The 288,358-nt window shown below is 47.3% G+C and overlaps 1 protein-coding gene across 2 annotated transcripts; it reads left to right on the top strand.

Moving 5' to 3' along the window:
• Positions 1–114,909: 114,909 nt before the first annotated feature.
• RRAS (RAS related) lies at positions 114,910–284,520 on the top strand. Of its 2 annotated transcripts, XR_014966407.1 has the most exons (7): positions 114,910–115,159; positions 177,339–177,426; positions 195,543–195,645; positions 224,174–224,282; positions 278,174–278,292; positions 279,013–280,848; positions 280,970–284,520. XR_014966407.1 is itself a non-coding variant. In XM_085616149.1 (6 exons), the coding sequence occupies exons 1-6, from the start codon at positions 115,055–115,057 to the stop codon at positions 279,098–279,100; spliced, it is 612 nt and encodes a 203-aa protein (XP_085472275.1). In that variant the 5' UTR covers positions 114,931–115,054; the 3' UTR covers positions 279,101–284,520. The 2 variants fall into 2 exon arrangements, 1 of the variants encoding a protein (XP_085472275.1); XM_085616149.1 differs by having other exon boundaries at positions 114,931–115,159; positions 279,013–284,520.
• The last annotated feature ends 3,838 nt before the right edge of the window (positions 284,521–288,358 follow it).

Below are 288,358 nucleotides of genomic sequence, written 5' to 3'. Positions count from 1 at the left end.
GAGCACAGTGGTGCCAGAACTATTTTTGGAGTGGGGGCTGCCATCAATCTTACATCACTGAAGTGTCAGGGATTGTGAAACATCCAGGCACACACAAAGAACACACGTAGCAAATAAGTCACTCCAGTTCAGCAGGAGGGTAGTAAGGGTGTGGTATGTAGCAAGTCGTGCATTTTGAAGCACACTCACAAATATATTACTACAGTATGGTGTGGTAAGGCACTGTCATTCAAAGAAAGCAAATTTACCTTCGAAATGGCAACAAAATTCACATTGACATGCATGCAGGTTTACTGATAAAACTGTATTGCACAAAAACGACAATGTGTGGAAATTAAGTTTCAGCAAATATTTATTATTTGCACATCACCAAGTATAGTTTCTTGATTTGCTTTGATCCTACTGACATATTTTGTTTCCATCGCACTTCAAAATTACAAAAAAGTGTTTTATTTGCGCTTTCCTAACTGCTCATATGTTTTCAAATATTTGTATAGTTGGGGAATTACTGCCACATGATTATTGGGTACTGTGATGGCTCATTCTCATGTTTAAGGGAAATGTAGTTTTTAGTTTACTTATTGGCTGCTGTTGATTTGCAGTAAAGAAATGAGCAACATAATCTGAGCCTCCAGTCCTGCCAGAGAATTCCAGTGATCGTTTGAAAGGATGTCACCTCAGCCGATCCCTTCGTCTGACGACATTTCTGTTCCGGTGCCAGCGCCCAAAGAGAAACACTGCCGCTAGGGATATGCATCACCTGCCAGTGGCCGCTGAGATGCCAGAAAAAGGGTGGAGGCACAGACCCTTAAATATCCCAGACTAACCCTGCGCCTCCTTTTTAGGTCTCGCCTAGGCAGCGCGCATGCGCTGCTGTGGGAGAGGGCCTTTAGCAATCGGTCTTCACTTTTGAAGCACTGCACTCGTGCTTGTGATGGCATCCACCTTGCGGAAGCGAGCAGCGGCGCGGCCACGTTAATTACAAACATATGGCCACTCCTCGGTCCCGCAAGGAGGATGCCGCCACAAGCATGAGTGCAGTGCTTCATTTACACATTGCCGCTGGCCCCGCCCTCCAAACCTTCCTGGCTCGGCCACTTCCTCACTGTCTTTTTCTGTAGGCAGCGCGGCAGCTTGCTCCTCATTGCTGTCACGTGCCTTTATTTTCCTTGAATGTTGTTCCTTTACATCTGTATGTATTTATTTGTTTTGTACAAACCTTTTTTGTGGACAAGACACGAAGATGGTCTGCCTTGAAATGAATTGAATTGCCTACTTTTCTGTTCTCGGAGCCTCAAAGAAATGTATATATACTCCTCGCATCTTTAACGATTCCTTCTCGGTACTCGGTAATCCGCAACTCTTTTACAAGCGCTAAATTGAATTTCAGAGAATGACGAAAAATTGTGTGTTTGTATACTAACCGCTACAGGTTTTTGTGTGAATCTATTGCAAGGAGCACTTTGGAAGTACATCTGTTGCCATAGCATTCATTTTTGCGTCTAATTTACACATGGGTGTTTATGAAAATAAAATGTATCGCAGGGTTATATTGTAAATGCATATAAGCCAAAAAATAAATGGATTGACTCACTGAAGCTATGGCCCAGGTCACCAAAAGTGCCTAATAGGAATTGACACCAAAAGAACCACCATAAAGGCATACCATATTGTCAGACAAAAGGCATCTCGCTCAACTCGCATGTCAAGCTTCCACACAAATAGAGCAAGTGTATTGGTGGCCAGGAAAACAAGCATTGGCATAGCTATTAGGTCTCACCTTTGAGACCTTATAAGTATTTAATTATGCTGCACAATATCCTTGGTACAACATCAACTGTTGCATGGCTAAACACTTATAATGTCCCACAGGCGAGACCTATTGACTATGCCAATGCTTGTTTAGGGTGAGGCAGGTGCTAGATCAATTTGCGCTGTATATTTCTTTTCCCACCCCTCAGGTCTTCTTGAAACTCAAACTACCTTACATAATCCAAAACTGCATGTTAAGTGCCTACCTGAAGTTCAACCGGACCAAGGCAGAATTCCTCCTGCTCTCTCTACAACCACAGAATCAGATATTGCTGTCTGAAATGACCCAGGACAGCTTCACCCCACAGCTGAGAACCTGCGCAATATCACTTGGGACTAGGAGTCACCCTCCAAATAAACCTCTCCGTCAAAGAATACATTGCCAAGAAAAACATGACGACGGGTTACCACCAACCTTTCCTACCTGAATCTGACTTTAGGAAAATAGTGCAGGCGGCGGCTATCACTTTTCTCACCTGAATGAAGGCAACACTCTGCTCACCCGCCTCCCTGACATCAGATGGTTGCCATATTGCTCCATGTCAAAAGGACACTAGTTGACATATACTGTGCTGTCATTTAACACATCCTTGCACGCTGGGTCTTGTAGTTGTTTCCCAACTGGAATATGACACATGAAAACAATGATTATCCAATGAAAGGCTCAAAGCTGAATGAAGAGTACCCTCATGACATGGTGCAATCTGCAGTCACACATTAAGGGGCATATTAACAAGGGCTTTATCTCCGCTTTTTTGGCTTTAACAGCCAAAGAAGCGGAGATAAAAATATCGCCCTATCAACAACAGGGTGCTAACATGCAAAATCGCATGTTAGCACCCTTCTTCACTACGCTTCTCTTTGCATCTCTAATGAGATGCAAAGTGGGCGTTCCTGAGCAAAATAATAGGAGAAATGTCGCAAAGCGACATTTCTCCTATTATCAAGCTTCACGCTAAACCTGTTAGAGACAAAAACAAGCAGCGCTAACCACGGTTAATGCTGCTTTTTTACGTCTAATAATTTTCAGATTTAGCCATGTAATCCAATGGGAGGTGGATTACATGGCTAAATACACCATGGGCTATCAACAAGGATATCCCTATCCTTGTAGTTTTATCACTGCATTACCAGCGATAACCTCCCACAATGCCGCTATCGCTGGATTTTTTATCGCCTAGGCGGTTAGCGTTGTTAATAACGGAATAACCAGGCGATATTATCCAGCGATAGCCGGCGTTAAAAGAATTAACGCTAAGCGCCCTTAGCGTTAATTTTCCCTGTTCCTTGTTAATATGCCCCTTAGTGTGGCCCTCACACCTCAGGGCAGTCACTCAACGGGTGAACAGTGGAGCACCAGGTCCCTCACTGCTCTCAATCCTTCTCGCACTGCCCACAGATTTCAGTTTGTCCTTTGCCATGCATAAATACATACCCAGAGCATCAATTTCATGCATGAACAGCTCATTCAGTCCACAGCAGTTTCTATATGTTCTGTTACATGTAGACATGATTATTCCACTTGATACCGGGAAATATAAACCCGACTAATAGTAACACACCTGATATTGATTTGTAAAAGCAACAAATCTGAGAGTGGACTGTGGACACACATATCACCCTAAATCATATCACAAATACCCAACGAAGGTCCAGGAGGTATGAATCCAACCCAAATTGTCAGGCTGTGTACAACAATTACATTTACATACTGTTCATTTAAAGGCAGTTTATTTACATGTATGTAAAGCGCTCTGATACCTATGGGTAGCGCTATATAAAGCTTTTAAAATAAAAAATAAAATAAATTGTGGTTATCCTGAAAGTGTGTCATGGATGCAATCAGGGCACAAGTCGGGGGTACACGCGGGTGGACGGCGTCCACCCACTATTTTTACAGGGTGGACGCCGTCCACCCTGCCAAGTTTCTTGGGCCCCACTGAAAAATATGCTGAATGCGTCCCGGTGTAATTGGCAAACACAGGGACACATTCAGCTGCGCCTGAACGTTGTTGTCTGCAACAACGTACAGGCGGCGAGGGGGCTTTCTTAGTTCAGACTCCTGCTGGGCCCATAACAAAGGATCTGAGGGGTCATCAGGCCTCCTTTTGTTCGAGTCTTCTGGTTGGCAGCAGTCAGGAGCCTCACACCTGATGCAAGTGCAGCAGAGGGGAAACAAAGGCTCACACCTTGTTAGCACTTCACACATACTTAAAGAGAGGCAGCTTTTCACTTTCTTTAGGAGATATGCATGCACTGTAAGAATGTCAGATGTGTTGGTCTTTCCCAGTATATACATAAAATAAATAGCATTTAAATAGTGCTTACTACCCCTGAGGAGGCGTTGTAATATTTTAAATTTCACTATTTTTTCTTATAAAGCACTATGGGTAGAGTACGTTTATGCTGACAAAAGGCAAAATTGTTTAATGTGTCGCTTACAAAAGTGTGAATCTTCTGCCTAAATCAGGAGGGTTCCCTTTATACTCGATATGGACTTTAATGTAGTCATGATAGACGTGAAATATATATGTGTGGGCTTAAGATCTGATGTCACTTCTTATGATGCCACTTCCTGTGATATCACGCGGTGTGATATCACATGCAGTAATGTCATGCGCCATAATGTCACTTGCATACTGATTAACTAGGTTAGTCCCCCCACTTCTTTTTTGGGGACTTGTGCCCTGGATGCAGTAGTCCTCCTGGAACTACACTGGACAATACTGCTAGAATGAGTTGTTTCTATAGCTCGAATCTGCAGAAGAGGAAGGCGGGGCCAGCATCGGCCCCGCCGCCATTATGGTGGTCGGCCGTGCCCCCACCGGAACTGTGCCCCCCCAGTCCTGGTCACTCGCTGGCGATCATGCCCCGGAAGTGATTGAATCACTTCCGGGTCACGTGAGGCTCCCCCGCGCCCCGGAAGTGATCCGATCACTTCCGGGGGCGTGGGCGACCCTCGGGGCTTAAAACTGGGGGGAGCTCTGGAATCGTTCTCTTTGTCCTCCCCCCGGCAGCACATCGGGTGCATGTGCGCTACCTCCCTCGGGAGGCTCTTTAACTGTTTTTCTTTTTATTTTAGGTTTCCGTTGCGGTGTTGTGTTCGGTTTATTGGAGGTTCCTGTTGCGGTGTGGAGTGATGCCCGAAGCAGTCTTTTGCCGTGGTTTCACCATTTCACCGAGGAACACGCTGCGGCCAGACACGTGGGGAGGACACAGGCGGGAATAACTTCTCGGCGGTATTTTTTCCTCTTTGTACGAGGTAAGGTGTGGGGAGCGCGGGTGGTGTAGCGTGTGGCTTCCGGGGTCGGCGCGTGTTTATCTCGTCGTCATTGCCGGCCCCCGGAGGCTGCGCGGCGCGGCTCCCGTTTCCTCCGTGCCCGAGTGCGGGCGATTGTAAGCCCCTGCTGGTTAGCGAGCGCGCCTTGCTTTCCAGGTTTGCAGCGGGGGAGGGAGGGAAAGGTTTGGCATAACGGTCAAGAACTGCCGACTTTGAACTTGGGGAAGCAGGTTCGCGCCTCGCTCGGTGTCAGCTCCTCTGATTTAAAAAAAAAAAAAAAGGAAGTACACAATTACTACGAGAGGAGAGCTCGCTTCACCTAAAAAGAAAGTTATTGAACAGCTCGTTGGGTCGATACCGGCCCCCGAGAGTTGGGGTGATTTCCTATTGCGATCTGGTTTCACCGTTGCTGGGAGCTTGGTAGTAGATGAGTGTGGGGTGCAATTCAAGCAGCGTTTTTTGCCCGTTTTTTACCAGGGGGTTGTGTCGAATTAAATATTACTGTTGGCTGGGGACATGTAGGGTGGCATCAGGTCGCCTGAAATTTGGTTGTTTGCATAAAAACTATACGGTCCTGGATGCCATCAGGCGTTTAATAATATTGCATTATACCTAGCATTTATTAATCACTTTTCTTTCCTGCATCGTAGGAAGGCACGCTGTTATCCGCACTACGCAGATCGGGTGAAGGCAGCTCCAGTCGCAGGAAGGTGCCTTCTCATCGGTGGGACGTGGCAGTAACATTGGAGAGTGCCTGAGGACACGGTCTGAGGACTGCACCCCGGCGCTGCTGGGAGCCAAGCGGGTTGGAGCCTTTTGCCCACCTGCCCTGCTGGGTTAGCTAGTAGTGAGGCTCCGGTAGCGAGGGTGAAGTGGCCCGCGTGTTTCCTCCATCAAATATTTGGTAAAAGTCTGGTGCAGGTAGTAGTGTAGCCATGCCCCCAAAGGCTAAGCGCGGCGAGCGGCGCCCAGGTATAGCGACTGTGTTAGACGCGCTCATGAGGAAGATTGGGGAGATGGATAGTACCATGGCACAGCTGGCAGAAAGGCTGGATGCGCAGGAAGGGCCATCTGGGAGATCGCGCAGGGACGCTTTACCTCCAAGGGAAGCGTTTCCTCCCTTGCCAAAGAGGAGTAGAGTTAAGAAAGGCCCGCGGGTCGTCCCCGGTAGTGGTGGGGCCCCAGTTTTGCCTATACTTCCTGCATTGCCTAACCCACCGCCGGGCGAGCCCCTGCCTGACCCGCTAGGGGGGCCTGTTCCTTTGCTCCCCGCGACGCCTCTTGTCCCGCCTGCACCCCCTATCCCCACTCCCGCGCCAGCGGCGCCAATTCCAGCGGTTCCGGTGCCAGCGATGCCTGATCCTTCTCTACCTGTTCCCCCTGCACCGGCAAATTCTACCCCGGCGCCAACGCTGCCAGTCCCGGCGCTGCCTACGCTTTCGGTACCTCTTCCCCCCGCACCTGGGGGGGTGCCAACGCTGCCTCCCGATTTTGTTTCCAGTTTAGCAGCTGTGCTTCCCTGTCTGGGGGGCATGGGTTTGAACGTGAGTGCGGCGGGTGTTGTCGGGGCGGACGCGTTGGAAAGGGCGAAACAGCTTGTCGAACTAGCAAAGCCAAAAGACGTGCCGGCGGTTGGGGCCCCCAAGGAAATCCCGGGACCTTCGCAGGGTAAGCCACAGACGTTGCCAATGTTGGGTATGGGTGAGGCACGCACGTCTTACGAATCACTCTCGCGCCACCTGTCGCAGGAGGTGACGGAACGCATTTGGAAGGGGACCTATATCGATATTTTTTCACTCCTGATAGATGATGTGGAGAGGGAGGAGATGAGGAGAAAAAAGGATTATATGAATGCACGGGAGTGGGCTAATGAGATGTCAAAGTATAGGGTTGAGGAGAACATTAGGCATTGGATGCTGGCATATAACATCTACATGGCGATGGTGACAGAGCGTTTTCCTGAGGAGGCACCGGCGATGGCATGCTACATGTCTAGGATTTCAACGGCGCAGGCAACAAAAGGGGGCTCGGTGTGGTTGGAGTATGATAAGAAGTTCAGGCGTATCAGGGCTTCTGATCCTACGTTAAAGTGGAATCAGGTAGAGGGGATCTCATGGTTGGATCATGTGGGCGGCCTTTCAACGGAGGCTGTCAGTGACTCGCCCAAACCTCAGCCCTTTCGGGCGTTCCCCCCAGCTGCGCAGGGCAGGGGGGGCGGAAAGAAGGGATGTTGCTGGGATTACAACAGACGCTCCTGCGTTAGGGCACCAGGGACATGCAGGTTTAGACATGCATGCAGTTTCTGTGGTAACGCAGGGCATGGCGAGGCAAAGTGTCTTAAGAAGCAGAAAGATAGGGGGGGGAAGAAACCAGACGGTAGGGGTTTCCACCAGAGCTAGGACTCCCATCCTCCTCCACGCCATGATGCCCTGGTTAAATCGATATAGGTGCGCGACCTCTGCAAAAACCTTAATTGGGGGTTTCAGAGATGGTTTTAGAATTCCGGTGCTGAATTTTGTGGGTCCCTCATTCTGCAGGAATCAAGTATCGGTCACCCAAAATGCCGGGGTGGCAGAGGCCAAGATTGCAAAGGAATGTCGATTGGGTAGAGTAGCAGGGCCTTTTGACAGCATTCCAGTGCATAACTTCGTGTGTTCCCCCCTGGGGGTAGTCCCGAAGAAGGAACCTGGAGAGTTCAGGCTGATTCATAATTTGTCGGCGCCACGGGGGCAGTCTGTGAACGACTCCATTGATGATTGCTGCTCGGTGCGTTATGCATCTATTGATCAGGCCATTGAGATGCTGAGGGGTCTGGGGCCGGGCGCACTGATGGCGAAATCAGACATAGAGTCTGCTTTCAGGCTCCTGCCCGTACACCCGAGCGATTTTCACCTCCTGGGCTTTCAGTTTGGGGGCAAGTTTTTCATGGACATGTGCATGCCAATGGGGTGTTCGGTGTCATGTGCCTACTTTGAAATGTTTAGTACGTTCTTGGAGTGGGTTTTTAGACAGGTGACAGGTCATGGGCATGTGCTGCATTACCTTGATGACTTTCTCTTCCTGGGGCCTCCAGGGGGCGCAGGGTGTGGGCAGGCACTGGAGCAGTTCTGCGCATTAATGAAGGGCTTTGGGGTACCCCTGGCTCAGGAGAAAACCGTGAGGCCCTCCCCGGTCATAGAGTTCTTAGGGATTGAACTGGACTCGGTCGCGGGTTGCTCACGGCTTCCCGCTGACAAAGTGGCTAGGTTTGGGGAGACACTGAGGCAATGTTTGGAAGCAAAAAGGGTAACGTTGCACCAGCTACAACAGATGGTGGGCCAGTTGAACTTTGCGCTACGCATTATACCTATGGCACGCCCCTTTTCCAGGTCCATTGCACAGGCGATGTCAGGCCTTAAACACAAACACCACCACACCAGATTGAGCGGCGAGGTCAAGCAGGATATGCGGATTTGGCTGGCATTCCTGCGGGACTTCAATGGCTCTGTCCTGTGGCCCGGCCCTGTCACTTCCTGCAAGGAGTTGGGTTTAATGACGGACTCTGCGGGTAGTGAGGGGTTTGGCGCCATACTGGGCGTTCAGTGGGTGGCGCAGCGTTGGCCAACCTGGTGGGTGGACAATGGACTAACGTCTAACATTGGTTTCCTGGAATTATTCCCCATTTGGGTGGCATTGTGTGTCTGGCCTGAACAACTACGCAATAGGGCAGTGGTGTTCTGGTCTGATAACATGACAGTAGTGGAGTGTATAAATAACCAGGCGGCAAAATGTAAAATGATCTTGCGTTTGATTAAGGAAATTGTGTTGCGATGTCTCCAGCTGAATTTACTTTTTAGAGCGAAACATGTCCCGATTTGTTGAATCATGCTGCTGACGTTCTGTCTCGTTTCAAGATGCAGGTGTTCAGAGCACAACTCCCGGGAGCAGCACCATGCCCAACACCGTTTCCCGAGCAGCTCTGGCAGATTGGTGCCCACACTTACCAGACTTGGTGGCAGCAAGTCTAGCACCAGGAACGCGCAAGGCATACGAAGGGGCGTTTGGTGCATATTGTAATTTCCTACAGAGTCAGGGGGGCACACATTGGGCGGATTCGGGCGGGGTTTGCTGCTTCTTGCAAGCCCTGCGGGACAATGGGAAGTCGGTGGGGGTAGCTAGGAGACACATAGCGGCGATTTCATTCTTTGCACAGCTGGGCGGCGGCCGGGACCCTATTCAATCATTCATAGTGCGTAAGGCATTGAAGGGCTGGCAGCGTTTGCAGGGGAACGCGCCGGATACTAGACGCCCTATAGGTTTGAATACCCTGACTGCAGTCTTGACAGCGCTAGAACAGATCTGCAATGGCGTTTTTGAATGCTTATTGTTCAGGGCAGCCTTTACGTTAGCTTTCTATGGGGCCTTTAGAATAGGGGAGCTAGTGGCTAACAACAAAAGGGACCTGGAGGGTGGTTTACAGGTGGGTGACATTCATTTCCACAACGGAGCTTTGCAAGTTACAATCCGGCGTTCAAAGACTGATCAGCAGGGAAGAGGTCGGGTAGTGTTTCTCAGCCGGGCGCCGGGCAATCACTGCTGCCCGGTTTATCATGTGGAGGCTTTCCTGTCACACAGGCCGAGTGATAGGGGGGGGGCGTTGCTGATACACACGGGGGGGATCCGCTGACAAGGTTCCAGTTTAGGCGGGTTTTAGACAAGGCAATAGGCAGGGCGGGTCTGGACCCAGGTAGTTTTGGGACACACTCGTTCAGGATTGGTGCCGCCACCGAGGCGGTTGCGCAGGGTCTCGGGGAAGAGGCGGCGCGCAGGATTGGGCGGTGGGCTTCCAATTGCTTCAGGCGTTATGTGCGGGTGGATATGTTGTGAATCCATATGTTAACAGTACTGACGGCATTCTTTTCTTGTCTATCACCAGTTCCCTCTGCCTGCCACGCGGGTAGAGTGACGGCGACGCCCCACCAAGACAGCAACACAGTCAAGTCCACAAGGATTTCCCCGAAGGCACAGCGGGAGCGTCATGCCTGTGTTTTTGGCCATTCTTATGTGTCCCGGTTGGGCAGTTTTTTCAGGGCAAGCAATGGGGCAGCACGTGCACAGCGTTTGGGTTTCAGGGTTTCCTTTTTTGGCTATGGGGGCTTACGTTTTGACAGGTTCAGGGAACGTATAGGTCACATGCTTACCTCTTTGGATTTCCCTCCCGACGCCATCATTTTGCATCTGGGAGGCAATGATTTGGTACACCTCAACAGGAGGGTCCTGATAGAGACGGTGCTGTCGGAGTCGGCATGGCTGGCAAAGCAGTGCCCTGAGACGGTTATCGTGTGGTCACACATGATACCGCGACTTGAATAGCGTGGGGGTGTATCGGTGAAGGCGCTCAACCGCTCGGTGCAGAGGGTCAATAACAAAATAGACAGGCTGTTTAGGACCCCTAGATTACAGGTGATTGCTCATGGTTGCATTAAGGGGGACGTATGCTACGTGCAAGACGGAGTCCACCTCTCTCGGTTGGGTAACGAGTTCTTCCTGGGCAATATTTTAGCTTGGTTGGAGGGTTTCCGGTGGTAAGTATGACCTTGGGTTTGGGGGGGGGGCCTGATAGTCGGTCTACTATGCAGGCCTGTGCGGTAAGGTCATAGGTTGGACAGACTAAATTGACATCTTTTGGGGCGTCTCATTACGTGAGACGCCCAGAGGCGAGGGACATTTGGTTCTCACCAGACTACAGGGGCAGTTACAACCTGTTGGTTGGAACGGTACGGGGACAAAGGGGGGGGTTACGCTTTCCATTGGCTGGTTAGCCACCCCGCACGCGGGCGTAAGTAAGCTGCGCTGTCTGCATGGCCCCTTTATGGAGTAAGTCCTGAACGTTTGGGGGTTGCCTGGGTGTAAGTACTTCCGGGTCAGCTGGGCCTCCGGCGCATGCGCATCCCGGTTGGGGTGCGCGGGACAGTTTCGGTGTAAGGGGGAGGGGCCAGTATTTTGACCTTGCCGTAGGCCCAGAACAGTACGCAGAAATGTGAACAGCAATGTGTTAGACTAGGATAGGAACATTTATGTATTAGAGTTTTGTTAAAGCTAGGATCTAAGCAAATGTACCGAATCCTGTCTTGTCATTTCTGCGTTATGGTATGTTATGAATATAACTTGTTTGTATGTTAATAAATACGATCGGGGGTCAACGACCCCCTATTCCAAAAACAAGAAAGTTTTCTTGGTTTTTTGTCACCGTCAGAGGAGGAGGGGGCGTTAGGCCGTACCAGACCATAGAGGAAGGCGGGGCCAGCATCGGCCCCGCCGCCATTATGGTGGTCGGCCGTGCCCCCACCGGAACTGTGCCCCCCCCAGTCCTGGTCACTCGCTGGCGATCATGCCCCGGAAGTGATTGAATCACTTCCGGGTCACGTGAGGCTCCCCCGCGCCCCGGAAGTGATCCGATCACTTCCGGGGGCGTGGGCGACCCTCGGGACTTAAAACCGGGGGGAGCTCTGGAATCGTTCTCTTTTTCCTCCCCCCGGCAGCACATCGGGTGCATGTGCGTTACCTCCCTCGGGAGGCTCTTTAACTGTTTTTCCCCACCCACCATCCCTGAACTAAGAGTTTTGTTGTAAAGTGTATGTTTTCTGTAAATTTTTTCCACAGGTTACCAATTTGTAGATATGTTTTGATGCCTTTTTTGTCGTGTTTTTAGGCGATATTCCTAGGCGAGCGGTAAGGTCATAGGTTGGACAGACTAAATTGACATCTTTTGGGGCGTCTCATTACGTGAGCCGCCCAGAGGGGAGGGACATTTGGTTCTCACCAGACTCCAGGGGCAGTTACAACCGGTTGGTTGGAACGGTGCGGGGACAAAGGGGGGGTTACGCTTTCCATTGGCTGGTTAGCCACCCCGCACGCGGGCGTAAGTAAGCTGCGCTGTCTGCATGGCCCCTTTATGGAGTAAGTCCTGAACGTTTGGGGGTTGCCTGGGGGTAAGTACTTCCGGGTCAGCTGGGCCTCCGGCGCATGCGCATCCCGGTTGGGGTGCGCGGGACAGTTTCGGTGTAAGGGGGAGGGGCCAGCATTTTGACCTTGCCGTAGGCCCAGAACAGTACGCAGAAATGTGAACAGCAATGTGTTAGACTAGGATAGGAACATTTATGTATTAGAGTTTTGTTAAAGCTAGGATCTAAGCAAATGTACCGAATCCTGTCTTGTCATTTCTGCGTTATGGTATGTTATGAATATAACTTGTTTGTATGTTAATAAATACGATTGGGGGTCAACGACCCCCTATTCCAAAAACAAGAAAGTTTTCTTGTTTTTTTGTCACCGTCAGGGGAGGAGGGGGCGTTAGGCCGTACCAGACCATATGAACAGAGATGCCATGAGTGAGAGCACCCACAGATGGGTGCTGGCTACAGACCCTTTAAGGAAGCCACATTACAGCATGGTAGAGGGTAGCCGTGTTTTCAGTTCTGGGCCGTCTCTTAATGAATCAGTGAATTCTGAGAGTTCTAACATTGATTTACTTCATTTAAAGTAACTGGCGCCCCCAAAAATATTTGAAAGAAGAAAACCGAGGACTGACTCTTGGTGCCCTACAGCACTGGAATGCCATCAGCCTCAGCTGATTTATCGATAGGATGTGTACCACGTCAGAGGGCCAGTGTCTGCCTGTCATAAGAGTGAGTCTATGCATTGCCTGAGGCAGTGCACGGTCTGTGGGGGGAGGGTGTGGATCTGTGCAGCATCTGAAGTGAATGATTCATTCCCTTGTGAGGAGGATCTTGGTACTGGCCAGAGGTGCTTCACTGATGGTTTTAGACGATCCGCATGGAAGGTATGAGTCAGGCTGCATATGCTGACACACATACACAGAATGTACCCTTGTTACAAATTCTCTCCTGTGACTGTCCTACATGCCAGGGCCTCCCTAACCTATATTCCCATCAGTGCCGGTGGTGGGCACTGGCACCCATTTTTAGAGACCAGGACTTATTTTCTATCATCAGACCTTGACCCAGAGCAAGCGACAGAAAGACTGAAAAGTGAACAAGATGAGGAGGCGAAAGATAGGAAAATAGTGACAAAATGGAAAAGCGGGGAAGGGGCTTAAAGGCACCTACGTGTCTAGGATGCGGAGATAGGAGGTGTAGGGTGGTGAAAGAAAGAGACAGGAGGTGTAATCCGTACTTTGAAATTGAAATAAAGAAGTGCTGCCGCTCAATATTCCAGAGTACCTCCCTGCCAAGGAGAAGTGCTGGAACACTGCCATTATAAGTATTAAACCCCTCCTGGGAAGTGCTGGCACTCTCCCAGTGAAATTAAAGAAGTCCTCGTGGGATGCTGTCTGCTCTAGGGCTGACAGGCTAGGAGAGGACAACTGTTAGAGTTCAGGTCTGGGAACAGGTGTACAGAAATAAGGATTCATGACCTATGCTGTCCCTACGTGGACACATGTGCCCCATCTTATGGTTACTAAGTGCCCTGAGCGAGCCAGGCAGGGCAAAAGGGCAGAGCTCTGGGCAAGTCGTCTACAGTCTTCCTGTTTCTTGCATCTTCTTCCATAAATAACCACAAATAAGTATATCAATATTCTGCAAATAAATGGCAGTAGAATATAAAAAAGCAACATGTAGCAGACATCATACATATACACATTGATCTTGTCCTGTAAGCCATGCATAAAGGTGATCCCAGTAATTCCCCACTGTTCACTATATAAACTACTAAAATGCTGAGACCTGTTGCTGCATATGACGTTGATGTGTGATGGGGAAATACAAATGATTGCTAAGGAAACAGATAATGCAGATGTTACGCATTAGCAACTGTGACGTAAGTATGATGTGTACTGCACTACTTAGGAGCTTGCAGAAGGATGCCATCATATGAAAACAAGGCCAGCTAATCAGTCCTCTGCTGATTGGAATCCCTTGCAGTGGCACAGGGCAGTTTGTACAGGTGATGCAGGAATTGGAGCTGGCTGACTGGTGTGACAGCAAGCTGCGCATACAAACATATTGGGTGTCTTAGGATGGCTTTAATTTATGCACTTGGTGTCAAACTCCACAGTAGTGACTCCTTACTCTTAGTAAAATTCAATAAAAAATATAGTTAATCCACTGAGTCAACTGGAAGCAAATAGTGATGATCATTACTTTTCGCTTCAAAATGGATCCTATAAAGAGTTTAACTTGGATCATCAAAACAGATTCCACAAATATTCCAATCTGGATACTGAGTCCCTAGCCATGTCGATGGCCTACACCATATACTGTAACATTCTGCAAGCAAAAAGCTGTAAGATTTTTCATGTTTTGAACCCTCTAATTAGCATAACGACGACCGCATTGTAAATTACATCTCACTAAATATGGTGTAAAGAGCCATGTGGTTTATGACACTGATGGTATCTTGAGAAGTAAATGTAACAACATATATGGATGACATATGTGGCCTTACATATTTGTTTATCTGCAAACATGTCTTTATGGTGTAGTGGTGCCAGTTGGTAGCTCCAGTAACAGCCGCAAAGCAGGGAACCGACAATGCTTTCAGAGACCTGCTGGAAACTCTTTTCCCAGTTAAGGATTTGGGTTTCATCTCCTAAAGGGTTCGATCTGCACCTTCCTAAAAAGCAGTCGGATGACCCAGAGGAATCTGTGGGCTGTAGGTTTGGCAACAAATTGGTAGTCTACCTCCTAAATAAGAATGCTTGGCAAGTATGCAATCCATCTGAAATAATCCTTAATCCATCCTTGTCTTCTAATCCCCACTATTCCCTGCACCCAGCAAAAAGAAAACAATGCTAGTGAGCACAAGAAGACACCCGCAACTAATCTTCCATCTGAATGACTCAGCCTTGGAATCCGTGCCGGAGTATAAACATCTGGGTGTAATCTTTGACTCAAGAGTTACTTTCAACAGACATTGCAGTGTTACAAAGGAGAAACAACCTAACCTCTGCTTTTTGCACCTTAAGGAACTCTTTAAAAGGAATGTCTCTCCAACCACTCCTTCAGGACATGGCTGCTAAACACGCCCCCTCTCTCACACATGGCGTCGAGGCCCTTAGAGGAAGAGCAGAAAAAATAATTGATAACTCCATAATTAGCACATATCGACGAGTTTTTAATCTCCCACGCCATGCCTCACCAGCCCAAATTCGGCTTAAGTGTTTGGCCTCTGGAGACAGAATGTGAACAGCCTGGGCACCGACCTTAAGGTCTGCTACAAACAAAACAAGCATTTTCAATGCAATAGGTCTCGCATTATTCAAGTTTGAGCTGTTGGCATTGCTAATAATAATGCAACACCAATAGCAGCTCAAAGATTCAGTAATGTGAGACCTATTGCATTGCAATTGTTTTTTTTGTTGTTTTTTCTATATAGCACGAACTTGAGTGAAAGGTATGTATTTATGTTGCATTGAGTACAGTTTAATTATGTGTTGTGTTATTATGTGGCACAGAGTGGTATTGTGTGGAGTGTATTTATCTTGCATTAAGTAGAGAGTATTTATGTGACGTGCAATTATGTAGTACTGAGTGGTATGTGGAGTGTATTTATGTTGTATTGAATACAGTGTAATTATGTGATGTGTAATCACACAACCACACCCAACCAAACAACCACACCCACACAACCACACCCACAACCACACACACAACCACAACCACACACACACAGCCACACACAACACACACCCACAACCACACACACAACCACACACACATACAACCACACACACACAACCACTATAACCACACACATAACCACCACAACCACACACAACCACACACACAACCACACACACAACCAACCACACATACAACCACACACACAACCACACACACACAACCACACACACACACAACCACACACACACAACCACACATACAACCACACACACACAACCACACACACACAAACACACACAACCACACACACACCCACACAACCACACACCCACAACCTTACACATAACCACAAACACAACGCACACACAACCACACACACAACCACACACAACCACACTCACACACAACCACACACACAACCACATGCACACACACACAACCACACACAGCCACCCACACAACCACACACACACAACCACACACAACTTAAAGGAATCGGGTAACAGAAAGAGAAAGAACTCTATCCAAAATCACACGTTTTTAGTCCAGTCAGAAAGTATGACTTAGTCCCAACGAGTCCTTGTTTTGTAGCTAAGCAGATACAGTCAATTATTTCAGTAAGCCTGACGCGACATTAGAAAAAGAGAAGTATAGTGCAATTATTAGGCATGCATTGTTTACCTTGTAACCGCGTAAATATTTGCAGCACATTTTAATTTTTTTTACCTTGTAACCACCTTCATATATTTTACCTTGTAACGAAATAAATATTTGCTGCACATTTTCATTTACTTTGCCTTGTAACCGCTACTTTACCTTGTAACCGCGTAAAGATTAGCCACGCATTCCTCCCAATTAAGCAACAAACTGTATTGCAGCCGCAAAGCCACAAGTAAAGTGATCGCAAAACTGAGAGCAAAGCCACAAGATGTATTTGTTTTACTGTCTGTTTCTTCTCTCATAGTGTATTCATCTTTCTCTTAGTTTGTGCGTTTGTTTTACTGTCTGTTTCTTCTCTCATAGTGTATTTATCTTTCTCTTAGTTTGTGCGTTTCTATCTCTCTCTCAGTCTATCTGTGTGGCTGTGTCTTTGTATATGCTCCTCTGTGCCCATCATGCTCCGCTATATGTGTCTACCTATGTGTACACTGTATTTGCGTGTATGTATCAAACTCTATATGTGCCTTTTAGTGTTTATAAGTTTCTGTCTTTATCTCTGCCTCTGTTCCTTTTTGTCTATCTGTCTCAGTTTCTAGCTTTGTGTATGTGCCTCTGTTTCTGTATATCTCTTTGCTTGTTAATCTCCTTTTCTATATGTGTGTACGTCTGTTTTTCTGTACCTAGGTCTAGCGCTGTGTATTTCTGTCTATATGTCTATAACTCTATTTGTAAGCAAGCGCCACTTTAGATTAAGGGAATCGGGTAACGGAAAGAGAAAGAACTCTATCCAAAATCACACGTTTTCAGTCCAGTCAGAAAATATGACTTAGCCCCAACGAGTCCTTGTTTTGTAGCTAAGCAGATACAGTCAATTATTTCAGTAAGCCTGACGCGACATTAGAAAAAGAGAAGTATAGTGCAATTATTAGGCACGCATTGTTTACCTTGTAACCGGGTAAATATTTGCAGCGCATTTTTCATTTTTTTTACCTAGTAACCACCTTCATTTATTTTACCTTGTAACAAAGTAAATATTTGCAGCACATTTTATTTACTTTGCCTTGTAAACGCCTTCATTTATTTTACCTTGTAACCGCGTAAAGATTAGCCACGCATTCCTCCCAATTAAGCAACAAACTGTATTGCAACCGCAAAGCCACAAGTAAAGCGAACGCGAAACCGAAAGAAATCGCTTTTGGAAGCAGAGACAGCCGCCAATGGTGCGCGCGCGCCACAGACAGCCATATGCTTTCAATTATCGCGCCCGTGTCTGGGCACGATAATTGAAACCAGATAGGCTTTAGTGCGCGTAACAGTATTCAGCCACTAAAAGCCCAATAATAGAAGACAAAACAAAAAACACACGCACGAGCGTGTACGATTCCAGAGTCCATTTCTGAACCCCGGACAAAAGGACTCTCGCTGTGCGAGCACTCCTACGCAGTGCAACGCTAGGCGCGAGACCTAAAAATTAGTCTGGAGCCACCCTGAAGAGCCTTGTGTGGAAACTCGCTCTAACCACGTTTAAGGCAGAGGCACTTTGGGCCCTAACTCTCTACCAACCAGCTTTTAACAGAGCCATAAACTTAACAGGGAAAAAGATTTCCTCTCTTAATGACAAAGCCATGCTGTCTAAAGGAGCACATCCTGGATGATAATGGGCTCATTCAGCTTCCTAAAGCCTCAACCACATCTTGGGGAACGGTTTGGGTTAAAGTCAAAACTCAAGCTGCTGAATTTCCAGCTAGACAGACTCCCTCCACGACACAATTCCACCGTCTGGAGCAGATCTTCCACCGAGATCACATGCTGGCTTTGCAACTATTCAAAGGAAGGTATCTGTCCCATCATTTGCACTTGCCCTGCCTTAATGACGGAATGAAGAGGCGTGCTGAGACAGCACTTTATTAGGAACGTAATACTCACATGTCGGCAGGCAATCATTGCTTGCCTTCAAAGAGAGGGCCTGATGGTCTGCAGGAAGTTCCCTCAAATTTATGAGCCTGGTGGATCCAAAACTACCAAAGCAAGTTTTATAACCGAGTATTTCTTTTTATATCACCGCACTTGTTCGCACTATGACCGAGAAACTGCCCCAGAAGAAGCAGCTTCTCCAGTGACTTTGCATGATGATTTGGATGCCTCTTTTTCGCTCAGCATCTATCACACAGGACACTCGATATCTATACTAAAGCACTATTAACGCACTTAATCCTTGCATTCTGTGCTATCAAAGCACAAACATTTTATGAGCCATATAATTTTCCCTCCATTAGCGATTTTGCATTATGTCCCGACGCCTCCCTGTTTTGACCCAGCTTCTACCCTTGTGGTGCAATTGACACTATGCCAAAACACTGAGGGCCTCATTTATGAGAAGTGGCACATCGCTGCGTGAAAGCAGCGATGCACCACTTCTCAGTGCGCCCTCCTTGCGACACCAATGATCCTTCATATTTACAGTATGACGCATCATGTCGCAAGGAAAGACAGATATGTCAGTATAACTGACGTATCTGTCGGCACAAAATGTGGCGCATTGCTGGAGTTGTGTCGGAAGCCTGACGCAACTCCAGAAATGTTTCTTTCACATGGGGCAAGCCCCATGTGAAAGGGCCTGCGTCACCCATACGCCTGCCATGAGGCAGGCGTAAGGTGTTTACGCATTGGCGTCCTAGAAGTGGCGCAGCGAAATCTCATAGATTTCGCTGCGCCACTTCTACGACCCTTTCTTGCGAGGGTACACCCACCCTGCATACATTATACCTGGCGCAGGTATAATGTAGCGCAGGGGTTTAGGAAGTGACACATCTACCTAGATGCGTCACTTCGTAAATATGGCGAAACATGGCGGATGTTTTACACCACTGGTGCGTCACAAAAAGTGACGCACCGGTGACGCAAAAGTGACGCAGGGGCTCTAAATGAGCCCCTAAGCACTTTCTTCTGCGTATTTGCACTACCAAAGCAATAATGTTTTATGAACCATGCAGTTTTCTTTTAAACTTGCACAGGGGCTTAAGGAGCACCAAAATTCTTTTAACTAACGAAAGAGGAATGCATAGAGACATGCACAAAGCCGGACTTCTTTTATTGATGCCTTTAACCTTATTTTTTTTTAAATTGTAAGTTTTAAATAACTGAACAATAAAGATTCTTCTTCCTTGCACATAGGGTCTCCGTATTTGCGTTGGAAGACAGGTTGAATTAACTTACTGTTAGCTTAGGCTGCAGCTGCTGGAAAGCGTTGGATGATAACTGGACCCGCAAGTGCTGGTCTTTCTGGCTGGATGCAGCGACAGTTGCCTATCAGTCGCAGGGGTGTGCAGTGCCAGGTGCCTCTCTCCAGTCTGAGAAGGTTCTGTGCATTCTATGACACCCTCCAACAATACAAAACCCCCAGTAAAAGGTCCTGCCTTTAAAAGTCCCCCAGAAAGTCCCTTGGTCCTTGTGAAAAAACTTTTACAGGTCCTCTTCTCTCTGGGGCTAATGTCTGACCCCCTCTTTCATTCCCAGAGGCAGAAGAAAGTAGAGCAATGGAGTACTGCAGGAATCCCACCTCCCAGGAAAAATAGAGCTTATCATAGAGTAGCCTGGGACGAGGATGTGTTAACATCCATGGTGCAAACTAGCAGCCCCCCAGGTCTTAAAAGTACCAGAAGGGAGTCAATTTAATTTGCATTCCTGGTGACCAGAGACCCCACCCTCCGTTACTTATACAACTAGAATAAAAATATTGTTTAGGGCTATCTGGGTCCTCTGCGTACCCAGATATAAATTTGGAAATTCCTTTAAATTTGTCTGCAACTACTGAACAGATTTACACCATTTTACAAAAAAGGTTGCTTTCTGGACCAACTGCTACCCTTCTGCCAAATTCGGTGTAATTCTGTTCAACAGTTCGGTCTGTAGTAATGTCTAAAATTCCTACGGAAATAACCATGGGGAAAATGCGTTTTAGTAGCCCCCCTTTTCTCGGCCCCGCTTGACAGATCACCCCAAAATTTTCAAGACAGCAGCGGAAGTCAGTGGCAAACTAGTTTTGAACATTTTGCGAGGATTCATGAAACTACGCCAAAGTTCTTGGCAAATGAAAAAACGCTCCTCCTATGGAAACCACATCCTAACTATTACTACATACTGGCGACTGCCAGTAGGTTTTTATATACATATATATATATAATATATATACACAAACACAAACACATATATATGAATAAAAGTAATTCATCCAATATACAATGTATTGAAAGGATGTTGCAAATTACCGAGGAGTTATGTGACCGTATAGAGGAACGAAGCCGAAGGCAGAGGTACTCCATAAAAAAATGGTACTCTGAAGTGACTTGAAATATCCTTATAATATACGGCAAGGGGAACCTTAATCCTTATCATACATAGTTACACCATCAGCCTTCCCAGAAACCACTTAAATCCCTGGTGTACTGCTCTTTCATGTGAAAGCTATGTACGAGAAGGGGTACATTATTCTTTATAATACATGGTCACATCATTCCCCTTCCCACAAACTGCTGCAAACCATGTTTGTGTTGCTTTTTCATATGAAAGAGAAAGTAGAAGCTGTAGTTCAAAATTGAACACAGCAACAAAGCTGTGAGATATTTGTTGCAAAAAGAAATTAGAATCGGTTTAATACATGTCAGATAAAAACAAAAACAGCTGTAGCTCAGAATGTATAGGAACATGCAAAGAGATTTATCTTTCCTACAATTACCTTTTCCTTGTTTAACCTGCAGCTGTAAACATGCTTTGTGATCTACCTTTCACCTTAGCTGCTGACTCTTGCAGCAGGGATTGTGGAGCCAGAGATCATCCGCACAAAGGGGCCTATTATCAAGACAGGCGATAAAATTATCGCCGCTTTAGCGGCAGAAAACTGCCGCTTAAACGGCGATAATGGGCTTGATAATATGCTCTATGGAATTCCAATTGAAGCCCATGTTAGATGAGAAGGACATCTAAACTGAGCTTCAATTGGAATTCCATTGAGCATATTATCAAGCCCATTATCGCCGTTTTAGCAGCAGTTTTCTGCCGGGAAAGCGGCAAGAATTGTATCGCCTGTCTTGATAATATGCCCCTAACTTATTACATCTGAGTGGCTACAACATTTCTTTATTACAGGAGACTAGGTGCATCACAACTCGCCTATAATAAGAAATTTAGAAATGTGCTTTTAAACAGGGATTGCATGCTCCCATGGATTATATACTTATATTTGTTAACTATTCTGGTGCCATTTATTTTGAATTTATCGGAAAAGAAGTGTGTCATTTCTGTACATTATTTACTTTTAGATATTGAACTGTGCATCAATACTGCAAAGTTTTGTCATAAAAAGTGTACAGCATGGAAAGCATGCAAGGCGAGAGAACTCCTCCATATTCTTAACAAACACATGGGGAGCCAAAAGATGGAAAGGCTGGTTAAGGGCTCTCAGCCATTACTTGACAGCAATAGAAGAAGAAACGTATAGGGCAGAAAACAATTCTGCAATTTTAGTTCACTGTTTCGGCAGGGAGGGGCAGAATATTTTCAACCTCCAACTCAAGCATGTCCGGAGGATGAGAAAGTAGAATTGGACATTCATGAGGAAGCGATAATTTGTGTAACAAGACATGTTGTGACTTTAGCAAGTATTGTGGTAGAAATGAGGAAGTTCCTTATGCGTTATCAGTCAGAACATGCATCCACTGAAAATATGATGCAGCTTTGAGTATTTTGGCAGCAAACTGTAAATACTAAAGCTTTGTGGTACAGTTAATCAGAGACCAATGTGTGTGTCATCCCTATAGAAAGAAGTTAAAGAAAGACTTCTGGCTTGCGGGAACCCAACACTGACAGAAAATTCCTATTGTGAGGGAGTAGAGCAATTGATTCTGTCTTCTAGCATCGTGAATAGACAAGAGAGCTGATGGGAGCTCCCTATTCAGGCTATGTCAACTCCCTTAAAAGCAACCAAAGGAAATTCACTGAAGCCAGGGGATGAAACCTGAAGCCTGGACAGATGTGGGTTTAATGAACATGAATTGCAGATGAAAGGTTATCCGTCCTGGGGAAAAGTCTGCTACAAATGTGGATACAAAGGTCACTTTGCTAGTATCTGCTAAATCAGGAGCACACAAAAGGTTTATGAAGTGGAGTAAACTGGGAAACACATTTGGATAATCTGGTTGTGAAGGTTATAAGCTGTGTGGATGACAAACTGATGTGTATCCTTACCAGTTAGAACAGAGAGATCAAGTATATGGTAGAATCTGGTTCATCCATTACTGGTATAAATGGAAAGGTCTTCGTCAAAAAATGGTTTGATATTCAGGAGGGGGAATCAGATATAAAACCCGGGTCTTAGCAAAATAATTCTGTCATCTAGGATAGATACTTCTGGGTAAAAATACTCTGGGAAATTTTATGTAGCGGAGGACAGGAACAACACCGTGTGTACACAACACCTTAAAGGAATCTTACAGAAATACTAATGAGATCTTGTCAGCACTTAATTTCCCTAAGCACCCTATCAACCTTAACTTCCGTTGTTAATTAGTCCACCTTTAACATTTTTGTGTGTCCTATTCGTCCTAGCACCATTTCTTCATATGGCAACTGCATGCACCAACCAGTGATTTGTATCACCCTGCTGAGACACCAACTTCCATATGCCAAATGGCTGTTTTACTCTCTTGTAATATTAGATTCCTCACTCTTGCAAATCATTAACAAATATATTGTTCATAGACAATCCTTGAAATAATGAAATATGTCGTTCATTCCTACAAAATCCTTCTATGTGAAATGCATCAATGTAACTTCTGTTTTAATGTCTATCCTTCAACATTTCACCATCGATATCCTCTGACATAGGGGAAGGCAATGACTGCAGTGCTGATGAAGGTAAGTGGCTGAAAGAAATGATGGATGACTGTTGAGTGAAGTCACTCATTTAGTGTGACAACATTGGGCAAGAGAATGTACTTTGAGAATACATGTGCAACCTTATTAGAAGCTTGAAGATGAGATATCTGTCAAAAATGGTTTCTAGATAAGGCAATTTAAACGTATTTATCCAGCGATGTTAAGACATAAGTTGGTGGTGTTAGCACACTCTATACATTTAGGATGTATGCCAGAGGAAAGGAGACTCAGGCAGCTATATTAGTGGCCAACTATGGATTGGGATGTCGAATTATTCATTCAGTCATGCAGTATATGCTGTGTAGCAGACAAGAGTTTGGAAACGCATGAAGCACTCTTAAAGCCTTTCAAGAGTTCGGGTTTGGCTTGGCATACCTAAAGCGTGCATTTTATGGGTTCATTTGACAGAAATAAAAAAGTACAATATAATATTTTAGCTATTACTGACTATTCAAGTAGTTTGAACGTTGGTTTGTGCAGGAACCCAACACTCAGAGCCCGATTCACAAACAGCAATTTGCAGTACTTAAAGTAGTACTACAGTAGTATCACTTACTACAAAATGCTATTCACAAACCTACACATTGAAATCTTCTATCTGTTCTATAGGAAGAACTCCACACATGTAACTTAACTACTAATAGTAAATGTGAGTGGGTTCATGCAGTGGTGGGGAAATATTTACTACAAATTGGGAGGGATTTAGGAAGGACTGAAGAGAAGTTTAGTGTACTCCCGCCCAGCTCTGAAGTTAGTTTAGCAGCACACATGAGCACTCACAGGTACTGCAACACATTCCCATAAAAATAATACCAGGATCTTATAATAAATCCCCACCAGGAATAATGTTAAATAATGTATTTCAACTTTTAATTTAAATACAAGTATATAATGGTGTCTATGTTAAAATTCATACTAAATTAAAAATTCTATATTTTACCATTTAAAAATGGATAATTAACTAAATTACTTAAATTACACTTTTTAATGATAAATTAATTTACATCAAACACAACCTTTAAATAAATGTACTAAATATTGATTAAATATTAAAATAGCACATTTTGCTTACAAATCATATGTATGAACAAAATGTATTTATGTTAATTATTTCAAAATTTAATATACATTCAATTTGATGAGCTAATGTGCTATGTTATTTTATTTTATTAGGTGTAGTTTTATATTAATTATTTAAATTAATTATCAATTTAATTTGACATTTAAATATTTGTAATATTTTTTAAAGAAAAATAATAAACGGTATGACTTTCCCTATACTTAAATATAGAGAGATCTCCACCTCAGTGGTGGCGATCCCTATCCCAGTGGTGAAGATATCCAACTATGGGGTCGATTCCGATCTTGCTCGGAAGGCCTAAGAATCGGATTTGGGTTTAACGGATCCGATTTGTAGCCCTTTTTCCCGACCGATTTGTACACTGGTCCGAACGACCAAGTGCGATGCAAAGTACAAGTACGCGTCGAGCGAATCGCCTCCCAACTCGATCCAGTCCATACGACTTGTACGCAGACGCTTCGTCCAACTTTATGGACTCTGTTTCCGAGCGAGCAAGTACGATGCACGATTCGGACAGCCTTCACAATTCGGTATGTCTGGATCGAAAAAGCTGCCGGAATCATTCTTTTGGGGCCCGTAGCAGGGCCACCAACACCTGGAGCCCTTCGATTTAGACCCGTCGGGGTACCCATGGGTCCACCTTCCCATGCATGCACAGTGTGGTGGGCACCATGGGGTGCCCACCACAGGGTGTACGCTTTTTCCCACTCACACCTTTTTGCTATGGGAGCCTGTGCATGCCTCCAGTACACAGGCTCCCATAGAGTTCAATGGGAGTCCAAGCAAACCGAGTCCGTGAGCTTAAGAATGCATCGTACTCGCTCGTTCGGACTCCATTTGCACAAATCGCTTGTAAAGCCCTACGGATTCGAATCATACGGAGGGCTTTACTAGCGAAATCGGAATCGGGCCTATGTGTGAAAAGTTACTGAAGATGGATACAAGTATGACTGCGCTTAAGTACAGATCTCCCATGCAAATGGTGAATAGCAAAAAAGTATAGATTGACAAAGAGCTGTAAGAGTAAATCAACAAGAGAGTAAATCTACATGCACAAATTTACTTTGGTGGATATGGCCCTGAGTCTGTAATGTTTTTAAAGAAGTATCTCCTAGAGAGGGGTTTCCTGCCACACTTGTGCACTATATAGAGTTTCTTGAATGCTACTGGCATTCCGCACAACAGAACTTCCTTGCACCACCCATTAGCTCATGACCAGGCTGGAAGGCATTTTAATTTATCCATGTGTTAGGCCTTGCTCCTGGGTGAACATCTGATCTTCGAGGCCGGCCCGTAATGGGTTGTAGGCGGCTTGCTGTGTATGTGATTTGCTTATTTGTATGACAATAAATAGATTTGATCCTAGTTTATTTTATCCAATGGGCTAATACCAAAATCCAAGTCCAAGGTTTGCTTCAGACTATAATTTGGGTGATTAAGACTGCACCACATGCAGTCACAAATAACACACCATTCTTCCTTTAGCAGCATAGACAAGTCACTTTCACTCTTTGCCTAGCCTGACTGCTGTAGTGAGCACAATCAAACACACTTACCTGCTTTAGGATACAATTAGGCTATTGCATCCAATATTATGAGCACCTAGCTGAAGAACAATAAATATCATGACACAAATAAGGCATGTGACAAACCTGAAGGTCAGTTAGGTTATCTCGGTATGTACATAAGGAAGTTTCTCTGTGCCCCAAAGATAGCAGATCATGGAATAGGAAAAAACGTAGGGCCCGATTCCGATCTCATTCGGAAAGCAAACCGAACGACTCGTGTCCTGAATGCTTTCTGTAAGACTCGTGTCAGGGGAGTCCGACAGAACAAGTATGATGCGTTTCAATGCATCCGGATACGATTCGGTCGGACTCCCATTGACTTCAATGGGAGCCTGTATACCGAACGCGTACACAGGCTCGCATTAAAGAAAGGGGTGACTAGGAAAAACCGTGCACCCTGTGGCGGGCACCCCTTGGTGCCTGCCACACTGTGCATGGTCTGAAAGGGGGGACCCATAGGTAACACGATAGGCACAATACAGAGGGCCCTGGGTGAAGGGGGGCCTGTTATGGGCCCACAAAGACTGATTCCGGCAGCCTTTTTGATACAGGCACAACGACTTGTAAAGGCTGTCCAAATCGTTCATTGTACTTGCTCGCTTGGAAAACCTAATCTATAGAACTGTACGATTCAGCTCCGGAGGGCTCTATCTCTTTGTATGCCTTCTGGAAACGATTCGGTCAGTGCCAAGGGTTTCCAGGCATCATACTTGGTTGTTCGGAATTGGGAACGAGTCGGTCGGAAACAAGGGCTCATGATCGTTTCAGGTAAAACCAAATCCAATTCAGAGCCCTTCCGGCCGAGATCTGAATCGGGCCCTTAGCATGGTACTATGAGGTTTACCTAACACTACCATTCCAGAAATAGTGGAGGGGACCTTTTTTAAGGGCCTAGAACCTAGGGCTGACCTTTACACATATGAGGCCAGCAAAAAACAAGTGAAAACATGTGCTACCACCACAAATCCTAACACTGCAGCCACTACCACTCTAGTGCAATCCGGCGAGTTGACAGTAGTCACATTTACTATGGAAGGCATGCTTTGTGCATCCCTCCAGACCAAAGAGGCTTTCATCTGGGCCTCATGCCCTAACTATAGCGGCAGACAAAATTTTCAAAAACACCATGCAAATGACCTTCCTGGCCCAACAGTTGTCTTTTTAGAATAGATATTAAGTGTGTCAGTTCCAAGTTCAGAAGAAAAGTTGTTTTGTGTGTCACCTTTACACTCAGTATAGAAACTGTTATTCTTGAGAATAGAATCTATGGTGTGTTATGTCTATGTTCTGGACGGAAATGTTCTATTGTGTGCGCTTTCTATAGTCTGGTTAGAAAGTTCTAATGTGTGCATATTTCATGTTCACAATAGAAAGCAGTAATGTATGAATATTCTATGCTCACAATAAAGTGTGCCAATGTGCGTCTATTCTAGGTTCAAGGAACTGGGTAGCAGAGTTGTACTTGATAACTGGCACGGTATTTGTCAAGCATGAGGCGATTTGGCTTGCTTCTTCAGCAATGCACAAGAATCTTTTGGAAAAGTTGCACCCAAAGCGTACCCCACAAAACTATGTGGGGACTGCCGGTTGATGTCATCTGACTGTATAGTGTAAGGTCCTAGAACCTTTTACTTTTTACTTGCTGCTCCAGTTTAGCTGTGTACACAGCTTGTTCCTAGATCTGCTCATCTGTGACCATAGCCTGTTTTCTTAGACTTAAAGCTGCTCTGCAGCAGAAGGTCTGTGCTCATGAAGCCTCTCCAGTGGCTCTACAATACCCTCTAAGCAGTTACAGCTTCTCCCCTCATGTCCAGTAGATGTATGCCTAGGATGATGTGCCTTTCGCATGATTGTTGAAGGAGCATTCCTTTGATTTGGCCCTGGCATATTCATATTCCCCTTTGAAAATTAGGAGAGTGGAGTAGAAACGGAGCTCAGAACAAAACAAGACGCTTTCCAATTCATAATTCAACAAGAACATTGAGAAAGAGACTAGGGAAAAAGGACTGGTTACTGAGGAGAACAAGCTGATGGGGATAGGGGAAAAGACTAGTGCATTTCAGCAAGCAGTAGTTCCAGGTCATCTAGCTCTTTAAAAAACTTACCTCACACAGTAGTTCCGGGTCACACATTGCAGAGGTAGTATTACAAGACTAGAAGCTTTGGCAATGGTGACTGGTAGCATTGCATTTGGGCTGTTGGGGCTCCCTCTAGTCTACACGCTCTAGTTTGTTATCCTTGGTTTCTCACATTTTTTGTTCCCCAGCTTCCTCCTTTTTAGGTCGAGGACTACCGGTCTGCCGAAGGCAGAACCGGAAGTCGAGATTTAATGTTTCCTAGAGTGGCTCCTTAGCCCGCCTCTCTTTTTGCCTCTCCTCCATTGGCTGGCTTCCTAAACGGAGGCCAGCCATTGGAGGAGAGAGCCGTCCCTCCAAATAGGCTCCGTCTTTTTCAGATTCGGGGGCGTGTTTTTTGCTGTTCTTTCCACTTTTTAGCCACGCCCTTTTAGAACAGCAGGAACACGCCCCCGAATCCGAAAAAGTTTCGGAGCTTCCATCCGCCATTTTTTTGCTGTCCTCCGGCCGTGAGGATCTTCTTGCTGTTGTGCGTATAGGTAAGGCATTTTGCCTGTTTGTTCGTCCTTGCTCTTTTTTTTTCCATTCGCCTTTAGCAAAGTCAGCCGTGTGTTCTCCACTCGCCCCTCCCTTCACTTTCCGCCTCCGGCCATTCATTACCAGTCCTTCAGTGTCCAAGCGCGCACTCCTCGCCCTGCCTCCATTCACCTCTTTTTCTTTCCGACTCTAGTCTCACCCCAGGACGCTTCCTTCTCGCCGTTCCCTTTCATGCCTTTACCTTCTTTCCTTTCATGTCTTTACTTTCCACTCGCCCCTCCCTTCACTTTCCGCCTCCGGCCATTCATTACCAGTCCTTCAGTGTCCAAGCGCGCACTCCTCGCCCTGCCTCCATTCACCTCTTTTTCTTTCCGACTCTAGTCTCACCCCAGGACGCTTCCTTCTCGCCGTTCCCTTTCATGCCTTTACCTTCTTTCCTTTCATGTCTTTACTTTCTTCATGCCCCTCTAGTTTTCTTTCCTTCTTTACCCCTCCTTTCACGCTGTCGTCGTCTCCCGATCTTTCCATCTCTCCTTCGTTCTCTTCCTTCAGCTCCCCCTCGCCCGCTCACTAGTGTTTCTCGCCGCTTTCCGTTTTCCGGTCTGAGGACTCCAATTCTATGGGAAGGTGAGGGTCCGCTGATAGAAGCAGGCAATGAGGGTTTGAGAACAGCGAAGAGCCTCCGAGGGCCTGAAATCGCCGATCCCAGGGGAGAGTCTGAGGTTCCAACCGGGAAAATGCACGCGTCCCTCAGTGGGCGGAATTTAGGATCAGCCAATTTCAACCATTGTCTGATAATGTAATCATATTAAAGCAACACAGATTACAACTCTGTGACAGAGGCAGCGCCATGAAAGGTGCAGCACCTGGGCAGGTGGCGAAGCGCTGCTCGGCGCGGGGAACGGGACAAGTAATGAACCCTCTTCACACTCACCTGGGGGGAGGGGAGGTCTGCCTACCTATACTCGGAGCTCTTAGTGGGTTGAAAAAACGGGGGGGATGGTGAGTCTCAAAGGGGTGTAACCTATGTGATAAAGTGCGCAGTTTAAACATGTAAGCTAAAAATCTCAGCTGCCTGACAAGAATTTCGCTGCCTCTTTTTGTGTAACTCTTTATTGCTTAATTACTTACAATCATTACAAACAAGCGTCGACGTTGCAGCATGAAAAGCATTGAGATAAATTTGCATATAACATATTAAAACCGGACATTTAAAACCTAAAGTGAGTCAGCCTGCCTGCTCACCTATGGTGTTGCTAAGCGCGCTAGGGCTATGTGCGCTATATGCAAGAGACAGTTGGCCATACTGTACCGTACCGCTCCTCGAAGGGAGAGGCTTTCTAAAGTGCCACATGCCGGTCGTTAAATATTTAATAAACGTTACGTGGATGTATGATATGCAATATTTTAAACAGATCAGTAAAAACCACAGAGAATGCCGCCCTAGTCACGTATGATTTAATAAGCGTGCGGTGCGTGCTAAGAGTAGAATGCACTGGTACGCGAAATAGGGCCATATGTCACAGTGCCTCTTTCTGTAATTGCATCCAGATGTATAATAGAACAGGCGTGCACTTGAACCGGCCTGCACATATTAAAACAAGCCCAGACTGTTGGCTTTATCAATGGTTGTTAGCTGCAGAAGATGACTGAGCAACAACAATGACTTTGTGGTAACTTATTGTGAACGTGCTTCAGTTCTGTATTTATGAAACTGTGCAATAACTATACCACGTGATTAGAAACGTTATATCAAATTCTTTGTAATATACTTGTATTTATTGACGCTTGAAAAAATGTATCGCAGCTGATACTTGGCGGCAGCTGCCCGTGCAGCAGTTTTATCACTGCAGACCTGCTACATTTAGAGTCTGAGCTCTGCCCTTCACCCCTCCTGCCCGGCGGCGGAGCCCCACTGCCCGCACTTTCAGGCAACGAGCAGGTGATGAATCATGAATGTATCTTATGATCAGCTCAGCTACTTCGAGGCTGTATGCACCACAAAGGAGTACCTCCAAAGGTAGTGGCCACAAGTGAAGATCTTTTTTTCACGTCCACGGTGAGGGGGTCACATCACTCTATGCTTGTATATCACTACCTTGCAACATCCCTCTCCCTCACTACCTCACTTTCACTACCTCACTCTCTCACTACCTCACTACCTCACTCTTTCACTACCTCACTCTCTATCTACCTCACTCTCTATCTCACTACCTCACTCTCTATCTACCTCACTCTCTCTCACTACCTCACTCTCTTTCAATACCTCACTCTTTCTCTATCTCACTACCTCACTCTCTCTCTGCTAATTCAATAGGTATCACATATGCAAAAAAAAAGCTAATGACAATGCCATTTATTTAGCGATACAAAAATGATAAAAAAATAATGAGCAATACCAATAGCTCTACCTATAATATTGCCGAGACCATTGCATTGTAAATGCTTGTTTCCTTATGTCCCTCAATGTTGGTGGTTTGTTTTGTGTTTGACATCCACCTTGCATCTGCTCTCCAAGGCATGTCCTGCTACTCTATTATGTTCATCACAGACTGCCATTAGTACATGCTGGTTGCACCAATTACCTAGCGAAAGACAGAAGGCCTGCTTTGCGTTGAGAACTTAACATTACCCTGTACAAGTCACTGATGAAGTGTGCCTTCTTCTCTGTCCTTGTTTAGTTCCCTTTTTTCTATAGGAGTCTGCTCTGAGGGGGCCTTCAAATGCTCCATGGGCTGACTCTATTGGAAGGGTTACGTTGAATCTGCCAGGTCACTCATGGACAATTGGTCTTGACAAGAACTAAACATAAATATGGCATCCAAAGTCAATTCCTTATGTTCACTTTGAAAGTCGGAAAAAGCTCTACAGCCCCTGTTACATGAAAATGTCTGACCTGGACCAGAACTCTAAGTTGTTGTTTCACCTTAAGGCTGTGTAAGATTAAATTAAGGACACTGGCAAAATCTAGCTGCCGGTGTATGGTCTGTGGTCAAACTGCTGGACTACCCTCTGTGGCTAACTGGCAGCAGCCCAAACTGTAAAACAGATAACCACCAAAACACTAGATGGGAAAAGATATGGCAACACCTGCAAAGGCTGTGGACAAAAGTGAATCTGCACTTCCTCTTGACGGCTCTGGGGCAGCTGGTATCAAGCATTTCCAAGTAAGAGAATGGCAGAAGGATGGACCCCTTTCAGCCCAGGCCCTTGGGATATATTTCATTTGCTTGAACTGGTTGCCATTTGCTGTTACACCTCCAGATGGAAACTGAATGGGAAGTGGCTTGGTTTCTGCAGAGGTAATGGCAGGGTCATTCAGCCCCACATCAGCAGGCTGTTAGACAGTATGTCTCTCTTCTATTCTGCCACTCAGAAAGATTTATACACCTGGCACAAATGGAGGAACCCTCATCTGCTTTGCCTAAGACCACAAGCCTGCTTCTGCTTCAAAGGTTTCCTGCTGACAGGGGAATGCTCTACGTACTGTTATGATACCAGGCTGAGGACCCACAAGAAGCTGGTGGTGGTATGGAGAATCAAATTCGCCAGATGGATCGAGAGCGGGGTGTCAAATATTTTGTTTCCCTTCTTATGCCTGTCATACAAGGGCAACAACATTTTACTGATAAGGTGGTCATCATTCGGTTTATATCCACTCCAAAACAAGATTGTCATCATTCCAGTCTGTGTTGCAAGAGCTTCCCTGTCCAAGATGGTGCCTAATCATTTGCCTATGATATCATGCCTCAGCTATATCATATGTAAAGAGGCTTTGTTCTGAGAAAGATAATGTGTATCACCTACTTTAGATGACTTTTGTTCCTGATTTTAGCTCTTTTTCTGCAACTGTGTTTCCTACTGGGAGTTTTTATGCTGAACTCTTTGTTCAGTCTGACTCAGGATAAATTGATGTCTTGCTTTGTAAAACTGTAAAACTCTTCAGCTTCAAACAAGCTCTACCAATATTACTAAGGATGGTTCTTGTACCCCTAACCTAGGACCCTCTTCAGTAGACATGTAACACCTTTGATGTGTATAGTTAATGCAAAAGTGGTTTTATTGCTAATGGGAAAAGTCATCCTTTCTTCAATAGCGCCGAGACACCTGTATGGGTATTTGCGCGCTTTAAAAATAGCAAAAATAAAATAAATAAAATAAAAATAAAAAATAAATAAAATAAATTAAGAAGGAACAAGAGTGAACTTCACTGCGTCCAGTCCTTGACATGACCTCGAACAGTTTTAACAATTGTCCTATGATGTTATTTTCAGGCAATTTCATTTAAATATCTGGTAGCCCCTATTCCTACAAAATATGCACTCCTCAAACCCTCTGGGTGCCAGCAGGTCAAGTGGGTACTACCATCATCAAACAATTTCAACTGCTAATGTCAATTACCCAGATTTCACCCTTAAAGTCTGGTGACTCCATTTGTTTCCACTCTTAAGGTATCAATCGTCCTGCGGTGCTGACTGGCACCCATAATAATCAGTTTTGTGATCCTACTGGTTCCTGGAAAAGGATGTCTAGAAACCCTGTTAAAACCACCAAAGCCTGCAATCCCTGTGTGCTGGAAACCCACAAACTACCTCACTACTTGGATTATTTAAAAGGCACCCTACATACTGCACTGGATGATCACTTTTCAGTCTTCACCTTCACCCCCAATGGCCCTGCATATAGCCATGGATATCGCCACATAGTTGATGCCTACAGACCCATATAGACTAGGTGAATGAATGACTGTATTTGTACAGAGCACTACCACGATAAAATCTCTTGGCCTTAATAGATAAAGTTTCAAAAACAACGAAAGAAGTAGAAAACCTCAAACTAAAGCATAAATGAAGTAGAGAAAGTAGAAACTAAATGACAGGAAAGAGCTCAATCCCCATCATAACTACTAAAACAAGAGATATGTTTTCAGGTTTTTTTTTACTTCTTTTTATTTCATAGTGCTCAGAAAACAATATATCAAGGACACATCTTACAGTGGATCTCCAATCCATATGGTATCAGTACATTGATCAGTGCAACAATCACTGATGAAGTCATCATCACAGTATGGTAATAATCTCTTCTTATTCCTACATGTCCCTCCGTATAAACGTCAGTAGGCCTGCCAGTTCCCCCAGATATTTTCCCATTTCTTTGGGAACCCCTGCTCAAATATATTGTATGTTCAGCTTGCCAACACCAGTCTAAATCAGTTTTCCAATCTGTCACCCTCAGAGAAGAGGATGCTCTCTAGCTCTTCGCTATGTTACACTTTGCTACCACCGCGGCAAGCGCCAGCCACAGTCAATTATATTTGGGCCAGGCCTCGTCACCAAGAATCAGCAGCAAGAACCATTTTGCCTCAACTGGGACCTTCATCCCTACCATCTTTGTCATAATCCTCCCAATTTCGAGCCAGTACATTTGTATCACCAGACATTCCCACAGTAGGCGATAGAAGGTCCCCTCCAGCCCACAACCCTGTTGACACAGTGTATTATCAGCGTGCCCAGCTGATATAATAATGACCTAGAGTAGTATATTCTATGTAAAATCTTTAGCTAAATAAGCCGGAAGCGGGAGCGTATTGCCACCTCTCTTGGGCCTTGTAGAGCCACTACCCAGTCTTCATTGTCAAGTGGGCGAAGGTCACCCTCTTATGCCGCTCTCAGCGGTCCCAGTGGGTCTGGGAGTTGTTCAGTACTTTTTTTATATATTAGCGATATCACATTCTCAACTAATGGATCCGTCAGCAGCCGATCCTCCAGGGGGGATGCCTCTACTAGCTCTTCCTCATCGTAAATATGGCCTAGAAGCGCATGTCTCAATTGCAGGTATCGCAGCCATTCTCCTTTCCCCAGGAATTCTTTTAAACAATTTTTATTGATAATAAACAACAACTTTCCAGGGATTACAAAGTCATCAGTGGCAAGGCAGAGAAATCGATAGGATAAACTACCAGTCATACAGAGTAAGAGGATACTTAACACATTATCTCGGATGGTACCAAATTAGTCAGAACAGTGGTTACATCTTAACAGAGGTAAGAAACAATGGAGGACATGTATGCTCCATTCACACTGCGGGGTGCTAGTGGTGGCTGCCCGGTGATAAGGTCCCCTCGGCCCCATCCCACAGATCCATCAGCATCCGCCTCTCCCTTCTCAGTTCCACCGTGGGAGAGATGCATATGGCCCCCTGATATTTATTCCACTTTCCCCATTTACTGTCCCATTTTTGGGGGCACCCTCGCCCCTTGAAGACCGTCTTTTCAGCCACCATAGCATAGTCCATATCGGTCGCTCAGTCTCTTACCCGTGGCTGCACATCAGATCCCCACTTCTGGGCAATATTACGTTTGGCTATGGTCCACCCCATAGTCGCCCACGATTGTTCTGTCTGGGTGAGGTCTGTTGCGTCCCAAATGTTAAGGAGGCAAACCTTGGGGTAAGGATGAATGGGTTTACCGCAGGCCCTGGTTAGTTGCCGAGTGACATCTGTCCAATAGAGTTGGATGTGGGGGCAGTACCAGAGTATGTGTGTGAATGTGCCAGGCTGGTTGCAGCGTCGTAGACAAAGTGCGTCTGGTCTCCTACCCAACCGGAACAACAGCGGTGCATCAAAATAGACCCTGTGGAACACCTTTAGCTGAACCAGTCGGAGTCTCAGTGGAATTGCCACCTTCCTAGGGGAAGCGAGCGCCTCCCGCCAGTCATCGTCTTCCATCACTCCCAGGTCTCGCTCCCAGCTCACTCTTAGTTTCAGCATCGGGTCCATCCGGTTGTTCACTAATTTTTTGTATATAAGGGATATAGCTTTATGTTCCATGGGATCTAGCAACAGTTGGTCTTCCAAGGGGGAGGAGTCTAGAAGGGGAGCATCCCGGGGAGGGCTGAGTCCATGGCGTGGCTGATTTGTAAATATCTAAAGGTCTCCGAGGGGGCGAGGTGATATTTCGCTTGTAGGTCAGCAAACGTGGGCTTTTTTCCCTTGACCCAAAGGTCCCCAACCCTGGAAATCCTGATCAAGTCCCACTTGTCAAACCCCGGGCACGTACTAAGGTGACCTAAGATATCTGGTTCCCACAGCGGAGTCGCCTTAGTAAGACGGTTATGCCACCCCAACTTACGCTGGACTGTGTGCCACACCTCAACCGTGCGAGCCGTGGGGCCGGTCAACCGCAGTCGACGATGATTCGTATAGAGTGCCCTGTTGTATCCCCTCTTCCCCATCAGCCAGCGATCTGTCCGAACGTTGGGGTCGTCGTGTGGGCCGAATGCCCATCTGTTGATGGCTGTCAACTAAGACGACTGGTAGTATGGGCGTAAATCTGGCAGGCCTATACCCCCGTCATACCACCCCAAAGTGAGTTTAGCTACGGCAATTCTTGGGGGCCGACTGTCCCAGAGCATCCCCCGAACCACCCCTTCTATTTGCTTGAAGTAGGAGTCGGGGATCGGGTGAGGAGCGTTCTCAAGGGCATAGATAAAGCGCGGGAGAGCGGGAGAGCTGGAGAGCGAGCATTTTAAACAGGGAGGCGCGTCCCAGCAGAGTCAGGGGCAATGACCTCCAATGCGTGTCGTCCGAACTCAGTCGTTGCAGGGGCTTCTGAAGATTCCGTTTATAGAAAAGATGCACGTCGGAAGTGAGAAATATGCCCAAGTAACTAAAGCCCTGATCTACCACCGGGATGTCATAGCCTCTAGGGCTGGATGGTGGTTCTCCCCAGAGGGCATACAGTTGTGATTTGGACCAGTTGATCCGATATCCCAAGTGAGCCCCAAATATGTGAAAAATATGAAGGGCCCGGCGCAGAGATCGTGCCGGTGAGGCCAAGTACAATAAAATATCGTCCGCATAGAGCGATATGCGGTCCTCATGGTCGTGGGTCCACTTGAGGCCCCTGATTTCGGGGTCACCCCGCACCCAGAATGCCAAGGGCTCCAACACCATGGCAAAGAGGAGTGGCGATAGCGGGCAGGCTTGTCGTGTGCCCCGTTGGAGGGGGAAAGAGGCAGAGCAGTGGTTATTGACCAAGACATGCGCCGTGGGTTGCTCGTATAACAACCGGATCCAGCCAATTAGTTTAGGGCCCATCCCCATACGGGCCAGCACCGCGAAGAGGTATTTCCATTTACCGTATCAAACGCCATGGTGGCGTCAAGCGACAATAAGACTGCTTCCTCCTCGATCGTGCCGATTCGCCCCAGCACCCCATGGACACGACAGAGGTTCCTAGCAGTATTCCTACCAGGCATAAAGTCCGACTGATCCGGATGGATCAAATCGGATAGATAAGGGAGCAAACAGTTGGCCACAAGCTTGGCAACGATTTTCGCTTCCACTAGCAACAGCGAGATAGGGCGGTATGATTTGCACTCCTCAGCCGGTTTGCCAGGCTTGTGGATCAACACGATAGCAGCATTACGAATATCGGTTGGTAGGAGGCCCAATTCATAACACTCGTTATATCAGTTCAACAGGTGGGGCGCCAATTTCACAGCCATGGGTTTAAGGACTTCGATGGGCATTCCATTTGGACCCATCGCTTTACCCGACCGAACATCCGATATAGCTTTTTGGACTTCTTCCACTGAGAGATCAGCGTCGAGTGCTTCCCTATCTTGCTGCGAAATGCTTGCCACTTCTATAGTGGCCAGAAGATCTGACGCTCACTGAGACTGCGAGTGCTGTGGGACCCGATAGACATCTTCAAAATGAGCAGCAAATGAGTCTGCGATCCCCTGGGGGTCCATGATCAACGCGCCCTATGGGCCCGCTATCGCTCTGACCCATCTTGCTGCCTGTTCCTTACATTCCAGCCACGCCAGGAGCTTACCTGTGCGTTCGTCTTGCTCAGGAGTTGTTTATAGTCATGCCTCTTTAGGCCGATATGGTGTTGCGTATCAGGATTCGGGTCTTGGGCAAAGGCCCTCTCGAGGTGCAGAATATCCGTTTCCAATTCGACCACTCTCTTGTTGCACTCAGTTTTGTGGCCTACCATAAGCGACAACGCCCTCCCTTTAATCACCAGCGCCATATGCCCCCCAAAGTATGATCACCGACCCGACCGACCCCTACGTTTTCTTCAAAATAGAAGTCCGTGTCTTGCGGTAGACCTTCCCTGATGTGGGGAACTTTCAGTGCCCACCATTGTATTCTAATTGAACCAGGAGGCCTGATCAGCCATGCGCCAAAGACCGCCACCACCGGGGAGTGATCAGATATGCCACGTGCCAGAGTCGTAGGCTCCGTGAAATCTCGTATGTCTTGTGCATGCGTGAACAAATAGTCGAGCCGGGATTGGCTTCCATGGACTCCCGACTGGTGTGTATAGTGCGTGTGCTAAGGGTTCGACAATCGCGACCCCCAGAGTGTTGGCGAACCCATGGAGTTGAGAGCCCTGTGGTGGGTCTGGTCTGGGTGGAAGTCGATCTCGAAAGCCATCCATAGTAAGGTTGAAGTCCCCCCCTAAAAGCAAAGAGCCCACCGGCAGGGCAAATACCAACGTCCCTAACTCCTGCAAGGTTGGGCGCTGCAAGCCAGGAGGCGCATAGACTGACAGTACATTGACTACTCTCCCTTCCCAGAGACCCGTGGCCGCTGCATACCTGCCATGCACATCCGTCCAGGTGTTTTTATCCCGTATGGACAACCCCTATGCAGGAGTATCCCCACTCCCCTGGAGCCCGAAGTGAACCCCGAATGCACGATCATACGATATCCTTTCCTATTCAGTGCCATGCACGTATTTTCAATCAAGTGGGTCTCTTGCAACAACACTATGTCGAGGGCCTGGCAATGAATATATTGCAGGACTATACTTCGTTTAATTTTGTCCCCCACGCCATTCACATTCCAGGTAGACGCTCTAAGTCCCTGTCGAGGAACCATCAAGACAAAGAAAACGTCCCATGAACAAGATAGACCGGAAAACTGCACCCCAGCACCGCAGCCACCCACGAGGGGCGACCCAAGGCGATCCTCCACTCTGTTCCCAACTCGGGATATAATACCAATGACCATCACACCATTGCCACATTAGGAGATTAGCAAGCACGAAAATTAGACTGCCCAGTAAACACCACCAACAAAGAAAACCCAGACTTGCCCCAACCCATAAGAACACCCCCCCTCCCTGCCTCCCTGCTCAGCGGGACTAGAACCGCCCGCCACCCCCAACATACAGAGTGCCTGTCACCCACCCATACACAACTTCAGGGAACGTGCACCACTCCCCTCCCCATCCATCCACAATCAATCAGGAGATGCGTCTGCCCTCGGCCCGATCTTCACCCCCAAACAGTCATTTCAATGTGCCCATGGTCCGGAGCCGCACGGCAGCAAACCCTGGAAGAAAACAACAAGCAACATATTGCAAAAACATAGTGGGTGAGCATATCAATCGAAATCACAGGTAGGCCAATCAGTCGCCAGGGTCAATCCCTCGTATCAGGGTCAGTAACATCCCTTATGGATCAGGATTCACCCCCGTCCCCCACCCAAAACAGCGCCTCAGCGATCTCTATTTCTGGAGGCCATGTCCCCAAGTCCACGAGTAGAAGAGTTCCAGTGGACCCCGAGGGGCGAGGGCCAACCCCACACAACCTTACCGTACCGCAGCTTAGCGCCCGCCTGTATGTCCCTGGGAATCAGAGTCAGAGTGTGGCGGAGAGCGTCTCTGCTGGCGCCATTCTGCTGCATTATCAGCTGCCGAGAACCCTTTCTTCGTCTTCTTCTCGACCTTGCGCCAGCCCTCCAGCCAGTCCCAAGCATCCACTGGGCGAGTGAAGAACCATGTTTTCCCATTGGCTTCCACCCTCAACTTGGCAGGAAACATCATGGCGTATTTAACTTCTTGATCTCGGAGGGCCCGCTTCACGTCCAGGAAGCTATGGCGCTGCTTCTGTACTCGCAGAGTGAAATCCGGAAAGAACATGATTTGGCTATTCTCTAGGGTCAGCGGTGGGGCAGCGCTAGCTGTTTGAAGTATAACATCACGGTCTCGAAAGTTAAATACTCGAGCAAGGAGGGGATGAGGGGGTGCACCCGGCTGTGGACGGCCCCCCGGCACCGGGTGAGCTCTTTCAATCGTAAAGCATTTAGAGTGGCCCCTAGGTTGCAGGTGTTTGAGGACCAGTTACTCAACAAAAAGGTCTGCCGCTTGTCCCTCTGCGCGTTCCGGCACCCCAATAATGCGGATGTTGTTGCACCGCATTCTCCCTTCATAGTCGTCCAGCTGCAGGGCCATCGCCTCAGGAGGCAATAGTGAGGTCTGAGGACACAGGCCCCCCCCGGCGCCGCAGGCCGCAAGCAGCATGCCCCCCGGAGATGGCACCACTTCGTCAGGGCAACCCTCGCTCTCGGCCCACTCTCATGTATATCGAAGGCCGCTGTAATTTCGGTCCCCTCACATCTGGTCGCAATGTCTCAGCGGGGAACAGCGGCCTGATGGTGCACACTCCTAGGTCCCTACTGTCCACTCCTGAGCAGCGCAGAGTGTCGGCGAGACAGCATCAGGGCGAAGGGGCCACCGTAGACCACCGCAAAGCTGTAGGGCCACCTCAATCTGGCTCCTAGAGATCATGCGCCGGCTTCAGGGAATCTTCAAGCCTAGGCGTTCGAGCCGCCCTCCTCGAACCGAGGGGACCACCTCGGGAGTCATAGTATTTAGCACTTGGCCCTCGTCCCGCTGGGGCCGCTCAGATGAGCTCCGCCGCCAAGCACCGGATGAAGGGACACCTCTATGAAGCCTCACACTGAGAAGTTGTGAGGCGCCGCGGAGATAGGGCGGAGCCGCGGCCTTGCGTGGTGGGAGCCTGCCGCGTAATAGCACCCTCAGCGGCGGAGCTCCTGACGAGGAACCGGGCTGCGGAGCTCCCTCATGGCAGGTTCAGCGATTTGCACCAAACTTGGCCAGGATGAAGCTGGGCATATCCGAGGCCCCCCAAGGGGATCTGGGTGAAAACCGAGCCGGCGGGAATCAAGGAATGCAGGATGGTTTGGGAGTGGTGCTCCGGAGCAAGGCTACCGAGCAGCCATCAGCCATTCCCGTCGGCGGTTCCCAGGTCCTATTTCTGTTGCAAGGCAGGAAACATGACACAAGCATACCCTCTCCATATGTTGTCCAGTTTCTCCAAGCCAAGCAATTCCCATTTATCAAATTTACGCAGCTCCCCCACCATACGAAGCTGATCGCTATCCCAGAGCGGGGTCATCTCTGTTAACCTACTCTCCCAAACGAGGTATTTTGTCGCTGCTCGCTATGCCCTTACCACTATTTGCGTGTGGACTGGAGACTCCCTTCCTTTTTTTATCATACAGTATGGGGAGATATCCCCTGGCTCCCACAGCCATTCTGTCCACTCTATATGCCGGTTCTACCCGGTCCCCAACCACCCAACCGTTCAACGTGACCAGCTGGAGAACCTGTTCCGCCACCACTCACCTGAAAACTAGGTACTGCAGGAACGAAGAATGCCCCACAATGCACCTTGTGCCTTAACCCGTCATGCCCATATATAACAGAGACATGAGCGGCAAACGCACCGATGGAAAGCAGGTAAACAAGGGAACAAGGAAAGGTATGCGTCAACTCTTGATATCCCTCTCTAGACGATCATGGAGTCAAGAAAGGTCACAAGCGTCTTTAGAAAACAAGAGAAAAGAAAAAAAATGAATTAATATTAAGGAAGTCACTTAACATCACCCATAAGGATAATTAGTAACCACTATAAGTTCAGCTCACCCTTTAATATCCATCGTTGAGTCCCAAAGAGAGTAATCCAAAAAAAATGATTCTCAAGCTTTTATATCCAAGAAGAGAGATACACAAAGTCTTTTCAGTAATACTTTACTGTTATGTTAAGGGGTCTTCTAAAGAGCATAGTTGCCCCAGAACTGGACTTCCCAGTGCGAACATGCTACAAAACACTGCATATAATGACACAAAGGACCTATGCTAAAAACAGCTAGGTCTTCGACTGCTTTCTACCACTCAAGTGAGTCTGAGTCTTTCTTAACTGTATAGGCAGATTGTTCCATAGGGCCAGTACCATCGCTCAGAAAGAGCACCCTCCATGTTTGCTCTTTTAGTGCATGGTATAAGAGCTAGATTTGAATCAGCCGAGCAGAGGGCCCTAGTAGGCAGATACGGCTGCCACAAGATGACCAAACTAGGTGCTCCCTGCTTAATCATTATTTTATGAGCTATACATAAGGCTTTGAATTGAGTGCATTTCTAAATCGGGAGTCAGTGAAGTCTGCAGAGGAGCTTAAAGACAGAGCAGAATTTAGGGAGACAGAAAAGTAATCTGGTAGCTGCATTCTGGATGATCTGCAGCCTATTTAAGACAGATCTCTTAGCACCCAGACAGAGAATATTGCAAGAGTCCAGTCGCGAGATAATTAAAGACTACACTATCATTTGCCGATCTTGAGGATTAAACAATTCAATAATGAATTTAAGGCTTCTAAGGGTGCCAAATCACGTGCCTGCCAATCCCTTGACTTGGGGAGAGCTTATCATCAAGCTTATCATTGGCTTGAGCTTATCATCAAGCCAAACACTTAGAATCTTTACAGCTGATTTTGGCTTCGGAGGAAGGCCCAACCCCTTCGGCCACCAATGGTCACTCCATGCCTGGGTATGCATCCCCAATAGAAGCATCATGGTTTTATTAGCAATCATCTTCAGACAATTAGTGTGCATCCACTCTGCGACGGATGTCATGCAGTTTTGGACATTGACAGCACCTTCTGTCGAATCTGCTGACAGGGAGATTTTAAGTTTGGTATCATCAGTGTATGAAATCATAGATATCCCAAAAGGCTTCACCACATCAGTTAGGGGCCTCACATAGATGTTAAAAAGGGTGGGAATTAGAGCCAAATCTTGAGGGACGCTGTGTTCCAACACTGTTTGTGATGAAGAGAAAGGGGGATATCACTTGGAAGTACCAATCACTTAGAAAGGAAGCAAACTAGGCCCAGGCCTTGCCACATACCCCAATCTCATGAAGTTGCAGTAGAAGTACCATATGAGAAACTGGGCCAGATGTACGACCGCATGAATCTGCGACTCACAATTTGCCCCAAATAGCAAGTCGCAATTTGCAAAAATCAATGTACATACTCAACTGGTCCCCAATTTGCGACACAGTTTAGCCTGCGCAAATAGCATACGCGGCTGAAAAAGCATTTTGCATGCGCAAATAGCGAGCGCAAATTTAAAAAAAATCACTTCCTGGGAGAGCAGAAGGACCCCAAAACAGGAAGTGGTGTGGAGAATCCTAAACAAAATTGACAACACATGGCAAGGTGCAGTAGAACAGTCCAACACTGTAAGCCAGCTAAGCAGAGCAAATCAAGATGACCAGCAAGTCCAGTGACAAGGCAGGAAAGGAGAGGCTGCGCAAACTGAAATTCTCAGAGAATGAACTGGACATATTAACTGAAGAATGCTGCAACAACCACGAGCAGCTGTTTGGGAAGTCATCACATACCGTCCCAAAATCTGAGAAAAGGCGAATCTGGAGAGACATCCAGCTGTGCATAAATGCCCTGGGTATGGCTTACCGGTTCTTGGACGACATAAAGAAAAGGTGGTACGGCCTGCGCTCAGGGCCAAGGACAGGGTGGCAGCACGGCTGCGTGAAGCACAAGGAACAGGAGGAGGTCCATCCAATGTTCCGGAAGCTTCAGCAGCAGAGGCAATGGTGGAATGTACCCCGGAGAGAGAGGCAGTAGTGGGATATGGGACCCTCGACAAATCTCAACCTCTACCGCCCCCTGGTAGGTATGAAAGTGTGCCATATTAGTATGTCAACCAAAAGCCAGCTCCCCACATGCATGTCCCACACCCAGAACCAACTGCATCTACATGCTCCATCTACCTGATCCAAAAGTCACAGTTGGTGCAATATGGGAAATGTTGTACGTGACATAAACAGTGCAGTTAGGGACTGACATGAGTTGAAGAACATAGTACCACCACTGAGATAGTGACTCAGAATGTTTTCTTTATTTCCCCTTTTGTAACATAGATACACCTCTGGGAGGTGAGCCAAGGGCAGATGATAGTGATGCACAGCAGGAGCAGTTTCAGATGGAGGAAGGGCAGGATGAGCCAGGTTGTTCAAATGTCCTGGGAAGTACTGCACAGAGTTCATCACGGGCTCCAGAGCATACCAGCAACACAGCAGCAAGGACCATCCCAGCGCAGTTTGGGTACCAGCGCTCACAACAAAAACAGATAATGCTGATCAATTCAAAGCTGAGCCAGGGATGCCTAAACATTACCCAACAAATGGCTGAAAACCAGGCCTGCATTGAGGGGAAATTTGATTACAGGGGCTATAGGGCAGCTGTGCACAGATTTGTCAGAGGAGAGAGAGCTGCATAGGATAATTGAGCACAGCAGGGCACACAGAATGGACTCAATGACCAGGACAATCGGTAGGCTGGCAACAAAGCAACACACCAAGCGCACTCCGGCTCTCCAGATTGAAATGGGCCACTACAGTGGTGACGTTGCACGAGGGATGCAACAAATTACAGCTGCAGTTGAGGCAATCCAGACAAACATGATTGCCACTGGAGGAGCCACAGAGACAGCCGACAGCGAGGTGTCCAGCAGTAGCAGCAGTGTCTCTACTGCAGAAACACCTATGCAGCGGGGAAGCAGAAGTCGGCAGCCACCAATCCCACATGCCAGATTCTCACATGCTGGACGTAGAGGCAAGAAATTATTTTTTACACTAATGTGCCTGTTTGCTCATTTTGGTGGTGCAGTAACCACATGACATTTATACTTTCATTTGGTAATGTGGATTGAGATGGACAAGTTGTCCAGCATTGTTTATTGACATGCCCTTATAATTAAGGGAAATTCAAATTGTAAAGTTCACATTATGTAGTGTCATTTGTTGTGTGCAGAGTGTCAATGGTTATGACATACCTTGAGAAATAATGTCTGGCTGTGTGGTCCCTGCACCTTCTCCCCTACACTGCTGAGCTTCTCCTGAATGGCTGTTGGGCTGGTGGGCCAGGGTATTCATCTCCTGAGTCTGAATTAGACACCTCCACAGGCAATGTTGTGGAGCATGACACAGGTTGCCACAATTTTGCAGACTGTCTCAGGCGCATACTGCAAGGCTCCGCCACTCTTGTGAAGACACCGGAATCGTAATTTTAGGATGCCAAATGTGCGCTTCAATGACTGACCTGGTGCGTCTATGTGCCCTGTTGTATCGCCTTTGAGGTGCGTTGTTGGGAGACAGGTACAGTGTGAGGATCCATGGACCCAGGGCATACGCGCACTGTCACCTGAGGGGAGATTTATGATGGTGAGACAACATGCAGACAGACATTTAAGTGCAAATACATTTCACTGTGGGCATGAAGATTCAGTACCTAGTAGGTATCCTTCATCCTCTCTAATTCCAGTATATGCCACTGTGTCTGAAGATCTATGAGTCATGGGTGCTTCCAGGACATTTGGCAACGATGTCTGTGATGATGTTGTTTGCGTCACAGACAACTTGGATGTTGAGGGAATGTGTGTTTTTCCAATTCCGGAATATGTATTTTATGCGTGGGGGGGACATATGGGCACATGGGTCCCTTCTATGCACCCTAGACCTGTGGAAACATTGCTATTCATCAATCCTGGGCAGGTAGATGTGGTGTAGCATAGCATCTAGGAAATTGTGGAAGAAACGCGAAAGCGCACTCTGCGACAAACCTCCGGCCACTGCAATGACATCTTGGAAACTACCAGTGACCAATAGGTGGAGGAAGCACAACACCTGCATGTGACAATGTCAGCCTGACTCTGAAGATCCTCTCCTGTCTCAGCCTCTTCTGCTGAGCAGCCAGTATCGCATCCTCCTCGCTATCACGTACAGGGCAGCCATTTTCAAAAGATTTCAGATGCATTCTGGGCCAGTTTTTATAGGCTGGGCCTGTTTACCACCTGTCTCTGATTAGTGATAAATTGCATGCGCAAATGGGCAAATTCGTGCATTTTTGCTATTTGCTAATGTTCTGTACATTGTAATTTGCGACTCGCAAATTGCGAGTCGGTATTTTCAGAACGCAAACATTTTTTGTGAGTCGGTATTCATTCGCATCGCAATTTTGAACTTTGCGTGTGCCTTTCGTACATTGCGCACAATTATTTTTGCGACCGATTTGGAACTCGCAAAATGGTCGTACATATGGGCCACTGTGTCAAAGACGGCACGTAAATCTAAAAGAATTAGTGCAATAAAGCCACTTTCGTCTGCAGCACAGTGTAGGGTCTCCATCAGGAGAGCAGATTATAGCTGTGAGAAGATCTGAACCCGTTCTGTGAAGGGTCTAAGACTTGATTCTTTTCTAAGAATACTGTCAGGGGACTATTCACGTATTTCTCTACTACTTTTGTCAAAAAAGGCAGAAGAGAAATAGGGCAATAGTTTTCTGGCTGAGCAGCGTTAAGCAAAGGTTTCTTCAGGAGTGGGATAACTTTGGCATGTTTCCAAGCCATAGGCACCACCGCCTACGCCAAAGAGAGATTAACAAGCTTTAGAAAAGTGGGTGTAACAGGCTCCTACAATTTGAGTATGTACTCAGGTTTGATTGGGTCGCCAGGACAGCCCGACTTGATTTATCAGGGAAGTGAAGGAGGCATAGTCCAGCAGAGCTAACTCTTTCAATTCCGCTCCTTGCAATATACTGCCCATCGTAAGAGATGTGCCAACCTCCTTTGACCTGTCACTTGCAGAGAAGAACAAGTTACTTACCTTCGGTAATGCTTTTTCTTGTGGATACAGTATTTGCCTGTGGATTCCTCACGCTTTTGAATGACCCCTTGCACAGCATTCCATGGAAACTTTTCTCCATAGCTTTCCCATGTCGACGAGGAAGTCACAAAGGAATGGCTCCGCTCGCAACCCTGCGCAACGTAATCGGAGCCATAAGAAGACATTGTCGGCATTCTGACGTCAGTTCCACCTATTTTTTCCGTGCCTTCAAGGGGAACGGGCGAACCGACAACATTTCCCCAAGCATACACAGTATACATTTTAAAGAAAGAAACTGGAAATTCTAAAATATAGACATTTCCTTGTGACCAGCATCATTTTATTTCAAATACCAATAAATGACATGAATCACATGCCAATTATTTTTCGGTATAAAAAAGGCAGGTAACGGGGAGGTAGATGGGAGAGTGAGGAATCCAGAGGTAGATACTGTATCCACCAGAAAATGCATTACCAAAGGTAAGTAACTTGTTCTTATGATGGATACATCTGCCTGTAGATTCCTTACCTTTTGAATTGAATCCCCAAGCAGTCCCGCCCTCAGAGGAGGGAGCCAGCCTATGTCATACCAAAAAATCTTGCAGCAAAGAAAGTGCAAAGTTGCGGTCCCTCCTCACCTCTGGGTCTAAGCAATAATGCTTTGCGAAAGTGTGGAGGGAGGCCCAAGTTGCCGCCTTGCAGATTTCTACAACAGGGACACATCTAGCCAAAGCCGAAGAAGAAGACTTAGCTCTGGTGGAATGAGCTTGAATACCCTCAGGAGGCTCCTTCTTAGCCAAGGCGTAGCAGATCTTGATGCAGAGGATGATCTACCTGGACAGTGTTCTCTTGTGGACAGCCTTGCCCTTCATCTTGCCCACATATCCAATGAAGAGTTGGTCGTCCAACCTGGAGTCTTTAGACCTGTCCAGGTAGAAGCTGACTGCCCTCTTAGGGTCAAGGCGGTGAAGTGTCTCTCCTCTTACTTGGAAGGGTGAGGGGAAGGATAGAAAGTGGGTGAAGTGTTAGATTGCCCTAGGTGGAAGGGAGTGACCACCTTAGTCAGGAAAGCAGCTCTAGTCCTAAGAACCATCTAGAATGAATTGAGGTAAATGGGGACTTAGAGCTAAGGCTGCAGCTCCCTAACCATCCTGGCAGAGGTAATTGCAATCAGATATATTGCTTAGAAAGCTAGAAATCTCAATGGACAGCTATGCAGGGGTTGAAAGGGAGACCCCATCGAGAAAGTAAGGACTAGATTAAAATACCACTGAGGCATGATAAATGGAGTGGGAGGAAACCTATTAGTGAGACCCTTAATGAATCTCATAACTATGGGAGATTTAAACAGAGGGTTGGTACGGTAAGCAAAGAAAGGCCGATAAGGCAGACAAGTAGCCTTTGACCGCTTCTACCGCACAACTCTGTTGTGCCAGGGAAAGTGAGACACTGGGAATATCAGACAAATGATCTCTCTCCACACCATTTTACAAACCTGTCCCACCTACTGGAGTAAACAGATTGGGTGGAGTGTCTTATGGCCGATAAAATAACATCCACCAGAACCGGCTGGAGAAAGAAAGAGCTTGGGTTGCCCCGTTCAATCTCCAGGCATGAAGGTGCAGGCTCTGGAGGTGGGGGTGTAGAACCTGCCCCTGCTAGAAGAGGTCTGCCCTGAGAGAGAGACAGAGCAGAGGGTGTGACGAGAGGTAAAGGAGGTCTGTGTACCACACCCTTCTTGCCCAGTTCGGAGCAATCAATATGACTTGGACCGGTCTTGGCAGATCTTCCTCAGAACTCGAGGAATCAAGGGTATGGGAGGAAATGCGTAAAGAAGCTGTGAGCCCCAGTCTAGCTGAAATGCATCCCCCAAAGCTCCCTGTATCGGATACTGGAGACTTCAGAACGACAGGCAGTGCGTTCCAGTGAGGGGCAACCGAGGAAACCCCCACATCCTGAAAATCTAATGGAGCACCACTGGATGGAGACGCCACTCATGATCGGCCGAGTACTGCTGACTGAGACTGTCCACACGCACATTCAGCACTCTGTCCAGATGATTTGCAATCACACAAATCTGATGGACCAGAGTCGCAAAACCTCTCTGCAGACGGTAAGGCCCTACTTCTCGCTGTTTATATACCACATCGTGGTAGTGTTGTCCCTCAGAACCTGAATTGCCTGACTACTAAGGAAAGGAAGAAAGGCCTTTAGAACATATTGCCCGCAATTCTAAAAGATTGACATGGAGCAATCATTCCTCTAGAGACCAAAGGCCCTTGACCTCCAGATCCCCCAGATGAGCTCCCCACCATAGAGTGGAGGCATCCGTTATCATTGTGGCCACCGGAGAAGGAGGTTGAAACGACTTCCCTTGAGAGAGGTTGTCCGTAACACTCCACCATAACAGATCTGCTGCAGTGTCTCTGGAGATTCTGACTACCTCCCTGAGATCTCCATTGTATTTAAACCACTGCCTGCAGAGTCACCACTAGAGTTTCCTCATGGGCCAGCATGCATGGCTGACCAAAAGTATGCAGGCGTAAGACCTTCAGGACTGGAACAGCCGCTCCATCTTGAAACATTGGAATCAAAGCCTGGATATCTAGAATCCTCTGAGGAGGTGGGAAAACACGACTCACAGTAGTGTCCAGTACTGCCCCTATGAATAGGTTGTGCTGAGAGGGACCAGGTGAAATTTGGGTACATTCATCAAAAACCTCAAGTTGAACAGCCGTGTTGTTACCTGCAGGTGATGCAGCACCGTCTCTGGTGACTTTGCCTTGAGCTGCCAGTTGTCCAGATAGGGGAAAATAGGAATACGCGATCTTCTGAGATGTGCAGCTACCACCGCCATCACCTTTGTGAAGACTCGTGGAGCGGAAGTAAGATCGAACAGAAGGACCGCAAACTAGTAGTGTTGCGATCCCACCGTAAAAAGGAGATACTTCCGATGCGACCTCAGGATAGGAATGTGAAAATACTCATCCTATAAATAGATCGACACCATCCGGTCTTCCTGCTGCAGCACCAGAAGAACCTGAGCTAGGGTCAACATCTTGAATTTCTCCTGTCTGAGGTAAAAATTTAAGATACTGAGGTCTAGGATCGGTATCAAGCGACTGTCCTTTTTGGGGATCAGGAAATACCAGGAGTAGCCTCCCTGACACCTTTCCTGCTCCAGAACAATCTCTATCACACCTTTATGTAGTAGAGATAGGACCTCTTGTTGCAGGAGCAACAGATGGTCCTCTGCGTACCAACCCTGGAGATGGGGAAAAGGAGGAAGAAACTACCGGAAAGGAAGGGCGTATCCATTTTCTACTAAATCCAAAACCCAGAGATCTGAAGTAACAGATCTCCAATTTCATAGAAAAAGGAACACCCGACCTCCCACGGGACGAACATGCTCTAAGATGAGCGATCTACAGCTGCTTCCCTGCGGTACCAGTTGGGGGAACGTGAAAGGAGGAGGAGGAGGAGACTTGCTGATGAGCTGAGCCTCGCAGGCGACATCTAACTTTCCCTCTGTATGATCTATACAGAGAATTTGCCTGTTGCTGCTGCTGCCGGGCCCGAAAGGAAGCAGTCTTGCCAAACCTGCAAAATCTTGGGTAACTAAAGCCTCTAGGCTGGGACTGCAGACCCAATGATCTAGCCGTGGCCCTACTATCTTTCAAATGCTGTAGCACAGAGTCCAAGAGCCATCAAAAGGCAAGTCCTTGGCTTGGGCACAGCCGATATATAGAGTCTTAGTTACATCACACGCGGGTCCTGGGACATCACTACATTCAAGGCTCCCTCCCCGGTCCATCCTGTAGTAGGTCCCCATCCCCTGCATTTCCCCAATGTCTAAATCATAATAGTTTATCCATGGTGCCCATATTTTACTAAACTTCCGTGGGCAACCCCTAGCCTTGTAGGTCCCTTGATCCGCCACCATGTATAAATCAAGACTCACCCACCATTCAGTCAGGGTGGGTAGTCGCGGGGCTCCCCAGTATTTGGCAATGTCTCGTCTGGCCACGACCAACCCTAAGTTGGCGAGGACAAGCTTGTGCCTCGGGATGTCCACTTCGGTAGGGATCCCCAAAAGGAGAAACTTTGGTTCCAGTTCTAGTTGGACTTCTTTTTTTTTTTTTTTTTTTTTTTGTTGAAACCGTGTATTGCAATCTCAAGTATATACAAGTATGGGCCTACAACCTTCCGGCCGGCCGCTAGAGTGACAGGAGCACCTGACAAACTTACAAAAGGGCACTTGGCGTTACAGAGAAGCAAATCAGGAGACATCAACGACGTAAGCCACATGACTCTAAGCCCACAATACGGTTTCATTTTATACACACGCAACAACATAGAAAAACACACCCGCAAGGCAACCCGCAATCGAAGGTAACCACACGTGCTCCTCGAATAAGGGACCCCGACCATCCACAGGAATCTGAAGAGGGGGAAGGGAAACAAGTCCAGGACTGGGGGAACTCTGTGCCCGGGGCTGGGGGAGGGGGTCAACTAGGGGGACGGAGCCGGTGAGGCAGCAGGCAGCAGTGGTGGCTCGCAAATACCCCCACGGTAGGCGTTCCAGGGGCCCCATATTTTCACCCACACCCCAGGCCTGCCCCTCGCCACATACACCACCTTTTCTCGGAACATGCACCAATCCATATGTTCTTTCCAGGCCGACACCGCCGGGGGCCGCTGGGATCCCCACAGTTGAGCGATGTCACGCTTAGCTATCATATATCCCAGAGTCACCCATCGCGTCTGCGGAACCGAGTAATCAGTTGGTTCCCACACATTCAGCAAGCATCTCCTCGCTTCAGGCAACAGTGCGACATGCGTAACCAGACGCAGGACCTCATGCACACCACGCCAGAATCGCTCCACCTTCGGGCATTCCCACAAAATATGTAAAAAAGTCGCCAAAGCACCACACCCACGCTTACACAACCCATCCTCAGCATAACCCATACGCAGAAGCCTTGGCCCCGTCATGTAAACCCGGTGGAGTATCTTAAGCTGGACGAAGCGAAGGCGAGCCGGTATGGCCACCTCCTTCGGAGAGGCCACCGCGGAAATCCAGTCTTCGTCGTCCAACTCCAGCCCGTCGGCAACCCAAGCCTCACGGAGGCCGGTCAGCAGGCCCGAGCGGTCATTAATCAATTTTTTGTAAATGAGGGAGATCGTGCTATCCGGAACGTGGCCATCCAGCACTCTATCCTCCAGGGGGGAAGACTCCGGGATGGAGGCGGCGTCTGGGAAGACGGAGCCCAGCGCATGACGGACCTGCAAGTACCGGAAGTATTCACTGCCCTGCAGCTGAAACTCCGTCTGCAGCGTCTCGAATGTTTTAAATCCCCCTCTCGTCCAGAGGTCCCCCACTTTACTGATGCCAATCGTGTCCCACTTCTCGAAGCCCTTCGAGGTCCACAGGGAGCCCAACCGCTGAGGCGCATACAACGGCGACGCCCGGGTCAAACGGTCCTTCCACCCCATAGCTGCATTGGCCGCGTGCCACACCCGCACCATGACACGCGTGGGCCCCGTCAAGCGGGGATCCGGCGTGCCAGAGTAGAGTGCTCGATTGTAGTCGCCACCGGGCAGGAGCATCTTGTCCATTTCAAATGCCGGGTTCAAGGCGGGCCCGTAGAGGCCGTGATTAATTGCAGCTAGCTGGGAGGCCCAGTAATACCGCTTAATGTCCGGGAGGGCAATCCCCCCGTCATACCACGGGAGCGTCAACTTCGCCAGGGCTATACGCGGCCTCCCGTCCCAGAACAGGCGGCGCTGTAGACTCTCCACCTCACGGAAGTAGCGCGCCGGGACTAGGTCCATAGTGTTCTGGAGAGCGTACAGAAAGCGCGGCAACGACATCATCTTAAACAATGCCGCCCGGCCGAGCGGCGAAAGCGGCAGGTGCCGCCAGCGCGCGACGTCCTCCTTCAAACGCTGGAGGGGGGGAAGCAAGTTTCGCTCGTAGCGGGCCGCCGGGTCCAGCGTGATATAGACACCCAGGTACCGAAACCCCTGCGAGGCAATCTGGATCGGACATCCCCGCGGGAGGACGGGAGCCTCCCCGGAAAGCACATAGACACATGATTTAGCCCAGTTGATGACAAGGCCTGAGTTACGGCCAAAGGAGCGCAGGACATCAACCAGGACAATCAGTGATTTGCGCGGGGAGGCTAGGTACAAAAGGATATCGTCAGCGTAGAGGGACACGCGGTCCTCATACTCGGGGGTCCAACGGAGACCACGGATGGAAGGGTGCCACCGCAGCCACTCCGCCAGGGGTTCCAAGGCCAATGCAAACAGGAGCGGCGACAAGGGGCAACCCTGTCGCGTGCCCCGTCCCAGCGCGAACGGGGCCGAGACTCGCCCATTCACTACCACCTGCGCTAACGGGCCCGAGTACAACAATTTGACCCAGCTGATGAATCCCGGTCCAAAACCAAATTTCGCCAGCATCGCCCAAATGTATGGCCATTCGAGCGTGTCAAACGCCATGGTGGCGTCTAAGGACGCCAAGATGGCCGGCTCCCGCACAAACGGAACACGCGCGAGCACCCCGTGCAAGCGCCGCAGATTGAGGGCCGTGTTGCGATGGGGGATAAAGCCAGACTGGTCTTGGTGGACCAAATCGCCCACCACGCCGACCAGCCGGTTGGCAAGCACCTTGGCAAGGATTTTGGGCTCCGCATTCAAGAGCGAGATAGGCCGATAGGAGGTAACCCGGTCTCGGGGTTTCCCCTCCTTGTGGATCACCACGATTGTAGCCAGACGTTGGTCCGGCGGGAGGGAGCCCCGCGAGTGGGCCGCAAGGAACATCGCGCGGAGGTGCCAGTACGTCCGGTCGCAGCTTGTACAACTCGATAGGGATGCCGTTCGGGCCCATGGCCTTGCCAGATGCAACCGAGCGTATAGCGAGGGCAATTTCGTCCGAGGTAGGAGCAGCATCCAACGACTCCCTGTCCTCCACCGAAAGGGAGGGCAGCGCGATATCTCAAAGCAGGGCATGAGAATCCGCCTCCGAGCAGGGAGAGACCGGGGAATACACCTCGCGGAAATAATCCGCGAAGCAAGAGACAATGTCTTCTGGCTCGGTGACACGTACACCATCCATCCTCTCAATCAGCGGAACCACACGACTCGCTCTCTCCTTTTTATCCAACCACGCAATCAATTTACCAGCCTTATCGCCCACATCATACAGTCGCCCCTGTTGCTCTCTACTGAGGCCCCTGGCTGCCTCCGTGACGAGGGCCCTATAGGCCGCTTGCTTAAGGTGTAGAACATGCAGTGCAGCATCCGTCACCCCACTCCCCAAATCACCCTCTAGTTCAGTAATTTCGGCCTCCACTCGGGTCACCTCCTCCTGCTCGTGCCTCCGTGCATGGGATATGAAGGAGAGGGCCTCCCCCCTAATAACTGTCTTGAAGGCCTCCCAAAGGGAGATAGCCGAAGGGACAGACCCCACATTCTCCTCGAAATACCGCTGCAAGGATTTAATCAGGTCCGCGCGAATAGTGGGGTCGCGCAGATACCAGGCATTGATTGGAGCTACCCTGCCCTCCCCCCTCGGGAGGACACCAAAGTGCAACAGGAGCGGGGAGTGATCTGAAATACCCCGCGCCAGATGGCGCACCTCTCCCACCCTCCCAGCATAGGCCGCAGGGACAAGGAGATGATCAAGCCGCGAGAGGCTACCATGGGCACCCGAATGGAAGGTGTATTGCAGCTGCGTGGGATGTTTTAAGCGCCAGCAGTCCACCAATCCCAATGTATCTAAAAGGCCGGACAGCCACGCCTGCGCCCGGGGGAGGTCCCTAGGGGGGTGACGATCCATAGTCCCAGAAACCACCGCATTGAAATCCCCCCCAACCACCAGAAGCCCCCCCTGAAGGTCAAGGAGGAGGCGCCCCAGGTCCGCAAAGGTGGTAGACTGTAGCCCCGGTGGGACATACACTGAAACAAAGACAACCACTTTGCCCTCCATTCTCCCCACCAAGGAAGTGTAGCGTCCCCTCTCATCATGGCGCACCTCATCTATTTCCAGCGGGAGCGAGTTCTTAACCATGATGCCCACCCCCCGCGAGCCAGACGTGAAGCCCGAGTGGGCCACCAAACGATAGCCACGCCGATTCATGGCAAAGAAGGAATTACCAATAAGGTGTGTCTCCTGCAGAAAGACCACATCTGGCGAAATTCGTTTCAGATACTGCAGGACCACACCTCGCTTAATCCTATCCCCCAGTCCATTAACGTTCCAAGACAACAAAGTCAAGTCCCTACCCCCCATCACATACAGAAGCCATCACTCGTCCCCCCGAGAGCACCTCAAAAACACCAATACAGTAAAGGGTTTGCCTTGCGGTAAAAACAAACAACACCCCACCCCAACCCACCCGTCCCAACCGAACTCCCCCCTCCCTGCACCCCTGCATGAGCCCGAACAGCCCCCCCAAAGTGCAGTGTGCCTGTCGCCCCATAGATGAAAACACTAACTAGTCCCCCAGAGGAGGAGGGAAAGCCCCCAAGAGACCCCGTACGACCTCCACGGGAGGGGAACTTACACAATCGGTCAATGATGTCAATAATGTGGTCCAGAGCAAGGCCTACTATTAGTCCCTCAGTCCTGATCCGGCAAGCCCTCCCCACCAACCGCGCCCCCCCCCACCCCCCCCGGCCCCGGTCCCCGGGCAAAGTGTCCAACCAGTCCCCGGCCGCCTCGGGACGATCAAAAAAGTGCGTGCGGCCATCCACCTCTACCCTCAACTTCGCTGGAAAAAGCATCGCATACTTGAGGTTCAGGTCCCGTAAGCGACGTTTGACTCCGAGAAAACTCAGTCTCTGCTTCTGGACCGCCGGAGTAAAATCAGGATAGAAGTTTACGTCCATATTGTCAAGTCTGACCGGTCCTTGTTGCCTAGAAGTCTGCAGGATAGCGTCTCTGTCCCGAAAGTTGAAGATCCGGGCAATGAGAGGCCTCGGAGGGGCTCCGATCTTAGGTCTCCCTCCGGGGACCCTATGGGCACGTTCCACTGCGAAGAGTTTACTCAGCCCCCGGGGCTGGAGACGGGTGAGGATCAGGTCCTCCACAAACAGATCCGCCGCCTCCTCCTCACGTCCCTCCGGCACCCCAACAATGCGAACATTGTTCCTCCGGGCCCGACCCTCGGAATCTTCCAGTCGACGATCCATCAGGGCGCTCGCCTGGCCCAGTCGGCGCACCTCCTTTTGGAGGGCCGCCACGTCCGTTGTGAGACCCGAGGTGGTGTGGGCCAAAGAGTCGACCCGGTCATTCGTCTTGGACAGATCGGCCCTCACCAGGCCCACATCCACGAGGACCGAGTCAATCTTTTGCGCCAGAGTGTCAAAGCGCTGGTCCACTGAGGCCTTCATCTCGGCGATGGCGCCCATGACGTCCCGGAGGGTCAGATCCGCGGGCAAAGCAGGGGCATCAGTCGGGCCAACAGGGGACCTACGCGGCGCCTCTGGAGATCCCTTCTGGAGGGTGTAGCGGTCCATGTTGTTAGACTGAGGGGCTGCGCCACGGCGGGTCGATTTCACCTTTGCCCGGTCGCCATCTTGTTTCGTGGACATGACTCCAGTCCCCAAATCGTGCCAATCTCCTTGAAAAGGGCTGACAGACCGGTTCACGGGCTCCGGGGGAGGGCGACCACAGCTCCGAAGGGCGGATCACAGCTGGCGGGCCGGCAGGGCACCCCGATGAAGTCACACCACCGCACGCCGCCCTGCGACCCTACCTCGCTTGGCAGCAAGGAGGGCGCGAAAGCGAAAGTGAAAGTGCGGGGTACGCGAATCGCCCAGCCTCGCCCGCCGCTGTTGTGCACTTTGTCTCCGGATCGCCCCACAACTCCAATCCGGGGGGCCGGCGTGGAGAAGGCCGCAAACCTCAATCGATGCTCCCGCCGGTGTCCGAGGTCCGATTTGGAAACGGAAAACGGGTGGCACCTCAGCTCGGTCTCACGAACACAGTCCCCTCATCTAGGACAGGATATAGTCAGGATTTATGCAGGAGGTCGCGGAGGTCCTCGGGAGCCTCGCACCTACGCGGCCATCTTGGTTGCGCGCTAGGCTCCTCCCTCTCTAGTTGGACTTCTAGTATATTATTCAGCTCTGCCACAATATTTTCCCAGTACGTTTGGACTTTGGGACATTCCCATAGAGTGTGTATGTATGTTCCACGATCAATGTGACAGCGAAGACACTCGGGACTCGGAGCTCGCCCAATTTTATGCAGTCCTGCCATATCAAAATAGACACGGTGTAGTATTTTATATTGGATGAGTCACAACCTTAACTTAATGGCCACCTTCCGTGGATGCATGAGTGCCGCCTCCCAGTCGAGATCATCCAATACCCCAGTGGTCTTTTCCCATTTGGCTCGGAGGGGGCCCAGGTTATCCGGCATGTTATTAAGTAGCGTTTTGTAGGTATACGAGCTAGCTTTAGCTGGGATCTCCTCCTGAAGGAGTTGCCCCTCTAGCGGGGCATATTCTGGTAGTGTCGCCCCATCTAACCCTTCCACCCTCCATGCATGCTTTAGACAGAGGTATGCATAAGCCTGGGTGTTGTGAAGCTGATACCGGACCTGCAGTGATCTAAAGGATGCCAACACCCCTTTGTCTAAGATATCCCCCACTCTAGAAATACCAATCAAGTCCCACTGCTTAAACCCTCGCAATTTTCTAATCTCCGTCAATCTATTCCCCTCCCATAAGGGTGTCTCTCTCGTTGGTTTGTGGTCCCATTGCATCTGTCGCTCAGCGCCTTTCCACACCTCTATCGTTCTCTGGGTTGCTTGCAGCAAGTGGCCACCTCCTCTGCCCCCATAGAGATAATGCAAGTGCGTGTGTTTCCTAAATTGCAATCTTTCCACCCTATATGTCGGGTGGTCCCCAGGTGCATGAGTCCATTCATGAATTATGATAAGATGGGAAGCTCTATAGTACGCCCTAATGTCTGGTAGGGCCTAACCCCCATTATAGGGGTTCCTCTGGAGTGTTGGTAGTGCAATGCGGGGATGGGCCCCATCCCACAGGAGTATACGCAGTTCGTGGTCTATGGTTTTACACACAGTTTCCGGTATTTTGGTGTAGGTGTTTTGCAGAATATAGAGCAATTGAGGAAGTGTGATCATTTTATACATGGCGGCCCTGCCCATAATTGTCAGCGGGAGCCTTGTCCACCGCTTGACATCCTTCTGGAAGTTGGAGATAACCCACCGGAGATTGCGCGCAAAGCCCACCACCGCATCTGTGGTTATATATAGACCCAGATACGTAAAGCCTTCAGTTGACCATCTCAAGCAGCTGGGATAGGCCTGAGGCATCACTACACCTACCACTGGGTACAGAGTGGATTTGCTCCAACTGATCTTATAACCAGCCTGGCGCCCATATTTCTCGAATATCAGTAACATGTGAGGGAGTGTCTGGTTCATTGGTTTTTATGTCCTCACACAAGGAACAAAAATATTTCTTAGTTAAAATACATTTGAATAATATCTCTCTGGCGAGTTTATCAATAATTCTTGCAGTTAAAAATATATATCAAAAGCAATAGAAAAGAGTATTTCAAATAAATCCTTTTTACCCGTTCTTCAGGTGTCCGAGAAGGCGCCATTCAGTCGAACTCTAGCCTCCGGGGCCGTGTACTATAGCGCCACCCACTCCCTAAACTCCGGGCCAAAGCCAAACCTCTCTAATACACATCTCAGCAAAGGCCAATGGACGGTGTCAAACGCCTTTTCAGCGTCCAGGGACAGGAGTGGACAACGTCCATCCAATTAGCCAGTCTTCGCCAATTATATCGTGCGGCCCGTCTCGGCATAAAACCGGTTTGGTCACCATGTATCAGGGATGTGATGACGGTCAGGAAACTCGTTGCAAGGATAGTAGCCAATATTTTGGTTTCTATATTTAACAATGATATGGGACGGTAGGACCCACACTCTTCTGGGGGCTTCCCCACCTTGGGTAGCACCACCACCGTCGCTAATATGAGACCCGGTGGGAGCTTTCCATCCTCTTTCGAGGCCTGAAACATGTTGAGTAAGTGTGGAGCCAACAGGGCACAGTGTGTTCAAAAAAAAAAAATTCCCCAGGTAGGCCATTCGTGCCTGCAGTTTCCCCGGTTTTCAGGCAGCCGATGGCTTCGACGACCTCCGCCAGGGTAAGATCATCCTCTAATCTCTCCCTGTCGAGTTGCGTAAGACTCGGGAGTTCAATCTGTTCAAGGTATCAGGCTATATTGGCTTCACTTGCTAATGTCTGTGGTGCGTAAAGTGCCGAGTAGTACCGGGCAAAAGCCCCTGCAATGTCTAGGGGTGTGGTAAGGGTCCGGCCGTGCTCCCTAATTGAGGTAACCCATCTTGACTCCTGTTCCTTCCTACCCAGCCAAGCCAACAGTTTACCTGCTCTATCTCCCATCTCATAGAGTCTATGCTGAACCGCTAACTGATGTGCCCGTGCCTCCCCAGTAACCAGTGCCTGATATTCTCTTCTAGAAACGTCTATTTGGCGGAGGATATGTTCAGTCGGTGCGGAAGGGCAACTATTTTCAAGGTCCACTAGCCTGCGCTCCAATTCTAAAATCTCTTGGGTTTCCCGCTTCCTCTTGTGGGCAATAATATTTTGGGCCCGGTCTCGCAACACTGCCTTGAAGGCCTCCCACAGAGTAACAGCTGACTGTACCGAGCCAACGTTTTCTCTAAAATAAAGCTCAGTTTCCACCTCTAGTTCTTTGGCCACCACTTCATCTTTCAGTGCCCAAGCATTTAGTCGCCACAAAGTACTCTAACTTCCCATGCGTGTACCCACCCTCATGTGTAACGGCGAGTGGACTGAAATGTCCCTTGCCCGATAGTCCACCTCTTCTATGTGTACAACCTCTCCAGCTGGCACGAAGAGGTAGTCCAACCATGAGAATACCCTATGGGCCCCAGAAAAATACGAGTATGCCCGTACTGAGGGATGATGACGCCTCCAAAAGGTCCGTGAGCCCCAGGGTCCCTGAAACCGCGCCAGGGCCGTGACCCCTTGCGCCTCAGTTCGGGTCAATGTACGATCCATAGTGGGGTCACTTACATTGTTAAAGTCGCCCCCAATGAAGTGTGTAGCTGGGCCAGACTGCAATAGGATGACAGCCAGTTTATCCAACGTATGTTGTTGAAGGCGTTGGGGAGCATAGACACTAATAAGAACCCAAGTGTTGTGATTCCAGGAGCCCTGGACTGCTACATACGTGCCATCCGGGTCCTCCCACCGTCTGGTAACACCGAAGGGGGTTAACTTTCGGACCAGAATCGCCACTCCTCTCGAACCTCTGGTGATGCCCGCGTGTGCCAATGTTGTGTAAAGCCCCCTACCCAGAAAGGAACATTGGGGGCCCACAAGGTGTGTCTCTTGTAAAAATATTACATCTGGTTTGAGCCTCTTAAGGTAATTGGAGACCAGCCCCCGTTTAATCTTGTTCCCCAGCCCATTGACGTTCCACGTCAGTACGCTGTATCCACCTGTCGCCATTGTGTAAGAAGAAGCAAGGCATCCCACATCTCCCCTCGGTGCCCCACAGTACCGAAATCGTGTCTTTTCTGCACAATGTTGATATCACTACCAGTGCATCGCCAGTCTACATCAATGTCAGTATTCATGCGAAAATTCAAAACTAAACGAACCTTCCCCCCACCCCCTCTGAACATGTAATGCAAAACAAGTAACAGAGTCCATCGTATCACCCTACCCACACTCTGCTGGTAGCCCCACCACCCCCAAGCTCGTCAACTGGACAACACTAGTGTAGGTAAGCCACTCAGAGGTCTGTAACCCACACATCTCCCCCCCACTCAACTATCACACACTACAAAAATGACACTCTACTGTATATCGCCCTTTTCCACAGTAAAGGCAAACCCACTACAATGACTACAACTCACTGTATACTTCCCTTCATCTTGGCTAGAGTCCCAAAAGTTCACCAAGCATCAGGAGTCGTGGAGTGTGTGAAGGTGGGTGTCCGGCCCCGAATCTTCATTCCTCCTCACCCTCGCATTGTGTCTGCAGTGCCCGATAATCCACCACCGGGGGGCCCTGTCCCGTCGCCTCCAGCTGTTGAATCTGTTCCAGGAGGGGATGTTCACTGTCTATGTGCATTGAGTCTTGCTTCTCCGAGTGGTCCGACTCCTCATTTGTCGTTGCTTCCTGGGACGCGCGGAACTCACAGTCCAGAGCAGTGTCTTCATCTGTGTCTGACATTGTGATGTTCCTCTCCCTTGGTCTCAGGGATCGTGCCGGATTAGCTCCTCCAGGGGTCCGACGTTTCAACACTCGTCGCCGCTGCCTTTCCTTAGGGCGTTCGCAACTAGAGCTTTGTCGCTGGTCTGTAGACAGGGCTGACGGGACAGGCGGGTCACGGCGCAATCGGGGTCTTTCTTCCACTCAGGACCACGCCTCCTCCGGCATCTGGAAGAAATGTGTAGTCCCTTGGAAGATTACTTTGAGTTTGGCTGGGATCAACAGCACGTATTGGATGCCAAGGGCACGGAGTTTCATTTTTACCGGGTCAAAGGTGCGTCGCAGCTTCTGGACATCACGGGAGTAGTCCAGAAATACCATCACCCTGGTGTTTTCATATTTAATCTCACCCTTCCTGCCCAACAGGAGGCGTTTCTACCAGTTGTCCACTTCAGTCAGCCAATGTGCCGCAGGTTGTAATTGGTCGGCGTAATAATATAAATCAAAACGTGGAGCTTCCAAACCACCCTCCTCATGGCTGCGTATGATAGTGTTGAGAGCTACCCTACTGCGTCGTCCTGCCCAGAGCAGGGACGTGAGAATCATATTCAGGGTTTTGAAGACGTGCGTCGGTAATGGGCATAGTGAATTCTGGAGGACATATAAGGTCCTGGGAAGCATCACCATTTTAGAGATGGCCAGCCTACCCATCTATGAGAGTGGAAGGGTGTTCCAAAATGTCACCGACCACTGTAGAGACGTGATTACCCGGTCTATGTTCCTAGCCAGGGCCTGTGTGTCCGTCGGTGCAACCTGTATCCCCAGGTATAGGAAACCTGCCCGCCCCCAGCGCAGCACCTGATCTGGGAGATCCTCCAGGGGCACCGAGGCTAGTCCTGCCAATGGAAAGATCAGTGACCTGTTTTGATTGAGCCACAACCCGGACACCTCTCCAAACCTATCCAATTGACGCAGCAGTTCAGGTAGTGCGTCCCGGGGAGAGGCCATAAAACAGGGCATCATCGGCATATAGGGAGATAACGTGGCTCATGTTGCCCACTTCAACTCCCCACTGATCCATTTCCGCCCTGACCCGGACCACAAATGGTTCAATGGCCAGGGCGAACAGTAGAGGCGTAAGGGGACACCCCTGGCAAGAGCCCCTACCCAGCTGCCAGTCTTCTAAGTGTGCCCCTGAGCTCAACCCTCGCGTGAGGTTCCGTGTACAGAATGCAAATCCAACGACAGAATTTGGGACCCAGCCCCACGATCCGTAGACCTCCAAAAGATACCCCCAATCTACCGTACCAAATGCCTTGGCGAGGTCGATGGAGACCAGTACCATCTGTTCCTCTCGACTGCGTACTTCATACATTACATGATTAAGCCGGCGCAGATTCATAGCCGTGTTTCGGCCCGGTATAAAACCACATTGGTCTTCATGGACCAAATGCGGCATGTATGAACCTAAAGGAGCTGCCAAAAGCTTACACAGAATTTTAGCATCCGTGCTAATCATTGTGATTGGTCCGTATGACGAGGGCTCATGGGCATCACCTCCCGGCTTCAGAATCATACATATCTCCCCCTGCTTCATGCTGGGTGGGAGATCACCTTGCTCAAAGGCCTCAAGATACACCTGCAATAGGAGGCGGGAAAGCATGCCCGCAAATGCCTGATAAAACTCAGGAGGGTACCTATCACTCCCCGGGGATTTAGCTCTTGGTAAGTGCTGCAGTGCGGAGTGCACCTCCCCCAGTGTTAGGGGCTCTTCGAGCTCTTTCTGTGCCAATTTAGGGATAGACTGTAAGGTCAGTTTGTGGAGGTAAGGGAGATAAGCTGTCTTGTTGACTGCTGGGTCAGCGGCATACACTATCTGTAAGTGGGATTTCAGGACTCACAGTAACGCCACCTCTGAGTGGACCAGGCCCCCAATGGGTTCCCGCAGAGCCACGTTTGCGGCAGGGGTTTGTTCTCGCTGGAGGATCCAGGCCAACAGAAGACTCGATTTATCCCCTTCCCTATGGACGCGTTGTCTGTAATGTGTGAGGGTGTATTTGTCAAGCCTGTCCCAAATGTCATGGATGCGCTCCCAGATGCCGAGCTCCCTAGCCCCATCCGCAACGTCCGGAGCTTCTCGGGTCTCTGCCTCTAGGAGGTATTGTTCCCCTTCTTGTAGCTCTCGTTGGAGCTGCTTGCGGACACCACATGTTAGACTCAAGCAGGCCCCTCTCCCTACCTCTTTCAAGGCTTCCCATTTCGTAGCCCGTGACAAGTCGGGCCTGTCCCAGTTTAGGTCGACATAGTCAGTTATGGCAGAGTCTATGTGTTGTTTCTCTACTGGGTCCTCGAGTACCTCTGCTGGTAACCTCCAGTTCCGGGGGCAACGAACCGGGCCCCCTAGTCAACCATGCAAGCCACAGGGGAGTGATCAGATAGGAAACACGCCTGATGTGTCACCTGGAAGGACATAACAGTGTCTGGGTTTGCGACTAAAATCCTGTCTAGTCGACTGTGACTGTTATGAGTGGGTGAGAAACAGGTGTACACTTTCTGGGTTGGGTGTCTCTGACGCCATACATTCTGGGCCTCTATATTCCTCATAACCTCTCGGAGCTTCACTGTCATCCTCGGCTTCGTCCCCTTGCGAGGTGGGAACCTGTTGAGGTCAGGATCTAGCACACAATTAAAATCCCCCACTCAGATCAATGGGACTTCTAGTTCCGACACCAGGACCTCCTGCAGGGTCTGAAAAAAGTCTGGATCATCTGTGTTTAGGGCATAAGTGTTCATTATAGCAATTTCTCTTCCTTCTAACTTAGCTCTGAGGAGTATATATCTCCCATGGACGTCAGCTTCCACGTACAGAAGGGCAAATGGGGTCCCCGGGGACACCCACACAAGGACTCTCCTGGCATACGTAGAGAGTGAAGAGTGGAAAACCTGACCCCGCCATTTCTTTGCCAACTTCTGAGCCCCTTCTTCATTAAGGTGGGTTTCTTGGAGGCACGCTATCGAGACCTGATGTCTCTGGAGAAAGGACAGGACCCTATGGGGCAGATTTATGTTCCCTGGCGCATCCCTGCAAATCAGCATGGATGCGCCAGGGAAGATGCGTCACGAAAGTTTACCCTTGCGCCACAATAGATGCACCGCATTTACAATGCAGTGCATCGTGGCGCAAGGATAAACAGATGCGTGACGCATCTGATGGCGGAAGGTTGGTACATTGCTGGAGTTGCGTCGCAAGCGCGACGCAGCTCCAGCAAGGCTCGGGGGTGCCCTATCGTTACAATGCTGCGTCAATCCTTACGCCTGCTTCAAGCAGGCGCAGGGTTTTGACGCAGCATGGCCGGAAAAGTGACTGAGTGAAATCTTGTAGATTTCACTCAGCCACTTTTCGGAGGCGTTCCTGCGCCGGAACGCCCCCCCCGTGCAGGTACGCCCACATGTGGCGCAAGCTTTACAACATGACGCATCTCCCTAGATGCGTCACGTTGTAAATGGGGCGCAACATGGTGCAGGGTTTACGCCGCCGCTGCGTCACAAAAGTGACGCAACGGTGGCGTAAAAGTGGCGCAAGTCCGTTATAAATCTGCCCCTATATCTCTTGGTACATGTACCCAGCCCTCTCACAATCCAGCTTAAAAATGTAAACCCCATTGATGGTAGAACTGCCGATCTCTGTGCGTTTCCCTTCCTGAATAGCTACATATAACCTTTTCCCCACATGCTGTACAAACAATATGTAAAAAGAACCCCCAGGAACACCCTCCCCCCTCCCACGAGCAATACACTGACAACTATACATGCAGAAAACTACCCTGAAAGAAATAAAAACCCTGTCTAACTCCCGACTCAGCCCAGACGCTACATAGCGAACTTCAGTGCCCCAAACCGCCCAATTTTATGTTTCTGGTACAACAGAGCCAGTTCATTTCGCCAACCCTGCAGAATACATACGGTATCTAAGCATTAACGTGTTCCGTCCCGAGCCTCCCTCCAAGACACTTCCCCAGAGGTACATACCTAGGAAGCGCTGCACCAGAGTCCCTGTGAGTCAATTGCCACTAGGCTACTAATCTATAACCCCTATACCTCAAAGAGAAGGAAAAGAAAAGGCATCACTTTCATGACAAGACTGGTGTGGATGTAAGAGGGTCCATAACAGTTTCCGGAACCACATGATTGGTCGGTGGCAGAGTCTCTGGCACTAGTCCCACATCTGGAGTGTCCGTCACAGTTCGTTTAGGAGAGTCGCCGGAGTCGGAAGATTCCACTCTCAGGGCTCCGTCACCCCCCACCGTGATGAATGAATGAATGAATTAAATTACATTTATATAGCGCTTAGCTACCCTGAGGCCTCCCAGCGCTTTGCGGAGCGGAGAGACAAGACAAAGAGTGGCTCGTAGTTTCCGGAAGGCCGAGAGGTCAGATTCTCCCCGAAGAGTGGGGGGGGGAGAGCGTTCCAGAGGTTGGCGGCATTCAGAGAGAACGAGCATCCACTCCATCTAGATCTTCGGACTTTTAAGGGAGTGGCAAGAAGAGCAGAACTGGAATGAAGAGTCCTGGAGGGATGATAGGGGGTAACCAAGGACTGGAGAATGGGAGAGCCAGTTTTCCAGATGGCTTTGTGGGCCAGGCACATAGCTTTGAAATGAATCCTGGCTCGGATGGGCAGCCAATGGAGGTGCCAATGGAGGTGATCCTCTGCCTTTATGCCTGGGCATCGCTGGTGGACCGGTACCTCCATCTGCCCCTCCGATTCCTTGGAGGCCTGGTCCCCCATGTGCTCCGGGAGCCCCTCTGTTCCCGCTGGGGGAGCGACTCTCCCCTGATTTCAAGCCACTCCCACACCTTTTCTGGAGAGTCGAAGAAGTGAGCTTTTCCCTGGGATATCACCTTAAGTTTCGCGGGGTACGGCAACATGTACTGTAGGTGTAGTTCACTGAGCTTTTAATTGATGCCTAGGAAAGATTTCCTCTGTTCCTGTACCTGGTGAGTATAGTCCGGCTATATTGAGACTTTGGTGTTGTCATAGGTGAGATCTGGCGCATGCGCTGCTCTGGCGAGACATTTAGGAGTGGAGTTTTCAAAGTCCGACCACAGCTTTGTGTGGCATACAGTGTGCGGTTACGCGCACAAGCACGAGCAGAGGCGCCATCTGGCTTTCCTCTCGCTCGGCCAAGCGTGCGCACCTCGCTTCAATGCCCCTCTCCCTCCCCCACCACAGAGCGCGTCTCGCAGCTTGTATTCCTTATAGAAGAGGCGGCCACTGTCTCATCTTTCCAAGGTCGATAGGAATGCCATCATATTGTTATCTATAACTTTAGAAGCCCTTTAAACTGTTGGGTTACGCGCTGCCTTTACAAACAAGTTATTAATAATGGTATACTTGCGAACAAACCCCGGGAGGCCCTGTCTCGTGTTACAAATGAGTTACTAAACTCGAGCAAGGGGGGTTGACCTGTGTTTGCGACTCTTCTGTGTCATTTCATAGTCCTTTTAGGTAATTTCTGTGTAACAGTGGAGCACAGTTGTTTTCGTCCCTGTAATATGTGTACAATTACATACTTCTTCGACCGAGTCAGCACTATTCTGCAAATTATCACTCTTCACAAGGATTTAAGAGAATCGTTTCCAAAAAATGTCAAACGTGTACGCAAAAAAATTCTCTTTATGGGCTTGGAACGGTTCCATTGACATTGGGACACCTAAGTGGCGTTCTGTTTTTACAGGCCCAGTGTTTTTTTTGTTTTTGACAGGCAACTTTGCACATGCGCACGCATGCTTGTGTATGTTGTGTGATTAATTCGGTAGTTACCTCAGACACAATGAACATGTGCGCCGGGACACTCGAGTATCCAAGCACGCTATAAATGGATAGAACATAACATAACACACACCACACACCCACCAATTATACATTTACTAACAAAGCGCCCCGAAGCAGCCATACAGTGAACTCGGCAGTATGTGTGCAATCTCTAGTGACAGCGGCACTGGCTGTATTAGACTGAATGAGCAGCTGAATGCCAGATGTATCCACTTATATTGGAGCATTATATCGCAGGCGTTACACCGCATGACAAAAATTGAACTCTACTGGCCTGACTACTAATTTGTAGAGTAAGTGTAGGTACTTAGATGTGGCATTAAGAATAGTATTTATATACTTACCATGACAATGTTGTGATGGGCGATGTAGTGGATGCAATATTTTTGTGGGTCATTATTGACATGGATATAGTGTCAAAGAGCTTGCAGGGAGCTATAAAGGTACACAAACAATAATATCACAAGATATATACGTTACTGAGTGGGTCAATCTCTGATCATTTTCTGATTACAGTTCAAGCATAACTGGCCACCTGGACTTGGACCACAACCCCCTTACTACACCAACCACCACACTCACTGACCCATCACAGCTGGCAGATGGCTAGCCCTCATTTCAATATACTAGCGAGCACCAAATGCAAAAACCACCGGGCTAGAAGAGTAGCTACCATCTCTTAACAAAGACTTAAAAGTGTTCTTTTTCATAACATCCTGGCTGAAGAGGGGTGAAACCCCGAAACCGGTCCTAGGATGCTTGTTTCCGGTCCAGGAAGGACCTGGCTTGGCAGTTTGGGCTGGACTGTTCCCATTCGGCACAGGATCAAGAATGATTTGCATATGGCCAGGTCTAAACCGGGGTGGCATGGTGAGCAAAAGAATGATGGATTTAACCCAGATCTCTTGACTGGGGGAGAATGTTTTGATTTGTTCTGCATTCCGTCCATCAATTGTGTGTCTTTTGCTTTCTCGCCCTAAGTGCGCCAGGTATGACTAGACAAGGGGTCCTGGGCTCACTGTGCCACTGGAATCAAGCTATCCTGGCTGAAGAGGGGTGAAACCCCGAAACCGGTCCTAGGATGCTTGTTTCCGGTCCAGGAAGGACCTGGCTTGGCAGTTTGGGCTGGACTGTTCCCATGAGGCACAGGGTCAAGACTGATTTGCATATGGCCAGGTCTAAACTGGGGTGGCATGGTGAGCAAAAGAATGATGGATTTAACCCAGATCTCTTGACTGGGGTGAATGTTTTGATTTGTTCTGCATTCCGTCCATCAATTGTGTGTCTTTTGCTTTCTCGCCCTAAGTGCACCAGGTATGCCCAGACGTGGATCCTGGGCTCACTGTGCCACTGGAATCAAGCTATCCTGGCTGAAGAGGGGTGAAACCCCGAAACCGGTCCTAGGATGCTTGTTTCCAGTCCAGGGAGGACCTGGCTTGGCAGTTCGGGCTGGACTATTCCCATGAGGCACAGGGTCAAGACTGATTTGCATATGGCCAGGTCTAAACTGGGGTGGCATGGTGAGCAAAAGAATGATGGATTTAACCCAGATCTCTTGACTGGAGGTGAATGTTTTGATTTGTTCTGCATTCCGTCCATCAATTGTGTGTCTTTTGCTTTCTTGACCTAAGTGCGCCAGATATGCCCAGACAAGGGGTCCTGGGCTCACTGTGCCACTGGAATCAAGCTATCCTGGCTGAAGAGGGGTGAAACCCCGAAACCGGTCCAAGGATGCTTGTTTCTGGGCCAGGGAGGACCTGGCTTGGCAGTTCGGGGTGGACTGTTCCCATGAGGCACAGGGTCAAGACTGATTTGCATATGGCCAGGTCTAAACTGGGGTGGCATGGTGAGCAAAAGAATGATGGATTTAACCCAGATCTCTTGACTGGGGGTGAATGTTTTAATTTGTTCTGCATTCCGTCCATCAATTGTGTGTCTTTTGCTTTCTCGCCCTAAGTGCGCCAGGTATGCCCAGACGTGGGTCCTGGGCTCACTATGCCACTGGAATCAAGCTATCCTGGCTGAAGATGGGTGAAACCCCGAAACCGGTCCTAGGATGCTTGTTTCCAGTCCAGTGAGGACCTGGCTTGGCAGTTTGGGCTGGACTGTTCCCATGAGGCACAGGGTCAAGACTGATTTGCATATGGCCAGGTCTAAACTGGGGTGGCATGGTGTGCAAAAGAATGATGGATTTAATCCAGATCTCTTGACTGGGGGTGAATGTTTTGATTTGTTCTGCATTCCGTCCATCAATTGTGTGTCTTTTGCTTTTTCATAACATGTCACAAAGGACTTCTCTAAGGCGGTACGGTCCACTCGCACTTCGTGCTTAATTTGAGCCAATAGATCAGGAAGACGAGACAGACCGTAAAACCACCACAAATGGAGGAAGCAGGAACCTACAAGAATAGAAAACAAGCATTGGCATAACCAATAGGTCTCGCATTTGGTACCTTATACGTTTAGCCATGCATTTTTGACATTGCAAATAACAATGCCTTTTATTTTTGTTTTCGTTTTTAAAACATAAATAAAAAGCATTGTCATTTACAATGCCAATAGCATAAACTCGCGTAAATGCTTGTAATTCAATTTGGTGCCTTCTAGGTTTCCGCTAGAACACCTTATGCTAATTGAGTGACATCAGTACTACATACACAGTGTTTGGCGGATGATTGAATTTCACCCCGGCAGGAAGGGCGGGGAAGTATGCGTGGAGAGCCCTGAGGAGAGGGCATGACTCCACACTAGGCACGCCTCTCAGCAGCTTTTGGTGTGTTTTTATTAATTTATTTTTGTATTGCTACACGGCTAACTGGACTATTAAGAGCATGCTCATTTTGTATCGCTGTGCAGGCTCCCTTTAATACTATGGCGGAATTGCTTGTTGTTATTTTGTGTAAGTCGTGTTCTAGCCCGCAGTGCATATCTCCTAAAGCCCAACTTACAAAAAAACAACAAGCAATTCCGCCATAGTAATAATTCAAAACGGGTGTTACTTCGCCTTCCCCCTACCCGCTTTGTTTTGTCTTTCCTCCTTTTTGCTTCACCTAACCCTGCTTGCCCATGGTGTGTGTGTAGCATTTTGGAAACGGTAGGTTTAACTCTTGAATGGTTTGGTTGTTTCTGCATCCTCTATAAGTACGTACATTTTGTGAGGTTTGGGTGAAATTACTTACTCTTGCTTGTCCCTCTCTTGTGTCACACCTCTACAGCTGTTGAATTGACTGCCTCTTCCTGTCAGGAGTGACACAGGGGGAAAAACAAACATCGCACCTTCCAACATACAATATCGCCAACTATAAATGTGTCTTTTGTGTAATGTAACTGGTGCTCATGTAAAGCGCTTCAATACCTTCCAGACGAGTTCACGCTATAAAAGTGCAAAAAACTAAAACCCAACCTGCTTCCTGTTGCTTCTGTCCCCGCCGTTGTGTTCTAATGTGAATGGTGCAACAACTTCATCCACTTTTGCAGGTAGGAGGATTGTGGGTCCTCATTGTAGAGAAACCGTTCCAGAGGTAGTTGCAAAGGTGTACTCAAAATAGGACTGCACGTCATGCAGCTTTAGAAAGTGTCTCTCGTAATTGCTAGATACAAACCAGGCAAAAAAGTGTGGCCCTTTCATCTGTCATTGGCGCTGTTATAAAAGCTCCACGGCTGACAATCCTTAATTGTGGTGTATGTGAAGGGTGGTGTGAGTGGTAGGTGGGACAGCTGCATTTGTGGAATAAATGAACACGGGGGAGTTTCTTTAAAGATCTAAGGGGCATATTATCAAGCCAGGTGATAAAATTATCGCCGATTTAGCGGCAGAAAACTGCCGCTAAAACGGCGATAATGGGCTTGATAATATGCTCTATGGAATTCCAATTGAAGCCCATGTTAGATGTGAAGGACATCTAACCTGAGCTTCAATTGGAATTCCATAGAGCATATTATCAAGCCCATTATCGTCATTTTAGCGGCAGTTTTCTGCCGCTAGAGCGGCGATAATTTTATCGCCTGGTTTGATAATATGCCCCAGAATTCCTTTATATCTGTAATCCTAATCTTAGAAGCAACAGAAGATCTCAGTGCTCGTTTCATTTGCAGCGAACACACAGCTGGCTGCTGTGAGCAGTGTCATTGGAACAGTTTTTCTACTTGCCCGCCACTCATTTCTATAATTGGCCAGTCAGCCACTACATAATCGCATTACAAAATAAAACAAGCATTTGCAATGCAATAGGTCTCCCATTACTGGAAGTTTGAGCTATTGGTGTTACATTATTATTAGCAACGCCAATAACTCAAACATTCATTAATGTAAGACCTTTTCAAGCACCGGCAAAGTCAATAGGTTTCACATTTGGGACCTATTAGACTTGCCAATGGTTTTTAGCCATGCTGTGCAGAATCTATGAAAGTGTGCAGCATGGCTAAAGAAGAATTACAAAAAAAGCCTATGACGTGGCCACTAGCGTCATTTCGTAGGCATGCACACGGTGTGCAGGCAATTTGTTTCTTTTTATTTATAGATCTGTGGGTAACTAAAAATAAACAAGCATTGGCATATCTAATAGGTCTTGCCTTTGGGACCTTATAAGTGTTTAGCCATGCAACAGCTTATATTGTTGCACCAAGGATATTGTGCAGCATAACTAAATACTTATAAGGTCCCAAAAGCGAGACCTATTGGCTATGCCAATGCTTGTTTACAAAGTGGTCTACAAGTTTGTCACAGTTATTGTTAGATTCCTCAGCCAGCCTGGGATTGCCTACCAGTTTGATCAGGCTGTTAACAAGCGTATAAATGTCTTTCAAAGTATTGCTTCTATTTAAAATTGTATTTGCAAAAAAAGTAAACAAGGGTCTTTTTAATCATTTTATAATAGGTTTTAATAGCACTCATATAAAAGTTTTTTGCTTGGGCATCATAGGATTTCCTCCAAGTGAGTTTGAACACTTTCCAGAGCTTTTTTCAGCAATTAGTGTCATTAAACCAGCCTTAACCCACATGTCAGTGGTTAAGGCTGATTCGGTCTAGTGTTCGGGCAGGACGGAGTTCTGAGGAGCATCGCACAGGAACAGGAAAGAGGGGTGTGTGTGGGTGCGGGGGATGTGTTAGTTTTTGGGGGTGGGAGGGGTTGGTGGGGATGAAGGGGGCCGTGTACGTTTTTTGGGGGTGGTAGAAGTTCGTGGAAGTGGGGGGGTGTCGTGGACGTTTTTAGGAGGTGGGAAGGTTTCATGGGGGATGGGTGTTGTGTAAGTTTTTTGGGATGGGAGGGGTTCGTGGGGGTGGAGGGGGTTGGAGTTAGTTTTAAGGGGGTGTGGGATTTGGGGTTAGTTTTCAGGTGCAGGGGGTTGGGGTTTGTTTTTAGGAGGTGTGGGGTTAGTTTTCAGGGTTGGAGGGGTTGGGGGTTAGTTTTTAGGGGGTGGAGGTTGGGGTTAGTTTTTAGGGAGTGGGGGTTTGGGGTTAGTTTTCAGGAGTGGAAGTTTGGAGTTAGTTTTCAGCGGTAGGAGGGGTTGGGGTTAGTTTTCAGGGTGTGGTGTTAGTTATTAGGAGGTGGGGGTGGGGGTTGGGGTTAGTTTTTAGGGGGTGGGGGATATGGGGTTCGTTTTCAAGGGGGTGGAGGGGTTGGGGTTAGTTTTTAGGGGGTGGCGGTGTTTGGGGTGAGTTTTCAGGGGTGGGGGTTGTGGTTAGTTTTCAGGGAAGGGATGGGGTTAGTTTTCAGGGGGTTGTGTTTGTTTTTAGAGGGTGTGGGGGATCGTGTTTGTTTTTAGGGGGTGGGGGTGTGGAAATTTAGTTCGTATCTGAACATTATCTGTGCCATCTTGTCTCTCCCCAAGCACCACACGCAGAAAACGCGCAACGGCCATTTTAGGCACCATGGTCTCATTGCCGATCGCCAGCGCGTCCCTCAGGCGCTGCAAACATCCCCCGCGTGCCGGCCACCCCCCGCTCTCTCATACATGGGCCATAAACCCTCTCCTTCTGCGCGACCCTGCCATGGAACCACATCCCGCGCCTGACCAACACCTCCTTTCATCCCATACATGGTCATACATCCTTTTGATAACCCCCTTCCTCTGCGCCCGATTGTCCGAACCGATCCCAGGCCATCACCTAGCCCTGCGGATGCAGTTTATTGCCCCTACTGTAAGGGAAACACCTCACATCAAAGGGATTACAGTAGATCAAGGCCCCCACCCCCTGAGACCCGACCAGTCGCACACACCCCCGGGAATTGGCGGAATGTCCAGCTGTGTGATAGCCATCTCCTACTGTGGGTGGGGTGGGGACTTCCACTGTAGTTATGTGTGGGAGCGGATCCGAGCCGGGGATTCCGAGGATGTTCTTTCATGTATCAAAGCAATCTCAAGAATGTGCCATGTACAATAAACCGGTAATAAAGTCAAAAATGTGTGTATAAGAGACCAGGTCTCAGAGATGCAGAGAGAGCACCTCGAGACGATACCTTGCTGTCCGATCTGATGTGTTCTGCTCCGACGGAATAAAACTTTGTTTCCTGCCTTCCAGTCTCCGGCGCCTGCCTCTTTTGTTGGTTAATCATCGAATGGTATACGAGGCGATTACCGCCGGGCAATAGTTGAAAAGTTATCGACTGAAACTGCCGCTACCATTTAACAATTGGCGTCCCAAACGTGGGGCCCATCAGCGACACGTGGATCCAACGGGAGAGGTCCCGACGACAGAGTGAACGACTGCAACGATCGGGAAGAGCTCCTGCCCGATAGACCCTCGTCTGGCAGCCGATCATCCGAACTTCACTGGTTCCGAGCAGACCTCTCTCGAGTGATCTACGGTCCTGACTGGGAACCATCAGGAGTGCCGCGGCAAATACGGAGAGTAGAGGACGATCGGGCGCTGGAGGCGGAAGACGAGAAACTGTCCATGCGGTCCGGGTAAGGTCGTGTAACACGACAAATTGCGAAATGATTGATTGATTGATTGGAAATACTAGTATTGCTTATTTGATTGTTCTTTTTGAGATATTCGCTGCCTACAAACGGGGAAGAGTAGAAATACTCTCTCTCCCTTTGCAGATAGTGAAGGGTAGGTAACGCGGACTTTTGTCCCCCTTTGTAACCTGTCGTGCCTATTTTTCTCCCCACTGATTGATTGTCCGAACATTGATTGTTTTTGACGAATAGTGCTTTTTGAGATATTCTCTGTTTGCAAATAACGTAGAATAGAAATATTCTGTCTAGTCTTTGCAGATAGTGAAGGATAGGTAGTGCGGACTTTTGTCCCCCTTTATAACCTGTCATGCCTATCTTCTCCCCACTGATTGGTAGTTGGTTCTGCCCGGACCGCTTATTAGAGATGAACCATCCGGCTCCACTGGAAGGCACCCCTAATAAGGACATGTTTACTAAATATGGACTAGTCGCTGTAGCTTATAGCAAACTATGGCATAAATATACAAAGAAGGACTCCGAAAGTCAGTGGCCACTGATGGGATCCTTTGATGACCATAAAATAGAAACGCTAGAAATAGCTCTACGCAGCAATAAAACGACGCCCACTATGCTCGACAGTAACGGCATGTGGCGCAAAGAAACAACGCAACGGAAAAAGAGAGAAGAAGTAAAGGCAGAAAAAGAACTACGAAAGGCAGCTCACCTTGTCGCTAGAAAGTTAGAGGAAGAAATAAAGGAGAGAAAGGAAGCTAAACAAAAACAAGAATCTGAAACGTCAGGCCAGTGCCCTGTTAGGACCCCCTCTACGCTCTACCCTGAGTTGCCTTCCAAGCAACGGGCGAACGATGAATTGCTATTAGGACCTCCGATCATCTACATGCCCCCTCCATACGCTCCATCCCAACCTATAGTGCAGCACCCACAACCCCCGAACGCAAGCGAAAGCAGTACCAGGGCCTCGGTCCTCACGGCCTCCGCGCCGGCCGAGCCTCTTGTACTGAACACAACGTTAGCAATAACGTTAGATGACCCCGAGACGAGAAAGAAAGATTCCGCCAGAATGAATCGGCTAACAAAGGGTGAACGAGCCGGAATCGATAAGGTAGTGAGAACACTAGTAGAACGGAAGGAAGGTGAGGAATATGTGACAGATATGTATAACTCGTATGCCGACAACCACAGACGACACTTTGTCGTACGACTTTGTTATCACACTCTGAATGCCTATGAGGATAGGTACCAGGATAGAGGTCCCGAAGGCTTAGCAACCTTGTATAGAAAGGATGATATTGGGGAAGAGGGAGAGGGCGATGTGACGGACCTCTTCACACGTACACTCGAAGTCTTCTGACATCTTAAAGAACACAGGCAGACGACCAAGACAGAAACCCCCAGAGCGACTGAACCCCAGGCAGGAAAAGCTGATACCATGATGCCCATCAAGGAAGCCGCTCCTTACTGGGTCCCCCCACGAGGTCAGGGAACACACGATGACATCAACCACCAAGATGCGGAGGGAAGGGTTGTATATAACTGGGTCTATCAGCCATGGGACCGACAAGACATCCTGACCTTTAGAAAAACCCTACCCGACTTAAGAAAGAACCCGACTGCCTTTTACACAGAACTAGGTACGGCCTTAGGTTCAACTATAATGACCTTGGCGGATATCGATTTGTTCTTCGGGTTATGTCTGCCGGCTGATGTGTGGAAGCAAATCCGGAAAGTCGACCACGCTGAGCCGTTCGGATATACCTGGGTACAACTCGATACCATAGACAAGCAGCGAGAACCTGGACAGAAACCTCTAAAGGCCATATTGGAACTCCCAGACAAGATTGTTCAGAAATTAAAGACCCTAATCCCAGAAAGGAAAGTAGACTGGTCGATAGTGACGGCTTGCCGCCAGAAACCCCAGGAGGATGTATCCGAATACTTCTCGCGATTCGAGACAGTGTTTTCCGATTATAGTGGCCAGGACATGACCACTGCAACCGGACATCACCTCTTTGTCCAGAATTATGTGAAGGGTCTGTCACAGGAAGTCTCCCAGAAGTTACAGACCAGCGAGAGTAGTTGGGCAGCCTCCAAACCCGCGGCTATCCTCCAGATGGCCCAGTACTACGAACACCAAAAGAATGAGAACGATAGGGCGTCCGAGAGAAAGAAAAAGGAGCTGAAGGAAAGGGTAATGATCGCACAGTTGCAAGGGGTGACCATAGGAAGGGAACCCCCCAAGGGAAACTACCAACCGACTGCTCCTAGAAAACTACCCCCTAGAGACCATGCACCCACACCCTACGCTGGACGCAGGGACTTAGACGAGAATCAGTGCGCGTTCTGTAAAGGGTTCGGACACTGGAAATCCCAGTGCCCGGTCCTTCTGGATATGAACAAGAATAGGGACACAAGAGACATAGCAAACAGCCCCAGAAATAGAGGACAGGGACGAGGGTACACGAACGACATCACCAACGACAGGCCAGACAGACCAAACACCTTCGACCGCCCCCGACAGAACCAGTGCCAGCAGTCCGACTACGAAAACACCCATGACTTTGCATAGGACCGCCAGGGGCAAGGGAGGGATCCAGTCGAACTCCGTGTTGACCAGTAAGGTCCTTACGTCACTGCTAAGGTCCTGGGCACAAAGTCTCCATTTTTGGTAGATACTGGGGCGACACGTAGTGCGCTATCTAAACGGCTGATCCCAAGGGCACCCTTGTCTGGCTCACATGTAACCTCAATAGGCTTTGATGGAACGCCCTCCACTAATCCCTTGTCCGCACCAATCTCCTTTGACTTGGAAAATAACACCACTGACACGACATTTCTGCTCTCCTCCAACACCCCCGACGCCATTATGGGTCTTGATTTACCAAAACATTTCCGGGCTACCATCAGATGTTCCCCAGACGGAGTTCGAGTCATACTGCACGATAAGCCAGATCTGTTCAGGCCTTGTCTCGCACGACGTATGTTCTCCATAACCGATGCTGACCTGTCCCTACTTGACATGTTACCCACACATCTATGGGCTAAAACCGACTCAGACGTAGGACGCATGGTGATCGACCCTGTACACATAACTGTCCGACCGGACGCAGTGCTCCCAAAGCTTCCACAGTATCGGATATCGCCCGAAGGCGAGAAGCCGTTGGTGGAAATCATCCAGTCCCTAGTCGATGCAGGAGTGGTAGAAGAAGTAGTTAGTAATGTTTGCAACAGCCCTATCTTACCCATTGTTAAGAAGCAAGGCGAGGGAGATGAGAAAGCATACCGCTTCATTGTCAACTTACGAGAGGTTAACAAAGTAGTCATACCTCAGTACCCCGTAGTCTCAGATATCACCACCATCCTCACCCTGATTCCGTCCACTGCCACTACCTTTACCGTTATTGATCTCAAGAACGCATTCTTTTCCATCCCCATCCACCCAGACAGCCGCTACCTTTTCGGCTTCACCTTAAAAGCCCGTTCGTACAGATTTTGTAGGGCACCACAAGGCTACACTGAGAGTCCCAGCATATATAGCCAAGCCCTCAAGAGACAACTGGATGCAGTTCAACTACCGGACGGAGTGGGGTTAATACAGTACGTCGATGATATTCTTTTGGCGGCCGACACCACTCCGCTTGCAGTCACAGCCACCATCCACCTCCTCCACTTCCTCGCGGAGAACGGTCACATGGTCTCCAGGAAGAAGTTGCAATTCTGCCAACCCCAAGTGACATACCTAGGCCACCTCCTATCCAAAGATGGGAGGAAGCTTACACCTGATGAATTCAGACCATCCTAGAAACCCCTGTTCCCCAAACTCAGAAGCAAGTGCGGTCTCTGGTAGGCCTCACCTCCTTCTGTCGACAGTGGTTGCCAAACTTCAGTCTTATTGTAAAACTTCTGCTTTCCCTGTTGGCTAAAGATGTCCCCTTCCCCCTCCCCTGGACACCCGAATGGCAATCCTCCTTCAAAGAATTACGAGATGCCCTTTGCTCAGCACCAGTCCTAGGAACCCCAGACTACACTAAACCTTTCTCCCTCTTCACCCACGAAAGGGAGGGATGCGCGTTGTCTGTTCTAACCCAGTCCATAGGTCCCAAGCAACGCCCTTGTGCCTACTTCTCTGCCACTCTTGACCCTGTAGCCAGAGCTTTGCCCGCCTGCCTTCGAGCGGTAGCCGCCGCTGCTGTCTCTATCCGACAAAGTGAGGGGATCGTGCTTTCAAACCCCCTCACCGTGCTAGTACCCCATGCAGTTGACACCCTCCTGAACCAGACTAAGACTCAACACCTGACTAGCGCACGACTGACTGGTTATGAACTGACTCTGCTTGCACCCCACATCACGTTGAAACGATGCACCACTCTGAACCCAGCCACTCTGCTACCTCTCCCTGACAATGACCCCAATGCGTCCCCTATACATGACTGTGTGACCCTCACCGACGAACAGACCAAGAGTAGGGTTGACCTCCGAGATACTGCCTTCCCAGATCCTGACGGAGAGCTGTGGGTAGATGGCTCATGCATCAAGCTCCCCGACGGCACCACCTCAGCCGCCTATGCAGTCACCACGGCCCGAACAGTTGTTGAGACAGCCCGCATCACACAGCGATCCGCACAGGCGGCTGAACTGATTGCTCTCACACGAGCATGCATCCTAGCAGCGGGGACAACCGCAAACATTTACACCGACAGCCAGTACGCCTTCGGGGTGGTTCACCACTTTGGGCTCCTATGGAAGGAGAGGGGATTCCTGACTTCCCATGGCACACCCATCCTACATGGAGATCTAGTCTCCGCTCTGACCGAAGCAGTCCTCCTCCCCACACGGCTAGCTGTGATCAAATGCCAGGCACACAAAAAGGTGACGGACATTATAGGACAGGGAAATGCGCTGGCTGACATCACTGCCCGAACCACAGCCGAGAATAGGTCAACAACACGCATGTACGTGACCAGGTCACAAACTGAAAAATGGAAGGATGCTAGGGAAACCATTAGAGACATACAATTGGCCAGCTCACCACACGAATTGACTGAATGGGCACGGGTGGGATTGAAAGACGATGAAGGCTGATGGCGAACTAGAGACACGAACAAATGGTTGCTACCTGACTCATACCTGATTCCCATTCTGACCATGACACACTCCCCCGCACACATAGGGTCTGCCCCCATGATTGAACTCATCTCCAAAGTCTGGCACAACGACAAAATCCCAGACTCCGCTAAACGCCTAGTCCAACAATGTCTGATATGCCTCCAACACAACCCTGGTAAAGGAACTGCTGTACCCCGGGGAGGGTTTGGGGTTCCTAGTGACCCCTTTGAGGTCCTACAGATGGACTACATTCAGTTAGAAAGGTGCCAAACCCTGAAGTACGTGCTTGTCGTTGTGTGCGCCTTCAGCAAATGGGTGGAAGCCTACCCAACCCGCGACAACACTGCTATGACTACCGCAAAAGTACTACTGAAAGAATTCTTCCCCCGTTACGGCCTTTGTCGAATTTTGTGGAGCGACAACGGCCCCCACTTCGTAGCCGAAGTTATCCAACTCATCTTAAAAGGGTTGGGTGTAAAACAGAAGTTTCATGCGGTCTTCCACCCCCAATCTGCAGGCTTGGTTGAGCGACATAATGCCACATTGAAACTCAAACTAGCCAAAATAGTTGCCACCACAGGACTGAAATGGCCAGACGCCCTCCCACTAGCATTGCTATCAATGCGTTCCACTCCTACCAAACACCACTTAACCCCCTACGAGGCCGTCTTCGGGCGACCCATGAACCTTTGGACTGCACCAAAACCAGCATCCATTCACGACGTCCCGGACGTCCTCATGTCTGACTATCTGTACAATCTAACTAAAACGTTGTCTGTTATCCATCAGCAGGTGCTGCAAGCCATTCCCGATGCTTCCAGGGGCCCCGGACATGACATCCAACCCGGTGACTTTGTCCTAGTGCGCAACTTCCAGCGCACCAAGAGTCTGGAGCCCCGGTGGACGGGCCCCCTGCAAGTCCTGATCACCACCCGAACAGCTCTTCGAGTGGAGGGGAAACGTAATTGGCTGCATGCACACCACTTCAAGAAGGTATCATCGACCCTGACGACCACCGACAACATCACCGCCCAAGAGGAACTTCTGGACAAAGACCGACCATCCCTGAGCTGCTACCCGAATACAGAGACACTTGAATTGACTGAATATCCCGATCCCACTGTGCCATCCAAAGAAGGGTATAACCTACGACGAAAGGAGGGAACTTCGGCTAAGCAGACCACGAACTAAGTTGAAATCTCAGAGCGGTAGCCTAGTCACCTCAAAGGCCTCCAGGAGAGAAACTAAACAAAGTCTGTGGTTCTGCCCGCTACCGAGTCCCTTGAAGGTGATGGAAGCGCCCGACATGAAGATGATGGAAGCAACCGGACATCCGAAGATCCACTACAAAAACCCAAAGACTGACAAAATGCACAGCTCAAAGACTATTGCTCTTTTTATTACCCTTCTCCTTTGCCGCCTTCTCATGGTCACTTTCTGGATCATGGAAGAAAACGCACCCGCTCATAAGACATTGCTGACCACTGCTCAACCCACCACCATGAAAGAACACCATCTGATTTCACTTTCACCCCAACTCCGAGAAAGACGTAAGGAGTTCTGGAATAACTCTTTTGTGCAACTGCTCCACCAACACAATCTTGCCGCCAATGCCACTAACTGCTGGATCTGTGGATTGCTACCACATGCCACTGGACATTCTATCCCTTTCATCCCTTCGCCCTTCTCTGTCCATGGCTCCTGCCTCGCTTGGCTAATCCTCCTGCAAGAAAGTTACAAGGACAATGCCACTTCCGGCAAAACTGTGTCGCACTTCTATCATGGGTTCTGGCTGAACCAAACTGGAAAAACCTCTGCCCCCTTTTGTCCTCTGAGATCAAACACCTCTTTCCATATGGACATCCCTGCCAAGGAGCGAGTTGAAATGCAGGTGTTCAACAACCCAGCCAGACCCACCTTCTCTTACCTCCGGAAACGAACGGCCGCCACCCTAACAGTGGCCCTATCCGTCGTCAACATCACAGGTCTGGTGTGCCTCGAAGGCCTAGGAACACAGCCGGTAGGCCACAGTTCCTGTCTCATCACCCGAACATTGGACTCAGTTGACCCACCCTCCTTTGTTACCTCCCCAAATATGTACTTCGTCTGTGGTACTAAGGCCTACACCTGGCTTCCGAAAGGTTGGGGAGGCACCTGCTACATCGCTTTTATCCTTCCTCCAACATATGTGGATCCAGCAAACCATCACCGGCAGAAACGTGCAAAGGACATTGTACAAGCCGACTCCACTGGAGCACAGTTCATGGATGCAGTAAAGGGACTTGTTCCACTGTGGGGTCCAATGGCAAACAGCCGTGCCATCCGGCACCTAACCCAGGCAGTCGAAACCACAATGAACATTACAGCCGGCATCCTCACCAACAACACCGCTGAGCTTCAGGCCGTCCGCCTGGTAGCTCTTCAGAACCGCCTCGTTCTAGACGTGGTTCTGGCTGATCGTGGAGGAGCATGCCGCATCATTGGGTCCAGCTGTTGTACCTACGTACCGGATAACTCACCCTCAGTCTACAAGGCGATCGAACATCTCCACAGACTTTCCGCAGAGGTTCATCAGGAGCAAGAAGGATGGTCGCTTGAGAGTTGGTTTTGGGACACTATTAAAAGTTGGGGGTGGAGGTTGTTTACATTTATCATGATACCAATTGTGATACTGTGTGGGTGCTGTCTGGGGATTCAGTGCTTGCCACCTTTATGTTCACTTTTCACGAACTACATCTGCCCTAAGACTCTGAACTTTGAAGCAGAACGAATGAAAGCCCTGTACGAAGTAGAAGTACATGGTATTATGGGGATAGATCCGAACTAAACAAGCTGGCGAGATATGTTAAAAGGGAGGACTGTGGAAATTTAGTTCGTATCTGAACATTATCTGCGCCATCTTGTCTCTCCCCAAGCGCCACACGCAGAAAACGCGCGACGGCCATTTTAGGCACCATGGTCTCATTGCTGATCGCCAGCGCGTCCCTCAGGCGCTGCAAACATCCCCCGCGCGCCGGCCACCCCCCGCTCTCTCATACATGGGCCATAAACCCTCTCCTTCTGCGCGACCCTGCCATGGAACCACATCCCGCGCCTGACCAACACCTCCTTTCATCCCATACATGGTCATACATCCTTTTGATAACCCCCTTCCTCTGCGCCCGATTGTCCGAACCGATCCCAGGCCATCACCTAGCCCTGCGGATGCAGTTTATTGCCCCTACTGTAAGGGAAACACCTCACATCAAAGGGATTACAGTAGATCAAGGCCCCCACCCCCTGAGACCCGACCAGTCACACACACCCCCGGGAATTGGCGGAATGTCCAGCTGTGTGATAGCCATCTCCTACTGTGGGTGGGGTGGGGACTTCCACTGTAGTTATGTGTGGGAGCGGATCCGAGCCTGGGATTCCGAGGATGTTCTTTCATGTATCAAAGCAATCTCAAGAATGTGCCATGTACAATAAACTGGTAATAAAGTCAAAAATGTGTGTATAAGAGACCAGGTCTCAGAGATGCAGAGAGAGCACCTCGAGACGATACCTTGCTGTCCGATCTGATGTGTTCTGCTCCGACGGAATAAAACTTTGTTTCCTGCCTTCCAGTCTCCTGCGCCTGCCTCTTTTGTTGGTTAATCATCGAATGGTATAAGAGGCGATTACCGCCGGGCAATACTTGAAAGGTTATCGACTGAAACTGCCGCTACCATTTAACAGGGGGGTTGGGGTTCGTTTTTAGGGGGTTGGGCGGGTTCGGGGTAGTAGCTGGTATGCTTTTTTCTTACCATGCATGCCTTTACCACAAATAATCGTAGTAAAGGAATGAGTGGTAAAACAAATCGTGGTTTAGACGAGGTTGTGGTAGCGACCTTGTTATTAGGGTAGTTGTTGTTGAGGAACTCGTTGTTCCAACATACAACCTACTCAGAGATAGGGTAGATTGGAGAAAACAGGGTCCAAGAGATGGCCCGCAGTGTACGTGAAAACTGAAACTAGTTAAATCAATTGAATCGCTTCCAAGTCATTAGTAAGATTGTGAATGCAGCTATTGACCATCTGATCAAAGTGTAGATTAATGTCGCCAATACTATTAAAATTGGATCATTTAAGAGCTAGTGACAAAATGTGGTTTACTAGTAGTTCTTTAAATTTGTCTGAGTGGACCCGAGTGTAGAACAGAAGACCCGAGAGCGTGAAGTTTTTATTAAAGTAAATTTGAAACAACACACTTTCACTGAATAAAGCATGAGACAAAACTGCACCCAATAGTGCTACTGTAAATGATTGCGATAATACTCCCCCGCCTGCAGGGCTCTGTCGCATCTTTTGATGCAGTAGCCAAGACGGAGAGCTAGTGCAAGCTTAGCTTATATTGAAGGGTTAAGCCAGGTTTCTGTAAGAAACAAAACAACCAGTGACTGATCTATAATAATAGTCTTTGGTGCCACAGGTGGACGGTTATCCCTCAATGAAAGGGAGTAACCTTGACACAGGCATCTCTCCTCCCGCCCCCCATTTTGGACCCACAGTGCCTGACTGAGGTATATCACATATATCAAAGAAACAGAGCGACTAGGTACTGTGGGCCTGATTCACAGAACTAACTTAAGAGAAAATCCTAAACTTACTACCATTTTCGTATTCACAGAAGGCACTTACTCATTTTGGTATTCACAGAAGACGCTTACTCACTTCGGTATTCACAGAAGTTCGGAGTCCTAACTTTAGGACTCCTAAATGCATTCTGTGGATACCGAAAGTCTTAAAATTAGGATTTTTCTCAGTTTAGGAGTCCTAAAGTTAGGACTCCTAACTTTACTACTACTAAACTGAGAAAAATCCTAATTTAAAGGCTTTCGGTATTCACAGAAGGCATTTAGGAGTCCTAAAGTTAGGAGTCCTAACTTTACTACTACTAAATTGAGAAAAATCCTAATTTTAAGACTTTCGGTATTCACAGAAGGCATTTAGGAGTCCTAAAGTTAGGAGTCCTAACTATACTACTCCTAAACTGAGAAAAATCCTAATTTTAAGGCTTTTGGTATTCACAGAAGGCATTTAGGAGTCCTAAAGTTAGGAGTCCTAACTTTACTACTACTAAACTGAGAAAAATGCTAATTTTAAGACTTTCGGTATTCACAGAAAGCATTTAGGAGTCCTAAAGTTAGGAGTCCTAACTATACTACTACTAAACTGAGAAAAATCCTACTTTTAAGACTTTCGGTATTCACAGAAGGCATTTAGGAGTCCCAAAGTTAGGACTCCTAACTTCTGTGAATACCGAAATGAGTAAGTGCCTTCTGTGAATACTAAAATGAGTAAGTGCCTTCTGTGAATACCAAAATGGTATTAAGTTTAGGATTTTGTCTTAAGTTAGTTCTGTGAATCGGGCCCATTATATTTATAATTTTATATCTATCTCTGCATTCATTTAAGAACAAGGTATTTCTACGACTGAAGGAGTGGTAACAGGGAGTAACCTCCTTAGGTACTGATGAAAAGCCTTGGGGTAGGGCTTGAAACTAGTTGACCAGAGAAACATAGGGACATCACCCCAGACGTCTCTCATTGTCCCCATTTTTTAACCATATCAACATGGGTTACCAATAAATAAAACTTTTCCCACAAGCCAGCTATTTCTACATATAAGAAACTCCCATTCCTATACATCTTTGCCATCTGGATAGGTACAAATATTAGCAGTGCTCCCACATATCCGTCGGTCGTAGCACACCCCTTTCCGTAGTGGGTTAGGAAAGAACCCTATGATGAAGCATGCCACCAAAGGGTAACCCTGGTGGATGAGGGTTATTTAAAGAAAAATATATATATATTCCAATGAGAGGTTTTGACAACATGTATATCTGAAAAAAGAGTGACTACTTTTAGTTACTAGAACATACAAATGGATGACGAGTCCTCATTGTTTCCCCTTTGTCTCCCCCTTTTGATGTTTTTCTGATCTATAATAAAGTCAAAGATATGGGAATGATGGTGTACCAGCGAACAGCAGTTAATGCTAAACAGCTATCAGCTAGTAGTACACAAACTTCACTCACAAGGTCCGCCAATGAGGCTAGCAACTGATTTAGGGGAGAAGCTGCAATGTTCGCACCTGGCCTCCGCCTCTCCAAGGACCAAGATATGGGAGCAGGCAGTGTGCAGATCCTGGTGGTTCAATAGCAACTGGGAGGCAGAATATACAACATTTTACCTCACCGGAGGGGCAGGTTTTCTGATCCATGGCCATCCAGGCGTGGACAGGCTTGCCTTCGGCACACCAGCAGTGCATCTGCGCATCGGTCCAGTTCTAATTGTCGATAGTGTGCTTGGGAAGCGGCATATGGTGGCCACTAGACAGCTAATTTTTCCTATGTCACGGCCTAGATGGCCGACAGGGAAGTAGGTTGGAGAAAACTCTCCACCTCATAGTCACATCCCAGCCCAATCGTCACATCCCAGTTCACCGGTAACAGTGCGTCGCCCTAAGTGGGACAGGTATGTCCAGGTGCGGGTCCCATGCACACTGTGTCACTGGAATCAAGCTATAGCTGGCTGAACAGCCCTAACTAGGGCATAACTGGTCCTAGTTTTTTTGTGTTCCAGTTCAGGGAGAACCTGACTGTTAGTTCGGGCTGGACGGCTCCCACTAGTGCACGGTCAAGACTGATTTGTGTATGGCTGGGTACGTACTGAGGTGGCATGGTGTGCAAAAAAAAATGATAGACTGGGATGAGGCCCCAAGTAATTACCTAAAATGTATTCAAACATTCCATCCATCACTTTTTTGTATACTTTATTGCGTTGCTCTAAGTGGGACAGGTAGACCCAGGCGTAGTTCATGTGCACAGTGTGTCACTGGAACCAAGCTATACCTGGATGATGAGCATTAACTACTGCAAAACCGGTCCTGGGATGCTTGTGTTCTGGTTCAAGAAGGACAGTGCTTAGTTTGTGGAAAAATAAGTACCAGGAACCTCGTTAGGAAGCCATTGCAGCTTGCACCACCCATTGCCATAGCCAGGGCTGCCAATGATAGTACCAACACAACTATTAACTATCACACTCCTACAAGCATGACAATTAAGACTATTATAGGTCCCCAGGTCCTGAAGAATGGCATGGGAGGCAGGGATTAGTCAATAAATTAGACAAACAGCACCACCATGTGGCAGACTGTTATAAGTGCGGTGCTCACAATGAAATGCCGGTGCCGAGCACCGGAAACCACCTGCTCAAATTAAGCACTGAGGAAGGACCTGACCTGGCAGTTCGGGTTGGACTGTTCCCATTGGAACAGGGTCAAGACTGATTTACATATGGCTGGATCCAAACCGAGGTGTTATTGTCTGCAAAATAACGATGGACTGGGATGTGGCCCAAGTAAAAAGTACCAGCGGCTGAGATGAATTCAGGCATCCATCCCTTTTTTATATACTTTATCAGACTGTAGATTGCTCTACGACCCCTCGTGCTCAGTTCATTCTATATTACAGTCTTCTTCAGCTCATCTCTTTCCAACTGATGTCCTTACTAAACCCTGTTCAAAACTCCTTGTGCTATCCCTCTATAATCAGCCACACTCATTCATTTTCACCGCAGCCACTGGAGCTCAAGAGGAACTGCTGAGCATCAGAAAAAGCTGCCCCTACCTTCCATTCCATCCCTAATAAATTCACATTGGTTCATAAAGAACCATCAAATAGTTAGATCATAACAGTCTGCTTGCAGGCCTCCTGTCTTTTTCCTTGACAAAGTTATTAACTTTATAAAATGCATACATTCTCTCTCTTGCTCTACACCAGCCCATCTCCGCTGCCTGGCTGCAGGCCAGATGGCTTTTCTACAGCCCCAAAGCATAGTTCATATTCCTTGTCTTAGTTTTCAATGTGATTTATAGACTACTAACACCCACCCACCACCGCTCTGTCAACTTTGTGCAGATATTTTCGCAGCCGTCTCTCTTACTGCTCCCTCTACACTGGAACGCCATCCCTTAGATCTCAAGCCTCTATACTGCTTACTGCCCTTCAAAATTGCTCTCAAACCTCACCTACTCAACAATGATAAACTGAACTCAATCACTGTTCTCTGCCCTACCAATCATGTAAACATGCTAATGTAAATATTCATAATTGCCTTATTACCGTTCACTTATGTTGTCCCCTGTCTGACCTATCACCTACTCCTTTGATTTATGCCAATAATCAAAACTCTCTTACAGATTGTGTTTTTATAGGGTTTGTTTCAATAGTGTTGCTTAGCAGTGTCTTGAGCCAAATCTATTGTGGTTGTTTTCCTAAAACAACTCATCACTCATATTCAAGAAGAAACCCACTATTTTGATGCTATGCAGTAGGAAGAAACCTTTCATCTGCATAGTAATTTTTTTTAAATACGAGCCCTTTCAATTAGTCTTTATACCAAGGCAAACAAGCATTGGCATAGACAATAGGTCTCGCCTTTGAGACCTTTTAAGTGTTTAGTTATCCAGCACAATATCCTTGGTGCAACAACATCAAGTGTTGCATGGCTAAACACTTATAAGGTCCCAAAGGTGAAACCTATTGGCTATGCCAATGCTTGTTCTTGTGAGTCACCATTTCCTTTTCATCCTTGGATACTGTGCAGGTTACACTTATTTTGATATGTCGCGATACCTCTTACTTTGAAATTTATGGAGCATTGTTTATGTGTGCATTCTGATGGTACGGATTCTAGGGTGAGCTGTCAGGTTGCGCTGGTAAATGTGAGGATTGTTTAGATATAGTTATGCCAACAATCAGAAAATTAGAGATATATGCTGCCAAATGTAGAAGGGACATTTTGGGGGCAGTGTGTCATTTTTAATAATATAAATGTAGAGCCCCAAACCTTTTCTTAGGGTCCTATTGCTGAATGCCAAGGTTTCAATAATCTTTTTATTTCACTACCTTAAAATTGCTTATTCTTTCAGGTTCCTTTTTTCATCTCCTTTTCTGTATTCATCATTGTTTTCTTATCTTTCTACTTTCTTCCCTTTCTGTCTTACTCTCTTGCTTTGGGTCATAGTCTGTTGGCGACAAAAGAGCCCCCGTCTGCTAAAATGAGTGCAGGTAGGTAAGGTTGAGTAAGAATACTTTGCATAGGAGACTGGTCTCACCTCTGGAGAGTGCAGGCAGCTAAAGCAATCGCATATACATGGAAATGTGCTGCATATGTGATATTAGGCCTGGTTGAGTAGGCCGGCGGAAGAGTTAGTTTGTTCAATCCTTGGTTAAAGGAAGTTTTACACTAACAAATGGCAACATTGTTTTATGTGTAGCTTACAAAAGTGTGAGTCTTCTGCCTAAATTAGGAAGGTTTGCATGTATACTTGAATTGCGCTCAAATGTACTCATGATAAACCTGCTAAACATGTATGTGAGGGCTTAAGATCTGATGTCACATCTTGTGATGCCACTTCCTATGATGTCAATTCCTGTGCGGCCACGTGTGATGTCAGGTGCTGTGATGTCTTCTGCATACTGTTTAACTAAGTTAGTCCCCCCACTTCTTTTTTAAGGACTTGTGTCCTGGTGAGAGCTATTGGCATTGTAAATGATGATAATTTTTTGTTTGCAGTGGAGTAACGTAACAGGTAAAGCAGCTGACTTTGGAATTGGTGAACTAAATTCGAGTTTAAAGATTGATTAACCATCCTGTACTTTATGTAAATTACCTTTGTTTTGCCTATTAAAGGGTGACTATCACTGTTAATTAATAAATGTTACTATTCAGCTTACTTGTTCTCAATTCATCAGCCTCAGAAAGATGAAATGCTGAGACATTCCTATTGGGATTCAATACTGAAAATCACAAACTACACCAGGGTTACAAGATGATTAGATGTCAGTAGAGACAGCGTTTTCAATGCTGTGTGTTCAGTTAACACAACAGTGCACGCAGGGAGTTGTATTCTTGCTTCAGTTCAATTGAACCAATACAGCTGCAAATAACATTTCTGAAAGATCCAGAGCTGCAAAAGTTGCGTCTTGGACAGTGGTGAGAACTGGTTTATATATAACAATGAGTTACACACATATGTATGCAGTAGATACATTAACCCACTATGCTGCCTTATTGTCTTCAAGTGATGCCTGAGGAGCTCTGCTTTTTCCTCCATAAGCCATTTATATTCGTTGCTCAGCTAATGCAGTCTGAAAATCACCTGGTCACCACCAGGCAGTCAGTGTGCTTCCGGACAGACTGCCACAGTCTCATGAAAAAAGATTAGCCACGTGCACCATCGCTTACACCGCGGGAACAGGCTCAACCAGGGTCGGTGCGCGGCCACGGGCCATAGCGATACCTTACGGCAATTCCAAAAAGTTTCATCTCTTTGTATCATCCCTGTCTTCGAGAACACCCGGTGTCTTCGCCATCAAGAACACACCCGAAAACACTCCTTTCTCACCACATTATAGACACCTGGACACGTGCCCGGCCCGACATTGCTGCGCCGGATCCCAGGCGCACGCGCCGGTGTGTGCACTGTGATCTATGTTTTCCACTGCACACATCAAAAGCCGTGTAGAATACTTGGTTTGGTTTTGCAGAGCCCTGAACCCAAAACCATGCTGCCGTCTGAACTTCATTCTCAATCCACACTTTAGCATACCAAACTTCACGTTTTCAAATGAGAAACATTGAGAGAACCGTGTGAGAGGAGGTGGAGTGGGGGCAAAGTAAGAGACAGATTTTTTTTTAAACAGACTTTGTATTTGTATTTGTAATTAGATTTATAAGGCGCGCAGCTACCCACAAGGGGTCTCCCGGCGCCAGTAGAATAAAGATTACGCATAGAGTTGTTAATGGAAGAAGAGCCAGGTTTTAAGGTCTTTGCGGAATTTTAACAAAGATGGTTCATGTTTGAGCATGGTCGGAAGAGAATTCCACAGCTTAGGCGCAGCGACGGAGAAGGAGCATCCGCCCATTCTCGTCAGTTTAAAACGTGGGATCTGGAAGTTGCCTTGAATGGATGACCTGAGGGAACGGGAAGGGGAGTATTGTTGAACCAGGGCCCTCAGGTAGCCGGGAGCTGAGCCATGCTTGATTTTGTGCAAAAGGCAAAGGGCCTTGAATTTAACGCGGCTGTCAACACGGAGCCAATGGAGATCTTTCAGAAAAGGGGAGATGGAAGATCGCCACGGGACCTTATAGAGGAGTCGGGCAGCAGAATTCTGAACAAGCTGAAGTTTCCTCTGAAGCTCCAGAGTGGCTCCCAGGTACAACACGTTGCCGTAGTCCAGGCGAGAGGTGACTAAGGCCTGGACCACTGAGCGTCTGGTAGAGGGTGGAAGTATCCATAGGATTTTGCGAAGCCACCCTAAGATGGAAAAACAGGTGGCTGCCACTTTAACCACTTGATGTCGCATGGAAAGTGAGTCATCCAGGATAACACCAAGATTACGAACCTGGGAGACTGGGATGGGTAGAGGGCCCATTTCTGATGGCCAATGAGCAGAACTCCAGAGATGCTTTTGCTTGCCCAGAATGAGCACCTCCGTCTTATCTCCGTTAAGTTTCAGAAGGTTAGCCTGCATCCACTCTGCTACTCGGCTGAGGCCTACTTTAAGGGCAGATGGAGAATTTGCAGCAGCCGAGGAGAGGGAGAAAAGGATCTGAGTATCATCGGCGTATGAGTAAAGGGAAAGACCAGCGTCTTCCACGATGGTAGCTAGGGGTCTTACGTAGATATTAAAGAGCGTTGGGCTCAGTGAGGACCCCTGCGGGACACCATACGCGGATGAGCGGACGGAGGAGGAGGAGCCGGAGGAAACCACCTGGAAAGTACGTTGATTTAAGAAGGAGGCCAACCAGGCAAGAGCGGGGCCCAACACTCCCGCCGATCTTAGGGCATTCAGAAGGATGGAATGTGAGACCGTATCGAATGCAGCGCTTAAATCTAGAAGAATAAGCGCTTTTGTATATTATATGTATCACATCTACGTTACATATCACATATAGTCTTACTTTTAACAACAAAGAAGCATATGACATTCTCTCCGTACGTGCTGGATGTGAGTATACATAGAAAGTCTTGCATTATCACAAATGTCCATGTTCTTTCCGTGTCGACATAATTCTCAAGTCACTGCTATGTTCGATAGGATCATTCCAATAAACATATCCCCAACTCCCCCCTCCCCTAAAACGCCTGGTCTCAAGTGCATGTACACATTTTTTTAATATCCCATATTAGGCATTACCAGCTCATAACAAGTCTATACATGTGTATAGAAAACTACTGTCTGTGCTCTATTGTCAGATTAGGGGTGTCCCAACATGTATTCCATTGCATGGATCCCAGTGGTTCCTATGCAAAGTCAGCTGATTTTATGGCCTCAAGCATAACGTCCCATTCCAGCGCTATAGGTTTCTTGCGTAATCCTCTGAGTTCCTCTCTGCGCAGTGCGGCGCTTTCAGCACTGCCCCAACGCAATAGCTCTGTATGCCAGGTTGATATGGCTGGTTTTTTTTCTGATTTCCATGGCATGGTGATGGCCCGAATAGCTAAGATAAGTGCAAGGTCTATAAAGCGGTATTGTACTTTATGTTTTGATACTTGTGTATGCAGACCTAAAATGCATTCCTCGACTGTGTTTTTTATCTCTTGGTGTACAGCTTCACCTGTTATTTGCCTAACGTTGTCCCAATACCCCCGGACTTTCTGACAAGTCCATAGCATGTGAAGTAGGTCTGCCCCTTCTAACAAACATCTCGGGCAATAATGCCCGCGTCAGGGGGAACATTCTATCCAATTTATGCGGAGTGAGGTAGGCTCGGTGCAACACCATAGTCTGAATAAACTTAAACTTCGCATTCCTCGATGTTTTTCGGGGATGTTCAAGTATATGTGCCCACTCCTTATCTGTCAAGTCCCTGTCTATGTCCTCAGTCCATGTCGTCAGTAGTGCGTCCAAAGTGATTCTTGTATGTGTGCTGAGGCCTGTATAGAGCCATCTAATGAGGTGTCTGCCTCTTCCCATATAATAAACCATCTTGACCAGATCATGGGTGGGAGGTTCTTGTCTCTGTGGGGCCCAATGTGTTTTTATATATTGAAGCAGTGCAGCATGTAGCAAATATAAATGTGTCGGGCCCCGGTTTCGTTAACAAAGGTATCATGGTTTAGCAACGTCCCATCTCCGAATAGGTCTGCCACCGTGCTAATCCCCTGTAGCGATCCTCCATTGTTACAGACATGCCCGAGTGCGCCACCACCCCTATAACACTGTTAAGGACCCTTGGGGGAAGAAGAGAGCAGGGCGCAGTACGAAGGCACTACAACACCCATAACACCACGGGGCACCGCCGAGAAATCGAGCGGGAATACGAAACGACCCGCCCCTATATAAGCTCCTCCTTGCTCGTAGGTCAGTGCTTGACAATCCTTCCAGGACCAGGAACATCGCTGATGCTTCATTGCCGCTGTGATGATTACAAACGCTTAGACCACCGTTCCGCGGACGCTTTCCTTCCCGCTCGAACCGCGTCTAGAACCCGAAGCCTCCGCTGTGTGCGGATGCTTTCCTTCCCGCTCAAGCCTCATCTCGAACCCGAAGCCTCCGCTGTGCGCGGACGCTTTCCTTCCCGCTCAGGACCAGATATAGGAATATCTCAACCCGGCGCCTCGCTGTGTGCGGACGCTTTCTTTCCCGCAGGAACAGCGATAGGCGTTGCCACGAAATCCGAGGGCGGACGCTTTCCTTCCCGCCTCAGAATCACGAACCATACCCACTCTCTGCTTCTGAAGCAGACCGTTTTCCAGGGAGACAGGTAAGGAGCGCTAAGGGCGTGAACTAACGCTCGAAGTGCTCTCACAGACACGCCTTGCGCCAGGACGCTGATGCTACATATTACCCTGTATCGTAAGGGATTAGACACATAGACAGAGAGGTGGGAGGTCACAAAAGACTTTGACACTTGCTATAGACACACTGGTTGTGGCGTTAACAGCCAGGTGGAAGGGCAACACCCTAGAGATCACCTTATGACGTAGGATGAGCAGTTGAGTACTCCCTACCAGGGGAAATCGTATTATGATGTAGTGTCTGCCGAGAAGGTGTTAATGCTTGTCTTCTAACCCTCTGCAGCCTCCTCACCGCCCTGTGTTCCCAGGACCTTCTCCCTCCACACGCCTCATCCCATCCCGAGCGGCTACCCTCTTCCCTGTTCCCCGAGGCGCTGCCCTCCATACAATTGTTCACTCTTTGGTGGGAGGTAGTGTCTGGGCGAATAGGGAGGCCTCTCTACAGGCTGTCGTCCCTGCTGGCTGTCACGTAAGGTTAGTAGCCTGCCTGTTACCTTGTGCTGCTGACATCCCGACAGATTGTCAAGCCTAAGTTTAAGGACCGGCCTGGACGATGGACACCAATGCGGTCTTGTCCTCCCTGCTGGAGAGCCTTACCGCACTTCAGCAGGAGGTACAGACCTCTAGGGTAGAAAACCAAGACTTGAGAAAAGAAATGAGCACGTTGCGTAGAGAGGTGGCCGGACTGTCACGTAGAGGCCCTGGGACAGGTTCCTATATTCGTGAAGCCACCCTTCCTCCGCCAGGGGCGGTGGGTCCCCCTCCTGTATCGTTTTTTTGTGGTACCTCCTGTTTCATCATCATCTTCAAGCCCGAACCCTACGGTGCACGTGATACAAAACACAGGGATTCCGCTGGCACCTCCCGAACGCTTCCATGGAGAACCGAAGAAGTTTGAAACTTTCCTCAATCAATGTAGACTCCACTTTCTATGCAAACCCACAGTCTTTCAAAGTGATGTAGCGAAAACAGCTTTTATGATGTCATACATGGGGGGAAATGCGGCCAGTTGGACCATACCGCTAATGGAAAGAAATGATCCCGCATTGCATTCCTTCCCTGACTTTTGTGTGGCAATGAGGAAGTTGTTTGATCGCAAATCGCACATGCTATCCTTTGACCGAGAACTGCTGACCCTTCGACAAGGATCTCAGGATTTACTATCCTACGTAACCTCCTTTAATAGACTGGTGGTGGAAACTGATTGGCCGCCAGAAAAAAGGACCACCCTGTTCTACCAGGGTTTGAGGGGTGAACTAAAGGATGTACTTGCACAAGTAGTGCAGCTACCTGCCACCTGTGAGGAAATGATTGACCTCACCGTTCAGTTAGATCATCGGGTGCAGGAAAGGAAAGGTGACAAGAGTAGAAGCGACCCCCGGGGTTGGTACACTAAACCAAAACAAAGCACGGAAGAACATCCTAAGGCGGTAGATGGGGCAGATTGGAGGTATTCGCGGGCCCCTCACCACCGAAGAAAAAGAAAAGAGACGCAAGATGAAGTTGTGCCTGTATTGCGGTAAAGGAGGACACTTCATACGAGAATCTAGAGCCAGAGCTCAACTACCCGAACGGCCATTAGCACCGAGACAACAAGCCGTGATGGGAATACAAGACACGGCGGAAAACTGAAGAGCCCGTGCCAGAGGGAGATCACTGGTTCGGGTGAACGACGGAATCCGATCTCTTCAGTTCTAGCCAATACCTTGCAACCAGCGGTTGCGCATATCTGTGTCAATGTTACCTTGTGGGTTTCCACTGACGATCCCCGCGAGGTGGATGCACTGTTAGATTCAGGTGCAACGGGCAATTACATGGATCACGGGTATGCATTAAGCATCGGAGTACCTTGGGAGACGAAGAAAAAACCCGAATACGTTAAGGCGGTCGACGGATCCGCGCTGACGTCAGGACCGGTTACATCGCATACTATTTCCATGTTAATGCATTTTAACGCCTGGCACCATGAATACATCCAGTTCGATCTGATAGATGCCCCGCAATTTCGTCTCATCCTTGGCATGCCATGGTTGACACTCCATGATCCCACAGTGAGATGGGCGGAGAGAACAGTGTCCCTTGAATCAGAGTACTGCGCAAAGAACTGTCGTAACAAACCATCTTCGGGGCACAGGTTCCCCGACACCCAAGCCAGCCTCCTTCCGATAGCTACTACACAAGAACGGATCTCTGTCACCCATACACTGCCACAAGAGTATGTAGAATACCGACCTCTTTTCGATAAACAGACGGCTACGCGGCTTCCTCCTCACCGGGAATACGATTGCCGCATCGACCTAATACCAGGAGCACACATACCGTGTAGCAGAGTGTATGCACTTACAGAACCCGAGACACTGTATCTAAAGAACTACCTGGAGGAGAATCTGGCTTCTGGCTTTATCGTCCCGTCCTCTTCACCAGCCTCTTCCCCACTTTTTTTTATACCGAAGAAAGACTGCGTTGAGTTGAGACCATGCATCGACTACAGAGCTATAAATAGCATAACCGTGAAGAACAGATACCCGATACCTTTGATTCCCGTCTTGCTGGATCAGCTCAAAGGAGCCCGTTATTTTACAAAGTTAGACCTCAGAGGAGCATATCATTTAGTCAGAGTAAGGAGTGGGGATGAATGGAAGACGGCTTTCCGGACAAAGTTTGGACTCTTCGAGTATAAAGTAATGCCCTTTGGGCTCTGCAACGCCCCGGCAGCCTTCCAGTATTTTATGGATGAAGTACTGAGGGGATTACTGGATACTATATGCGTGGTATACATAGATGACATACTCATTTATTCATCCAACCTCCATGACCATGTGAATCGTGTGAAAGAAGTCCTTAACAGACTACGTCAGCATGAGCTTTACGCAAAGTTGGAAAAGTGTTTTTTCCACGTACAAGAGGGGGTCTTTTTAGGGTATATTATCAACGCCCAGGGCATCCAAATGGAAACAGGAAAAATCGAGGCCATCACCCAGTGGCAAACCCCCCAACATGTCAAATCAGTGCAGAGCTTTCTGGGGTTTGCTAATTACTACCGTTGTTTCATTAAAGATTTCTCCAAGATAATACACCCTATTTCCAGTCTATTGAGAAAAAACACGCCGTTCAATTGGAGCAAGGAAGCAGAAAATTCCTTCCAACTTCTTAAAACTCGATTTACACAAGCCCCCATCCTTCGACACCCAGACACACAACTCCCCTTTATAGTCGAAACAGATGCCTCCCATCACGCACTTGGAGGGGTGTTGTCCCAAAGACATCCTCATACTGGACAAGTACATCCTGTGGCGTATTTCTTGAAAAAACTCACCCCCAGTGAGGTAAATTACTCGATAACCGACAAGGAGCTCCTGGCGATAAAAAGGGCATGCGAGGAATGGAGGCACTATCTGTTAGGGGCCCATCATACAGTCGAGATCTACACCGATCACCGAAATCTGTTGTTCCTGAAAACCGCCAAGGCCCTCACCCCTCGCCAGTTGAGGTGGACTCTTTTCTTCGCAGACTACGACTTTGTAATCAAGTACCGCCCGGGGCCTCAAAACGGCAAGGCCGATGCCCTGTCACGTAGCATGAATACGGAGAACGAAACACCTGATAGCGACCCTGAGACTCCATTGATTTTGGCGTAAGGAGTGTTCCGACAACAATCCATCGCTCTCTTAACAACGACAGACTTCGTAGACAACGTCAGAACCGCAGTAAAGGGTATAGATGAAAACGAATGGCTCGACGAAAACCCCAACCATAGGACCATGAACCTTGGCTTATTATACCACTTCCATGCCTTATATGTTCCTATCCCTGATCTACAGATCCAGGTATTGCAGTGGGCACACGATTCCAGCCTCGGAGGACATCTAGGGATCCGCAAGACAATCACCTGTGTAGAAAGAGCCTTCTGGTGAAAATCACTGAAGGAAGATACCAAGGAATACGTCCAGAACTGTTCTGTGTGTGTGCAAGGGAAGGCGATACATAAAAAACCAACAGGAATGCTTCAACCAATTCCTATCCCTCCTGGACCATGGCATACGGTATCCATGGATTTCGTTGTAGAAATGCCCCCCTGCCAAGGATACACAACGATACTGGTAATAGTAGACCATTTGACAAAGATTGGCCATTTCGTACCATTAACAGGACTACCTACATCCTCGGCACTGGCCCTTTTGATCCTACAGCACGTAGTTCGACCTCATGGGATTCCCAGCGTCCTCATCACGGACCGAGAAACCCAATTTACCTCCCACTTTTGGAAAGCCTTATGTACTACGATGGGAATAGACGCGCGCCTTTCTTCCAGCTACCATCCCCAAACGGATGGAAAAACGGAGCGCCTCAACCAGACTCTGGAGCAGTATCTCCGGTGTTTTACTCTACAAAACACAGCAAACTGGGTGCCATTAGTGTGGATGGCGGAGTTCGCTTACAACAATGCTTACCATGCCACATTGGGATGCTCCCCTTTCTTTTGTCTCAACGGATACCACCCAAACATGCTTCCTTTTGAGTGGCCTATTACCACCAACCTTCCGAGCATAAGGGAACATCATGAACACCTTAAAGCGGTCTTACTCGACGCCAAACAACATTTCATCGCAGCGCAAGCAGCACAGAAACGCTTTGCTGTCATGAAGAGAACGAGAGAACCCGAGTATCACGTAGGAGACAGAGTATGGTTAGCCACAAAAAACCTACACTTAAAGGGAGTGGGGAAATTAAAGCCCAAATATATCGGTCCTTACAGCATTGAGAGAGTGATTAATCCAGTCGCCATGCGATTAACCTTACCCGCGGCATGGCATATACACCCTGTGTTCCACGTGTCCTTACTCCAACCCTGCCCCTCTACAGTGAGGTTGCCGGACAAGCCTCCTCCCCTAGATATTGATGGACAAGAAGAGTATGAGGTCCAACAACTCTTAGATTCCCGATTAATGCGAGGGAGAGTACAATATCTGGTAGAATGGAAAGGGTATGGGGTGGAAGACAGGACGTGGGAACCCATACAGAATCTCCACTGCCCTGAATTACTTGAACAGTTTCACAGGAACCATCCAGGCAAGCCTGGTCGCCCGCCGGGTCGGCGGTCCTTGAGAGGGGGTTCTGTAGAGATCCTCCATTGTTACAGACATGCCCGAGTGCGCCACCACCCCTATAACACTGTTAAGGACCCTTGGGGGAAGAAGAGAGCAGGGCGCAGTACAAAGGCACTACAACACCCATAACACCACGGGGCACCGCCGAGAAATCGAGCGGGAAGACGAAACGACCCGCCCCTATATAAGCTCCTCCTTGCTCGTAGGTCAGTGCTTGACAATCCTTCCAGGACCAGGAACATCGCCGATACTTCATTGCCGCTGTGATGATTACAAACGCTTAGACCACCGTTCCGGGGACGCTTTCCTTCCCGCTCAAACCGCGTCTCGAACCCGAAGCCTCCGCTGTGCGCGACGCTTTCCTTCCCGCTCAGGACCAGATATAGGAATATCTCAACCCGGCGCCTCGCTGTGTGCGGACGCTTTCTTTCCCGCAGGAACAGCGGTAGGCGTTGCCACGAAATCCGAGGGCGGACGCTTTCCTTCCCGCCTCGGAATCACGAACCATACCCACTCTCTGCTTCTGAAGCTGCAGTTTTCCAGGGAGACAGGTAAGGAGCGCTGAGGGCGTGAACTAACGCTCGAAGTGCTCTCACAGACACGCCTTGCGCCAGGACGCTGATGCTACATATTACCCTGTATCGTAAGGGATTAGACACATAGACAGAGAGGTGGGAGGTCACGAAAGACTTTGACACTTGCTATAGACACACTGGTTGTGGCGTTAACAGCCAGGTGGAAGGGCAACACCCTAGAGATCACCTTCTGACGTAGGGTGAGTAGTTGAGTACTCCCTACCAGGGGAAATCGTATTATGATGTAGTGTCTGCGGAGAAGGTGTTAATGCTTGTCTTCTACCCCTCTGCAGCCTCCTCACGGCCGTGTGTTCCCGGGACCTTCTCCCTCCACACGCCTCATCCCATCCCGAGCGGCTACCCTCTTCCCTGTTCCCCGAGGCGCTGCCCTCCATACAATTGTTCACTCTTTGGTGGGAGGTAGTGTCTGGGCGAATAGGGGGGCCTCTCTACAGGCTGTCGTCCCTGCTTGCTGTCACGTAAGGTTAGTAGCCTGCCTGTTACCTTGTGCTTCTGACATCCCGACATCCCCACATCCAACCAGGGTGTTAATTTACGCTTCGTGAGCCTGCCGGCTGCCAGTGGGATTCCCAACAGCGGAATGTTACCCGCATATGCAGGGGGGGCATGTGCATACTGCAGCACCGCTTTCCAGCACCGAAGCGCCATGCTTAGTAGTGGGGGGATGTCTTTCAGGAGTGTACTACCAGGCAGCAACAAGACATGTAAGGCACCGCTATCTATATCCGCCTCCGTGTACCCTATTTCTTGCAAGTTGCGCCCCGCCGTCCAATATGATAACCACTGCAACTGGCATGCATAATAATACGCCCGCAAGTCCGGGACGCACAAGCCCCCCATGTGTGTACCCACTTGCAATTTCCTCAAACTTATACGTCGTCTTCCAGTACCCCAGATAAGGCCAATAAGCAAAGTGTTTAGCAGTCTGCACGTAGCATGTGGCACTATTAGTGGTAAGTTAGTGAAATAATACAATAATCTCGGTAGGAACACAATTTTTGCCAGGGCTGCCCTAACCATAACAGACAATGGTAGTGTAGTCCAGAAAGTGATACTGGAACGCAAATTTCGGATCGCTCTGTTCAAATTACCATCTAACATGACTGCATGTGTCAGATAGACTTGTATACCTAGGTACTTAAATGTGTGCGGAGCGACCTGAAGTCTAGTATCTCCGAAGTCGATGATCCCAAATTTCTCCAGCGCCTTAAACATATATTCCCATTTCATTGAATCAAACGCTTGTTTGAGATCCAGAGAAATACAACCCGCGTGAGGGTACTGGTTTGGAGCTTCCGTCATTAGATAGTGTAGTTTCCTAATATTTAGCGATGTGCTGCGCGTTGGTAGAAAACCAGTCTGGTCTATATGGACTAGTTTGGGCAGAGAGGGCAACAGTCTGTTGGCCAATACCTTGCTTAATATTTTATATTCCGTAGTTAATAATGACAACGGGCGGTAGTTGGCCATATCTGTGGGGTCTCGTCCCGTCTTCTGGAGCGATACAACCAGGGCTTGCGCAGTGGTGGGTGGTAGGGAGCCCCTTTCCCACGCTGTCTTATATAGGAGCTCCAGTTGAGGCACTAGGGACTCTGCATATGTAGTGTAAAATTCAACTGGGAGCCCGTCCATACCAGAGGTTTTATTACGTGGAAGTCCCTTCATGGCGACCCTGATCTCAGCCTAGGTAATTGGCCCTGTGAGGCCCTTCTGGGCTGCCGAAGTTAGTCTCGGATATGTTAGGGTGGATAGAAAGGCCTCTGCCTGTGTCTCTGTAGTGCAGTCTGGCGCCCGATACAGTATGGCGTAATATTGTCTGAAGGCAGCGTTGATATCTGCCTGGGTAGTAACATTGACACTGTCCACCGTTTGAACCTCGTTTATAACCACCGCAGGAGGAGTATTGCGGATCAATCTAGTGAGCAAAGTCCCTGACTTATCTGCCTCACTGTGCGTTCGTCGTGTGTACGCCTGGTAGTCAATGACCCGTAATAACTCTAGTAGCTCTGCATGCTTAATCCTTGCCTCTTGGGAGTGGGCCCTTTTTGTCTTCGTTAGCTACGGCGTCTTGTTCCAGCCTACCCATGTTATTTTCCACCTCTACGAGGGACTTATGGAGTTCCTGTCTGGCACCCACTGTCGTACTAATGGCTCTCCCCCGGATCACAGTTTCGAATGCATCCCATTCTATTAGTCTGTTCATCGCCGTATTGCTATTTTCTGCAAAATAATGCTCAATGGTCTCTAGTAGATCATTGCGGAACACTGAGTCTTCCAACAGCTGCGGCCACATGCGCCATGTGGGGACCAGGGTGGGCACCCTTCCCCATGTAATGACAATCTCTAATGGGTTAATATCCGAAAACGTTTTGGCAGATATGTGGCTTGAGGCACTTGCATCACTATCCTATTGGAGCAATATATCCTATCTATTCATGTGTGTAGTACATGCACAGGGGAATAGGAGTATTCCCTGTGCGTTGGGTGGCGCATCCTCCAAACAGCACATAGTTCCCATCCTTTCGCCCACCTGCCCAATGCCTCTGCCTGTTTAAACACTCCCACTCCATGTAGTGGCGGATGTGACCTGTCCAGCGATACATCCATTACTGCATTGCTATCTCCTCCTATAATCCATGGATGTGAGTCCCATCCTGCTAATGCCCCGCTCACTGTATCCCAGTACTTATCTTGGTCGAAATTTGGAGCATATACATTGCCCAATGCTACAGGTTGGCCATCCAACATACCCTTCACGAAGATGTACCTCACTAATCTGTCCGCCCTCTGTTCTAGAGCTATAAATGGCACTCCATGTCACACCCAAATTGTGGTCCCCCTCGCAAAACTGGAATACGAAGTGGAGAAAATTTGACCCCTCCATTTCTTCCGGAGTTTTGCCACCTCGCTATCTACCATATGGGACTCTTGCAGGTATACTATCTGTGCCTTGTGGCGCTGCAGTTGCGCATGCACTCTGTGACGTTTCTGCACTGAGCCTAAACCCCTTATATTCCATGTTATAGTGGTGTATCTACCCGGTGTATGCATCGCTGCGTGTTTTGTAGCTGCTGAGAATCTAACGTGGTTCTCAAGCATAAGAGCCTTCCTAGATCAACCTGCACAATGAGACCGTCGCTCACCCACAAAACACAATACTAGGTCTGGTCAACAATCTATACCCGACCATGTAACTTAACTGAACTAATATGAACTCAACAATCACATAAAACACTTTCGCCATGTGGGGGACATCGCTAGCGCCCCGCATGTGAGGTTTTCCTTGGTCGCAACAGCCCAGAAAAGCTACTACAGAAGCCTGGGCCTAATCAACATATCACCATACAAAACAAACATGTTATTACTGTGAACACTATGTTCCAAAAAACACACTGTAGGTACAATAGTAATACTTGCGGGGGTACATTCAGCCATACAAGTCATTAATTAGTTGCGGGGTCGCAGAGGGAAAGAGGACTTGGCTTCCGATCTCATGACATGTGTGAAGGTGGCTGCTGCGATAATCGCCTGTGATTTGTTCTGTCGTATCTGCTGCGAGGTGATATTTCGCCGTGCAGGAGTCCGGCGCGATCTTCCGCTGCCATGACCAGTGGATGCGTCAATGCCGGTTCGACTCTTGGCAGTGAGCTGAGAGGTAGATGTCGCAGCGGTGGTTAGTTCCATCACCTCCAGCCAATCTTCCACATCCCCGGGGCTTTCAAAGAAATAAGATTTCTGTTCATGCAGAATTTTCAACCGGGCTGGGAAGAGAAGTGCATATTTCAGGTTGAGGTCTCTAAGTTTCTTCTTAACCGCCAAGAAGGAAGAACGCTGCCTCTGTACCAGCATTATATAGTCAGGATATAATGACATTTTTGCATTTTCTAATTTTATCGGAGATGATTCGCGAGCTTTTTGCAGGAGAATGTCTCTATCACGAAAGTTCAATAGTTTCACTATGAGAGGTCGTGGGGGGGGCCCCGGTTTTGGTCGTCCGGTAGGTATTCTGTATGTTCGTTCTATACAGTATTGCATACAGAGTCTCTCGTTCGTGACGTGATCCCTGAACCATTGTTCCATATAGCGTGTTGCATCGTTCCCCTCACTTTTTTCCGGTAGGCAAATTACACGAATGGTGTTTCGCTGAGCCCTGCCCTCAGCATCCTCCCCGCGGTCTAGCAGGGTGACTACCTGGTCCTGTAGTTGCTTGACATCGGTTTCACTCTGTGCCTGTCGTGGGATCATTTCACCCAGTGACACAGCATTTTCCTTTACCTTGTCTGCGAGTTTCCCGTGGTCCGCTCTAAGTAGAGTAAGCCCAGTGGTCAGGGTCCCAATTTGAAGCCTCTAGCATTGTCCAGGATGTACCGTCACTGCCTGATTACATCTCCTTCTCGCCGGCCTTATCCGGGGGGGGAGGGGGGTATGGAGGCCACTTGATATCTCGGAGGTCGCGTAGTCCCGGTTATTTCAGCCTGGAGGCGCCTGTTGGTGTTATCATACCATACCGCCCACACTCAGGCATCTCCGCGGTAAGCGGCGCAAATTCAATAGGCCGCTGCAGTCAGGGGTCTGCTCTCCAGGCCATCACTCCGGATCCTGCAGTCCCAGTTGTTACCTGCACATTAACACCCGTGGGGTTCTGTAGCCCGCTTCCTCCTCCCGATGCCAGCACTAACTAAAATGGGCTGCCGTTGTTCCGTATCGGCATTTCCCCATAATCCGCTTCCTGGGAGAGTAGGTCGCTGTGCATCCCCGGTCTCGCGTGATCTCGATCCCAGTTCCGCGGGCTCACCTCCTTCCTGGTGTGTCCTCCGCAGTGGCGCTCTCCCTACATGCGCGTCCCGGCCTCAGGTTTGCACATTTGCCTCCTCAGTGTGTATCAGGTCCAACTCTGATCTCGAGGCCACAGAGTTCCTGGTTTTCTTCACGCTAAGCCTGCAGCGTCTCTCCGCCCTCGTCTGCGCAGGCATGTCTCAGGGGCGATATCTTCATAGCCGTTCACAATTACCTTCTAGCAAGCGGGACCGAGTGTCCGTGCCTTCGCTAGCTGAACTTCCCCGTATTCGTAGCTTCCATTCTACAGTGTGTGACGGATAATTATCAGGATTCTGCGGCCCAGGTCCGGAGCTCGTCTAGAAGATGACCGCCATGCTTGGCTGCCAGCCACGCCCCCCGTAAGAGACAGAGATGGATGACTGGGTGGACGGCTCTGTAGGGTGAGGTGGTGTTGTGGATGGGGGGCTGTAAGGCTCAGTGGGGTGAGTGATAGATGGTATTGATGGATGGATGAATTAATGGTGTGGACGGATGAATGGGAGGATTGATTGTCTGGATGGATAGAAGGATGGATCAGGTGTGTGGGGTGGATGACAGAGTGGCTAGAGGGATGGCTGGACAGATCGATATATTCAGAGAGCAGTAGAGGGAAACCTAAACGGTGTATGCATCTATAACTAGCTAGAGAATGCAGACACTTCCAAAAGGAAGGAACTCGCCATTTCTTTTCATCACAACTTACCCCGGAGATGGTCAGAGGAGCGCTGAAATATTTGCCACCCACCAACACGAGGGGCTGTTTATAGTGACCATCTGCATCGTCTTTTTCTAAAATTTGCTGCTTATACTGCAGAGCTGGTATTGTGAACAGCACATGTGACAAGGCTGGAACTCCGCACACTGCTGCCCTACTCCTGCTGGAGTGGAGGCAGCCTCCCGCGTCTTGGCACAGGAAACCACAAGCAGCACAGTAACAGATTCAAAATGTGGAAGTTTGAGGTTTGTTTACACTAGCGTTGCCCATGTGCAGTGGCCATGTTAGAATGGGATGGCAATTTGATCCAACTATTTTGGGGTGGCTGTGCATGGCATTGTAAGTTGGAAGCACGCAGCGATAGCAGGCATCCTGCGTTTACAGAATTGGAACTTCGATTTTCCAGGGAGAACAAACACACAACAATTTCTAGGGTTCCCACTTTCCCAGAGATAGATACAGGACACCCATGAACAGGTCGAATGTCCTAAACTACAGGAGAAACAAGCATTGGCTGCGCGGCCGTGAAAGTGACGCACGCAGAATGCCACACAAAAAGCTGTGGTGAGACTTTTAAAAGCCCACTAACTAAATGTTTCGCCAGTGCAGCGCATATGCTGGCTCAGGCGAGACCTAAAAAACTAACAGGCATTGGTAAATACATTAGGTTTCGCTCTATATATGATTAATAATAAGCTGGTTTTTGTTGTACGTTGTAGCTTGCTGTGTAGTTGTAGAATGTAAGTTACAGAAAGTCTGTTAAAGTGTTATGACTTGTTTATGTACAAAAAGGCAATTTATTGTGCTCTTACTAGTAGTATAGTGCAGGTAACTAATAGCAACATTTTGAAAAATGAAACAAAAGAGGGAAATAATAGAAATATTTGACATAATAGCAATATTTGTGGTTTAGTGGAGTTCTGACTATTTTGGCCGGATGCCACTGCACCTGCTGCAACATTCAAATCCTGAAACTAGGGCCTGTAAAATTACTGCATTTGTGACTGCCCGTTTAGTACTAAAATATAGCAATATTTGGTGTTTGGAGAAGTTATGACAACTTTTGTCCCCTGTGCCACTGCACCTGCTGCAACATTCAAATTATGCACCTAGGGCCTGAAAGATAACTGCATTTGTGACTGCCTGTTTAGTAGTAAAATATGGCATTATTGTGTGTTTAGAAGAGTTCTGACGACTTTTGGGCCCGGTACTACCGCACCAGCAGTGCCATTCAAATCATGACCCTGTTGTCTGCAAGGTAACTGCACTTGTGGTTGCCTGTTTAGGAATAAAATATAGCAATATGAGGTGTTTAGTGGGGTGCCTGGAGCTTTTGGCCCCGGTGCCACTGCACCTTCTGCACTATTGAAATCATGACCTTAGTGCTTGCTAGATAACTGCACTTGTGACTGCCTGTTTAGTGGGGTGCCTAGAGATTTTTTTTTCCTGGTGCTGCTGACTGTTTAGTAGTAAAATATCGCAGATCTCTTGAATATTTACTTTATTTTTAAAGTGCAATGTTTATTGCAACATTGAGAATCTGTCCGATAATGCCTACAGTTAGAAGCTGTCTGCCTTTTCGGCGGGAAGAGATCTTATCTTGACAGTGAATGGGGCTTAAACAGTGTGAACAGCTTATGTAGAAGTATCGTAAATGCATGCAGCCAGGGGAAGTTAACGAAAAAAGGTTCCACACAAAACTGAATGAACACAGTAATTTGGCTATGGAAACTTATAATGCGTTACCTCATGAATGCCTGCGCATCCGATCGGGGAGAGTCGTATGTGTAGATTTCACGATGGCACCTCCTTGCTTTGAATCGGCACAGTGCCTGTGTGTAATCGGACAGCTGCGCACCGTTCCGTCTTATTGTGCCACCGGTCCCCGCAACGTCAGCAGCCAGGACTCCTAGCCGCGACGGCGCCTTGGGCCCTATGGCGTCTCCGCTCTGTTCTTCGGCTGGCAGGGGTTAGTGTGCAGCGCTCCTGTATTATCGACGAATGCCTAAGTATGCATGCTTGGGGAACTATGTAAATTTGGGGTCAACTACATACCCTGGTAGAATTCTGGCCCTGGCACAATGTGGAAATTCTGAGCAACATCCATGGGTTAATGCTGATTGCCCACCCCTCGTAAAATGTCTGACCTTGTATAATGGTGGTAACTCTTCGCAATGTGTGGGCACCAATGGGATGATACCAATTGCCCTGCACTGGTAAAATGCTGTCCCCTTCCTAATCATGGTAATTCCTGGCAGCTTGTAGGCATCCATGGGTGATGTCCATTGTATAGTCAGGAAAAATGGTTCCTAGCCTAACGGTAGTAATGTTTGTCAACTTATAGGCATCTATGAGAGGATGTTCACTGTGCACCCAAGAAAAAATGATGCTCTCATAATTATGGTAATTCTTATCAACTTCTGGACATTTATGGCATGTTACCCGCCGCCACAGTAAAATGCTGAACCTTGTATAATGTTGGTAATTCCTAGCATACTGTGGGAATCAATGTTATGATTTTGCCATCTCTGGTATGATTCTCGTGCTGAAAGAATGGTGGTCAATGTTGACAGTTTGCATACATCCATGGCACAGTGGCATTTGTCAAATGCATAATGGCGGTCCTGGCAGTATAGTGGCAATTCTTTGCATACTGGGAGAATCCACTGCACAACAATACCCAACCCTGGCATGTAGTTCACCCTACTGTGGACAATCATGATTATGGCAGTATGATGCTGATTCTTGCCAATGTGAAATGAAACACATTATTTTGTAAAAATGCTTCACTATTGTAGGCCATAACTGCCATGTTTCCTGCTGGTGCTATCTCTGTTCACCGGATGTACCTGTCTCTGAGGCAAGGCGTGAAGTTCCCTGGCATCAAACTTGGGTTTTATTTTCGAATTCAGCTTGCTTAGAGGACACTGTACTAGTGTTGTTACTGTACGAAGGTCATTCAACCCTGTCCCATGACTTGCCTGTATCTTAATAGGAACTTAGGGCCGATTTAGACTTTGGAAGACAGTTTGTCCGGGTGGGGAAAGATATTACTCTCCACCACACTAATGGACTTCCATCTGCTAAATCTAGCCAGGCCAATGGTCAAGTCTACATTGAAAGCAACTGCAATCATGGTGCTTCCCTTCAAGGTTCAAAATGTTTGATGGATGGCTGCCAGCTGATTTGACGGCCATTCTCAAACCATTTAACAATATTTGTTTCTGAAAAACAAACTTCCAAAGTGGGAGTTTGTTTTGGAAAGATAAACCAACTAATGACTTCCACACTGTGGGAGTTTTATTGCAGGTTGAATGGACCATTATTGTGTTCTCTGTCCATCACTGCCACTTTTTCCAGACAGAAAAAAAGGACAGCACATTTTCCAATGTTAATAGGGTAGGTGGTGTAATGCTCTTACTCTGACGGCCCCTACTTCATAAGGCTGTCGGAGAAAGTTCTCAGACTGCTGAACCAACGGGGGCTCCGTCAACAGAAAATGTACAGTCCACCCGTCACTAAATGAGGCACGGGTAACTAGAGTTTGGCAGATAGGGTACTCTGTTGCATTTATGACCGAATACCCTAAACTCCAAACTCTGAGTGAGCCTCTTAATCATGTGACAGATACTAGAAACTGCTGCAATATTTATATATGTTTGTTCTGTCTCACCTTGGAAAGCCTGTTCCCATTACATATGTTAGGAGGGTCCACCTGCTGTTTTGCTCAGTGATTCACAGATCACTTTTTTCAACAAATTATTTTCAGACTCAACTTGAGCTTGAAGGTTTCGACAACAGCATCTTGTAGCGATCAAGTGGACAGTGGTTGTAATTCTTGACATGCTGGGAACATCGAAAGCAACACACCGCCAATAACGCTGTTGCGTGCATTATAGTGGTTACTCATGACAAACTGCGGATATGCATGGCACGATGATGCCAAACCTAGCATATTATATATTTGCAGGGCCAAGGCACAAAGGTAAAACATTTTGAATACACTGACGTTCTAACAGGATAGTAGAGAGGACCTACAGCACTTTTAATTAAGCTAGAGTATATGCTTAGGCAGCTTTCTCTCAAAGATCTACAACAGATACATCTTTGTCAATGCTCAGGTTTCGGACTGGGCAAGGTCAAACCTATTGCGTTTGTAAATACTTTGCAAATGTTTCTTATTATAAAGTGTTAATTGGTGGAATGCTATGGCTTTTGTGCTTAGGTTCCTGTGTCCAAGCCTACATGAATATATAAATAAGTTTGAGATGATGCCCAGTGTCTAGTTTCCCAATCCTTTTTAGGTCGAAGCCTACGAGACATCGCAGGTTTGCTAAAGGCATCCTGGGGACATTCAGAGAGCTTGGAATGCATTACACCCACAGCTTGCCACTGGCTTTGTGGTTTGTAACTCACACTTTCTTTCGTTCTATTTGCTGGCTTTATGTTTTTTTAGGTAGTTCAGTTTGAGTTAATCCCTCCCGTGGAGCACACCCTGTATTCCTCCACGGTACTCGCTTTCAATGAATAGACCTTTAAAGCTTGTTCTTATCTTGTCACATTTGCTGCCCATCCAAAGACAGAGGTCAAATGTCAGGCAGGCTCTGTCTTTGAAGGGAGCTGGATGTTTACTTTTCTGTCTCTGACTTCAAGTGAGAGGATTTATGTGGCAATCTTGCTGTCAAAAGAATGACGTTTTTCTAGCACACAACAACATTTTAATGTCTCTAAATGAAATGTGCAAGATAATTTCAGAATATAACAGAATTGGGGAAGCACAATGAAGCACATTTTTGGGGAATTCTAAATTGTGGTGGAAACAAATATTTTACTATGATCAACATAAATCATTACATTGGGTGATGACATTTCCACACATTATTGTTTCTGCAGTTTCTTTTTTATCAGTAAAACTGTTTGTCTGTACAAATGTAATAGTCATTTCAATTAAAAATGTGTTGTCTGCAACAGCAGTATGCTACCTCACCATGCATATACCACTTTACGCCACTCCATTCTACTCTGCAACACTCTACTCTATGCCACTCCACTCTGCTTTACTGCACTCTACGCCACTACTCTATTCTGCACCACTCTACTCTACCCCTATCTACTCTACTCTGCAGCACTAAACTCCATCCCAGTGCACTCTACACCACTCTACTCTGCACTACTGCACACTTTGCCACTGCAGTCAACACCACTCCTGTTTAAGCCACTCTACCCTGCACCACTCCACTCTACGCCACTCTACTCTGCTACATTGCAATCTATGTCACTGCTAAAAACACTGCACCAGTTCACTCTACACCTCTCTACTCTGCACCACTCTACTCTATGCCAATGCACTCTATGACATTCTACTGTACTTTACGCCACTGCACTCTTTGCCACTGTACAATATAACACTCCTCAGTAGCCCGATCCGCTCCAATCTCTACACAACTCCACTCTACGCCAATGCACTCCTCTGTGCCACTCGACTCTAAGCCACTCCAATCTACTCTGCACCACTGCTCTCTATACTGCTTCACTAGTCCATTCTATGCAATTTCACTCTTCTCTATGCCACTTTACTCCACTCTGTGCCACTCCACTGCATTCTACGCAGTGACACTGCACTCTACGCCATTGCACGCTAGAACACTCTACTCTAAGCCACTGCACTCTATGCCAATGCACTCTACACCACTTTACTCTACACCACTACACTCGTTGCCACTCTACTCTGCACCACTGCATCTAAGCCATTCTACTTTACTTCACTTCATTCTACGCCACTCTATTTAACTCTGCACCACTCTGCTATAACGCACTCAACGCCAATGCATTCTAATCTATACCACTGCTCTCGACGCCACTCCACTGAAGCAGATCCACGATCAGCTTACCCGTAGCAGGCCTCCCTGGCTCTACCACGTTCACCGTTGTCTGGTGTCGCCTCGTTCTGCCGGTATGGTCTTTTACTGAGTAGCCTGTTTAGCAAGTCACTGAAACATTAGCTGCCTGCTAGCTAGCCTTTAACCCTATAAGTTTTATTTTTGCCACCTTTAAAATTTACATCGCGACCTTTAAGTTTATTATCGCTGCCTCCTAGTTTGTTTTGAAGTTCGACAGTGCCTTAAGTCAATTTCAGCATTAAGCTTGTGCTTCTCCTGGACCATGCCATTTGTTGAACTGCTCGATCTTTTTCAGCCTGCTCTTTCCTGCCCGTTCGCCCTTCCACTTCCCGCCATCCAGCGGCCCCCCCAACCCATAGGACCTACTTAATGGTGGCTGCAGCACTACCCCATTAGGAAGATCCCTGATCAGCTTCCCTGTAGAAGTTCTCCCTGACTATGCCACATTCACAGTTGCTTGGTGTTGGCTCGTTCTGCTGGTACAGTCTTTTATTGTACTGCTTGTTTAGCAAGTCACTGAAGCATTCTGCTACCTGCTAGCCTTTAACCCCTATTTCGCCTGTAAGTTCGTGTTTGAACCTTTAAGTTTATTATTGCTACCTCCTAGTTAATTTTGCCACCTTTATTTAATTTTTGCCACCTTGAAGTTCATTGGTGCTTTGAGTCCATTCCTGCATTAAACTTGCACTTCTTCTCGACTGCGCTGTTTAGAAGCTGCTTGCTCCTTTCTCATCCAGTCTTGCCTGCCCATTCGACCCCCACTTCCCGCCGGCCAGTGCCCCGCCTAACTCCTAGGACCTACTTAATGGAGGCCAAAGCGCGACACAGTGCCCCGCCTAACTCCCAGGACCTACTTAATGGAGGCCAAAGCGCGACAGAATGCCGATGGCACGCCAAAGGCAGGTCTGTCTGCGCCCTGCCGCGCCTGGACTGTGCCCAGCACCAGTATCCCTGGCCCTCTGGTCACCCACTGATACTCCTACGCAGAACTGCGAGCCCTGTACCCCAGAAGCCGCAACAATGCTGCTGCACATCTCCTCGATCAACAGTAGGGCCATTCACCTGCCACCGCTGTCTCTTCACATGCGACTCAGGATGTCCCACCGTCATGGAAACCCGTGCCACTCCCACTTCGCCAACCGCGAGTGTCCACGAACCACTCCGAGCCTCCTGCTCAACACCGAACCCCTCTGCAAACATGCCACCGAGATCTGGGACACCATCACCACCCTCGCTCCAGCGTGATCTTCATAACAGAGACCTGGCTCAAACCCTCCTCTGCACCTGACATCGCCACCACAAGGCCCAACGGCTACAAGATGATGCAGCAGGACCACACTAATGAACACGGAAGCAGTATCGCCATAACTAACATAGAAACAATCTGCTGCGCCACCAACAAAGACGACACCATCCCGATCATGGAACACCTCGACTTCCAACTCCACACTGTTTGCAGAATGACCATTAGAGGCACCCTCGCCTACAGACCCCCAGGACCATGCCCAGGCATCTACGGTGCCATCACCGACTCCATGGCCCTACCAGGTATCAACTCTAAGCACTACATTTTCCTCAGTGACCTGAATTTCCATCTATGTGACTTCACAGACACAAACTCCACCAACCTCCTGGAACGCAAGAGCAACATCGGCCTCACCCAGCTGGTCACCGACCCAACACACAGCGCTGGACATATGCTTGACTCAATCTTCATGACCAGCGACAGGGACAAATACAGTCATCCCATAAAAATTAGCTGGACCTACCACGCCATTGTCCACTAGGCCTCACAGCTCCTTCCTCTGTAGCTGGAACAAGGTGTCATCGACCCAATGGACAGACACCCATAACACCACCCAGCCCGACCCTGCAACCAAACGGGAAACGGCCGTCCAAATCCTCACCACCTGGATCACCAACTGAGTCGCCCCCATCAAGCAAGCCAAGACCGGCAGATGCACCAAACAAGCCAGCACACCAGAGCTCAGGACAATGAAAAATAGCAGGAAACGACTGGAGAGAAGTTGGCACACCAGCAGAGACCCCACAGACCAAGCCACCTTCAAGTCAGTCCTCACTACATACTAGCAACGCCTCAAAGACATGAAAAAAGACGCCCTAGCAAACCGCACCGAAGCAAGTACCAACTACACCAAGGAGCTCTTTAGCACTGTCAGAGAGTTCTGACCGGCAGCCACCAAGAACATGATCTTCCCTGCCCAGGAACTCTGCGACACACTAGCTAACTATTTCTACAACAAGATATTCGCCATGTAAAAGAACTTAATACCCCAACCCACTGACCTCAACAGCCTCCCCACACCAACAGACGCAACCCCCAACCATCTGCTCACCGCATGGGAACAGCTCACCACCCAGAAATACACCTTCCATCATAAACTCCATTAACTTCGGGAGCACCCACAGACCCCTGCTCCCACCACCTCTTCAACCTCAGAAGCAAGGAAATCAACGCATCAATCACCACAGCCACCTTCCCCGACGTATGGAAACACACAGAAGTCAGACACCTCCTTATAAAACCCTCTGCGGACCCCAGCGAACTCAAGAACTACCTGCCTATCTTTCTGCTCCCATTTCCCGCCAAGGTTCTCGAGAAGGCCATCAACCGTCAGCTCACCGAACACCTGGAGAGAAATAATCTGCTTGACTCCTCTCAATCCGGTTTCCGTGCCAACCACAACACTCCACTGTATGCGCCTCCATCCTACGAGATGACACTCTACTCCACTCGATACCACTCTACACTATAACTCTACTCCACGACACTCTACGCCGCTCAGCACTCTATGACCCTCCCCTTCATGACACTCTGCCGCATTCTAGTATACAGCACACCACTTTACACCACTTGACGACACTCTACACCGCTCCATTCCCCTCTACGCCACTCCACGCTACTCACTCTACGACACTTTATGCCATTCCATTCTACAACACTTTACTGCACTCCATCCCCCTCGACTCCATTCTATGCCCCTCCACTCTATGCCTCTCTACTCTGTGCCACTCTACATCACTCCACTTCACTCCCCTCTATGCCACTCTACAACACCCCACTCTACTTCACTCTTCTCCATGACACTCAACAACACTCTCCTCTATGCCACAAACTTTTAGGTATTCTAAACAGCAGTCACTCTGGTTTTACAACATGGCTTAAAATACATTGGCAAAGCGAGTAGCTCTTGCATAGGCGATGCCTATTGGCTTTTGCCAATGCTTGTTTTGTTTTTGGGTTCCAAGTTCCGTTTTAGGTGGTGGTGGTGGTCTATATACACCACTGCTGCAGTACTGGTTCAGACCCACTGAGTTATCCCTGTTTGGTTGTATGTATGACTATTGTGCACAAAAACATTGTCCAACAAAAATATTGTAGTCAGAATATAACAACCAACATATTCTTTACTATTTTTCACTCCTCATCCGCGAACCTTGAAGATGCACATATGTGAAGTGCAGAAAAGTACATCTAAACTCACCTTCATGACATTGTGGTAGTCGATATTTTGGTTACAATATTTTGTAAATCGATGTTTATTAGATGATACTTTGGTAGAATACCTCCGTTTAGAACTCCTAGCAGCGGGGAAACTGGGGGGGGGGGGGAGGGCAGAACCACTGACTCGCGTGTAATTTACCCATCTGGCGAGTGCCTGCGGAAGTCAGAACACTGAACTGATAAGGGCCCATACTTCCTATAAGCATGTCAAAGATTATTGTTTGCTGTGCTATTTGCAAGCTGGCATTGCAACGTCTAAGCACTAGTGACTAGTATAACATTCGGTATTGTTCTACTCACTGAAACACTAGGCTTGTGGCCAGTGTGAATAATGATGCGTATTTCTTGAATATTTACCAAAAGGTGGCTTTTTGTTCAGCTGTCAGATTGGAAACAAAACTCATTTTCTCCACTGAGCCATCACTGCCACTTCCTCTTCGCAGACTGGGAATGTGTTCAAGCTCCTCACCTTCCGCTGTCCAGTGGAAAACCTAGCGCCATCGTACTGAGAAATACCTTGGGAGCATGGACCAACCTGTGGGGGGCGGCACCGATTCTAAAAGGCACTGGAAAGACAATCCAGATCTCTTGAGGGGCGCGTTCTGCCTCTGTGGCAATCTTCGTTGTGGCCTGGGCTGTCTCCATATGCTCAATTCCACTCTCATGCCAGGCAGATCGAGGGTCTGGGGTTACCTTCCCACTCCATATCAGCGGCATTAGACGTGCTGCTCAGAGGTGGATGTGTGAGGTGGCCGTACTTGGGCTCGACCTGCTTGGAAGAGCAAGAAGACATCTTCTCTTCAGTCGTTCTTTCAGAGACCTAATCGAGAGTCTCGTTACATTGTTTCATCAGACCGTGTATCCCCGAGTGAAAACTTGTGATAAATCTGTGCCTTGCGGTTCATAGACGCAGAGAGGAAGTCGGCTCCAGTCAGATCAGACATACAGACGACAGGCGAGGTGTCTGGTGACAAGGAGGATACAACTCCTCCCCTCCCCCATGACACAACTCTTGAAAATAAACATGCACCTGTTGGTATTGCTGCTGGGGCACGGTGACATCTGGTGGCAATGCTTCTTGGGTGCACGCGCCTAGCGACACGGCCCCTGTGTGCACACTTGTGAGAAAGGAGGATGCGACACTCGTTCCTGGTAGAACGCTTCCTGAGGAGAAACCCCCTCTACGGCGCATGAACTCTGATGACACCATTGATGGGAGTGTGGCCGCATCTGGCAACACAGCTCCTGAGAGTGAATAGTAAATAGTACACGTTATTGGGTCACTACACGGATACATTCCAAATAATATGGAGTGCGGCTGAAGCCCGAGTTGGCGGGGTTATACGCAGGAGGAATGGTACAAGGGGGGTTGACGCAGTAGCTGTGAGCATATTTGTATAGTTGTATTTTTTATGAAGTGCTGCGCTGCATGGAGGCCTCCGGGGCACTCGTTAAAGTTGTTAGGATTCACTTACACTAAAAACGCTAGTCAACTTCAACCTAAGATATTTTATTTATTTTATTTAGTAGACGTTCGGCGAGGTACTCGAGTGGGAGGGGTTTGGGTAAACTGCAAAGTACGAGGGAAGCGGCCGCGGACAGGGGTGTGTGAAAGAGCCCTTCCCCAACTGGAGGGAACAATGTGGATACCGTAGAATGAGAAGCCATGGGTGGGAATGTAATGTCTTAGCACCTCTGTGTTTGCAAGAAAGGTTCAGGGGGGAGTGTCATGGGGTCAGACGAGGCTGTGGGCGCCGTCTTTTGAGCCTCTGATTTGAACCCAAAACAGATGCTCGGCAGGCGCTAGAGCTCGGCAGGCGCTAGGACCCCGGGCCGCCCACCGGGCCTCGTACAGACTCATCCTCAGCTCACCAAATAGGGAAGTGCAGGCCTCTGACTCAGAGCCAGTCACTTGCTCATGAATATGAATCAGAGTATTAGCATGGATTAGCATAGGTAGGGAGCAGCCCGGCAGGCGGAGCAGCCATATTGGGAAGCGGGCACTACGGAGAGAAGTTTTGGTCTCAGTTGTGCACTTTCTTTGGAGGCTCCTGTGAGTCGGATCAGTGACCGAGGATGAGCGGAAAGGAGCCCCCCGGAACTCCCATGGAGAAATACAAGCTAGTGGTGGTGGGAGGAGGAGGGGTGGGCAAGAGCGCACTCACCATCCAGTTCATCCAGGTGAGTCGAGGGTGGGGCCCAGGGTCTGGTATGTGCACGAGTATGATCCAGTGCATGCTGTTGCTTGCAGTCTTTTTGAGCCAGGCGGGCGTTCCCAGGGATGTGCCTGGTGGGGTCTTTATGAAAAGCTGCCTGCTGGTCGCTCCCTGCCCCTTGCCTGCTTGAATTGTGCCTTCCCTTTGCATGCTGCGTCCTACCAACAAAGTGCCCGCTGGGGTTTCTCACTGTCCAGCGCTGTCGATTAAATAAGCCTGCTAGGGTCCTCCCCGGAATGTACATGTAAGGAGGGCTCTCCCTGGAATAAATATGTCTGCTGAGACCCTCCCTGGAATATGTCTGCTGGTGCCCACCACACGAATGTGCCCGTCCAGGCCTTCCCTGGAATGTGATTGCTAGGGTCCTCCCTGTAATGTGCCTGGTGGTGGCCTTGTTGGAATGAGCCTGCAGGCCCTCCCTGGAATGCAGTTGGTAGGACCCTCCCTGGAATGTCTGGCCTTCCTTGGAATGTGGCTGCAGAGGCTCTCCCTGAAATGTTGTTGCTAGGGTCCTCCTGCAATGTCTGATGGTGAGTGTGCCTGCGGGGTGCTCCCTGGAATGTGGTTGTTAGGGTCCCCCTGCCATGTCTGGTGGTGGTCTCCTCCCAAGTGTGCCTGCGGGGCCCTCCTTGGAATGCTGCCTGTTGGGTCCTGTGCTGAGCCCCTCCTAGGGGTGGGTTTCGAGGCGGCCCCGTGTGATGCTGGCTGCCCTTTGCCTGCTCATGCGTGGTCTGCCGTGTGCCTTAGCTACCAGGGGCTTTTCGTGAGGTGCATTTGTCGTACTCCTTAGGCCCCACTAGCTGTGTCTGTGAATACTCAACCTCACGTCAACTGAGCTCTGCTTTCTCACTGTGCTTGGGGCTTTCATGCCGCAGCTGACTTTTTCTGTAAGCCTGCGGTGCTCTTCCAAGTTCCTGCTGTGTGCCTGCAGCGGTTGCCCTTCTCTGCGAGGTCCAGGGGAGCACGCTTGGCTGCTGCGTAACATATATGCCTGGTCGGACCTGGGCCGGTTGCATTCTTTCTCTGCCTGCTGAGGCTCCTCCAACCGCAGCTGCTTGCTGTATCTGCTGCTTTTCATTTGTGCCTGTGGGGCTCCCGCCTGCTTCTTCTCGTGGCCATGGAGTCTGTGCTTGCTGCCTCCATTCTCTCTGCCTTTTGGGTTTCTGCCAGCTGCGGTGGAGCCGTATCCGAGCTGTCTTTCCACGCCTGTGGGGCTGGCTGCCTTTCCTTGCCCAAGAGCTACAGATTCAGACGTGCTCAGCGAGTGTCACGGAACCGGTTCTACGGCTTCTGGGCAGACTCCCAGGCCGGCGGAGTCCTAGGCAGGAGGGGACGGCTCCGGGCTTGTGCTCTCTGCCGAGCGCGGACCGTGTGAAATACTGAGGGGTCCTTCGTAAAGACAAAGGCAGGCAGGCCAGGGGGAACAGTTGTGGAGGAGCGCTGAAGTGAGGATGGGCGCATGGCGGGGGCACAGGTCCGGGTGCACACATGCTGGGGAGAGGCTCTGAGCAGGATGTTTACACAGAGCGAGGCGGGGCTCGGGGATGTGCACACAGGGTGAGGAGGATCCTGCTGACCGGCATGGGGGCAGATGATTAATCACATCCCAGATGCCACCATCTCACCCGTCTCTTCGCTTATTCTTTAGACTGTATTTTCAGTAATACTGCCGCAGAAGTCCTTCTCTTTCACATCTAATTTAGAAAATCTCTAGGAAGAACATATGTATCTCTATCCTGAAACAAGCCATCGGGTGCTGCTCTGACAAGGGGCGCAGCAACGAGAAGTAGCCCATGTGCCTTGTGACGTTTTGGGCCATCTTCAGGGAGTTAGGGGTGTAGTTCACAGACTACATAGATGAGCATGCAGTGGTCACATTTGAACAAACAAATGATGGACGGAATGCTGACAATGCAGACATTCTCCCCCAGTCAAGAGATCTGGGTTAAATCCATCGTTCTTTTGCCCACTACACCACCCCAGTTTAGACATGGCCATATGCAAATCAGTCTTGACCCTGTGCCTCATGGGAACAGTCCAGCCCGAACTGCCAAGCCATGTCTTCCCTGGACCGGAATCAAGCATCCTAGGACCGGTTTCTGGCTATCAGCCGTCATCAGCCAGGATAGCTTGACTCCAGTGGCGTAGTGAGCACGGGTCCCACGTCTGGGAATACCCATCCCACTTAGGGCGAAAAGCATTACAACAAACAAATGATGGACGGAATGGAGCACGCTAATGACCACGCCACACATGGAGCTCTGTAATATGTCCTTATTCTTCGGCATGCAGCCCTAAACTGAAAGCACTGTCATAGACTTTATTGACCACACCCAGACACACCCAAATACTTCCAGACTTATTATGTAACTTTATAAGGAGTCTGCCTAGCACTACGAGAGTCCTACTGCACATTATCACACAACACTACATCTCCACCCTGGTTAAATAAAAAATACCTGCAAAATATATACATTGGAGTTCCAAAGGGAGTCATCAAGGTACTCACACAATTTTCCAGGTTGATTCATACAAGGTGAAGGAGTTGCACTGTCATCTATCATCATAGATGTAGACTCAAATGCTTGACTTGGGCACTCAGGTGAACTTGTCACACTTGTAAGGTCTAGAGCTGAGGAACATCGAGAGAGATGCTTGAAATGTGAGGAGTCATTATGGACTTTCCAGGACATTGAACAGTCACCATGTGTCTTTTACTTGTCACAACTCTCAATGGTTCAGCATTAAATGAAGCTTCAGTCTTGTATTTCTGCTTCATTGCGACTCGGTCTCTGTCCTCAAAGACAGTGTCCTGAGTGAATTGGCGTTTATCTGCACAGACCTTCTTCTGTCTTTCGCGAGAAGTGTCCGTGACACAAATCTCATCAGTGTCTATTACTCAGCTTGTGGTCCATTGTGGTAGCTTTGTCCCAGTGGCTCTCTCGAACAGCAAGGTGGCAGGGCTTTCACCTGTTGTAGAAAGGGGAGTTAATTGATAGACACGAAGGACTAGACATAAGACTGATTTAAGATCGATTCCTTTCAGGCAGCGCACTGAACAACTTTCTTCCGGGTGCCCATAGATCGTTCAGCAACAGCATTTGCCTGTGGCCAGACAGGTGTGCTTTTCTGATGCTTGACGTTCAAATAACTAAAAAAGTCCCTAAATTCACTGCTATTGAAGGGCGGACCATTGTCAGATTTGAGGATGGAAAAATATCAGCCACTCTCTCTATGAGTTTATCATGATGGTCGATGATAAATCTTCCATTAAGGGAAAACGCGAGTACTCCTCAATAATTACCACGAGACGATGGCCATTGTTTAAGGGTCCAAAGAAATCAACTGCAAATTTCTCCCAAGCCTTGTTTAAGAAGGTCAGACATATTTAGCGGATGCTGTGTTGTCTTGGGAGATAAATTTGTCACACAGGTGAGGAAACCACACTCTATCTCTTAGGGCTCTCTTAGTGACTAAAATGCGACAATGTCCTTTGTGTGCCAGTTCAATGACTTGTTTCTCAAGCTCTCGGGTATGACAATCCTTGAACCTCTTCTTGGGTGATAGAAAGTTATTACTGCACATTTTTGATATTCAACACCATCTGTGAGTATGTTTTCTCCATGGTTGAGTTCTAATGATACCCTTGAGTGTGAGCATGTCTCTGTATTGGTAGCAGCAATGATCTGCTCAATGGCTAGAGCTGCAGGGGTGCTAGGCTTTACTACGAAATTGGTATATGCTTCAGCTGCTTTAGATGTTGCACTGTGATGCTGTAACAACACTTGTGAGAAGTAATCTGCATGGTTTTGATCCTTATGCACAATAGTGTAATTATACTTTTGCAATCTCAACCCTCACCTCTTGATGCAAAGGGGCCTTGGGCGTCCGTAGGAATGTTTTCGGTAGGGGGGGACTTTTAATGTCATTCATCCTCTGACCCTTTATGACAATGTCAAAGGGCATGGGCATAGTCATTAAAGGGCAAGTGAAAAATCTGGGAGCGGGGGTGGACATGAGCTCCCCTTGCTCTCCCCTGTGGACATCCATGGAGGGGGCATTTTGGCTTTTGGAGTTCCAAAAATGTTGAGCAAAGCCTGGTGGTCCGTGACAAGGGTGAAGTGCTATCCATACAGAAACACATAAAAATGTTTATAAGCCCATAATACAGTCAGGCTCTCTTTTTCTGACTGACAAGCGGCACATTAATTCTGAGATAAACTTCTGCTAGCATAGGCCACAATGTGTCTCTGAGCATTTGGATGTCCATTGTGTTGAGCAAGGATCGCGCCCAACCCCACCGGGCTTGCGTGTACAACAATCTCAGTATGTAACTTTGGATCAAAGTAAGCCATTTCAGTTTACATTTTCAATTGCATGTCTGATTTTCTTGAAACTTCGATCACATTCAGAGGACTATTGGAAGGGAACATTCTTCTTTGTCAATTCTCTTAATGGGGCACTCACCGTGGCAAAATCAGGAATGTACCTGGAGCAATAGCTGGCCTTGCCTAAGAAGCATGGTTAGATCTTGCAGGGAACAGGTGGATGACAAGGCTTGTGCTTTTTCAGGGTCAGGAATCATTCCCCCTTCAGAGAAAATATGCCCAAAGGATTTGAGTTTGTTTTTGTGAAACTCACTTTTTTGCATTTAATATGAGACCCTCACCGGCATGCAAACAGCATACTTGTGTAAGAACTTTGTCATGTTCCTTTTGTGTGGGCCCCAAACACTAATATATCATCACGATAGTTCAAAGCATGCGTTACAGGTTGAATTACTCAGCGAATGACATCCTGAAAGATTTCGGCAGCCGATAACACTCCAAAACGGTGTCTTTTTGTATCTGAACAAACTAACATGAGTTGAAAAAGTTGTAATGTACCTACAGTTGTCTTCCAGCTTGAGTTGATGGTATCCTTTGATCAAATCAAGATGGTAGAAGACTTTTGCGCCATTCAGCTGGGTAATCATGTACGCAATGTGTGGGCCTGGATGTCCTTGTCTCCCGATTGCTTTGTTGGCTTAGCGCATATCAACGCAAATGCCCACTACACCTCTACTGTTCTTTTTTGGCACTACCACTATGGGCGAAACCCATGGCGTCTGACCAGTAGAGCGCTCGATGATGTCATGCTTTAATAATGTTTCCAGCTCTTTTTCAATGGCCACCTGTGAATGAAAAGGAGTCCAACGACTGTCCTCATTAATGTGACGTTGCACCTTCATTTTCTTGAGTTTCCCTAGCCCTGACTAACTATTTCAGAATGTACATTGAGGTTGTAGTTGATGGATATCAGTCCCATGTCCACAGCAGTGCCGAAATTGAGTAGACATGCACTCGATTCAGTGCTTGTAGTGTTACTTTCTTATGCCTCATCGACGAAAGATCCTTGACATTGCAATGGCGCAGAAGCAGCCCATGTGTACACCTTTGTTTATGTGGTACAGGAGACAGTTCCTTGTATTTTTCTGATGGCATGATATTGATTGATGCACCACTGTCACTAATGAAAACTGAAGGGAAGGCATTTACCTTTAGGGTGATCTTGGGGCATCAACCAAATGAGTTTGGTCGCTTCGTGTGGTGATCTCTCTTTGACTAGTGTATTTCTTTGCAAGTGGCCAATCCTACTTGTGCATGTCCTTCTGCGGTTGACATCACTGTTGCACACCCATTATCTTCACTGTCGCTCGATGATGACTCTGAAGAGCCTTTGGAAGAGAAATTTGAAGACGATTTACTTCGTTTAGTCTCTACTTGTATCAGTTGATGTTGCCATTTGGCTTTTTGGACGTGGCTAGAATGCTTCTGGAACGTTCTGGCATCTGTTTTCTCTTCACATCCTGACTCACTTAGTTTCTCTTTCGCTTTGCTGACTGTTTTGAAATGGCTTTCTCTCCTACAGCCTTTGCATATCTGTCCAATGGCGGGACATTTACCTTCGTGTTTTTAACAAGAAGCAACATCAGAAACACAAGTTTTTTTTCTTCAGACACATCGTCTTCTGGGCCTCCACTTAGTGTTTCTGCTTACTTTTAATGAGCAACGCTGATTCATTCTGTGTAGTTCAACCTTCCATATAAGCAGCATCTTGATCTGCATGTTCCTGAGCTCTTGCAGCTATGATGACCTTTTCTAGACTGTTTCTCTCAGCACCTTTGTCTGAACGAAAAGGAAAGGTAACCCTCGATGACCCTGAGACGTATGGCTTCTTCTTCATTGAATTCCCTGACCTTGCAATGCTTGATGAGGGTATCAAGCCTTTCGATAAACTCATCCATCGTTTCACCAGCTTGCTGTCTTGCTTGGTTGAAAACGTACCTTTCATAGTGGACATACAGCATTGGATTGAACTTGGCTTCCAACGTTTCTTTGATTTGATGGTACGATACTTCATCAGCTCGTGATAATGTTTTTTAATCACTTCTTTCACTCCATCACCTGCAAGGCTATTTAAGCATTTGATGATCATTTTGTCATCTACTTCTTCTAGAGCATCTGTTAAGTCATCGAACGTTTCGATCGATGCAGTACATCTGGCACCAATATTCTGCTTTTTGGAGGTGTCGAATGGTGGTGGTGGTTTCAAGAACACAGCAGCGTCATAACTTGTGTTGGGACTTACTGACGTTGAGAGTATATGCTGTCCCTACGACTGTTGCTACTCCCTTGGACCTGCACCTTCTGTAAGTATCGGCGGTGTGCTTACATCTGGGTCGTTGAGCCCCGGTTGATGATCTTTCTTGACGGTGAGTAATGGTTTTGTCTCCTGCAGATGTTTGTCACCACTCTCAACTTTCTGCATCATACCTGGTTGTTGTTGCTTTTAGCGTTTCTTTGCACTTGGTTGTCTCTGCCTTTAGCATTTCTGCTTTTATGGACAATGGCTCTGTGTTACGCTGTGATTCAGTATCTCATCTTTCAGTCTTTCTAGTTGGCTTCCGACGGGCTTTATGACTGTGCTCCTCTGAAGGGCCTTCATCTTCTATGAGCTAGAGTGGCACTTTGTCTCCACATACGCCTACCGTACCCTACATCTTTGGGCATATGTGGTGCGCACAAGCAGTTTACTGGACCGTGGCAATCTCTCGGAGAGAGCAGTCTTGTTTCCTCGGGGCACGTAACCGCTACTTGTTATCAGTTGTAGCATCCAGCCCAGTTCTGGAGCTCGCTAATGACCACACCACACACTGAGCTCTCTAATACACGTCTTTATTCTTCGGCATGCAACTGTTACCTGAACGCACTCTGTCATAGACTGTTTTGACCACACTCCGACACACCCAAATACTTCCCAACTGATTATGTAGCTTTGTGAGGAGTCTACCTAGGACCATAAGGATCCTACTGCACATGATCACACAACACTACAACATTCTGTGATGCTCCAACATTGGGAAAAAAGGCAATTTTTTGGTGTATTGGATTCGTTTTTTTTGTTTTTTTGCAGTCATTCATATCGAAAACCTGACCCAAGGGCACTAAAGCATTTTATAACAGAATCAAACAAAGATACACCTTTTAACTCTTTTGAGCGCAAGAAAATATATAGGAGATGTTTTGGTGCCCAAAGATACCCACTGCCAATGGATTGAAACAGGTATGCATTTTAACGCCACTACTCTTTTCACTGTACATAGCGGATTTATCAATCATTTTAAACGCTCCAGAGGGTTTGGCCTCCAAGATAGGAGGAAAACCAATCAGTTACTTGGCATAAGCCAACGTCCTCATCTTATTTTCACTGATTCCATCAGGACTCCAACTGCAGTTACAGAACCCACAAAAAGTTTATGTAGAAAATTATATAAAAGTCAGCGTTAGTGAGACAAAGACTATGCTCTTTGGGAAATTTGGGAAGCATGTTAAATCAACAATTGAAGCCAACACTTTGGAAGAAGTGGCAACTTATCATTACTTAGGCCTAACAGCTGATAACCGACTAAGCTGGACAGGTCATCCTTCAAACTTAAAAACAAAGGCCGGGACAGTCTCATTTTCAGTTAAAAAGTTTATGAGAGAACACAGAGGACATGCGATCAGTCACTCTTTAAGGGTGCTGGAAACAAAACTAGTGCCTACACTACTGTGCATAGCATTTGTTCTGGTGGAAAAATCCACAAGCGTTCTGGACAAAATCCATATGAAAGAACTCAGATTTTTACAGAACCTTCGCTCATCAACGCCCCAATGTAAACTACAGCTGGAGTTAACACCGGTCTCATTAATGGTTCATTGCTTAGTGGCGATGTTGAATTATTTCTGTGACTGCACAAGAGCGAAAAAGACACAATGAAATCTCTGATCTACAACGAGGCATTCAACAACCAAGATGTGGGCTTGGGGTTGAACCTGGGTTCCGTCAATAAAACAATAGTGGAAAACAACTTGCTGCCTTTGGCAGGTCTCATCAATTTACCCCATGTGGAGCAAAAAACGTTAATCAAACAGGCTCTCTGGAAGAATGCAAGAGCTGCGTATCAAAATGCCCATTATACAACAGAATCATATTCCAGACTACAACAGTACTTGGCCTCTAATTTGAATCCAGAATGCAAACAAAAATATGAGATTTCGCCTCCTGTTGATACCAATAGCTCAAATTGAGAGGTCTTCAAATGCTAACTGCTTACCCTCAAAAGCCTGGTGCTTGTGCAACTACAAAGAGGAGTTGATTGAGCATTTAATCTGTATATGTCCTAACTTTTTAGAGCTACGAAAGAAATACTTGAAAACAACATGTAATGCAATTGCAATTAATTGCAGCTCCATCAGAGAGGCTGTTGCGTATTGTTATTCCACTAGAACAGAGGTCTTCAAACTTTTTGATGCCAAGACCCCCAGTCAAACTTTTTTAGGTGTAAGGACCCCCTCCTGACAAAAGTTTCTAGAACCTGGTACTCTTCATCATCGACAACTATCGACAACCATAATCTGCCCCAATTCCCACAGCAAATCATTTTTATGTTGTGGAAATAATATTAAACAGTGTTTAGCACACCAAAGGTCAGTGAGTGTGGGGATGTGGTCATGGGTGTAGCTAAGAACAAAGGGTCTCATTTATGAGAAATTAGCATAGGGCAGCGCCGCAAGTCTTCTTGCTGCGCTGCCCTACCCCAATGTGAAAGGGCAGGGATGCACCATATTTTTAAAATATGGTGCATTCCTGTCATTTCCCCCTGCGTTGGCACCAACATAGGCAGAATTGTTTGCGCACACTTTCCTTCACAAAAACAATCCCAAGAGGCGTTTTCCTCTTTCAGCACACCTGGAAAGAGGAAAAACCAAGGAGAAATTAAAAGATTTCTCCTCATTACGCCTCCGCTGGGGAGGTGTAAGATTTTGGTGCTGCCCCAGGTTTACAGGATTTTGTAAATCTGGGGCAGCAGCAAAATCCATGGGTGGTGCGTGAGAACCCCCAATAAACGCCCATGGAAAGCCTCCTTGACACAGAGTAAGGCAACGCTATGACTTGCGCTGCTTCGTCTTACTCCATATCTACAAGGCCATGCAAAGCCATGCAGGGTGACTTTGCGCTGCCTCATAGGCATGGTTGAGATACTCGCGCCGCTGGAGTGTCAAAAAAAGTGATGCTCTGGCGCAGCAAGCCTCTTATAAATAAGCCTCAAAATATTCTGTAAGGTTTTTAAGTCTTTCACTATCGGGTAGCTACATATAAAATAATGGGTAGCTTAAATGAAAAATAAATTTAAAAAAGATGTTCGTGCGAAATGCATTGTAGTACATAATAAAACCTCTATTATTTAAAGCACTGCAGAGGTCTGTGTGTAACCAGAGAGCCACAGAATTAAATCTTGGTTGGTGCAGTGGAGAATAGTTACTTGTGTATTTTCAGTGCTACGAAATCACAGCCTTTGACAGAAAGCACTGTGAATATAAAAGTAATTATTTTATACTTTCATTATAGACAGTATAAGATAGACTGATACAAAATGTACAAATAATTTTATTATAAAATGGAGCTTCCAAAATGTAGAATTTAGTAGTACCAAAGCGTACGTAATGATTTTTTTTTTTTTTTTACATAACTGTCCCTTCAACACCTCCTTAGGGGTATTAAGGACTGTGTAAATACAATTACGATTAAAAGAATGCATTCTCAGCCCAGTTGTTAACTCTTTGCACTACCACTCCAAAAAACAAAATTTTTGCCATCACAAAGCTTGGAGTGATTCTTTCAATTAAAGCCAGAACTGGCTCCCAAGCACCCTTTACACTTGCAGGTTAACTAAAAGCGCACATTTGCATTTCATTCAGGCAAGCAGGAACCCTGGCACGAGTGCTTTTCACAGCACAGGAGACTCAATGAATGAATTTTCAGCTGATGCATTCGATCGAAATTAGTCGTCCCAGGAGGGTTGTCTTTTTCCAAAAGAAAGCAAAAGTTTTGGATTAAAGGCACAACTGAGGCTGGGGAATGTGCGCCCCCACCTTCCCAGGACTCTACGGCTCCCCTGGGGGTTGCGCCACACAGATTAAACATTTTAGATTACGTCTATTGTAGTCTTGAACTGTAACTGAAATGCTGCTTTTATGGAATATTTGTAGATAAGCTGTGATTTTAAAATCCTTTTTATTGTAAGAATATTTTAATATCTTTCATACAATAAAGACTTGTTCACTCACTCAAACGCTTCTAAACTCTTTGCTACAGCTGGGTGACTGGGTGGTTAATGGCTGGCTGTCACGGTTAAGTTCTGGCCTCTTTAGGCGTCAGTGAATTATAACTGTTTTAAAAGTATAAGGATTGAGACCTGAAGAGAGATGTTTTAAAGATTTCCAACTTAAGCAGTATGGGTCAACAGCAAGCCGGATCTACATTGTTCAATTAAAGATACAGTAAATGCTAGATTTGAGTTCAAAAGATGAATAAGAAAGTCCCCCATTTTTAGTCCTATTGGTCATAAGGGCCATATGCTCTCTAGAAATATCCATTCAGATGGTATCAAGTTTTGTAGAAAAAACAGAGATAGTTAATCGCAGAAAGATTGGAAGCAATTCATTCTGTTACTAATAGGGCAAATGGTGGACAGTTCATTTGTGACCTTGAATATCTCTTTTTAGTTTGTTCCCAGCCGTTAGGATTTTCTCTGAGTAGAAGCGGCTTTTAGTGTATTCAATAGTTATTCTAGACTTCAGAAAAGGTTTTTTGTAATACATATTTTGTGCTTTATTGTAAGATTATTTCCAGACCAGACCAGACCAGACCAGTTTTGTTCGCATTAATGCTTTCTTCATAGAGAGCAGGTCATTGTTTAACCAAGGTGCAGGTTTGGGATTATGTTTATAATGCTTAAACTTGCTTGGAGCCAGGAGATTAACAGCATCTGTTGTGTTATGTTAAGATGTTTATATGGCGTGACCGCTACCCGGATGCAGTTTCAGGGCGCTTTTAGCAACATGTATGGTTCTGTTAATGTATTAAAGACAGATTCATGTTCTATAGAAGGCTGAGGAGTACTGAACTTATCCTGAGAGGCAAAGTTCATTAGTAGACCATGAGACTCTGGAGTGATCTTTTTTTCGTCGTCTCACCGTAACCTTTTTTGGTGTAGCTGCTTGTTCATATTCGAAATGATAGGGACTTTGAAGCTAAGGGTGGACAATTTCTTTTGAGAGCTCGAAAATGATGTTGGAGTTATTAATAGTTTAAGTTGTCTGCTTCATGAGTGGTCTGCTCAATGTAACCTACCCTCCATCTGGAGGGGCTCTGGGAATAGGATGGAGAGGACCTTGGTAGTCAACAGAATATGCAAATACTACAGCCTTGAAGCCACTGGCGTATATGTAGAGATCGGGTGGACAGGGTGAGTGCATGGTGATTCAGTTCTAATACTACATCACATATCTTGGGCTAACCTTCTCTAGGCCCTACTCCTACCTTTTTTTCTGTACTTCAAGATGAGCACGAACCAGAACTATTTCAGCAGATCTTTTGCTGCATTCCCAAAAGGGAAACATTTGCACTTCAGCACATTATCTTATATGGTAAGGGGTTTCAAATCGGGAACAAGAACCTTCTTTGCTGGGTGGCAGGTGCTGACTTTTTCTGGAAGTGCACCCTTTAGCTTTGTTAACCAAGCCATAAGTGTCACAAGTAACCCCACCCCATTGTCTCTAATGTTTATCTGGTCCTACTCATGGAATTGATTTGCCCTTTCAGGGTTAAATCAAAGTCGTACATACGACACCTTCCTGTATGGAACTATTGAGGCAGCAGTAATTTATTAAGAGAACTAGAACTCATAGCTACGGATGTTAAAATTGACTTTAAAAGGAGTTGATGCGTCCTTCAAAGGACAAATGGAGCTCAGGCAAGGAGAGGCAAGAACTGGTGGATAAAGAATTAACGTGTACATAAACCTATGCTTTCTGGAAGCTATCAGTCTTCATCATGGTTCTCAATGAGACTTTTCACACAGGGAATGGTGGTTGTCTATGCACTCACCGAGGATTTAAAACAACATCACCACTGACATCAAAATGGCGATAACCCATATGTATTCAAGAAAGAAATTGAAGATACTTGTCTTAAAAGAGTAGTACTTCAACGAGTACTGCCAACTTACACAGTAGGACCCCACTTGTCAACTATCTCAATGTAAAGGATCTTAGGTCCTGCCCAGGGCTCCTGCACCCCTTTCTGCGCTACGCTGCTCTTCTGCTAGGTTTGTGCTCTTTCATGCAAACTGTTTAAAGGCACATCCAGTGACGAGCTGATTATTATGTAATGAGTGAAGGTGAAACGTCTGGACAGCGATCCTACTCGGCAATCAGAAAGCACTGCAAAATGCATCCTTGAGTGTACCCTCAAAGTTATTTACCACCTTGCCAGGTACTCTTCTTATCCACCATTGGAGGAATTTTTGCAAGTTTGTTGTCATGAGTCCCATAGAGAACGTGCCTTCCTGGTAGTAACAGAAGGCTCAATAAGATTAATCAGCGAATGCACATCGCTCCTTGACTCCACTGCTTGGGAAGGCCATTTTATTGCACAATCTGGACATTTTATGAGAGTGTCTGATGAATTTTAGGGGACAATTAGCTTGGGGTCTTTAGCACCCACTTTCACTGATACCCTACACTTTTGACACTCACTCCGAGTTTCACAAATTTTAGTCTAATTTTGGATTTCCGTTTGAGGCTAAAGCCAAGCTCATATACTCACAGAGGGATGTCCAATTTTTAAAACTTGAGTTAACTAAAAATCGACTCAGAATTGTACTAATAGGTAGCTGCCTGCACTGGGCCACCCTGTCCCTTTGACCCACATGTAAAATAGACAGGATAGCCCTCGAGTGGTTGGGTTCATTACTAAAAATATCTTTGCTGAAATTAAAAAGTAATCTGCAATTGAAAGCATTCTTTGAATGTCTTCCTCATTAAATACAGAGGGTGAATAGAGGCAGCTTGACCATTAAGGACCCTTTTAACAGTGCTAGAGGGACAAGTATTTAATGCACTTGAAAAGAACTGGGGATCAACATTTATCGGGTGTGATAAACGGGACCTATTCCGAGCGTTTTCCCTTGAATGGGGAATAATATGCAGGTTTTGGTGCTTACCGCACCAAAGACTGCATGTGTTGATAAATATTGGGGTTTTTACCCCTGTTTAATTCCAGCAGGTTTGACCTGCTAAAATTGAACAGAAAGTGCGAACCTTATTGGACCCGATTATTACCTGGTGTGATAAATATTTCACCAATTATAATTGGGTTCTGAAGGGATCACAATTTACTAGGCACTGCTTGCAGCTGAATATATATACTAGCAAGTTCTGATATAGGGGAATGTGACTTAACCACACAAAGCCATATGGGGTTCAGTGGATATATCTGAGGTTACAGGACTGGAAAATCCTACAGGTTTGATACTTTGTGTTCCCTTCCTTAAGTCAGAGATAGCCCCCCCCTCCCCCATGGTGCAAAGAGGGGGTGAGAGGGTAGGGTGCAAAGAAAAAGGCGAACACCGATGGTGCTGGGAGAGGAGCAGAAAGGCTGAGTGCTCCTGATCTGTTTAGACACTGTTTTCTATTTGTGATCATTTAAAATGCGCCCCCACAACGATCAACAATGCGGAGTGTACCCCTCAATGCTGCCAATGTTATATTCTGTCCCATTCGTTCCTGTTGTTACTCCTTACTGTGCCAGCTCCACTTACACTGGAGTGTAGAATCGGCCCCCTCACTCTTGTCCTTGCAGGGTGGGCCCCAGTGTGCGCCGAAGTGTTCAGGACCCCGGGTCTCTCTATGGTGTTGGGTATCGCCCCTCTCAGGTGACACTTAGCCTGTCCCTTCCTTGTAATATAACCTTTCTCACTCCTCCTCTCCAAAAGCTTTGACCCCCAGAATAGCGCCTTCCACGGCTGTGTGTCATCTGGTCAGAATACCCCTTGTTGTGAAGTGGAACTCGTTTCACTATGGTGCCCTGTGCCCTGGTACACAGGCAGAGCCTGGAAATGTCCAGAGACGGGTGCCAAGATTAGCTTCTCTCTGGATGAGAGATCCACTTACTATGCCTAAATGAAAGCACAGAACCTCACTACTTTTAAGAGGCTACCTGTTTGAGGCCTAGCATGTATGATGAGCCAAGACTGAAAATATCCCATTTGAAAGCGACAAACTTCTGCTATGCAATTCATTTGAATAGTTAAAGTTTCGCGGTAATGCACTATGGGCAGATTTAGAAACCAAAATTACTTGGTGTGTCACATGACTTCCTGCTAACGTTTTAAGGAGCTTATTGCATACACCAATATAGCTTTGAATAAGTCGACAACTTCGTATTGGAAATAAAATAATGCACGGACATGAGCAAACTCTTGATGCATACCACAAAACTAGCCGCAGTCTGTGCGTGTCCTGTAGCATTCTGTTTTCGTAAAATTTGGGAAATGCAACTCGATGAGCAACATGCTCTCGCCCTGCCAATCTCGCCTTCTACACCCTCTTCCCCAAATGTTGCCACCAACACCCATGCCCTACGCTCCGGTTCCCACGCTTCCTTTACTCTCCGTTCGCCGCTCCTAACCAGGCCTATGCTCTTGCACCCACTCACCCCCCCCCATCCTGGTGCCCACCTTCTCACACCCATGACCTATTCCTAGGGCCACCACCCACAGGATGCCGAACCTCCATTTCCACCCTTGAGGTCCGCTAGCACACGCCATGTTTTGGGTCACCTCGGACTCCGGCAGTTCCCCTCATTCCTACACCATCGTCCCATCCCACGCCATCGCCTTCCTCTCTCCATCCTCTCACCTTGTCCGGCCATTCAGCTCACACTCACCCTCCCACCCTACACCCATACTCTCTCACACCACTGTATCTCCTTCACTCCAATACTCACGAGTATCTGCTTTTCTGCATGTTAAACAAGCATCTGCAAACCAATAGGTCTCGCATTTACGTGAGTTACAGCTACTGGCATTGTAAAGGTCAATGTCTTTTATCTATGTTTTGGTTTTTAAAACATAAACAAAAGGCATTGTCATTTACAATGCCAATAGCTTAAACTCTCACAAATGCAAGACCAATCGCATTCCAAATGCTTGTTTAAAAGTGTGTATGTGGGGGGGGGGAGGGTTGTAAACAGAAGGTAACAGAAGGAACAAAGGCAGGGAGGGTGTTAGGAAGGAAAACCGAGGGGGCGGGCGTGGGGATGCAAAAATGATAATGTGGTGGGTGAAGGGACACGGAGGGCACAGGGAAGCAAACTATAGACAGAGCAATGTGGCTGGCAGGGGGAGGAAAGCAAAGGAGCGAGAGCAACGTTGAGCTGGAGGTGAAAGAACACCCTTCACAGGTAACCTGAGCCTAGGAGCAAAGCGCAGCCAGCGGCCACTTTTGAACTGTAGAACTGCTCAGTAAAACACTCCAATATCTTCCGGTCTGGTTCGCGGTTGCAGGAGAGTGTCTTCAAAGAGACATTTGCAGCCAAGAAAGCATATTCATGTTCAACATAGACGTTTGTTCAGAAAATAAACAGGTCAGATCTAGCGGAATTTATATCACACGCCTTTGACATCCCTAAATGCATCGCGGAGTTGCCCCCTTCTGTCTCACATGGCCCTTGAAGAGCTCTCCGTTTACTACGAGTTAAACAAGCCAGTGGTCACAATTGCGCATGAGAGACCCTCCTGCAGTAAGAGAAACTCATTAAAGAAAATTGTGCTTACAGACTAAAGAAGACACATCTTGTAACAACCGAAGTAACGGGGTCAGTCCTCATGGGAGGTTACAAATGAAGACAAGGCGGAACTAAGGAGGGACTAACACGCCTAATAACAAATCAGAGGCCAGCATTTACGAAGGACAATGACACAAGCCAATGACAAATATGGGTGGAGGGTGGGGGGGGGGGTGTGGGGTTCAAGTACATACTCCAATAAAGCATGGCTCGCAGAGCAGTGCATGCACTGCCCAGGCTCGACCTAAAAATGAGTTTAAAGAATCAATGTATTGTGGACTTTGGATCATTGTGTGCATTTTTCCTCTTTGCCCCCCTATTCCGCTCAAAATACTTGAGGAGCTGTGACTAGGACTGAACTTTCGCATTCACATGCTTCAGTTAGTTGCGTTCACATAGTGCTTTGTACAAGCCAGTTGGCTACTTTGGAGCACTCTGAATTAAGTACGCTATACAAATGATTGCAACATAATGTTGCCGATCACCACGATGACTGCTAGAGCGACGAGGAAGTCCCCACACTCCTAAAGCCCCACTATGAGCGAGCCGTAATCAAAGAAATGCTCGCCTACAGGGGAACCCACGGAGATGTGGGGTGGTAAGGTAGAGGCAGCTGTGTGGAACCCCAAGTTGATCGGTGGCCACAGGAACAGAATGGGACAATCTACAGAAAGAACAAGCAAGATACCATTAATCAAGCGGCCCCCCTCCCCTAGCATAGAATATAAAGGAGACTTACAATTGCTAACAATATGAATGACACACCACACAATGTCTCTTACCAACTGAACATCTCCTTAGTCGAGAAGAATATCTGCATGACTCAGCAAGATGACAGGTATCATGCTACAGGCCACAGCGTCCCAAAATATGGCAGGTAACAATCTGTGACTGAAACAGTTACCTCGGGTATAACAGGCTTTTATGTGGATAACTGTTATATCTCTCAGCAGTGGGGAAGGGTACAAGGGAATAGGGGAGAATCCTGAAGTGTCCAAAGCAGCGTGATAATTATACGTCTGACTACACTCCCAGGACTTCTAGTAGCGCGGCCGCGCAAAGCTACTTCTAAAACTATGGGAAGATTCAGAAGTGTGGAAACAATGTAACTTGTGAAGGTAATCAAGAGGGGAAGCTTTCTCGTAAGGATTCAAAGGGTACAAACTGGCACTCAGATAGTATTGGGGAAAGGCAACAGAACGACACCGTTCTTAACTACAAGACCCACAATGCATTGCCGAGAAATACAATACACGGGACGGAAGAGAGAGTCAATGCAGAGCAGAATACTGCTAACGATACTCGCGGTATGAAGAAAACTCAACTCACTGCGTCTTCTTATGCCAGCACTAAATACTCCTACACTTCTCTCTCATAAAAAATAAAGGGAGCGCCTCTAAACCAACACAAACTTCCAGGCAAAGCTCAGAGGACTTAAACAGGAAACACCGTTTGCTCCGCTAGCGTAGACCTCAGCCTAACGGACACAGCAAACGCTCAGACAGGAAACAGAGGGGCGTGGACCAGGGTTCAGAACTCCGAAAGCCAAGCACCGGATTCGAGTTCAACCAAGGTTTATATAGGAGGTAACTTGTGAAGACTCCACCTCCTTAAGGGACCGTGTAAAAAGTGTGTCACCATAAGGCAAGCAAGCAATTCTCTATGCTACAGTAGCAATCCCAGTAACGAGTGCACAAGGCATCTGACCCCTAACACATAACATGCAAGACTTTACCTAGAGCTGGGCTGGCATATGGAGAAAGCGACATATTCCACAATCGGTGGGTGCCTGTCATTGGTAGGGTACGGCTAGGCAATGTGAACCACATGCCTTGATCTGCCTTCCATGCAACCTACTCTACCCCAGCTCCACCGGCTCAGTCTTTACTTTTAAGTTATTCACACCATTATGTTTTCTTTTAATGAGGTGCCCTTTCACCTTTGATACAATCGTTTATTTATACCTTGTTAGAATCATGAACAGTGATTTAACTTGATATGTTACTTGTATGGAATTGCCACCAGTGGTAATGAGTGGCTGATTTTTTGTTTTATCAAGATTGTTAAAATGCTACTTTATAAGGAATTATTCATAAGGATTATGCTACTTACCCAGTAAGCATCTGTTCTCGGCATGTAGAGCTGTAGAGTCACATGCTTTGCATACTCCTGCCATCTAGTGTTGGGTCCGGATGTTTGCAGGTTGTTTTTCTATGAAGAAGTCTTTCCTAGTCACAAGGTAATGTGACTCCTCCTTTCGGTGATAGTGTGCATGGACATCGACTCCATTGTTAGATTGTTTTCCCGCAAGAGGGTGAAGATGGAGTAAGTAAGTGTAGTACAGACATGTCCATGCATATGTAATATAATTAATGCAAAACTTCAACAGTTACAGGTGCCCGGTTAGGTGGGAGGGGGCATGTGAATCTACAGCTCTACATGCCTAGAACAGATTGCCTACTGGGTAAGTAGCATAATCCATTTGCGGCATGTGTGCTTTAGATACAAATGCTTTCCATAGACTATATAGCAGTATTCTCCCAAAGCGGTGGCTAACCGCAGCTGTTTGAAAAAGTGTTTTTAACTCTGCTTGGCCTACATTGGCTTGTTGACGTGCTAACACATCCACACAGTAATGATTGGTAAAAGTGTGTGGTGTGGACCATGTTGCTGCTTTACAAATGTCAGCTATAGGAATTTTACCTAAAAAGGCATTAGATGCTCGTATTTTACGAGTGGAATGTACTCTAGGAGGTATAGATAAAGTTTGTTTAGCTTTAGTGGAACAAGTTTGAATGTACTTAACAATCCATCTTGCAATACGAGATTTAGCAATGGAATTTCCTTTGTGAGGTGTAGCAAATGCAACAGACAATTGTTTTGTTTTGCGAAAATCCTTTTGTGCTTTCAATGTAGTATAATAGCGCTCTTCTGACATCAAGAGTATGAAGAGCTGGTTCTGCTACCGAATCAGGTTGAGGAAAGAACACAGGCAACTAAACTGATTGGTTGATATGGAAAGCAGAAACCACTTTGGGAAGGAACTTTGGATTGATGCGAAGGACTACCCTGTCTCTATGAAGTTGAAAGAAGGGTTCTTCTAAGGTCAAAGCTTCTAGCTCACCAACTCTCCTTAATGAAGTGATTGCAATGAGGAAGGCGACTTTCCATGAAACAAACTGTAGCAGACAGTTGTGTAATAGCTCAAAAGGTGGATTCATGAGCCATGCAAGCACAATGTTCAGATTCCAAGCTGGTGCTGGAGGTACTCAGGGTGGTATTATTCTCTTAAGGCCCTCCATAAAGGCCTTAATTACTGGAACCTTGCACAGAGATAGATGTTGTCTGTTTTGCAAATATGCAGCTATTGCTGCAAGATGCAAATGAATGGAAGAGTAGGCCAAACCAGCACGCTGTAAATGCAGAAGGTAACAAATTATATTTTAAGTAGATGCATTTAAAGGATCAATATTGTTATTAGTACAATACATAACAAATCGATTCCATTTAGATGCATTGCATGCTCTCGCAAGTAGGCTTTCTTGATTCTTTAATAATGGTCATGCATTCTGGTGGCAAGTTAAGATATCCAAACTCTATGACTTCAGGAGCCACATCGCTAGATTGAGCTCCTTGGGATTTGGATGCCTGACTATCTTATGGTCCTGCCTGAGAAGACTGGAATTGAGATGTAGCTTTAGATGCAGAACTACTGACAGTTCTAAAAGTGTTGTGAACCATGGTTGACGAACCCAAGTGGGAGCTAATAAAATCAGTATGAGTTTGCCTGAGCTCCCGAACAAGAAATGGAAGGAGAGGGAGAGGCGGAAAAGCGTAGGCAAATATCCATGACCAATTCATTCATAGGGCATTGCCTTTGGATAGAGGGTGTGGGAACCCGGAGATGAAGTTTTGGCACTTTCAGTTGTCGACCGTGGCGAACAGATCTATTTGTGGAAATCCCCATTGTTGAAAGTATGGAAGGAGAACCTGGGGATAAAGTTCCTACTCGTGAATTTGGGGCCGCCTTCTGCTTAGGAGGTCGGCAATCTGATTGACCACTCCTGGGAGATACTCTGCCAGAAGATGGACTTTGTGATGAATTGCCCAACGCCACATTGTCTGAGAGAAGTGTGACAGTTACAGAGAATGTGTCCCCCCCCTTGTTTTTGTACATAGTAAATTGTTATCGGTGCGGACTGGGACAACTTTCCCTATGAGGTGAGAATGAAAAGCTTTCAGTGCTTGATATACAGCTAGACGCTCTAGATAACTGATGTGTAGAGTTTTATACCTGTTGTCCCATAGACCTTGAATTGTCAAGTTGTGAAGATGGGCACCCCAACCTGTGAGGGATGCGCCTGCTGTTAGCATGATCTGTGGAACAGGGTAGATGAAAGGCCGCCCTTTTTAAAAAAAATAATATATTTTTATTTTTGCATAGACAATGGCACTTGAGCAAAGAATACATATATTCAGGCATTCCATAGTACAGTTGGTGTGTTTGGTATATCCACCGACAGCATTTTCTATCTTCAGTCATCTTTGCACCGTCGTATATACATATACATTACATCGTATGTAAATCACATTATAGTATTTTGGAAACCTCCGTTATAATACTTCTGAGTCTAGGGGTATAAGTGGTAAGTGCATATCTCCCCCCTGTACGTGTTCCACCCTTTCCATAGTCGTATTCCATTTTTTCGGGCACCCCCTGCGTACATACACAGTCTTTGCCGCCACCATAGCTATATCCATGTCTTTACACCAGTCTGCGAGTGTGGGGGCGACCGCTGCTCCCCAATGTTTAGCGATATTCTTTTTTGCCAACATCATTCCTAAGGTTGCCCATGTTTGTCTTGTGGTGTTAAGGTCTGTGGTTTTCCATATGTTTAGGAGGAAGCGTTTGGGCTCAGGCGGGACTGGACTGCCACTGAATCGTGTGATTTATTTCATTACTAATTTCCAATATATAGCTATCGCAGGGCTCTCCCAGACAGTGTGAAAATAGGTGCCGAGTGCCCCATATCCCCTCAAACAAAGTGGATTGTCCATTCTCCCTATTTTGTGAAGTGTCGGTCGTGTATAGTACACTCTATGTAGGATCTTAAGTTGAATCAGACAAAGTCTAGACGGGATTGCCACCTCCCTGGGTGAGGCTAATGCGTCCTGCCAGTCTGAATCGTCCAGGTCTCCCAGTTCCACGACCCATTTATCACAGAGCTTTTGCATGGGGTCAGGTGCATTGTTAATGATTTTCCGGTATGTCATAGAAATTGCCTTTTTATCCATATGTTCCGTAAGTAATCTGTCCTCTAGTGGCGAGGTCTCTGGTAGATCGGTGGCGGGCAGGATTGCTGCCTCTAAGGCGTGCTTTATTTGATAATATCGGAATCGCTCTGTTGGTGCCATCCCATATTTGGATTGGAGTTGGTCAGAGGTAAGCATTTTCCCCCGTACCCATAGGTCCCCGACCTTGGAGATGCCAATAGCATCCCATTGTTGGAACCCCTTGCTCTTGCCCAGTCTACCCAGTCTGTCCGTGACCCAAAGCGGCATTGTCTGTGTGATTCTGTTGTGCCATCCCAGTTTTTTACGTACTCTCTGCCATTTCTGAAGCGTGTGGTTCGTCTGGCCCAGCAGGACCTGCGGTTTGTTGCATAGTGCACGATACAGGCCTTTGTCTCCTAGTCCCACCCTATCCAGCCCATAAGCCGGGCCTGTGTGAGGAACATGCAGCCAGTTGTTCATTACTGTTAGTTGGGTTGCCCAATAGTAGGTCTGGATATTTAGGAGCGCTATTCCGCCATCGTACCATGTTCGACACAGTTTAACCATCGCTATGGGAGCTGGTTTGTTATCCCAGAGGAGCTTAGTGACCTCTGCTTCTATAGCTCGGAAGTAGGACTGGGGGATCTGGACAGGGGTATTTTGGAGGGCGTAGAGGAAACGTGATAGTGTCATAATTTTGAAGAGCGCCGCTCTACCTAAGAGTGTTAATGGTAGCGATTGCCAGTGCTTAGTGTCTCGTTGCAGCCGTTGTAGGGGGGCTTGTAGGTTTAGGGCCGTGAATACCTCAGGGCTGTGCGTGATATGTATCCCTAAGTTCTTAAAGTGATCCGTCACTATTGTAACGTTACAGCCAGTCGGCAGTCGCGGTGGGGGGCCATGCAGAACATAGAGCACGGATTTCGCCCAATTTATTGTGTAGCCTGAGAATCTCCCATAGGATTCACAAATATCTAGGAGGCACGACAAGGATCTTCTAGGAGAGGCCAGGTATAAAAGAATATCATCTGCGTACAGCCATATACGATCCTCGTAGTCGGCAGTCCAGCGGAGCCCACGATTGAGCGGGTCTTGCTGCTCCCATGCTGCCAGGGGTTCCAGTATTAGGGTGAAGAGCAGTGGCGATAGTGGGCAGCCTTATTGTGTGCCTCGATGCAGTGGGAATTCTCTGGAGATGTGTCCATTCTCCACCATGTATGCCAGGGGATTAGTTTAGAGGAGTTGTATTCAGGAGCAGAACGTTTGGCCAAATCCTAGCTTTTTGAGGACAGCAAACAGGAAGGCCCATTCGACCGTATCGAAGGCCATTCTTGCATCCAGTGAGAGCACAATGGCGTCTTCCTGTATTGTATGCCTGCGCCCCAGAACTCAGTGGAAACGTCTTAGGTTTAGGGCCGTATTTCTCCCCGGCATGAAGCCCGATTGGTCTGGCTGTATTAATTTGGCTAGATACGGTGTGAGTTGGTTGGCCAAGGTTTTGACCAATATTTTGGCTTCCGCGTTTATCAGGGATATAGGCCTGTAGGAGGTCCATTCCATCTGCGGTTTCCCGGGTTTGCGAATGGCCACTATGATCGCCATTCGCTGGTATGGCGGTAGTTCTCCCACTTCTAGACTAGCCTCGAACATTGTTAAAAGGTGAGGCGCTAGCGTCGTAGTGTTACGTTTAAACCACCCTATGGGGATTCCGTTGGGGTTGAGGGCCTTCCCCGACTGAATTTTATTGATTTGCTAAGGCTAATTCATCTGTTGAAAGCTTTGCTTCCAGAAGCTGAGACTCCTCCTCCGTAAGTTTAGGGAGGCGGATGTCACGGAGGAAGTTTTCCAACTCCTCCTGTGTGTGTGTGTGTGTGTGTGTGTGCTGAGGCATAGTCTTGTTCGTAATGGTGTGCTAAGAGATCTACTACCTCTTGTGGGTTCTGCGTGGTGTCTCCCGTAGGCAGGCAAAGTTCTGCCACCCATCTATCTGCTTTCTCGCGTTTATCAAGCCAGGCCAGCATATTGCCCGCTTTGTCACCCATTTCATATATTGTATGCTGCGTTGTCGATAGCCGTGACCTAGTTTCTTCCCATAAATGGTCTTTATATTCTTTTTTTTTAAGGAGCAGTCTATGTGTGACAGCGTCGGAAGGATCTTGCTCCTGATTCTTGAAAGGCCGCCCTTTTGATACGTTTGGTGTGTTCTATCACTGCAGAGAGCGATGGGTGCGGCTGTCTACCAATACTAGATCTGTTAATTGACCCTGAGACTGATTCCACTGATGTGCTCAGCACTCCTGTAGAAGACTTATGTGCAATTTTGCATGAGGCACTATCGCAATGCATGATACCATCATTCCTAGCACTTGCATGAACGTTCTGGCTGCTAAGTATTGATTGGCCTGAAACTGTATTAGCAGAGATTGAATATCCTGAATTCTGGATGCATTGGGAGAGGCTAAAGCTGTGGAAGTGTGTTGAGTCGCTCCCAGATAAGACTGCATTTGTGAAGGCTGAAGGTGAGAATTTTGAGCATTGACTGTGAAACCCAATTTGTAAAGTAGGTCTAATGTAGTCTGAGTGTGGTGTAGACACTTCTGGTGTGTGCTGGGTTTGATGAGCCAGTCAACCAGGTATGGGAAGACATGAATTTGTTGCCTTCTGAGATGTGCCGCCACTACCCCCAGACATTTTGTGAATACTCTGGGGCAGTAGTTACTCCGAACGGGAGTACTTTGAATTGATAGTATTTTTCTGATATCACAATCCTGAGGTATTTACGATGAGCTTGGTGAACAGGAATATGAAAGTATACGTCTTTTAAGTCTAGTGTGGACATAAAATCGCCTCGCTGTAGCAGTGGAAGGACCTGTTGAAGCGTGACCATGTGGAAATGTCCTGAAAGTATGTACAGATTTAATGTCCTAAGATATAAAATTGGTCTTAAGGAGCCATCCTTCTTGGGGATTAGAAAGTACAGAGAGTACACTCATGAACATTGGTATTGTAATGGAACTGATTCTATAGCTTCTTTTGTTAAAAGAGCTTGTGCCTCTTGTTTGAGAAGCTGTAGGTGTTCAGACGAGAGTTTGTGAGTGCGAGGTGGAATGTTGGGAGGATTGCTGATGAGCTCCAGGCAATATCTATGTCAGATAATGTATAGCACCCATTTGTTATGGATTGCCAAATGGGAAGAAATTGTTGAAATCTTCACCTGACAGGTATTAGATGATCGAGGGAGGCGTAGGCAAGTCACTGCTTATTGGGAGAAGGGGAGCTACTTGTTGACGTGCCCTTATCTCTACCCTTAAAATTATTTCCTCTGTACCCTCCCCTAAAGAAACCTCTACCGTAAGATGGTTGCGTGTTGGACTTGTACGAGGAAGTGTTAGATTCTGATGATGTATTTTTAGACCCTGCTCTATAGAATGAGCGACGAAAGGAGCCTCTGTTTGAGGGAGATTGCAGTGCACCCATGGATTTTACCACGCTAGTAGGCCCTGCGTGTTGGCAATGCGCCAGTCATTAGTAGTTTGAGCGGCAACCCTTTTACCAGATGCGTCAAAATATGCTTTGATTCTTTATCTGAAGGAGGTGCATCTCCAGATGTCTGTGAATTCGATCTTTTATGAGCTTTGGAAACAACCAGTGAATATAGAGAGATCTATCCTTTAATTAAAACTGGATCAGAGGGGGGTTGTTTATATTTTTTATCAACCCTAGGTGTTAACCCCTTCAGTGCCACGCCCTTTCCCCCTCCTGTGCCGGGCGTTGTATTAGTGGGTGGGGTTCATGACGAGATAGTCTCGTCATGGGCACAGCGCGACCGTGCTCCATGACGAGACTATCTCGTCATGGGCACAGAAGAGGTTAAAATTCATGCACGAACAGGGTTCTTAAAAATGTCATCTGCATGCCTCATCATGCCTTTTAACATATGGAGACTCTGGCTAACTCTGTGTGAAGACTCTAAGGTCTCAAATAAAAAATCGCCATCTAAGGTCTCTTTATGCAGTGTAACCCCATGATCTGCTGCTGCTCTGGAAATTAGCTCTACAAAGGAAACATTATCATCTGGAGGTGAACGTTTTGCAGGGCATAGGTTTGGCTCATCATCCATAGGTGGGTCAATATTATAATCATCCGACGGATCTGTAGGTAAAGGAATATTGTCATCGTCGTCATTATCATCCCCATCCCCTAAATCAGGCTGTGTGTGAGGAGATTCCTGTGGTGTTATGTGTAGTGGATATGAGCCTGGTAGTATTGGTGAAGGTGAAGATGGTGGAAGTGATGGATGGGATGGGAAAATAGGATGGAAAGGACTTGTAGCAATGTCTCTCTTCTTCTTAAGGGGGATCTTGTATCCAGTGTCCTCTAAACTGACTTTCCTTTTGGAAGCTGTTTTGGCTAATATATGTCCAGTGTCTAGATTGATATAAAGCTTTTTCTGCTTTGGATCTAATTTGTCTCTCGTAATGTCTAAAATTGGTCCCGGGGGATCTGAAATATCTTCTTTGCATGTAGGTGCTGAAAGTTTCGGTGCCGAACCGGACTTGTCCGTCTTGTTATTGGAAGCAGAAGATTTCGGCTCCCAAGGGGACTTTTGTTTTGAAGCAGAAGGTTTTGGCTCTGAAGCGGACTTTTGTTTTCAAATGGAGGATTTCGGCTCCTGATTTGTCTTTCGGAGCGGAATATTTCAGGTCTGAAGACGATCTGTCTTGGCTCGATCCTGAGCCGGAAGGCTTGACTACTTGTTTCGGTGCCGACCGAGGGTGGGGCATCAGAAACGTCATCTCGGTGCCGATCAAGGCCTGAAGGCAGAGGTGGTGCCAGGCCTTATGTTTAGTGGAAGATAGCTTATGGTGTACAGGGGTTTTAGTACTCACGACCACCTGTCCCGCTGGAATGTCTTTGGATTCTAATTCGATCTCTAGGTCTGAATCGGATTCTGCGACGGAGAAGGCCTCCACTTCTTCCGCAGCTGTGGCTTTATGTTCGGATTCTTCTCCAAAGATAACCGGAGTATGTTGAGTGCTTTGGCACTGCATTTCTTGTTGTCAAGCCCGACTATCTCGAATAGCCTTTTTCAATCGAATGACCAACAGGCCTCACAAGCTTCTTCCTTGTGCTCTGGTGAGAGGCAGAAGTTGCAGACTTGGTGTAGATCGGTGTGAGGGTATTTGGTGTGGCACCGAGGACAGAACTGAAATGGAGTCCTTTCCATCGGCAGAAGAATGGACTGCCGCTGTTAGGCCCAAAGCCGTCCACAATGTTTTCGATCGAAGATGAGAGACAATGCCATTCAAATGGATACGTGGAGAGAGGGAAACACGTGCGATAACAATACCGTCGAGGGTACAATGGATTGCGCACCGAGGGGAACCGGAGGACAGTTTCGAACCGGAGCGCAGCAATACATGTCCGAACCCGATGGCGGAAAAAAACAATCTAACAATGAAGTCGATGCCCATGCGCATGCGCACTATCACCGAAAGGAGGAGTCATCTTACCTCGTGACTAGGAAAGACTTCTTCAAAGAAAAGTAACTTGCAAACATCCGGACCCAACACTAGATGGCAGGAGTATGCAAAGCATGTGTATCAACAGCACACATGCCTTAAACCACCTGCTTCCTCTAAAATTTGTCCCAAAGCTGCAGTGTGTGGGTGACCACAACTCACTTTGTACCTGATAGACTAATTATTTAAATACTTTTAACAAGTCTACCTAGCAGTCTTGCTGTATTAATTCAGAGAAAAACAAGCATTTGCAATGCAATAGGTCTTACATTACTGAAAGTTTGAGCTATTGGCGTTGCTTTAATATTTGCAACGTCAATAGGTCAAACTTGCAGTAATGCGAGACCTATTGCACTGCAAATGGCTGTTTGATTTTGATTTTACGTCCAGGATCCCATGATGTTCTTCAGCAGGCCAATAGCCTGTGGAAAAAGGCCTAAATGTTCCCCCTCCAGTTGACGACATGGATGGACGCTGCATTTGGGAGGGGGGTGAGGTTCTGCCAGCGAGGAGTCAAGAGATAGCCAAGCAAAAGAATCAATTAGTGATGTCTGCTGGGAACCAAGCACTGAAAGGCGGGACAGATGCACAATATTAACCAACCAGAGAAAAGGAATTTTAAAAAGCAGCCCAACTAACCAACCAAACTTGGTGGGCGTGTCCAAAGTCCCGATAGCCCATATACCATATACAGCATGCCTCACAGAACAGCGCATGTGCTGCCCTGGCTTCACCTAAACAAGCATTTGTAATGCAATAGGTCTCGCATTTACGCGAGTTCAAGCTATTGGCATTGTAAATGGCAATGCCTTTTATTTATGTTTTAAAAACCAAAACATAAAAAAGGCATTGTTATTTACAATGCCAATAGCTCAAACTTGTGTAAATGCGAGACCTATTGCATTGAAAATGCTTGTTTTAATAGAAAGCACATGGCACAAAATAAAATTAAATCAAATGCAGGTGTCTAAACTTGGCTGCTACATGCTCGCAATAAAAATGTTTACATTATAAAACATTCACTGAGGCGGCTGCTTTACTAGTGGGCTTTTTTTAATAGCAAGACTTTCGGTTGTACGGTACATTGTTTTATTATTTGAGAAGGAGACGAGAATAAATCTACACCAAACCCTCCAATCACAAGCGCTCTAATCACAAGGACCTCTGACGTGTGACTCACTTGCCTTATTACAGCCTGCCTAGCAAAAATGAATGTGTCCTTCTGAAACTTAACTAGTGCTCATATAAAGCGCTCTGATAACTTAGGGTCTAGTTCACACTCTATAAAACTGCAAATGTAGCGCCAAGAAGCAGAGACAGAGAGCGCTTGTCCTGCCAGCATCATACAACGTGCGTTCTTTCCAGTGTGAAGGAGAGAGGCGGGTGCACACACAGCTCATGTACCCCAACAGCGCTCACTCAGCTGTGCACCCTTAAAATCACATAAACGTATCAAGTATTGACAAACCCAACAGGCGGGGCTTTCGTTGCTTTTCTTTTTTTAATGCAAGCACATGGCACAAAATAAAATGTACTCGAATGCAGGTGTCTAAACTTGGCTGCTATACGCTCACAATAAAAATCTTTACATTATAAAACATTCACTGAGGCGGCTGCTTTACTAGTGGCCAAGGCGGGACCTAAAAACAGCAAGACAAATAGGGAAAACCGTAACGCAGTTGACGTGCATTGAAAATGAGTTAGAAAGTGAAATGAAATATAAGGGGACACTAGAGTGAAAGAAGAGAAAATACACTATGCAGAAGGTGCAAACTATAAATAACGGAAGAAAAAATGTAGCAGGGGAAGGCAAAGATTAAAACAAAGAGGGTAGACACTGAAATGAGACCACTAGGCGAGAATAGGATAAGAGATTGGATTGGATTGGAAGACAGCAGTCCCCATTAAAGCGATTAGACGGAGAGATCGTAAAAAGACACTGAAAAAGCTAGTGCAGACATAGACAGTACGGAAGGAGAGAGAGACACAGACAGTCATAGAAGGGAGACAGAGAACAGGCATATCCCCCTAGTAATCCAATGACAGCATGTAACAGCCTAGATTCTGCCAATCTCAGCAGCGCGTCGGCAGCACCATGGTTATCTTTCTGTTGTAATTCACAAAACATATTTTGGCTTTGAGGGGTATATGGAAGGGCAGCATTCCAGGCTGAAGCTGTACATTTAACTGGGACTTGGTGGGCAGTGTAGATAGATATAAGAAGTAAGAGGGCGACACCTCTGGGGGAGGAGGGGAGCCAGATGATATGATTTAATTGAAAGGATTCATATCTGTTGTCTTCTCCGTTGGTGATTTACTGTGAAACTTCGTGATAAAAGAAAAGGGGATGTGATCAAACCTTTCCACATTTTAGTTAAATAATGTCATTTTGCAGTGCGCTAGGGTTAGCCGAATGCAAACATTAGACTCCTTGTGTGCTCATTAGCGCAGCACTATATTTTGCTCATGGCCGAAGCTCTGATCACTGCAGCAGGGCCTGACTGACAGCAGCTGTAGGTGCACTTCTGTCTGGAAAGCTGTGTCCATGCTGCGCGACTGTTTGATGCTCACTGAACTGCAGGCGCATGTAAAGTCCTGGAGAAGTACTGGGGCCCAGACAGAAAGGTCACGTTACCGAGGCTTGCGTTAGTGTCCCTTGTTAACAGTAGGAAAGGGTGGGATGTTACCGGTAGAACTAACTGACAAATTAGACAGGGTTTTGAAGAACAGCCACCAGGACTGCCGAGATGCCTTCCTCAGTGACGGTTTTTCTGTAGCATAGGGTTGTTCAGAGGTGAACCCTACGGCATGATGTCATTTGTGGAGTGGCTTACGTGCTTCCTGAAAGTGTCTGGCTGCCTGACCTTGTCTGAGCGACTGTCAAGCGAGCCACTAATTGCAGTATATTAAGGTAGTAAACAAAATATGCGTATTGATGAAAATATATACTTTGTTCTATGAAGACTGAAACTTTGTGAACGCAGAGGCTTAGTGCCCTAATGAATAAGGACTCCCAGCATCAAGGGCAGACAGAATAGTTTTAAACATACAGAGCATGTAATACAGACAAGCGCTGGTCACACTCCGCTCCTGGCACCCCGACCGCGGCGAATGCGCTAATTAATAATCGCGCGCAGGAGACCTAACAAGCCCAGGAGTGGTGCGTGCGTGCGCAGTCTGCTCATTTTGTAAGCACATACTCGTGCTTGTGGCGCGCCCCTGTGCGCTCCCGCAAGGTGGATGCCGCCACAAGGACGTGTATGTGCTCCGAAAAAGAGCAGAGCGAAGGCTAAAGGTCCTCCTATGTAGCGCATGCGCGCTGCGTAGGCGAGACCTAAAAAACAGTAATGGTCCTTACCAATGCACAGGCCCAAATCACCAAAAATTGAAAACTATAGCTCTCTCTCCATTGTTCTACTATCCAAAACCCCACATCCCACACAAGTATCATACAGCAACAACTTAAAATACTAACATATCAAACCGCCGTCCACTGCCATCCTTTCATCCCTTACATGCATCCAGAATAACAACGCTATTCTATAACCAACCATATCGCACTGCCTAGTTTACTCTCTGTATATAGTGGACCAAAAAGAGGTACACTATAAAGAGTCTAGGGAAACCCCAAAGTAATTACAGAGGCAAAAATGACACCACAAATGCTCTCTTTTGTGTTAGTGTGAGCAAGCAGTTAGGCATATCAGAGGGTAGTGCTAAGCATTTATTGCACACACAAAGGGAGTGAGACACACATACTCAATAATGAAATCCAAAACGAATTTATAAAAATATCACATGCTTTTATATGAATTTAGATACCAAGATCATTGGAATCAGGTTGATATTTTTATAGTTATGAATTTCTACTGTTTTCAGAAGTTGACAGTGCTATTTTTGGGAGTGGTAATGTTATCCTATGGGGGAAAACATGTACTGCATTCAGGCACCTAACGGCTTACGGGACCAATCTTCTGGACTTAAGGTGAGTATGGCGCAAGGTCTAAAGCAGCACCAGCAGGTCACTTCGGGCGCCACTGGGGCGGCTGGGTGCAGAGGTGCTTTTCAGCGTCGGGTGCCCAATGTTATCTTATGGGGAAAAACATGTACTGCATTCAGGCACATCACTAAAACGTACAGGACCAATATCCTGGACTTAAGGTGAGGATAGGACAAGGTTCAAGGCCACAACAATAGGTCACCTCGGGAGGCTCTGGGGCCTTTGGGTGCAGAGGTGTTACGGTGTCGGGTGTCCCAGTCACTTTAATGGGGGAACGGTCTGGTTGCAGAGAGGCTGCAAGATGAGACTCGGAGACCAGTAAGGCTGAACCAACAACGGGGCTCAGGTCTCACGATGCTCAGGGATGTGGGGGCATCTTTGGTCCTCCTCTCCTCTGGCCAGGGTGGCTGGGTGCAGAGGTGTTCGGAGGCGTCTGGTTTTCATCACCGGAGACACTTGTGGTATAGGGGTCCTGCACAAAGAGGCGTCAGTTGGCGTCCGTGAGTCCACTGTGGGCAAACCCAAGGTAAGCTTTGTCTCTGGAGGGTCGGTCAACCACGCTGGCACAGTTGGCCCACTTCAACTCGGGCTGGGGGCACAGGTGCAGTGGTGGTTTACGGTGGAGACTGGAACTCATGTTGGAAACTTCGCTGACTTTACTTCAATTTCTATATGAGTGCAGGATGAGCTCCAAATGACGTCAGAGCACTGTACAGTTTGAGGCGGTCCTGAGTCCTCGCAGTCCATTTGGAGTGCCTGCAGAATGCAGGGAAGAAGTTCCGCTACTCCACAGGAGTTCCTGGATCTTTGTTGAAGGTAAGCAGTCCTCCCAGGTTTTTGGAGGCATAGCAGCTGCAGGATGAGACAACTGTAGTGCAATCTGTCAGGAACAGCAGAGAGGCCGGCAGGATTGGCGCCAAGTCAGTTGCTTCTCCTCAGTCCTTGCTTCTCGCGGCTCTTCGGTGTCCTCTTCTGAGGTTAGCAGGAATCTCATTTCCTGCTGTTAGGGGCTCCACTAAATATTAGATTTAGGGGCATTCTAGAAGTGTAGGGTAGTAGCCAACAGGCTACTTACCCCTGGGGTCACTACACCCCTCATATGATCACTTCCTGTGGGAAGTGGGCATAACCCTGTCACAGAGTTTATAATTCTGCCATCACCAAGATGGCATTCTTTTACATTTTGTATCTATATCGGGTAGCCCACCTTAGGGGTGGAACTAGCATATGGGAAACTAGCAAGAGGGTGGACACGCTTCCCTGACGAATATTGTTCCTGCCTGTCCTGGCACCGAATGGACCCTGGTCAGGAGGGTTGGCATCCCCTGACCTCTGAGGCAACCCAGCTACGCATCCCAAAGGCGGTGAGCTCTTTGAAGCTCACTGCCATTGAATTCTAATTTACCAGCCCCCCTGGAGGAGGTGTAAAACACCTCCCTCCAGAGCAGGCATTGTTCCTGATCTCCTGAAAGCATGGACTTTCACCCATGGGGGGTCAAAAACTAATCTGAGGTGGCAGGCTGGACTGGACCAGTCAGCCAGCACACTAGATGACAGGTAGGTTTCAGGGGGTACCCCTAAGGTACCCTATGGGTGCATGTTTTAATAAATCCATTACTGGAATCAGTGTGTGTTTATTAATACAAGGCGTTTGATACCAAATACCATATGTTTCAATGGAGCCATGATGTAGCCGGGGAACTCGTTTTAACCAGTGTCCAGTATATAACTTAAAATAGCTTCTCTACTCACTTGCAATATCCAGTAATAGAACTAGACATCACAGAGGCATATCTGCTCATGCAGATATGTCCTCACAGAAATTATAATGCACCCAGCCTTAGGGCTCAATGGCCTGCTGCAGGGGTGACTTACTACATATATTACATGCAGTGACTTTGGCATAACACAAAGGAGTGTGCCACGTCATGTTTTTACTCATGGTTTGCACCTTGTCGCTCAGCCTGCAACTGCAGTCTGTGTGGAATTTGTGTGTGTGTCCTTTAGAGTGGCTTAAGATATACTGCAACCCTTCTTTAGCCCTCATACCCTATGTACCTGGGGTACCATTTACTAGGGACTTACAGGGGTGCTAAAGTCCTTAGCTAGTTGTAGCACAGTTAGACAACACCTTGTTTTGGGGAAAGAGCACTGGCACGGAGGTCTTGTTATTAGGCCCCGGTTTACTGTCCGAATCGAAAATCAGCATTTACTAGCTAAAAGGAGGCAAAAACAAGGGGGGTGGCTGCAGCAAAACCACAGTTTCTTACACTCTATCTCACACATCAAAAGAGTCATCTCTCTCACACATATTTTCTAAATTAATCTCAACAATGTTTAGAAAGTGGAGTAAAAATTTATTGATATAGGAACAAAATGGATAGTTGAATGAAACGTTGTTTTGAGTGCTTCTCTCCAATTGTTGTTCTAGCAGTTCTGAGAAAATTCTTGCAAGCCAAAGTTATATTGTCCTTTTTCACTTGTTCTTGGGAAGGTCAAATTTAACTATATTTAAGCAGCTTAAGCATGCTGGAAGTAAGTTCAAAGAGCATTGCTAAATGGCTAAAAAATACTTTTTCCCTAGACCCATTGTCTTCACAAATAATTGTGGCCCAGAACCACAGTTAGCCTGGAACATTAAATAATAGATACAAAAGTATTGCTGGGCTTCTTACTGCATATAATTTAAAGCAAGCACTGGAAAAGCCAACAGGTCCTATAGGCAATGTCTTGTAACCATGCTGTACAGCATCACGGTTGCTGTGCAGCATGGCATAACAAGCATTTACAATGCAATAGGTCTCGCAATGACATTATTTTAAGCTATTGACATTGTAAATGGCAATGCCTTTAAAAAAATAAAAGGCACTGCTATTTACAATACCAAAAGCAACACCTATTGCATTGCATAGCGCGGTGTCCATGAAGACGGCGCTGCGCTTATTAAAGTAAAAAAAAAAACGGGCCCTTTGGTGACTCACTGTAGATCAGGAACAAGGGCCTTAGTGAGCCAAACAATGTGACTTTAAACATAACATATGACAGAGAATACATTTAGAAAGGCACTATGTATGTTTACACACTCCTAGTATGGCACAGCACTCAATTAACAGACTCAACTGAACATTGTGCTGCTAGCATACTAAAGCAGAGAGGAACTTGAAAATATTCAAGAACATTGCATTCTTATGATCTTCAGTGAGAAGCATGCCTCCTGAAGGGGGAGTGAGGGACCATCCAGTGAATTATGTCTCTGTGGGTCTCAGATTCCAACTAGCAAAAAATCATCAAAGAGAAGCTGGATTAAAAAATGTTGGTGGCGAATATTTTTGCTTGATGCCCCCTTTAAAATGTGTGTTGACACAGATAAAATCCCTAAGCACTGAGTAAATACAAATTGTGCCCGTTTCAAGCACCTCTTACGTTTTCGATGCCGCAGATGGTTAAGCAATGAAATATATACGTCAATATACCATCCCAACGTTACCCCACAAGTAATATAGGGCTTTCTTGGAACCTGTGCCACTAAGGCCTCACAGAAAAAAAACAGAAGTCGGCGAATTGTATATATATAAAGTAGTTCTCGAGCTTTGCTACAGGCTCCGTGCCTCGCCCCAGACTATGTTTTCCGTCAGTAGGCTATGAATGCGAGAAAAGCTGAAAGCTGATGTAAAGCGGGCTAAAGCGCCTGTCAAAACATCTCTTGAGTCGTGCAGGAGAGAGGTGCACCGCGAAGGCACTGCACTGCAAGCGGTGTCAGAGAACACTATACAACGTTCTCCTGCTGAGTGCAATAGAGCCTGCGTGCTTCATCTTTTCCCGCATCAGCACAAGCGATGACGATATGGTACGTTGTAAATACTTTGAAAATCTGTAAGTAATTTTCCCACCAACATCAGGTGCTTCTTCGCATCGAGGCATGCGCGCAGCCGGCAGTTCTCAGGAGGAATCTGTGTGGAGACCTGGAGACATCTGGTTATTTCCAGGCAAGACGTTGTCGACCTGATGCAAAGTTGCTCAAAGTGCAGTCTGACAAAGGCTTACTCACCATTAGCACTGCGAGTGATTGTCGAATCCTTCATAGCTCTAAGACACTTTTTGTAACAAGCGATGAACTAATTGGAAACAGATGGCACCCTAAAGCTGGCTCTGCAGAATGAAACAAGTGATTAACTAATAAGAAACAGATGGCCCCCTAAAGATAAAAAATTGCTCCACGACAGCCGTGAAGCAGACGATCCAGTCGGGATGGGCTGGACGAAAAGGGGGAAAGGGCCAAATTCGACATGTATACACGTCTAATATTCGGAGATAGTGACGTGTTTCCAATATTATAATTCAGCAGCTGCTCCCTAATACCAGTGCTAATAATAGTTGTGACTCCACTGCCATTGCTCATATGTGAAGTCCTGTCTTGATCTTCAAGGAACAGTTTTATGGGTGTTGCATGGTGTTGAAAAACAAACATTTGTCGGCTAAATGCCTTTGATTGCCTCCAATACATTACCGACATTAAAAACGAATTATAGGAAAGCGGTATTTAAGCCAATCTGGTAAGAAGTATTCAAGGTGATCAGGGCAAGGATAGAGCTGGCTCTAGGGGGTTGAAAGGCTGGGGCCCTGGGCCAGGGCCCACTTTGCCCACACCTTTAAACGCCTCTAGTAAAGGCTCTTCGGAAATCAACCTTTTCCACTGATGAACGTAAACCCCTGCCTCCACTGCGGCTTTTGGAGCTCACGGTTTGAGTGTTTTCATAAAAGGGCCCCAGAAGTAAACTTTACCTTTCAACGTGAAGGAAATCACAGAGCCATGTATGCCAACATCACATCTGGCAGCTTCCAAAAGGAAGATCTTGCGGAGAAACGGGGTGTAATAGTATTTGCCTATTGGTTTGGCATAAACATATTAAGTTATTTAGGAGGGAAAGGTAATAACATGCTGAGGATGGTTTCAGTTTCCAATGCAAGAAGTCGCTCTGCTGAATCTTGGCCGTGTGTGGCAGCCCGCGGCTTACGGGCACATCAGTTAACACGCCCTGCAGGGAGTGCGGGCACCGCCCATGCAGGCGAACTACAAATTGAGGTCTAAAGAATGTAACGTGGAATTGAACGTCTGCTCCCATGCAGACATTGGCACGAGGTGGTTCTCTGCCCATGCATGTGTGTTTGTTCTTCGCCTCCAGTTCGTACTACGTTTCCCCGGTTCCGGTGGTTCCCTCTCCCGCCGGGCACCGCGTGCTTTGGGATGTTAAAGTCTCCCTTGCCTGCTGAGGGCACTCTTTGGGGGGTGCCCCTGGCCTTGATGACCTCACCCTCCCTCAAAGGCTGCAGATTTTGTCAGGAGCGAGTGGTGTTGGTGGGAACGGAAAGACAAAGTCCTTAGTTGGCGCAGCTGCGTGTTTTGAGGGGTGGTGGGTGAACAGCAGCGCAGACGTCGGGTATTTAGGACAAACATAGTCATCCGGTGACTGGAACCGTGCAAGGGGCAAAGCCGGCAGGCAGTGGGCACTGGAACCCTAAATTCATTCATAAAAATTTTATTTCGGCAGACAATGCCATAAAAGCATCATTAAAAACACCCAATATAATACATTAAATTCATAAAAAGTTTACACAGTTTAAAAAATTTGATATATAACTAATCAATGATCCAGTTCCTGATGTAGCCCCTCCCACAAACCCAGATTTTGTCCAGAAAAGTACAGTATTAAGGTCGGTCATACAGATTCTACAATGCCATTCTGGTGGGCCATTCTTTTTAGGATGGCTCTTCGAGTACACCGCATAGTGAATAAAAACCTTGAAATGGAGAAGACAATAGGCATTTGCGTATCAGATTTAAGTAGCCTATACACTTCGCTACAATGTCTGGACCCCAAGTTCCTACAAAGTTGGAGTAACCAGCGTGACCTAGCCTTCCTATAGCCCTTACAAAAGAATAGCACATGCAATTCCGTTTCGTCGGGGGAGTTACATGCCGGACACCCCCCTGTTTGAAGCCCCCTCCCACTTGCTAGTAAAGGAGCGCAGCGGGAGAACTCCATATCTAAACTGTACATAGAGCTTTTTGGCAAGGAGTGGCTGAATATCGTCCAGCACCAGTTCTAACCTGTACCTGTTTTTTACTGCCAGGAATTCCGCCGCCAGGCGGCCCTCCCTTCGAGCTCGTTGTGCTTAAGCTCTCTAAAGCTCTCTACCAAGGTCTTTCTAGGTGTTATTTGTGAGGTATCTTCTGCGTTACTCCATAGATTACCCCTACCCAAACCCTCACAGATACTCTTAATGTAGACCAACCAAGGTATCATCCCCGAACCTTGCAGACCCATAACATCAAGCAATTTATCCCTATATGCAGCTAATTCTGGGGTACTCCAAAGACGGCGCCAATAGAGAAGCGCCTCGTTCGCAATGGGTCTAACCCCAAGGTCCAAGCGGAGTGGTGTTAGGGGTGTGCTAATAGGGAGGCCCATAAGCTGTCGGATAAAAAAGTTCTCAGTACGGACTAACAAGTCCGATGCGCAATGTCCCCAAAGTTCTGCTCCATAAAGAGCGGCACTCCTAGCCAGCACTTTGTAAATTTCTACCACTGGGCTGACCAATTTTTCAGTGTAACTCCTATATAGTTTTAGGATACCCCCCGTTGTCTGAGTTAATTTCAACCCTGCTTTATTAATTTGGGCACCCCAATCCATTTTTTCGGTCGGCGTGCCCCTGGCCTTGATTACCCCCGCCCTCCCTCAAAGGCTGCAGATTTTGGCGGGAGCGAGTGGTGTAGGTGGGAACGGAAAGACAAAGTCCTTAGTTGGCAAAGATGCGTGTTTTGAGGGGTGGTGGGTGAACAGCAGCGCAGACGTCGGGTATTTAGGACAAACGTAGGCAGGCGGTGGGCACTGGAACCCTAAACAATGACATGGGGCAGCGCCGCACGCCCTCCCCTTTCTCGGGTTCATGCTATTTTCTTCAAGGCACTTATGTGCGCGGCTCTTGCTATCAGTTAAGGTAAGGCGCTTCCTGAGGGCCGCACCTGACCACTTCCGCCTTGAAGCATCATACACTGATATCAGCATTTGGTCCATCCACTTCCTTCACTTGACCATATGCCATTAGCGCAGCGCCTAATTCGTCCCTTCCCCTGGGCGAAATATCCTGAGAGCAGCACCTGATTCATTCCCTCTCCCAGTGGCAAAGTACCTGGAACAGCACCTGATGCATCCCTTCTCCCGGTGGCAAAGTACCCTGAAAGCAGCGCCTCAACCATTCCTTACTCCAAGGCGCAAAGTACCCTGGAAGCAGCGTCTGATACATCCCTTCCTCCGAGGCACAAAGTACCCTGAGAGCAGTCATGGACCTCAATTCATCAAAAAGCCAGGAATAACGGAAGCGACACCAAATACGATTTTACCTTTTATTTTCACTCACATACTCGTGCTTACACATGCAACATACACGCACACACACACACACTGTCTCTCACGTAAACACACGAGCAGGTACACGGCATACATTTAAAATCGTCAGCTGACAGGGATAGTCATATTCCAGTTTTTTGTACTCCATTTTTATCACACTGAAAGTGGATAATACACTATTAGTGTAATAACAAATTCACTGAAAACAAGCATTTGCAATGCAATAGGTCTCGCATTTGTTAGAGTTTGAGCTATTGGCATTGTAAATTACAATGCTTTTTATTTATGTATGGGTTTTGAAAACAAATAAATAAAAGGCATTGTCATTACAATGCCAATAGCTGAAACTCTGGCAAATGCGAGATCTATTGCATTGCAAATGCTTGTTTATTAATTCACCTTCAGAATCACCCTGGGAAGTGAGGAGGGGCAGAAACATAAACACAAGTCCACATTATGATGTGCATTAAATCAAAAGATAGAATGTAGCTTCTACCGATAAGATGGAGGCACTTATCAGCTTGAAAAGCACTGCTAAATGCAGCACGATGTCTTCTACATATTTGTTGGTTTATGCACTGAATGAAATCAGGTGAGAACGTGTGCACTATGAGATGGCCCCTCACATCCTCCTCGCGACGTCATAAAATGAAACCCACCCAGCATGTCAGACCTGGGAAAGAAATGTTTTCTCTAATGTCTCTAGCACAGGCGCATAGAAGGATGCTCATCATTCATCTCTAAGCCATGTTTAACCATTGTCTAATTAAGCATCCATTTGTTCAGTAATGTACTTTGTCTTTCCTTAAACATTGTTTGTATTCAGATCCGCAGAATCGATTGTGATTAGTTCAGTGCTTTTTCTTCCCCAATGTACTTCGCTGGGAGCAATTTGTTTCTATTTAAACATTTGAAATTATTTTATTAGCCAAGCAAAAACACTCCCTACCACCCCTGATGGAAATGTAATCCTCGGGGATTAAGTTACCCAAATTCACAGATGTTCGTCACAAGTGGATAGTGTGTGGTAGGTGTCGCATAGGAGGTCCTCCAGCTTCAAATACTAAATAAAGCAATAGCAGGCAGGTGGGCTCTGCTGAACTTCTGGGGTCTGATCGCCGCACCTGCATGAAGCTCCATTAAGGCATTTCTGCAATTTCCGCACAGCTAATTCCAAAGATCACAAGCACAATTTATCTTGAAAGCCATACCTTCCATGTGCAACCTCTTCTAGCTCACCTACCAATCCCAAACATGAACTACCATACAACCCCCCACTTACCAGTGACAGCACCCAGCTCCTGATAACGTATCCTACCACATTCCTTGAGTGAAGGCGTGACATGGTTTGCTGAGTGCCCAAGACTACTTCCCATTACACTGGACTAAGCCCTAACCTTAGGGCCTGGAGTAGTGTGCTGCCCATCACACAGTGCCTCAAAGCCTTGCCAGGGGTAGAAAGAGCTACAGAAATCGATGACACTGCACAATATGGCAGGAACACCACTGGGACATGCGTGATAAAACTCAGACAGCTTTACCACTGCCCAGAGGATGGATTCTGGAGGCAGATTAGAACCAAAAAAGTCAATACCCAGATTTAAATAGTAAGGAAGTCAACCCCTGCCATAGGTCACCTGCAAGTGAACCCAAACTTGCAATAGTTACACAGCAAGGAGTGCAAGCATGCATAACAATTGGCTTAAAGTAGTTTTCGGTGATGGGCCTTCGGAAGACGCGCTCGACTCTCACTCACTGACCCGAGCCAATGAATCTTGAAAACTACATTCCTACGCCCTTTCCACATGCAGAGGAGTAGAACGCAAGCTTCACAGATTTTTTTTAAATAAACACTTTATAGATTATATGATTTACAATAACAAGTAACTACAAGGGTAGCTCACATTGGAGATAAAACGTGGTAGTAAGATACAGGTTGACACAACCAGCTGCAAGTTATGACTTTGTGCAAAAAGCCTCAGACGTCAAGGAGGTTTAGGCCATCCAAGTCAAAATGCTCCACCAAGGGCCCAAACTCTTCTGGTGTCTATTCAGACAACCCTTTGCCTGCATATATTCTTTCCCTTATTTGCAGGGCTTAAAGTGGGCCGGGTCCAGCCGGTGCTCAGCACCAGAAGTTTTAAAAAGCAGGTGCCGAGTCAGGTTCCGATCGGGCTCTCCATTTTTCGCCTCTTCTGCACCTTACCAAATAAACTTAACCCAGCGGTTGTAGCACTCATCAATGGCCTTATATGCACCTGTGAAGAGACTCCTTTGTGCCGCAATCCGAGCTATTCGGAAAGGAGGGTCACCTGACTAATCTGAATCCGCAGTGGGGTATGAGGGGGTGAAGGGCAGAGATTAGGCTCTAAATGTAACAGGGCTACCACGTTAGAGCCGCTGCATGGACTCCTGCTGTCCAATGGAAGCAGCTTCTAGACATTTTTAAAGCACACAATTAATAAAAGTAAATATTTTACAGAGTTTCATTCAACATTCTTAATTAAGCGTTAGTTATTTCACAGGCTCGGTACTGAAGCATTTTCAATATTATTTACACCAGTCGTTGTTATGCAGGTAACAACCCTTGACAAAGCCAATAGTCCTAGCTTGTTTCAGATATTAATGTCAGTTGTATTGTATTTGGGTGCAATAGCGAAAAGAGGAAGCAAAATACCAATCATTTTGGTAAGCATAATGTTTTAGGTTGTGTTTAAGCCACACCTCAGTGTCCTATAACTGAAGAGTGTTTCCAGGGGGAGCTATTCCGTGAAACCTCTTATGCATTTGTCTCCCTCCAGCTCAAATTGCTGCTTTTTGGGTCCTTCCCTGTTCACCCAGTAGGTAGGCGCAGTAGGGTGCCTACGCAGGCAGGTAAGGTGCGTGAGGTGGAGGTGTGCCGAAGTGCAGAGCTCTGCAGGTTTTTACCCAGCCTAGTATCACCGACAGTCTCGAAGGTCCATTTGCTTGGTGACCTCTGCTTGGTCCTTTGAGCAGTGGTGTTTAACCTCGGTGTAAGTGGGCCCCATGGCAGGCTCGGGCTTAGATCCGGCTCCCGTCAGAGAACGAGCCGCAGATGCCGGGCCCCCGTCCTTCCCCTCCTTCGGGCAGTGTTCTAAAAGACAACCAGGCAGCACACAGCGCCTCGGAGAGCTGCTGCGACGCCGGACAACATTGAACAGTTTAAATGAGGACATTATCTTTCCACTTCCCTTGCAAATGAAACTCCATGCAGAGCAAACGTTAAAATAATGTTACATAGTCTGCACCAATCATACATGACAACATTCCAGATTTACACTGCAAATGCCCGGGTGTAAATGCAGAATACATGTCATTTTGACTTCCTCTACTCTCTACTCAAAGGAAATTGGATAGAACTACACAGCGCTATATAAAACTAGAAATAAATAAACAAGCGCTCGCCATGACGTATTTGCTCGGCTTTTTTTCTGCCGAGCCACTTGGACGGCCTCGCCTGTTAAAGGGTTTCTTGTCTTTATGGGGCCATGTGTTTGGCCCCATAAAGATAAGAAACCTTTTGCGAGGAACGCAAAGCAGGCGAGGCCGACCAAATGGGACGGCTCAAAAAGCCAAGCAAATACGTCACCGACACCTCTTTTCTAATGGCTGGCCACCGTTTAGCATAAACGGTTACGCCAGCCAATGGAAAAGAGGGGAAGGGCTTAATGCCCCTTACAGAAAATACCTGTTAACACTAAATCTCGCCAGCGAGACTGCGCAGTATTACGCCATGCGAGACCTAAAAAGGAAAGTGGAGCCCCAACCTAAGTCAATGAGGGCAAGCCGCCCCTGTTTTCTTGTCACAGGTTTTGACACCTCGAAGGGCAGGGGTCGTAAGCCACATCAGCTGCGACCCCTGGCACCCCTAAATGACAGAGCCTGATTTCTTCTTTCTTCCGAGGCACAGAGAACCCTGGAAGCAGCGCCTGTTTCATTGCTTCTTCTGAAGCGCAAAATAGCCAGAGATCAGCTCCTAGTTCCGTCCTTCCTCCGAGGCACTAAGCATGAGAGCAGCGATTGATTCATTCCTTCCACCGAGGCACTAAGCACCCTGAGAGCAGCGATTGGTTCATTCTTTCCACCAAAGCACTAAGCACCCTGAGAGCAGCGCCAGGTTTATTTCTTCCTCCGAGACACTGAGCCCCCTGAGAGCAGCGCCTGGTTTATTCCTTCCTCCCAGGGACAAACACCCTGAGAGCGGAGCTCGCTACATCCCAAGCATCAGGGAGAGGCCCTGCCGGGTGACCTGTCTGCCCCCTCCCGGGGGCTCCCAGCGACTGCGGTACTCCCAAATGGCCCGGTGTCCAGCCGTGGCTCTGAAGAGTGTCTTGCGGCCCAGTGGTCGAAGTGGGGGGGATCGGCAGGGCCCGGCATGCCCCTACTTTTTCAATTCCAGGGATTCCGTTCCCCTACTTTTTAGGTCTCGCTGAGCCCAGCGCATGTGCTGGCTCGGAGAGACATTTTGTAAGTGCGCTTTTTAAAGTGCTGCTTGCTGGCCTAGCGCTTGCGTGCATGTGAGCGTACACGCGCGCAGTCGCCATGCGCTAGGCCAGCCAGCAGCACTCAGGAGAGCGTCATCGCGATCACTTTCGCTTTCACAGCGATCGTGATCGCGATTACGTTATAATCACTGCACCCGTGCTTTACTTTTAACATTAAAAGTAAAGCGTGGGTGCCGCGATTATACCAAAAGTAAACTAATAGAAAAAACATCTATTTCTTTACTTTTGGTATAATCGCGGCACCTGCGCTTTACTTTTAACGTTAAAAGTAAAGCGCGGGTGCCGCGATTATACCAAAAGTACAGAAATAGATGTTTTTTCTATTAGTTTACTTTTGGTATAATCGCGGCACCCGCGCTTTACTTTTAATGTTAAAAGTAAAGCGCGGGTGCCACGGCTGCCTGGCGAGCGCTTGTTGTTATTCTGGACAATCCCAATTCAAGGGTGAGTTTTATTTCCTGTGTATATTTCAACAGACACTGAAATGGTTTTTCATTTACAAGTGAGTTATGCGTTAAACATTTAACAAACCTAAGATTTTCCCACGTGGTATTTACGTCTGCTTTTTAAACAGTAAAAATTCACTTTTAGCTAGATGGTGTAGCTGAACAGAACACCCATCAGCTGTGATGCTATGAGGCGTCATCAGTGGTGACACTGCAGATCACTTCCTTATTACCAGCAGGATTCCAAGGAACTCTGAAGGTTTTTTCATGCTTTGCTTGATTTTTCAATGAATTCTTGTAGTATCACCCATCAAACCCCTTTGTGTATAACGCAGTGGCACGTGGGCGGAGTTTGTATGGTGTATGGCTACTTGGGCTTGTTGCAGGAGCGTGTCTTCCACATGTGCAGCAGTGGCACTAGATGGGCCCTCTGCACCCTGAGTATTTCACGGTTTAAACAGCGGCCGGAGGCCCATTTCCTTCGTTGCTCTAGGGACCTTGACAAACTGGCTGTACTGTTGGTTTGTTGGTAATGGATTGTTGGATATGGACCTACATGGGTTATGTTCTGTGTGCACCTGCATGAGTTTGTTGTGGTTAGTTGGTATGGACTTAAAAAGGTTTGTCTGGTTTGTGAGGTATGGTTTGTGGGATGTAGACTTGCATAAATCTGAGTTTAGTGTGTGGTTTGCAGAATATGGACCTACATGACCACACTGATGACTCTGGAAGCTCTGTGACACCCTACGTCACCCACAGAGATTTGTGACAAAGCAATTAATTTTCTCATGGTTCAATGGCACAATTGATTTGACTCTGAAGAGAGGGCAGAGAAGAGGGGCAAACTAGCAAAGTGCTGCCTGTCCCTCTGCATTGAAAGGTGAACATGCAGTTTCAAACGTTCATTGCTGCACTGCCCACAGCGCAGGCTCAAGTTCCTGAGAAAGCACATTTTGTATGTAATGTTCAGGGGCCCAGTTTTATTTTGCATTATCCAGCAGGTAAACAAATGTACAGTCTAATCTTCTACAGACCTGGGTAGATTTATAACTGGTTTCAGAAGGCGTCGAGAACATTCAGCTCCATCTCCTCCTGAAGCATTGTTAAATGATCATTTAGTATCATTTTGTTTCTTTTTGCAGGCAGAACTGCCACCAGTATTAAAATGGGATGCTGTGAGATGATATTAAGGAATGGGCCAATTCACCTATGCGGTGTAACACTTTCTCTACCTTGGATTAAAAGGTCACACAATCAAAGGTCCCTCAAAAAAAACCAAGCATTGGCATAGGCAATAGGTCTCGCCTTTGGGACATTATAAGTGTTTAGCTATGCAACAGTTGATATTGCACCAAGGATATTGTGCTACCTAATTAAATACTTATAAGGTCCCAAAGGCAAGACCTATTGGCTATGCCAATGCTTGTTTATTTTGAAAATGCGTCCCAGAAAGCAAGAAATCACCATCGCCTATAAATAAAGCTCGGTGTTCGAGGACGGGCGGCAGAGAAGTAACAGGACTCTGTCTTTTCCTTCTTACCCAGAGAAGAAAAATACAGTGTCCACTTCTGCTCTGTCGCTTCAGCTGCCCACCCCCTACTCTTTCCTTCTTCCCTCTCTTTCTGTCTAGCACTTCTTCTCTTACAGAAAACCGAGATTTCAAGACGGGGTTTTCACACTCTTTCCTCTCCTTCCTTTTATTTGCTCCCCTGTGAAATCGATCCAAAAAAGAAAATAATTTTTGCTGGAAATGTCCTATTTTAATTCCAAAGTGCAGCATCTGGAATAAAAGGTTAAAAATAGGAAAAAATAACTAAATAATGTAAGACCGAGTGGTAGCAAACTGACTAGATTGATTTTATTCACACCCAAACACATTAGCGCCACTTTTACAGAGTTTGCCAGTGAAGTGCTATTTTTGTTTTCTTGTCTTTTGTTCCCCTGGGCTTGCAACTAGTGCACCAATCCTGGAGGTACTGCAAAGTGTGGATTGAAAAACAAAATGTGTACTGCGACTCTGTGTCCAGGGATGCGGTCTTTTTACCATACTTCTTACGTTTTGTAAGGATATAAGCAATGGACATTGAAATGGGTCCATTCAGGGCCCTGTAGTCATGTCCTTAACTTTTCAGGCAAAAGCACTCACTGATTTCTGAATAGTGAGTGTAAACGCATTAAGGTAACCATGTTGTTCCTGCTTACATTTCACATGGTTTGCTAAATTTTGCATTCCCTATGAGTGTTTGCTTTTTCCAGGATGTTGTTACTTTTTTTTGTAGGCCGCATATTGCTCTTGTCTAGTGCGTCATTTAAATTGAGCCTCATCCAGGTGTTTATAGCCGGCAGCAATTGGGTTGTAGTTGAAGGCAGTGTGAGTTTTTCTCAGTGGGGCAGTATGGTGTTCAGTGGGGGAGAGGATGTGGCACTATGGCCAGAGCTACTGAATTTGTAACTGAGGAACCAGATTTAGCCTTAATAACCAGTCCACCAGACCACTCTCCTGAGGGAGCACATTCCTATGCTAGACCTTAGAAGGCTGCACAAGACCTTAGAAGCCCTGGTGTCTTAGCGCCAGCAGGTGGACCCTAGCAGTGGCAAGTGTGGGTTAACCTTCAAGGTTTGTCCACCACAATCCATACTGAAGTTCACCTCCAGTCTTGCAGACAGGCCTATGAAGCAGCACACCCTAGAGCAACAGTGACTCTGTCACTGAGATCACAGGACACTTGAGAAGGGCCAGTTCTAGGGCAGTGCAACCGGTATGACCGCACCGGGTGCTGACTTTGGGTGGAGGCATTATGTTTGCAAGTATATTAAGGTTTTAAAAGCACTTGCTGCCTCCTTCCTGGCCTCCAGCAATTTTCGGCAACAATAAAAATGTCATGATGACTCTGGTGTTTAATGTTCTTCCTAGAGAGAGATCATTTTGTTTAGTGGAAGTTTTGATTCATGGAAAGGTAGCTCAGAGGGTTAATGTGCCTGCTGCAAAGAACATGTACCATACAGATTGTGAAAAGTTGGCCTGGTATATGCTGTCCACTAGTTATAGTGGGCACCTTGTACCAGTCCAAACAACCCTTATTGATGATCGGTTTAAAGACCACCTTTTATTGAAAGCTATCCTAGTGGCAGCTATGGAGAGCAGCCTTCAGGCTAAGTCTTGAAGGAGTGTAAAGCAGCTTCGTTTACCAGATTATAACCTCTTGAATTACTAAATGAAAGGATATCCACACAAGGTATATATAAAATATATGTATTTATTTCTAAACACTCACTACTAATCTCTTTATGAGATTAGAGTCCAAGATACACAATAATACAGTTCTAAAACGGCAGTAAATAGCACAATATACAATGGGCCCTAGGAGCGGACCAAACCATATATTAAGAAAGTGGTATAAGAACCACGACTTGACTAGACACAGTGCCTAAAGCACGTACAATCGCTGGGACTCCAAGGAACCACCCAAGGTAGTGACACAGGAGACCTACAGGGGACGCGTGCACTGTGAGAACACAGGCGCGAGCCCCGTACTATTTTATGGGAAAATCGCGGTTGGAATTTTAGAAGTTAAGGACACTTAGGAGAGGACTTTGAGCAAACCCCTTTAGACTTAGGGGATTCTAGGGCCAGCATCCACGGGAGCACCGGAGTACTCGAGTTACCTCACCCAGGGAAGCCGGGTGCATAGGTGTCAAATGGTGTCGTGGATCGTCGTTGATTTCAATGGCGATCTGCTGCAAAGTGCTGCTGCCGGGAACGAGAAAAGTGTCAGGTGTGATCAAAGCCTGGATCGAAGATCAAAAGAACCTGAAAGCAGAAGGGACAGAGTCTGGGTCACTTGCCAGTGACCAGGGGCACGGTAGACGAAAGCCCACTGATGTTGGGTGATTCAGGTGCGAAGATGCGAAGCTGGACTCTGCAGCCACGAGGACCAGGAGGCATCGACTACAAACAGAAGCTGGATTTGAGCTGTCCCGTGAAGGATGTCGAGTGCTGTGGTGTAGGTGCTCATATTGAACACAACAAGCCTTGGCAACAGCAACCCACGCAGGACGAGAAAAGATGCTTCGGTGCGGACCAGCAAGGTCCTGGGGACTCCTCAAGCAATGGAGAGTCAGGGCACGCCTGGAGCAATCAGGTAAGCCTAATTAGAGATAAAGTTGCCTTCACAGGGACCCACCAGTCGACGGACTAGGGATCGCGAAGGGACCTCGAGAGAAAACACAAAGGGCCAGCTCACGGAACACTCGTGGAATGTAGGCGGGCAATCTTCAGTGCAAATGCTGCTCGGGGTCAGGGCTATAAGTAATCCAAAGCTCAGCTGCAGGAGTCGTTGGAAAGCTGATGCTTCTGCAGAGTGATGTGGTGTCCAGGGGTTCGGTTTGCACGGTCGCCACGAGGGATACGGGCCTCAGACTTGCTGTGGGCACTGATCGACCTCTAAGACCACGGAAACCCACCTCCTATGTTGCAAAATTCTTCGGAGTCTGGCGGGAGCTTCGGAGCTGCAAACCGGTCAAATGTGTCTTTGGTGCCTGCCTTGCAGGGGAGTAACTCCTTTACTCCAAGAGAGATTCTTCACTCATCTAGTTCAATGTAGACCGTCCTGTAGCCAGGGGTTCCTTTCTTATACCCAAGGAAGGGGTGGGACAAACTCTAGGGACCCACCTATGGGAGGGTCAGGAAAGAGGGGTGGCTACACCTATTTCCTTTGTCCAGTTTCGTGCCAGAGCAGGGGCTGGTAGCCCCTGCAACCAGTTTGAGCTGGACTATGCACAGGGACACCAAATGTGCCCCCAGTGCTGAACTTCAAAGCACTCTTGGAGTGCACACACCCAACCCCAATACACTAAAGCCTTTCTGGGAGGTGGTGACACCTCCCTGTGACAGGAAACCTATTGTTCAGGCCTCCCCTGCTGGAGTTTCGTCCAGCAGCAGGAGGGCAGACTCGTGTCTGTGGCTGGCAGCATCCATTTTGTGATGCCAGGGCTCTGTTAGCTGGTACAGGGTATACCGGTGCTGTCATGTCTCTCCCTCTAGAAGGGTGGGATCATACTCCCACACCAGTTACTGGTGTGGGGGTTTGATTCCAAAGTGTTTGACACCAAATATGACATGTTTCCGTGCAGCCATCCCAAAGTTACCATTTACCGTTTGGTTATAATGCACTTAAGAGTGTATGGTTTGGCTGCATCACAAACAACCCCAGAATAAAGATCCCGAAGGCTGCAGAGGGGCTCTGCTCATGCATGGGCACCCTCACACATAAAACCCAGCACCCTGCCTTCAGCATTGGAAACGGCCTGCCAAAGGGGTGACTGATAGATTTATATGTGCAGTGATATGGAGAGATATAGTGAACCTATAGCTCAGTAAGGGGTGCATGCACCACCTTACCCAGGCTGCAGTAGCAGACCTGTGGTGTCCTGTTGGAAGGCTTCCCAGGGGTGGCACAATACATGCTGCAGCCCCTGGTAGGCCTCTGGGGTACCTATGCCCTTGGTACATAGTATACCATATACTAGGGACTTATAAGGGTACCCCGGAATCCAATCGGGAGTGTATCTATAGTACTTGTAATCAATTTAAGGGAGAAAGCAGATAGGCTGGGGTCCTGAATAGCAGGATCCTAGCCAGACTAAGACGAAAACTAGCAAAACACCAGGAAAAAAGTGGGGGCAACCATGCAGTCAGATTCCACCATCCTACACAGATCCCAAAGTGCACATAATGTAAATTGGCCAGTGGGCTACTGCTTTTGTCAGGGAGATACTTTTGTTACTTGCAGTTTATAAGTTAAAATCCTAACATACAACAGTGAGCTATTAACTTTAATCTAAGAGCTGCACACAAACTGCAAGGTATAAATTAGAGCTTTATGTTTTTCCCCCCAGTCTTTGATTATCCTAATGTTGCAAAAAGTGTTCTTTTGGACAGAAATCAATTCTGATTATTAAAGAGAACCCCCAACCATGGTATTACGTTTTAAACTATACGGCCTAGTAGTATGGTTGCCATGTGACTCCTACACCTTGTCGTCCTTAGTCTTATGTAACATTTTCTATACAGTGATTTACACACATATTGATTGTCTCTGAGTAATGTGTGTGATGTAAAGTGCTCTGACACCCTACACTGGTATGAGTGACTCTGTAAATCAAATTAAATGCATCTGAGAGAGAGTGTGGTTATGGAGACTTGAGGGGCACTGTTAAAGGGTGGTAGTGAGGGTATCCATGGCAGAGGTGGCTATTAGGGAGTAATAACAAACATTAATGCACAGGGCACCACCAGTGCTAATACCGGCCCTGCCCTTGAGGCCAGTCTGCCTCACCCATAGGTACCTCCATTGGCCTTGTTTCAGAAGTAGTTACTGCAACTCACCAGGGATTGGCAATGCAGAATTTGCACGCACACCAAGCTAAGTTCGCAAACTTCACAGTCTCTCTGCATTCATTCACAAGCACTTTTAACATGTACTGCTTGCTGTGGGGCCACTGGAATTAAATATGCAGCAAACAAGGACAAAATTATGCCACAGTGTTGACTAAATTATGTATTTAAAAAAAGGCTGCAGCGTAATGCAGTACATTTTCTGATATTTTATTATTTTGACATGTGTACACATGCTAACAGTCTTTGGAAAGATTTTGCCTTATTAGTACCAGTGTAACACACAAATGCATCAGTGAGAAAGGTCACCAGTCAACCTTTGCAATAAGCCATCCACTCCGCAGCAAAACAAGTCACATTTTTTATTATACTTTTGATACGTTTGAGCTATAAACAATTTATTAGTTTAAATGGTCAGATCATGCAGCAGATCTTGCATTAGGAGACCAATATGGCAGAAAACATTTGCAAACTAGGATATTTTGCCATTCATGTTTGAACTGCTGTTGTGGAATAAGGGAGAAGTGCTAATGATAAACTCCATGGCTCTGCGACAAATGGCTTGTGCTTTCCACATTTTATCGTATTTGGGACATTCTGTGATTAGAAGCATATCCCACTTTGTGAATGTGTTTTAATGTCAATAACTCATTATAACCTTATATAATCGTGTATCCATTGGCTGATCAAACTGGGCAGTGAAATGGCAAACAAATACTAAAAATTGGGATATTTGCGCATTCTGGCCACACCTCTGGTTCTGCCCACTGAGCCAATCCTTGGGTTATTCCCGCCCTCTGATTCTCCGCCCACAGTTCCCCTACTTTTTTCCCCCACTTCTGGAGCCGCCGAGCCTCCCGTCATGGGCCGGAGCCGTATCCTCCACCCACCCGCGGACACAGCAACAGGCCACTTAGAGCTAGTAAACAAGCTCCCTGGCCGCACACAGAGCGCACCGCGCAGCCAGTGATTTACCACGGCGCAATGAGCTGTCAGTGCGGAGATCATTTGGGAGTGATAACAAGATTGTCTTTCTTTGTTTTTCACACACCAGCATCGCCTGCGCAGGCTGTCAGGGTAAGCGTGGCAGTGAAACCCACAGCGCAAAACCGAAACAAGGGCTCTGGAAGCAGTGGCAGTGCCTTACAACGCCCGAATCCCATCCACGGGGCTGAGGCACGTCACCCTTTCTTCGGAAAAACGAGTATTCTAATATTTATTTTATTTATTGCTTATTCTTCGTTGCTTACCACCATATACCAAGCGTTGCAAAATAAAATATAAGGAGAACCGAATATACAATAGCATCTCTCGCCAGAAATAATATAATCAAAGTATATTATCAATTGAACGATTCAAATACGTCTGACCCCCTCTCAGACTAAAATGATCCTAAAAGGCCAACTGTATGTTGTTGTGAGTCCCAAATGCTACCCTCCTGAGAACACCCACGTACAGAGAACAAAAAGAGGGACTGAGGGGGCCGTTTTCCACTCACAGGGGAATGGGAGGTCCAGTAGGAACAAGGGCCCCTAGTACAATAATGACAAAGGATGTTCCTATAGTTCCTCAAAGAAAGGAGTGATATCAACGCGAAGGCTGTGGTGAGTAAATTGCACCATATAAACCTTGTGGAAAATCCATATGTCGGATTTAAATGCCCTCACACACCCTTGCAGGTGTCATGCTTCATCATTTGGGCTGCTCCTCGTCGGGCCGGCGGTGCAATGCCCGACGGGCTCCCTAAAAAGGGGCACTTTAGCGGAGATCTTCAATCCGACTGCCGTATAGATGAAGTGCGGGTGTGGGGCCTTATTAATGTAGATATAAAATGGTGAGATTAAAATAAGATGAGGGGTGCCTGGTGAAAGTAAGTTTTATTCTGCTGGCCTCCTACCTTAATTTAAAAACGTGTATGCATGTCACTTATATGAGTATAATGTCTCCTATTAAAGTGGCATGTAATTTGCAATAATTGGTCAACATGTTTCTCGCTTAGAGTGGTTATACTCGCGATTCTTCAGGACCTATAAGGGAAAAGAACTATCTACATTCTGCAACCAATTTAGGTTAAGGTTATTTGTCAATCTAAGTACAGACTCAATACCTGTTGGTGTCAGGAGCTACCCTAATCAGTCACTATCCTGGTATCAACAGTGCTCGGTGGGCTGTACACAAGTATGACTTCCTCACATTGATAGGAACGTCTTCTCCTCGAGTACGGTTAAAAAACATGTCCCCAGTGTGGAGCTAAATTCCCACACAGCGACCAACACAAGGTCTGTAACCTCTGTCTCTCGCCCGAGCACGAGGAGAGTAATTGCCAGGCCTGCGCATCTTTTCCATCCAAAAAGACTATCCGTGATCGCCAGGCCCGACGACACGTTATGACGCAACAAGTAGCTCCAGGTCAACGAGTGAGTACAACTGCCCCTACCCCAACCCCACCTGAAAAAAAGAAGGCTCCGGTCAAGACTTCGCCTGCTGGACCCACGCGACCGAAAGAAATCTTCAGAAGCCAAGCCCGCCGGCCCCCGGCGCCGAAGACCATGGAGAAGCCTTCCGGCAGCTCGGCACCGACCAAACCGCATATCAGTGCCCCGCAGACACCATCGGCACCTTAGCCGGTCCTACTCCCGCAGTCCTCAGAAAACAATCGGCACCGAGCAATTCGGCGCCGAAGGAAAAGGCCTCTGTTCGGAAACCAAAAAATTTGGAGCCGAAAAAGATTTCGACATCGAAGCCGAAGGATCCAAAAACCCCTTAGCAGGCTCCAGAGCAGAAATCAAAACCTCGCTCGGACCTGAAAAAATCGGCGCCGAAAGCGACTACCGAAGAGGAAGAATTTTTTCGATCGGATCCCATCGATCCGAAGCAAAAAACACTCCAAGTGGACCCCAAAACAGAACATGTGGTCAATGTTCCACACAAGAAGAGGAAATTGGACACCCTACACATCCCTCAGGAGAGAAAAGAGACTGTGCTATTTCACCTTTACGACCCTCTTCTCCTGTTCTTCCTCCTAAGCCTTTCTCTCCACCACACTCTCCCATAATTCCACCATACTCCCCACCACCACAGGATGATGATGATTTAGGGGTGGGGAAGGGAACAATTACCCTTTCACTGACCCTGATGACGACACAGATGTACCACAGGACGATTGGGATGATTATGATGACCCAGTAGGCCCTCCAGACATCGATGCATACCCAACAAAGCCATCTCCCCCAAATGACAATATTGGTTTCAGCCAGCTTATAGACAGGGCTGCCCAGTACCATGGTGTTTAAATGTATTCGGACCCTGCAGAGGAGGACTTCAGTACCATGGTGTTCAAATGTATTCGGACCCCGCAGAGGAGGACTTCCTAATAGACACCTTTGCACAGTCACAAAAAACTGAACAAACTTTACCAATTCTAAAAGGCGTCATTAAACACACCCCAGCCATATTCAAAGACCCTGTAAGGGCTAGAATTCTCAACCCCAGAATTGACCAACAATATAAACCCGCTCTCAATGATCCTACCTACATCAAGGGTCAACTACCTTTAGATTCTCTAGTGGTCACCAACGCTAGAAAACGTGCCAACTCCAAACCTCCAGTGATGCTCCACCTCCGGACAAGGAGTCTAAATTATTAGATGCTTCGGGCAAACGAGTTGCTGCACAAGCAGCTAATCACTAGAGAATAGCCAATGCGCAGGCATTACTTGCCAGGTATGATAGGGCTCAGTACGACCAACTAGAAACCCTATTGCAGCATTTGCCTCATCAATATAAGACCAAGGCCAATTATTTAATTCAAGAGGGCAAATTAATAACTAATGCATCAATCCAGTGTGGTGTGCCCTTGATGCAGCAGACACCGCATCCAGGTCCATTAACACTAGTGTGTTACTGAGAAGACCTGCCTGGTTGCGCATCTCTGGCTTCAAACAGGAGGTACAACGAACTATCCTCAATCACCCGTTCAATCATGAACAACTGTTTGGCCCAGCTGTGGATACAGCCTCAGAAAAAATGAAAAAGGACACGGAGACTGCTAAATCCATGGGAGCATTACAGCCTCCATCCACACAAGGTTCCTTTCGTCACTCCTTCTATAGAGGCGCATCCAAAAATATCAGTGCAGACACTGCTTCTTCCTCATACAAAAACCCCACACAAACATCCCCTAACAGAGGATATTTTAGAGGTGGATACAGAGGAAATAACAACAAAGGAAGAGGCCGAGGTAACAACAACAACACTCGCGCCTCTCCCTCTAATAAACAGTGACTTCCCTCCACTCCCTCCAGACCATTCTCCTCGTTGGAGGAAGACTCTCACATTTCCTACCTGTCTGGAAATCCATCACCACAGACAAGCGGGTAAGACAAATTATCCAGTATGGTTACTGCCTGGATCTTACAGCAACTCCACCCAATATACCACCCACCATCTGACACTCCTCAAACAGGAAGTTCTTTCACTGTTTCAAAAGCACGCAATAGAACCAGTCCCCATACAACATAAAGGAACAGGAGTTTACTCTCTATATTTCCTAATCCCCAAAAAGGACGGTACCCTATGGCCAATATTGGACCTCAGACCCCTCAATCTCTACACACAGTCAGATCATTTTCACATGATCACTCTTCAACACGTCCTTCTACTGCTTCAACAAGGCGACTTCCTTGCCACACTAGATCTCACAGATGCCTACTTTCATATTCCCATACACCCTGCTCACAGAAAATACCTAAGGTTCACTCTGGACAGCCAACACTATCAGTTCAAAGTCCTTCCATTTGGGGTGACCACAGCACCCAGGGTGTTCACAAAGTGCCTTGCAGTAGTAGCAGCACACTTGCGAAGACAATAAATCCATGTATTTCCATACCTCGACGACTGGCACATAAAAGCTAAGTCATATAACCAGTGTGTTCACCACACTCATCAAACCATTCAGCTGCTATACTACTTGGGGTTCACAGTAAACTACACCAAGTCACATCTTCAACCCTCCTACATGCATCAGTATCTAGGAGCCACAATAGACACTTCCAAAGCTCTAGCATACCCCAATCCAGCAAGGATAACCAGTATGCAAACCCTCATCTCCAGGTTTCAGCCCCAACACTCTCTCCCAGCACGAGTGTTTATGCAACTCATAGGAATGATGGCCTCTTGCATTGTCATTGTATCATACACAAGACTTTAGATGCGTCCTTTACAGGAATGCTTAGCACGTCGGTGGAACCAGGCTCAAGGTCAACTTACAGATCTGGTGTTGGTGGACAGCCGCACACATCGCTCTCTACAGTGCTGAAACACAAAATCTTTCCAGAGGGCGGCCGTTCCTAGAGCCGGTTCCACAGATAGTGCTAACAGCAGACGCATCACTCACCGGCTAGGGAGCCCATCTCCTAAACCACACGATTCAGGGCAGGTGGACCACTCAACAAAAACTGTTCCACATCAATTACCTAGAATTACTGGCAATTTTTCTAGTGTTAAAGTCGTTCCAAACACATCTCCTCAACAAAGCTGTCCTAGTTCGCACAGACAATATGACGGCAATGTATTACATATAGAAACAAGGAGGAACACACTTTTTGCAGTGTCTTATCTAGCGCAAAGTATATGGAGATGGGCCATTCCACAAAACATATATCTTCTGTCAGAACATCTTCCAGGGATGAACAATCAGATGGCGGATCTGCTAAGTCGTCTGACTCAACAGATACATGAATGGGAACTTCATCCGCAAGTTCTTCAACCCTTCTTCCAGATATGGGGCCAACCAGACAAATAGATCTGTTCGCACACATGCAAACGCAAAATGCCCAACCTTCACCGCCAGGTTCCCACACCCGTTGTCCAAGGGCAATGCGATATGGATGAACTGGTCAGGCAGATTTGAGTATGCTTTTCCGCCACTCCCGCTCATTCCACTAATAGTACGCAAGCTCAAACAGTCTCTCAAGATGATCCTAGTTGCTCCAACATGGGCACAGCAACCATGGCTCACAACACTACTCGAACTCTCAGTAGTTTCACGTCAAAAATGACGTCTCTCCCCAAAGCTGCTAACGCAGAACCATGGAGGGATAAGGCACCTAAATCCAGCACAACTGAATCTAGCGATCTGGATCGTGAAATCCTAAAGTTCGGTTACCTTAACCTCCCACAGGACTGTATGAACATTATTAAAGAAGCCAGATGCCCCACTTCTAGCGCTTGCCATACAGCTAAATGGAAGAGATTCGTTATTTACTGCTATAATAACAAAATTGACCCATTGTTTGCTTCAATTCAAAACATTATCTGCTATTTGCTACATCTACAAAGATGCAATCTGGCATACTCATCGATAAGATTACATCTGGCTGCCCTTGCTGCCTACCTACAAAACAGACAACATTTGTCATTGTTTAGAGTGCCCGCTATCGAAGCCTTTATGGAAGGCCTTAAAAGGATAATTCCACCCAGACTGCCACCCTCTCCAGTGTGGAACCTAAACATTATTCTTACTAGACTCATGGGTCCCCCATTTGAGCCTGTACAAAAATGTGAATTACAATTCCTTACATGGAAAGTGGCTTTCCTTGTCACAATCACCTCTCGCAGGAGAGTAAGTGAGATCTAGGCTTTAACCATACAAGAACCATTCTTACAAATACATCATAACAAGGTGCTTCTTAGGACAAAACCAAAATTCCTTCCCAAAGTAATCTCTGCTTTCCACCTTAATCGATCAGTAGAGTTGCCAGTATTTTTCCAAAATCCTGATTCTGTAGCGGAAAGGGCTCTTCATACGTTCGACGTCAAAAGAGCTTTACTTTACTACATAGACAGGACTAAAAACTTTAGGAAGACAGAGCAACTGTTTGTAGCTTTCTCTCCACCTCATAAAGGCAATCCAATTTCCAAAGCCGGAATTGCCAGGTGGATAGTAAAATGTATTCAGATATGCTATCAGAAAGCAAAACGTAAGTTCCCCCTAGAGTGCATTCAACACGCAAACTAGGGGCTTCTATGGCATTCTTAGGGAACCTTTCCCCTTGAAGACATTTGTAAGGCAGCAATATGGTCTACAACACACACCTTCACCAAACACTATTGTGTAGATGTGCAGGCAAAGCAACAAGCTTCTGTAGGCCAAGCTGTTCTTAGGACACTTTTCCAAACCACTGCAACCGATACAGGCGGCCACCGCTAGGGGAGACACTGCTGTACATGTACATGCTTTCTATGCACAGAGTGTGAATTCTGCAGCTCATATGCCTCGAACGGAAAATGCTACTTACCAGTATGCATCTGTTCTTGGCATGTAGAGCTGCAGAGATTCACACACCCACCCACCTCCCCGGAACCTGTATCTGTTCCAGAGTTATCTTACTTAGATACATTCTCATGGACATCTTTCTGTTTATTACAAACTCCATCATTTCCCTTCATGGCGAAAAACAATCTGAGGATGGAGTCGATGCCCCTGCGCACTATCGTCCAAGGGAGGAGTCACCTATCTTGTGACTAGAAAAGACTTCTTCCAAGACAACAACAAGGTGCAAGCATCCGAGCCCGACACCAGATGGCGATCTCATGCACAGAGTGTGAATCTGCAGCTCCACATGCCAAGAACAGATGCATACTGGTAAGTAGCATTTTCCCTGTAAAAATATAACAAACTTATAAAGCAGCACCCCGACCTTGCGGATTTAAAAAATAACCCTGTTATGCAGCACTCTAAGCTTGCGAGAAGTGGTTTTAAAAATATAACTAACCTGTAAAGCAGGACTGTAAACCTGCGAGCGGTTGTTTTAAAAGTTATGCAGTATTCTAAGCCTGCGAGCGATGCTTTAAAAAATAAAACAACTCTGTTATTCAGCACTCTAAGCCTGCAAGCTGTAGTTTTCAAAATAAAACAACCCTCTTAAGCAGCACTGTAAACCAGCCAGCTGGGAATTTAAAACAGAAGTATCTCTCAGTTGTTACCTCTGCAAAGAGTTGCACAGTTTACACCGGCACTCTACAACAGTCGTTTTTAACAAATACAAGAATGCTGTGGTGGGAAATGTTAGTCAAGGCATTAAAACAATTTCTTGCAAGATGTGGTTTTGAAAAATCGAAATGATCCTGCATGCGTTACTACAAAAAAAAACTTGCATTATATGAGAATTAAATATAGAAAAGTCCGGTGGATGCATACTACCCTTTCAAATATTTTCATATGCTAATCTATAAATGTGACAATCATTTTTAAAAATAGAACAATCTAGCTGTAGATGTTGCTATGTTTAAGATTGGCGCAATTTACCAATTATTCAATGAACAGGTTTTATCAGTAAAATAATGCTGTAGCTGTAGATGTTAGTTTGACAAAGATTAACACTATTTATCTATGACTCGATTTATGACCTTGGACAATATAGGAATGCTGTGGCCATAGATGTTACTCTATCAAAGATGAGCGCAATGTATCTATTACTCTGGGAATTGGCTTTAACAGTAACAGAATGCTATAGCTGTATATGTCACCATTTGATAAGTTGATCTAATTTGTTGTGACAATCATATTTAAAAATATAACAACCTAGCCGTAGATGTTAATCTTTTAAAGATTAGCACAATGCATCTATCAATCTAGAAGGATTAGCTTGAATAAGAAAGGAATACTATAGCTGTACGTGCTGCTCTTCTAAATATGTTTATTATGTAAACAACACACTAAGGTTGCAAAGTGTTTTTTTAAACATAGAAGAATTCAGTAGCTAAAGATATCACTCTTTCAAAACCCTGCGTAATTTATGCGGCACTCCAGATTTGGCATGATGGGGGTGTATAAATCTTGCAGCTGCAGACGTTACTCTTTCAAAGTTTGCACAATGTATGCGGCACCTAATGTTTGTTTTTAAAAACAGAAGACCCTTGTAGCTGTAGACGTCACACTTTCGACGACCTGCATAAGGTATGCGGCATCTGACCATGTGCCCTGTGTTTTTGAACTAGCAGAATTCCGTAGATGGACATGTTACACCTTTGACGTTTTGCATAATTTCCGAATCCTAATTTTGGGTGCTTTACATAATTTACAAAGCCTAATTTTTGGGGCCCTCTAAACTGGCGATATGTGTTTTAAAAACAGAAGACTCCTGAAGCTGGACATGACATTCCGTTCAAGATTTGCATAATTTAGAGCACTCTGGGATTGCCACCTCGTGGTTGTAAAATGGAAGTATCCTGTAGCAGCAGACGTTCATCCTTCACGATATTCATAATTTAATGGCACCCTAAGTTTGTGAGGTGCGGTGTAAAACCCAGAAGAGTATTGTAGCTGGAGCTGTGACTCTTTTTAAGGTTTGCGCACTGAATGCTGCACTGTGGGCTTTGCCAGCACATGGTTTCAAAAGCAGAGCTCTCCCGAAGCTGGGGATGTTGCTCTTTCAAAGAGCTGCATCATGTACGTGCCACGCGTGTATCTGATAATAGGATAAATTAGTTGTCGATGCTACTAAAAGGTTTGCACAACACATACAACACTTTATGTTTGCAAGCCGGCTTTTCCAAAAGTAAATTACTCCTGTAGCTGAAGCTCGCTCTGCAGAATGAAACAAGCGATGAAATAAATAGAAACAGATGGCCCCCTCAAGCTCGCTCTGCGGAATGAAACAAGCGATGAACTAATTAGAAACAGATGGCCCCCCAAAGATAAGAAATTGCTTCACGACAGCCGTGAAGCAGACAATCTAGTCCGGATGGGCCGGATGAAAAGGGGAAAGGGAGGCAACCAAAAAGGCTCAGTTCCAATCTGAGGCCAGCGTTTTTCATGAACGATGACGCCAGCCAATGAAGGGGCGGGGCTTCAAGTCTCCTTCTGAAATCCCCTCATCCACAATATATCTTGCAGAGCAAGCAGTGCATGCGCGCTGCAACGCTAGGCGAGACCTAAAAAAGACCTATTACTTGGCGGCTGCATCATTTTGTAGATGTGTGACCCCTTTCACCACAACTGTACATGTCTACAAAAGGACCTTTTTTATTTTTTATTTTAAATTTACAGATGGATCGGTAAATAAAAAAAGTGCAATAGCGCTCTTTTAAAACGTAGCGCAAAAGTTCTTTTTAAAACAAAAAGTGGGTTGCTAAGTCAGTGGGGGGATGAAGTAACACGACGGGCAAGGGGTGAAGCAAGATGGCAGGCAAGGGGAGAAACAACACTAGAGAGCAATGTGAAGCACGTGGGGAAGCATATGGGCAAAGGAGAGTAATTCGAGTGCGGGTTGGGGAGAGATGCACATGTGCCCAGGAGAGAGCAACATAGAAAGGGGGAGAAAAGCACACAAAGAAAACAGCTGGAAAACACACGGACTCTCATGGAGTGCTTAAACAAAAAGAAAAAAACTGTTTAATAAAAGTGGGCATAGGAAGCTTAGAAGCCAGCTAATCAAACATATGATAAAGAGGCTATGGTGCATGAAAGGGAAAAATACATGATGGACAAGCTGAAACAAGTAAAGCCATCCAACAGAAAGCAAGCAAATATTAGTTACAAAAAGCCATGGGTGAGTTCAAAGCCTCTCTGTGTTCTTGGTAAGCCCACAATATGTTTTTCGCTTGCTGTCTCTGGTAGGCTCGACCTAATAAGGTGTCTCCATATAAATGTTGCTCACAAATTATTCCTATTTTTCCTCTACTGTCCTCCTCCAGGGATGTCTTTCCTCTGTAGTCATGGTACGAGATGCACATACCTTGGCAATGCAGAGGACGCCTTAGAGCACTTACAATGCCTCCCCTAATGCCAGAAACAGGCTTTTAATACTTTCATTTTGATTGCTACTGCCTAGATCCTTCATTCAGATACACAGAAAGTGCAATACTACACATTGAGCTTGTGTATGACTACAAAAGGCTGAATGACTAAGGGTATGGGAGCTGTTACGTGATGAGGGAAAGGTTTCTTGCTGTAATGCTAGTACTCTTCCTGGGGAATCCTCATCAAAGTCATAAGCACGGAATTGTCCCTCCCACCTGCAAAATCCTGGAGCGCTTTGAAATGTGTGTGTGTGTGTGTTGTGTGTGTGTGTGTGTGTGTATGTGTATATATATATATATATATATATATATAATATATATATGTGCTTGTGTATTTTTTAACAAAAAAAACAAAGATTAAAGTAACGTTATAGTTAAGTGTGATAAAAAGATGTTTTTGTTGAGGGGGAAAAAAACCTGATAAATTCACTTAAACAATCAAAGGTTATAATAGCGTTGTAGTTAGGTGAATATGTCAATGACAACATTAACATTTTGAACTAAAAAAACGAAAAACCCAGAAATTCACTTCTAAAACGTTACATCAACCTTTATTTTTTTTCAGTAAATCTCGACTTTTTTTTAAACACGTCCAGACCTTTTTATCACACCCAACTATAGCGTAACTTTAACCTGTGTTTTTTCAGTGATTTAAAAAAAAAAATAATGGTTTAAGTAAAGTAATATTTTATTTCCATATGCAAGGCCAACCTCCAGCCGCGCTCAGCCGAAGGGTTGGCCTTATCTTTGTTAAAAGGGAAGGTGCCATTTACCCCCACTGGCCTAAGTAAGCCCATTAGGCTCTGGGGATCCCAGGGCTTTCTGTTTTTTTAAAGGGGATGGGGGCCCAAGCCTTATTAGGCCCTGGGGACCCTTATGTTATTGCCTGTGTTTGTCATCCCACCCGTCAGCCCTCCCCCTATTTTCCGTGTTTTCCCCTAAACTCACACCACTGGCGGCGTCATAGCAATTTTTTATATGAATTTTCAGCCATTCAGCACAGCCAGTCTTATACCAGACTGGACAGCATCACAATTACCGCATTTAATTACTTAATTACTTTGTTACTTGTGTCTTTTTCCTCTTTCTTCTGCGTCTGTTTTAATTTCCCTCTTTATTCTCCACTCACTCCATTACTTTGGTTCTCCCTGCGATTGTTTCTGTATTTTTCCCTCCAGGATGGTTTATTTCTTTAATCTTTATACTTTCCTCCTGTAGTTACCCACTTGTTGACTTGAACCTTTCCTGGCTTATGTTTTTGTCAGAGCTGTCCACAAACACCAGGTTACAATGACCTCTCCTGCTACAATTCATTGTGGTACTCGTAGTGTAGTCGTTTTCACAGAAAAATGTTATTGTCTAGGAAAGACTTTGCAGGTTGCCAACAAGGGAGGTTCGTTCTGGAGTTTGTTAACATTGAAGAGTCTTGCTTTTGTGACTGTTGTGCATGTTATGGTCTCATACTGTTGCTCTATTGTAGATTTGGGGAGGGGTGAAGGAAGGCATGGCGATATCCCAGGATTGATTGTCTCTTCTCTGTCATTGATTTTGCACAGTCTTACTTCGTATCCGATTATGACCCCACCATTGAAGATTCGTACACCAAGATCTGCAATATTGATGGCAAGCAGACTCGGCTAGACAGTAAGTGTAGAGTTGAAGGTACTACCAAGGCCCAGGGCCTGCTACAGTAAATGTTATTTGCATGTTCAAGTTCTATATAGAGTTGCTGCAATAAAAATAGAAAAAGCTCCAGGACCAGATAAAATCCATGGGGAATTACATCATCATGATATGTCAGTTTGGGCCCCATATGTCAACTGTTTGAGCAATGGTATAGCAGCAGGAGCTCCCGACCCCAAGTCGTGAAAATTGGCGGAAATTATCCCCATCTAAAAAAGGGAGATCGTAGAAGCCCAGGTAATTATAGTTCAATAAACCTCTTGGATATCCTTCAAAAGGTGTACTTGAGGTTCCTGCTAAATAAACTACACAACTGGAATGAGAGTGCAGAGATTTTGACCTGATATCAGTCTGGTTTTAGACCCAAAGTCAGCACCACTGATAATGTGGAAGTATACACAGCTCCAAGAGGGTCACCTGTTTATAGCTTTTATTGTCCTCAAAGCAGCCTTTGACTTGGTCCCTAGGAGATTTCTATGGGAGTCACTAAAAACCGAAGGAGTTCCCGATGCCCTTCTTGGACAATTGATAAGACTCCACCAAGACATCTACGCACAAGTGCGGTGGAGACCCCAGGGCCATACTGATCCAGAGAGGGGTGAGACAATGGTGTGTGTTGGCCCCCACCCCCTTTCTCCTTATTTGTCAACGATGTTAAGGTTCTCTCCCACGAGAATATAGATGTCTCTAAATTAGAAGTTAGCGTGACTGCCCTATTATTTCCAGATGACAACCTCCTAACCCCCAGGCCCCTATGAGCTTGCAGCAGTTGCTGAAAAGCTTTAATAACTTTTGTGGGGATAGGGGCTGGAGATTAATGTCTCAAAAAACTAATTTATGTCAGTTAGACCCCATAAATAGTTAAAAAAACACCTTCACCCTGGATAATGAGAACCTGGAGCAAGTCTTCAGATTCAAATACCTAGGTATTATACTCGATAGCAAGGCTTTGTGGGACCCTCCTATCCAGAACAGGAGGGCAGTGCTCCAACATCAGGCATCAACCATTTATAAAAAATTCCAGGGGACAACCTTGAGGGCCCTTCTCCAGGCTATAGAGCTAAATAAAGGTACAATCAGCCACCTTATATGGCGTCAAGTTAATGCTAACCCACTTATCCTCGGTGAAAATAAATGTGTCTGTTTACGTCTTCATCTTCCTAAGAGCACTCGCCTTATTCTCATGTTCTTAGACATGGTCCTCAGACAGGTGGGAGAAATTGCACGCTTACGGCCTCTCGCATATTGGGTGAGGATTTGGACCATGGAGGACACAAGCCTTAACGAAATGCGGTTAAAGAATTGATGTCCATCGACAAATCCTTGGCTTTTCCAGGTTCATGCATGTCCAATCCTGGTTCGCAAAACTGGGACTTAGCTCCATTTGCACAGACCCTGAATCGTTGCCTCTTGCCTCAAAGAAGCAGTTAAAAAGTTGTTATTGGGAGTATATCCGGGCTAGTTTCCTTCACACCTCTAGTTACGGGAGACTGACAAATCAATTCCTCCTTCTTAAAGACTCCCCTTTATATGAAGATTTTTTAGATATCTCTCAGCCGCAATTCTCAAAAATCTTGTACCTGCAGTTTCGCTATGACACGCTAGAAATAGGGACCTTTACATCTATGTGGAACGCTGCCAGAAGCAATCATCATACTGACCTCTGCGTAATCCAGCCAAGGAAAGCATAAGCCACGTCTTGTTTTTTAGCACCTCATATAACAAGCCCAGGAGCAAATGGATTTGCCCACTGTGTAATTACTTGAGCATTAGGAGGCATACTGAGGCTTTAAAGGTACTGAAAGGTGATACCTCTGTATTCACTGTGGCCGCTGTATGTAAATATCTCTGCACAGTCGGACTGGTAAGGAGAGGCAAAGGCCAGAAATTCTAAGGGTGGCAGAGGAGCACGGTTGAACAGCACATTTGGCGTCACTAGTATTTGTCTCCCCTAGTATGACTAGTAGTGAAAAAACGATTCATCTAGTCATTCAAAAATTAAGAGCTAGTCTCAGGTTCATTATTCTTTTTATATTTTTAACTGAAATGAAATTGAATTTTAATATTTTAAGTGCCTACAACTAGCTTCTAGGAATATGTTAATTGAACAGTAGGCTTGATCGATAAAACAAAGCAGCGAAAGGTAGCAATTGTTTCTATTGTGTTTTAATCCTTGTATTATTGAATTTACAAAAAGCATAAAACAACTTAAAAACCTATTAGTACTTGGAAGAAGGGGACTGGACAAGGGAAGTATTATTGTACATGCATATTGCACTTTTTCGATGGAACTTGATTTATGATTTCAATGCAGTATTAAGTGTTAGATTATTTTATAGAATTAAATATTGTATCGACTGTATGTTTTATGGAATGCAATTTCCGAAATAAACATTGACTACTACTATTAGTAGAAAATAAAGACAAAATGATTGGTAAGAGGTGAGTCAAGAGATACATTTGTTGAGAAAAAGGAGCCATGGAAATAGTAGAAAGCAGCTCAATGTCAGGGCAAACAGATCAGCAGGTAACACTATCTATCCGAATATTTGTGTGCTTTATTGCTCATTATTGAAACTCTCCAACAATCTCTTTCCCCTCGTACAGTCTGCCCGAAACGCTTCACTAGAAGTACCATACTAAAATATTTTACATGGGACTTGTACATCATTATGATTCATGTTTTTCGAACGTTAGAACATGTATTAGCCTTATCCAAACACAATAACCACATAACACCCATATACACGAGTGCAGTCTTTGCATGAGTTCAGTGTTGCATTTGTATACACAGTTAACTGGATAGGTTATCACTTGGATAAAATCGAATATTGCAATGGGATGTACTTTAATATATTGTCATATTGCAACAGCCTTGAAAAAGTAATAGGCCGCCCTAATAATACCAAGTGAAATGCGGGTTGGCTGTCTTGTGACATTCAAACACAGGCTGTCTGATTATGCAATTAGTAGTAGAGGCAACAATCACAGCCGCCAAGTATTGGTGATTCCACTCTATCTGTGGTAAAAGTGTGCTGGTATAAACTTTGAAACATCCCAGCGTGGAGAAGATCTCACCACTCAGATCAAGCGAAGGGGGAATTCTGGGTAATCAAATGCTCTATTGATGTGTAAAAAATAAGTATGTTTTAAATACTTGGGCAACTGGGTAAAATGTAATTTTAGAATTCATCAAGGATGAAAACCGTCATGCCCTACTACGTGATCTGCCTCTGAGAAAAGGTGACCCAACCGAGCGGGAATTGAGAAATATTGTATTACTTTTGCAGGCAATAAGACTGTTTGCAAAATTCATAAAGTTTGAGATTCTAGCACACTGCAGCATTTCTGCATGACATGACATTTGGTATTCTTCACAACAGCTAACTTATTAATACAAAGATGATTAAAAAAGTGAAAAATGTTCGGGCTCACGCATTGCCTTGCAGAATTTTCTAAAGATTGCCATTTCTATACCAGTCCGTCACCCTGGGACTACAGAACCAATTTGATAAAACCTTACTGCTCTCCATAACTAAGGACCCATATCTGCTAACTAGTTGTACAACAATCCCTAAGTCATCTCAAAAACAAATGCTTTGATGAAACTGTATATGCATGTATCTTCAGCAACTTTGATCTATATCAAATAACACAAAACATTCGTGCCCATTCAAGGACATTTGCAATTCCAGACTGCAGAGTGCAACTGCTGTTTTTCCGCTTTTCTGATCACAAAGCTGATAAATGCAAAGTCTCACAAAAGTTAATACATGCAATCATTAATGCTGTACTAGTGAAACTCCGAAAAAGATAATGTTGGACTAACCACCATCATCTGGTTTATCTTGTGTGACTCAAAATTGCAGATCATTTTTGTAAGACATTGAGACGCGTCTGTAATAAATTGGGATATTAGATTAAGGGGGTAGGTACCCACCTCAGATAAATGACCACAGTCCTTGTCAGGGTGAACTCCCTATCACTAAATTAGCCTGAGCTCAACCCCGTGGTAGCTGTAGCTGTAGCACAGACCAGACAGACTCAACTTGGACGCAATGTGTAAGTAGTTATGCAGTACAAAAGCAGTAATAAAGTTGAAATGCAAAACAATAAACATCCCAAAACGAATTAAAAACAAATAATATAACATTTAATAAACACAATGACACCAAAATGACAAAAATGCAATAAGGGGAACTGGAGATATACATTTCTAATGGTTTCAGTACAAATAGTGCTAGGAAGCACAAACAGTCAATGATACTCTGTAGTACGGTTCCTACTAATCAAATAAGACTGTGAGGTTGGACAACATAAGTGTCAAAATATGTGGACTGAGTCCACGCATATCATCAGAATATGTTGGCCCAATTCCTGGCTAGTTCACAGTGCGCCATTCAGGCCCCTAAACCTGACAGGGTACTACCGGTGTCTGCAACCTTAGAACATGACCACTCTGAATTCCCCAAGGAAATCGTTGAAACATATCTACTCTTTAGTGTTTACCATATGCATGCCCAAAAGGAGACACAAGAAATACGCAGTATGCAAATTGGCATTTCAAACATTTATTGAAGCAATTGGATTCTTGTGTAAAATACATGAGCTACAATTATCAGTAGAAGAAACAAAGCATTGTTACCAGCATTACATGAATGGTGAAGAAGATGAATAATTCAACTATTATAATGTTGCAGTGATTATACAAATATATATTATCATGATAACCCTACCAAAAACACTGACTCTACTCTAGAGAGAGTAACAAGGAGTGCATTCGTCCAGGTCTCTTGGAGCCGCTTAACTCGCCATTTACCTGAATGTGGAATGTATCCGGATGCCAGTCCAATGTACAACAGGCAACTATCCCTTTCAGGATAGTGATGAAAGTCAGCAGGGCTGGCAATCGGTCACAGGTGAACGTCCAGGATAATCATGGGAAGTGCTCCTCTGATGAGCCAAAGCTCAAAAGCAGTTCATATAATAAAAGCTGGCTCCGTTCACACTGTGTCTGAGGTCCTGTGCTAAGTCATTGTTTGTATTTCCGATTCAGAGCTGTCTCCAAACGGCAGGGCAGGGCAGTGTGCCCATTGTACTTTATCCTAAACATAATGTACAGTGTCATGATAAAATGCTTACGAAGAAATGTGCATTACAAGCAGAATATATTCTGAGTACATTATCATGTATGTACAAAGTATGTTAAAAGTCACAGTCTAAAAAGATGTGAAGTTCAAAAGTGAATTTGTAAAATGGAAGCTTATGTGCACGGGTCCTGTTGAAACCCGCAACAAATCAATGTTCGAGGTAGAACAGGACCAATATGACGCTGACCGAAATGGAGTGTGCGTTGGATTCACTAACCAGGTTTGTCTTTATGATTTTAGTCCGTTAATTCCCATTCCACCACAGGAGTACACGTCTAAAACCTCTTCTAGGCTCTTCTCAAGACTTAGACAACTGGTTTAGTCTTCTTATGCTCTTCACAGGTCTATGAGTCTTCTGAAGATGGTGCCTGAAGATTCCACATTTATGCTTGGCACAAGCTAGTGGGTGAGAATGACCGCTATCCTAGCTGTGGTAAACGTTATTGGGGATAAACCTACCCTCTTTGGGTATTTTCAAGAAGGCAAAATTCTTCAGCCACACTGAACGTAGGCTCTGGGGGCTTGGGATGTGTGTAGGGATTGTACCATGGTAATCCTAGTGTCTGCCTACATCGAACACTAAAATCAAGTTTGAGGAAGGTCCTGTACCTACAACAATCCCAAAGCTGAGTTCTCAGCAACCAGACAATGGATGCACAAAATGTTTGGGGGAATCCGGTTTCCCTCCTTTGAAGTGCACCCCATTTGTTTTCTGTAAACCCAACAGACCTATGAAACGGGCTTTGATACTGTAATGTCAAAAAGAGGCCCAATGTGATTGGAGCCTGCCTGGCTGGCGGGGGACAAAAAAAGGGTCCTGCCCAAGTGTCAGTTAGTATTTGCTTGTAACAGTGGAGGTGAAGTGTGTCTCATGTGTCATATGGAAAACGCCAGCAGACCTGTCAGGAAGTGACATTCAAGCAGGATTTGACCCTTTAATGTAAAAAAGAATGCTTATAGCCCCACCCTGCATATTTTGTAATGTTCAGAGAGCTTATCTCCGACCATGCAAGTGGGCCTATTGTTAGGTCATGGGATGTATTTCACAACAATTTACACCTATTCAAATGCTAATTACTGGCTAGCAGCAGTGGTAGAACAAATTCAATGGGCTTCCAGAGGCAGGAAAAAATATATTTCTAAAAGTACTTTTTCCAAAACACCTGAATTAGATTTTTAATTACTTTTTTAAATAGTTGTTTATTATTTTTCTAGGTAGTTCAATTCCTAAAATAGTAGCCTGTAGCGCCCTAACGACTTCCCTGCTCTTCTGCTAGCGCCGGAACACCTCCGTTGGAGGTAGCTGCGCGCTCTACAAATGACAGTAATAATAATAATAATAAAATAATAATAATATTGCATCCTGGTGTTTTCCAATGAAACAGTCAACCTTGCTACAGTGAAAATAGCTTTTGGTGGCCTTCTCATTGTAAGGACATACGCAACATTCAACTCTTGAATGTCCTACTTTTAAATACCATGCACTCTGCTTTATGAGCAATAAGGCCTTCTTAGGGCTGACATAAATATTTAAAAGGAAAGCTTTGACCTGTTGAAACCCCTTATTTTGACAGGTCATATTTAAACTGCAACAGCCAGACTACAAATTGTAGGTCTGCAGTCATGTCTGAACTGCCACTATAATGGATGCAAAAACAACAGTTGATGGACAGAATGCCGAACAATGTCATACATTCAACCCAGTACAGAGATCTGGGCCTCAATCCATCGTTTTTTTGCTCACAATGCCATTCCAGTTTCAACCCAGCCATATGCAAATCCAGTGGCACAGTGAGCCCAGGACCCACGTCTGAGCATACCTGGCGCACTTAGGGTGAGAAAGCAAAAGACACACAATTGATGGACGGAATGTAGAACAAATCAAAACATTCACCCTCAGTCAAGAGATCTGGGTCAAATCCATCATTCTTTTGCTCACCATGCCATTCCAGTTTGAACCCAGCCATATGCAAATCAGTCTTGACCCTGTGCCTCATGGAAACAGTCCAGCCCGAACTGCCAAGCCGGGTCCTCCCTGGAGTGGAAACAAGCATCCTAGAACCAGTTTCGGGGTTTCACCCCTCTTCAGCCAGGATAGCTTGATTCCAGTGGCACAGTGAGCCCAGGACCCACGTCTGAGCATACCTGGCGCACTTAGGGTGAGAAAGCAAAAGACACACAATTGATGGACGGAATGTAGAACGAATCAATACAAACACCCTCAGTCAAGAGATCTGGGTTAAATCCATCATTCTTTTGCTCACCATGCCATTCCAGTTTGAACCCAGCCATATGCAAATCAGTCTTGACCCTGTGCCTCATGGAAACAGTCCAGCCCGAACTGCCAAGCCAGGTCCTCCCTGGACTGGAAACAGGCATCCTAGGACCGGTTTCGGGGTTTCACCCCTCTTCAGTCAGGATAGCTTAATTCCAGTGGCATGGAGTGCACGGGACCCATGTCTGGCCATACCCGTCCCTCTCGGGTTACAAATGCAAAAACAACAGTTGATGGACAGAATGCAGAACAATGTCATACATTCAACCCAGTACAGAGATCTGGGCCTAAATCCATAGTTTTTTTGCTCACTATACCATTCCAGTTTGAACCCATGGATGGCACAATGGGTACTGCAGTACACTACTGACAATTAACTAACAGGCCCTGGATTCACTTTCTACCAAATACTAGATATTAATTAGTAAGTTAAATATGCTGATTAGGAGTATCCAATTTTACCTTGTTGAAAGGAAGAGCAGAAGCACTTTACCACTGGTTAGCAGTGTGTGAGAAAGTGGCTCTGTATATACTGTTCCCAAATAGGTACAGGGTGTACAGAGTCCACAGTCCTCAGAGGTTTGGCAGAGGCTAAAGTTAGATATAACCTTACTCTCTAAAGTGGTAGCTTGGTCGAGCAGTAAGGCAGTATCAGAGGACAGTGTAAAGCATTTGTTGCACACACTCAGTCAGCAAATGGTCTCACACACTTAATAACTGAACTCTAGGCCAATGGTTTGTATATAAAAAATATATGCTTGTTTTATTTTAGAACCAACAATAGGTATTAAAATATACTTTCTCAGAATGAGATGCTTTATATAAATACTTTTGCAATATGCAATAGATTTTTGTAGAAAGTTACAAGTGGTTGCAATAGGCAACACAATTTTAACCACAATCATGCATTGAGTTCAATGGAAGTTTCAAGTTATTTGCAACAGATTACTTTTAGGATTACCTTTGGAATTCCAGGACTGGATCCTAGATTCAGTCCTGGGTCAGTACTGGGAATCAAGTGATAAAAGTCGACTTAGTTACTATTATGATTTTTAGACAATATTTTGCTATTTTAAAAGTTGACACTTAGAAAAAATTTCATAGAAAACAGTCAATGATTCCCTTCGGAAGAAAATTCAAGTTGCAGGTATAGTATGTTCTCGTTACTTTTGTAATCCAGTACTGGGTGCCTAGACTCAGTACTGGGACCTTTATCCAAAGCAGGTAAGTAATTATGTTTTCACAATTTATACGATTTTCAAAGAATATTTAAAGTTTGCAGAAATCGACACTTAGAAGAAATTTCACAGAAAAACAGTCAATGGTTTCCTATGGAAGAAAAATGGGTTACTGGTAATTACGGTTGTGAATATTTTTCAGAGTCAGTGCTGGGCACCAAGATCCAGCACTGGGAGCTCACCTAATAGCAGGTGAGTATTTTCGTTTTCGTTACTCGGCTGATTTTTGGTGAATATTTACATTTTTGAAAAGTCCACACTTTTAGAAAAAATTTCAGGAAAAACCAGTCAATGTTACCCTATGGAGAAAAGTGAGTTATCGGCTTTTGGGTAAGTACTCAACTGGCAGAGTTAAGGTTCTGGGCATAGACTGGGGGGTCTCCCAGGGTCAGGTAGGTACAGTTGTTACACCCTCAGCGGAACAGGGGCAGCCGGGTGCAGAGAGAGTTAGGCCCAATGTTATCCTATGGGAGGCAGGGGGGCCTTGGTTGGTGGCTGCTGACCAGCAGACCACGCGGCTGTGGGAGCTGGGCTCCTGGTCACTTGCTCAGGGCAAATGGGGAAGTAGATAGGTGTAGAGGTTACACTGCCGGGGCCACTCAGGCGGCTGGGTGCAGGGTGCTTTTGAGCCTTCGGGCGCTCAATTGATTTCAATGGGAAAGCTCCAGTTTAGAAAAAGACTGCAAGCTTCTTCAGGTGCCACCACCACTTCGAGAGGTAAGTTGGGTAGTTGGAGGATAGGTAGATACCCAGGAGTTGGGCACAGGGGGCCGCAGGGCGCTGGGTGCAGGGGTGCCTTTTGGTGTCGGGAAATCTTACCGTCTGTTGATCGCGGTTGGAGGGGTCCCTGGTTCTGAGGCTGCAGGCGTCGTCAGGAGCGTCGAGGGAAGTCCTTGGGTGCCGGACTCAGGGTCACAGTCGCCGTGGGGTCGTCCTCGTGGTCTTTGTTCACTCCGGCACAGGCCAGGCTTGGTGGGTGCAGAGTGTGAAAGGTTCGCGGTTGCGGGCTGATGCCAGGGATTAGAAGCAGATTTTGAGTAGAACCTCTACTCATGGGAGTCCCAGGTTCTTAGAGCCAAAAGGTAGCCAGGTCCTTCGGGGGTTGTGAGGTTGCTGGCCACAAGAGGTGACGGGTTGTAGCAGGAACAGGTTCGAGGGTCGACAGGCCGGTAGGGCTAGGGCCAAAGCAGTTGGTGTCTTCCTCTTCTTAGCAGCTGCAGGGCAGGTCTTCTTTCTTCTTGCTCTTCTTTGTATTTCGGAATCTGGAATCTGGAGAAGGAAGTTTCAGGGTGCCCCTAAATACTAGATTTAGGGGCGTTACAGGTAGGTGAAGGGCAGGGACCAATGGGTCCCTGTCCTGGGGTGGGTACACCCCCTATCCTGCGCCTCTCCTGTGGGAGGGGGGCAGTAGCCTAGTCCTGATTGGGCAGGGCTTCCCATCTTCAAGATGGCGAGAGCCCGGAGATGTGCTTCACCTCGCCTCCCCCACCTGAGGGGTGGGGTTGGCAGGCTGGCACATCTCCTGTCCTTATTTGGGGTTTCTGTGGGTTGCAGTGGCCTGGGGAGGCTCACAGAGGCGGCATGCCTTTGAAGCTTCCCCCTGACCATCCTGGGGGAGGAGATCTAGCACCACGCCCTGGATGTGCATTGTTGCAGGCCCAGGAGAGCAGGGGCTCTCCTACCCAGGGGTCCAACAACATGCCTGCTGTGTGGCAGCGTAGGCAGCCTCTCAGACCAGACGTGGATTGTAGGTTAGGCTTCAGGGAGCATCTTTAAGATGCCCTCTGGGGTGCTTGGTACATTAAATTCCACACTGGCATCAGTGTGGGTTTAATGTGCTGAGAAGTGTGATACTTCTCAGTCTTCAGTGTTGCCATTATGGTACTGTGGAGTTCGAGTTTGACGAGCTCTCAGCACCATGTACTCTTAAATGGCAGCACTGCACTTACAGTGCCCAGGAATGGGCCTGGGTACTGTAGGGGCACAGGGCTCCTGCTCCTATGCCCTCACCACTGGCATAGGGTACCCAGCTAGAGGGGTGGCTGATGTATGCCAGGGCAGTGTAGGTGGTGGGCATGGCACACAGGGATGTGTGCCATGTCGACTCTTTGTTTTGTCTTGTACCCATACACTCAGCCTGCAAGGGCAGTGTGTGTGTGTTAGGGTACAGGGCCTCTAAGGGTGGCACAATGAGTGCTGCAGCCCTTAGAGGCCTTCCCTGGTCACAAGGCCCTGGGTACCTAGGGTACCATTTACCAGGGGCTGACATGTGGCCAGGGTTTGCCAATTTGGGTTTTAGGTTTTTAGGGAAGGAACATAGGCCCTGGGCACCTGATTGGCAGGAGTCCAGGGCACACTTAGTCAAAGTACATTCAGCAATTCAGCAAAAAGTGGGGGCATACCTTGCAAGAAAGATGGCACTTTCTCACACAGTGTTACTGAGCACTGAGTTCTACGGCCAGCAAAAACAGTCAAGACAAAGATCTGTGGGTACACCATGCAAAAGATGGTCATTTCCAACACTTTTTCATCCAACTAGGACCTAAAATAGCTCCTGAATGATTTGTAGTTTGAGTTCCGTCATACACGAGGTAAGCAAAACATTCTCCTGGGGCAAACACATTTTTTTAATATCATAATAATAAAAATAATTGCATCGTTGAGTGCCCAAACGTTCATGGGGTTTTTGCCATCCTCATTTTCTTCAGCCCACCCGAAAAAGTGAAAGTATCAATGGAGCATGACAACACACAACACTCAGGCTTGAGCCTTACACAGCCGAACTATCCTACTAGCTATACATTTCCAGACTCCAGCTCTAGATGGCAGAGTTTGCCCTCTTTATGGGGATTAGCCTTAAGGCATCAGACATCATAAACTTTCCCTGTTCCACCTAGCTATCCTGCCAGTGACCTTGAAATGTATCACTTTTGGCCTCAGAAAGCACAGCCTACTTGCTGATATCTTACAAATGTTAGCTTTTGACAGTAAAGCAATCTTTCAGGTGCTAGAATTTTAAAGGTTTGGCAGTAGATAACAGAGCTACCTATGGATACAAAGAAATGGAGGAAATCTCCAAGCTATCTCATCTTTTCAGACAACTGACCAATCCTTTAGGCGACAAAGACGATCTTCAAAGAGATATCTTGAGTAACTAAAAACTTGGGGGCCTCATTTAAAGATTGGCAGGCTGCAATCCATTACGCCAGGAAAGCAAAGGTTTGTACTCCGCTGACCTGGTGGACTCAAGTCTGCCATATTTAGATATTTCTCCCATGGAGGCGGATATCTCTGTGCCTTCAGAGGAGGTGCTGCCATGGTGGCTCCCCTGAAGGCGCAGGAGCTTTCCTCACTGGCACCATGTTCAATGCACCTGCACAACAACATTTGTTTGGTTTGCTGAAAAGCAAAGCCTGATTGTCCTGATCATCTAGGAGTTATTTCCCAGTTTGTGGGAGTCATAATGCTCTTTCCTGTTTGGGTACACCCGGCTTTGCCAAGCAGGAACCAAGCATTTGCAAAGCTAATATGTCTCTCTTTTGGGACATATTGGCTTTGCCAATGGTTTTAGCTATGCTGTACAGTATTCCAATGCTGTGCAGCATATCTAAAAAATAAATAAATAAACCTCCCAAAAAAAGAGAAAAGGCGCTACGACGCAGCAGTTGCTTCATTTTGTAGGTGTGTGCACTACTCATGGTCGAGCATCGTGGAGCAGGTCGGGAGAGGCGCATGGCCGAGAAAGCACTGGGTGAAGTACACAAGGGTGAGCGCAACATGGAGGGGGCGGGGAGAAACACACGAACGACATACAGTAAGACAGAGTGCAGTGGGCGAGAAGTGCACAAGGAAAACGGGTAGACACCCTCCTGGTGTGCTGAACCAAAAAGTGAACAGTGTTTAAAAAGCTTGCAGTGGAAGCACAGAGGCCACCCAATCAAAAGAGATGGTAAAGAGGTTACGTTCTGTGGGATAGACAAACACAAGATCATCAAGGTGGAACACAAATAAGAAGCAGCCAAATGAGTGACAGGAAAGCCAACCAGTGGTTGAGAAATGGGCACGCTTCAAGGCCCTGGATGTTCTTAGTAAGCCCAAGCTGGCGGTCAAAGGTCGCCAACCCATGCTCCGCTGGCAGAAACACAGCTGTTCTGCTGTTAAACAGCGGAGGAAGCACAAGTTTGGAAAACATGGCACTCCGCCATTTTTGTGGTGGAGAAGCCTGTCTGCCAAACTCTAAATAAAACGAATTCCTTTGCGCGCGCTGCATCGCATTTTGCGATGCAGCGCGCACAACGAGATTTGTTTTATTAATTTAAATGCGTACTTACCTCCGTTCATCCATATTCCGGTGTTTACATTTCCCCACCCTGCCCCTCCCCCGCCCCGCCTCACTGCCCAACCAAACTCCCTCCACGAGCCGCTACTGTCAGAGGGTCCACCAATGAATATACATTATGTATTTTGCACATGATGAGGGGCAGGAGCCCAACCCATGGAGGGACTGTGTTATTATCAGGGAGTACTATAGGGCATTACCCAGGAGGCACAGAAGCCCAACCCCTTGAATTAGTGTTAAGTGAGAAACTATAAGGAGTTACCTAGGAGTAACAGAGACCTAACCATTGGGGAACCGATTACTGGTCATGGAATACTATTTAAAGTCCACCCAATGGCGAAAAAAGCTGAACCCCTGGAATCTCTGTGAGGGGCCAGAGAATATATCACCAGGAAAACCAAGGTGCAGAGAAGGAAGGGGACAACCTCCTGGAAGCACTGTTAGACAGCTAGACTGTATACTATGTGTGAGACAACCCAAACCCTGGAGGCAATATTTTGCAGCCAGGATACATTTGCCTTTGTGCATCATATAGCTCTCTGTCCACCCAGAAGGTTGGATAACAGGCCTACAGGAATTAAGTCTAGTAAAGAACTACATTAGTGTGCATACTTAAGTAAACCTTGGGAAAGAATGTGGTTAGGTGGAGTAAGGCTAAGGCCTAAGGCCAGAAATGTCTAGGTCTAAGGTCTAGGTCTAAAACAAAAGACAGTCTAAAACAAAAGACAGTCGACAGGCAAAGGAAGTCCACAGGCAGCATAACCCAAGGAAGACTACAAACAGCCTAGTTCCATAGCTCTATCCAAAAATGGAAATGAGAAATCCAGTATCTGTAAAAAGCCTAACCAGAGAAAGACAGAAGAAACCACAGTAGTGGGTCCATGGGGCCACTCAGAAGTGAGGATGCAGCGATAGTTGACTTTCTTGGATTGAGCAGATACAATAGTAGTGGTCTATGGGTCACTCTAGGGGAGATGAGACCGAGCCTGTGGGGTTTGCACTCATAGGCAAGTGACGTAAGAAGCCATGGCTCAATACTCCAAATAGGAAGGCAGTAATTACATTAGAAGGAAGGCAGGCTAGGTGGAAAGAACAAGAGAAAAGAGTAGGGGTCTCATCCCTTAGGCCAGTGATACTCAAAGTACGGCTGAGCACTAACATTTAGAAAACAATGTTAACTAAACGGGCAAGCATTTATTAACCTGCAAATAAATGCTTGCCCGAATATTTAACATTTATTTCGACCTCCTCACACACTCCCTGACCCACCCAGACCTCCTACTGCCACACTGCTGGCATCAGTGCAGCCGTCGGCCACACCACAGACCGTACTTTGGGGCCCCTGGGCAAATGTTTGCAAGTACCCATGCCTTAGGCACTTCCAGGCACCAATATTTAGGACACCACTGGAGGAATCCCTTAACCTTTACACCCTTTACCCAGACACCTGAATCTGGCGGCCTTAAGGAGAGGTTAAGTAGGGGCTACAGTCACACACATGACTCCTGGGAAATGGAGAGATGTGGGAAGAGTGAGGTTCAGAGGGTATTTTACAAGCGTCAGTAACAAAAGGCAAAAAATAAAGACAAGAAATGCACAGCAGTGTTCTTAGATGTAAACTAAACTATCATGGAACAGCACCTTCAGGAGGAAGTAAGTATTTATATGATTTTAAATCCTACATTACACTATTTTAATGAATTCTGGTGAGAAACCAGAAAATGCAACAATTACTGTGTGCGCTTATAGGAAATGGCACACTGAGCTAAGAGTAGTTAAAGATTTGCACCCATCCATAGTTGGGCTTGGCTACTGCCCCCATGCCCAGTTATGTGCTGACTGTCTGTTGATGGCAAATGCTTGAAAGTTCATTTTGCAGTATGACTGGTATCCATTCAAGGCAATGTGGTCAGAGGACCCCTGGGGATCTGCGAGGCCTACCCAGGGGTCCGCAACTGTTTCACAAAATTAAATAATATTACTTTTAATAAATACAATCAATAATGAATATATAAAAAAAGAAGCAAAATTGAAAAGTTTTCTATATTTCATTGTGAATTAAACAACATATTTAAATATTTGCAAATTTGTTGGTGATATACTTGTTTCTATATTTTGGTGTATTGTTTTGAGGTTCATAAAATAGAACTTGCTTAGGTCGTGGGGTCCCTGTCTTCCAATAATGACTCAGTGGGGTTTCCCGGATTCCAGTAAGGATTCAGTTGGGGGTCCTCAGAAGTCAAAAACTTAAAAACCCCTGCTCTAGCTCCTTGAAAGAACATGTACACTTTGGCATGCTTGGAAGGGGAGGCTACACTACCAGTGAGTAGAGTAGTAGCCCTCTGACTAAGAGTAAGCCAGCCCAAGGTCTAGCTGAGTGAATGCTCCTATAGAGGTTGTAATGAGGAGTGATCGCTAGTGCATCTGTCCAGAATTCCTACAAGAGTTGTTTCCATGACTTTAACTGTCTTAGGTGTATTTTTATAGCCCCTCCCTACCATTTACATGGTGCTGTATTTCCTTTGGAATCTTGGTACCCCTTGCGGTTCTGGGGTACTTGCTAACCAGAGTTAAAGTGACCTGTTGACATTTTATTAGGTTGCATTTCATATAATTTAGTAATTGATTGTATTGAAAGGAGTCCAACTAGATTGTGTTATGGGTTTGTATAGATCATTATGCACATGGATGTTTGTGTCAAAGTATAGTTAATAAGCTATGAGTGGCTGCTATGTTTTAGGACATGTTACAGACCAACTGGCTTGATGCCTTGAAGAACTGGGTATGATACCCTAAAAACTTCATCTTGAGACTTGAAGAGATCCCTATTCCTGTTTGGGGTGGTGATTTCTTGCTTTGAGGTATATTTGGAATGTTTTGGGCAGAAAACTCTGCAGCAAGTTCTTCACGGAGTGAATTGTCCAGCTTTGCACCAAGTGATACTGACAAACTAGGGCAGAGGGCAAATATGTCTCAGACTAGATACATATTGTCAACCCAAAGGGTGATAGGACAGGCTTGTCTTTTTATGTGTGGAGTCCCTGTCATGAATGTGGAGTCTTTGCAGTCGCAAAATTACTATTAGTGAAATTAAACTTTTCGTTTGTGAATACCCCAAAAGTATTAAATGTACACAAAAGTGCAAGTTTCTGTGAATCAGGCCCGAAGTCTTATATGTACTGCTGTTTCTGGATTTGTAACTTGCTACTACCTTGCAGAATATGCCTTAACTGCTTTTCTTTGTTACTTCGGAGAATCTTGTGCATAAAAAGACTAACGTGTTTGGAATGCAAAAGTACTTCAGGCCATAGAGCACCAGTGATAATTGACAGTATCGTCTACGTATACTACGCATGCCCTGTGGTGCTGTCTGCCAGCACACATAATATGAAAAATTGTCAGATCAGACGTGTCCAAATATATGCAAAGACACCTCATCAACCGGATTTATATGCACACATGTTATCAGATGGACACTAATAGTGGCCCATCGTCATGTTACAGATGTACAAATAGGGCTCATCAAACAGACCTTTGAAGAACATGAGAGCAGAAAATACAAAGACAAGTCCTTTAATCCGACTGATGGTCACAACAATGCATCAGCCAGATACTTGCGTGTATCTGTGTACACTTACACATTCGCTCTCTCTCACTCTTTCTTTCTACCGTCTCTTATTGTCGAACACACAGAGACTGAATTGCTGCTCAAGTCACAAGTGTAAGCAAAGATTACCTTGGTTTGGGGAGTAGTATGGATTTGTTATGTTATAAACATTTATAGCGTGCACGGCTCCTCAGGAGTGTCCCGGTGCGGAAGACAAGCGAAAACAGTGGGGAGCTGAAAGTAACTGCAGATTAAGTGAACAGCAGAGTTTTTAATCACTTCCTGAACAATCTGGGGTTTTGAGTGCTCCGTAACTCATATGGAAGGGAGTTCCAAGCTTCAGCCGCCTTGAAAGATAGGGAGCTGCCTACATTTACTTCCTCGTAGAGCTGGGTGTGTATGATGTAGAACTTGAATGTGGTCCAGGAGAGGGTAGACCATGTTTGAAGCTTTTTTCAGTTCCCTGTCCCAGGTTTTTCCAGCCAAAGGTATAGCCCGGTAGAGTTGAAAGAGAATTATACCAACCCTCCATTTATGGGTGATCATCTGTTCATATATCCTTCCTGCTCCACACCAAAGACCATGCTGAACCTCAGTTCCCATTAACTGGTTAACATACCCTATGCCTCCTATATCTGCCTAAACGTAGCTTGAGGTACACCAACATCCTGTGACGTTGCAAAGAATGGCCATGGAACCTATTTAATGTATTCTTTCCTGACTGTTTTTTTAGGCTATGCATGTAGTGCTTCACAACTTTTGTAATCTTTCCCTGTGTCTGTAAGGTAGTCCTGTTCCTGTTCCAGTTCCAATATCACCACACATCCAAGGTTAAGTCTGGTTCTGTACAACATCCACTTGCACTTCTCCAAGCCATCTCCCACCCCTCTCCCAAGACAACGTATGTTTTTGTCCACCATGCCCTCCACACTGCATCACCGTGACCTCTCTTAGTGCCCACTAGACTGAGCCCAGGCAATGTCCCGGTGACCTCTTACACTGCCCAGGCTGAGCCAGTGAGCCAGTGGTCATTTAGAATAACTGTGCCCTAAAGCGAAGTCTTAACTGGAAGCACCTCAACATTTTTGTAAAACACTCTCCTATATCCTTGGTCCTCTCCAAAAGTAAGCTTGGGGCACCTCCTCTCTTTGTGACTCCCTATCTGCTCCTTATCCCAGCTGACCCCCTCTCCATATACTTTGCCTGCATCACTCCCAAGGTTCTGCATACACTTTCAATATGCATCTAAAAAGCTTAGCCTGGGGCACAACAGTGAGCTCTCCATCTGCTCCTTTATACTTCCTGCACAGTGCAGTTCCACTGAGGTCCAGTTAGGCACACAAGTGAAGGGTAATTTTCTCCGTGGACCACAAACACTAGGTCCTCCACAGTGTGGCGTTTGACTTACTGGGATGCAGTCAGAAACACATGGGCCTGCAATATTTTATATTACTTCTCTCCTTTGCAGTATTGGACACAGCTGGTCAGGAGGAGTTTGGTGCAATGCGGGAGCAGTATATGAGAGCAGGAGAAGGCTTCCTTTTAATATACGCCATCAATGACCGGGCAAGGTAGGATCCATTTTCTGTTTGTCTGTTTATCATGTCTAGTCTGTCTGTCGTATCAAGTCGATCTATCTGTCATAAGTTGTATCTAGTCCATCTGTTGTATCTAGTCTATCCGTTCTGTTTGTCCTATCTAGACTATCTGTCCTATCTGCCCAATCTAGTCTGTCATATCTAGTCTGCCTGTCTACCTAGTGGGAGGTGGACAAGACCTTAAGATTCAAAATGCTCACTGGCTGCTTTCCTATGCCACTCCTCATTCAAGTCACAATCACGGCCAATTATCCTATCTTGAATAAAGTGAAGTGAAGGAAGACCGCTTGCCCCAGACCTTCAACCATGCAGATTTTCCAAGTCTTTGCTCCCTGTCAGCCTCTTTGTTGTTTCTGGGTACAGTATCAATTACAAAATAACTCAATCCTTTATCATCACTGTTAAGTTCTTCTTAGAAATGGCGGGTAACCCCACACCATGGAGGATAGGAATTCTCGATAATTCCTTTCTTTGTACATTACTACTCTTATAGGCTAAAAACAAAGGTTAATGTTACCTTGTAGTTAGATGAATATGTCAGTTACAACATTAACGTTCTGAACTCAAAAAAACATAAAACATCACCAGTTATAGTTGCCAACACGCTTAACGGAGGACACCAGCGGGGGTCTGCAGCACTGAGGGAACCGCTGCTGCACCATCGCCTTGAGGGCAACGGCCATCGCTATTTGCACCATAGATGCCCTCACCTTCTCACCTTCTTGCCGCGAGGGGAACAGCTCCATTGGCACCTTGGGACTGAGACTTCCAACCTGAGAGTCCCTTGCTTCGCCGCTTGTCCTGATGCGGCAGGGCGCGCCTGGAGGTGCGATTTAAACAGCGCCAGCACCCTGCAGCGCGGGACGCGCGCGGGCGAAGCGCGGGCCAAGGGCGGACCCGTCCGCCCCCGTCAGAGACTGGGCTGGGCCACCCCCCTTTTACCGGAGCTTGGCTGAACTGACTTGCTAAGGTGAGCCTATATTAACTCTGTTTTATCTCTCACCATATTTGGCTAACGCGATCATGGGGAAGCGAGTGGGCCAGTCGGCCCTAAGGCCTGCCGCAACAAGCATTTATAGCATGCTGGAAAGAGCGGTTAGCATTGTGAGTAACAAGATTGAACTGACCGAGAGGCGTCTATCCCTCGGTTTGGGATACCCCCTCTCTTCCTACTTTCCACCCTGGAGGGCGCCAACCCGAATAACAGTGCACCAGGCAGCTCTATCACCAGTTGTGCGGTTTCTGGTGGCGGCACTATATCCCAAGCTCCCTCCCAAGATGTGGTTACATTAGACACTCCAGTGGGCACTGAGGCAATTACTGAGGCAAAACGTAAAAGGAAGCCAGAAAAAGTGACAAGTGCTAAGAGGAAGCAGCCTACCCGCCCTTGCTCAACCCGCTCAGCACTGAGCTCCTGGATACGCCCCTCTTTAAATTCTTCGACAGTTGTTGCCCAGGTTCACACTCCAACTATTGACTCTTCTTGCTCTATTGGAACTCAGACTGAGAATGGTTTGCCCCTTTTTGAAAGTCAGGGCTGCAGTGAAGCTGTCATTGGTTATTTCGTGGACACCATCACTGAACGTGTTAAAGGTGCACTTGACAGTTTCCTCGCCACTTTGAGAGAACATCTGCCGATGTCTCAGCTTGAGCTCCCAAATAATACTCCTTCCCTTCATACTGATTCTACTGCGTCTACTGCTATGGGAATGCCACTTATACCATGTAACAATATGCCAACCTGTACAAATACTTTGACTGGCGCGCCCAATTTGAATCCAGCGATCATTTCTTGCGATATGTGTAACAAAATTACGTTGTGTTTTGCACCTGAGGGTAATGGTGGAGAAAATGGCATCTCTGACAATGGTTGTGTAAATCGCCCACTTGGTAAGAATGTGACACGCATCACGCCCACTGTTAGTATCCCCCTGTGGCTCGATTTAATACCCAGGATGCTGGCAGCATACCACGAGAGGGTGGTACTGATATTACAAGATTTTCAGACCCTTTGTGTTGTAGGGAGGTGTTAAATCTACCCCCAGAGGCGTGCCCTTATGTCGTGGTCTTGGCAGGTGTGCCCCCATTAAGGCCAAATCAGACAGAATCATGGGAGCAATTACGCCATAAGAGTTGAGACTGGCTATCCAAACATTAAGGGTTTAGGGCATTACTTATTGACCATATTATCATGGTGCGGAGAGTTGGTTGGGTGGGAGACTCCCTAAAACGTATTAAAGGGGACTGTATAGTTATTAATTTTCGCAGACTTTCATTGGTTAGCTCAATATTATCGTCCCAGGAGGCCCAGCCTAATTTAAACACCAGTATCTGGGCCCTGCCATTGGGGTATTTCTACAAACCTTCTCTGGAGGCATCGCTTTTTGACACGCCTCTTAATGCCCGCCCCCTCTCTCTACACAACAGATTCAAGCCCCTATCTGGTTTGGATAGCCAGGATTGACTGTCTCCTCCCCGCCCAGAATCAGAATTAGTAGAGCCAGTCCCCTCTTTAATTGTATCCCCGCCTTGTAAACTCCACATCTGAGCTACCTTTAACGTTGAATCCACTCTCAAAATATTGAGCTGGAATGTGGCAGGTCTCGCGTTTAAAATGAATTTGCCTGACTGGTTGGAGTTAATTCACAAACAAGATATTGTAATGTTCCTAGAGACCTGGGCCACTCGAGAGTTGTTTCTAGAGGGGTTTGAATGCTTTAATACCGTAGCCCCCATCCCAGATTCTGGAAGGCCAGCTGGAGGCCTCTCAATCTGGATTAAAACTAGGGTAGGGGGCCGTGCTAGGGCGCTTACCATCAATAACGACAAATTTCAAGCCTTAATCTATAAACGGGGAATTTCGTTCTATTTTATTAATGTTTATAATAATGATTTTAAGAATGTTCCCAATATGAACTTTATTGATTTGTTTAACTTCATCTCTAATATACAGACATCTAACCGCGGCATTAAACCTGAGGGTATTTGTCTAGGGGGTGATTTTAATGTCAAGCTCCCGAGGGGCACTTACTCTGCTATCTACCCTACGAATATGGCACCATTATATCACAGGGGGGCCCAACTACTAGACCTCCTAGGTATCAACAACTTTACAGATATAATGGAGCTTGCGGAAGTGTCGACTAGAGCGGGCCATATTGAACCCACCTATAGAGGCAGGGGTTCGACTTCTACTTTTGATTATATTATTATTACTGCACCTTTAGGGAATTGTGTGCTAAAAGCTGAGGTGATTCCCACATTACAGGGGGATCACAATCCTGTCAATCTAACCCTGAGTTCTATGTCTAGACCATTCTATGATGTAGAGTGCGGTGCTAGGGACTTGTCCTCCTCTACTGACAATCTCAGATTGGTCTGGCGTGGAATAGACAACAAAGCCATATTTGGCAGGATGGTAAGAACTCACCCCGAATGGATCGACATTTGTTTGTCGTTCAAGGAACATAACCCGGAGGTAGTCGACGCCTTCTCACAGCTTTGTGAAGGAGTTAAAACCTTGTTGTCTAGGCCTAATAAGAAAACCCACCTGGACCCAGGTTGGTTCAATGCTGATTGCTCCTCAGCTAATAGAGCCCTGCATAGGGCGCTTGCTAACAAACCCAGAGATAGCTCCCTTATTAAATCACTTAGATTATGTTATAAAAGAGCTATAGCAACTAGAAAGGAGGCAATCAGAGCATTGGGACAATCTTGCACGGGCCATCGTGTTAAAAAATGGCAAGGATTTTTGGTCGGCCGTTAAAGGCATGAGGTCTCTAGGGAACCCTTTGTATCCTATTAGTTGCAATATCTCTAGTGAGTCTTGGGAAGCGCATTTTAGTAAAATCTATTCTGCTTCGGCTGTACCTACAATGATTAATGAGTATACAATGACTACCAGGGTTTCGGTTGACCTATTGGAGGTAGAGGAGGCTATCGATCAGAGCCTGGGAGACAAAGCCCCTGGCTTGCCCATTGATCTTATTAAAAGTCATCCTGATTTTTAGGCGCCCCTATTGCTGAATGTTTTTAATAACCTAATCAATTCCCCTATACCCCATACTTGGTCCTCCAGTATAATTGTGCCTATTTTAAAAAAGGGGGACCGTTCAAACCAGAGTTGTTACAGGCCGATCTCCCTGATCGATAATACGCTGAAAATGTTTGGGAGGGTCCTGTATAACAAGATCAGGTCATGGGCCGAGGAGTGTCAGATTTTACATCCCTGTCAGTTGGGGTTCAGGAGTAATATCGGCACTGTTGAACAACGCCTCATAAAGACCTACACGCCCGGGTGCGCAACAGCAGGGATGGGGAGGTCTCAAAAACTATTGAAGTTGGTAGAGGGGTCAGGCAAGGATGTATCCTGGCCCCTCTTCTATTCATTTTGTATATCATCGATCTGAATAAGTCTCTGGTAACATTGACCCAAGACGTCCCACGCATTTACGGCAATAAACTTCCGGCCCTGTTATATGCCGATGACGCGGTTCTGATGGGCCGCACCCCAAAAGCTCTCTGTATTCTGGTGCGTGGCTTTGTAGATTTCATGGCCGCCCTGGATTTATGCACTAATTTAAAAAAATCTTTTTTAATGGTGTGTGGGTCAAAGAAGTATTTTAAGTCATCAATAGTTTTAAATTCCAACAGTCTACAGAGCACTTGCACTTTCCCATAACTCGGTCTGGATTTGCCTCAAATGGATCATGGGCGGATCACGTGGCTTATTGCAGGAGGAAGCTCACAAATTCTACTAATATGATACTCGGGCTATCAAAGCCGAGGAATACAGAGGTGGTATCTGCCACTCTTAACATTTTTAGACTCAAGTGCATACCTATTGCCACTTATGGCGCTGAAGTTTGGGGACACACTAATAGTGGCATCATCTAGGATGAGGAGAATAGATACTGTGTAAAATCCTGGGTGCACCTATTTCTTCCTCTAAATATGCTTGTCATTGTGAACTTAACCTGCCATATATCGAAGATTACATTAAGGCTCGCCCAGCATTATTTTGGCTGAGAGTTTGGAGAAATCCCGCGGCCCAACTAACCAGAGAGATAATATCAGACTGTCTGAAATGTGATAAGGGAATGTACATACCTTGGTTGGCAGCGGTACATAAAAGTTTAACCAGTGTGAACTGCGAACACTTATTTTTAAATCCTTTAGACCTTGGCACTATTAGTAATAAATCCCTTCAGATGGTTCTTTATGCATCCAATAGGGATGCTAGATTGGACAAAGAGCGCAAGAAAGTGTCAGTCGCTAGATACATGTGTATTGAGAACGTTTCACGCGCACCTTCTAGCTACTTATTAAAACCAATTAGTAGCTGGGAAAGGGGGTTACTTTTCCGGCTGAGGACTGACACCATGAAATATATGCTCTCTTTTCCCGCTGGGTTTACCCCTAACCTTGATCTATTGCCGTGTCTATGCAATAGCCAACAGAAACAATTGATGTTGCACTTTTTATTTTTCTGCTGCTATCCTTCAATACTCACTAAAAGATTTTTACTTCGGTATTTTAAAGCCTCACTGGAGATTAATTATAAGGCTGCATATGGGAAGGTCATTGCTTTAAAAGACGATGCGCTCACCTTTCGGGTTGGCTCTTTCCTGAAGGCGGCGGTACGTACTCGTAATTCTATGTGCCCCTGCTGAATCCTTGTATTTTATCTTGTTGTTTTAATCTTTAAGTTATATGTCACTCTAATGAATTTTGCACTTTTTTACCCTGTGTACTGTATTACTGGAGGACTAATTTTAATCTCAACCGTATTTTTTTTCCAACTGTTCTTTTGTTGTTAAAATATTTCTTTTAATAAGTTGCTGTTTGTTTGTACTTTTATGGATATGTATTTGTATCCGAATAAAGTTTATATTAATTGAGTTGCCAGAGCGAACTATAAATGGTGCCCCCGCCATGCAATGCTCATACCTCCCATATTACATCACTCATGACATGTTCTTTGACATAATTTATGACATCACTGATAACCTCTCAAATTACATCATTGATGATATCACTGATGACATCACTGAAAGACATCATCTAAGTCTTCGGCCGGGCACAGCATGGGGTTGGCCAACCCCTCCAGGCACCCAACCCCGTGCTGCGCACGGCCTTTCGTTGCATGTGACGTGGGATTGGTCACATGGCCTGGTTTGCAGCTAAGCCCTATGTCCAACTCCCCACAGGCAGCCACCCGGAGACAATCCAACCGCTTGGTCTTTGGTTGTGCATGGTGTGGGGTTAGCTGCAGGCCTGTCTTGCCTCCAGGCCCTGCTTCCAACTCCCCGCAGGCAGCCAACCAATGGAGTTGGCCGTGTGCAGCGGGGTGTTGGCCTCCAGCACGCTGTTAACCCCACACAGCCTTTGGCGTGCGGCAGCAGAGGGTTGGCCTTCGGACCCTATCTCCAGAGCCAGTTCCAATAAAAAGCCTTAAACTCTTATCCCTGTTGCCAAATACAATTAAACAGGGGAGGAGGGTGTGCAGTCCCTGGGGCCGCATGACATTATAAAGGGCAGGAAAGTCTTCATGGCCCCCATACCCTGTGGCTGTATGATATTATAAAGGGGATGGGGGGCTGCATGACTCCCCTCCCCTAGCCTTATTAGACCCTGGGGACCCCATCCCCAAAACCGTATTTTATTAAAAAGGAGAGGGAGGCTCCTCTTCTCCCTCCCCTGGGCCTTATTAGTCCCCAGGGGCTCTGTCCCCCAGGGCCAAGTAATTAATAAAGGGAGAGGGTGCGCGGCCCGCTTTCCCGAGCCTTCTCAGGGCTTGGGGCCATCTATTTTTTTAAAAGGGGAGACGGACCCAAGCCTCATTCATTCCTCGGGACCCTATCCCCAGGGCCGTATTTATTTTAGAGGCTAAGTGGGCAGCGTGTCACCTTCCCCAAGCCCCATTAGGCCCTGGGGACCCCATCCCCCAGGCCTGTATTTTTTAAGGGGAGCCTCCTGAGTCTATTATGGCCCCAAGGACCCCATCCCTAAGGACCCACAGCATTTAAAGGTGGGGTGTGACCCTGTGCCCAGCCGGGGCACCCAGCATACACCAGATCGGGGCCACTGGGGGAGCCCAAGGGCTCCTGTGGTCCAGCTAGCTCTCCACATAATGTGAGAGCCAGCATTGCTCCCGCCTGCAGGGAATCACGCAAGATGGCAGCAAAAAACGAAGATTTAACGTGGTTGGCGGTTCAACCTCTACCATCGCATCGGGCCTCCCGCCCGACCAGATGGTGGCAATGGAACCGCCACAAGACTACCACCACTGCCAGGATCCCGCAACAGCAGTGGTGGTGAAAGCAGGCGGGAATCGCAGCGGTGCCGTTGCCTGCACAACCGAGCAGATATATATCACCATGCACAGGATGATTGTTTTTCTTAGGGGAGGGTGAGTGCTGCCCCCCGCACCCTTCCTCCCCCCACAGCCTCAGGGAGGCTCCAAGGCACCCCATCCCTGAGGGCCGAGATTAATATTTTGGGAAGCAGTAGATTGGCCTCAAGGACCCCATTGCTTGGGGTCAGAGATTTCAAATTTGGGGACTGTAGATCGGCGCTGGGGATCCTATTCCCCATTGCCTGATACTTCTGCTGTGTCCCAGGGACCCCATAACCCGAAACATTGTTGTTCCCTAACAGAGAGAGTGCAGGCAGGAAATAGTCCTTGCCCGCACCCTCCTGGGCAGGGAACACAACTTTGCTCCTGCCCAGGCGGGAGCAGAGAAAGAGGCAGCTCAGGCTAATCCCGCATGGACGCGGGAAAAGGAAAGAAGCCAGTTCCTGCAGCACTTGATATGGGTGCTGGCTGAGGCTGTGGGGTAACTAGGGCTCTCCCCCCTTGCCCCTCCACAATTTGGCCAGCTTTGAGTGCCCTGTGTGGACACCCACTTAAAGAACAATTGCTGGTTCCCACTGATGCCTACAATTGATGCTGGTTGTGGAGCCGGCAGGGGTTAACGGGGCTGGGTGGGCACCCATTGAAAATAAATAAATGAATGAATAGGTACTGGGCGAATAGCCTTGCGGCAGGCCAAGCCCTGCGCTCAACCCCACACTGTGTACGATCAAAGGCTGGGGGGTTGGGAGTATTGCACTGTAGTAATAAATGTGGGAATGTACATTCATTAGTGCAGTTTTGCAGCGTGAATCTTTCTGGATTCACTATGCTGTGCATTATTCTGCCATCGTGTGGTTGGGTCTGGATTCGTAGTATTTTCTCTTTTGTTTTTTTTCGTAGCCAGGGTGGGCGGGCGACGTCCCACCATTTGGTGTCCTTCGTGATGTTGGCATGCTTCCTGCGGAAGCTCCCACATTTGGTCGCCATCTTCAGATTCTTTTTTCTGCCGTTGGATCTGGATCGTTGCCGAAGAGTTCCAGAGTTTTGGAAGAGGAATCAAGCAAATCGAAAAAAATCGGCGAAGAAACAAGTTTTCAACTACACCGGACTACAGGTCAGGTACCTGGAGCGACGAGGGAGAAGTTTTAACGAATTAAACCTCGATGTTCTACGGAGAATGCGCTCGCAGGGGGCTCCCTGAGCGCGCGGATGGACAAAACACCATTCAAGTTTTGCACCAATTGCCACCACATGTACGCCCAGAAGGATCAGCATCCAGTCTGCAACCTCTGCCTGCCGCTCGACCACAGAAGCGAAGACTGCAACGCCTGCTCGGCGTTCACACCCAAGACCCTTAAGTAAGGGAGAGGTAGAGCAGGGCGATTCACAACATGCAGGGGCAGGGGCCACCTCCAACGCTACGAGACTTGGGCCTCTCCAGTGGAGAAGAGGACAACATCGCCGAAGGACCAGAGGACTGCACGGTCGTCGAAGTCCATAAGTGTGAGAAAGTGCCATCTTTCTTGCATGGTATGCCCCCACTTTTTGCGAAATTGCTGAATGTACTTTGACTGAGTGTACCCTGGACTCCTGCCAATCAGGTGCCCAGGGCCTATGTTCCTTCCTTAAAACACACAAACTCCAAATTGGCAAACCCTGGCCACATGTCAGCCCCTGGTAAATGGTACCCTAGGTACCCAGGGCCTTGTGACCAGGGAAGGCCCCTAAGGGCTGCAGCACTCATTGTGCCACCCTTAGAGGCCCTGTACCCTTACACACTCACACTGCCTTTGCAGGCGGAGTGTCTGGGTGCAGGACAAAAATGAAGAGTCGACATGGCACACATCTCTGTGTGCCATGCCCATTACCTACACTGCCAAGGCATATGTCAGCCACCCCTCTGGCTGGGTGCCTTATGCCCATGGTGTGGGCACAGGAGCAGGAGCCCTGTGCCCCTACAGTACCCAGGTCCATTCCCGGGCACTGTAAGTGCAGTGCTGCCATTTAAGAATACATGGTGCTGAGAGCTCGTCAAACACGAGCTCCACAGCACCATAATGGCAACACTGAAGACTGGGAAGTTTGGTATCAAACTTCTCAGCACATTAAACCCACACTGATGCCAGTGTGGGATTTAATGTACCAAGCACCCCAGAGGGCATCTTAGAGATGCCCCCTTACAACTAACCTACAATCCACGTCTGCTCTGAGGCTGGTCAGGCTGCCACACAGCAGACACGTTGCTGGACCCCTGGGTGGGAGAGCCCCTGCTCTCCCGGGCCTGCAACAATGCACATCCTGGGTGAGGTGATAAATCTCCTCCCCCAGGATGAGCAAAGGGAAGCTTCAAAGGCCTGCCGCCTCTAGGAGTTTCCCCAGGCCACTGCAACCCCCCACTCTGGCGGGAAGCTTGGCCGGAAACCCCATACAAGGACAGGGGATGTGCCAGCCTGCCCACCCCACCCCTCAGGTGGGGGAGGCGAGGTGAAGCACATCTCCGGGCTCTCGCCATCTTGAAGATGGGAGGCCCTACCCTATCAGGATTAGGCTACTACCCCCCTCCCAGAGGAGAGAGGCAGGATAGGGGGTGTACCTACCCTAGGACAAGGACCCATTGGTCCCTGGCCTTCACCTACCTGTAACGCCCCTAAATCTAGTATTTAGGGGCACCCTGAACCTTCCTTCCCCAGATCCCAGATTCGAAACTACAAGAAGAGCAAGAAGAACAAAGACCTGCCCTGCAGCTGCTAAAAAGAGGAAGACACCAACTGCTTTGGCCCCAGCCCTACCGGCCGTCGACCCTCGAACCTGCTCCTGCGCGGCATCTCTTGTGGCCAGCAACCTCAGAAACCCCGGAGGACCTGGCTACCTTTGAGCTCTGATTCCCTGGGACTCCCATGAGTAGAGGCTCTACTCAGAACCTACCTTTCACCCCTGGCAGCAGCCCGGAACCGCGATCCCAGCCCACTCTGCACCCGCCAAGCCTGGCCGGTGCCGGAGTGAACTAAACCCACGAGGACGACCCCACGGCGACTGTGACCCCGAGTCCGGCACCCAAGGACCCCCCTCGACAATCCTGGAGAAGCCTGCAGCCTCAGAACAGAGTGCCACCCCAACCGCGATCAACAGAGGGTAAGATTTCCCGACACCAAAAGGCACCCCTGCACCCGGCGCCCCACGGCCCTCTGTGCCCAATCCCGGGGTACCTACCTATCCTCCAACTACCCAACTTACCTCTCGAAGTGGTGGTGGCACCTGAAGAGTCCTCGTCCCCGAGCCTGCAGTCTTTTTCCAAACCGGAGATTTCCCATAGAAATCAATTGAGCGCCCGACGGCTCAAAAGCACCCTGCACCCAGCCGCCCGAGTGGCCCTGGCAGTGAAAACTCTACTCTAACCTACTTCCCCACTTGCCCTGAGTAAGTGACCAGGAGCCCAGCTCCCACAGCCGCGTGGCTTGCCAGACAGCAGCCACCAACCAAGGCCCCCCTATCCCTCATAGGATAACATTGGGCCTAACTCTCTCTGCACCCGGCCGTTCTGAAACCGCTGAGGGTGAACTAACTGTACCTACCTGACACTGGGGGACCCCGGAGTCTATGCCCAGAACTTCAACTCTGCCAGTCGAGTACTTACCCTTAAACCGCTAACTTCATTTTCCTCATAGGGTAACATTGACTGGCTTTTTCTTAAAATTTCTTCTAAGTGTGGACTTTTCAAATCTTCAAATAATCACCAAAAATCAGCCGAGTGACAAAAACGAATTTACTCACCTGCTCTTAGGTGAGCTCCCAGTGCTGGATCTTGGTGCCCAGCACTGACTCTGAAAAGTACCCACAACTATACTTACCATTAACTCATTTTTCTTCCTTAGGAAACCATTGACTGCTTTTCTGTGAAATTTCTTCTAAGTGTTGATTTCTGCAATTTCTAAATATTCATCAAAAATCGTATAACATCTGAAAACGTAATTACTTACCTGTTTTGGATAAAGGTCCCAGTACTGAGTCTAGACACCCAGTACTGGATTACAAAAGTAACGATAACCTACTGTACCTGTAACCTACATTTCCTTCCATAGGGAATCATTGATTGTTTGCTCTGAAATATTTTCTAAGTGCTAACTTTTGAAATAGCTAAATATTAGTTAAAAATCATTACAGTACCAAAGTCGACTTTCAACAGCTGATTCTGAGAACTGACCCAGGGCTGGATCTAGGATCCAGGCCTGGAATTACAAAAGTAATCTAAAAAGTAATCTGTTGCATATCATTTGAATTCATCATCGAGCTCAATGTATTGTGTTTAGAAATAGAGTTGCCTACTGCAACTACTTGTAACTGTTTACTAAAAAGTCTATTGCATATACAAAAGTATTTTTATGAAACATCTCCTGTCGAGAAAGTATATTTTAATTCCAAGTGTTGGTTCTAAAATAAAACAAGCATATATTTTTTATATACAAACCATTGGCCTAGAGTTCAGTTATTGAGTGTGTGGAACCATTTGCTGACTGAGTGTGTACAACAAATGCTTTACACTGTCCTCTGATACTGCCTTACTGCTCGACCAGGCTACCACTTTGGAGAGTAAGGTTATATCTAACTTTAACCTCTGTTAAACCCTTGGGGTCTGTGGACTCTGTACACCCTGTACCTATTAAGGAACAGTATATACAGAGCCACTTTCTCACAATAAGAAGACGTCGAAGGAGGTAAGGGAGTCGTCGACCCCTAAACACCCAAGCGACACTCGGAAGAGTAAAGCAAAAACCCCGAGGGACACTCATAGAGGTGAAGCTAAGTCCTCGAAAGGAGCTCTGCCGCCGAAACACTAGACGAAAGCAACAGCCTCCAGGGACAGTCAACAGAGCGGATCCTTCGAAAAGGACTCCCAATCGGCGTAAAACCTCAAAGACGTTGAAAGTTGCCCTCGAGAAGGACACCTCGGCACCGAGAAAAGAAGGGCCGACGTTGTCATTGGCGGCCTCGAAGAGAAGCGCTCCAACCCTCGATGCCCCCGAGATGGAGAGGAAGAAGAGGAGGCTCGAGGCCGAAATGGCGAGCATCCTACAGTGGAAAAAGGACTTCGACGAGAAGATGAGTCAATACACCATACAGCCGAAACCCACGGTCGAAGTCGAAAGGGATGACGAAAACGTGGAACCGCCGAAAACGCCCGAACCAGTCGAGGAACTGGGGGAAGAAGACTACTATTTTGAGGGAGAAGGCAATGAAGATCTGCAATCCTACCGGGACTCGACGCCCTCGGAGGCACAAGACGTGGAATGGCAAGATCTCGACGCAGAATCGCCAGATAAAGGGCTTCGAGGACATCGCCGCCAGACGACATAGGGATCAATAACATGATTGTCCAGAAGGCTGCACAGACTTATGGAGTGAAAATGGAGGAGGAGAAGCCCAAGGCATGTTTCCTCCTGGAAACTCTACTGCCTCAACAGACTAGGAGCCAATTCCTGCCCATGCTCCCTAGTGTGCTGGACCAGGGAAGAGAGGCCTTTAAGGAGCCAGCAGTATGCAAAGCTGTGACACCTAGGACGAAGAAGAAGTACAAACATTCTTCAAAGGACCCGGCATACATCCAAGGGTCAGTGCCAGCCGACTCCATAATTGCAGCAACGGCTAGGACGAGGGCTAATGTTCCCACAAATGCCGGACCACCTCCAGACAAGGGAGAGTAGGAGGATGGATCCCACAGGGAGAAAGGTGAAGAGGAATGCGGCAATACATTTGGCGCATCGCAAATTTCAATGCCCTGATCAACAGGCACGCATACCAGCACTGGGATGAGGTGGGGCAGCTCCTAAAGCATCTACCAGACCAGTACCAACAAAGGGCAGCTCACCTGGTAGAAGAAGGAAAGAACATGGCGAACACATGCCTGAAATCGGCATTGGATGCTGCAGAAACATCGAGCAGGCTAATGATGATAGGAGTTACTGAGACAAGACACGCATGGCTCAGAATTTCAGGATACAAGCCAGAGGTACAAAGTAACATCTTAAATACATCCTTTAATGGAGAGCAACTGTTCGGCACACCAGTGGACGACAAGTTGACGCAGCTTAAGAAGGACAACGAAACAGCAAGGTCCATGGGAGCGTTGCAGTTCAGAGGAATGAGAAGAGGCACACCCACGAGAAGGCCGGGTGGTAGAGGGGGCAACGTGCCTAGCACATCGCACCAAACGTCCCAGCAAGGCTACCAAAGTAGCAACCAAGGCCAGCAGCAGCAGGGTCAACAGCAGCAGAACTGGCAGTACCAGTCCCGGGGACAGTCCTTTCGAGGGCGTGTGAACGAAAGTGAACAAACATGAAGAGGAGGCCAGCAGCCCTCCACCAAGTGACTCCAACATGGAACAAGCCCCCACCCTAGCAACACCTCGGGGTGGGCAGAAAGACATACGGAAGAAGTGCAGCCGAACGTTCCACGACAAGCAGTACCTCGAACACTCAACGCCGGTAGGGGGAAGAATAAGAGAGTTCATCCAGGAATGGTGGAAGGTCACATCGGACAAATGGATACTAAACATCATACAATACAGACACTGTATAGAGTTAGAAAGACAGCATCCGAACAGAAAACCAAGAAGCAAGACACTCAGCAAAGGAGCTCTCACTCTTGCAGCTAGAGGCGCAGAAACTGCTCAGCAAGGAGGCAATAGAGGTGGTACCAAAAAACCAAAGGAACAAAGTGGTTTACTCAACCTACTTCCTGGTGCCAAAGGTTGACGAAACACTAAGACCTATCCTAGATCTACGGTTTCTGAACAAATTCATAAGAACTCAAACGTTCAAGATGACTTCCCTACAAGAGGTAATACCACAAATACAACAAGGGGATTTAATGGCTACTATAGATTTACAGGACGCATACTTGCACATCCCATAAACCACAAACACAACCTGCTAAGGTTTGTGATCAACCAAAGCCACTACCAGTTCACAGTACTGGCATTCGGCCTGAAATCCGCACCAAGGGTGTTTACAAAATGCCTAGCAGTGGTCGCATCACACCTACGAAGGCAAGGAATACACGTATACCCCTATCTCGACGACTGGCTCATAAAGGCAAGTTCGTACAGCCAATGCAAACTACACATCCAACAGGTCATACTAACACTGACAAGACTGGGTTTCTCGATCAATTGGGAGAAATTTATCAAGAGAATCAGAACAAATCAAGATATTCTTAGGGGCAGAGATCGACACCATACAGGCCAAAGTGTTCCCCAGCAGGAAGAGAACATTGGCGATACTGAAGGAAACACGTCGTTACCGCAAGGGGCAAGTTCTGCCAGTGAGGACGGCGAGCAAACTGATGGGAATGATGGCGTCATGCATCCACCTAGTCCCAAATATCCGACTACACGAGACCATTCCAGGAATGGATCCAGCAGCAATGGTCACAGGCCACAGGGAGTTGGGAAGATCTTGTGGTCGTCACGCACGCAGTGCACCAGGAAATAGCGTGGTGGAAAAAGGAAAACATATCACAGGGGAAGCCATTCACACAACCAACTCCAACAGTGACCATCACAACGGACACCTCCAAGCTGGGGTGGGGCGCACACATGAACAAGCTCAAGGTGAGGGGTCTATGGTCCCAGCACGATGCGGTCAGACACATCAAATGCCTAGAGCTAAAAACTGTATTCCTAGCCTTAAAAGCCTTTCAGAAAGAGCTCTACAGGAACAGGGTGATGGTCCAGACAGACATACAACCACCATGTTCTACATCAACAAACAAGGAGGAACACAATCAGTACCACTATCAGGGCTAGCGCAGGAAATTTGGAGATGGGCCATCCCACTGAAAATAGACCTACTAGTAATACATCTACCGGGGAAGGACAATGTGGAAGCAGACCGGCTCAGCAGACCGACGTCGGCATCTCACGAATGGGAGCTCAGCCAGCAAAAGCTTTTCCAGAAATGGGGTACTCCAGAAATAGACCTATTTGCAACACACCAGAATGCAAAATGCTAACTCTTCACATCAAGACAACCGGACCATCGGTCCCAAGGGAATGCACTATGGATAAGTTGGTCAAAGAGCTTTGCATACGCTTTTCCCCTGATACCACTGATACCCAGGGTATTCAGCAAATGCATAATCAGCAACATGACGCTAATACTGATAGCACCTCAGTGGGCCAGGCAATCCGGTTTCTCGCAGATAGTGGAAATGGCAAAAGAACCAGCACACAGGTTCCCAAGAAGAAGGGACCTGTTAACAATGCAGAACGGAAGGGTGCTTCACCCAGAGCCCGAGGGTCTCAGCCTAGCAGCATGGCTCCTGAAGACCTAAAATTTGCACACCTAAAACTACCACCAAGTACTATGGCAGTTCTCAGGGAAGCAAGGAGGCCTGCCACAAGAAAGTGCTACATAGCAGAATGGTACTCCCTATGGTGCATCAACGAGAAGCTACAACGGAAGGTCACAAGGGAATCAACAGTACTAAAGTACTTAACGCACCTGCTACAAAGCGGATTAAGCTACACATCCCTGAGGGTGCACTTGGCTGTGGTGGTGGCCTACAAAAGAGGATAAACAGGGAACAGTTTCTTCACCTCTCAAGTGGTGAAGAGATTCTTGGAAGGGGCCAAGAGAATCGCCCCCCCAAAGAGGATGCCAGCACCAGCATGGAACCTCAACGTAGTGCTAACTCAATTGATGAAGGCACCCTTTGAACCTATTCACAAGGCTACACTGCACATGCTCACACTAAAGACGGCCTTCTTGGTGGCGATCACGTCACTACGAAGAGTAAGTGAGTTGCAAGCGCTCACACTCCAAGAGCCCTACTTACAAATACACAAGGACGGGATTGTAATGAGGACGGACCCACACTTCATGCCAAAGGTGGTGTCTCGGTTCCATATTAACCAAACAATTCAAATATCACGTTTTTTCCAGAAACCGACCTCAAAAACAGAAAGGGCTCTACACACACTAGACCCAGAAGGGCTGTGATGCACTATATAGAAAGGACAAAGGAGTGCAGGAAAACAAAACTGTTCTTTGTCTCTTTCGCAAGCAGTTTTCTGGGATGACCAGTCACCAAGAACACCATTGCACGATGGATTGCGCAGACAATTCAACTCTGCCACAAGCAGGCAGGACAACAGTTACAAGGAGCAACTCAGGCTCACTCAACAAGGAAGAAAGGAGCAACAATTGCGTTTCTAGCGAACACACCTATCCAAGACATTTGCCAAGCGGCAACATGGTCTTCGGTGTATACGTTCACTAAGCACTACTGTGTGGATATTCAAATGAACAAAGAAGCGCAAGTGGGACAGAAGGTCTTACAACACATGTTCAGTAACCAGTGCTCATCTTCCACCCAGCCACCACAATAAGGACAAACCGCTACAAGGTCTATGCACAGCATAGTGAATCCATAAAGATTCACGCTGCAAAACGTATAGTTTCTTACCTGTCGGTGTAGTTTTGCAGCTTGAAGACTTTCTGGATTCACTAGCGAACCCACCCTCCTCCGCCGGAAAGATGAGACAGGAGGTAAAGGGTTAATGGTAAACAAGACTTACAAAATAACAGAGAAGACAGGATTAACACAAGACAAGAAAAAAGAATCCGAAGATGGCGACCAAAGATGGGAACTTCCCCAGGAAGCGCGCCGACGTCACAAAGGACACCTAATGGTGGGATGTCGCCGCCCACCTGGGCCATGAAAAAAAAATAGAGAGAAAATACTGCGATTCCGGACCCAACCACAAGATGGCAGAATAATGCACAGCATAGTGAATCCAGAAAGTCTTCAAGCTGCAAAACTGCACCGACAGTTAAGAAACTATAAAGTTTTTTTAAATAACAAGTGCTATGGGGCCATATTTTTTTTCTTTACCATTGCATAAATATATGTCTGTAGCATGTGTGGCTGTAGATACACGTTCTGCATATTCCTGCCATCTAGCATTGGATGAGTTGTTTTGTTTGATGAAGTCTTTCAGGTAATGGGATGCACTTTGTCTCCTCATTTTGGGGGGCAGTGTGCATGGGCATTGTAGGAAAGTGGATTATTAGTAGCTGGGGATATTCACCTTCAGCTAGTAATAACACCACAATCACTAATAGGTACATTCAAGTCTCAACAAGTTAATCCTTGCTCAACCTTGGGTAGCTTTGAAAACGAGACTGGTATGTATAAAGTATTTAATATCACCAAAACAGAAGATATGTAAAAGACACAAGACAATAATAAATCAATACCAATGTATAGCAATAGAGAATATTTGTATCTTTAAAATGACACAAATATGACAAACATCCAATGTAGGGAACCAGAGATATGAATTTTTCAAAGATTAAATAAATAAAAGTGCATTCTAGCATCAAAAAGCTTAAAGCGCAACTTGCAGCTATTTGGTCGTGCTGGACCGGGACAAAGTCAAACTTTTAGGCCGACTACGATGCAGCGTGGGTCGAATAGGATAAGTGCTACGTCCCGGTCAAATGTTTTCCTTCGGACTTAGTCTTTTTCTTGAAGCTTTTCTCTCGTCAACAGGCTCGTCTGCAGGTTTTTATTTTTTGGTCTAAGTTTTATATAGCGCAAACTAGACCCAAAGGTATCCGAGCGCTTTACATGAGAACCAGTTACTTTACAGACGGACACATTCAATTTTTTTGGTTTAGCACGGGGAGATTAAGTGATTTCCACTGAATCACAGAATGTTGAGCGTCCCTGCCGAGACTCAAACCCGGTTCCCCAGCTCCGAGGTTGACCGCTCTAGCCGTTAGGCCCCATTCTCTCCCCAGGTTCTCAGATGCAAAGTTTGGGTCAACAACGGCGGCCTTCTGCAGCGTGAAGCCTCGATGAGTCTTTGTTATTGACATCGATTGCGAGGAGCTCTGGAACTTTTAGCATGACAAACCAACGCGTTCAGGCCGATTCACAAATAGACAATGGGGGCATGACATTCGAGTTAGTGCCGATCTGCTCCTAGAGCTTTTCGGCCAACATTTGTTGAAAGTTTCCAAACTTTCAGATCTTGATCCTTGTTGGTTCCTATGGTGAGAGAAGTGTCCAGCAGCACCAGCCATGGGTTCAGAGACTCTGGGTTGCCTCTTAAGGGCTATGACTCAATCTCTCACAATGCACCTGTGAAGTCCAGAAAAATCCAGTTGTAGCTGTTTAGCTGGGGTAGTCCTCTTTTTGTCTGCTGTAGGTGACTTCTTTCAGCACTTTTGTACCTGTTGCTGCTCAGGGAGCCCACTCCTTTTCCTTTGAGTCAGGCACAGTCCTTTCTTTGTGGAGCCTTGAGAATGCAGAAGGTGCAGTCCTTCTGAGTGCAAGCCTTCTGTAGTGCAGTTCAAGGGTCCAGCAGGGCAGTCCTTCTTCCAGGCAGTGTTCTGAGGAGCTCCTGCATCTCTCTTATATTAATCCACAATTCTGGGCAGGCAGGAGGTGGGGACATGACAATCAAAAGGGGCAAAATTACCTCCCTCTGCTATGGCCACTTCCTGCGAAATGTGGCATATTTTGACCAAGAATGCACTGTTCTCCTAAAATTAAAATGGAAAAAATCTCTCTTTGGTGTGTGTCTAAGTAGCCCAACCCAAAGAGGTGGCTAATAACTCACAACAATCCCCTTCCAGGTTCTCTCCCAATCTAATTAGGGGGGCTCCCATCTGGCTTGGGATTAAAGAAGTGGGGGCTAGCCTAGGTAAAAGGGAGAACGACTTTGACTGTTTTTCCCTAGCAGGGACTATAAAGGAATACGCTACTTACCCGTATGCATCTGTTCTTGGCATGTAGAGCTGCAGATCTACACACTGTGCATAGATCGCCATCTGCTGTTGGGCCCGGATGTTGCAGTTGTTTTTCTCTTGGAAAGTCTTTGGAAGTCACGAGGTATGTGACTCCTCCTTTGGATCATATTGCGCATGGGCTTTGGCTCCATCCTCAGATTGTTTTTCGCCAGCAGGGAAATGATGGAGCTTTGTAAGAAACAGGAAAGCTGCCCATGTGTGCTGTATCTAAATAAGATAAAACTGGAACAGATAAAGGTAGCCGGGGAGGCGGGTGGGCGTGTATAGATCTGCAGGTCTACATGCCAAGAACAGATGCATACTGGTAAGTAGCATATTCCGTTCGAGGCATATGAGCTGCAGATTACACACTGTGCATAGATTGTGTAGCAGTACCCCCTCTTAGCGGCGACCACCAGTATCTGTTGCAGCTGTTTGAAACAGTGTTTTGAGGACAGCCTGGCCCACACTAGCTTGTTGCTTAGTTTGCACATCTACACAATAGTGTTTAGTGAAAATGTGCGGTGTAGACCATGTAGCTGCTTTACAGATATCATCTAAGGGGATGTTTCCTAAAAATGCCATGGAAGCTCCTATCTTACGTGTAGAGTGGGCTTTAAGGGGAACAGATAGCGTTTGTTTTGCCTTGTGGTAGCAAATCTGTATGCATTTAACAATCCACCTAGCTATCCCAGATTTGGAGATGGTGTTACCTTCGTGTGGTGGTGAGAAAGACACGAATAATTGTTTGGTCTTGCGAAAAGGTTGTGTTCTCTCGATGTAGTAGAGTAAAGCTCTTTTGACGTCTAGGGTGTGCAGAGCTCTTTCTGCAATGGTTTGTGGCTGCGAGAAGAATACGGGCAGTTCCACAGATTGATTGAGGTGAAAGGGAGAAATGACTTTAGGAAGGAATTTTGGATTAGTGCGGAGAACAACCTTATTATGATGCATTTGCAGAAAAGATTCTTGAATGGTGAGTGCTTGTATCTCACTGACCCTTCTGAGGGAAGTAATGGTTACAAGGAAAGCTGTTTTCCATGTTAAAAATTGAAGCTCGTATTTATGTAGAGGTTCGAATGGAGGCCCCATTAGTCTTGTGAGAACGATGTTTAGGTTCCACACCGGTGAGGGTGGATCTCTAGGAGGAATTATTCTTTTGAGGCCTTCCATGAAGGCTTTTATGGCAGGTACTCTAAAGAGGGATAGATGCTGTCTGTTTTGTAGATACGCTGCTATGGCAGCAAGGTGTAGTCTAATAGACGTGTAGGCTAGGTTGCATCTTTGTAGGTGTAGTAAGTAGCCTATGATGTGTTGGATAGACACATCCAAGGGATTGATATTATTGTTGTGACAATAAATCACGAATCGTTTCCACTTGGCTGCGTAGCAAGCTCTAGTGGTAGGACATCTAGCTTCTTTAATGACGTTCATACAGTCAGGGGGAAGATTATGGTAGCCAAATTCTAGGATTTCAGGAGCCAGATCACAAGGTTGAGCTGAGCTGGGTCCGGGTGTCTGATCTCTCCATGGTTCTGGGTTAAGAGGCGTGGAGAGAGGTGTCATTTTTGGTGCGGAACTACGGAGAGTGCCAGCAATGTGGTGTACCACGGTTGTCTGGCCCAAGTTGGAGCAACTAGGATGAGAGTTAGGAAGTGTTGCTGTAGTTTGCGCACCACTAATGGAATGAGTGGGAGAGGCGGAAAAGCGTACGCAAATTTGCTTGACCAGTTCATATCTCATTGCCTTTGGACAATGGGTGTGGATATCTGGCGGCGAAGCTTTGGCATTTGGCGTTTTCGTGGGTGGTGAAGAGGTCTATTTGTGGTTGCCCCCACGTTTGAAAGAATGGTTGAAGAACTTGTGGATGAAGTTCCCACTCGTGGATTTGTTGAGTTTGACGTCTCAACAGATCTGCAATGGTGTTTTGGACTCCTGCGACATGTTGTACTAGGAGAAAAATGTTTTGAGGTATGGCCCACCTCCATATGGTCTTTGCTAGCTGAGAGAGCTGCAGAGAGTGTGTGCCGCCTTGTTTTTGGATGTAGTACATTGCTGTCATGTTGTCTGTGCGGACCAAGACAGCCTTGCCTGAGACGTGTGTTTGAAAGGCTTTCAGGGCTAGAAATATGGCCAGTAACTCCAGATGGTTGATGTGGAGTAACTTTTGTTGAGGAGTCCACCTGCCCTACATGGTGTGATGTAGTAGATGCGCTCCCCAGCCGGAGAGCGATGCGTCCGCTGTTAGAACTATTTGAGGAACCGGCTCTAGGAACGGTCGCCCTTTGGAAAGGTTTTTGGTGGTCCACCACTGCAGAGAGCGAGGGGCACAACCGTCTACCAACACCAGATCTGTTAGCTAACATTGAGCCTGGTTCCATTGGCGTGCTAGGCACTCTTGGAGAGGACGCATCTGGAGTCTTGCATGAGGTACTATGAATATGCAAGATGCCATCATCCCTATAAGTTGCATAAACACTCGGGCTGGAAGTAAGTGTTGAGGTTGAAATTTGGCGCCAAGAGCTTGTATGTTTGCTATCCGGGCAGGGCTGGGGTAGGCTAACGCTTTTGAGGTGTCTATAGTGGCACCGAGGTATTGTTGTACGTGGGAGGGATGCAGATGGGACTTGGCGTAGTTGACTGTGAAGCCCAGGTCGTGAAGTAGTTGGATCGTGGCGTGAGTGTGTTGTGCACACTGCTTGTATGAGCTGGCTTTTATAAGCCAGTCGTCTAGATATGGGAAGACGTGGATGTGTTTGTCTTCTCAGGTGTGCTGCTACTACTGATAGGCACTTGGTAAACACTCTTGGGGCTGTGGTGACTCCGAAGGGGAGTACTTTGAATTGGTAGTGGTGACCGTCCACTACGAATCTGAGAAACGTCCTGTGAGCGGTGTGAACGGGAATGTGGAAATAGGCGTCCTTGAGGTCTATGGTAGTTAGGAAGTCGTTTTGGGAGAGCAGAGGAAGCACCTGCTGGAGTGTGACCATGTGAAAATGGTCTGAGTGTATGTATTGGTTTAGGGGTCTGAGGTCCAGAATGGGCCTGAGAGACCCGTCCTTTTTTGGTATGAGAAAATATAGGGAGTAAACTCCTTTGTTTTGTTGGCGGGCAGGAACTAGTTCTATTGCATCTTTTTGTAGGAGGGAGATTACCTCCTGCTTTAGAAGTGACAAATGTTCCTGTGACATTGGGCGCTGTTTGGGTGGAATGGTTGGGGGTAGATGTTAGCTCTAGACAGTAGCCTGATTGGATTATCTGTTGTACCCATCTGTCTGAGGTGATGGTAGCCCAGACAGGAAGGAAATTGTGGAGTCTGCCCCCGACTGGAGTGGAATAGTCTGGGGGAATTGGAGGGAAGTCACTGGGTGGGGGTGGAGGCAGAGCGGGAGGTGTTAGTTTTGCCTTTGTTATTGTTACCTCTGTAACTGCCTCTTTGATAACCCCTAGTGAAGGTAGATTGGGTAGGGGTTTTGTAGGAAGTGGAGGCGCTGTCGGAGGAACGGCGAAAGGAGCGCCTGGGAGCTAGCGACTGCAAGGCTCCCATAGATTTTGCCGTGTCTGTGTCCTTCTTCATTTTTTCGAGGGCTATATCGACATTAGGCCCAAACAGATGTTTCTCATCAAAGGGGTGGTTGAGGATGGAACTTTGAACCTCAGGTTTGAAACCTGAGATGCGTAGCCAAGCATGCCTACGCAGAAGGGTGCTGGTATTAATTGCCCTGGAGGCGGTGTCAGCAGCATCGAGGGCTCAACAAATGGAAGTGTTTGTAATGTTTTTGCCCTCTTGAATCAATTTGTTGGCCTTATGTTTATATTTATCAGGGAGGTGTTGCATGATTGTCTCCAGCTCATCATAATGTGCCCTGTCATATCTGGCTAGGAGCGCTTGGGTGTTAGCGATACGCCAGATGTTGGCCGCCTGGGACGCCGTCCGTTTGCCAGAGGCGTGTAGGAGTTTTGACTCTTTATCTGGTGGTGGTGCCTCACCTGATGCCTGGGAATTGGCACGTTTCCTCGCATTGGAGACTACCAGGGAGTCTAGTGGTGCGGGCCTTTAATATAGGGTGGGTCTGTTGGGCGGCTTTTTATATTTTTTCTCAATACGTGGGTTAATGACCCTGGCCCTAACTGGGTCTTTAAAAAGCTCTGGTGCGTGCTTAATAACTCCCTTAAGCATCGGCAGGATTGAGGTAGACCTGTGTGCAGTGTAGAATGTATCTAAGAGGAAGTCCTCCTCTACGGGGTCTGTGTGGAGATTAACCCCGTGGTAGCGGGCAGCCCTATAGATTAGTTGGTTAAAGCCCATGGTGTCCTCTGGGGGGGAGGGTCTAGAAGGGTAAAGCTTGTCCTTCGGTGTCGGTGCCGATGAGGTTTTTTCTGCACCGAGGGTAGGCTGGCTTGAGCCGGTGCTGCCTGAAGGCTTGATGGGCTTCTTAACTGGGCCCGGAAGCAAGGCATGGGAAGCAGTCTTTTGGTGCATACCTAGACCCGAAGGCGTGACCGAAGCCATTTCAATGGCGTGGAGGGGGGTTTAGGGTCGGGGTCGACGTCTGTACTCACGCCCCTCTGTGCCGGAGTAATGTCCTCGACTTCAGAGTCGTCAGCTTCAGAGGCGCTGTCGAGGCCTTATTCGGTGTGCTTATGATCCGGAACATCAACGCCTTCTTCGAAGATGTCGTCGGGGATCGAAGTCGACGAGTGTGCCATTGTTCTCCTTGCTCGTCGGTCCCGGATCGTCTTCTTCAATCGGAAAGAGGCGCAAGCTGGACAGTCCCTTGCCTCGTGTTCTGGGGAGAGGCAGAGGTTGCACACCTCATGGAGATCGGTGTGGGGAAACTTCGACCCACATCGAGGACACTTCTTAAATGGAGTCCTTTCCATCAGCCAGGACCGGAGCCCAGGTAGGCCCGAAGGCCTTCGTCGATGACCGGAATCGAAGACTTAGATTGTTGAGAGTCGCGTCGAGTGTTGGAGAACACGATCAAGACCATACCGTTGAAGGGGGGAGGATTGCGCGCCGAACAGGAAAACTGGAACGGTTCCGAACTGGAGCACGAAGAACACATCCGAGCCCGATGGCGGAAAAGAACAATCTGAGGATGGAGCCGAAGCCCATGCGCAATATGATCCAAAGGAGGAGTCGCATACCTCGTGACTTCCAAAGACTTTCCAAGAGAAAAACAACTGCAACATCCGGGCCCAACAGCAGATGGCAATCTATGCACAGTGTGGAATCTGCAGCTCATATGCCTCGAACACATTGTTTATATTGTCATTACTTTTTATAACAATGCACCCTACCTACCCTTGGGGAACCTTGGGAAGATCTTAAGGGTGACTTGTATGTAATGAAAAGGTCGTTTTGGACTTAGGAAGTATTTTTAATTCTAAATTCGAATTTGGACATAGCTTTATTTATAACCAGTATGCACGGCAGGCCTGGCTTTAAAATGACACCAGACACTACAGCACTGCACATTTAAGTGCATTAAGTCCACTGGGGTCTCTTAAACTACATGCCCCACCACAAACTAGGGACTTACAGGTTGGTTGCCTTGGCCAATTCATAATATTCCAATTACCATATAGCTTTAGAGGACAGAGAAGAAGCCCTGGGCCTGGTTCGCAGAGCCGAGTGCCCTTTCAGAGTCAGTAGCCACCAACATCAGTCAAAAAATTGAGTTATCAGGGCAATCCAACCAGCAACACCTCTATCAGAGGCAACAGCAGTTCTTTCACCAGGGAGCGGGCAGTGGCTACACCGGAGGTGCTTACGGGGCAATGACAACTAGGGTAGAGGTAGAGGAGCTCTGTTAAAGGGGCCTCCACCTCCAAACCCCTGCAACAACTGCAGGTCCAGCCTTTCCTGGTGTGTGACCTAAACGCTATTATAGACCATGCCTACCCCAACCAGCAAAGGGTGTTGGCATTGCAGCAGCTGCTGCTTTTTTTCTTGCAGTCCAATTGTCAACATTTCTACATGCCTACCTTGCAGAACATCACTCTCTGCTCCAACATGGTAACTGACTACGTGACTGTGCTAGACTTCCTGGATGTCTATTTCCATCCCCATCAACCCTGCCCACAGGTACTACATATGCTCTGTGCTAAGTGTACAGCACTACCAAGTCAAAGTACTGCCCTTTGGGGTCATTACTGCCCCAAGGGTGTTTAACAAGTGCCTGGCAGTGGTAGCCGCTAATCTAGGAAGGAGCGGCACCAACGTGTTACGCTACCTTAACGACTTACTGATCAAGAGCTACGGCCTAACCCACACTCAAGCTGCAATCTCCCTGTTCCACAGCCTGGGATTGACCATAATGCCACCAGGCTTTGCATCTCGGGTTTAAGCCAGAGGTCAGCATCTTTTCAACCTGCCATTTGATGGGGAATACCTATTTGGGCCACAGGCTGACAAGATGCTGGACAAGATCAAGAAGGACGAAGACATCGCATAATCAATGGGTGCCATTCACACTGGAGCAGCTAAGGGCTCCCTTAGGATGCTGCAACCTAGAGGAGTAGTTAAGGCCACTTCGCCCGACCAGCCACACTTCTGTCAGGGGCAACAGCAGTTCTTTCACCAGTGAACGGGCAGTGGCTACACCAGAGGTGCTTACTGGGCAATAACAACAAGGGTAGAGGAAGAAGAGGCTCCGGTAAAGGGGACTCCACCTCCAAACCCCTGCAACCACTGCAGGTCCAGACTTTCCTGGTGTGTGTCCTAAACGCTAATACAGGCAATGCCTCTCCTAGCCAACAAAGGGTTTTGGCATTGCAGAAGCTGCTGTCTTTTTTTGCAGCTCAATTTTTTTGCACTTCCCAGGTATGATGCCACCCATCGTTCTCTGCAGTGGTGGAACAGCAACCACCTGCTGTAGGTCAAGTCAAGCCCTGGAGTTGACCATTACCAAGGACACACTTCTTTTAGGCTGGGGGTCGTATCTAGCAGACAAGACAATACAGGGAGTGGTCCCCTTAATTGCAGGGGCCCCACATCAACTACCTCGAGCTCCTGGCCATACATGTATTACCTACAGAAGCAAAGCGATATGTACTTTCTGCAGTTGTGTGCACTAGTGCAACACATTTTGCACTGAGCCATCCGCAGCCGCATAGACTTCCTGGCAGAGTACCCTAATTGGGAAGATAATGAATTCGCTGACCTGCTCAGCAGGACACATCATCGAGTCCATGAGTGTGAACCCCACCCACAAGTGCTACTCCCTTAGCTCTACTGTCCAGGCGACACATAGATAGACCAGTTCACCACCTACTAACAAGAACAATGCCCAGACTTAGCCTCTAGGTATCAACTGTCAATGCTCTATGGAATAATTCTGAATATTTGCCTTCGATTTTCCTCCTCCACTATTCCTTTTGTACATGGTTAGTAAAATGCGGTAAACTTCTCTCGCATTCATCCTGGTGGCTCCCAGTTGGGTCACTCAGCCTTGGTACTCCATACTCCTTGAGATATCCATGAGCTCCCGCAAGAAGCGCACCAACAGCTCAAATTAGCAAACCTGAGATACTAGAGCTTGGTTATCTTAGTCTACTGCAGGAGTGCATGCCTATCATCTGTGAAGCCAGCAGACCTACTACCCATGTGTGTTGTACTGCAAAATTTGGCAACCATTGCATTCCTAAGCAACAGGAAAGCTTACTGTCCAGGACATCATTTGTTATCTCTTACACCTACAGAGGTCAGGACTTGTCTATACATGGCAGCTATTGCTGCCTACATGCAAAACAGAGAACATTATTCATTATTTAGTATTCCTATCACTGAGGCATTTATGTAGGGCCTCAAGAATCCTCCCAGGGTGGCCCCCGCATGGAACCTTACTGTTGTGCTCACATGGCTCATGGTTTCCCCCCTTTTGCCCATTACAGTTCCTCTCATGGAAGGTGGCCTTTCTCCTAACCATTGCTTCGCTCAGACCCATCTGTGAGTTGTGAACACATACCCTACAAGAGCCTTTCATTCAGGGAAAGGGTTTCTCTCAGAACTAATCCTATCCACATCAGTCGGACTATGGAGCACCCAGTCTTCTTTCTGCAGCCACACTCTGTAGCAGAGAGAGCCCTTCATGCTCTAGACGTTAACTGGACTCTCATGTACTGTATCAATGGGACTAAGCCCTTCCGAAAGTCCGACCACCTCTTTGTAGTCTTTGGCAAGACCCACAATGCCATTTCATCTCAGAGGCTGCCACAGCTATGTAGATATTCAAGTGCATCCTGACGTGCTACCACAAAGTGAAGAAAACCCTAACTCTTCCCTCAGGGCACACTCGACCTGTAAAAAAAGCAGAACCGATGACGCATGCAAAGTGGCCATCTGGTTGACCCTTTACAGATTTATCGCACACTATTGTGTGACTATCCTAGCCCACCAACAGGCTATGGTTGGCCTGACAACACTAAGAACTTTGTGCCAGACATCTGTACCATCTACGGGCTAACCACCGTTTACAGAATGTACTACTTTACAGTCATTGCAGAGCATGTGTATCTACAATCACACATGCTACTAATAGAAAAATGTACTTATCCTGCGAGCATCTATTTGTAGAGCGTAGTACTTTAAGGTGCGACCACCCTCTTTCCTGGAGACTGTCTCAGCCGCAGATCTCTCCTTTTGTAACCTATTTCTACCTCTGAAAGTCACTGTGCTACCTTCACTTGCCACTCAATACATACGCCCCCCCCCACCGTATGAAAAAAACTTTAACACGGAGTAGGTGCCCCTGTGCACTGCCCACAATTGGAGGAGCCACAATACAACCAGTGACTCAACGTCTGAGTCCAACACTAGATGGCAGAAGTATGCAGAGCATGTGAATTTACAGAACTACATGGTACAAACATATGTTTACAGTGTAAGCAACATTTTGCGCATATTTACGCGCACACCATATAGGGCAATTAAAGATTTGGCCAATTAGGCCTGATTACCACCCACAAACTGACTCATTAAACCATTGCCTGCAATAAAGGTATCAGTTAAATAGACAATGTGAACTGGAATAGGCATCCTCAAGTGAAATTGTGTGAGCTGGGTACTGGATGGTAAGGTACCTGACTTGGAGACAAGAAAAGGCCATTTGCTTGGCTGACACTGGTGTAGGATGTTTGAATGAAAGCGTTGAGAGCTTCTTGTTTTCCTGAGGTGGGCTTGAATTGCTAGTTTAACTGAGGTGGGAAGGGTCATTTGTTCGAGTAAAGGGATGTTTGCTTCTTGTTTTGCTGAGGTGGGCGAGACCTGCATATTGGAGACAGGTGAGGCTCTGTCACCAATATGCAAAATGAAGTCTCACAGCATTTCTCATTCTTTTCTCTTCAGTTTTAATGAAATCAGCAAGTTTCACACACAGATCCTGAGAGTAAAGGACCGAGACGAGTTTCCCATGATCCTCGTTGGCAATAAGGCAGACTTGGACCTACAGAGACAGGTAAATTACTGTGTAAGAAGATATTTTAAGATGGGCTCTTATGACCTAGGCATGCTAGAACAGCAGAAAAGTTATGACTAAAAGTACAGCTCTGCAAAATAATATGAGTTAGAGTTCCTAAAGAGGAACTCCTTTGCTTACGAACTAATATACAAATCCCACTTCTTAGTACTATCTTAACACCTATGGTCCCTGCACTCCCTGTATTTTTCAACTTTCCGCAGTAAGCTGCTTCCTTTTCATCTACTAGTTCATTAGAAACCAGAGGGTATCGCCCTCACACATCTAGTTGAAAGTCCAAGCCTCATAAAAAATTATTAACTGGATTCCCTCGCCTAAGTGAAGAGCATACATTGTGTTAAGCCTGCTCATTTTGCATGTTGTTTATTAACTGTTTGGAATAACCTAATGTTGTGCAGCCACGAAATGCTATTTTTATAACTTGAATCAGTTCTAGTTGTGTACATGCATTCTATGCTACTGGTTAGATATTGATAACTCTTTCTAAAGTGGAGGATAAAAGCTGTGTGTCACCTAGGATGTCTGTAACCAGAGCTTAATAGCCTCAACAGTAAGCCGAAAATTCTGCTGAATTATTCAATTTGATGCAAGAAAGGTATCATGGTAATAATTCAATAAAGTCTCGGTTATTATTTGCTGCCTTTCTTTCGAATGTTATGGGGAAATGGCAGTCTAATAGTGTTTGTAGGAAACATTCAGTTGATAATCACTAAGCAGATATTTGGCATTCTATACATTGATGCACAATGCATTATTGTTTGCAATCTGAATCAAGACAGGGTGCCCAAGTAGGGCCTCTATAACACTCACACTTTAAATAAAACTCTACTTTGCAGTGTGAATCTTTTCTGGATTCACATGCTGTGCCTTATTCCGCCATCTACTGGTTGTCTGGAATTTCCTCTTTCCCATTCTCTTTTTTAGGTCTCGCCTGGCGAAAGCAGCGCATGCGTTGCTCTCGCCATGGAGACCACCTTTTAGAATCAATTACCTAGGGCTCTCATGCATGCGTCTGCTATGGACAAAGATGGCTGCTCTCGTCATTTGTCCATTGTAAACAGCATGCGCGTGTCCGTGGGACTGTGGACAGTCCGCCGCAATCTTGTGTCGATAGCTTCCCGTTGTCCATGGCAACCAAGCTTATCAGAAACATTGTCGCGTTAGTTTGCTGTTCCCACTCCCCCGCCGCCCCCTCTCGTTGGCCGTGTTCTACACCCCCTGACCCCTTGTTCCAATGTCTCAGGGATTGGGCATCGGAGAAGGGTCTCTCTTCCTCTTCTCTGCTGGTGCTTTCTTGCCCCTTTCAGGTTATCCCGCCCGCTGTGGCCCCCTCTCTTCCTCCCTCGCAGCTCTCTCCCCTCCTCTCCCTGCCACCTCTTCGACCCCCTCTTGTCTTCCTCCCTGCCCTTTGAGTCACCTTCCTCCCCCCTTTGACTACCGTGTCTTCCTCTCCCTCTTATTACACTTCCTTCCTGGCTCCACCTCTCCCTTCCTGCCTTTTCTCGCCCACCATCTATCTCCCTCTCCTGCTGGAGGTCCTCGCCTTCCTCCCTTCCTTCTCGGGCTCGTTACGGCTTCCCCTCTTCTCCCTCCCTCCCCTTCTTTAACTGGCTCCTCTTCCCCGCGTAGCCCCGCACTGCTCGGTGATCCTCGGCAGAGAGCAGCTCGCACGGCCACAAGGATGGAGAACAGGGTGTTCTGTTGCATCGCCTTTTACTCGGCGGCCCAGCTGCTCAAGATGTTCCTGCTGGCGATCCTTACCGAGCAGCTGCGGCTGCGCAGGAAGTTGGGTGCCCCCGGCAGACACCCTCCCCACCCCTTGCTGGCATGTGTGCATGAGTGTGAACGAGCCTGACACCCTGTGCTGGCATGTGTGCGTGATTGTGAATGAGCCTGACACCCCCCTGCTGGGTGAAAACCTTACTCGGGGTAATGCAATCACCGGTAAGAAATTAAAGCAGTAACTATAGGGCAACATAAGCTGTAGTGAGAGATGAAACAATGCAGGCTCCCAGGAGCACAGCCTTACACCACACAACCCACACCATACAGTAATTAAACCCCTAGCATCGCGTTATCATTTGAGTACATCACAACAGGGGTGCAAATATTCATTTATTTCTTTTCTCCAGCCAGGACCTCTGCACACAACCCTGCACTGCGTTTGCTTCTTGATTCACCACCTGCACTTCATCAGATTAAAAAAAGTTTTCCTGCTCAACAAATCTTATCTTATTGAAGCGTGTCGCGTTGGCACCGCTCCTGCCAGACACTTGCAGTAATTGCTCGCATCAGACTTCCAGGAAATGCCGGTGTCAGGGAGTCCGTGCCAGCCTTCCCCCTTGAAGTGCAGTGCCCGTGTCTGCCACGGGAACCAAAAACCAAACATGTCTATATCGAGACAATGTTTAGTTTTACTGTCAGGCACATCCATGTTGTCACCATGATGCTGTGACGCGCGAGCAATAAAACACCACAACAGCACAGTCATTACCAAAAGAAAATACTGTGTTCGAGGCATATGAGCTGCAGATTACACACTTTTGCATAGATCGCCATCTGGTGTTGGGCCCGGATGTTTGCAGTTTGTTTTTCCTCTTGGAAAGTCTTTGGAAGTCACGAGGTCGGTGACTCCTCCCTTGGTTCGTATTGCGCATGGGCTTCGGCTCCATCCTCAGATTGTTTTTTTCCGCCATCGGGCTCGGATGTAATACTTCGCGCTCCGGTTCCGAACATTCCAGTTCGACGATCGAAGCGAAATCCTCGCTCTCCGCGGTATTGTTTAGATACTAATCTCCTCAATCACCTTCTTTTTCGACGCACCTTCGATTCCAGTCATCGACGGCGGCCTTCGGGCCTCTCCAGGCTCCGGTCCCGGCTGATGGAAAGAACTCCATTCAAGAAGTGCCCTTGATGTGGCTCCAAATTCCCCCACACCGATCTTCATGAGGTGTGCAACCTCTACCTCTCCCCTGAACACGAGGCTCGAGACTGTCCCGCCTGCAAGTCTTTTAGATCTAAAAAGACTATTCGAGATCGAAGGGCCAGAAGAAAAATGGCGCACTCCTCGACCTCAGTTCCAGTCGACATCTTCGGGGACGACGTCGAAGCTCCGGGACACCAGCACACCGAAGAGGACCTCGTCAGTGCTTCCGAAGCCGACTACTCGGATGTGGAGGACATCACCCCGGCGCAGAGGGTCGTGAGTAAAATACCCCCTCCCACACCCGCGACGACACCCAAAAAGGCTTCGGTCACGCCTTCGGGCCTAGGCAAGACCAAAGACACTGCTTCGAAACACCCCACCTTCGGGCCCGGTAACGAAGCCAAGTAAGCCTTCCGGCGGCTCGGGCTCGAGCCAGCCTGCCAGCGGTGCCGAAAAACACCTTTCGGCACCGAAGAAAAGATCGGCCTCTACCTCCACACCAAAGCCCTCGGTGTCCAAACCCAGCCTCTCGGTGCCGACTAAACATCATAAGGCCCTCGGCACCGACACTCCCGCGACGAAGCCTGTATCGGCACCGAACAAAAAATCGGAGGTTCCCAAAAAGCACGGCGCAGACAAGCCTAAGAAGCCGTCGGCCCCGAAAACGTCGGCGCCGACCGAACAACCAGTGTCACAAGAACTTTTTACACCGGATCCTTTGCAAAAGACACTTACCAAGGATCCAAAAACTGGACATTTGGCACTGTCTTCTAAAAAGAGACATTTGGACAAACCAGCTCCACCTCCACCTCCATAGAGGAAGGACTGTGCTACCTCCCCTTTCAGAGTGCCTTCCCCGCCTCCTCCACCTCCTCCACCCTCTCCACCACCACCCCCTCCACCTTCTCCACCCCTGCCTCATCGCTCTCCGACCCCGTCTCCAGACCATGATAATCAGGGGGACCTATACTACGACCCAGCAGATGTGCCACAAGACCCCACCCCTACAGGATCCCCAGACCCCTGGGATGATTATAATAATCCAGACATTCCAGATGTCCCACAAGATGACCTATATCCATCCAGGCCATCGCCACCAGAAGACTCACTAGGTTTTCACCACCTACTTCAGAGGGCGGCACATTATCACGGGGTAGAGCTACACACTGACCCAGTAGAGGAAGATTTCCTCCTAGACACCTTTGATACAGCACATAGGTCTACTGCTATACTACCTATGCTCAAAGGGGTAATAAAACATGCGCCAGAGGTTTTTAAAGACCCAGTCAGGGCTAGGGTCCTAAACCCACGCATAGGAAAAAAGTATAAAGCTGCCCCTACAGATCCTGCCTACATCAAAGGGCCAGCACCACTAGATTCTCTAGTGGTATCCACTGCAAGAAAGAGATCAAATTCCCAGGCGTCAGGCGAAGCACCACCACCTGACAAGGAATCAAAGCTCCTGGACACATCAGGAAAACGCACTGCGTCACAGGCAGCTAATATATGGCGTATCGCCAACACTCAAGCACTATTGGCCAGATACGACAGGGCGCATTATGATGAACTAGAAACCATCATGCACCATCTCCCAGAAAAATATAAAAATAGGGCCAATGAACTAATCCAAGAGGGTAAGACCATAACCAATACCTCTATACGCTGTGCCTTAGACACAGAATGCACAGCTTCCAGGGCTATTAACACCAGTGTCCTACACGCTTGGCTGAGAGTGTCCGGATTTAAACCCGAGGTACAAGCCTCCATATTAAACCATCCGTTCGATCAGGAACATTTATTCGGCCCAAAGATAGATGAGGCCCTCGAGAAGATGAAAAAAGATACAGATACGGCGAAATCTATGGGAGCCCTACAGTCACACCCTCCTAGACGCTCCTTTCGCCGCTCTTCCTTTCGTGGCACGGGCAGAGGCTACTCCTCAGATAGCGCGTCCACGTACTACAAATCCCCTCCTCAGTCCACCTTCACAAAAGGTTATCAAAGAGGCGGATATAGAGGAAATAACAATAAAGACAGAGGCAAAACAAATACTGCCCGCTCTGCCACACCGCCTACCCAATGACTTTCCCCTGCTCCCCCCAGACCATCCCACTCCGGTCGGGGGCAGACTACAAAATTTCCTTCACGTCTGGGAGTCCATCACATCAGACAAGTGGGTGACCCAAATTATTCGTTCAGGGTACTGCCTAGAACTCACATCTACCCCCCCCCCCCAACATTCCACCCAGGCAACGCCCAATGTCACAAGAACATTCCACGTTACTAAAGCAGGAGGTGATTTCCCTCCTACAAAAACACGCAATAGAACAGGTCCCCCACAATCAGCAAAATGTAGGGGTCTACTGCCTATATTTTCTGATACCAAAAAGAGACGAGACTCTACGACCTATCTTAGATCTCCGACCTCTAAACACATACATACGGACCATTTTCACATGGTAACACTTCAGCAGGTACTTCCGCTCCTCTCCCAGGACGACTTTCTCACCACACTGGACTTGAAAGACGCGTACTTTCACATTCCGGTACACCATGCCCACAGAAAGTACCTCAGATTCGTAGTGGACGGGCAACACTACCAGTTCAAGGTGCTCCCATTCGGGGTCACAACAGCACCACGGGTATTTACCAAGTGCCTAGCGGTAGTGGCGGCACACCTCAGAAGACAGCACATTCACGTCTTCCCGTATCTGGACGACTGGCTGATAAAAGCCGTGTCCTACAATCAATGTGTACACCACACCGCCACTACAATCCAGCTACTTCACCAACTAGGCTTCACGGTGAACCACCAAAAGTCCCAGCTAACACCATCCCACATAAAGCAATACCTCGGTGCCACCATAGACACCTCAAAAGCCATTGCCTACCCCAATCCGGCAAGGATCGCAAGCATTCAAGCTTTGCGTCAAAAATTCATACTTCAACACTCCCTCCCAGCAAGAGTGTTTATGCAACTGATAGGGATGATGGCCTCTTGCATTTTTATAGTGCCTTATGCAATACTCCAGATGCGTCCACTCCAAGAGTGCTTAGTGCGCCAATGGAACCAGGCCCAGGGGCAACTGACAGATCTGGTGTTGGTAGACGGTCGCACCCATCGCTCTCTGCAGTGGTGGAACACCACAAATCTTTCCAGAGGTCGACCGTTCCTGGACCCAGTTCCACAAATAATCCTGACAACAGACGCATCGCTCTCCGGCTGGGGAGCTCATCTACTACACCTCACAGTGCAGGTCACATGGACGCCGCAACAAAAGTTACTTCAATCATCTGGAGTTACTGGCAATCTTACTAGCCCTAAAATCCTTTCACACACAGATTTTAGGCAAGGGGGTCCTTATCCGCACAGACAACATGACCGCCATGTACTACATCCAAAGACAAGGCGGCACACACTCTCCACAGCTCTCTCAACTAGCACAGAGCATATGGAGATGGGCAATTCCACACAAAAACTTTCTCCTAGCCCAACATGTCCCAGGAGTCCAGAACACCATGGCAGATCTCCTCAGCAGACAGACGAGCAGATCCACGAGTGGGAACTTCACCCGCAAGTTCTTCACCCGTTCTTTCAAATGTGGGGGCATCCACAAATAGACCTATTCGCCACCCACAAAAACAAAAAATGCCCAAGCTTTGCCGCCAGATACCCACACCCATTTTCCAAAGGCAATGCGATATGGATGAACTGGTCAGGCAAATTTGCATACGCCTTTCCACCTCTCCCACTAATTCCATTAGTGGTGCGAAAGCTACAACAGCACTCCCTCACACTCATTCTAGTAGCTCCAACATGGGCCAGACAAACATGGTACACCACGTTGCTGGAACTCTCAGTAGTGCCCCACCAAAAATTACACCTCTCACCATGCCTCCTAACCCAGAACCATGGAGAGATCAGACACCCGGACCCAGCTCAGCTCAACCTTGCGATCTGGCTCCTGAAATCCTAGAGTTCGCATACCTTAACCTTCCCCCCGACTGTATCAATGTTATCAGAGAAGCTAGACGTCCTACCACTAGAGCCTGCTACGCTGCCAAGTGGAAAAGATTTGTTGTTTACTGCCATAACAACACAATCAACCCTCTAGACGCATCCATACAGCACATCATATGCTACTTACTACACCTACAAAGATGTAACCTAGCATATACATCCATTCGGCTACACCTCGCAGCAATTGCTGCTTACGTACAAAACAGACAGCACCTGTCACTTTTCAGAGTGCCTGCCATTAAATCCTTTATGGAAGGCCTAAAACGAATAATTCCCCCCTGAGTGCCACCCTCACCTGTGTGGAACTTAAATATAGTGCTCACAAGGCCAATGGGACCACCTTTCGAACCCTTGCATAAATGCGAACTGCAATTCCTCACATGGAAAACAGCTTTCCTTGTAGCCATCACCTCCCTTAGAAGGGTCAGTGAATACAAGCACTTACTGTACAAGAACCTTTTCTCCAAATGCACCCGAACAAGGTTCTCCTACGTACCAACCCAAAATTCCTACCCAAAGTCATCTCACCCTTTAATCTAAACCAATCGGTAGAACTACCGTTTTTTTTCTCGCAACCTCAAACTGTTGCAGAAAGGGCTCTACACACACTGGATGTTAAAAGAGCCTTACTTTACTATATCCAGAGAACACAACCTTTCAGGAAGACAAAGCAATTGTTTGACTCTTTCTCTCCACCTCATAAAGGCAACCCCATCTCTAAATCTGGGATAGCTAGGTGGATTGGGAAATGCATACAGATTTGCTACCACAAAGCAAAACGCACGCTATCTGTTCCCCCAAAAGCCCACTCTACAAGAAAGATAGGGGCTTCTATGGCTTTTCTAGGGAACATCCCATTAGATGATATCTGCAAGGCAGCTACATGGTCAACACCGCACACTTTCACTAAACATTACTGTGTAGATGTGCAAACTAAGCAACAAGCTAGTGTGGGCCAGGCTGTACTAAAAACACTATTTCAAACCACGGCAACAGATACCGGTGGTCGCCGCTAAGGTTGGGAACTGCTATATAGTCTATGCAAAAGTGTGTAATCTGCAGCTCATATGCCTCGAACGGAATATGCTACTTACCAGTATGCATCTGTTCTTGGCATGTAGAGCTGCAGATCTACACACGCCCACCCGCCTCCCCGGCTACCTGTATCTGTTCCGGTCTATCTTATTTAGATACAACACACATGGGTTTCTTCACTGTTATTACTACGCTCCATCTTTCCCTGTTAGCGAAAAACAATCTGAGGAAGGAGCAGAAACCCATGCGCAATAACAACCAAGGGAGGAGTCACCGACCTCGTGACTTCCAAAGACTTTCCAAGAGGAAAAACAAACTGCAAACATCCGGGCCTAACACCAGATGGCGATCTATGCAAAAGTGTGTAGATCTGCAGCTATACATGCCAAGAACAGATGCATACTGGTAAGTAGCATATTCCTTCACTCCTAAGTATGAGGGGTGCAGCAGACAACCTTGGTGCGGGGGGCCACGTGTAGCGGTGGGCGAGCCAACAGAGTAACGGGGGGGCCGAGGCAAGGGTCTGGCTCGGAATGCAGAACCCGTGCACGAGCCGAGCCCTGAAAATGAGTCATGCGAACTATGCAACAAACATCACGTAAAATATGAATGTCTAAAGTTCAAAAAGTGCATTTCTTTAACACGTGGAGTCTTTGACATTAGAAGGGCACATCATACTTCTGCACTGAGAAGTACTCACTAAAAGGGATACATTCGTACAAGTGGTGCTCATACTTGATAGTACTTTCGTACAAACGATAATGAAGAAGAAACCTTTGCTGAAATAAAGGTGCAAAGTAGTCTGTTGTGAAGCGATCTTAATCCTTGGGCACGGTTTGTGCTCCGTAAAACTGACTACATATAGCACGGATTCTGCCTATCGCCCATTCTGTAGTATCGACAACATATAACATGGATTCTGCCTATCGCCCATTCTGTAGTATCGACAACATATAACATGGATTCTGCCTATCGCCCATTCTGTAGTATCGACAACATATAACATGGATTCTGCCTATCGCCCATTCTGTTCAAGTCAGAACAACGCATCAATCTTTGATGTCAGAAGAGCTGCCCAACTAGGGACTGAATTGCACAGTGTGGAGTTGGGAAATGTAAGATCAGTTGCGGCTTCTGTGCATCACCGAACTGTGTGATCTTAGGCAAATTCTTTATTTTACCGAACTTCCTTTTTGTCGTTATCACACATGAAGGCTGTCCTGTTTTCAGTGTGTTCTTTCTGTGGATTTCAATGGTGAAGTCATTGCTAATCGGTGTTTATTTGGTTGTCTGAACCTGCAAAATAGAAAACAAGCCTTGAAAATGCAATAGGTCTCGCCTTTAATTAACTTAAAGCCATTTGCTTTGCTAATGGTATTGTATAGCAAAGCAAATGGCTTTAACTTAATGAAGGGCGAGACCTATTGCATTTTTAATGCTCGTTTCCCGCAGTGGGCGTTGTCCATCATTTGCCGTGATCATCCATCTCCTTGTGACCTCAGACTATACACCCCTAATTCACCATTGGGTTCAGAAGTGCAATCAAGGTCGCAGTTCGACATAGTAAAGGGAAACGACACAGAAAAGCACTGAAAGAAGAAGCGGAAGTGAGAAAGAACACCACTTGATTGACAGCAGATGTTGAGAGGAACTGAAACAAGCATTGAAAATGCAATAGGTCTCGCCCTCGTTTAAGTTAAAGCAATTCTGTTTGTAATTAGGTGGCTTTTTAGCTTTGCTTTGTATTAGTGTTTTTCAAACTTTCATGTCCATAACATGCATATGTATGTATGCATGCATTTATATTTGTATTTAAATAGATATGCAGATGTGTGTGTGTATGTGTTCGAGGCATGTGGGCTGCTGAATTCATATCTGTGCATAGATCGCCGCCTAGTGTTGGGTCCGGATGTTTGCACGTTGTTGTCCTGGAAGAGTCTTCGAAGTATCCTGAGATAGGTGACTCCTCCCCTGGACCACAGTGCGCATGGGCATCCACTCCATCCTCAGATTGTTTTTTTCCGCCATTGGGTTCGGATGTGCTTATCTTAGCTCAAGTTAGGAAAATTTAGTTTAAGGCCAAAAGGCCTTTAGTTTTCGTCGGTACTGTTCCCGCTCGGTATCGACAGCTTTCTTGCTTAGTTTAGCAAACTTCTTCAAGTTTTTCGGATCCGTTTAATCCGACCATCGACCTTACATCGACGATGGAATCGAGGACCCTATTCAAACGGTGTCCTGTTTGCCACGCCAAATATCCACATATCGACGTCCACCCGGTGTGCAACAAATGCCTCTCGCCGGATCACGACGAATCGAAATGTATGGCCTGTGCCCGATTCCGATCCAAGAAGACTCTCCAGAATCGACGGGCAGCGAGATTAGAAGCGCAGCAATCGGCACCGGCCCCGGCCAACATCTTCAGCACCGAGGACGAGGATGTTGAAAGCGTGGAAGACATGAACTCCAGCCCCGCTTCCGAACACGATTCCCGATCGGAAGACGCCGATGAAGCGCTTTTTCACAGGGAAGAAGCCGACGATGAGGTAGGAAACTACGATGAGGCCTTTGGGGCCGAAGAAGATAGCTCTGGTGAAGAGCAGGGCCTACCCGTCGAAACGGAGGCTATCAAAGTGTGTCATTCTACTGCTCCGGTCAAGGGATCGCCTCCGGGCCTTACCCGAGATCAATCCCGCAGTTCTTCGGCCCCGCCTTCGGGCCCGGCCTCGAACATCCAGCAAGAGCCATTATTAACGAAAAAGACTGGTTTCCCTTCAACGAAACCGAAACCAATCGTCGCACCGGTTCCACAGAAACCGAAAGTGAAACTAGCAGTGGTCGGCTCGAAGCCCTCGAAGACCTCCACTCCTTCGACGCCAGCCCAGACCATCGGCTCCGAACGCACTAAAAGGGATTTCGGCGCCGAACTCGCTGCAGCGGATGTCGGTACCGACCCGAAAAGGAAGGCCATCGGTACCACAAAAACGCCTCGGCCCCCGGCACCGAAGCAATCGGCCCCGACCACCAAAGTTAAAATGGCCGCTCCATCGGAGTCCACTTCAAAGGCAGCGAATCGATGACCCTGTGGCTCCGAAGCAGTCCACGCCTACCTCTGCAGAACCACTCGGCACCAAAGAACCTTCGGCGTTCTCGGTGTGAAAAGTTGCGGCGTCATTGCAACGCATCAGAGAACAGGCAGCCCTCCAGTCCACGTCGGGCCCCGACCCGAAAAAGGCTCCAAAGGCACCTTCGGCACCAACCAACATCACTTTTGGTTTGCCGCCGTCCACGGCGCCAAAGATGTTCGAGATCCGAACACGTGTCCGCCAGACACGGTCCCCATCTACTGGACACTCTCCTACTGAGCCTTCACCGTCCCAATTCATCGACGCCGACACCGGCAGACTCATGCTCCGAAAACGGAAGGTCACACCAGAGCAGGCCTTGGACTCTTACAGAATCCCTCTAAAGCAGAAACTGCCAGCAGAATCGGAACCGGTTCTATACGAACGCCTGCATACCTCCTATCCGGTTCCCCAGTCCTTTTCTCCGACGCCCTCCGACACGGACGCAATGGAGGATTACATGGGTGATGATACCACCTACCCTAGGGATATAGATCCTGAGGAGCAGCAGGACCCAGATCAAGCTTGGGATGACCCTGCAGACCCGGGTGCCACAACAGATACCCAGGACACGCAGCTTTACGGCGCAAAAACATCTCCCACAGAGGACACTGCTGCCTTCAATGCCCTCATAGAACGTGCTGCAGCCAATCATGGAGTGCAACTCCACTCTGACACAGTTGAGGACGACTTCTTGGTGGACACTTTCGCCTCCTCTGAGAGGACTGTCAAGACTCTGCCCATGTTGAAAGGTGTTCTCAAGCCAGCAAAGGACATTTTCAAGGACACAACCAGGGCACGGGTGCTGAACCCCAGGATTGAAAAAAAATACAAACCTGCGCCCGGTGACCCTATGTACATTAGAGGTCAGTTACCTCTGGACTCCATGGTGGTTGCTAACGCTCGCAAACGAGCGCACTCGCAAACAACTGGTGATGCTCCTCCCCCAGACAAAGAGTCCAAGGTGCTGGAGACCTCAGGCAAGAGGATTGCAGCTCAAGCAGCAAACATCTGGTGCATTGCCAATACACATGCCCTCCTGGCTCACTACGATCGTTCACACTACGACACGCTAGAGTCACTACTCCAACATCTGCCAGACGAGTACAAAGAGGCAGCGGAGCTCCTCATCAGTGAGGGACAACTTCTTACAAACGCATCCATTAAGTGCGCACTAGACGCTGCCGACACAGCTGCGAGGGCGATAAACACCAGCGTCATGTTACGCCGACACGCTTGGTTAAGAATCTCCGGATTCAAACCTGAGATTCAAAACAACATCCTAAATCAGCCTGTCAACCCCGACTACTTATTCGGACCAGAAGTTGACACCACCTTAGAAAAGATAAAAAAGGACACTGACACTGCAAAGTCAATGGGGGCTCTGCAAACGCAGACATTTCGTAGTGGCTCCTTTCGTCGCCCCGGGAATAGGGGAGCAGCTAGACGACAGGGGTCACAGCAGACATACAATAAAGGGGGCACACAGAGTACCTACGATAAAAACAACAGAGGTGGATATCGTGGCTCCAGCACCAAGGGCAGAGGACGCGGTTACGGCAACACCAGGTCCTCACCCAAGAACAAACAGTGACGCCCTCTCCCTTCCCCCCGACCACATAACACCTGTCGGGGGGAGACTCCAGCTGTTCCTGTCCACGTGGAATACCATCACCACGGACAGGTGGGTCAGGGATATTATCCAGCACGGTTACTGTCTCGAATTAACCTCCACTCCACCCACAATACCGCCAAAGCACCGTCCTATGTCCGCAGAGCACTTAGCATTATTGCAGCAGGAAGTGCTAAGTATGCTGCAAAAAGGTGCAATAGAGGTCGTGCCCTTCAACCAGCAGGGGACAGGGGTGTACTCTCTGTACTTCCTAATCCCAAAAAAGGACGGGTCGCTCAGACCAATACTAGACCTGAGACCCCTCAACCACTACATTCTCTCAGAGCATTTCCATATGCTCACCCTACAGCAGGTTCTCCCGCTGCTCAGCCAGGGAGACTTCCTAGCCACACTAGACCTCAAAGATGCGTACTTCCACATACCCATACACCCGTCACACAGGAAATATCTCAGGTTCACTATTCAGGGACAGCACTACCAATTCAAAGTCCTCCCCTTCGGTGTGACAACAGCACCCAGAGTTTTCACCAAGTGCCTAGCTACAGTGGCTGCACATCTACGGAGACAACACATTCACGTCTACCCTTACCTGGACGACTGGCTTGTTCAGGCAAAGTCAGCCCAGCAATGTGCCAGCCACATGTCCCTCACCATTCACCTTCTTCACAGTCTAGGATTCTCACTAAATTACCCAAAATCACATCTCCAACCTGCACACGTACAACAGTACCTGGGTGCGACCATAGACACTCTGGCAGCCACAGCTCAGCCAAATTTAGTGAGGATCACCAGCATGCAAATGCTGATCTCAAAGTTCAAACCTCAACACTCCCTTCCTGCGCGAGTGTTCATGCAGTTAATAGGCATGATGGCCTCCTGCATTTTCATAGTCCCACACGCGAGACTACATATGCGCCCGCTTCAGGAGTGCTTGGCACGTCAATGGAATCAGGCTCACGGGCAATTAAAAGACCTAGTGTTGGTGAGCGGTCGGGCATACAACTCTCTGCATTGGTGGAATCCACAAAACCTTTGCAAGGGCCGACCGTTCCAAGAGCCTGTTCCACAAATAATACTGACGGCGGACGCGTCTCTCCAGGGATGGGGAGCTCATGTACTCAATTACACAGTGCAGGGACTATGGACAATACAACAAAAGAAGATGCACATCAACCTTCTGGAACTGATGGCAATCTTCCTGGCAATGAAGGCATTCAAAGTACACTTGTGCAACAAAGTCGTGTTGATCCGGACGGACAACATGACTGCCATGTACCACATACAGAAGCAGGGAGGATCACACTCTCCACAGTTGTCTCATCTGGCTCAGAGCATGTGGAAGTGGGCCATTCAGAGGAACATATTCCTCATGGCGGAACACCTCCCCGGCAAGGACAACCAGATGGCGGATCTGCTCAGCAGACACAGCCACCAGATGCACGAGTGGGAGCTACACCCGTCAGTACTCAAACCGTACTTCCAACAGTGGGGTCATCCGGAGATAGACCTATTCGCCACAAGGGAGAACGCAAAATGCCAAAGCTTTGCCGCCAGGTTCCCACATCCACAGTCGCAGGGCAATGCGATATGGATGAACTGGTCCGGCAGATTTGCGTACGCTTTTCCCCCAGCGCCATTAATACCGCTGGTGGCACGCAAACTGCGACAGCACTCACTGACACTCATCCTAGTTGCTCCCACATGGGCGCGCCAGCCATGGTACACCACCTTTCTAGAACTTTCCGTGGTGCCGCATCAAAGGCTGCGGATCAAACCTGCACTCTTTTTTTTTTTTTTGAAAACCTTTATTAACAGTTCTATCAAGAACAAGTACGGGCCTACAACCCCCCGGGGCCGGCCGCTAAGCAATCAGAGCAAAAAACAGGCAAGTGTAAACACAGGCAGCACTTCGGGGAGCAGAAACGTAATGCTACTACCGTGAGCAAAGTAGGTAGGGCACCAGGAGAAAAAGGTTTTCATTTTATAATGAAACAAGGCAGAAGGATCAGGTGCCAAACAATTTTCAAACAGCAATTACAGATATGCAGAGTAATAAACGTAAGCGATTTACAGCAATCCATTAGGTCAATGGCGCAAACACAAGAACATCAGGATGGGGAAAAATATCATAAGCAGTTGCGCCTGCAGTCCTACGCCAGAACTCCCGGAGAGCGCTCCGGAAATTGCGGTACACACGGAGCGGCAACGAGTCATAGCAAAGGAGGTGTATCACGCTGATCCCAGAAAAGAAAAACAAAAAGAATCAGAGAAGAAAAAGGAGGCCATGGAAAAAGAGATAAAAGACTAAAGAATCCCCTCCCCCAACCCCCCGCCCTGCACCTCTGCAGATGAGTACGGCCCCCCCCCCAGCAGTGTGCCTGTCGCCCTGGAACCAGACCCGAAATATAGGAGAATAGGGAAAAAGAAGTAGGAAAAGAACCCCACCAGACGGGGGGGTAGAGAAAGTATTAAGAAACTGGAGGAGGGCCTTCAGAACATACCCCCGGCTTCTCCCTCCCGCACGGTAAGTTTCCCCCAAAGTGAACAGTAAGCGGCACAAAATCTGTCTTCTCAAAGAAAAATGGGGAGCATTATGCACCTATTATGCTGTTAGCTATGCCAGGAGAGCACGCAACCCCTGAGCCCGCCCGTCCACTAGATGACCACCCCTGAAGGATCAGCCTCATCCCTGACCACTCTTTGGGAGTCTGCCCATGCCTACCCCTCGACCCAGCACCATATCCGATGTTCCAAGGTAGAGGATTGTCCAAAAACGTCCGAGAAGCGACGCACACAGGTGGGGTGGAAGTCCCTGAGCATCAACACAGTCCGCAGCGTGGAGAAACAGGCTTCCCAGTGCTGCACAAGGATATGCACTGCACTCCAGGTCCAGGAAGGCAGAAGCAGCCAAAGCAGACAATAGTTGCTGGAGTTGTCTCTGGGTCGCAGGAGGGCACGTACGGGACGAGGCTACCACATCCCACTCAGGTCTAGTGCCTCCGGGGCAGATCAGGTCCTCAGCTGGACGAACACACTGTAGCATACTGGCCGGAGTGTCCAGCTGTGCACTAACCTCAGGGGTGGCCACCAAAGTGTCCTCCTGTGCGCAGTGTGGGTAGTCCCTGTGTACGTGCGGACAGGCGGGCCGCCACTGCCCCAACGCCGACGCCACACCGTCGAGCTTACTCCCCAAGACCCCGACACCATGAATCAAGGAGGAGTGAAGAGCACCAAGGGCCTCGAGGAGGTCGCCGTACCCCAGCACAGCTCTCTGCGATCGCGCTGCCACACAACCGAAAGTCGCAGTCTCACAATCCCGCTGCGGCCCAGCGGACAGGATGGTAGGCTTCATTGCAACAAGATGGCCGCCAAGTATGCCCGACCCTCACCGGGGCCGGGACCCTGGGACAAGCGTCTCGATGTCCACGTCGCTGGTGACCGGGTTCCGGGGGCAGGCGAAAAGTTATCCGTTGCGTGGTCGCGGGCAACAGTCGTCCCCACTACGGACCAGCTCCCGTAAAGATTCTGGGGCGGCCCGCAATGATCAGGGCAGGATACGGGCGGCGGCCGGGCAGCTCACCATCAAAGGCAGGGGCAGCCACCGGAGGGTCTGAGAATTGCACCCCCGGGCATGCACTCGGTCCGCTACGCATGACAGTAGAGACGACCACGACGAAATGTAGGCCGAGTTTGGCACCGCTCCGGTGGACCGACTCCACCCAGTCACAACAGGCCGCTGTTGTTGAACTGCCACCCGGCCACGGCGTCCACTCGAGGCCCCGGCTCCAGGGCCGCACAGGCCGCAAAGTTCAAATGCACATTTCTCCGGCGATACCGCAGCCAGAAACCTCGGAGTCACACAGTCGGGTGCCTCTCTCCTTCAGAAACACGACCGCGTAGCACAGGTTAAGGATCTCGTGCAGGATATCCGTGCGGGATGCGGAGGTTCACGGAGCCGGGAGTCTACGCTGCCGTCCCGGTCGCCATCTTGGCTCCTCCTCCAAAAACCTGCACTCTTAACGCAGAACCATGGCGAAATTCAGCACCTAGATCCGCAACAGCTGAACCTGGCAATCTGGCTCCTGAAGTCTTAGAGTTTGGCTACCTAAACCTGCCACCTGACTGTATGGAGATCATTAAGGAGGCCAGGAGACCCACTACCAGAGCTTGCTATGCAGCTAAATGGAAGAGGTTTGTCATTTATTGCAACAACAATGACATTAACCCGCTAGACGCATCCATTCAAAACATAATCTGTTACCTCTTACACCTATACCGATGCAATCTGGCATACACCTCAATACGTATCCATTTGACCGCAATAGCAGCCTATCTCCAGAACAGGCAGCACCTCTCTTTATTCAGAGTGCCTGCCATCAAAGCTTTCTTGGAGGGACTTAAACGAGTAATTCCCCCAAGACACCCACCAACACCGGTGTGGAACCTCAACTTGGTCCTCACCCGACTGATGGGTCCACCCTTCGAACCTCTCCACTCATGTGAGATTCAATTCCTCACCTGGAAAGTAGCTTTCCTAGTGGCAATCACTTCGTTAAGAAGAGTTAGTGAACTCCAGGCACTAACCATTCAAGAGCCATTCATACAGGTTCACGCAAACAGGGTCGTACTACGTACCAACCCCAAATTCATGCCTAAAGTGATATCGCAGTTCCACATGAATCAAACTATTGAACTGCCTGTTTTCTTTCAGAATCCACAAAATGTCGCTGAAAGAATGCTCCATACACTAGATGTCAAAAGAGCCCTCATGTACTATATAGACAGAACTAAAGACTTTAGGAAGACAAAACAACTTTTTGTTGCCTTTTCTCCACAACACAAAGGCAACGCCATCTCCAAAGCAGGTATAGCCAGATGGATCGTTAAACGCACATTAACGATTCCCCCAAGAGCCCACTCAACACGTACGTTAGGGGCGTCCATGGCTTTCCTGGGAAACATTCCTTTACAGGAAATATGTAGAGCAGCCACATGGTCCACTATACATACATTTACCAAACACTACTGTGTAGATGTACACTCAAAACAGCAGGCAGCTGTAGGACAGGCTGTTCTCAAAACTCTTTTTCAGACCGCTGCAGCTGGCACTGGTGGCCGCCGCTAATAGGAGGTACTGCTATGTATTCTATGCACAGATATGAATTCAGCAGCCCACATGCCTCGAACTGAATATGCTACTTACCAGTATGCATCTGTTCTTGGCATGTAGGGCTGCTGACATTCATATCGCCCACCCTCCTCCCCAGCGCCTGTAGCAGCTGCTGCTCTCAGAATTACTGTATAGCATGGTCATCACTTTCTATATCTACTCCATCACTGCCACAATGGCGAAAAACAATCTGAGGATGGAGAGGATGCCCATGCGCACTGTGGTCCAAGGGAGGAGTCACCTATCTCAGGATACTTCGAAGACTCTTCCAGGACAACAACGTGCAAACATCCGGACCCAACACTAGGCGGCGATCTATGCACAGATATGAATGTCAGCAGCCCTACATGCCAAGAACAGATGCATACTGGTAAGTAGCATATTCAATATATATATATATATATATATGTATATATATATATATGTATATATATATCTATATGTTTATATATGGGCGCAAGGACGCCCGAAACACGTCAGGACTTGATGGCACGATGTTTCTGTGTGCTTCAGTGATTGCTGTACAGAGCTGCCCGGCCGAATAAAGGATTCACACATCTGTATATGGCTCTCCATGTTGGGAACTTTTGTTGTGATGCAAATTAAGTGCGGCCCTCCCAGGTCGCGGAGAGCCCTCCCGCGGATGAGTGGGTCGCTGAAGTCATTCAAACTTCGGGTGAAGGAACGATGCGTGTTCGGCTGGGATATTCCAGGCATTCATGCAAGTCACACAGCCCCACTGTGGAGATTAATTATGTTATAGACTTTGGTAGCCGCACTTACCTGTGATTAACACCGAAAGGAACTCTATTCACCAGCATGCACTAGCTGACACTCCATTGGGCGGAACTTTAAAAGCTGATGACAAAGAGCGGCGGTATTCTGCCTTCGTCTATACTGCCAGCACCTGTGACCAAGGGCGCAAGGACGCCCAACACGCGTCGGTACTTGATGGCATGTTTCTGTGTGCTTCAGTGATTGCTGTACGGAGCTGCCCAGCCGAATAAGGGATTCACACATCTGTATGTGGCTCTCCATGTTGGGAACTTTTGTTGTGATGTTTATATATATATATATGTATGTATATATATAGCTGGATGGCAGCTCGAGTACAGAGCACCCTCAACACCAGCGACACTTGAGGTGAGCAAATTTAGAGTGTCGCTGGTGTTGAGGGTGCTCTGTACTCGAGCTGCCATCCACCTAAACTTGGGAACTACCCAGAGTTCTCTCTTTCTTTTTTTTATATATATATATATGTTCGAGGCATGTGGGCTGCTGAATTCATATCTGTGCATAGATCGCCGCCTAGTGTTGGGTCCGGATGTTTGCACGTTGTTGTCCTGGAAGAGTCTTCGAAGTATCCTTGGATAGGTGACTCCTCCCCTGGACTACAGTGCGCATGGGCATCCTCTCCATCCTCAGATTGTTTTTTTCCGCCATTGGGTTCGGATGTGCTATCTTAGCTCAAGTTAGGAAAATATTTTGTCGAGGCCAAAAGGCCTTTAGTTTGCGTCGGTACTGTTTATCGATCGGGTTTCGATACAAGCTTGTTAGTTTACTAACTTTCAGCACCGACTTTTTTCGCATTTATCTGTCCATCGACTACTTCGACGATGGAATCGAGGACGCCATTCAAAAGGTGTCCGGTATGCAATGCGAAGTACCCACACATCGACGTCCATCCGGTGTGCAACAAATGCCTTTCGCCGGACCACGACGAATCGACATGCATGGCCGGTGCCCGGTTCCGTTCCAAGAAGACTCTACGGAATCGACGAGCGGCGAGACTCGAGGCGCAGCACGCGGCACCGGCCCCAACAGACATCTTCGACGAGGCCGAAGACGTCGAGGAATTAGAAGTCTTGCCCTCCAGTCCCGTTTCCGAACACGAACCCGGATCGGACGAGGTAGACGAGTCACTCTTCCACAGAGGTGAAGACGACACCGAGGTAGGAGACGACGAGGAGGCCGTAGGGGCCGAAGAGAGTAGCCCCAATGATGAACAAGGCCTACCTGTTCAAACCGAAGAAACACCAGTGCCACAGCCTATGGCTCCGGTCGAGGGATCGCCTTCGGGCCTTACCCGAGACCCATCCGGCAGTTCTTCGGCCCCGCCCTCGGACGTTCAGCGGCAGCCATTACTGCATAAAACAGCTGGTTTCCCTACCGCAAAACCGAAACCGAAAGCTGCTCCGGTTCCTCCGAAACTGAAAGTGGCGCTGGTCGGATCGAGGCCTTCCACGCCTTCGACGCCAGCGCAACGCGTCGGCACCGACCGCACCAAGAGAGACTTCGGTGCCGAACTTGAAGCGGGCGACGTCGGAGTCGACAAACGGAAAAAGGCCATCGGCACCGACAAACCTGCTCGGCTACCGGTACCAACGACACCGAGGGCCGTACCGCCTGCTGCGTCTCGCATCGCTCCCTCGACGACACCTAAGCCTCACGTATCGAAGACTTCAACGGTGATCTCCGCACCTCGACTCGAGGAACCGCCGGCGCCGACAAAATCCTCGGCCGCCTCTACGAACCTGGCTGGTGCCAAAGCCTCAAAGACGCCCCAAGTACGACCTGGTGCGACGCAAGGCAGCAAAACCACGGCTGTCCTCCAGGACACGTCGGGTTCCGGTTCGATCGGAGCTCCAGCAGCCTCTTCGGTGCCGGCCAACATTACCTTCGGCTTGCCTCCGTCGACAATCCCCAAAATGTTCCAACTCAGGACACGGGTCACCCAAACTACGGTCACACCTGCTGAGACGTCTCCGGCACGTGTCATCGACGCCGACACTGGCAGGATGATTCTCCACGACCGAAGGATAACTTCGGAGCCGCCATTGGACCCTTTCAGGATCCCACTAAAAAGGAAGTTGCCTGTAGAATCAGAACCTCTCCTTTATGAACCTTTCCATTCATCCTACCAGGATCCACACTGGTTCTCCCCCACACGCTCCGACACGGATGCATTGGAGGACTACATGGATGACCAAGTCCCCTACCATGTAGACACAGACCCTGATGACCAGCAGGACCCTGATCAAACTTGGGGCGACCCTGCAGACCCCAGTGCACCTCTCGATGCACAGGACCCACAACTCTATGGGGCAAAAACATCTCCTACGGAGGATACTGCGGCGTTCAACGCTCTTATTGAACGTGCTGCAAATAACCATGGGGTACAGCTTCACTCTGATACCATCGAAGATGACTTTCTAATGGACACCTTTGCATCCTCAGAAAGACATGTAAAGACTCTGCCAATGTTGAAGGGGGTCCTCAAACCAGCCAAGGACATTTTCAAGGAACCCACCAGGGCACGAGTGATAAACCCCAGGATTGATAAGAAATACAGATCAGCACCTGGGGATCCTACTTACATCAGAGGCCAATTACCACTCGACTCCATCGTCGTAGCGAATGCACGCAAGAGGGCACACTCGCAAACGACAGGTGACGCTCCTCCCCCGGACAAAGAGTCCAAGGTGTTAGAGACCTCTGGCAAGCGAGTTGCCGCCCAAGCTGCCAACATATGGCGCATAGCCAACACTCAAGCGCTCCTTGCTCGCTATGATAGAGCACACTATGACACACTGGAGCAAATATTCCAACATCTCCCTGACCAGTTCAAGGAAGGCGCAGAAATGCTCATCAGAGAAGGACAGCTACTCACGAATGCTTCCATCAAATGTGCACTAGATGCTGCAGACACGGCTGCCAGAGCCATAAACACAAGCGTCATGCTGCGACGACATGCCTGGCTACGGATCTCAGGATTCAAGCCTGAGGTACAAAACAATATACTCAACCAGCCCGTCAACCCCGACTATTTATTCGGGCCAGAGGTTGACACCACCCTCGAAAAGATAAAAAAGGACACGGACACTGCAAAGTCCATGGGCGCCCTACAAACTCAGTCCTTTCGGAGCGGCTCCTTTCGTCGCCCCGGAAACAAGGGAGCAGGTAGAGGACAGGGGTCACAACAAACATATAACAAAGGCAATACACAGACCACCTACGATAAAAACACCCGAGGTGGATATCGTGGCTCCAGTACAAAGGGCAGAGGACGTGGCTACGGCAACACCAGGTCCTCCCCCAAGAACAAGCAGTGACGCCCTCTCCCTTCCTCCCGACCACATAACACCTGTCGGGGGAAGGCTACAACGGTTCCTGTCCACGTGGAACTCCATCACCACGGACAGGTGGGTCAAAGATATTGTAAAATACGGTTACTGTCTGGAGTTAACCTCCACTCCACCCACAATACCACCAAGAAGCCGTCCTATGTCCTCAGAGCACTTAACGCTCTTACAGCAAGAGGTGCAAAGTATGCTTCTAAAAGGCGCTATAGAGGTCGTACCCATCCACGAGCAGGGTACGGGAGTGTACTCCCTCTACTTCTTAATTCCAAAAAAGGACGGGTCGCTCAGACCTATATTAGACCTGAGACCCCTGAACCAGTACATTCTTTCAGAGCACTTTCACATGCTCACTCTACAGCAAGTCCTTCCGCTTCTCAAGCAGGGAGACTTCCTAGCCACACTGGACCTCAAGGATGCGTACTTTCACATACCCATCCACCCCTCACACAAAAAATACCTCAGGTTCACTGTTCAAGGGCAGCACTATCAGTTCAAAGTCCTTCCCTTCGGCGTGACAACAGCGCCCAGGGTTTTCACGAAGTGCCTAGCTACGGTGGCAGCACATCTACGGAGGCAGCATATACACGTCTACCCCTACCTAGACGACTGGCTCGTTCAAGCGAAGTCAGCCCAGCAATGTGCAAGCCACATGTCCCGCACCATTCACCTTCTTCACAGTCTGGGATTCTCACTAAATTACCCAAAGTCCCATCTCCAGCCCGCACACGTACAACAGTACCTAGGTGCGACTATAGACACTCTGGCGGCCACAGCTCAGCCAAATTTAGTGAGGATCAACAGCATACAACTGCTGATCTCCAAGTTCAAACCCAATCACTCACTTCCAGCGCGAGTGTTTATGCAGTTGATAGGCATGATGGCCTCCTGCATCTTCTTTGTCCCGCACGCGAGATTACATATGCGCCCACTTCAGGAGTGCCTAGCACGTCAGTGGAATCAGGCTCAAGGACAGTTGAAGGACCTAGTGTTGGTGAGTGGTCGGGCATACAACTCTCTGCATTGGTGGAATCCACAAAACCTTTGCAAGGGCCGACCATTCCAAGAGCCTGTCCCACAGATAGTACTGACAGCGGACGCGTCTCTCCAGGGATGGGGAGCTCATGTACTCCACTACACAGTGCAGGAACTATGGACAACACAACAAAAGAAGTTGCACATCAACCTTCTGGAACTGATGGCAATCTTCCTAGCCATGAAGGCATTCAAAGTACATCTATGCAACAAGGTCGTGTTGATCCGGACGGACAACATGACCGCAATGTACTACATACAGAAACAGGGAGGAACACACTCTCCACAGTTGTCTCATCTGGCTCAGAGCATGTGGAAGTGGGCCATTCAAAGGAACATGTTCCTCATGGCGGAACACCTCCCTGGCAAGGACAACCAGATGGCGGATCTGCTCAGCAGACACAGCCACCAGATGCACGAGTGGGAGTTACACCCATCAGTACTCCAACCGTACTTCCAGCAGTGGGGTCATCCGGAGATAGACCTATTCGCGACAAGCGAAAACGCAAAATGCCAAAGCTTCGCCGCCAGATTCCTACATCCGCAGTCGCAGGGCAATGCGATATGGATGAACTGGTCCGGCAGATTTGCGTACGCTTTTCCCCCAGCGCCATTGATACCGCTGGTGGCTCGCAAACTCCGACAACACTCCCTGACACTCGTCCTAGTTGCCTCCACGTGGGCACGCCAGCCGTGGTACACCACCTTCCTCGAACTTTCCGTGGTGCCGCATCAAAGGCTGCGGATCAAACCCGCGCATTTGACGCAGAACCATGGAGAGGTTCAGCACCCAGATCCGCAACAGCTGAACCTGGCGATCTGGCTCCTGAAGTCCTAGAGTTTGGCTATCTCAACCTGCCACCTGACTGTATGGACATCATCAAGGAGGCCAGGAGACCCACCACCAGAGCTTGCTATGCAGCCAAATGGAAAAGGTTCGTCATTTATTGCGGTAATAATGACATCAACCCGCTGGACGCATCCATCCAACACATCATCTGTTACCTCTTACACCTATATCGATGCAATCTGGCGTACACCTCTATACGTGTCCATTTGACCGCAATCTCAGCCTATCTGCAAACTAGGCAGCACCTCTCTCTATTCAGAGTGCCTGCCATCAAAGCATTCTTGGAAGGACTCAAACGAGTCATTCCACCAAGCCACCCACCGGCTCCAATGTGGAACCTCAACTTGGTCCTCACACGCCTAATGGGTCCACCCTTTGAACCTCTACACTCATGCGAGATTCAATTCCTTACCTGGAAAGTGGCCTTCCTTGTAGCTATCACTTCCCTAAGAAGAGTTAGTGAACTCCAGGCACTAACCGTTCAAGAGCCATTTATACAGGTTCACGCCAACAGGGTCGTACTACGTACCAACCCCAAATTCATGCCCAAAGTAATATCGCAGTTCCACATGAATCAGACTATTGAACTGCCAGTGTTCTTCCAAAACCCACAAACTGTTGCAGAAAGGGCACTACATACACTAGATGTACGGAGGGCCCTCATGTACTACATCGATAGGACTAAACCCTTCAGGAAGACAAAACAACTGTTCGTTGCCTTTGCCCCACACCACAAAGGTAACGCCATCTCCAAAGCAGGGATAGCCAGATGGATAGTTAAGTGTATTCAAATCTGTTATCAAAAAGCAAAACGCACATTAACTATTCCACCACGAGCCCACTCAACACGTAAGTTGGGGGCTTCCATGGCCTTCCTAGGAAATATTCCCCTGCATGATATATGCAGAGCAGCCACATGGTCCACTACACACACATTTACAAAACACTATTGCGTAGATGTGCAGTCAAAACAGCAGGCAGCTGTAGGACAGGCTGTTCTCAAAACACTTTTTCAGACCGCTGCAGCTGGCACGGGTAGCCGCCGCCAATAGAGGGCACTGCTATGTATTCTATGCACAGATATGAATTCAGCAGCCCACAGGCCTCGAACTGAATATGCTACTTACCAGTATGCATCTGTTCTTGGCATGTAGGGCTGCTGACATTCATATCGCCCTCCCTCCTCCCCGGCGCCTGTCGCAGCTGCAGCTCTCAGAATTACTGCAAGCATGGTCATCACTTTCTGTATCTACTCCATCACTGCCACAATGGCGAAAAACAATCTGAGGATGGAGAGGATGCCCATGCGCACTGTAGTCCAGGGGAGGAGTCACCTATCCAAGGATACTTCGAAGACTCTTCCAGGACAACAACGTGCAAACATCCGGACCCAACACTAGGCGGCGATCTATGCACAGATATGAATGTCAGCAGCCCTACATGCCAAGAACAGATGCATACTGGTAAGTAGCATATTCATTATCTACACATACATATATATATATATGACGAAGGCTGACGTGCAGCCGAAATGCATTCGCCCCTGAAAGGAATAAAGCTGCTTCCTTACTGTTCCCCGGGTGGTGTCTACTCATTCGCAAGAAGGAGGTTCGTGTATTTAGTTCCCGTGTGTGCCAGAAACACGGTTTTAGAGACCCCCGCCTCACCAGTTGGCCCGGTAATTACTGGCTTCGTCGCTGTTGCAGTGGCAGTCTGTGCATCCAAGTTATTGGAAGATCGGGACCCGCCATGGAGTTTGGAGAGGAAAGACAGCAGTCATGAGGTTACCCAACCCCATGTTGGGCGACGTGCATTGTCATCGTTGCCCCTGCCAGACACAATCCCTGAATTCTGAGGCTGAGGCGGTTGGGGGACCCAAGGAGGCGTGATGTTCCTTTACCCAACGGGAAATTGGCTTCAAAACGAACTGTCCTGCCATTCCGCTTATCCACCAGGCGTAACACCCCTTACGCATTACCTACCTGGATTTCACCATGCATTCTGGGAGTTGCAGTTCATCAACACCACCCGAACTGACAACAGGTGAGCGTTTCATCACAGGGGGCGGAGCGGGCCCTCAGCCAATAAGAGGGCAGCAGGACTCAGGCTCGTGAAGTGGAAGCCTCCTGAACATTATGGCGCTGACGAAGGCTGACGTGCAGCCGAAATGCATTCGCCCCTGAAAGGAATAAAGCTGCTTCCTTACTGTTCCCCGGGTGGTGTCTACTCATTCGCAAGAAGGAGGTTCGTGTATTTAGTTCCCGTGTGTGCCAGAAACACGGTTTTAGAGACCCCCGCCTCACCAGTTGGCCCGGTAATTACTGGCTTCGTCGCTGTTGCAGTGGCAGTCTGTGCATCCAAGTTATTGGAAGATCGGGACCCGCCATGGAGTTTGGAGAGGAAAGACAGCAGTCATGAGGTTACCCAACCCCATGTTGGGCGACGTGCATTGTCATCGTTGCCCCTGCCAGACACAATCCCTGAATTCTGAGGCTGAGGCGGTTGGGGGACCCAAGGAGGCGTGATGTTCCTTTACCCAACGGGAAATTGGCTTCAAAACGAACTGTCCTGCCATTCCGCTTATCCACCAGGCGTAACACCCCTTACGCATTACCTACCTGGATTTCACCATGCATTCTGGGAGTTGCAGTTCATCAACACCACCCGAACTGACAACAGGTGAGCGTTTCATCACAGGGGGCGGAGCGGGCCCTCAGCCAATAAGAGGGCAGCAGGACTCAGGCTCGTGAAGTGGAAGCCTCCTGAACATTATGGCGCTGACGAAGGCTGACGTGCAGCCGAAATGCATTCGCCCCTGAAAGGAATAAAGCTGCTTCCTTACTGTTCCCCGGGTGGTGTCTACTCATTCGCAAGAAGGAGGTTCGTGTATTTAGTTCCCGTGTGTGCCAGAAACACGGTTTTAGAGACCCCCGCCTCACCAGTTGGCCCGGTAATTACTGGCTTCGTCGCTGTTGCAGTGGCAGTCTGTGCATCCAAGTTATTGGAAGATCGGGACCCGCCATGGAGTTTGGAGAGGAAAGACAGCAGTCATGAGGTTACCCAACCCCATGTTGGGCGACGTGCATTGTCATCGTTGCCCCTGCCAGACACAATCCCTGAATTCTGAGGCTGAGGCGGTTGGGGGACCCAAGAAGGCGTGATGTTCCTTTACCCAACGGGAAATTGGCTTCAAAACGAACTGTCCTGCCATTCCGCTTATCCACCAGGCGTAACACCCCTTACGCATTACCTACCTGGATTTCACCATGCATTCTGGGAGTTGCAGTTCATCAACACCACCCGAACTGACAACAGGTGAGCGTTTCATCACAGGGGGCGGAGCGGGCCCTCAGCCAATAAGAGGGCAGCAGGACTCAGGCTCGTGAAGTGGAAGCCTCCTGAACATTATGGCGCTGACGAAGGCTGACGTGCAGCCGAAATGCATTCGCCCCTGAAAGGAATAAAGCTGCTTCCTTACTGTTCCCCGGGTGGTGTCTACTCATTCGCAAGAAGGAGGTTCGTGTATTTAGTTCCCGTGTGTGCCAGAAACACGGTTTTAGAGACCCCCGCCTCACCAGTTGGCCCGGTAATTACTGGCTTCGTCGCTGTTGCAGTGGCAGTCTGTGCATCCAAGTTATTGGAAGATCGGGACCCGCCATGGAGTTTGGAGAGGAAAGACAGCAGTCATGAGGTTACCCAACCCCATGTTGGGCGACGTGCATTGTCATCGTTGCCCCTGCCAGACACAATCCCTGAATTCTGAGGCTGAGGCGGTTGGGGGACCCAAGGAGGCGTGATGTTCCTTTACCCAACGGGAAATTGGCTTCAAAACGAACTGTCCTGCCATTCCGCTTATCCACCAGGCGTAACACCCCTTACGCATTACCTACCTGGATTTCACCATGCATTCTGGGAGTTGCAGTTCATCAACACCACCCGAACTGACAACAGGTGAGCGTTTCATCACAGGGGGCGGAGCGGGCCCTCAGCCAATAAGAGGGCAGCAGGACTCAGGCTCGTGAAGTGGAAGCCTCCTGAACATTATGGCGCTGACGAAGGCTGACGTGCAGCCGAAATCCATTCGCCCCTGAAAGGAATAAAGCTGCTTCCTTACTGTTCCCCGGGTGGTGTCTACTCATTCGCAAGAAGGAGGTTCGTGTATTTAGTTCCCGTGTGTGCCAGAAACACGGTTTTAGAGACCCCCGCCTCACCAGTTGGCCCGGTAATTACTGGCTTCCTCGCTGTTGCAGTGGCAGTCTGTGCATCCAAGTTATTGGAAGATCGGGACCCGCCATGGAGTTTGGAGAGGAAAGACAGCAGTCATGAGGTTACCCAACCCCATGTTGGGCGACGTGCATTGTCATCGTTGCCCCTGCCAGACACAATCCCTGAATTCTGAGGCTGAGGCGGTTGGGGGACCCAAGGAGGCGTGATGTTCCTTTACCCAACGGGAAATTGGCTTCAAAACGAACTGTCCTGCCATTCCGCTTATCCACCAGGCGTAACACCCCTTACGCATTACCTACCTGGATTTCACCATGCATTCTGGGAGTTGCAGTTCATCAACACCACCCGAACTGACAACAGGTGAGCGTTTCATCACAGGGGGCGGAGCGGGCCCTCAGCCAATAAGAGGGCAGCAGGACTCAGGCTTGTGAAGTGGAAGCCTCCTGAACATTATGGCGCTGACGAAGGCTGACGTGCAGCCGAAATGCATTCGCCCCTGAAAGGAATAAAGCTGCTTCCTTACTGTTCCCCGGGTGGTGTCTACTCATTCGCAAGAAGGAGGTTCGTGTATTTAGTTCCCGTGTGTGCCAGAAACACGGTTTTAGAGACCCCCGCCTCACCAGTTGGCCCGGTAATTACTGGCTTCGTCGCTGTTGCAGTGGCAGTCTGTGCATCCAAGTTATTGGAAGATCGGGACCCGCCATGGAGTTTGGAGAGGAAAGACAGCAGTCATGAGGTTACCCAACCCCATGTTGGGCGACGTGCATTGTCATCGTTGCCCCTGCCAGACACAATATCTGAATTCTGAGGCTGAGGCGGTTGGGGGACCCAAGGAGGCGTGATGTTCCTTTACCCAACGGGAAATTGGCTTCAAAACGAACTGTCCTGCCATTCCGCTTATCCACCAGGCGTAACACCCCTTACGCATTACCTACCTGGATTTCACCATGCATTCTGGGAGTTGCAGTTCATCAACACCACCCGAACTGACAACAGGTGAGCGTTTCATCACAGGGGGCGGAGCGGGCCCTCAGCCAATAAGAGGGCAGCAGGACTCAGGCTCGTGAAGTGGAAGCCTCCTGAACATTATGGCGCTGACGAAGGCTGACGTGCAGCCGAAATGCATTCGCCCCTGAAAGGAATAAAGCTGCTTCCTTACTGTTCCCCGGGTGGTGTCTACTCATTCGCAAGAAGGAGGTTCGTGTATTTAGTTCCCGTGTGTGCCAGAAACACGGTTTTAGAGACCCCCGCCTCACCAGTTGGCCCGGTAATTACTGGCTTCGTCGCTGTTGCAGTGGCAGTCTGTGCATCCAAGTTATTGGAAGATCGGGACCCGCCATGGAGTTTGGAGAGGAAAGACAGCAGTCATGAGGTTACCCAACCCCATGTTGGGCGACGTGCATTGTCATCGTTGCCCCTGCCAGACACAATCCCTGAATTCTGAGGCTGAGGCGGTTGGGGGACCCAAGGATGCGTGATGTTCCTTTACCCAACGGGAAATTGGCTTCAAAACGAACTGTCCTGCCATTCCGCTTATCCACCAGGCGTAACACCCCTTACGCATTACCTACCTGGATTTCACCATGCATTCTGGGAGTTGCAGTTCATCAACACCACCCGAACTGACAACAGGTGAGCGTTTCATCACAGGGGGCGGAGCGGGCCCTCAGCCAATAAGAGGGCAGCAGGACTCAGGCTCGTGAAGTGGAAGCCTCCTGAACATTATGGCGCTGACGAAGGCTGACGTGCAGCCGAAATGCATTCGCCCCTGAAAGGAATAAAGCTGCTTCCTTACTGTTCCCCGGGTGGTGTCTACTCATTCGCAAGAAGGAGGTTCGTGTATTTAGTTCCCGTGTGTGCCAGAAACACGGTTTTAGAGACCCCCGCCTCACCAGTTGGCCCGGTAATTACTGGCTTCGTCGCTGTTGCAGTGGCAGTCTGTGCATCCAAGTTATTGGAAGATCGGGACCCGCCATGGAGTTTGGAGAGGAAAGACAGCAGTCATGAGGTTACCCAACCCCATGTTGGGCGACGTGCATTGTCATCGTTGCCCCTGCCAGACACAATCCCTGAATTCTGAGGCTGAGGCGGTTGGGGGACCCAAGGAGGCGTGATGTTCCTTTACCCAACGGGAAATTGGCTTCAAAACGAACTGTCCTGCCATTCCGCTTATCCACCAGGCGTAACACCCCTTACGCATTACCTACCTGGATTTCACCATGCATTCTGGGAGTTGCAGTTCATCAACACCACCCGAACTGACAACAGGTGAGCGTTTCATCACAGGGGGCGGAGCGGGCCCTCAGCCAATAAGAGGGCAGCAGGACTCAGGCTCGTGAAGTGGAAGCCTCCTGAACATTATGGCGCTGACGAAGGCTGACGTGCAGCCGAAATGCATTCGCCCCTGAAAGGAACAAAGCTGCTTCCTTACTGTTCCCCGGGTGGTGTCTACTCATTCGCAAGAAGGAGGTTCGTGTATTTAGTTCCCGTGTGTGCCAGAAACACGGTTTTAGAGACCCCCGCCTCACCAGTTGGCCCGGTAATTACTGGCTTCGTCGCTGTTGCAGTGGCAGTCTGTGCATCCAAGTTATTGGAAGATCGGGACCCGCCATGGAGTTTGGAGAGGAAAGACAGCAGTCATGAGGTTACCCAACCCCATGTTGGGCGACGTGCATTGTCATCGTTGCCCCTGCCAGACACAATCCCTGAATTCTGAGGCTGAGGCGGTTGGGGGACCCAAGGAGGCGTGATGTTCCTTTACCCAACGGGAAATTGGCTTCAAAACGAACTGTCCTGCCATTCCGCTTATCCACCAGGCGTAACACCCCTTACGCATTACCTACCTGGATTTCACCATGCATTCTGGGAGTTGCAGTTCATCAACACCACCCGAACTGACAACAGGTGAGCGTTTCATCACAGGGGGCGGAGCGGGCCCTCAGCCAATAAGAGGGCAGCAGGACTCAGGCTCGTGAAGTGGAAGCCTCCTGAACATTATGGCGCTGACGAAGGCTGACGTGCAGCCGAAATGCATTCGCCCCTGAAAGGAATAAAGCTGCTTCCTTACTGTTCCCCGGGTGGTGTCTACTCATTCGCAAGAAGGAGGTTCGTGTATATATATATATAAATGCATATTCATATATATATATATGTGCATATGTGTGCGCGTAGAGAGGTACAGGTAGAGAGAGGTAGACTGGTAGATAGGTATGTAGAGAGGTAGAGAGAGAGGTAGAGAGTAGAGTGAGTAGTAGAGAGTGAGTTGTAGAGTGAATAGTAGAGAGTAGTAGAGAGCGAGTAGTAGAGTAGTAGAGTGAGTAGAGAGTAGTAGAAGTGAGTAGGAGACAGTAGTAGAGAGTAGTAGAGAGAGAGTAGTAGAGACAATAGTAGAGTAGTAGTGAGAGGTAGAGAGAGTAGAGAGTGAGTAGTAGAGAGAGTAGTAGAGAGAGAGTAGTAGAGAGAGTAGTAGAGAGAGTAGTAGAGAGAGTAGTAGAGTGAGTAGTAGAGTGAGTAGTAGAGAGAGAGTAGTAGAGTGAGTAATAGAGAGAGAGTAGTAGAGAGTGAGCAGGAGAGAGTAGTAGAGAGTAGAGAGATAGTAGAGAATGAGTAGTAGAGACTGAGTAGTAGCGAGTAGAGTGAGTAGTAGAGAGTGAGTAGTAGAGAGTGAGTAGTAGAGTGCATAGTAGAGTGCGTAGCAGAGAGTGCGTAGTAGAGAGTGCGTAGTAGAGAGTGAGTAGTAGAAAGAGAGTAGTAGAGAGAGAGTAGTAGAGTACTAGAGAGTAATTGAGAGTAGTAGAGAGAGTAGTAGACAGTGAGTAGTAGAGAGTAGTAGAGAGTGTAGAGAGTGAGTAGTAGGGCGCGAGTAGTAGGGTGCGAGTAGTAGAGAGAGAGTAGTAGAGAGTGATTAGTAGAGAGTGAGTAGTGTAGAGTGAGTAGTAGAGAATGAGTAGTAGAGTGAGTAGTAGAGAACGAGTAGTAGAGAACGAGTAGTAGAGAACGAGTAGTAGAGTAGTGTAGATTGAGTAGTAGAGTAGTGTAGAGTAGGTAGTAGAGTAGGTAGTAGAGTGAGTAGGAGAGTGAGTAGTAGAGAGTGAGTAGTAGAGAGTGAGTAGTAGAGAGTGAGCAGTAGAGAGTGAGCAGTAGAGAGTGAGTAGTAGAGAGTGAGTAGTAGAGAGTAATTGAGAGTAGTAGAGAGTGAGTAGGAGAGTGAGTAGGAGAGTGAGTAGTAGAGAGTGAGTAGTAGAGTGAGTAGTAGAGAGTGAGTAGTAGAGAGTGAGTAGTAAAGAGTAGTTGAGAGTAGTAGAGTGCGTAGTAGAGTGCGTAGTAGAGAGTAGTTGAGAACGAGTAGTAGAGAACGAGTAGTAGAGAACGAGTAGTAGAGTAGTGTAGAGTGAGTAGTAGAGTAGTGTAGAGTGAGTAGGAGAGTGATTAGTAGAGAGTGAGTAGTAGAGTAATTGAGAGTAGTAGAGAGTGAGTAGTAGAGAGTGAGTAGTAGAGAGTGAGTAGTAGAGTGAGTAGTAGAGAGTGAGTAGTAGCGAGTGAGTAGTAGAGAGTAGTAGAGAACGAGTAGTAGAAAACCAGTAGTAGAGAGTAGTAGAGAGTAGTATAGAGTAGTAGAGAGTGAGTAGTAGAGTAGTAGAGAGCGAGTAGTAGAGAGAGAGTAGTAGAGAACGAATAGTAGAGAACGAATAGTAGAGAACGAGTAGTAGAGAACGAGTAGTAGAGTGAGTAGTAGAGTGTAGTAGAGTGTGAGTAGAAGAGACAGAGAGTAGTAGAGGGTGATTAGTAGAGAGTGAGTAGTAGAGAGAGTAGTAGAGTAGTAGAGTGTAGTAGAGTGAGTAGTAGAGAACAAGTAGTAGAGTGAGTAGTAGAGTAGTAGAGTGAGTAGTAGAGTGAGTAGTAGAGTGAGTAGTAGAGAGTAGTAGAAAGTGAGTAGTAGAGAGAGTAGTAGAGAGTGAGTAGGGGAGAGAGAGAGAGAGTAGTAGAGAGGACGCAGAATAGTTCCTACAGAAGTGAACAATCACTTGGGAGTATATTCTGAATGCTTCCGAAATAAGATTTGACTGAGGCCTACTGGATCTCTGTTTCTTTAACAGGTTCTCAAAGACCCAAAAAGTCAAGATGTCCACACTGCAACAAGATATACTACTCTTATGAAAGGGGACTACATGGGAACCATAGACCTCCAGGATGCCTATATGCATGTCCTGATGGGCATTACAAAAAATGGGGTTACCCCAAAAGTCAGGGACCTGGGAATCAGATCAATACAAAAAACAATGGTCCTAACTCAATTGTTACCACAACAGCAGTATGTCATCCCGTTAAATCTTTACATAATTTAGAGCTGAATTGCATTTAGAATAGCTCAAGAAATTCAATTTGACATTCCAACATGAAGCGATGCAACATCCATTATTTGATTCATCAATATTTATTTGCAAAAGATTTTTTTCTTTTATAGATTATATAATGTTCGGCGCATGGTTGCTCCAGAGGGAACGTGCATGAAATAAAAGTGCTGAGAAGTGAATGTGTAGAGACAGAAAATTTAAAGAACAATAGAACAGATATTAAAATCATTGACAAGATACACGGTTATAATTCACCGTACAAGGTGTCCTGGTCACGTATCAACAATCAGTTTCAATTTTCATGTACAGAATTTAATTCATATTGTAGCACGTTTGGGAAATGGCGTGTACCAGGCTTAGCAACAAGGAGGTGTCGACGTTTCGACCCGTCTTGGGGTACAGAGGTATTTTGAGGCCTTGACCATGCGGGTCTTCTTCAGGACAACAGGGGGGAGTAAGGGGCAACCTGACGTGGTCCTCAACTTGACTTTAATGTCTAAAAAAAGGGGAAATGGATGATAAGGATGTTGCATGAATAGTGCAATAAAACACCAGCCAGAGTGGGTGTAGGCTTACCTAATGTGAGTCCAGGTGTTACTCTACCATAGATCACTAGTACCGGTAATTCAATTACCATGTAAGTAGTCCTGTCTGGTATGTTTCACAGGCAGTCAAACTGAAAGTAAGCAGAAGTAAAACAGTATAAGGACCGGATCGGCGATTTACTCGCTCTACCACGATGATGGGGGCATGAACCTAATAAGTAACAACAGTACCTGCAATGTGGAATCAGTCCATTTTGCAGTGTATCTGGCCTTCTATTTAAAGGAGGAAAACGGAATTCAATTGGGCATCTCGTTTCCAGACGCTGACCGAGCTGTAGGGGAACAGAGTAAGGAGTATGAGTGCGTGATTGCCAGCGGTTCATACTGAATCCCTAAGGAGGGTCCTCGCAGAACTCTTACCTGAGTCTGTATGGGTTCGTGCTTCCCGTGGCGTCTCAACCGAGAGAGGCGGGAGCGCGTTCGCTCTAAGTATATATGATCCACCGGGCAACCATTCACGTCGTGACGGTGCGTCGGTGACTGTCAGGGTGGAAAGACTCACCGGAGCCGTACAATTGTAGTTCAGTCAGGGCGTGCGGAATCAATCTGTGGTCATTCGGGGCCGTGTGAGTGAAACTCAATGTGTGACTACTAGACAATTGTGTAGTCTAGGATACCAGGAATTACGTGAACAAAGTACGCCTTTGGCGAGTAGTGACTTAAAATCAGGGGTTATTATCTACAGGGGGGCGAGGTTCAGTGAACAAGTTCCAAACCGCCATGGTGCGTAGAAGAGTACAATCTCGTGGTTCATGGAAACCAACGTGGATACATAATCTCACAACAATTCTTGTTTTGTCATTACCGTAAATGATTACAACAGAAATATATCATCATAACGAACAGTACAATCTCGCGGTTCTTGGAGACCAAAGTGAATACATCATCTCATAACAATTTTTTTTTTTTAAGTCAATACAATGAATGATACATAACGGACAGTAAAACAGATAATCACACGTACATATACTTATCGAACATACACACAATTAAAAGGTCCATAGGCTGTCAATATATAGGCCTAGTTATCCAGTGTTGACCAAATGTAAACATGAGCAATATACCTGAGGCGAGAAAATATTAACAGACCACATTAGCCATTACTCATAATGGAGATCTGTCTATTAATCTCCTCCAATTCGTTCAATCCTCTGTGGATTGTATCCAAGGAATATATCCATCTGCATTCCCTTCTGTTAAGTATCATGCTAAAGTCCCCTCCCCTGGGATTGGGCTTGATCTTTTCAATAACCCACCATTTCAAACTGTCTGCAGTGTGGCCAAAATTCGTGAAATGGTCAACCAAGGGCGCTCCTACTGTTTTGCAGCGTATGCGGCTACAATGTTGAAGGATGCGACATTTAACTTTTTGAGTCGTCTGACCTACATACATGAAGTCACATGGGCAAACAATTGCGTATATGACCCCTGAGGAGTTACAATTACTGAAACCCTTCAATGTATGTACCTGTTCGTTGTGTGTGAATTCACTGATTTCTTTGGTCAAAGAGCAGGCTTTACAGGATCCACATTTGTGGTGTCCTGCAACCGACGGAATACCCCATAAAGTGGTCTGACCAGTATTCCGGGACATGGGTAGTAAAGATTTTACCAAGTGATCTCTCACATTTTTACCTTTCTTAAATGTATGCAAGGGAGTTGGTATGTTGCCCAGTTCGTCCGACACTAAGTGCCAATGTTTATTAATTATCTTTTTGATGTCATTGCTCTTTGTGCAGAATGTTGTGACACACACCAGCCGATCTTCCTTGGAGGTTTCCTTAGATTTAGGGATCAAAAGAAATTCCCTATGATTATGCCATGCCCTTTTCCGGGCTTTTTTAAGGAGTCTAATGGGGTAGCCACGCTCCATCAGACGTGCTAAAAGTCCAGCAGACTCATCAAAATAGTCTTCCTTTTTTGAGCAATTCCTGCGTAACCTCAGGAACTGTCCAAAGGGTAAGTTATCTCTGAGGTTACGAGGATGGTGGCTGGAGTAACGTAGTAGAGTGTTCCTTTCACTGCTTTTTCTGTAGAGGCTAGTGTGGAGTTTGCCCTGCTCAGATTTTATAAGGATGTCAAGGAAGTTGATGGTTTCTCTATTAAATTCAATAGTGAATTGTATGTCCGTCGAACATGTATTGAGCCACCGATGGAACCTTTGGAGATCTTCACCATCACCACGCCAAATGATGAGCACGTCATCAATTTAACGGCGCCATAGTTCTATATTCTCCCTGTATGGGTTAAGATCACTAAGGACATATTGCTGTTCATAGTGACTCATATAAATAATAGCCAAATTAGGAGCAAAGCTTGCTCCCATTCCTACGCCTTTGGTTTGAATGAAAAACTGTCCCTGAAAATTAAAATAATTCCTGGTCATGGCAATCTCAAGTAGTTTAATAATGAATTCTGTAGGAACTGGATGTGGTGCAGGTCTAGTGTTAAGGGCCTGTTCCATACAATTTAGTGCCAGATGTTGAGGAATGTTGGTATATAGGGCAGTTATGTCCATCGTCACAAGCACTTGGACGTTAGAGTCAAAGGGATAATCATCCACTAATTGAATAGTATGCATGGAATCCCTTAAATAAGTGGCAGTATTCTCCGCTAAAGGTTTTAGAAAGACATTGATATATTTACACAGAGGCTCCAGAATAGAACCGCAACCGGAGACAATTGGTCTCCCCGGAGGGTCTTTCATCCGCTTGTGTATTTTGGGGAGGGTGTAGATTGTGGGTAGTCTGGGATGTTTGTTGTTTAAATATTCATACTCTAGTTTATTCAAAAAGCCTTCTCCCAGAGCATCTTTTGTCACTTTATTTATCAACTTGCCTATGTCCTGCGTGGGGTCTTTATTGAGCCTCGAGTAATTACCTTCCACAGTTAATTGTGAGTGGATCTCTTTCTTATAGTCCTCTGTGTTTTGCAGCACAATGGCACCACCCTTGTCCGCGGGTTTGATTACAATATTGCCATTTAACCTCAAAGATTCTAGGGCATCTCGTTCCTCTTTGGTTATGTTATATCTAACATATTGTCGTTTTGATAAAGCATTCTCAACGTCCCTCATAACCACTTGCTCATATGCCAGTATTTTATGTGGTACAGCGTGTGTTGGGGGATTGAACTTAGATGGTGGTCGAAGGCCACTACCTGAGAAAACCGGTTTATAAGGAGTTTTTAGGAAGAACTGTTTTAGACGAACTTTCCTGAAGAATTGGTGCAATTCAAGTTTTAAGTTAAAGTCATTGGGCATACAAGTGGGGACAAAGGAGAGACCTTTTGCGAGAATCCCTTGCTCATTAGGAGTGAGTATATAGTCAGATAGATTGACTATGGGGTTGTCTGACTTATGAATCACCATCTGTAGTGCTGGCAGCGTGTTTGTATTTCCCCGTCTGACTCTTGGAATCCAAGAAACAGACACACTTCCAAGAGTCACACGGGGAAAAGGTCTCTCCTTTGTCCCCACTTGTATGCCCAATGACTTTAACTTAAAACTTGAATTGCACCAATTCTTCAGCAAAGTTCGTCTAAAACAGTTCTTCCTAAAAACTCCTTATAAACCGGTTTTCTCAGGTAGTGGCCTTCGACCACCATCTAAGTTCAATCCCCTAACACACGCTGTACCACATAAAATACTGGCATATGAGCAAGTGGTTATGAGGGACGTTGAGAATGCTTTATCAAAACGACAATATGTTAGATATAACATAACCAAAGAGGAACGAGATGCCCTAGAATCTTTGAGGTTAAATGGCAATATTGTAATCAAACCCGCGGACAAGGGTGGTGCCATTGTGCTGCAGAACACAGAGGACTATAAGAAAGAGATCCACTCACAATTAACTGTGGAAGGTAATTACTCGAGGCTCAATAAAGACCCCACGCAGGACATAGGCAAGTTGATAAATAAAGTGACAAAAGATGCTCTGGGAGAAGGCTTTTTGAATAAACTAGAGTATGAATATTTAAACAACAAACATCCCAGACTACCCACAATCTACACCCTCCCCAAAATACACAAGCGGATGAAAGACCCTCCGGGGAGACCAATTGTCTCCGGTTGCGGTTCTATTCTGGAGCCTCTGTGTAAATATATCAATGTCTTTCTAAAACCTTTAGCGGAGAATACTGCCACTTATTTAAGGGATTCCATGCAGACTATTCAATTAGTGGATGATTATCCCTTTGACTCTAACGTCCAAGTGCTTGTGACGATGGACATAACTGCCCTATATACCAACATTCCTCAACATCTGGCACTAAATTGTATGGAACAGGCCATTAACACTAGACCTGCACCACATCCAGTTCCTACAGAATTCATTATTAAACTACTTGAGATTGCCATGACCAGGAATTATTTTAATTTTCAGGGACAGTTTTTCATTCAAACCAAAGGCTTAGCAATGGGAGCAAGCTTTGCTCCTAATTTGGCTATTATTTATATGAGTCACTATGAACAGCAATATGTCCTTAGTGATCTTAACCCATACAGGGAGAATATAGAACTATGGCGCCGTTAAATTGATGACGTGCTCATCATTTGGCGTGGTGATGGTGAAGATCTCCAAAGGTTCCATCGGTGGCTCAATACATGTTCGACGGACATACAATTCACTATTGAATTTAATAGAGAAACCATCAACTTCCTTGACATCCTTATAAAATCTGAGCAGGGCAAACTCCACACTAGCCTCTACAGAAAAAGCAGTGAAAGGAACACTCTACTACGTTACTCCAGCCACCATCCTCGTAACCTCAGAGATAACTTACCCTTTGGACAGTTCCTGAGGTTACGCAGGAATTGCTCAAAAAAGGAAGACTATTTTGATGAGTCTGCTGGACTTTTAGCACGTCTGATGGAGCGTGGCTACCCCATTAGACTCCTTAAAAAAGCCCGGAAAAGGGCATGGCATAATCATAGGGAATTTCTTTTGATCCCTAAATCTAAGGAAACCTCCAAGGAAGATCGGCTGGTGTGTGTCACAACATTCTGCACAAAGAGCAATGACATCAAAAAGATAATTAATAAACATTGGCACTTAGTGTCGGACGAACTGGGCAACATACCAACTCCCTTGCATGCATTTAAGAAAGGTAAAAATGTGAGAGATCACTTGGTAAAATCTTTACTACCCATGTCCCGGAATACTGGTCAGACCACTTTATGGGGTATTCCGTTGGTTGCAGGACACCACAAATGTGGATCCTGTAAAGCCTGCTCTTTGACCAAAGAAATCAGTGAATTCACACACAACGAACAGGTACATACATTGAAGGGTTTCAGTAATTGTAACTCCTCAGGGGTCATATACGCAATTGTTTGCCCATGTGACTTCATGTATGTAGGTCAGACGACTCAAAAAGTTAAATGTCGCATCCTTCAACATTGTAGCCGCATACGCTGCAAAACAGTAGGAGCGCCCTTGGTTGACCATTTCACGAATTTTGGCCACACTGCAGACAGTTTGAAATGGTGGGTTATTGAAAAGATCAAGCCCAATCCCAGGGGAGGGGACTTTAGCATGATACTTAACAGAAGGGAATGCAGATGGATATATTCCTTGGATACAATCCACAGAGGATTGAACGAATTGGAGGAGATTAATAGACAGATCTCCATTATGAGTAATGGCTAATGTAGTCTGTTAATATTTTCTCGCCTCAGGTATATTGCTCATGTTTACATTTGGTCAACACTGGATAACTAGGCCTATATATTGACAGCCTATGGACCTTTTAATTGTGTGTATGTTCGATAAGTATATGTACGTGTGATTATCTGTTTTACTGTCCGTTATGTATCATTCATTGTATTGACTTAAAAATAAGAATTGTTATGAGATGATGTATTCACTTTGGTCTCCGAGAACCGCGAGATTGTACTGTTCGTTATGATGATATATTTCTGTTGTAATCATTTACGGTAATGACAAAACAAGAATTGTTGTGAGATTATGTATCCACGTTGGTTTCCATGAACCACGAGATTGTACTCTTCTACGCACCATGGCGGTTTGGAACTTGTTCACTGAACCTCGCCTCCCTGTAGATAATAACCCCTGATTTTAAGTCACTACTCGCCAAAGGCGTACTTTGTTCACGTAATTCCTGGTATCCTAGACTACACAATTGTCTAGTAATCACACATTGAGTTTCACTCACACGGCCCCGAATGACCACAGATTGATTCCGCACGCCCTGACTGAACTACAATTGTACGGCTCCGGTGAGTCTTTCCACCCTGACAGTCACCGACGCACCGTCACGACGTGAACGGTTGCCCGGTGGATCTTATATACTTAGAGCGAACGCGCTCCCGCCTCTCTCGGTTGAGACGCCACGGGAAGCACGAACCCATACAGACTCAGGTAAGAGTTCTGCGAGGACCCTCCTTAGGGATTCAGTATGAACCGCTGGCAATCACGCACTCATACTCCTTACTCTGTTCCCCTACAGCTCGGTCAGCGTCTGGAAACGAGATGCCCAATTGAATTCCGTTTTCCTCCTTTAAATAGAAGGCCAGATACACTGCAGAAAGGACTGATTCCACATTGCAGGTACTGTTGTTACTTATTAGGTTCATGCCCCCATCATCGTGGTAGAGCGAGTAAATCGCCGATCCGGTCCTTATACTGTTTTACTTCTGCTTACTTTCAGTTTGACTGCCTGTGAAACATACCAGACAAGACTACTTACATGGTAATTGAATTACCGGTACTAGTGATCTATGGTAGAGTAACACCTGGACTCACATTAGGTAAGCCTACACCCACTCTGGCTGGTGTTTTATTGCACTATTCATGCAACATCCTTATCATCCATTTCCCCTTTTTTTTAGACATTAAAGTCAAGTTGAGGACCACGTCAGGTTGCCCCTTACTCCCCCCTGTTGTCCTGAAGAAGACCCGCATGGTCAAGGCCTCAAAATACCTCTGTACCCCAAGACGGGTCGAAACGTCGACACCTCCTTGTTGCTAAGCCTGGTACACGCCATTTCCCAAACGTGCTACAATATGAATTAAATTCTGTACATGAAAATTGAAACTGATTGTTGATACGTGACCAGGACACCTTGTACGGTGAATTATAACCGTGTATCTTGTCAATGATTTTAATATCTGTTCTATTGTTCTTTAAATTTTCTGTCTCTACACATTCACTTCTCAGCACTTTTATTTCATGCACGTTCCCTCTGGAGCAACCATGCGCCGAACATTATATAATCTATAAAAGAAAAAAATCTTTTGCAAATAAATATTGATGAATCAAATAATGGATGTTGCATCGCTTCCTGTTGGAATGTCAAATTGAATTTCTTGAGCTATTCTAAATGCAATTCAGCTCTAAATTATGTAAAGATTTAACGGGATGACATACTGCTGTTGTGGTAACAATTGAGTTAGGACCATTGTTTTTTGTATTGATTGTCCTGATGGACAGCAGGTACAAGAAATAGCACAGGTTTGTGGTAGACGATGTACATTACCAATTCAAGGTTCTCCCCATTGGTATAACATCGGCATCAAAGGTGTTTACAAAATGCCTTGCAGTGATGGCAGCACATTTGAGAAGACAGGATACATGTGTAACCTCACTCGGGCAATTGGCTGGTAAAGGCAAATTTGATGATGCACTGCCAAAGAGGCTTACAGTGATGCAAATGTTACACACATTAGAATTCTCTGCATCATCCCTGAGAGGGAGATGATGTTCTTACTTGAGGAAGGCCAAGGCATCTTGGATGTCAAAAAGAATCTTGGCATTTGCGCAGCAAACTTGTCTCTATCATAGGGGACAGTCTCTGACAGTGAGAATAAATAATGTTCAAAGAGAAATGCAATGGTGAAAAATAGAGAACACTACAATAGGCAGACCTTCCAAACAACCAACTTCCTCTGTGACCATTACTTCAGATGTATCCCACACACAATGGGGAACACACATGGGAAAAGTGAGCAGCAGGGGCAGTGGAGCAGCTTAGCAGTGAAGCACATAAATGTGCTAGAAATAAAATTGCTATTCTGGCAATGAAGGTTTTCCACTCCCATATATCATGGGGAAGACAGTAAAAGTTCAGACGGACAACAATGGTGTACGTAAACAATTAGGGTGGAACAAGATCACATGTGCTGTCCACACTAACAAAGGTAGAATAGAGATGGGCAATACAAAAAGACATAACTCTAATAGCCTACCAGGCGTTCCAAACATAGAAGAGGACAGATTAGGCATATAGGTGCCTCACATGAATGATAGCCTCAAACATAAAATAGTGGAAAGACTCCCAGGAGAGGTGGAGATGCGAAAAATACCTCTTTGCAACAGATGCAAAGGCAAAATGTTAAAAAGTCCCATCCAGGTATCTGCACCTCCTATCCCAAGGGAATACCCTATTGAGAGACTGGTCAGGGAAAATTGCATATGCTAGTGTTGAGCAAGTACATATAGGCAATCATAACACTTATAATGAAAGCTCAACAGTAGCCAAACAAACATGGTTTTCAGACCTGGTGGAGATGGCAAAAGATAGGATAATAAAAATACCCATCTTACAGGACCTGCTAACAATACAAGAGGGGCAAGTCATCCATAAGCAGCAAGCCTCAGCTCAACAGCATGGCTCATGAGGACTTAAAATTGAGACACCTGGGACTCCTCCAAAAATTTATTGAATTCCTGGGAGATTTACAACACACATGTTTTATGCTGCCAAGTGGGACAGATCAATCCATTGGTGCATGAAAGAAGGAGTAATAAAGAACTGGACAATAGACCCTTCAATAACCTAAAAAGAGACACAATTATTAGGTACTCAACATGCCTGTTAGATGTGAATCTTTTATACATATCATTATTTTATTTTTTAACAACAACATTTTATTGTCCACAGCTGTACCAGCCCTGGCATACCCAGGGTTTTTAGTAGTACAATATACATGGTAGTAGTAGTGATGTCAACATTTGCTATATGAAACCAATATAATGTAGAACCCAAGAATACCAGAACTGCCCGAATGTCCACCATCCAAGAAGAGGCAGTCATTCTATCATTGGACGCCAGTATGGCCTTTGATCGGGTGGAGTGGCCATTTATGCTCGCAGTGCTGCAACACTTTGGCTTTGGGCCCAACTTTCGTGCATGGGTCCGGTTGCTATATACACAACCCATGGCACACGTAGAGGTCAATGGGCGCATATCTGAGGATTTTCCTTTAGGGACCCGGACCAGACAGGGATGTCCATTGTCCCCAATCCTATTTGCCCTGGTGCTTGAGCCCGTCGCGACTTGAATACTATGCGACCGAGTGATAAAGGGACTGAAATGGACGGATGGGTGGGAAGACCGTATATCACTGTACGCAGATGATATATTACTATACATGACCTCCCCCAGCCACTCAATTAATTGTTTATTAGATATCTGTGCATCATATGGCAGATACTCGGGTTACATGATTAACTGGGCAAAATCGTTTTTGTTTGTCCTCCACGGTTCCCCTCCGCGCCTACCCAAGTGAGTAACGATACAGCTTGGGAAAGACGGTTTTAAATACCTGGTCATCCATATTACCCCAGATCATACTCAATTCTACGAGCGAAATCTCGCGCCTCCCCTCCTGAGACTTAAAAACGACGTAAAACACTGGCATGCACTACCTCTGACCCTCCTTGGCCGCGCAGCCTTGTTTAAGATGATGGCTCTCTCGCGGTTCCTGTACGCACTGCAAAATACACCTACCCCGGTCCCAAACTCTTATTTCAAAGCCATCGAGGCTAAAGTGGGACTGCTCCTCTGTGGAACACCCCCCCCCCCTCCCCCTGCATAGCCCTATCTAAACTCAATAGAAGCTGGTACGATGGTGGAATCGCCTTGCCCAGCGTACAATTGTATTACTGGGCCTCGCAACTTATCATAGTGAACCAATGGCTCCATGCCCCGCAGGAGGAACCAGCTCTCCGGCTTGACAAACACACTCTCGGGGCCTCAGGATCCCTAGTGGCGCTTTACCACAAAAACTAAAAAGGGGCATGGATCGGTCCCACTGCACACACAATATACATATGGTTCACAGCGCAGCGAGCGCTCGGTTGGGAAGGGGTCCTCACCCAACTCACACCACTGTGGGATACGCCAAAACTAGGTATGCTCCACTACAGTAAAGGTTTTGCACAAAGGGACCTTATTGGTATCTAGAAAATTGGAGACCTCTGGAAAAAGGGAGAAGTAGTGACATTCGCCCAACTACGAACAACATATCAAATGGCTGACTAAGAACAGTTTCGCTATACACAAATTAAGCACGCACTTACAAGGGCCATACCCAGAGGCACCGATCTCCCCGAATCATCGCCGCTCGAGGACCGTCTCCTTACAGACCATCTAACTAAAAAAGCCATTTCTCTCACCTATCGCAAACTAATTAATAATCAGAAAGATCCCACACAAGCCTTACGAGACAAATGGCGGGCTGACCTGGGAGACATGGACGACCAGGATTGGCAGGAAGCATTGGCGTCCCCACAGGAGGCGGCAATCCCGTCTCGATTACAGTTGGTGCAACTGAAGATCCTACATAGGACGTATTACACTAGAACCATGCTCCACAAAATCGGCCGGACTGAGACACCTCTCTGTCTGCGGAGATGTGGGACACGGGGCACATTTTACCACGCGCTATGGGACTGTCGTCACATAACACACTACTGGGAGGCGGTCATGGAGACAATTACTCGGGTGTGTGGCCTTGAAGTTCCCCCTGAGATAAAAAGGTGCCTCCTCAATATATTGGAACCAACCGACCCTAATCACGCAGCTCAGGACTGGGCGACCCTTGGGATCATGTTGGCTAAACGCAATATTGCACAACATTGGGGCGTGCCCCCTGCCCCCCTACAACAACACTGGTGTCAAGATATGGATAGAGCAATGGTGGCCGAAAAAGCAGTCTTCATACACAGAGGGTGTCCCAAAAAGTGGGAGCGGGTGTGGGGCAAGTGGAATTTGTTCCGTGGCAATATTTGTGCCCCCCCGGCAAAAGAATCCGACCCAGACTTAAGCGACTAGCCCACAAGGACTATTAGAGGGCCAGCTACACACCCAAGATCAGGGGTCCTGGCACTTTGATAATTTGAGATGTGAATTAAGGCAACTATAGACAATGCATTACCTGTGTACACAACCTGTAATGAATGTGTTATGGTAATGGACATTGCTAAGTGTAACCAGCACGTTTTGTTTTATTTCTTGAACAAATGACAATAAAAAAGTTCTTAAAAAAAAAAGAATGCCAGAACTATTACCTCAACGATAAACAGCAGTGCCATATATGTGATATAAAGTTGAAACCAAGCAGTTCTCAACCACCCAATTCTAATGACTATGTAGTTACATCTCAAATTGTCTCTCATCATCCTGTCGTCACACTAATTCCCTACTTGTTGGTACAGCCGGGACAGGTTCCAAGTATAATCCCCGATTTTCCGCCCACCTCCTCCAAATCTTGGGGTGTTTCTGAGGGCACCCCCTCACCTTGAATATTGGTATCTCTAGCCCCATGCAAATATCGAGTCCCCTTTTCCGCACCCCAACTAATGGCAGGGACGTGTCTTTCCATGCCCTGGCGATATCACGTTTCGCTAGTGTAAGGCCAAGGAGTAGTAAATGGCGCTTGTATATGTTGCAGCCGATACCGTTGGTGATATGTAACAGCAGGACCAGTCGTGGCAAGTATGGAATGTCCCATCTTAACACTTCCGAAAGGCATGTGACCACCCCCCGCCAGAACTTCGAGAGCGCAGTACATTGCCACCCAGTATGTATGAGAGTGCCATCTGCGATTTTGCAGCGCAAGCAGAGAGGAGAGGCAACTAGTCCGGCCCGCCAAAGCCTATGTCTTGTGAAGTAGACCCTATGGAGGTATTTGACCTGTATGGGTCGTAGACGTGCCGCGATAGCCGCACCATGCAGGGATTCCAGCGCCTCGGCCCAGTCTTCGTCATCTAGGGGGCCTAGGTCTTTTTGCTAGGCATCACGTGTTGTGTCGATTGTGGTGGGGCTATTAGTCACGAGTGTTCGGTATATCTTGGTGATCGTGTGCTCACCCAGTTCCCCGATGAAACTTCAGCTTCAATGGGATTAAATTTGGGTATATCTTCTAGGTGTGTGATGTATGGGGAGAAGGCATGGCGGAACTAGAGGTATTTATAAAACTGCGAGTTCAGAGTCCAAGCATGAAGAACATCTCCCACCTTAGCTATGCCGATGGCCTCCCAACTCCCAAAGCCGGACAAAATTTATAGCTGAGGCATAAGGCTGTTGTGTCAAAGGGGACACTCCATTGTCAGTCTGCCCCACCACCCAATGCGATGCAGCAATTGCCTCCAAGTCACAAACACTGTCCCAGATGCTGGCTGCAGCATTTTAGGCGTCTGACCCGCATATAGGACTGTGTGAAGTGACATAGTATCCATCAACCAACATTCGACCGCGTACGTGGGATCTTGTCTGTCCCCGCATTACCAATCATTGAGGATAAGCCGGTGTGAAGCAGTATGATATGCCTGGACGTCAGGAGTTGCCATACCGCCACAGTATGTAGACTGAAAACAAGTTCTCAAGGCCACCTGAGCTGAGCTCCTAACTCAGAGGAAGTGTGTGAGAAAGTGCCATCTTTCTTGCATGGTATGCCCCCACTTTTTGCTGAATTGCTGAATATACTTTGACTGAGTGTGTCCTGGACTCCTGCCAATCAGGTGCCCAGGGCCTATGTTCCTTCCCTAAAACCCAAATTGGCAAACCCTGGCCACATGTCCGCCCCTAGTAAATGGTACCCTAGGTACCCAGGGCCTTGTTACCAGGGAAGGCCTCTAAGGGCTGCAGCACATATTGTGCCACCCTTAGAGGCCCTGTACCCTAACACAAACACACTGCCCTTGCAGGCTGAGTGTCTGGGTACAAGACAAAACAAAGAGTCGACATGGCACACATCCCTGTGTGCCATGCCCACAACCTACACTGCCCTGGCATACATCAGCCACCCCTCTAACTGGGTGCTCTATGCCAGTGGTGTGGGCACAGGAGCATGAGCCCTGTGCCCCTACAGTACCCAGGTCCATTCCTGGGTACTGTAAGTGCAGTGCTGCTATTAAAGAGTATATAGTGCTGAGAGCTCGTCAAACACGAACTCCACAGCACCATAATGGCAACACTGAAGACTGAGAAGTTTGGTATCAAACTTCTCAGCACATTAAACCCGCACTGATGCCAGTGTGGGATTTAATGTACAAAGCACTACAGAGGGCATCCTAGAGATGCCCCCTGAAACCTAACCTACAATCCACGTCTGGTCTGAGAGGCTTCCTAGGCTGCCACACAGCAGACATGTTGCTGGACCCCTGGGTGGAGAGCCCCCGCTCTCCTGGGCCTGCAACAATGCACATCCTGGGCAAGGTGCTAGGTCTCTTCCCCCAGGATGGGCAGGGGGAAGTTTCAAAGGCATGCCGCATTTGTGAGCTTCTCCAGGCCACTTACTGTACTCAGCAACTGGCCCACACCGGTTCTGACCCCCACTCTGGCGGGAAGACTGGCCGGAAACCCCAAGTAAGGACAGGGGATGTGCCAGCCTCTGCCAACCCCACCCCTCAGGTGGGGGAGGCGAGGTGAAGCACATCTCCGGGCTCTCGCCATCTTGAAGTTGGGAAGCCCTGCCCAATCAGGACTAGGCTACAGCCCCCCTCCCACAGGAGAGTGGCAGGATAGGGGGTGTACCCACCCCAGGGCAGGGACCCAAATTTACCTACCTGTAACGCCCCTAAATCTAGTATTTAGGGGCACCCTGAAGAGGAACAACCTTTACAACGCAACTTTTACAACGCACTACCATTACAACGAAACTGTTACAACGCGAGTGCATTGACAACGCAGGACATTACAACGCAAGTCTTTACATCAACTTGCACTAGATGGCGTGCTAACATTAAAAATAGTGTAGTTTACTATCCCAACACCTTCCCTACTGTTACGTGGACTGGAGTTGGAATAGTAAATTACACTTTTTTAATGTTAGCACGCCATCTAGTGCAAGTCGATGTAAAGACTTGCGTTGTAATGTCCTGCGTTGTCAATGCACTCACGTTGTAAAACTTTCGTTGTAACAGCATGCGTTGTAACAGCATGCGTTGTAACGTCATACATCCCACCCTGAACCTTCCTTACTTAGATTCCAGATTCCGAAAAAGCAAAGAAGAGCAAGAAGAAAGAAGACCTGCCGTGCAGCTGCTAAGAAGAGGAAGACAACAACTGTTTTGGCCCTAGCCCTACTGGCATGTCGACCCTCGAACCTGCTAAATCCCGGCACCTCTTGTGGCCAGCAACCTCACAAACCCCGGAGGACCTGGCTACCTTGTGACTGAGCATCTGGGACTCCCATGAGCAGTGGCTCTGCTCAAAGCAAGTTCTAACCCCTGGCATCAGACCGGAACCGCGAACCCTGCACACTCTGCACCCGCCAAGCCTGGGTTGCCGGAGTGGACAAAGACCCCGAGGACGTCCCCCCGGCGACTGTGACCCCGAGTCCGGCACCCAAGGACCCACCTCGACGCTCCTGATGACGCCTGCAGCCTCAGAACCAGGGACCCCCCCCCCCAACAGCGATCAACAGAGGGTAAGATTTCCCGACACCAAAAGGCACCCCGGCTCCCTGCGGCCCCCTGTGCCCGACTCCTGGGTACCTACCTATCCTCCAACTACCCAAATTACCTCTCGAAGTGGTGGTGGCACCGGAAGCATCTTCGTCCCCGAGCTTGCAGCCTTTGTTCAACCTGGAGCTTTCCCATTGAAATCCATTGAGCGCCCGAAGGCTCAAAAGCACCCTGCACCCAGCCGCCCGAGTGGCCCTGGCAGTGTAACCTCTACTCCTACCTACTTCCCCATTTGCCCTGAGCAAGTGACCAGGAGCCTAGCTCCCACAGCCGTGTGGCCTGCTAGTCAGCAGCCACCAACCAAGGCCCCCCTGCCTTCCATAGGATAACATTGGGCCTAACTCACTCTGCACTCGGCCGCCCCAGTGCCGCTGAGGGTGTAACAACTGTACCAAACTGACCCTGGGAGACCCTGAGTCTGTGCCCAGAACCTTTACTCTGCCAGTCAAGTACTTACCCAAATGCCGATAACCCAATTTTCTTCCATAGGGTAACATTGACTGGTTTCTTCTGAAATTTCTTTTAAGTGTGGAGTTTCTAAAACTTAAAATATTCACTTAAAATCACCGGAGTAACGAAAACGGACATACTCTCCTGCTATTAGGAGAGATCCCAGTGCTGGATCTTTGTGCCCAGCACTGACCCTGAAAAATACTCACAACCGTACTTACCAGTAACCCAATTTTCTTCCATAGGAAACCATTGACTGCTTTTCTGTGGAATTTCTTCTTAGTGTCGACTTTTGCAAATTACTAATATTCTTTAAAAATCGTACCAATTGTGAAAACGTAATTACTTACTGGTTTTAGATAGAGGTCCCAGTACTGAGCCTAGGAGCCCAGCCCTGGATTACAAAAGTAACAAGAACATACTTTACCTGTAACTTGAATTTTCTAAGTGTCAACTTTTAAAATAGCAAAATATTGCCTAAAAATCATAACAGTAACTGAAACGAATTTTTTCACTTGTTTCCAAGACCTGTCCCAGGAAGGACTGAATGTAGGATCCAGTCCTGGAATTAGAAATGTAATCCTGAAAGTAATCTATTGCAAATAACTTAAAAACCCACATTGAGCTCAATGTATTATTGTGTTTTAAATTGTGTTGCCTATTGCAACAACCTGTAACTATTGTCTACAAAAGTCAATTGCATATTGTAAAAGTATTTAACTAAAGCCTCTCAACCTGAGAAAGTATATTTTAATACCTTTTGGTTCTAAAATAAAACAAGCATATATTTTTTATATAAACCATTGGCCTAGAGTTCAGTTCTTGAGTGTGTGAGACCATTTGCTGACTGAGTGTGTACAACAAACGCTTTACACTGTCCTCTGATACTGCCTTACTGCTCGACCAAGCTACCACTTAAGAGAGTAAGGTTATATCTAACTTTAGCCTCTGCCAAACCTCTGGGGACTGTGGACTCTGTACACACTGTACCTATTTGGGAACAGTATATACAGAGCCACTTTCTCACAAAGTGGCAGAGAATTGCATTCATTTGTCGAAACCAAGTGGGTGGTATTGGATAGGGGTGATTTTGAAGTTGATAAAGAAGGCGAGGCAAGGAGACCATCTTGAATATAGCAGATCTGCCGAACAGGGAAAGCTGTAAGTGTGACCTGGAGCTCACCTATTCCTTGATCTGTACCCATAGTGGGGCTACATTTTTATTCCATGACATGGATTAGGAAGCCGTCTAAAATACCCCAAGGTATTTAAACCCGTCCGGGACACCGACACCTCACTTGTCCATTCGCCGAGTTGGCATCCGCCTCGCAGTGGCCATAAAAAGGACTTACGAGCGTTCATCTAGAGACCGGATGTCTCGCCAAAGACCTGCATAAACCTAAGTAGCCTTGGACCCGATCTGTTAGAGTGTGTAAGAAAGAACAGGACATCATCCGCAAACAGCGCTATGCGGTCTGAGACCTCTTGTAACCAATTAAAGCCATGGACCTGTGCGTCCATCCTCACCCAGGCAGCAAGCGGTCCCATAGCCAGAGCAAAGAGGTAGGTAGAGAGGGGGTATCCCTGACAGGTACTGCGTCCAATAGAGAAGGTCTGCGAGGTTGATTCTGCCAGGCAAACGGAAGCATTAATGTCGGTGTAGAGAAGGTGAATGTAGGTGAGAAGGCGGGGGCCAATGTTCAGTCGACTCATGAGTGCGAAAATATATGTCCAGCTAAGCGAGTCGGAGTGCCGTTGGTCCCTCTAGGCGGTCTACCATTGCGATGGCGTTATGGGCACGGCAAATATTGTCTTGTAGCGCGGCCTGGCATAAAGCCAGTGTGGTTATGGTGTATCAGATCTATGATGTCGTATACCTTATGATATCTAAAGTCTGACCTGCAATGGAAAAGAGACATATAGAGAGTGAGAATTAGAAACAAGGAGGGTATTCAGTAGGTCATACCCTATTGTCACATAGCAATGAATAAGGCAATTGTAGAAGAAATCCTGCGGAGTGAAAATTGTTGGGAGAAGTAACAGTCAGCACTGGAATAGTGGAGAAAGTTACATAAAGTAAGAACTATTCAAAATACTCATGGCGTCCAGCACGCTAGGAAAGCTGCAACCTACCTCTCTCTGTCACCCTGGAGGTAGTGAGGGAGCAGAGGAGGCGGTATATATGCTGGAGCGAGTGATAATTATCACTCGCAAGTGTGATGAACAGGCACAGGTGTGGGTAATTGCCTTCAGTGCCAAGCTAGAAGGTAAATCTGATGCCCGATGTCCAAGTATGCTGCCATCTGGGAGGACTCAAGTGAAATTTTAAAATGACTCTTTTTAGTAAAATAAATGGAGGTCCCCACTCTGGGGTTAGTGGGTGCTGTGTGGGCTCTTAGTCTTCTGCTCCTGGCCAGCCGCTGGAAGTGAAAGCCGGTCAGGGCGAGACACGTCGCCGGGGCCCATCCTGAAGTCATGAAGTGAGCGGGTGCGGAGTCCTAACTAAAGAGAATCGCTGCCGCAGCGGCGGCCATATTGGAATGGTCTCTGTGGGGAAGAATGGAACAAAGCCATAAATGAAATAAAAATAACACCATAGAGGCAATCTCTTCGATAAAGGAAGCTAAGTTCAAAAAAATAGAACAAATCCTCACATTCGAAATGAACACCAATAGGACCTATTTGTCACAGGTTGGTCCTGTATAGATATTGTTAACACAGGTGTGTGGGTGTGGGGATATACACAAGATAAGAGGGATGCAAACAAGTGTAGCGCCTCAGTATATTTATATCGGTCCAACGGAGGAAAATAGTACCCATTAGCAAAAGAGAACAGGGCTGAAGGTTGAAGAGCCTATGACGAGATGGCATATATAACTAAAAGAAGAGTCATGATGGCAAGTCATATATGTAGTAATAAAGTATGTAAAGTACAGACGCATATGTACAGGGCCATGGACACTGCCTTGTTGTAGCTGCTCTCATGGGGGTGTATGATAGAAAGTGCCTCAGACCTCCACTTCACACCATGGAATATCATCATAAAGGCCTGACCTGTGTGTGGCTAAACGAAATATCCAATTTTATTCCCTCCAAAAGAAATTGTTGTTCATGTTATAATGTGATTCAAGGATGGTCCAGTGTGCATTGTCTGGTGTGGGGCTGGGGGGAAAAGGTGGGTGCCCATTTTGGTGGTAGTTACTTTGCATCAGATACCATTCGGATGTTTAGTAATCCTCACCTTGCCAAGTCTGGTGGTCATACCAATATATCTTTGGGTGCAGGGGAAAGTGATCATCTATACACAGTTCCTGGTGTTACAATTTGTGTGATTTTACTGTGTCAATGTGTGGGTCTGGTCGAGGACAATCAACATTGTGAGCCAGATCACAAACGCCACAGGAGCCACATGGATAGTGTCCTGTAACAGGCTAGGTCCCAGAGGGGATGTTGTTCAGACCTAGGTGTTCGTTCGTGGTCTGGTGAGGTAGGTCATGTCTTCCAGGTTCTGTGTTAGTTTGAACGCAAATCGTGGAGTGGGAAACTCGAGTGAGCTTGTCTATAGGATGGACCAGTGCTTAAGTATGATTTTCTGTATCTGGTTTGACATTAGGCATAAAAGCAGTAACACAGGTGATGGTGATGTCCTGCGTTCAGCTGCAGGGTTCTAATAGTGCGGCGCCGATTTTTGTTCTTGTCCCTTTTCCATGCTATATTGAAGGAATGAGGTGGGTAGTGGTGTGCTGTCATGTTCATAGTCAGTTGTTGTGCCTGCAAGTCAAAGTCCGTAATCTTGCTGCAGTTGCGACGTCCAGCCCTGGGTTCAGCGGTCAGCACTGAGGAATTGATCTGAGCAGTAAGTCTTGTGGTGGGATTATGGCTGATGGGGCTGTAATATCTCTGGTCAGCCAGTTGTCGGAGACATTGTAGTCTGGGGTGGACATAATGACAATCGCGCTGCCTTTGTTGGCTGGGTTGATTGTGATAGAAGTGTCATTAGCCAATGAATGTATTGCTTCCAGTTCCTGATTTGACATGTAGTTCAATGGATACCTAGAGTTTGATACTCCTATGCCTTTGGGGACTTACTTCTTTCCTTCTTCTGTCCGCTCCATGTAACATTCCATACTTACTTTTCCATGTCTCTTTCTCTTTCTGCCTAATTCTTCTGTTCCCCTCCCTTTCTCCACTTGATTGTTTTCCTTCACTCTCGACCTCCCTTTTCAACCATCTCCCACTATCTCTCTATTTTCCATCTGCTCCTCCTGCCTCTTCCACCATGCTGCCACTGACATTTGTATCTATTTATTTTTGTTCCAGACTCCTTTTTCATCTGCAATGCTTCTTTAACTTTTTTTTCAATCTGCCATGACCCTCTCACTTCTCTTTATTCTTCTCTGCCACTAATTGTTTCTTATTTTTCCTTGCTATTGTCTCTTCTACTTTTTGTATCCACTCCTTCTGTCCCTCCCTTTTCCTCCTTTCTCACCCGTGCCACATATTCATCTCCCCAAATATACATTTGGTGTCTCTGTTGTCTTTTGCTCTTTACTTAACTGTCCCTCCCCTCCCTTTCTTTTTGCCGCAGGTGCCCAAAGAAGAAGCAATGAGTTTTGCACGAGAGAACCGAATTCCGTACATTGAGGCTTCTGCTAAGATCCGTTTGAACGTGGACGAATCTTTCCATGAGCTGGTGCGAGCGATCAGGTGAATATCCCCACACCCCACCTTGAACCTTCTCCCACTTGCAGCAGCCTGCATACCCATAAGTTATGCTGAAGCAGTACTCACTACTCTGGGCAGAATATGAATCACAGTCACTGGGGCAGTAAACCTAATTCTTGTAGGTGTGATGGAGGTCCTATGTTCTAGTTAGTGCCTGCCACCAATCTCTGATCTGTAGGGGCTTTACTGCTGGTTGCATAGCAAATCTCTGTAAATGGTAACTTCTTGAAAGGCTGACTTAACTGTCTGTAGCTTTAACAGCGCTGTCTGGTAAGTATGGTTGCACAATCATACACAACAGAATCTCACATTGTGACCTGCTGGTCTTGCAACTGTGAGCTATTTCATGCAAGTGCACTGTTATGAAGTGTGTGGTGATGCTGAGTGCAAAAAATGCTTGGCAAAGGTGAGAGTTGGTGCAATTGCAGCTGTGTGGCTGCTGAGGCTTAGAGCAGTGGCTCAATTTAGTGTCTGGGATGAGGCAGGCAAAGGGTGAGGGACCTGCAAGCAACATGTTTGGTGTTGGGAACAACGCTGTTGATTCATTGGGTATGTAAGATCTGGGGATGAGGCAAATTAAAAATTCATACAAGTATTGTGTATTGTGTTGTGGCATACTGTAAGTGTAGTTTTTTCTGCCTCCTCCTTGACATATTGCAAAGCCCGAGCTTCTTGTGCTGACTTCTCTCCTATCTTCTGCAGAAAATTCCACGAGCTGGAGAGCCCGCCCACCCCAAGCGTGAGCCCAAAGAAGAAGGAATCGAAGGGATGTCCCTGCGTCATTCTTTAAACTGCTGCAGCAGTGGAGGGAAAGCTCCAGGTGGTGGAGAAAGTCAGGCAAAGGGGGAAGAATCTGGTACCTTTCTCTCCTGCCTCCCTCATGACTTCCTGACTATTACGTTTTCACAGTGCTCATGAGCCTGGACTCTTTCAACAACATGGGCCAGTTCCTTTTACAGCTCACCCATATGCACACACACTGCCAACTCTGTCTCCTCACCACTTTTCGGCTTGGGAGGGGATGCACCCTCGTCTTAATTCTGGGATTCCTGTGGTATACCCCGCAACCCAGTAACCCTGCCATGGTGAGGGGTAGGATACTGATTTTTAATATACTTTTTTAGTCCAAGAAAGCCTTCCTTGGTGGATACAGCAAGGTCACATCCCCAAACTGGGATGGAGGTAAGTGACTCTGGGTTTAACCTGACCTAGGGAGACGCGGAATGTGGAGGAGAATGATGGCCTTGTCAAAGGGTTGTATCCTGGCTATTAAGCGGGCTCCAGTACTTTGCACACGCTCCTCCGTCAGTGCTGATGCTTGATTCTTTTGTATACCAGATTCTCTGTGGGGTATCTGCATGTAAATATGTAGGCTGTATATATGTATCCATTTTATATCCCTCTTTTTGTATTTGATGGCCTTATAATGAAAGGAGACAAATGTTGCAAAGTAGGTTCCACTACTGCCTGTTATTTACTACTAAGAAATCCAGGCCCGCAATGTTGATGAAGAACCATCTATTAAGTAACCTTGTTGACCACTGGTACTTTTGCTGTGGACAGTGCTGGTGAATCCTGTGTTTAATGACCTGCACTTACAACTGGTAACTGGTCATTGGCAGAGCAGTGAATCTTTTCTTTGGTGACCTTCATTCCCCAATAATGCCAGGCGGTTAGTAGTGCTGGTGAAGTCTGTGCTTAGAGTCCTGCGTTCACCATTAGTGCCTCTCCTTACAAGTGCTGTTTAAAGACTACTTAGTGACTTTCACTCACCAATGGTGCCTGGCTATGAACAGTGCTAGTGATGGCCTTCGTGCAGTGACTTTCACTCACCAATGGTGCCTGGCCATGAACAGTGCTAGGGATGGCCTTCGTGCAGTGACTTGCTTTCACCAATGGTGCCTGGCCATGAACAGTGCTAGTGATGGCCTTCGTGCAGTGACTTGCACTCACCAATGGTGCCTGGCCATGAACAGTGCTAGTGATGGCCTTCGTGCAGTGACTTGCACTCACCAATGGTGCCTGGCCATGAACAGTGCTAGTGATGGCCTTCGTGCAGTGACTTGCACTCACCAATGGTGCCTGGCCATGAACAGTGCTAGTGATGGCCTTCGTGCAGTGACTTGCACTCACCAATGGTGCCTGGCCATGAACAGTGCTAGTGATGGCCTTCGTGCAGTGACTTGCACTCACCAATGGTGCCTGGCCATGAACAGTGCTAGTGATGGCCTTTGTGCAGTGACTTGCTTTCACCAATGGTGCCTGGCCATGAACAGTGCTAGTGATGGCCTTTGTGCAGTGACTTGCTTTCACCAATGGTGCCTGGCCATGAACAGTGCTAGTGATGGCCTTCGTGCAGTGACTTGCACTCACCAATGGTGCCTGGCCATGAACAGTGCAAGTGATGGCCTTCGTGCAGTGACTTGCACTCACCATTTCTGCCTGGCCATGAGCAGTGCTAGTCATGGCCTTCGTGCAGTGACTTGCACTCACCAATGGTGCCTGACCATGAACAGTGCTAGTGAAGGCCTTCGTGCAGTGACTTGCACTCACCAATGGTGCCTGGCCATGAACAGTGCTAGTGATGGCCTTTGTGCAGTGACTTGCTTTCACCAATGGTGCCTGGCCATGAACAGTGCTAGTGATGGCCTTTGTGCAGTGACTTGCTTTCACCAATGGTGCCTGGCCATGAACAGTGCTAGTGATGGCCTTCGTGCAGTGACTTGCACTCACCAATGGTGCCTGACCATGAACAGTGCTAGTGAAGGCCTTTGTGCAGTGACTTGCTTTCACCAATGGTGCCTGGCCATGAACAGTGCTAGTGATGGCCTTCGTGCAGTGACTTGCACTCACCAATGATGCCTGGCCATGAACAGTGCAAGTGATGGCCTTCGTGCAGTGACTTGCACTCACCATTTCTGCCTGGCCATGAGCAGTGCAGAAGAAGGATTGTGTTAAGTGGCGTGCATTGACTATTGGTGATTGACCATTATTGACTGTGCCATGGATGTCCTCTGTTTAGTCTCAGCATTCACTCTTAGTGCCTTGCTAAATGGCCAGTCGATATGACATTAGGTGTAAGCCCACCACGCGCCTGTGCAGATTACATTTTTCACTGTTTGGTTTGGAAGCAAGGACGTCTGCAGACCTTAGGACAATACATCATTTACCTGAGGGGAATATCCCCACACCAGGCCTGGATGGACTGGTAACCAAGGATCAGCCCTCTGTACACAGTTAGCTCAGTACAAGTCTGTCCATGCACGAGAAGGACAGAAGTTGAATGCCACACATTATGTCACTAGAGACGACCGGCAGGGGTAAAACGTCCAGACAAGAGTCTCATGACTCTGTCTAACTCTGTCTAACTTGCCAATGAGTTAACCTTAACACTTCTTGTCACACATACAAAGAATGAACTCCTGCTCTGATGTGAGGCTAGAGATTGGATTGGGAATTCTTAATTTTCCTTACAGAGGGTAGCTGGGAAGCGCTGTGGTCGAATCTTGTGCCTTACCAAGGAGTAAACATGTAGTAGTAAAAAGGTACATCAGCAGACACCCAGAACAGGTGAGTGTGGGCTGGCCCGCATGGTACCAGTACTTCAAAAAGCTGACGTCTCATCCATCAACATGTGACAGCTTTAAATAGGGAGCCTATGAGGAGAGGTGGAAAAGAAAATTCAAATCTCCCAATGGCACATTGTTTTTAATGAGTGAGATAAAGAAAACGGTACAGTTTAAATCTAAAAGTTGTGCAAATAGTAGAATAAGGGCTGGACATAGGGGGACGTTGATAAAACATGCCTCAGGTTTCTGACATCCGTTGAGGAAATCATGTAAACCATTGCGATGACTTACACAGGACCAATAAAGGAAGAACAAAGATGCAATAGTTTTCAGAAAGCTCATGTTTTCTTCGGTTATAAATGCGTTTTCAGTGTAGAAAATCGAAAATGTAAGTGCCTAGATAAACTAGAGAACAACATAGCTGCCAACCAGCCCCAAATCCGGGGGGTCTCTTAATCCATCCTGGTTTTCTTTTTCTGAAAGCACTTGGCATGGCTGGGCTTGTAGGCCTATACTTGCGAACTGTTCAACAATATTACAAATCACAAGTATTATTTAATAAAAAGCTACAACTGAGGGCAGGAGGCCCTGATGACGGGGCTCAGTTACCACCCAACGAAAGGGGGCAAGGCCATGGGAGACTTGACTCTTTATTTAGTGTTACGGGAGGTGACCGCTGTTAGGACTTGATGGTGTGATCGCCAAACTGCTTGGACAGTATCTTCTTAATTTGACATCCCATTACTTAAGGGACACCTGGTTTAGAAAGAGTATCGGGTGTACTTGAAATGAGACATTTCATATTCTCTTTAGATGACAGGATGTGAGAACCACCTATTGGGGCCGGGTCTGGTGGCTTAGTGGACTATGCTTCCACTGCAGGGGCCTGTGTTCGACCTCGTGGTCACAGGTTCAAATCCAGGCGGGTCCAGCCAGCCTTTCATCCATCTGAGGTCGATAAAATGAGTACCATTGAGTTGGGTAACAATAAACATCTGTTATTCAGCGCCTTGAGACCCACGGGTGAGGCGTGCCCTTTACAAAAACAGGCGTTATGTTATGTTAAAACAGAAAGCAAGAGGAATGGGCACAACCGACCTGCATTACAATGAATGGAAGAGAGGTGGTGAAAGCAAAGAGACCAGCGGCAGATTGCAAATGTTCAAGATTAAGCCGCGAGTGAGTGGAGATGGTCAGCTAGAGGAGAGGGAAAAATTGGATGTAGTCTTGCTCCAAACATTAGCCAGGCGGTGGCAGCACAATGAAGGCTGGTGGGCAGTCATCAGTGATGAGATAATGTTAAGGAAAGAATAATTAATAAAACCCCCAAAAGGTGCATGTGACATGATCCACTGCTGTGCGGGTTGACAATGGATTGCTCATGTTAAACCGGATTAAACTAGGTAAATAGTCGAGGAGAAGAAAAAAATATCCTTGCTGTCCATCACACTGCACAAGTTGTGGATACTCAAACACCTTCCCTCTGCTTCTAAGGAGATGAAGTAATCACAATAGTGCCCATTCACAAAGGTCCTGGAACATGTAAGCAATTTGCCTCCGGTGTAATGTATCCTTACATCTGTGTATAATATAGGATTTATGCTCGTTCTGAAACATTTCCTTGTGTTTCATATATGAATTACATATAATATAGGAGAGTTGCAGAAACAGCATATAGGCTTCGGTGGTCATCACCACATGAAATAGTTATTTTGTTTCCTGCATTTACTAAAGGGCATTTATAAAAAATAAAAAAAGGTTAGAGTTTCTGGAAGAAATAACACAACAAAAAAGTGTCTGTATCAAGGCAGCTTAAAGTACACGAGTACTTTCAATCTAAGAAAAATATCAGCAAACTGTGCGCTTGTAATCAGTAAACCTTATTTGGATTTTTCTCCTTGTTGAATTTTCACCAATATTTGCATTCTCAACCTTTGGACAGTACCCTGGTAAATCTGCTTTACTTAATTTAAGTTCAAGATACCCCTGTATACTTAACTCGTGCACATAATTTGCACTTCTACTTTCTTAAGTGAACTCTGCATTTTACTCACAAGCCAATTACTCTACTGTAGTAGCTCTTGGAACTTTCACAGGCTTGTTGTACTTTGTGCATCAGTACCAATTTTGAGCAAGGATATACAGATCACATGTTGGTGTTTGATGAGGTATTTTGGGAGAGAATCGAAGGGTTGTTATTATATAATGGCAATAATGATCCTTTATATAGTGCACAATAAATACATTGTCTCTAGGCATCTAAAAAGTGTTATTTTAAAGATAAACCAAATGATAAATATACTGTTTACATTCGCTGTATCAAACCTGTCCTGTTGGTGATGCTATGAGCGTAACACATGGACACAAGTCCAGTGTGTTTTTTGTAGCCCAAACTGGGCGCAGTTCTAATGTTGGTTTTGGGGAGCTCAGTGCCAAAGATTTTCTACATGTTGTTTCTATGTTTGGAGCGATTATGGGGCCTCAGAAAGTGCTTGCAAAGCAGGTCCCCTGTTCCTCCAGGCAGTAATGCCTGGGGTGTTGGTTGTGTTGTCACCTGGGAGATGTCAAGTTAAGAAGAATTTAATTCAAAACTGCCTGTAATATCATCACTGCTTTAATTATTAAACATGTAAATACTGAACTGCTGTTTGACTATGCATCTTTCTTGCAAACCTCATTGGTTTAAATTAGCAAAACAAAATGTATGCAAGTTTCAGAATGCAAAAGCTGTTATGAATATAAAGTGTTATTGAAAAAGTTTCCTAGTGAGATACACAGGAACATCTTCTCAATGTACAAAGCCTGACAATCTATGGACCAGATGTACCAAACCATTTTTTGGCCACAAACACAGCGAATTGGAGTTTGCCACTACAAAAAATTGATTTCCCAATGTACAAATCCCATTTTAAGTAGTGAGTTAAATTTTGCCGACTACTAAAATGGGACTACAACTGGATGCCGATTCAGTATTTGGAAAGGGCATGTTGTGAGTTTCCCTTCCAAATAAAATGTATGCAATGTGCTAATGGCTTTCAACCGTAATTCTGGTCGAAAACCACTGAAGATGTAGAGACCCCAAATTAGGGTGGTAACCCATTTGCAAAGGGACAGGGATCCCTTTTGTACCCCTTTCCCTTTCTGAGTGCTCAGAGGTTTCCAGGAAAGTAAACATTGTACCACTGCCAACTTCCAGTGAAACTGCATGGGGCAATGGTTCAGCCTACTTCAATTAATCAATCAGGGGTTTGTAAAGCACACCTACTCACCAGTGATGGTATCATGGCGCTTAGGGCGGGCTGCTAATCTGTCTGGGTGCGAAGGTTCAGTTGAAGAGCCTTCCTGAAATGGGTCATTGTTGCAGATTGCCTAAGGTGAAGGGGTAGGGTGTTCCAGGTGGTGAGGTAGGTGAAGGAACTTCCTCCGGTTCTGGTCCTGCAGATCCGTTGGACGGAGGCCAGGGCGAGTTGGGCAGAGCGGAGTTGTTTTGCGGGTGTGTGGAAAGCGAGGTGGTGGTTCAGATATTCTAGTCCTGCGTTGTGGAGGGCCTTGTAGGCATGTGTGAGGAGCTTGAAGGTGATTCTCTAGTTGATAGGGAGCCAGTGGAGTTGTCGGAGGTGTTGTCATATGGCTGTGGCAGGGTATGTCGAGGACCAGTCTGGCTGCGGCGTTCTGTAGTTTCCTGAGCTGTTTTTGGGTGACGCCGAAGTAGATTGTGTTGCCATAGTCAAGTCTACTCGTGATGCGTGCGTGGGTGACTGTTTTTCTGGATTCTGTGGGGAGCTATCTGAATGTCTTGCCAAGCAGGTGGAGCGTGTGGAATCAGGATGAAGATACTGCGTTGCTTTGGTGGTTCATTGAGAGTGAGGAGGTCAGTATGCAGCCGAGGTTACACGCGTGGTCAGTAGGGGTGGGAGGAGTTCCTAGAGCGGCGGGCCAACAGGATTCATCCCAGGCTGAAGGGGTGGGCCCCAGGATGAATACTTCGGTCTTGTCCGAGTTGAGCTCGAGGCAGCTGTCTTGCATCGAGGTAGCAACTGCCTTCATTCTGATGTGAAAGTTGATTCGGGCAGCTGTGGGTATGTTGGTGAGGGAGATGATCAGCTGGGTGTCGTCGGCGTAGGAGAAGATGTTGAGTCCGTGGCTTCTGATGATGGCTGCAAGGGTAGCCATGTTGATGTTGAAGAGAGTGAGGCTAAGGGAGGAGCCCTGGAGCACTCCACAGTTGATCTGACTGTGAAGCACAGGTATAGTCTGACTTGCTGTGTTCAGCCGGTCAGGAAGGAGGGGATCTGGTCCAATGCCTTGTCGCAAATTCTGGCGTCGTGGAGTCTCGTGATTAGGGAGCGATGGGAGACAGTGTTGAAGGTGGCTGAGGGGCCCAGTAGGATGAAGTCTGTGGTTTCGCCCCGGTCGAGGAGGGAGCGGATGTCATCGGTGGCGACAAGGACTGCGGTCTCAGTGCTGTGGTTGTTTTGAAAACCGGATTGTGAAGTGTCCAGGGCGTGGTTGTCTTCGATGAACTTGGAGTGTTGGGCATTGATGGCCTTCTCAAGGCCCTTGGCTGGAAAGGGTAGGAGGGAGATGGGTCTGAGGTTCTTGAGGTCTGTCGGGTCGGCGGACGGTTTCTTCAGCAGAGGGTTGACCTCAGCGTATTTATAGTCATCGGGGAAGGTGGCAATTTCGATGGAGCTGTTGATGGTGCGGCAAGGATCCAATGGGGCTCCTGGGTGGATACTCTTCATGGTCTTGAGTGTGTCATCTGTGGTGAGCGCAATCCAGTTGAGCACGATCTGTTAGGGTGAGGCGTGGTTGCGTGCCGTGGTGGTGGGCGTAGGGTTCAAAGCTATCGTAGATCTGCCTGATGTTGTAGAAGAAGGTGCTGAGTTGGTTGCAGAGGTCTTGGGAGGGTGGAACGTCTGTGGTCTCGCTGTTGGACCTGGCGAACTCCTTGACGATGGTGAAAAGTTCTTTGCTGTTGTTGGCGTTAATTCTGTCCTGGAAGGATTTTTTGTGTGGTTTTTGCGGAGAAGGTGGTGTGCTTTGACGGCGGCTTTGAAGGTAGCGTGGGTTTCCAGGGTTTTGTTGTTCCTCCATCTCTTCTCAAGTCGTCGGCAAGTGCGTCTGGACTCATGGAGAACGGGAGAGAATCAGCTCACATTCTTGGATATTTAAGCTCCTGGTTAATGTCACTTTGAGTAACTACCTTTCTCTTTTTCACAATGTGCACGTCACTTTGAGTGTAGGAAGCGGGCTCTGTATATATTATACCAAAATAAGGTATAGTGTGTACAAAGTCTAGTGGAACCCCAAGGAAAACAGAGGTAAAAGTAGATAGCACCTTACTCTCTATTTGTGGTAGTGTGGGCGAGCAGTAAGGCTGAATCAGAGGGTAATGTTAAGCATTTGTTGTACACACTCAATCAGCAAATGATGTCACACACTCAAAGACTGAACTCAGACCAACCTGGCACAGGTAAGTGAAATAAATGCTTTTCAAATAATATGCAGTGTTTACAAGTGAAAGCAAGTTCAGATGCAGTTGTTTGACATACAAAGTCAAGGTATTGAAATTACTGTACAGATTACTTATTAGTTACTTTTTAGATTACTTTTTAAGTAACTTTTTGTACTCAGTGTGATATAACTAGATATCACACTGGGACATTTCCTAGAGAAAAGTTAAATAAAATCAGTTTTGCGCAATTGTAATTTTTCAGGTTTCCATACAAATCAACTCCCCACTTAGGGCAAGATGTACGACAATGTCATTTAGCGACCCGGAAATTGCACTCAATTGCGAGTCGGATTTTGCGAGTCGCTAAATGCCATGTACAACAGTGTCTGAGACACTGTTAGCGATTCCTAATGGGGTCGCAAATTGCATGCCTCATGCATATTAATAAGGCACTCGCAATTAGCGACCCCATTAGGAATGGCTGGCCCTTCCAGGTAGGATGGCCTCGTGGGCTTAGCAGACCTCCATGTCTGGGACTGCTTTTAAATAAAGCAGGTTTTTTTTTTAATGCTGCCCATTTTCCTTAAAGGAAAACGGGATGCATTTAAAAAAAGAACACGTTTTAGTTTCATTTTTTAAGGGCAAGTAGTGGTTCCTGGGACCACTGCCTGCCCCATAAAATTATTTTCCCCTGGATTCGCAAAGGGGAAGGTGTCCCATTGGGACCCCTTCCTATTTGCGAGTGCTTTACCACCCTCTTGAAAAGGGTGGGAAATTGCGAGTGTTTTGCGGCCGCAATTGCGGTTGTAAAACATTCTTACATAGGACTCTGACTCGCTATTAGGAAGGGACGCCCTTGGAACGCCCCTTCCTAATAGCGACTCGCAATTCCTATTTAGCGAGACGCAAAAAAATTGCGACTCGCTAAATAGGGATTGTACATGGCCTTATTTGAATTTGCATGCGCAAACGGGTCACAAACCCGTTTGTGAATGCATAATAGGGTCATACATCTGGCCCT

Source organism: Triturus cristatus, chromosome 7, assembly GCF_964204655.1.
Source record: "Triturus cristatus chromosome 7, aTriCri1.1, whole genome shotgun sequence".
Lineage (NCBI taxonomy): Eukaryota > Metazoa > Chordata > Amphibia > Caudata > Salamandridae > Triturus > Triturus cristatus.
This window is presented reverse-complemented; position numbering and strand designations above follow the sequence as displayed.

Coding starts and splice junctions, on each gene's coding strand:
- RRAS (XM_085616149.1), top strand. CDS start 115,055: ATGAGCGGAAAGGAGCCCCCCGGAACTCCCATGGAGAAATACAAGCTA. Junction 115,160..177,338: donor TCACCATCCAGTTCATCCAG/GTGAGTCGAGGG, acceptor GATTTTGCACAG/TCTTACTTCGTATCCGATTA. Junction 177,427..195,542: donor CAAGCAGACTCGGCTAGACA/GTAAGTGTAGAG, acceptor TCTCCTTTGCAG/TATTGGACACAGCTGGTCAG.